General features: G+C 40.4%; 7 protein-coding genes and 1 pseudogene across 11 annotated transcripts in view; all 8 read left to right on the forward strand.

Annotated features, from left to right (window-relative positions):
- LOC309517022 (vomeronasal type-2 receptor 26-like) overlaps positions 1-18,533 on the forward strand; it is a 26,109-nt gene extending 7,576 nt beyond the window's left edge. For all 4 annotated transcript variants that reach the window (XM_082196019.1, XM_082196021.1, XM_082196020.1 and 1 more), the window contains exons 4-7: positions 10,762-11,622; positions 11,974-12,201; positions 12,812-12,938; positions 16,620-18,533. In XM_082196019.1, coding sequence (XP_082052145.1) covers positions 10,762-11,622; positions 11,974-12,201; positions 12,812-12,938; positions 16,620-17,539 — 2,136 coding nt within the window. In that variant the 3' untranslated portion in view covers positions 17,540-18,533. The remainder of the gene's footprint in view (positions 1-10,761; positions 11,623-11,973; positions 12,202-12,811; positions 12,939-16,619) is intronic.
- A 4,185-nt stretch (positions 18,534-22,718) lies between these two features.
- LOC309517454 (vomeronasal type-2 receptor 26-like) lies at positions 22,719-150,082 on the forward strand (the record flags this gene model as incomplete). Its single annotated transcript, XM_082196687.1, has 7 exons — positions 22,719-23,516; positions 23,876-24,054; positions 24,542-24,668; positions 145,904-146,758; positions 147,015-147,242; positions 148,182-148,308; positions 149,172-150,082. 7 exons carry the CDS (start codon positions 22,719-22,721, stop codon positions 150,080-150,082), a joined length of 3,225 nt encoding a protein of 1,074 aa, XP_082052813.1.
- A 5,580-nt stretch (positions 150,083-155,662) lies between these two features.
- On the forward strand, positions 155,663-160,553 carry LOC309517455 (vomeronasal type-2 receptor 26-like; the record flags this gene model as incomplete). Its single annotated transcript, XM_082196688.1, has 5 exons — positions 155,663-155,824; positions 156,591-157,451; positions 158,133-158,360; positions 158,804-158,930; positions 159,652-160,553. The coding sequence occupies 5 exons, from the start codon at positions 155,663-155,665 to the stop codon at positions 160,551-160,553; spliced, it is 2,280 nt and encodes a 759-aa protein (XP_082052814.1).
- A 2,278-nt stretch (positions 160,554-162,831) lies between these two features.
- LOC309517456 (vomeronasal type-2 receptor 26-like) lies at positions 162,832-181,299 on the forward strand (the record flags this gene model as incomplete). The annotated part of the gene is made up of 9 exons (XM_082196689.1): positions 162,832-162,977; positions 163,956-164,247; positions 166,178-166,957; positions 169,219-169,446; positions 176,277-176,396; positions 177,295-178,137; positions 178,452-178,679; positions 179,068-179,194; positions 180,398-181,299. The coding sequence occupies 9 exons, from the start codon at positions 162,832-162,834 to the stop codon at positions 181,297-181,299; spliced, it is 3,666 nt and encodes a 1,221-aa protein (XP_082052815.1).
- A 3,712-nt stretch (positions 181,300-185,011) lies between these two features.
- On the forward strand, positions 185,012-193,224 carry LOC309517457 (vomeronasal type-2 receptor 26-like; the record flags this gene model as incomplete). Its single annotated transcript, XM_082196690.1, has 6 exons — positions 185,012-185,232; positions 187,132-187,423; positions 188,563-189,417; positions 189,751-189,975; positions 191,411-191,537; positions 192,323-193,224. The coding sequence occupies 6 exons, from the start codon at positions 185,012-185,014 to the stop codon at positions 193,222-193,224; spliced, it is 2,622 nt and encodes an 873-aa protein (XP_082052816.1).
- A 64,610-nt stretch (positions 193,225-257,834) lies between these two features.
- On the forward strand, positions 257,835-263,956 carry LOC309516532 (vomeronasal type-2 receptor 26-like; the record flags this gene model as incomplete). Its single annotated transcript, XM_082195294.1, has 6 exons — positions 257,835-257,908; positions 259,546-259,723; positions 260,235-261,086; positions 261,471-261,698; positions 262,024-262,150; positions 263,055-263,956. 6 exons carry the CDS (start codon positions 257,835-257,837, stop codon positions 263,954-263,956), a joined length of 2,361 nt encoding a protein of 786 aa, XP_082051420.1.
- A 5,115-nt stretch (positions 263,957-269,071) lies between these two features.
- On the forward strand, positions 269,072-274,430 carry LOC309516533 (vomeronasal type-2 receptor 26-like; annotated as a pseudogene). Its single transcript has 5 exons — positions 269,072-269,233; positions 269,696-270,547; positions 271,253-271,480; positions 272,243-272,369; positions 273,533-274,430. The product of its transcript is annotated as a vomeronasal type-2 receptor 26-like (transcript).
- A 7,507-nt stretch (positions 274,431-281,937) lies between these two features.
- Positions 281,938-287,313, forward strand: LOC309516534 (vomeronasal type-2 receptor 26-like; the record flags this gene model as incomplete). Its single annotated transcript, XM_082195295.1, has 5 exons — positions 281,938-282,099; positions 282,562-283,413; positions 284,127-284,354; positions 285,117-285,243; positions 286,412-287,313. The coding sequence occupies 5 exons, from the start codon at positions 281,938-281,940 to the stop codon at positions 287,311-287,313; spliced, it is 2,271 nt and encodes a 756-aa protein (XP_082051421.1).
- Positions 287,314-288,358: the final 1,045 nt, after the last annotated feature.

Consider the following 288,358-nt stretch of genomic DNA (forward strand, 5'->3'; position numbering starts at 1 on the left):
GGGGAAAGTGCCATTGCCTGAAGGGACTTCATTCACCATGTGCTTGGTCCACAGAGTGCTACATTGAAACCCACCATACGGCTTTAAAGGGGGGAAATAATCATGCTTAACATGTGAATCATCTTGTTTGAATGATGAAAATATTCCATATGCAGTACACTTTCCACCAACAATGTAAACAATTCCTTTTCAGAAGTAGCCCAGTCCAAATTTAAGACATGTAGTAAAACAAGCTACTATTTAGACTTTCATGTTCTGATATCAGCAATTCTGGCAAGGGCCTTAGAAGGACACCAAATGGGTTTTCTTATGTACCGTTTGCTAACTATTGGTATTGGAAGTAACACCTTTTATTCTATATTTCACTACAGAACTTTATTGTGAGACACATCACATCAAGGGGAAGCTGAATTTTCAAAAATTCATCTTCATTATAATTTTCCAATGATACATATAACAAAAAAATTCAATACGCATTACTTATTCCATTTTTATTAACCCCACCATAGAAAAATAGATATGAAGCAAAACAAAAACAAATAAGATATGTATATTGAGAAACTGAAATTACATGATCTGAGAATCTATTAATCTCAATTTATTTCTTCAAATAAGTAAAACATGTGAATCAATAGAATGATTTATTTTATTTTTTTATTTTATTTTTTTATTACTTATACCCCGTCCATCTGACTGGTTTGCCCCAACCACTCTGGGCGGCTTCCAACAGATGTCTTTGAAAAGTTGCATAGTTGTTTAACTGTTTGACATCTGATGAGATGACATTGCACAGGGCAGGTGCCACCACCAAGAAAACCCTCTGCCTGGTTCCCTATAACTTCATTTGTAGCAGTGAGGGAACCACCACAAGCACTGGCAGAGGAAGAGGAGTGCGGGTGGAACACATAGCCCCCGGCAGTGCGATCCCAGTAAGTGCCATCGCAGCTGCTCCCCACCCGTGCTGGGTACCACACCCTTTCAGGCAGCAAACCCCGCCCCAGGATGTGCACGAGCCCCGCCCCCACCTGCTCTCCGCCCCCTGGTGCTGGAGCATGAAGCTGGACACTATTGTCTGGGATGAAGAGGGCCTGAATATATACATACAGGGCCTGAATTGTGATCAGAAATGTGCTGGGAGCCAACGTAGATCTTAAGACCAGTGTTATAACAGCATGCTTATTAGGGTGAAAGGTGGCTGTGACTTTTTAAATTAGTTTTATGCTTTCTGCTAGTTCTTCCAGGGCTGGCATAGCTTCCCCCCAGTTCTGGCCTAGGAATAATGTGCCATATACCTCAAAACACCTTGTTTGCTGATATCTCACATCTGATGGAACTGTTCTTTGCTTAAAAGCAAGGATGGATAGTCTTCGCATGTGAGGAGGTTGCAGATGAATGACAACCCTTGGCTAATGAACTTGGAAATGAGGAGAGATTTAAGTCAGCTCCAACAATGACTATAAAAGTATCCAATTTTTTTAAATTTTATTCTAGATATGGATGCCTGCACCGAATGTCCAGAAGATCAATACTCAAACTTCCACCAGAACCAATGCATTCCCAAAGTCATAACCTACCTTTCATACGAGGAACCTTTAGGGATGACTTTAGCTTTGTCTGCTCTTGCTCTTGCTCTGATCACAGCTTTGGTGATAATAATATTTGTGAAGCACCAGAACACACCCATCGTCAAAGCCAACAACCGAAGTGTCACCTACATTCTTCTCGTATCCCTCCTACTGTGTTTCCTCTGCTGCTTGCTTTTTATTGGAAAACCTGGACAGCTAATTTGCTTACTCCGACAAACAACTTTTGGCATCATATTTTCTCTTGCTCTTTCCAGCTTGTTAGCTAAAACCATCACTGTGGTCCTGGCATTTATGGCTACTAGACCAGGATCTAGAATGAGAAAATGGATGGGGAAAAAGCTGACAAACTCTATCATGTTTTCAGGCTCCTTTATTCAAGCAGGAATTTGTAGCCTTTGGTTGAGTATTTCTCCCCCATACGCAGATACAGACATGTACTCCGTCAATGGGGAAATTATAGCAGAGTGTAACGAAGGATCAACTGTCATGTTTTATAGTGTCTTGGGATATATGTGCTTCCTGGCCCTTGTCAGCTTCACGGTGGCATACCTTGCTAGGAGGTTGCCAGACACTTTCAATGAAGCCAAATTTATCACTTTCAGCATGATGGTGTTCTGCAGTGTTTGGCTGTCCTTTGTTCCTGCCTACCTGAGCACCAAAGGAAAATACATGGTGGCTGTGGAGATCTTCTCTATCTTATCCTCCAGTGCTGGGTTACTGCTTTGCATATTTTCCCCAAAATGCTACGTTCTTTTGTTCAGGGCTGACTTGAATAACAGGGAGCAACTAAAATCAGGAAAAGACTAAGTTATATGAGAATTAAAAACATATAGCACTTCCCTCCCCCCCCTTCAAGTATGCTATCTGAATGGTAGAATGAATAGTATAATGACCGACACATACAGTACTTCACAGAGGTTAAATATACCGAGAAACATCCTTTCTAAAGCTTTCTTGACCTGAAAATTAATCTCAACGATCTTAATGGACCTTTTCTTTGACATTTTAGTGAAATTATTTGCAAGTCAAGATCCACAAGGTGAAGTTGCATATTTATTCTCTTCATACTCATCAGCCAAACAGAATTATTGACTGAAATAAATATTCCATGAATAAATATAAAATAGAGACTGAAGGTAATAATTACAGATAGGTAGCCGTGTTGGTCTGCCATAGTCAAAATAAAAAAAAAATCTTCCAGTAGCACCTTAAAGACCAACTAAGTTAGTTCTTGGTATGAGCTTTCGTGTGCATGCACACGAAAGCTCATACCAATAACTAACTTAGTTGGTCTTTAAGGTGCTACTGGAAGATTTTTTTTATATTTTGAAGGTAATAATATTATTGTTATTTTCTCTCTGTTGGGAAAACGCTACTGAAAATTGTGGTTCATGGACCAGTGCCTGTATGTAAGCAATTTGCTGCTGGTCTGTGGTGATTTCCCAGGAATTCCAGCAGTAGGAAGGGAAGGGAAAGGGCAGCCTGGACAAGGAGGAGGAGGAAGAGAAGAGGAGGAGGAAGGAAACTACCTGCCTATCTGCAGGGCTGTAGCTAGGGTGTGGCAAGGTGGGCCCCCAAGATGGGGCACAGGCGATGGGGGGCCGCAAAATTTGCTTAAAAATATGTCCTTAAATATAAATATTGGTTATTGCCTCATAAGAAATGGTTTTAAATAGCGGGTGAATTGAATGGGTGGAGCAGTTGGGATTGGAGGAGAGGTGGAAAGAAGAGCTAATTTGTCCATGGCTAGGGGGCGCAATGTGGACAGTTCTGCCAGGGGCGCAAGATCACCTAGTTATGGCTCTGCCTATCTGCCTATGTCAAGGGGGAGGGGGCTGGAGTTGCTGCTGCTGTTAAACCTGAATTGGGAGTAGGAAGACAGGGTCCTTGGAAAGACTGAGCCAGGGTCCCTTGTTTCTTTCCATCTATCTTCCCCTGCCCAAACATGCTGACCCACGTGGAATTCAATTCAGATTAATCAACCTTCTTAAGAGTCAACAGCCACCAACTGTTACTGATGTTGTTGGCTTTTCAATCTATGCATATTTTTATGGTTGACATGTAAAGGTGAAGGACCCCTGGAAGGTTAGGTCCAGTCAAAGGCAACTGTGGGTTTGCAACCCTCATCTTGCTTCAGATCGAGGGAGCCAGCATTTGTCCACAGACACCTTTCCGGGTCATGTGGCCAGCATGACTAAACCGCTTCTGGGCAATGGAATCTCTGTTATCTTCCCATTGCAGTGGTACCTATTTATCTACTTGCACTGGTATGCTTTTGAACTGCTAGGTTGGCAGGAGCTGGGACAAAGCAACTGGAGATCACCCCGTCACGGAGCCTCAAACTGCCGACCTTCTGATCAGCAAGCCCAAGACGCTCAGTGGTTTAGACCACAGTGATTGTACTAAGAGTTATTATGCAGCTCCAAGACAGCACCATTACTCTTTTTCATAGACCCAAGAGAAGACAGACAAAGAATGTCCTTTCAATGTTTTATTCACTCTCACATTTGTTAATACACTTATATGTACTAAATCACTTCAATATATGCATCCTAGTTTCATAATCTAGCACTAGTTGATACAATATTCTTATGCAGCACAAGCTTAAGACTTTGTTTCCTCTGCCCCTTTCTCTTCATTGGACAGCCTGGAAAGCTGACCTGTCTTTTCCAACAAATAACTTTCAGCATCATCTTCTCTGTGGCTGTTTCCAGTGTTTTGGCAAAAACCATTACTGTAGTTTTGGCATTCATGGCAACCAAGCCAGGATTCCTCCAGGATGAGGAAATGGATAGGGAAAAGGCTAGCAAATTACATTGTCCTTTTCTGCTCCTTTATTCAGGCTTGCCTTGGTACTCTTTGGATGTAACATGAGGTACCACTGTTCACTCACTGAATGGGGAAATCATACTTGAATGTAATGAGGGTTCAGTTGCCATGTTTTATGGTGACTTAGTCTATATGTGTTTGCTGGCCATTATCAGCTTCACCTTGGCTTTCCTTGCCAGGAAGTTACCTGACAGTTTCAATGAGGCCAAATTTATCACATGCTGGTGTTTGCATGTTTGGTTGTCCTTTGTTCCCACCTATCGGAGCTCCAAATGAAAATACATGGTAGCTGTGGAGATATTTTCCATGTTGTCCTCTGGTGCTGGGTTACTGGCTTGCATCTTTTCCTCTAAATGCTACATTATTATATTCAGACCTGAGCTGAATACCAGGGAATAACTTATCAGCAAAAAAAGTATAAGAACATGAGTGCATATTATTATTCTGCTTGCATATGTAGTTCGTTGGAAATGCTGGTTGTAGTGATGTCGTAATAATTCAGTCATAGGTACTTGCTTAAGCAAACAACTCTTCTCATAGTACTGTTTGCAGAGTTTAGCCAGAAACATTCCATTTCTTTCTCACTTTGGTTTGCTAACATTCCTTACATTTGAATAAAACAATTCTTGATTAACTGTGCAGAAGCATCTTGGTGGATTCCTAACTTAGGTCGTAACTCCAGCAAAAGATCCTAAACCTCTCAGCAGTGTCAATATGAAGATACACGAGTGCTGGCTACATACATGTGAGTCCAGGGACACACTTGTAACACCCTCTGAAAGGCTTGAATAATTCTCTCCAATATTATCAGTAATCTAGTCATTCTAATAAGCAATTGTTGTATATTTGAAAGTACTGTATTGGCCTGAATACGAGCCTCATGTTTTTCCCTAATTCCTACCATGAAAAGTGTAAGTGTGGCTTACATTCGCAACCTTATGGTATGCAGCCAGGAGCGTGGGGGAGACAGTACCAGGAGCGTGGCAAAGCGGTGGCCGACCCAAGCATAGTTCCCTGTTGTCTCCCCCAGGGCCAGGAAGGGAGAGAGCAAGGAAAGGGGAAAGGCCGCTGGCAACGCAGTTCAGCTCCCCACCCCCACTATGCAGCCAGGAGCACCGAGAAATGGAGAGGCTTATATTCGGGTATTTTAAATTTTCTCTCTCCCCCCCCCACTTCCAATTTTAAAGGAGTGGCTTATATTTGGACCAATACGGTATCGTTGTTATTTATGTATTTTCATATTATACACACACACACACATATATATATATGTGATTTGTCCAAGACTTATAGTGTCTGGGGGGATTTCTGGCAATCATGAAATTGTCCAGGAAAACCCACACATATGGCCATTCTAGAAGTGCTGGTTTTTCATTGCACTTCTTTAAAAAAACCTCAAAAACATTAAATTTCTTGGCGCTCAAGAATTATTTAAAGAAGTCCCCAAATTATTGCAGATTTGAAATCAGTGGTTAAAACAAGTGCATTTTTAAAGGATTTAGAATGGCACCAACTCTATACAAACATAGGTGAAAACCTGCTTCTTGATCTTAGGAACCATTATGCAAAAATTGATTAGCATATCTCGTCCAAATGTACAGCGAACAAACAACTTTCCAAAATGTATAGCAGATACATGGAAAAACTTATATCTAGATCTGGAGACAGGCAGCTTGGACCTGCTGGGAAAGTGCCACATACTACTAATTACACCTAAAATGAGAAAATAATAGTTGTATCACTCTAATAAGGAAAATTCCTAGTAGTTTTCTCATGCATGATACTGCTTCATCAACACACTGGGGATGTGATAATCATCCTTAACTTTATCAAAATTATGGGTTTTTGCAACCTCTAGCACAATTGACATTCAGAGCCTATTAGCAAGATCAACTATCCCCATCTGAAAAATAGTATAAAACCCTTATGTTCAGAATGAGATGTAGGTAAGAACTGTTACTCTCTTCTAAGATATCTATCTATCTATCTATCTATCTATCTATCTATCTATCTATCGAGGTATCCAGTACCAAAACTTCATTCTGCTGTGATACTTAAAACAAATAAATCTCTGCTTCTCAACCTTTCTCCTTCTCCCAGATTCTGACTAGGTATTCGTTGATGCGCAACCTGCTTCTCCACTATTCATCTTACATTCTTTTGCAACAATTGATTTAGATGGCTATACCATTCTACCCCACTTTTGCACACTAAAGCATTGCTACATTTTCATTTTTCACCATTAGATGAAAAGTGAAGAAATAAATGATTTGATCCTGAATTTTGCTGACCTTAGATCCTATTTAAATCAATCAGACAACTCTGAAACAATTTAAGTCCGATTAATATAAGTGAGAGCTTAGTTACATCATTTAGTTGGCAACCAAAGGAAATACATAGTTCAATGACACTGGTGGAAAAGAGCCATTATTAACTACCTGCAGTGGTTCTCAAATTCCCTAAGATCAGTGAAGTAACAGAATCATCCACCATTCAAGTCAGTTTGTAGCAATCCTGATAAAAACTGTGTCAAATTCTGTAGAGGAAAACTTTGGAGCCCGGATTTGGCAGAGGTATTCTATCAACAGGATCATGTTGGTCATTGTGTTGCTACTAGCACTACTATGTCATGCCGTATGCAAGAAACATTCCATTAATTGCAGCATATATAATGATCCCCTTCCCATTACTCATAAATTTTATCAGTCAGGAGACCTTCTCATTGGTGAAATTGTTTCTCAAGTATTCTACCTCTATGATCTCCTCTCTTTTATGAAACAGCCTACACAGATTGTGATTTATGAACCGATGTAAGAATTCAGTTTTTTATCCTCTTTCTCTTTTCTTCATTCTTTTATATGTTTGGACCGTATCAGTTGCTTGACCCATATTCATCTTGGTACAGTGATTCTCAGCTTCTTGCATGTACAGTGGTACCTCGGGTTACATACGCTTCAGGTTACATACGCTTCAGGTTACAGACTCCGCTAACCCAGAAATATTACCTTGGGTTAAGAACTTTGCTTCAGGATGAGAACAGAAATCGCATGGTGGCGGTGCAGTGGCAGCGGGAGGCCCCATTAGCTAAAGTGGTGCTTCAGGTTAAAAACAATTTCAGGTTAAGAACAGACCTCCAGAACGAATTAAGTACTTAACCTGAGGTACCACTGTATTGAGTGATATAATATTAATAATAATAATAATAGGTTGTTGGAGAGATGGCCAAAAAAAATTCACTCTACATCTCCCTTCTTCTCAGCATTTCCTTTAAAAAGTTAGGAGGCATGTCATAGTTTATATATGGACTATCTACCTTGGGCTTATTGTTTGTTGTTTTTAGGCAAAGGGAGTAAATCCAATAAGTGCACATAGAAGCTCATTAAGTAGAATGAGCCATCAACATTTCAAGACTTCAGCATTTCAATTCAAATATGTTATTTATCATGTCTATTATCTTCTAAGGTTTTAAAGTTATACCACATTCTTGACTATATAGTTGTTTTTATTTAAGTATTTTCATAGTTAACAAGGGTACATACAACGACTCTGATTTCAATTCACAGAGACCTTTCTACAAGTCATTTATTCTTGAAGATCAGTTCTGAAGAATAGGAACACCTTTTTATAGAAATGCCTTTTTATTGCTTCCAACACAATTGTTTTATTTATCAGCTGTAACAACTCTAAATTTCATTACAGTTCAGTGCCAAAGAACTACCAGCACATCCTGGCCTTGGCATTTGCTGTAAAAGAGATCAACGAGAGTCCCAATATTTTATCAAATCTCTCCCTGGGATTCAGCATTCTTAATAGCTACTACACTGCAAGGATGACCTACAAGGCCACCCTCAGTCTGCTTTCTGCACAACATAGGTTTGTCCCCAACTTCAAGTGTCACAACCAGAACAATCTGATAGCTGTCATTGGAGGGTGTCTTTCTGAGATCTCTGTCAATGTGGCCATCATTTCAGCAATCCACAAAACTCCACAGGTAAGCTGTGATTTTACAACTGTGGCACACCATCATGATTTCAGCAGTTACCTGTGATATTTTGGTTAGAAACTACTTTGGGCCAAGTTATTTGATATTCTTGGTCTATCACTAGTAGGATAAGATGTTAGATACACCTTGTAAATGCAAGTAATGGTACTGGTAAAAAGCTTTAATGTGACTGCAACAGGAGTGTAACAGACTCATTTGTACTGTTGAACCCCGAGAGTGGATCCAATACTTCCAATCATTGTTTTATAATAAGGAAGCTCAGTTTAACAAGCCGAGCGTTCAATTAGAGGTTTCACCTCACTGGCCACCTGTAACCACAGAGGAAGTAGAGAATTTGATGGCACAGCTAAAGAACAAAAAGGCCCCTGGCATAAAATTATATGCAAAACACCTCTATATCAAATTAACTAGTTGGATGGACGCTGAGACTATCTTGGCAGAGGAGCAAGCTGGATTTAGGCAAGGCAGATCTACCAGTGATCACTGTTTTGTCCTAGCACATCTCATCAATAAATGCGCCAAGAAAACCTGTGGGATCTTATATGCAGCCTTCATTGACTTGAAGGCTGCCTTTGATTCAATTTCACGAGTAAGACTCTGGGCCAAATTGAATACATCCAGTATAGATAAAAGATTACTAATTTTGATTAATGGCCTATATAAAGATACTGTGCTGTACGTAAGATCTTCCACAAATGGCCAACTCATAGGCCCTGTACCAGCCACCAAGGGGGTTAAGCAAGGCTGCATTCTAGCCCCAGCTTTATTTAACCTATATATCAATGACATGGTTAAAAGCTTAACATCTCCAGAGTTTCATGCTCCCAAATTAGCCACAAAACCAATCTCAGTGCTCTTATTTGCTGCTGATGCGGTTCTCCTATCCTGAACAAAAATAGGCCTAAAAAGGTTGATAGGAGAATTCTTAGCATACTGCAGGAGAGAACAGCTGGTGGTAAACTATCAGAAAACCAAAGTCATGGTTTTCACAAGGAAACATAGATCACATAGCTGGAGCATGGACAATTATTCAATTGAGCAGGTTAAAGCCTTTAAATACCTGGGCATAGTCTTCCAGTCATCGGGGTCATGGGATGTACACCAAAAATGTGTTAAAGAAAAAGCAGCCCAAAGTGCTAAGATGTTGTCCTGTTCTTTCCATATGAAGGGCGGCAAATACATCCCAGCAGCCCTAGAAGTTTTTCAAGCCAAATCTTTGGTGCAGATACTTTACGGGGCCCAAATTTGGACGGGTAATCATTGTAGCATTCTTGAAACTGTCCAATCCAAATTTTCAAGGCAGATTTTTTCTGTACCACCCTGTTTCCCGAATGCAGCATTATGACTGGAGGCAAGTCTTCCCTCTGTAGAAACTCAGTCCTGGCAAAGAACTCTTAATTATTGGCTCCGTCTAAATTTAAATCCACCTGGTCCACTAGCCTTAGTGACACAAGACCCCCACAAAAGTGGGTTGTTTTAAAAATGTGCGCCAAAAACACCTCTCCTGTGGACTACACCCACATCAGCTTCTCATGGCTGGCTTTATTAAAGCAAAAAGGCTAATTGGACAGTGTCTGAAGGACTTAGAGCAACAGAACAATCCGGCCATTATAAAGAAATTCTGTCCTTGGTATGCCTTTTTTCCCCTTCTCAGTTTGATTCCCTGGCACCATATTTGTATAAATTAACTATCCCAAAATACAGATGTGCCTTCACATTGGCCAGATTGGATGTGATGCCCTCTGCCGTACTTGAGGCAGATACCAAAAGATTCCAACTGAGAAACGATTCTGCCCCTGTGGAGATGGTAATCTGGAAACAGTGGCTCATGTTCTCCTGTCCTGTCCCCTTTATTTTTCTATACACTATAAATTGGAAAATGACAAATAAATTGTTTGTTTTTACTGCATAATGATTTATTGTTCCTTAGGTCATTGTATTCCTCTCACGTGTCATCATGTTTTTGACACTATGATGAAGAGAACATGTTCCTATATCAATCAATCATATATAAACCATATAAATTACAGAACAGAAATACATGTACTATAGATCCTACCTCCTGATTATCAAAGGTACATGCCCTTAAATAAAGAGGGAGCCAGCATACCTGCCTCAAAGCACTTGGGATGGAATGACATCTAGCCAGAAGAAAGGTTCTGCAATATTAAATAACATTGGAAATAAGAGCAGTTCAACAATTGAACAGCCAACTGTTGCAGCTCCTCTTGTTCTCAATATCCACAAGTTGTTTGACCCAATTGCCTACAGGACTCACTGAAATACGTTGATAGAATATGTTTTTGGGATCCATTAGAATAATGCTTATAAATTTCCTTCCAGCTCACTTATGGATCATTTCTGCCAGGACAGCATGCTAAAATGCAATACCCTTTTTTGTATCAGATGGTCCCAAATGAAGCCCACCAGCACATAGGAGTAGTGCGCTTACTTCAGCATTTTGGATGGACATGGGTTGGACTCATTGCTGTGGATGATGACAAAGGGGACAGGTTTTTACAAACAATTGTACCAATGCTTTCACAAAATGGCATCTGCTATTCTTTCATATTAAGACTACCAAAATGGAATTATCTGGATGAAATTATAGACTTGGCAGTACAGCATTTTGACAGCTATACAATTGCATTTGAGGCAACAGCTAAAGTATTTTTTGTATATGGAGAACCTCCATCTTTTCAAGGTTTGAGATTTTTGCTGTTTGCAGCACCCTTCTTCTCTTTGCCACCTCTGGGTAGAGTGTGGATTGTTACATCTCACTGGGATTTTGCATCACTTTCTGTTCAAAAAGATTGGGATTTACAAAGCTTTCATGGTACCATATCCTTCACAGCTCACTCAAATCAGCCATCAGGATTCCCAAAGTTCCTTCAGATGCTAAAACCCTCCTGGGAAAAAGGAGATGGCTTTATCCAAGACTTCTGGGAGCAGGCATTCAGCTGTTCACTAGAAATATCTATGGGCCAAGAGAAAAACCAGAAGAAAACCTGCACAGGGGAAGAGAACCTGGAGAGTCTTCCTGGAAGTGTATTTGAAATGAGCATGACTGGACACAGCTACAATGTCTACAATGCAGTACATGCAGTGGCACTTTCCTTGCATGCCATATACAAATCCAGCCCCAATGAGAGAAGGTTGATAGAAGGAGAGAAACTGTTTTTTCAAAATGTTCAACCATGGCAGGTAACTGTAACTCATGTAAATGAGAAAGATGAGCTAGCTTTCGATAAAAAAATAAAAGGGATTATATATTTGCATAATATAGTCCCACTATTTTTGTGCTTTTCATTTCATTTCAATCTTTGTTTTGTTTCTTTCAAATTCATTTTGGTAAGAAATACCAACCATGTGATAAAATAAGGTAGGGTTGCTGTGTGTGTGTGTGTGTGTGTTGTAAATAAACATAACCAGTTTCCTATTTGGAGCCAACAGAGGGAAGTGGCGTCGAGTACTATAAAGTTTTCACACGTGCTGTCCAAATAAAATGAAAGACAGACCTAATAGTCCCTTTCTCTATATTCTCTTTCAATCTAGATCCATAACTTTCTCAGAGGCTTCACGTTCAACAACAGTGCTGGAGATACTGTGTGCTTTGATGAAAATGGGGAATTAGTTGTAGGTTTTGACATTACAAACTGGTTGATTTCCCCTAATGGGTCGGTAATTAGATTCAAAGTTGGAAGACTGGAACCTCAGGCTCCAACAGGCAAAGAGTTAATCATTCATGATGATCAAATTGTGTGGCATCAAAGTTTTAATCAGGTGAAATATAGCTGCCTGTTTATTTTGTGTCTGTGACCAATTTTTGTCCGGTAAGCCATTTTATGTAAGCCATTGAAAACAACTTTGTACATTCCAGTTTTAATTTTGGTAAAAGCCAACAGAAAGGGTTGTACATGCCCATAAACACATCTTTACATCTCCCACAGTGGCAAGTGGGAGGCATCACCACTCTGGTTGGCTTCCAAAATAATGAAAACACAGCAAAACATCAAATATTAAAAACTTCCCTGATATAGGGCTGCCTTCAGATGTATTCAAAAGGTTGTGTAATTGTTTTCATGTTTGACATCTGATGGGAGGGTGTTCCAAAGGGTGGGTGTCTGGTTCCCTGTAATTTCCCTTGTCACAGTGAGGGGAATGCCATAAGGCACTCAGAACTAGACTTCAGTGTCCATACTAAATGATGTGTATGCAGATGCTCCTTCAGGTTTACAGGGCCGAGGCTGTTTAGGGCTTGGGCAAATGCCACAAGGCATTTGTACAGGGCTCATCCACGTTCTACCCCTCATATATGCTAGCTGTTGGAGAGGTGGATGACTGAGGAGCATTAATCTGTAATTGCAAATCCCACTTTGATGTTTCTCTATAGGTGTATCCACTTTCTATGTGCAATGGCAACTGCTATCCTGGCTACAGCAGGAAAAAGAAGGAAGGGGAGAAATTTTGCTGCTACGATTGTGCTCCATGTCCAGAAGGAATGGTCTCTAAGTGGAAAGGTAGGAGGCATAATGTACAGAAATATCAATACAGTTCCATAACACAGGATGTTTCTTTGGAGAATCTGTAGCCCATTGAATGTATATGAAGGTAGTGTGCAACACAGGTTTAAAACAAGTAACAATGCCCCCCCCCAAAAAAAAAACAACAACAAAATTATCACTTTTAGAGACATTATGGTTTGGATGCAGTGTAGCATTAAAGTCCCATAGTGTTGCCCTTGTTCCACCAGATGGTGTTTTTGTGCCAGTAGAACATTGCTGCACAAGAGAATGCATGACTACTTTGCTGGGCAATAGATTACACAAGGTTGTGCAGTGAAGTTGCCCTAATGCAACTGTTGCATTGGCTTCCTCTGCTGACCAACGATAAAATTCACTGATCTGCTAGAACAAGAGCCCTTTGGCTAGCAGACAGAGAAACTCAAGACAATGTACATGGGCCTTCCAGGAGGCCTTGGGACTAAAATTCACAAATTAAATGAACATACCAACATTTGGATTTGAAGGGCACTTTGTGAATACTTCACATCCCAAATCCCAGGAAATCCAAAAAAAAACCTGTAAAAATGTTTATTCCTGTTAAATGAAGAACTGTAGAAATGAAAACTATATTTCTCACTGTGGGTATTTCCCCCCCCCTTTTCTTTTTTCTTTTGCCAAGGTCTTCATACTATTGTTATACTGAAAGCAATCCTCTAATGCGTGAAAAGTTTTCTTCCAATGCTTGCAGACTGCTTTACAAAAATAATAATTGTCTTCATATTTTTTTGATGTGGGATTGAAATTGCCTTAAAATTATGAGGTGGCCAAGGGTGGTGTGTCCATTAAACATTTGTCCTCTGCTTATTACATCATCTTCCTGTCACTCATTGAAACACATGAAGCCATGGAGAATGGTTCCCAAGTACATGAGAATATTGTGAACACTGGTTTGGTATTTACATGAAGTTGTTACATTTACCTTAAAAAAAACCCTCTGCTCCCATTTCTTTAAAAGTGCATTAGGAGATACCATTGGGTTTTCAGGAAGCCTGGGTATCCAAGAACATTGCCAAAAGCTGACCACTTTGTTTAAAGACAGGATTCTCACAAAACTCCTCAGTCCCCAAGAAAGTCAAATCAGCACTGTTGTTTAGTCAATTTGCCGTGTCTGACTCTTCGTGACTCCATGGACCAGAGCATGCCAGTCACTCCTGTCTTCCACTGCCTCCCGCAGTTTGGTCAAATTCATGTTGGTAGCTTCAAGAACACTGTCCAACCATCTCATCCATTGTAGTCCCCTTCTTCTTGTGCCCTCAATCTTTCCCAACATCAGGGTTTTTTTCAGGGAGACTTCTCTTCTCATGAGGTGGCCAAAGTATTGGAGCCTCAGCTTCAGGATCTGTCCTTCCAGTGAGCACTGAGGGCTGATTTCCTTCAGAATGGATAGGTTTGATCTTCTTGCAATCCATGTGACTCTCAAGAGTCTCCTCCAGCACCATAATTCAAAAGCATCAATTCTTCAGCGATTAACCTTCTTTTTGGTTCAGCTCTCACTTCTGGGAAACCATAGCTTTAACTATATGGACCTTTGTCGGCAAGGTGATGTCTCTGCTTTTTAAGCTGCTGTCTAGGTTTGTCATTGCTTTTTCCCCCAAGAAGCAGGTGTCTTTTAATTTCGTGACTGCTCTCACCATCTGCAGTAATCATGGAGCCCAAGAAAGTAAAATCTCTCACTGCCTCCATTTCTTCCCCTTCTATTTGCCAGGAGGTGATGGGACCAGTAGCCATGATCTTTGTTTTTTTGATGTTAAGCTTCAGACCATATTTTGCGCTCTCCTCTTTCACCCTCATTAAAAGGTTCTTTAATTCATCCTCACTTTCTGCCGTCAAAGTTGTGTCATCTGCATATCTGAGGTTGTTGATATTTCTTCCGCCAATCTTAATTCCTGCTGGGGATTCATCCAGTCCAGCCTTTTGCATGATGAATTCTGCATATAAGTTAAATAAGCAGGGAGACAATATACAGCCTTGTCGTACTCCTTTCCCAATTTTGAACCAATCAGTTGTTCCATATCCAGTTCTAACTGTAGCTTCTTGTCCCACATAGAGATTTCTTAGGTGACAGATGAGGTGATCAGGCACTCCCATTTCTTTAAGAACTTGCCATAGTTTGCTGTGGTCAACACAGTCAAAGGCTTTTGCATAGTCAATGAAACAGAAGTAGATGTATTTCTGGAACTCTCTAGCTTTCTCCATAATACAGCGCATGTTTGCAATTTGGTCTCTGGTCCTCTGCCCCTCTGAAATCCATCTTGCACTTCCCGGAGTTCTCGGTCCACATACTGCTTAAGCCTGCTTTGTAGAATTTTAAGCATAACTTTGCTAGCATGTGAAATGAGTGCAATTGTCCGGTAGTTGGAGCATCTGCCCTTCTTTGGGATTGCGATGTACACTGATCTTCTCCAATCTTCTTGTCCCTGCTGAGTTTTCCAAACTTACTAGCATAAGTGCGTGTTCCTCGCTTCCACTGTGTATTCATAACGAATTGAATTAGATTGTATCTTACTGCCCAGTTGTTTTCCCTACTTTCTTCAGTTTAAGCTTGAATTTTGCTCTAAGAAGCTGATGATCTGACCCACAGTCAGCTCCAGGTCTTGTTTTTGCTGACTGTATAGAACTTCTCCATCTTTGGCTGCAAAGAATATAATCAATCTGATTTCAATGCTGCCCATCAGGTGATGTCCATGTGTAGAGTCGTCTCTTGTGTTGTTGGAAAAGAGTGTTTTTGATGACCAACTTGTTCTCTTGACAGAACTCTAGTAGGCTTTGCCCTGCTTTGTTTTGAACTCCGAGGCCGAACTTGCCAGTTGTTCCTATCCTCTTTTCTAATTTTCGGACATGATTTCTTTTTAATAAGTTAGTGGAGATTTGTTTTTTTTTTAAAATGAGATGAGTTTTGGCATACCTCAGCAACCTACTACAGTGGTCCCTCGAGTTACAAACACCTTGGGCTACAAAAAATGTGGGTTACAGACTCCGCTAACACAGAAATAGTACCTCGGGTTAAGAAATTTGCTTCAGGATGAGAACAGAAATCGTTCTCCAGCAGTGTGGCGGCAGCGGGAGGCCCCATTAGCTGAAGTCGTACCTCAGGTTAAGAACAGTTTCAGGTTAAGAACAGACCTCCGGAAAGAATTAAGTTCATAACCAGAGGTACCACTGTAAAATAATGGAATTTATTAAATTAGGGAGTTACTAATGTCCAAAAAACATTTAGAGGAGGTTGATGATTTACATTTATATCCCACCTTTAATCCAAGGAGCTCAAGATTGTCTTCACTGTTCTCACCCATCTCTGTTGTATCCTCACAAAAATCGACGATAAGCTGAGAGACAGTGACTGGCTCAGGAAGCTTTGTAGCTGAATGCAGATTTAAACCCTGGTCTCCTAGGTCCTAGTCCAACACTAACCATTGTGTGACACTGGATGTACAGTATACCATTTCAACATCATCCACAGATTTATTTGGAACTTCAACAACAATGCTCTCACTCCCTTTTAGAAATGTGGTGCTGACCAAAGGACTAAAAGAAGACAAAATGAGACACTTCAGTTGTCTAGATAAATGTTGGTCAGCACCTTTAAATAATTATTTAAAATACAGTAATTTAAATAATTCTTCTTCTTTTTTCCAGACATGGATGCCTGTGCCAATTGTCCAGAAGATCAGTATTCCAATAAGGAAAAAACTCAATGTATTCCCAAAGTTCCAAGCTACCTCTCTTACAAAGAGAATTTAGGGGTCAGTTTAGTTACCTTAGCTATTACTTTCTCCTTCCTCACAACCTTAGTACTCTTAACTTTTGTGAAGCACAGCGATACCCCCATAGTCAAAGCCAACAACCACACCTTGACCTACATCCTTCTCATCTCCCTCCTCCTTTGCTTCCTCTGCTCCTTCCTCTTCATTGGAAAGCCTGGAAAGGCAATTTGCCTTCTCCGGCAAACAGCATTTGGCATTGTCTTCTCTGTGGCCCTTTCCAGCATTTTGGCAAAAACCATCACTGTGGTTCTGGCATTCATGGCAACCAAGCCAGGATCTAGGATGAGGAAGTGGGTGGGGAAAGGACTTTCAAATTCTATTGTCCTTTCTTGCTCATTTGTTCAAACTGGCATCTGTACTCTTTGGTTGAGAACTTTCCCTCCATTCCCAGATACAGATATGCACTCAGTCATGGGGGAAATAGTACTGGAATGTAATGAGGGTTCAGCTGTCATGTTTTACTGTGTCTTGGGCTATATGGGTTTTTTGGCCATTGTCAGTTTCTTTGTAGCTTTCCTAGCCAGGAAACTACCTGACAGTTTCAATGAGGCCAAATTTATCACTTTCAGCATGTTGGTTTTTTGCAGTGTTTGGTTAACCTTCATTCCAACCTACCAAAGCACCAAAGGGAAATACATAGTAGCTGTGGAGAGTTTCTCCATATTATCCTCCAGTGCTGGATTACTGGGTTGCATATTTTTCCCTAAATGTTACATTATTGTGCTTAGGCCAGAGTTGAACAGCAAGGCACAACTGATAAACAGAAAAAAAAAACTGAGGGAAAAGCAATAAATCCATTCAGCTCTTATATAGAAATTATTGGAAATGCTGGTGAAGGGGACGTCATGACAATTCAAGCATAGGTGCTGTCTTAAATAAACATTCCACACTCAATTTATGGGGAATGGAGTTGAAATGGAAATATCCTGTTTCAATTTGCCCTACCTTAGATTTGCTTCTACGGACCTACTCCTGGAGTAACAGTTACCTATTTCACAAAAAAGAGCTGTTCTCACTCCTCAATTATCATTTATTTATTTTACAAATATATAAACCATTTATAGCCAGAAGCTATTGAAGATGTGTTCAATTAGGCAGCATTCTGTTCTCACAGTAGATAACCAGATGCCTTTCAGAAATCCACAAGCAGGACCTGAATACAAGAGCATTTTCTCTTTCTCCAGTTTCCAGCAACTAGTATTCAGAAGCCTACTGTCTACAGCTGTGGAGGCAGCACATAGCCTCCATCATGGCTAGTGGCCTTGCGAGCCTTCCCCTCCATGGAAAATTGTACATGAAAATTGACTTCTTTTTAATGAATGTAGTCATACTACATATAACATAGTTTGAGGGTTATTAGATATATTGGTTTAATATGCTTAAAATGCTATGTTTGAATGTAATGTATGTGAAATGCTGTGCAGAGATACCAACATTAGGTTGTCTCTAGCTAAATGTGGGGAAGAAAAGGGTAGACGTTTCCATTCAATTAATTGATGACTCATCCCAGATACTCTTCCAGCTACAATCTCTTTGACAGCAGGAAGATGAAACCTGAGGACTCAGTGTCCCAGTCAGTTGTTGAAGCTCAGGAATGATGAACACATGAGATGGTTACATAGGCTCTCTCTGTGGGACCAGAGAAAGAAAATTTATTGAACTGTATTAAGGACTAAAAAGAAGATGGGACCACATTGCTTGCTGTTTAAAAACAATGTGCTACTTTGTATTTTGCAATTTTTGGTAAGTAGCTTGAGACTGTTCTGCAATAAAGCTTTGAAACTTATTTTTATGATGGAGAGCAAATTCATTTCTACTCTGCACAATGTCCAGATAAGGGATTCTGTTTGCAACAGCTATTAACAGAGGCTGCTTTCATTCTTTCTTAATAGTTTCAAGATGCCTTGGAGCAGGGTCAAACTGTGTTGTTGCTGTTCCGGGTAAATAAACAAGGAGATGCTGCAAATCACTTCCCATGTAATTTTGTGTAGAATGGTTGAGTACAAAGGAATACTAAATGAAAAAGCTATGGGTGCCCTCAGAAATTGTTACGTATGGCTGTATCCTAATTTAGATCAATATATCTGTGTCATTCTTGGCAGCCATACAAGGTGCACAAACCAAGTAATTAGTTCCATATTATTTAGAAAATGAAAGTTCCACCCCCACCCCTGAAATCACTAGAATGATTTGTAAGTGAATATAATTCTAGCTCTGTGCAGATGCAACAAGACTCATTTTTTAAACCCCTTCATCTTTTGTACATAATGCAACTTCAAAAGCAAACAGCACATTCAAAATTGATAATAATAGCTATTATAGTAAAAAAAAATTGCTGGTTTCCCCATAGCAAACTCGGCAATCAGTGTTTGAAAAAAGCTACAAAACATACACTGTTCAGAAATGAAGCCAGGGATAGGCAGGGCCCTGCCAAGCTTTCTTCTTGCCCAGTGAATTTTACACTTTCCAGATTCTTATTGTGAAAAACTGTGCTTTGACTGGGTATTAATTACATCCCTGAACATTGCCTCACCACTGTCACATATGGACTTTGTGACAAATGACTCAACATTCAAATAGCTGTAAAGCACATTTTAGAAAATTATAAAGCACACCAAAGCAAAGCATTAATATTTATAGCTGAATAGCTGTATATTATATCTATCGTTCTATCACACATTCTTATAAAATAAAGTGAGGAGATAAAGCATTAGATCCAAACTAACTCACCTGTTACGCATGACTTCCACTGAAATCAACAGTCATACCCTAACTTAAATTCCATTGATTTCAACTAACTTAATTTGTGGGAATCCAACCCAATAAGAACATGTGGTTCAGAGAAACTTAGGAATAGGGAACATAAATTGATTATAAACCTACAGCATGGATGCCCAGATGCTGTAAGAGGATAAGCTACAGATCAGTAAGAATATCATCCGCCATTCAAAAGAGGCCATAGTAACATTGCTATCATCTACATTTAATGCTATAGTTGGAAAAATGGAAATCTGTGTTGGGAGGGGGTATTTTGTCAACAAAATCATGCTGGTGGTGATGCTGTTGCTTGTACTGCTCTGTCACACAGTGTGCAGGACATATTCTATAAATTGCAGCATATATGATGATCTCTTCCCTATTTCTCATGAATTTTACCAGCCAGGAGACCTTCTCATTGGTGGGATTGTTTCTCAAGTCTTCTTTCTGTATAACAATCCCTCTTTCGTGGAACAGCCTACCAAAATCACGATTGGTGAACCTATGTAAGGCACTGTTTCCTTGTTCTCTCTCATTCTGTAATATGTCCAGGCCAAAATAAATATCTAGAGATGCAACATTATGGCGAAATATGCTTAAATAACAGTTTGTTTGTTTTCTTTCTGTCGTGAGAATGGTGACATTCCTGCAACTTTTCTACTTGTTAATTTGCATTTCCTACCACCTTCTATGTGACTTTGCTTGACATAAACGCTAGTATGTTTTCTTCCAGGATACCTTTGCAATGAATGGATTCTTTGTATTTTTATAGGATTCCTAAAGAACAACCAAATGACGAATTATGCCTTTCTATAATTTTGTCACACCTGTTCTTCCCACACTTTCTTCCCTCTCATCCTTGGCCTCCATCACTGCCTCCTCCACTCCACTACCAATCCTCAGTTCTTTTTAATATTTAATATTATTATTTTTTCAATGTTTGTTTCTTTTAGAAATAATATAATAATCTTTATTGTGGTTCAACAACCCATAACATATATTCAGAATAAAATACAGATATATACAGACAACCTCCCAGGGAAGGGAGACCGAAGTGTTATTTGTTTAGTCATGGGTATGTTGATCTTTGATTCGTCTGACTACTGAAAGAAACTTTGCCACGTTTCTTTCTTCATATTTTTCACAGCTCTGCAGTTTGCATGGTCTGTTCCCGCCTTTCTAGTTCCTTCAGCTGACTTAATATAAATTGTACATATTTTTGCCTATTTCTTGTTTCATTGAAAGAGTTGGCACAAAGTTTCTCAGTTTATTGGGTAAGTGATAAAAAAATGAATGAAGAGTTTCACAGTATAAGTTTCATCGTTTAGACTTTGCTTTTAAATAACTAAGAGAAAATTATAATTGCCACATCTATCTGTTTACTTTATCTTGAGGTAGGTTTCGTTGTTGGCACTGAAAGGGATTCACTCCAGTAAATTTAGGAACAGCACAAGATTTATCCTACAATATTTTGATGATTTAGTTTTTCATGGGGTGAATAATTTATTTAAACGTCTTACTTTATTTTAACTTGATCCATTATCGTCTATGGTTTTCCGATACAACTCAAATTGGGAAGCATACAGCTGAGTGATGATAAAGATTACACCTGCATTTTTTCATTGCTGTTGCTGCTGTTTTATTAAAATGCTGTTGTCTCTTATTACAGTTCAACTCCTAAGAACTATCAGCACATCCTGGCCTTAGCATTTGCTGTCAAAGAGATAAATGAGAATCCCCACATCTTACCAAACATGTCTCTGGGGTTCCAAATTCTCAATAGCTACTACACTGGAAGGATGACCTATAAGGCCACCCTGAGCTTGCTTTGCACAAGGCATAGGTTTGTCCCGAATTTCAAGTGCCACCACCAGAACAATCTGATAGCTGTCATTGGAGGAAGCATCTCAGAGATCTCTGCCAATGCTGCAATCATTTTAGCAACTCACAAGACTCCACAGGTTAGCTCCATGAATGGGGGTATGGGAATTTAACAAATGTGGAACATCATCTTGATATTGAATGAGCATTTAATATCCATCACAGTTATATCTTGGGTAGCAAATTGGTTAAATATGGGCTTGAGGACAATGGGTGTGTTTGCAAGGCATCCTAAGCAAAGCTGGCATAGCTGGCATGGCTGGCATAGCTGTTGTTCCACCCTGCGGTTAAAATTCAGGAGAGGAGGAAGGCAGAACTGAGTTCCTCTCCAGGAGCCCACATATTCACACACATAAATAAGCCATATGTTGGCTTTCTGAGATACACAAACCAGACCAACATATTAATTTTATTTATTTATTTATTTGTGCCGATTCACAGATCATTGGAAAATAGTATTCAAAAGTGCTCATCAAAAGAATTGAATAAGCTTGTCAACATTTTTATCAATGACTTAGATGAAGAGTGGCACATGCTGCAAGACTGGGATAATTGTTAACATCAATGAAGGCAGAAATAACATTATTATTTTGTTGTTGATGTAATGGATAATACATAGGAGATTAAATTCAAGCAACACAAAGCAATGTATTTAAGCAAAACAATCAGATGCACAGCTACAGGATGTAGGATGTCTGATGGCAGTAGTAGTATGTATGAAAATTGTATCATAATTACATTTGCTGAGAAAAAGTCAAAACCTAAGTCAGCAATAGGAAAAGAGTCAATAAAATTTTAGTTTGCTTTAATGGAACCATGGTTTCTATGTTAAAATGCTCAGTTATTTAACATCAAGTCACAGTACCTCCTAGGGGGTATTAGATGCAGTTTTCCATGTTCACTTTAGGATAAAATACACCAAGAAAATCATTAAAATACAACAATAAATTACTGGATCACATTACAAAAAGACATAGGCTGAAATAGGCTGAAACCAACATTGGACACATGACTGAAGTTCATTGGGCACCAGAGAAGTTCAACAATGGAACTGATTAGCAGGATTTATGAGTGGAAATGAACATCCGGCAATGGAGCAATGGGGGTATTCTCCCTTTACAGAGTTCTTCGAAGTGGGTCTAGGAAGTCATCCGTTTAAGATCTTCTGGCTCTGTATTGGAGAATGTGCTCCACCTCACCCCTACAATGATTCAATGATTTAACACTCACTATTTTTCCATCAGAAAAATATGTATATATTTTATTTTAGCTAACTTATGGAACATTTTTGCCAGTACAAGGTGTCAAAAGGCTATACCCATTTTTGTACCAGATGGTCCCAAATGAAACCTACCAGCATATGGGAATTGTGCAGTTACTTCAGCATTTTGGATGGACGTGGATTGGGCTCTTGGCTGTGGATGATGACAGAGGGGACAGGTTTTTACAGACAATTGTGCCAATGCTTTCCCAGAATGGTATCTGTTCGGACTTCATAGTAAGATTGCCAAAATGGAATTACCTAGATGAAATTCTAAACAGGATTTTGCAGCAATGGGAATATTATGAAGTGATCTTCGATAGAAAAACCAATGTGTACTTTGTATATGGAGAACCTCCATCCTTTCAAGGCTTGAGACTGTTGCTGTTTCTAGCACCGTTCTTCAAACTGCCACCTCTGGGCAAAGTGTGGATTGTAACTTCCCACTGGGATTTTGAATCACTTTCTATTCAAAAGATATGGGATATACAAGCCTTCCATGGTTCTATATCCTTCACTGTGCACTCAAATCAGCCAGTAGGATTCCAAAGGTTCATTCAGATGGTAAAACCTTCCTGGTCAAAATATGATGGTTTTATCCAGGACTTCTGGGAACAGACATTCAACTGCTCATTAAAAATGCCTAAGGAAAATAAAGTGGAAGAAAAGAAAACCTGCACAGGGGAGGAGAAACTGGAGAGCCTTCCTGGAATTTTGTTTGAAATGAACATGGTTGGCCACAGCTACAATGTCTACAATGCTGTCTATGCTGTGGCACATGCTTTGTATGCCGTATACAAATCCTATTTCAGACACAGAAGAATGGTAGATGGAAGAAAATATGCATTTCCACAGGTGCAACCATGGCAGGTAATTCAATACTGTTTACAACATTCATTTATCCATTCTTTCTGAGTGAATTTTGAGACAGAGCAAAAAAGCAGGTGCTGATCTGCATAAAACAATTCTAACAAATTTGATTTTTTGTTTTCCTTATATTTTACCAGCTTTTCACATTTTTAAAAGTACTGACAATAACATGGAATAGTGTTATATTATCATGGAGCAAATAGAGAACAAGGATCATATAAAGCTTTAAGTCCACAAATATATTTTCCATAAGAGCAGGAGAGCAAAAAAGAGGGAAAAACTTAAACAGGTTGCTGTGAATCTCACACAATTAATTTCAAGACCTAATTGTCCCTTTGTTAATATTTCTTTCAATCTAGGTCCATCACTTTCTAAAGCACATTATATTCAACAACAGTGCTGGAGACAGTGTGTACTTCAATGAAAATAGAGAATTAGTTACTGGTTTTGATGTTACAAACTGGATGCTCTTCCCTAATGGCTCAGTGGTTAGAGTGAAAGTTGGAAGTCTGAAACCTCAGGTTCCTCCAGCCAAACAGTTAACCACTAAAGATGACCAAATTACATGGCACCCATGCTTTAATCAGGTTTGTTGTAACTGCTATGCTGGGTAGCATTCACCAACCCTATTCAACTGCCCACACCACACAAAATTAAAATCACATGATGAGTGGGCAGGAGCTAATTTGCTGCACCCACTCTTTGTTGACCATCCCAATTACTTCCACATACTAATGACTGACTGTCAATTCTACCCACATAGGCTGCTAATGCAAGTTAGAACTTTTACTATGAAGAGTTCAAAATACTTGCGGGGGGACTGCACAAGTAAAAAAAAAAAAAAAAAGGCCTTCTGTTGATATTGAGCTACAGAAATTAGTGACATGTGTGGCAACTGGGGCCTTGGATTCATGGACACACACACACACACACACACACACACACACACACACAGTATATTGGAGGAGAATGATTTAAGGGAGCTAATCACTTATTACTGATATCTTTTATAAAATTCTGTACAGGTGCTTCCTATTTCGGTATGCAATGACTACTGCTATCCTGGCTACAGCAGGAAAAAGAAGGAGGGGGAGAAATTTTGCTGCTATGATTGTTCTCAATGTCCAGAAGGGAAGATTTCTTACCAGAAGGGTAAAAGTCATAATATAAAGAGATAAGCAAATCTCATTAACAAGACCTACTAGTTTATTCATGTATTTATTTGGGGAGAGAGTGATTCATAAAATATACAAGAATTTAATCCCCATACAGATTTTTCTAATCAACCACATAAAATGGTGAAGATGAATTAGGACCAACTATATATGTTGCCTTAAGGGACGGGGGTGGTGCTGTGGGTTAAACCACCAACCTAGCAGTTCGAAAGCATGTCAAAGTGCAAGTAGATAAATAGGTATCGCTCCTGCAGGAAGGTAAACGGCATTTCCGTGTGCTGCTCTGGTTCGCCAGAAGTGGCTTAGTCATGCTGGCCATATGACCCGGAAGCTGTACGCTGGCTCCGTCGGCCAATAAAGCGAGATGAGCGCCGCAACCCCAGAGTTGGTCACTACTGGACCTAATGATCAGGGGTCCCTTTACCATTACCTTACATCCTAATTTATAGCTGTAGTAATTCTTGGCATGTGAAAAGTACTTTGTGAGTGCTTGAAGTACTGCCACAGAAAACACCACAGAACTCTTATAACCACCCTACAAGAGAAATTAATATTATTATTCCCACATTGTAGATTAGTGCAAAACTGAGAAAGAAAGGCTTGTAAAAAGGTTACCTAATGATATAATGTCTTGTGATGAGGTCAGAATCAGGATTTTATTGTTTCCTTAAAAATACTAAGTACATCAGCTCAGTTTAAGTCACTATGTAGAACTGCAAAAAAGCATCAAGATGCATTCTGGCTACATCCAAAACTACTTAACATCTTCCTTTTTTCAGACATGGATAACTGTGTCAGTTGTCAAGCAGACCAGCATCCCAACAACGACCAAACTCGATGCATTCCCAGGGTTATAAGCTACCTCTCTTACAAAGAAGACTTAGGGATCCTCCTAGTTATCCTTGCCATTTCTTTCTCTCTGATCACAACATTAGTACTTGGGACTTTTGTGAAGTACAAGGACACTCCCATCGTCAAAGCCAACAACCGGACTCTCACCTACATCCTCCTTGTAGCCCTACTCCTTTGCTTCCTTTGCTCCTTTCTCTTCATTGGACAGCCTGGAAAGGTGACCTGTCTTCTCCGACAAACAGCTTTTGGCATCATCTTTTCTTTGGCCCTTTCCTCTGTACTGGCAAAGACCATCACTGTGGTAGTGGCATTCATAGCAACCAAACCTGGAGGCAAGATGAGGAAATGGGTGGGTAAAGGATTGTCTAATTTTATTGTCCTTGCCTGCTCCTTTATTCAAGCTGGTATTTGTACTTTATGGTTAAGTACCTCACCTCCATTCCCAGATATAGATACACACTCATTGAGTGGGGAAATGATATTGGAATGTAATGAGGGCTCAGCTACCATGTTTTACTGTGCCTTCGGGTATATGGGCATCCTATCCATTGTGAGCTTCATTGTGGCATTCTTTGCCAGAAAGTTACCTGACACTTTCAATGAAGCCAAATTTATCACTTTCAGCATGTTGGTGTTTTGCAGTGTTTGGTTGTCTTTTGTTCCAACCTACCTGAGCACTAAAGGAAAATACATGGTAGCTGTGGAGATCTTCTCCATCTTGTCCTCTAGCGCTGGCTTACTGGGTTGCATCTTTTCCCCTAAATGCTACATAATTGTGTTGAGGCCTGAGATGAACACCAGGGAGCAACTAACCAGGAGGGGGGGAAATGAAAGAATATAAGTTCATCTCTTTTTTCTCCAACTCTTAGACATATTTCACTGGAAATGCTATTGAGAAGAATAGATAGGAATTCATGGATGGGTGTTTTCACCCTTTTTTTCCCTTCTGAGTAGACTTACACCAGGTACAGCTCCCTCACTTGACCCACTATAAGATTTTTCCTCTGTAGCAGACTATAGTGCTGCTACTTGAACAGTAGCAGGGGGGTGGGGTCATGGGAGCAGGATGGATTAGCATGCAGCAAAAGCACAAATCCTTGTGAGACATCTGGGATCTATCATAAGTTCTCCTTAATTTGTATAATAATGTTTTCACAAAACTTCTCATGTTCCATGCTTTCCTGTATATGTAACTGGAAATAAATTCATGTGTTTCATTCAAATTGTGTTGCTCCACAGGGTCGCCAAAACATTTTGGAGAATAATCTGGAGCAACACCTGGGGTTTCAGACATACATATTAATATAACTTTTGGGTGGCTAACTGCTTAAGCTTGGTGTGGGCTCTTTGTTCCAGATGAATGGATATGTGAAAGAACATCCTGTAACATTTTAAAAGGGATAGGTGCAATCAAAGGCAATTTGTTCTGCCTCAGCACAATATTTGACAGGGCTCCAGTTTAAAAAAAGGCTTCCTCACAGGGATGATAGTCTTTGTGGGGCTAAATCTCAGTTGAATCAAAAGCATTTCTTGTTCAGATTCCATAACCTGGTTATACAAACTCCAGTATGGTAGTCTGCATTAGCAGTAACATTAATCCAATAAGCAGGCCATAGTTAAAATCTTCCAACACCAGGTTGGTCTTCAACAGACAGGTTTTTTCATTTCCTAATCTATATTACATGGGCTAAGAGTTCTAGGGCTAATGCTATACTGGAGCTCAAATTCTTCATAGGTCAACCAAAGACACTATTTCATTGAATTAGGACTGAATGAAGGTATAACAAAATTCAGAAATGGGGAAATGGGTGGTTAAAAGAGTTTTGTGTCCACTTTCCCCCAGAGCTGGATTATTGCATCTGTTCCCCTAAATGCTGCATCATTTTGTTGATGGCTGAGCTGAACAACTGGAAGCAAAGCGGAAAGAGACAAAAAATGAAAGAATATAATTTCATTTTTTCCCCTGTTCTTAGATGTATTTAACTGAAAACATTGATGGGAAGAATGTTGCAAGAGTTTATATATCGCAACAGCGCTTCTCTTTCTGTTGTGTTAAGAAAGGAAAGACACTTCCAGTATAGTGAAAGTTCTGCCTCTTCCCACCAGCCAGCATGGGATTAGTAGTTAAGATCCAATGATTCCTGATGGAGCTTCTTCTGCACTTTATATACAGGTCCAAATTAAAAACAAAGGAAGGATAGAAGCCCAGCAGGCCTGTTCCACTTTTAACAAAGCCATTATTGTCAGATACTGCCCTTTCTTTGCTTCCTAGGGTGATGTGGACTGATGCTATAATGGAGCTTGGATTCACACCACGTGAACCCCAAAAGTCTTTTCAGTGCTCAGGGGTAAACTAGACTGGGTGAAGATATAACAAAAAAATCAAGAAGCAGGAAATAGGTGAAAAAAATATTGGACATGCACTTACTAAATGGGAGTTTGGTACATTTGGGCAAACAAAGGCTTATTCTTCATTATCATCTTCAGTGTGGCTTTCCTAGCCAGAAGGTTATCCTGCAATTTCATTGAAGCCAAATTTATCAAACTGACAACATGGGATTTTGCTTTTGTTTTGTTTTTGGAAACAGTTATTCATTGCACCAATCTACTTGAGCATCATTGGATAAAGTTGCTCATGATAAATGTAGAGGATAAATCTATACTCCACTTTCTCTACAATTCCCAGAGTTACCCCTGAAGAGGGATTGATTGTTAAACCACCCTGGGAATTGTAGCTCTGGCAGAGGAATAGGGATCTCCTAAGAATTGTGTAATGATTTGTGAGTGAACATAATTTTAATTCTTGGCAGAGGTATTTTGGACATTTGGATATGTGCCTCTAGCTATCTATTATCCCTCAGAATTGTAGGAATTGTGTGTGTGTGTGTGTGTGTGTGTGTGTGTGTGTGTGTGTTGACTCTTAACAGTTTTTTCATGTGTGATGCAACTCCAATAGCCAAAAGCACACTAGAACATTTTTTAATACCTATCATTATGAAAATTACTGATTTTCATTCTTTTACACAATGGACACCTGGTGCCTGTTAGGGCCATGAATGATCAGCATATGATAAAAGATATAAATCTTAATGATGTTGAGAACACTATTTAGGCACAGACACCACTGACATTTCTGTGTGTGATTTCCCCTCCTCATTTATTCAGTTAGTTCTGCCACAGTTTTTATCGAAATAATGACTATCCCTCATTCTCAACCTTTCTACTTGCCCAGTTAATCTTCTGCATCCAAGATTCTCATTGCAAAAACTTGGAGCTTGTTGATTAGTGATTATTAACACACACACACACACACATGGACCCTGCTTTGTCCTTATATGTCTTATGAGCATTTGGATGAATTAGTAGATATTGTCCCAAGGTTATATTATTTTTTTTACCTTTGCAAACAAAGGCAAAGTTAATACAGATAACATATAAAACAGTAAAATCAGTGTAGTACCGTAACTCCAATCAACAGAGGCAGTAGAAAAACTGATAGCCAGAAATAATGCTGGAGTTATGGAAATATACATGGAAATATTTCCCCATGGAAATATACATGGGGAAGAGAAGTTTTGTCAATAGGATCATACTTCTTCTGATGTTGCTTCTCATACTGCTTTGCCATACTGTATACAATAAACATTCCATTAATTGCAGTATATATTATGATCCCCTCCCTATTCCTCATGAATTTTACCAGCCAGGAGATCTTATCATCGGCGAGATTGTTTCTCAAGTTGTCATCCTGTATGATAGCCTCAATTTCATCAAACCACCTACACAGATCTTGATTAATGAACCCGTGTAAGCCATTATTCTCTCTTCCTTTCTCATTCTAAAATATACAGTGACCATAATTACTGAGGACATATCACTAAGAAATACTGTTCTTTATGTACTTTTACAATTAATGCACCCTATGTATTTTTAGCACAACTGCAGAATAACTGCAGAAAAATACGTAAATGATTTATTACAATCATTTGTCTGCCTTCCCCCTCCCCCAATATATCCTGTTTTCTTGTCTTTAAAATTTTTCATTTCATATTATCATGTATATAGGATACCATCATGTTTCATTCATAGGAACAATGATTTGTTTTGCTATTCATGTTGTTTTAATAAACCAGGCTGTACTTTTTTTTTCAAGTTCAGTACCAAAGAACTACCAGCATGTTCTGGCCTTAGCATTTGCTGTCAAAGAGATCAATGAAAATCCCAACATCTTATCAAATATATCTCTGGGATTCCACATCCTCAATAGCTACTACACTGCAAGGATGACCTATAAGGCCACACTCAGCCTGCTTTCTGCACAACAGAGGTTTGTCCCTAACTTTAAGTGTCACATTCAGAACAATCTGATAGCTCTCATTGGAGGGTGCATCTCTGAAATCTCTGCTAATATGGCCATCATTTCAGCAATTCACAAGATCCCACAGGTAAGCTGTGTGCATGAGTGTGTGGAGATTTCACAATTGTGACACACAATCTAGATTTCAACAAAGTTTTGAAAATGTGTCCGGCTATATTTTGGTTAACAAATAGATTAAATGATGGCTAAGTGATAGTATCATCTAGTGTGGTGATCTTCAACCAGTGTGCCATGGCACACTGGAGTGCCTTGAACGATAGTCAGCAGTGCTGTGGGCAAAACTCACCTCTGTACCTCCCCCCTATGATACCCTCTGGCATCTCTGCCTCCCAAAGGCTTGTATGGCTGTTTGCCTCATGTTCAGCTTGGTCCAGTCTCCACCTGGCAACTAAGGTGGGGTGGCATCTTCTTCCCAAGGCTCCCCATAAGTCAGTGTGAGGAGGCACTTTGGTTAGGGAGCGACTCAGAGACCAGGAGCAGTGGCAGCAGCTGCCCAGAGGGATCCAAAGGAGAGGGGGGCGGAAAAGAGGCTGAGGGAACACTCCACAAAGGAGAGTGTTCAAAAAGGGGTAGTGGGCTGCTGGCTCTGCAGGCAAGGGGTGGCATAAGTGGAATCTGAAGCTTAGAGAATGTAGCTGGCCAAGGGAGCCATGGACTCAAAAAGGTTGAAAACCTCTGATCTAGTGGATAGACAGCTTATTAGAAGACAGTATTCATTTACTGCTCATCAAAGACTAAACATCAAAGTGGAAGGAGGTCAAACCGGACCCCCCCCCCAAAAAAAAGCTCTATTATGAGCCTGAACTGAAATTTTGAATAATGTTATCACTGACTCAGGTATAAGGTTGGAAGTAATCCATATCAATCTGTATGTGATAAAAAGTGGAAAGGTTATTAACATTTCTAAGGATAGGTATAAAGCTCAAAATGCAAAGTATTAATTTCTATAGGATGTAGTATACATGACAGTTGTCGTACGTGTGAAAGAGGTCTAAGAATGATTGATCTAGCTATTTATCTCTTTATATCACTTTCTATACACTGTTAATCCTCCGCTGGGAGCCTAGGGCAGCTAACAGTATGAAAGTCTAATAAGAATCATGAAGCAATAATATCACAAAAGTTAAAAACATCAGCAAAAGACAATGAGTAATCATTTAAATAGGCCTGGACAAATAAAAACAAAGTTTTAAAGTTACTTATAAGATTTGCTAGCAGGAGCAAGGGACAGCAAGCAAATCTTACTCAGGAAAGAGTACCATAAACTGGACACCATAACAAAACGTTCCCTGCTTATGGCTCTGGTTTCATTTGAACAAAATCTAAATATTAGGCTGAATTAATGAAACCATAGTTTCCAAGGTACTAAAACTAATAGGTGAATTTTATTTGTGCTACTCAGACCTCATGTGACATGTTGTGTCCTTTTCAAGGCTGCTGACATACAGTGTATATGTTATATACGCACAGGTCTAAGGGAGGACTGGGAATGCTAAATCTCAAACTACTGCACAGCATTTCAAATCAAATCATTAATCCTACTGGTTAGGGACGAAACAGAAGATGCCTGGGTCCATATTGAACTTGTTTCTTTCATGTCAACATTTTCCTTCTTAAAATTATCAGATTCAGTGATAAAGGGAAATGACAGAGCCCTTTTAAAAACGATGTTGACATGGAAAAATTAAGGGAAAATCTTGCCCCTTGAAACATCCCCATTAACTCCCTGCTTTTAGACAATAATATAAATATTGGCAATATAAAGAATGGTAAAACAGAGGTTTATATGGAATTTGAGATTTACCATGTGAACGCAGAGCAATAACCAAAGAAAGGTTAGAGGAAAATCTAAAAGATCTGCACCCTAATTGGCTCCAGCTTCTCCAATATTGTTAATACATTGCTAAACATGTTGAAGAAAGAGGGGAAGAATCTCATTCTTTTAAGGTATTTGAATCAAGGTGTATTGAATCCCATTGTGATATGAAAGGTATGGTTTCATTGATTTGTGGAATATTACATGGGAAATGCAAAGCGTTTACACATAGTATGGGAGACTGAATTAGACTGAATTAGGCAAAGAAATCAATGGCAATGAGTGGGATGGAATATGGAGGATCCCATCTTCAAGAACCATTTCATCTTACCTTCAAGAAGCTACTTTGTTCTCTCTTTTTTGTAAATATTTTTTATTAATTTTCAATTAATAACATTCCAATTGGTAATGAATCAAATCAAATCTTGCCACATCATAATACAAACAATAAGGCCAATTATACATTCCAAATTAAATAAATTTCAGGAGGACTTCCCATGTTCTGGATGTTGAGAGAAAGTCTCTTTCATTTGTTCCTGCATTCTTCTCTCTTGTTTCCCCCCAGTTTCATAAGTCTGATCTTAACCCATTGTTTTATCTTCACAGTCCCCGCTGTATGACCCTCTGTCATGTCCAACAAATCTGTATTTCTATTAACATGCAGGAGGCAGTTTATTCTGTGTTGTTGTCCTTTGATTAATTTTCAGTACAGTCCCCTCAGTGGCCTCAGTCTTTCATTTCAGCATTTTATCTTCCAGGCTCTGGGCTCTCTTCCAACTCTCCTTCATTTAATAAGATTTATGGCACAGCTATCTTTCAAGTCTTTTAATGATTAGTATTCCAAATGTGAGTCTTCCATAGGAAAGCAGTGCTGTGGGGTATATTTCAATAATTGTTTGGTGGTTGTTTAGTTTCGTTCCTCTAAGATCTGAACCTGCTCCCCTGGGCCCTAGGGAAGCACGCCAAAATAAAAGATTCACCCTCACTTTCACATCACACCATATATTTAAAATAAAAATCCAGAAAGGTCACATTGGATATCTGCTCACCTGGGACTCCGGGTGTGCAGCCATTGCTGCATAGCACAGCTGTGGTGGTTCAGGGAAGCTGCACTCTTCCAGGTGTAGCCAGAGGAGGGGATGCTGGTGCTGCCCACCCCTAGCTGCATCAGACCCTCAGGTAAGGGTGGGCAGTGCCAACTCAGCCAATTAGAGGCTGGGGCTTGGGGCTGAAATCAGCCCACCCCTAGCCTATTTAAGGGGGTGGTCAGGTGTTGGCCACTGAACAAATTTGTGTTCTCCTCCCAGACCATAGGACCCAAACTCTGCAATTCTAAGATTGTAAGCAGGATGTTGAACATGTCAGCCTAGTGGATTATCTGCAATTATAATGAATTATCTTGTAATGTTTTTGATGGCCCACAGCTTCCCTGCAACTTTGTGATTCAGGGGCATAACATTATCTTTTCCATCTGAACAGCTCACTTATGGATCATTTCTGCCAGTACAAGGTGCCAAAAGGCTCTTTCCATTTTTGTACCAGATGGTCCCAAATGAAATGTACCAGCACAAGGGAGTTGTGCAGTTACTTCAGCATTTCAGGTGGACATGGATTGGGCTTTGGGCTGTGGATGATGACAGAGGAGACAGGTTTTTACAGACAATTCTGCCAATCTTTTCCCAGAATGGTGTATGCTATGATTTCATAGTAAAAATGCCAAAGTGGAATTATGTGGATGAGATGATAAAACTGGGCTTTGAACGTCTGGAAAGCTATAAAATTGTCTTTGAGAGAAAAGCCAATGTAATGTTTGTTTATGGAGAACCTCCTTCCTTTATGGTTTTGAGAATTTTGCTATTGGCAGCACCATTCTTTTCACTGCCACCTTTGTGTAAAGTCTGGATTGTTACATCCCACTGGGATTTTGCATCACATTCTCTTCAGAAACTCTGGGATATACAAACATTTCATGGCTCTATGACCTTCACTGTTCACTCAAACCAGCTGATAGGATTTAATGAGTTTATTCAGATTATAAGGCCTTCCTGGACTGAAAGAGATGGTTTTATTTAGGACTTCTGGGAACAGTCATTCAGCTGTTCATTAAAAATATCTAAGGGGCAGGAGGAAGAGGAGAAGAAAGGCTGTACTGGGATGGAGAAATTGGAAGACATTCCTGGAATTTTATTTGAAATGGAGGCAACAGGCCACAGCTACAATGTCTACAATGCTGTATATGCTGTGACACATGCTTTGCATGCAATATATAAATCCAACTTGAAACACAGAAGATTGAGAAGAGACAGACTGGCATTTCAGAATGTACAGTCATGGCAGGTAATTACAACTCAAAACTTTTTTTAACAAAACCAGGGTAGATTTTGTTCCCAAGGCACTCCAATTTTGAGGAATACAATTCCATTAAAAATATATAAACATGTCTGGCTTTCTTTTTGCTCTGTTTTGGGTCAAAGGGACCCAAATGACGCCAAAGGCATATTGAGTCACTATGTTTGCTTGTTTTTAGGTGACTAAGAGAGATGCTTGTGATCCTCACTTAAATACTTACAATACCTAGTTTTCCCTTTGTTCATGTTTTCTTTCAATCTAGGTGCATCAGTTTCTAAAGAGTATCGTAATCAATAACAGTGCTGGAGACACTGTGCGCTTTGATGAAAATGCTGAACAAGTTACTGGCTTTGATGTTACAAACTGGCTGATGTTTCACAATGGATCAGTGGTTCGAATCAAGGTTGGAAGACTGGAACCACAGGCTCCTCTGGGCAAAGAATTAACCATTTATGATGATCAAATTGTTTGGCATCCAAGCTTTAATCAGGTGTGACAAAGCTACAAATACTTGAGTATATAAAAGGGAAAGTTTATTGTTTGACATACTCATTAATGTTCCCTCTGGTCGTATAGGTTGCTGGGGGCTTGCATTTGAATGAACCATTCATGAGCAAGCGGTGATTGATTCTATTTTTTTTTCTCCCTTTCACGTGATACTGAAGAAGACTTATCTCCTATTCCTAAGCTTTCTTTTTTGTTTCTGTGCAGGTGCTGCCTATTTCTCTGTGTAATGACTATTGCTATCCTGGCTACAGCAGGAAAAAGAAGGAAATAGATAAATTTTGCTGCTATGATTGTGTTTTGTGTCCAGAAGGCACAGTCTCTCTTCATAAAGGTTGGAGGCATAATGTTCAGAGATATTAAGAAATTGTGATACCATAGCATATTAATTCTTTATTAATAATTTTATGGCTATAGTTCACAATACAAAGGGGGCATTCTTTAACCTTTTCTTTATAGTGACAGTTAAGACCACCTGTGCTTCAAGTGGTAAAGATGGATTTAATAAGAATTTAAGTTAATGAATTACTAACTGACCACATTCCTTTTTTTAAGGAGCAACTTATTAATTACCCATCAAAACCTGTCTCTCTTCTATAACTTAGCTTGTCATTAAGCATGCAAACCTTCCAAGGATCAACCAGACCCAGTCCTCTTTATCTTAAACTAAATTGCTGTACAATGTCTCTTTCTATCACACAGTGGGGGTGGGACATTTAAGTATTACAACCCATGTAATACCATCATACTGGAATATGTGAACACAGAAAGGTTTACTCTCACTAACGGGAGAGATTTCCCTTGAGTGGTTAGAAGAAATTCAGGAAGACAAAAAAGGGACTCTTGTAATTGACTGTTCAGATAAACATTGGTCAATTTCTAGAAATAACCAGCTTTTCGTTTTCTCATCAGATATGGATGCTTGTATGAAATGTCCAGAAGACCAGTATCCCAGCAAGGATCAAAGTCAATGTATTCCCAAAGTTTTAAGCTACCTTTCTTACAAAGAAAATTTAGGGATTATCTTGACTATCTTGGCAATTTCTTTTTCTTTTACCACAATTCTAGTGCTTGGAAGTTTCATGAAGCACAGGGATACGCCCATAGTCAAGGCCAACAACCAGATCCTCACTTATATCCTCCTTATCTCCCTTCTTCTTTGCTTCCTCTGTGCTTTGCTCTACATTGGACAGCCAAGAAAAGAGATGTGCCTTCTACGCCAAATGGTCTTTGGCATGGTCTTCTCTTTGGCTCTTTCCTGTGTATTGGCAAAAACAATCACTGTAGTTGTGGCATTCATGGCAACTAAACCAGGATCTGGGATGAGAAAATGGGTGGGAAAAAGACTGGCAAATTCAATTGTCCTCTTCTGCTCCTTCATTCAAGCTAGCATTTGTACTCTGTGGTTATGTACTTCCCCTCCCTTCCCAGATTCAGACATGCACTCATCGAATGGGAAAATCATACTAGAATGTAATAAGGGTTCAGAGACCATGTTTTACTGTGTCTTGGGCTATATGGGTTCCCTGGCCATAATCAGCTTCATTGTGGCTTTTCTTGCCAGGAAGTTACCTGACAGCTTCAATGAGGCCAAGTTCATCACTTTCAGCATGTTGGTGTTTTGCAGTGTGTGGTTATCCTTTATTCCAACCTACCTGAGCACCAAAGGAAAATACACGGTGGCTGTGGAGATCTTCTCCATCTTATGCTCCAGTGCTGGATTACTGGGTTGCATCTTTTCCCCTAAATGCTACATAATTTTGTGCAGGCCTGAGCTGAACAACAGAGAGCAAATAATGGCCAGAAAAAAGTGAGAGAATATAAATTCATTTCTTTATAATTCTCACTTTAAAATTCACTGGAAGTCCATACCACAAGATTATTAGTCAAAATAAATTAAAACAATTCATTAAAAAGAAAGTTAAAAAGACTCTTCTTAAAAACCTAAAAACTCCTTTAAAAGAATCAAGTATTATTAGAGATACAGACTCTGAAGAAGTGTGCATGCACATGAAAGCTTATACTTAAAAAAACTCAGTTGCTCTCTAAGGTGCTACTTTATAATTTAAAAAATCTTTTAGAAGGATTCTTTTAAAGACTTTCTTAGACCATATGCCTTTTTTTGAAGACTTGATTCTTTTAAAGGAGTTTTTATGTTTTTAAGAAGAGTCTTTTAAACTATTTTTTTAAAGAATTGTTTTAATTTATTTTGACTAGGGCAGACCAACATGACTGCCTACTTGAAACTGAGATTATTAGTGTTAGTGCTATAAAAGATAGAAGTCATTGCTCAAATGCACCTTTCTTGTAAATACAGTTGTACTGGACACACATTAACTCAGGTCAAACCCCTATTTTGATCTGATTTACATACTGTATATCAATGGTAAAGGTAAAGGTACCCCTGACCGTTAGGTCCAGTTGCGGATGACTCTGGGGTTGTGTGCTCCTCTAACTCTATAGACTGTGGGAGCCGGCATTTGTCTACAGACAGCTTCTGGGTCATGTGACCAGCATGACTGAGCCGCTTCTGGCAAACCAGAGCAGCACACGTCAAACATTGTTTACCTTCCTGCCGGAGCGGTACCTATTTATCAACTTGCACTTAGACGTGCTTTTGAACTCATAGGTGGGCATGAGCTGGGACCAAACAACAGAAGCTCACCCCGTCGTGGAGATTCGAACCACCGACCTTCCGATTGGCAAGCGCTAGGCTCTGTGGTTTAGACCACAGCGCCACCCGTGTCCTCATATCACAACATGTAATATCAACATTACATGTTTTCAACTGGGAAAACAAAACCTAACTTTGGCTATTGATAGTATTGCTGGAATCTGTTTTGACAAGTGAAATTGGGATTTGCAGTTAATATTCTCTGATGGAAGAAACTCATGCACCATCAGAAGCGGGATAGCACTTTATTTTAAGAATTGTTGTATGTATTCTGATCTCCACATTCAGCAGTTCTCCTCTACATGGGATGAGCATGGGATGAGTTCTCCTCTACATGGGATGAGCATGGGATGAGTTTGTAGGGCAGCAGTTGAAGAAGGAGCAAAAAGGGTTTTCTTGTGTGTGTGTGTTTCTTGGTGGCTGATTAGCTGTTTTCCCTGTGTAAAGGTCAGAGGGGGCAGGGTTTCTGTTGAGGCAGGGGATTAGCTGTGGGAGGAGCTTATCAGAGTTTGTAGGGCAGCAGTTGAAGAAGGAGCAAAAAGGGTTTTCTTGTGTGTGTGTGTTTCCTTGTGGCTGATTAGCTGTTTTCCCTGTGTAAAGGTCAGAGGGGGCAGGGTTTCTGTTGAGGCAGGGGATTAGCTGTGGGAGGAGCTTATCAGAGTTTGTAGGGCAGCAGTTGAAGAAGGAGCAAAAAGGGTTTTCTTGTGTGTGTGTGTTTCCTTGTGGCTGATTAGCTGTTTTCCCTGTGTAAAGGTCAGAGGGGGCAGGGTTTCTGTTGAGGCAGGGGATTAGCTGTGGGAGGAGCTTATCAGAGTTTGTAGGGCAGCAGTTGAAGAAGGAGCAAAAAGGGTTTTCTTGTGTGTGTGTGTTTCCTTGTGGCTGATTAGCTGTTTTCCCTGTGTAAAGGTCAGAGGGGGCAGGGTTTCTGTTGAGGCAGGGGATTAGCTGTGGGAGGAGCTTATCAGAGTTTGTAGGGCAGCGGCGCGCGCCTAGCGGCGCGCGCAGTTGTACCCATCTTTTAGATTTAGGGGAGCTAGTCTCAAACGTTTGTTGGGGGAGACCTAGGTTTTTTTTGTGGGGGAAGTTATTTGTCCTGTCTTCAAGCTTTTTATGATGGAGGACCTCTGTAGCCACCCCCAACGACACAATCTCAAGATGGAAGGGGAGGGAACAGCTGCAGTCGCCTGCGATTCCTGCGCAATGTTTGCCATCTTGCCAAAGGTTGCAGGCAGCTTTACCTGCAGCAATTGCATGTTGATTGCCCTTTTAAAAGACAAAGTCCAGCAACTGGAGGAACGTGTAGCTACGCTCCAAAGAATTAGAGAGCTGGAGCTCTTCTTGGAAGCAACAGAGCACACCGTCCCCACCAAGGAGGAGACAGGGGACTCCCCTGAGAAGGAGGCTAATTCACCAACTCAGGAGCCAGATATATGGAGAAACGTGACTCAAAGAAGTAGGAGGCCCAGGGTTCACTCTGATTGTTTAGAAATACACAATCGCTTTGAGGTCCTTTCCCCTAGCATGGAAGACGAAGAGCAGACTCCATTTGAGGATCTCTCCCTCATTACAGTCGATCAGGTATATGAAGACGAGCAGCAAAGTCAGTCCTCAGGGAATGTGCAGGCGACCTTGGAACGGACAGCTCACGGAAGAACCCCGACCAAACCCAAGAGGAGGCGTGTAGTGGTGATAGGGGATTCCCTACTGAGGGGAACAGAAGCAGTGATCTGTGGGCCTGACAAGATGTCTCGGGAAGTGTGCTGTCTCCCTGGGGCTAAGATCCAAGATGTAACTGAACGACTGCAAGGAATCATAAAACCCACTGACGAATACCCCTTCCTCTTGGTTCATGTGGGAACCAATGACACTGCAAGCAATAGCCTCCAGAAGATCAAAAGAGACTACGAGGCTCTCGGCAGGAAATTGAAGCAACTAAATGCACAAATTGTCATCTCGTCTGTCCTCCCAGTTGAACGACGTGGCCCAGGGAGAGAGGGGAAAATAGTGGAAGTGAACAGCTGGCTTCGCAAATGGTGTAAACAGGAACGGTTTGGATTCTTAGATCACGGACTGCAGTTTCTTGAAGATGGACTTCTGGCAAGTGATGGGCTGCACCTCACAACGGTTGGGAGAAATGTTTTTGCCAAAAATCTCAGAAACCTCATCAGGAGGGCTTTAAACTGACTAATGTGGGGGAGGGAGACAGTGCTCCTGAAGGTAGGAGTCTATCAATTAATGAAGATGATCATCCAAATGTCATAGACCAAATGGAGCAAACAGCACGCGGACCTAGTGGTGGGAGGAAAAAATCCTTAAATAAGAGACACGGGGGAATGATTAATGGACTTCAATGTCTGTACACTAATGCGCAAAGCATGGGAAATAAACAAGATGAGCTTGAGCTCTTGGTACAGCAAACTAAATATGACATAATAGGCATCACTGAAACCTGGTGGGATAAGTCCCACGATTGGAATGTAATAATGGGGGGATACAATCTATTTCAGAGAAACAGACCAGACAAAAAAGGAGGAGGAGTGGCGTTATATGTCAGGGATGTGTATACCTGTGAAGAGATCCAAGATTTAGAACCTCGAAGCCAAAGTGAGAGCATTTGGGTCAAAATTAAGGGAGAGAAGAATAACAGAGACCTCATTGTGGGAGTTTACTATAGATCCCCAAGCCAAACGGAGGACATAGATGATGCCTTCCTGGAACAGATGGCCAAGCATGCAAAAGGAAGGGAGATAGTAGTAATGGGGGACTTCAATTACCCGGATATTTGTTGGACGTCAAACTCAGCCAAGAGCATAAGGTCAAACAGATTCCTCACTGGCCTTGCAGACAACTTCATTGTCCAGAAAGTGGGAGAAGCAACAAGAGGAACAGCCATTTTAGATCTGGTCCTAACCAATGTTGATGACCTGGTTAGTGGGGTAGATGTGGAAGGATCATTAGGCGCGAGTGATCATGCTCTTCTGAAGTTTACTATACAGCGGAAAGAAGCAGCCAAGCATACTAGGGCTCAATTTCTTGACTTTAAGAAAGCCGACTTCATAAAACTTAGGGAACTGCTGGGTGAGATCCCATGGACAGCAATACTAAAAGGAAAGGGAGTTCATGATGGCTGGGAGTTTGTTAAGAGGGAGATAGTAAAAGCACAACGTCAGGCAATACCAATGAGACGGAAACATGGAAGGTGCCTAAAGAAGCCAGGGTGGCTATCTAAAGAACTTTTAACTGAATTAAGATTAAAAAAGGATGTGTACAAAAAATGGAAAAGGGGGGAAACCACCAAAGAGGAATTCAAACAAATAGCCAGCACGTGTAGACACATAGTCAGAAAAGCTAAAGCACAGAATGAACTCAGGCTTGCTAGAGAGGTTAAAAGCAACAAAAAAGGCTTTTATGGGTATGTTCGTAGCAAAAGGAAGAACAAAGAAACAGTGGGGTCACTCAGAGGAGAAGATGGTGAAATGCAAACAGGGGACACAGAAAGGGCTGAACTCCTCAATGCCTTCTTTGCCTCAGTCTTCTCCAATAAAGAAAACAATGCCCGACCTGAAGAATTTGGAGCAAATGTTTCAGCAAAGGAAACACAGCCCAGAATAACTAAGGAGATAGTACAAGAATATTTGGCTAGTTTAGATGTATTCAAGTCTCCAGGGCCAGATGAACTGCATCCAAGAGTATTAAAAGAACTGGCAGATGTGATCTCAGAACCACTGGCAGTCATCTTTGAGAATTCCTGGAGAACAGGCGAAGTCCCGGCAGACTGGAGGAGGGCAAATGTTGTCCCTATTTTCAAAAAGGGGGAAAGAGAGGACCCAAATAATTACCGCCCAGTCAGTCTGACATCAATAGCAGGGAAGATTCTGGAGCAGATCATTAAGCAAACAGTCTGTGAGCACCTAGAAAGGAATGCTGTGATCACCAATAGTCAGCATGGATTTCTGAAAAATAAGTCATGTCAGACTAACCTGATCTCGTTTTTTGACAGAATTACAAGCCTGGTAGATGAAGGGAACGCAGTGGATGTAGCCTACCTTGATTTCAGCAAGGCATTTGACAAGGTGCCTCATGATATTCTTGTAAAGAAGCTGGTAAAATGTGGTCTTGACTATGCTACCACTCAGTGGATTTGTAACTGGCTGACTGACCGAACCCAAAGGGTGCTCATCAATGGTTCCTCTTCATCCTGGAGAAGAGTGACTAGTGGGGTGCCACAGGGTTCTGTCTTGGGCCCGGTCTTATTCAACATCTTTATCAACGACTTGGATGATGGACTCAAGGGCATCCTGATCAAATTTGCAGATGACACCAAACTGGGAGGGGTGGCTAACACCCCAGAGGACAGGATCACACTTCAAAACGACCTTGACAGATTAGAGAACTGGGCAAAAAGAAACAAGATGAATTTTAACAGGGAGAAATGTAAAGTATTGCACTTGGGCAAAAAAAATGAGAGGCACAAATACAAGATGGGTGACACCTGGCTTGAGAGCAGTACATGTGAAAAGGATCTAGGAGTCTTGGTTGACCACAAACTTGACATGAGCCAACAGTGTGACGCGGCAGCTAAAAAAGCCAATGCAATTCTGGGCTGCATCAATAGGAGTATAGCATCTAGATCAAGGGAGGTAATAGTGCCACTGTATTCTGCTCTGGTCAGACCACACCTGGAGTACTGTGTCCAGTTCTGGGCACCACAATTCAAGAAGGACACTGACAAACTGGAACGTGTCCAGAGGAGGGCAACCAAAATGGTCAAAGGCCTGGAAACAATGCCTTATGAGGAACGGCTAAGGGAGCTGGGCATGTTTAGCCTGGAGAAGAGGAGGTTAAGGGGTGATATGATAGCCATGTTCAAATATATAAAAGGATGTCACATAGAGGAGGGAGAAAGGTTGTTTTCTGCTGCTCCAGAGAAGCGGACACGGAGCAATGGATCCAAACTACAAGAAAGAAGATTCCACCTAAACATTAGGAAGAACTTCCTGACAGTAAGAGCTGTTCGACAGTGGAATTTGCTGCCAAGGAGTGTGGTGGAGTCTCCTACTTTGGAGGTCTTTAAGCAGAGGCTTGACAACCATATGTCAGGAGTGCTCTGATGGTGTTTCCTGCTTGGCAGGGGGTTGGACTCGATGGCCCTTGTGGTCTCTTCCAACTCTATGATTCTATGATTCTATGATTCTATAACAGGGAGCACAAAATAAGAAGAAAGGAAAGAGCAATAATTCCATTATAATCACTCAACACATGTTTTGAAACTTCTTTTTGGGCTCTGTCACAATAAAAGGTTTACAGTATACTATGTATATTTCTTGGAAATATGTCCCCTAACAGGTTTAATCTGTAAATCTCCAACCTTGTCAAATCATCTCTCCAAATCCAGCATGGAAGGCTCTGTTGAAAATTTCTTCTATCATGTGTTATGCATTCTAATTATAGTCCATAGAAGGCAATTATTTCATATTCTCCTCCAAAATCATATCAGGATATTATGTTCCTTCATTAAATATTAATTGATTAAATATATGTTTCTGTTTACCAGTCTGTGTATTAGTGTGGGTGGATTCAATTTTAAACATTAAAGGTTTGTGCAAGATCCATAATCCTGTACCTCAGTCCTATATATCTCCAATATATCCCTTATTCACATTGTGCTCTCAATGTCACCTCGGTCTTTGATCATTCCATGTGGATAATACGGGTTGCAAGTTGGCTACTTGTTGAATTGTAGTTTCAATTGCATGATCACTTCAATTACACAGAATCCACGTGTCTATTGCAGTTAATAAACAAATCTGGGACTTCAGTCCACTCCTTTACCGATGACAACAATCCAATTCCAAGGTAGTGGCGAAGCTTGAATTAACCACAATACCATACAGTACCCATATTGCCTAAATAGTACTTCTGTTGCCCTTAATACCTGCAGTTGCCCAGTAATAACATGAAGGATGAATGGTATAATTCAGGAATTACAATACTTTCTCGGGGTGGAGAGATTTGTAGTACTTTTGTCATGCTTGATGTAATGACAAAGTCTACCTCACTGGGGAAATTTTTGCCATCCCTGTCATTGTCAAAATTACTGGTTTCCATCCTCTGACTTAATTGATGTCTGGAGCCCAGAAACAGGAATAACAACGAATATCCAAAAAAAGCTATAAAGTCTTCATGCTGCAAACTGGATCTAGGAAGAGGCATTGCTCTTTCATGCATTTATTGGGTCAGAAGAGCTCCATGAGCTTGTTCTGCCACCATTTTATTGCAAAAATTGTACTAGGAGTAACCCTAAACTCTTTGGTTCCTCCGACTCATCTTCCAATTCTTAGTGTGAAGAAATTGGGTGTTAGCTTTGTATCGATTAACAGTTCCACTGACCTACACACCCTTGACCTAATTTACCTTTTTGTGGGGTAGGGGACAGACTAAGAATTCTCAACACAACACCCCCCTTTGCAATCCAAGTTAAAGTAATTGATGCCTAGAGGTGAAGATCTGTAGTATTGTATAAAAGGGAAGGAATTTATATTTCTCACTCAGCTTTAGGGAATAAATTGATGAGAAAGCACAGGATATGGATATGGATACTAATGGGAAATGATACGGCAAAATTGCACGGCAAAATTGTTACCTAACAGGTCAACCAGTAAATCATTATAGGAAGAGTATAATCTGAGCTTCCTGGTGCTGACAATTCCAAGCTTGCAGATTTGATCTTTGTATGGGATCCCAGCTGCATATTTCTGCATTGCCTTATATAATGTTGCAGATGGTAAACATATAATTCTGCACATTGAAAAATGGGTATCTCAATTTGGGGGGAAGGTTTTGGCAACAGGACCGTACTGATAGTGGCATTGCTTGTCATACTGCTGTGTCATACTGTTTGTGTGGGGGGAATTATGAATTGCAGCATATTTCATGACCCTCTCCCTATTCCCCATGAATTTTACCAGCCAGGGGACCTTGTCATCGGTGGGATTGTTTCTCAAATATTCTTTATTTACGATAGCCTCTCTTTCCTGGAACAGCCTGCAGAGACCATGACTGATGAACCTATGTAAGACCTTACTTCTTCCCTCTCTCACTTTGCAATATGTTCAGTTCATAGTTACTGAGAATGCATTATCAAGAAATACTGTGATTTATTTACTTTTGATGTGAGATATGTCGTTTCCCAGTAACAGTTGAAAATCGTTGATAGATCTATTACATTGTACATTATATTGTTGTTCACAGACCATTAATAAGCTTTCCTCAATGACCCCAGTGATGTGATAAAAATAAAAAACCAAGCACATTGTACTGAATCCCCATTGCTGTCTTATTGTAGCTGCAGCACATATTTTATTAAACAGACTGTAACTCTGATTACAGTTCAGTGCCTAAGAACTACCAGCACATCCTGGCCTTTGCATTTGCTGTTAAAGAGATCAATGAGAATCCCAACATCTTACCAAATATCACTCTGGGACTCCATATACTCAATAGCTACTACACTGCAAGGATGACCTATAAAGCTACCTTAAGCCTTCTGTCAACACAAGATAGGTTTGTCCCCAACTTCAAGTGTGACAACAAGAACAATCTGATAGGTCTCATTGGAGGGTGTATGTCTGAAATTTCTGCCAACATGGCCATCATTTCAGCAATCCTCAAGACACCACAGGTAAGTTTTCTTCATGGGTGTATGGAGCTCTCACAACTCTTGTACACTAATTTGATTCCACAACCCTTTCAATAAATTTCCTGTGAGAATTTTTCTGTAGACTTCTCATAATACACATGCTTGGTTGCAATGTTCCCTGATGTAAACTCTTTTGCAAAACGTATTCTCTTCTATTCTCTTCTATAATTCATTTTATATGTTATTTTCACTATTCTTGGCATTTTAATGCACACTATACCTTTGCATATGCATTTTAGCACATATCACTCAGCTGAAGATTTTCATTGCTAAAATAAAAGAATGGAAAATTTCAAAGGAGCCGTATCTTTTTGTTCTCAGGTTGTTTTGAATATGAGTATTATGTAGGTCCCTGCTTAAACGCGAATGGAATATAATTTCTGTTCCATCCCTACTTCTTCCCAATGCTACAGAGAAACTGCTCTAAATCTCATAGAAGGCAGACATGCATGCAGCAGTAAATGAAATATTCCATACATCATAACTGAGAAAACTATAGCTTTAACTATACGGACCCATCTGGGTCACTGTTGTGCTTGGTCTGCTATTTCAACTTAAGCAAGCAGGAGTGATAATTGATGTGATAACTCTAGCAGCATGGAAGCAGTGTTCCATGGCCTCTCAGAGCACCATCCTAACCAAAGAGTGCTCTGCCAAGTTCAGGCGAGGTTCATTTGGCATGGTAGAAGGCAGAGATGAAAGCAGCAGTAAATGAAATATTTAGAAGAATAGACATGTTGCCTGAGACAAGTGATTCAGGTTAGGTCATGGTGAAACCAATTACTGGGGAGATCCTCACAGTGGGTCTTCAAGGAGACATACAGGACCACCTACAAGTGTATGGTTTAAAATTCTATTCTATTCTATTCTATTCCTGTACTTTTCATTTCAGCTCACGTATGGATCATTTTTGCCACTACAAGGTGTCCAAAGTTTATTCCCATTTCTATACCAGATGGTCCCCAATGAAGCCTACCAGCACATGGGTGTTGTGCGGTTACTTCAGCATTTCAGATGGACATGGATTGGACTTTGGGCTGTAGATGATGATCGAGGAGACAGATTTTTACAGACAATGATGCCATTGCTTTCCATTCATGGTCTCTGTTATGCCTCTGTCATAAGAATACCCAAATCAAATTATGTGGATGAGATGGTAGACTTTGCTCTGAAGCATTTTGAAAGCTATACAAAAATCTTTGAGGGAAACTCCAGTACGGGAAATCCCAGTGTATTCTTTATTTATGGGGAGCCTCCATCTTTTCAGGTTTTGAGAATGCTGCTGTTTTCTGCACCATTATTCTCCCTGCCACCTCTGAATAAAGTATGGATTGTTACATCCCATTGGGATTTTGAATCACACTCTGTACAGAAAGATTGGGATATGCAAGCCTTTCATGGTTCTTTATCCTTCACAGTTCACTCAAGTCGGTTATTAGGTTTCCACAATTTCATTCACAAGTTAAGGCCGTTGTGGGCAAAAGGTGATGGTTTTATCCAGTGCTTCTGGGAGCAGGCCTTCAACTGCTCATTCAAAATCTCTAAAGGACAGCAAGAGGAGGAAAACATCAAAGCTTGCACTGGGGACGAGAAGCTGGAGGGCCTTCCTGGAATTCTGTTTGAAATGGACATGACTGGCCACAGCTACAATGTCTACAATGCTGTCTACATTGTGGCACATGCTTTGCATGCCATAATGAAAAGGAGCTCCAAGAGTAGAAGGATTATAGAAGGAGGGAACCTGGCATTTCCAAATGTACAATCTTGGCAGGTAACTACAATTCACCTTTTGGTACAGAGTAAAAGGAGTTGTCAATTTGCATAATTCATTTCTAGCAGCATTTTGTTTGGCTGCCTTTTTATTTTGTTTTGAATAAGCACTGCCAGATGTATTATATAATGGTCCTAATGTAGCATTATTTAACGAGAACGGCATACTGTTGAAAAAATTGTAAGTCCATTGAATAAATTTCAGGACCTAGTGACATCTCTGCTCATATTTTCTTTAAAAGGTGCATTCCTTTCTAAGGCACATCGCGTTCAATAACAGTGTGGGAGATTTTGTGCACTTTGATGACAACGGAGAATTAGTTGCTTCTTTTGATGTAACGAACTGGTTGATTTTTCCCAATGGCTCACTGGTTAGAGCTAAAGTTGGAAGACTGGATTCTAAGGCTCCTTTAGGAGAAGAGTTAATAATTAATGATGATCAAATTCTATGGCATCCAAGTTTTAACCAGGTAAGATAGGTTAGCTAACTTTAAAAAATTATAGAGCAGTGAACACAAGTATGTAAATGGGGAAAATATCAATCCAGAACTGTATATAATGTACATATATGTGAAATAAATGTTGAATACTGAATTAGGATAATTTTTTGGAAAAAGAAGGGCAAGAAGAAGAAGAAGAATGCTAAGGATGTGTCAGCCAAGGAATCCAGCAATCCTCTACTTCCCAATTTCATTTCAAGATGGAAGAGGATCCTATTGTTCATAAAGCTTGACTCCTATTTGTTGCAGGCACTTACAAAGATCTCAGGTTGCCTTACAAACAGCTCAGCTTCATTGTGATTACAAATGGCATTAATAATGTCAAGGTCAACCACCCGCAATATGGAGAGCAGCAATTCTCTACTCGTTCTTAGGTTTTTAATCCCCTAATGCATTTATGATTCCGTGATGAAAAATGTGGGAATGAGCCTGTTAGCTCTGCTTATGTTCTCGGTGCTCATTGCTAGCAGTAAGGAGCCTTCTCTACCCATACAGCATTCTTAATCATGTGCAGTTGATGCAACACTGCTGACATGATGAGAAATTCAACAGAGAAGTGTCTCTACTGCAGACCTCTGATTCGCAACAGATAGAAGCTGGTGAAAAAGCATCAGAAGAAAGTTTTCCTCACTCTAACCCTCTCATGATTCAAATCAGATGGGAAGTGAACGACAGAAGAGTAAAAATATCTTATTTCTAATCATGTTATTATTATGTACAGATGTTGCCTATTTCTGTGTGCAATGACAACTGCCAACCTGGCTACAGCAGGAAAAAGAAAGAGGGAGAAAAATTTTGCTGCTATGATTGTGCTCCATGTGCAGAAGGGATGATCTCTAAGCAGAAAGGTAGGAGATATAATATAAAAAACATCATATGGAAGGATGCATTGACCCTTAAGGCACATATAGCCATTACTTTGATGAAGCTAAGCAGTTCTAGGTCTGATCAGTATCTGAATGGGAGACAGACCAGGGACCCAATATATACAACCTTGCATTCCACAGTGGAATAAAAATGGGATATAAATGTAAGAAAATATTTTAAAATTCATTTTAAATTTGTTGCAGTGGGACGGGGGGACATCCCCTCACAGTTTATTGTTGGTTTTACAGCTCCTTGGGTGAAAGGGTGCATATAAATGTAAAAATAAAATAAATAAATAAATAAATAAATAAATAAATACAAGTCTAAGGTACCAGAGAAATGTGGTAATACAAATGCCCATCAATATTATAGGAGGCAAAATGGACCCCATTTGCCAGGGAGTTCCATAACTGCTGAGACCATCTCCTGGGTCCCAGCTAATCATATGACTGAAAAGTCCAGCAAATCTTAACATATGGATAGATCAGGAGAACTCCATCAGTGGCCAAACTGTGAAAAGTAGAGAGCCTTATGATGTAGCAATTAGCACACAGCTGTCCAGAAGCTCTTAGTGTTTTCATATTAACTTTCACAGTACACAGTACACAGTGCCTGCAGAAGTGCCTCCCATGCTATGTTTTCCCCCGAATCAAATGGTTAGACTATCCCAGTCCAGATAAAGGTGCAGCTGCGTCACCAGCCAAAGCCTATGGAAGGCACTCTGAACCACTGAACCCATCTGAGCCTCAAGCAACAGTAAAGGATCCATAAGTACCTTCAAACTATGAACCATTCCATCAAAGGAGTGCAGCCCCACCCAGAGCAGGCAGCATGCCACCCATCCTATCCCCCACCCCCGAAGGTGGCAAAATGCCATTGGCCACCCTGGACTGTTTTGTAATCTGAGTTTGGCACATTCCTGTTCCAATCCTATTTCTTTCTCATTGTATCCTGACTCTCTTCTGTAATCAGCAGAGAACTCAAGGCAATGTACAAAGAAATTCCAAGCAGTCTACTATCCAGTGAGAAAGTTGAATCATTCACCAGTCACTTTAACAGGATGGTTATGAAATGTACCTTCATACCATACCCTCTCAGAATAGCACTTCCCAAACCAGCAAAAAATTATTAATACAAAGAAAAACAACAACGATAATGATAATTTTCCTATGAAAATCACTTCTTTAGCCTTTAAAGTGATTTACATAAATTATCCCTGTAAGTTTTTAACACTGTCAGATTAGTGGGTATTAGCATTATTCTCTCAGCAAAGCATAGGTGGTTGAGAAGTTTCATATGGTATTATTTGCTTGAGATGAAATTAACATCAAGGATGGTGATATTAAGGGACCCCTTTCTCCTAGAGTTCATCAAAGAACTGCAAAAGAGGCAATGGAATTTATTCACACTGATGGCCCTTTTAAATAGGTGTTGATCAACTTCTAGAAGTATTTAAAGTAGCTCTTTACTATTTCCAGATATGGATGCCTGTGTCAAATGTCCAGAAGACCAGTATCCCAATATGGACCAAACTCAATGCATCCCCAAAGCTGTAAGCTACCTCTCTTACAAAGAAACATTAGGGATTACTTTAGCTATCTTAGCCATTTCCTTCTCCTTTATCACAACTTTCATACTTGGAATTTTCGTGAAGCACAAGGACACTCCCATAGTCAAAGCTAACAACAGGACCCTCACCTACATCCTTCTCATCTCTCTCCTTCTTTGCTTCCTCTGCTCCTTACTCTTCATTGGACAGCCTGGAAAGGTCATCTGCCTTCTCCGACAAACAGCCTTTGGCATCATATTCTCTGTGGCCCTTTCCAGCACTTTGGCAAAAACCATCACCGTGGTTCTGGCATTCATGGCAACCCAGCCAGGATCCAGAATCAGAAAATGGGTGGGGAAGAGAATGGCAAATTCTATTGTCCTCTCCGGCTCCTTTCTTCAAGCTGGCATTTGTTCTCTTTGGTTATGTACTTTCCCTCCATTCCCAGATATGGACATGCACTCAGTGACAGGAGAAATGCTACTGGAATGTAATGAGGGTTCAGCTATCATGTTCTACTGTGTCATAGGCTACATGGGTTCCTTGGCCATTGTCAGCTTCATTTTGGCTTTCCTAGCCAGGAAGCTGCCAGACAGTTTCAATGAGGCCAAATTTATCACTTTCAGCATGTTGGTGTTTTGCAGTGTCTGGCTGACTTTTGTTCCAACCTACTTGAGCACCAAAGGAAAATACATGGTGGCTGTGGAGATCTTCTCCATCTTAGCATCCAATACTGGCTTACTGGGTTGCATCTTTTTCCCTAAATGCTACATCATTATAATGAGGCCTGAACTGAATAAGAGGGAGCAACTAATAAGGAAAACCAAATGAAACATATATGATAAAATTGTAGCTTAGACTATTAAGGCACTTGGACTTGATTAAGGAAATATTAAGGAAATCCTTGCAACTTCAGTGAAGATGTATGCATCACACTTCAAGTTGGCTTCATACTTATATTCTGCAGTCATAAGCCACACCCTCATGTTTCCATAACTTTCACAGTTCTCTCACATAAACTGTTAGGTTTCCAGAAATTCATATAGGTGAGGAACCCTTCCCATGCAGAAGAATGTGGTTTTATTCTGGATTTCTGGAAACAAGCAGCCAACTGTTTCCTAAACCTCTTTAAGGAGGTAGATAAAACCTGTACTAGAGAGGAGAAGCTGGAAAGCCTTCCTGAAATTTTGTTTGAAATGAACATGCCTAGCCATAGCTACAATGTCTGCAATACTGTATATGCAGTTGCACATGTAATTCAATTTGTTGTATATAGCCCAATGCCTTCACAATGAGTAACAGAGGGAAAATGCAAGGCATTACACTGAAGCCATGCAATATGAATACATCAAGTCTAAGGAAGTCTACAGAATAAAAGTTTAAAATTATCATCCTGGGAGGATCAATGTGAGAACCAATAAACAATGGGAGATTAAAAATCTTATCAGGGCAAGTCTTATCTGGACAAACCAACAAGTACAGTGGTACCTTGGGTTACAGACAGTTCAGGTTACAAACGCTTCAGGTTACAGACTCCGGTAACCCAGAAATAGTACCTTCGGCTAAAAACTTTGCTTCAGGATGAAAACAGAAATCGCACAGCGACGCGGTGGCAGTGGGAAGCCTCATTAGCTAAAGTGGTGCTTCAGGTTAAGAACAGTTTCAGGTTAAGAACGGACATCCAGAACGAATTAAGTTCTTAACCCGAAGTACCACTGTAATTCATTTTATCCACAACCTGATTACATTCATAAATACATTCCCATGCCATATAAACTATTCCAAAGTATTTCCCTTCTAAGTATGTTGAGGGCATCTGTTGAAACCCAAGTTCAACAAATGTCCTACATAATTGTGGAAAAGTAAGCATATGAGAGCAGCCACGATGAACCAAAATGATGACACTACACTATATTCACGCACCATCAGAAGAGGGATAGGATCTTCTTTATTTTAAAAATATTTATAAACTTCTTTTTTGGCTCTGTCACAATAAAATGTTTACAATATACTATGTATATTTCTTGGAAATATGTCCCCTTACAGGTTTAATCTGTAAATCTCCAACCTTTTCAAATCATTTATCAAAATGCAGCTTGGAAGGCTCTGTTGATAATTTCTACTATCATGTGTTATACATTCTAATTATAGTCTATAGAAGGCAATTACTTCATATTTTCCTCCAAGATCATGTCAGGATATTATGTTGCTTCATTAAATATTAATTGATTAAATATATGTTTCTGTTTACCAGTCTGTTTATTAGTGTGGGTGGATTCAGGTTTAAATATTAAAGGCTAGTGCAAGCTCCATAATCCTGTACCTCAGTCCTATATATCTCCAATATATCCCTAAATCGCATTGTGCTCTCAAGGTCACCTCAGTCTCTCATCATTCCATGTGGACAATATTGGTTGCAAGTTGGCTACTTGTTGAATTGTAGTTTCCATTGCACGATCACTTCACTTACACAGAATCCACGTGTCTAATCTAGTGAATAAACAAATCTGGGACTTCAGTCCACTCCTTTGCCACTGACAACAATCCAGTTCCAAGGAAGTGGTGAAGCTTGAACTAACCACAATACCATACACTATCTGTATTGCCTAAATAATACTTCTGTTGCCCTTAACACCTGCAGCTGCCCAGTAAGAACATGAAGGGTGAATGGTATAATTCAGGAATTACAATACTTTTTCAGGGTGTGGGAGTGTCGGGAAATTTCTAATACTTTTGTCATGCTTGATGAAACTTCAAAGTCTGTCTACTCACTGGGGAAGTTTTTGCCATCCCTGTCATTGTCGTAATTACTGGTTCCCATCCTCTGACTTAATTGATGTCTAGAGTCCATAAGTAGGAATAACAATGAGTATCCAAAAAAAAAAAAAAAGTATAAAGTCTTCGTGTTGCAAACTGGATCTAGGAAGAGGCACTGCTCTTTCATGCATTTCTTGGGTCAGGAGGGCTTTAATGAGCTGATTCTGCTGCCATTCTGTTACAAGAATTGTACTAGGAATATCCCTCATCATTTTATTCCCCCCAGTTTATCTTCCAATTCTTACTGTGAAAAAATTGGGCATTAGCTATTTATTGATTAACGGTTCCACTGACCTACACACCCTTGACCTAATTTCCCTTTTTGTGAGGTATGGGGTCAGACTAAGAACTCTGAACACAACACCCCCCTCTGCAATCCAAGTTAAAGTAATTGATGTCCAGAGATGAAGATGTATAGCTAAGGATTGCAAAAGGAGAAGGAGCTTATATTTATCAGTCAGCACAGGATATGGATACTGATGGGAAATGATATATATTTAAATGCACAGCAAAATTGTTACCTAACAGATCAACCAGTAAATCAGTGTAGGAAGAGTATAATCTGAGCTGCCTGGTGTTGCTAATACCAAGGTTGCAGGTTTGATTTCTGTATGGGACAGCTACATATTCTTGTTGTTGTTGTTTAGTCGTTTAGTCGTGTCCGACTCTTCGTGACCCCATGGACCAGAGCACGCCAGGCACTTCTGTCCTCCACTGCCTCCCGCAGTTTGATCAAACTCATGCTAGTGGCTTCAAGAACACCATCCAACCATCTCATTCTCTGTCGTCCCCTTCTCCTTGTGCCCTCCATCTTTCCCAACATCAGGGTCTTTTCCAGGGAGTCCTCTCTTCTCATGAGGTGGCCAAAGTATTGGAGCCTCAGCTTCACGATCTGTCCTTCCAGTGAGCACTCAGGGCTGATTTCCTTCAGAATGGAGAGGTTTGATCTTCTTGCAGTCCATGGGACTCTCAAGAGTCTCCTCCAGCACCATAATTCAAAAGCATCAATTCTTCGGCGATCAGCCTTCTTTATGGTCCAGCTCTCACTTCCATACATCACTACTGGGAAAACCATGGCTTTTACTATACGGACCTTTGTTGGCAAGGTGATGTCTCTGCTTTTTAAGATGTTGTCTAGGCTTGCCATCGCCTTTCTCCCAAGGAGCAGGCGTCTTTTAATTTCGTGACTGCTGTCACCATCTGCAGTGATCATGGAGCCCAAGAAAGTAAAATCTCTCACTGCCTCCATTTCTTCCCCATCTATTTGCCAGGAGGTGATGGGCCCAGTGGCCATGATCTTCGTTTTTTTGATGTTGAGCTTCAGACCATATTTTGCGCTCTCCTCTTTCACCCTCATTAAAAGGTTCTTTAATTCCTCTTCACTTTCTGCCATCAAGGTTGTGTCATCTGCATATCTGAGGTTGTTGATATTTCTTCCGGCAATCTTAATTCCGGCTTGGGATTCATCCAGCCCAGCCTTTCGCATGATGAATTCTGCATATAAGTTAAATAAGCAGGGAGACAATATACAGCCTTGCCGTACTCCTTTCCCAATTTGGAACCAATCAGTTGTTCCATATCCAGTTCTAACTGTAGCTTCTTGTCCCACATAGAGATTTCGCAGGAGACAGATGAGGTGATCAGGCACTCCCATTTCTTTAAGAACTTGCCATAGTTTGCTGTGGTCAACACAGTCAAAGGCTTTTGCATAGTCAATGAAGCAGAAGTAGATGTCTTTCTGGAACTCTCTGGCTTTCTCCATAATCCAGCGCATGTTTGCAATTTGGTCTCTGGTTCCTCTGCCTCTTCTAAATCCAGCTTGCACTTCTGGGAGTTCTCGGTCCACATACTGCTTGAGCCTTCCTTGTAGAATTTTAAGCATAACCTTGCTAGCATGTGAAATGAGTGAAATTGTGCGGTAGTTGGAGCATTCTTTGGCACTGCCTTTCTTTGGGATTGGAATGTAGACTGATCTTCTCCAATCCTCTGGCCACTGCTGAGTTTTCCAAACTTGCTGGCATATTGAGTGTAGCACCTTAACAGCATCATTTTTTAAAATTTTAAACAGTTCAGCTGGAATACCATCACTTCCACTGGCCTTGTTATTTGCAGTGCTTTCTAAGGCCCTTTTGACTTCACTCTCCAGGATGTCTGGCTCAAGGTCAGCAACCACACTACCTGGGGTGTACGAGACATCCATATCTTTCTGGTATAATTCCTCTGTGTATTCTTGCCACCTCTTCTTGATGTCTTCTGCTTCAGTTAGATCTTTACCACTTTTGTCCTTTATTATGGTAATCTTTGTACGAAATGTTCCTTTCATATTTCCGATTTTCTTGAACAGATCTCTGGTTCTTCCCATTCTGTTGCTTTCCTCTATTTCTTTGCATTGCTCGTTTAAGAAGGCCTTCTTGTCTCTCCTTGCTGTTCTTTGGAAATCTGCATTCAATTTCCTGTATCTTTCACTATCTCCCTCGCATTTTGCTTGCCTTCTCTCCCCCGCTATTTGTAAGGCCTCGTTGGACAGCCACTTTGCTTTCTTGCATTTCTTTTTCATTGGGATGGTTTTAGTTGCTGCCTCCTGTATAATGTTGCGAGCCTCCATCCATAGTTCTTCAGGCACTCTGTCCAGCAAATCTAAATCCTTAAACCTGTTCCTCACTTCCACTGTGTATTCATAAGGGATTTGGTTTAGATTGTATCTTACCTGTCCAGTGGTTTTTCCTACTTTCTTCAGTTTAAGCTTGAATTTTGCTATAAGGAGCTGATGATCTGAGCCACAGTCAGCTCCAGGTCTTGTTTTTGCTGACTGTATAGAGCTTCTCCATCTTTGGCTGCAGAGAATATAATCAATCTGATTTCGATGTTGCCCATCTGGGGATGTCCATGTGTAGAGTCGTCTCTTGTGTTGTTGGAAAAGCGTGTTTGTGATGACCAGCTTGTTCTCTTGACAGAACTCTATTAGCCTTTGCCCTGCTTCGTTTTGATCTCCAAGGCCAAACTTGCCAGTTGTTCCTTTTATCTCTTGATTCCCTACTTTAGCATTCCAATCCCCTATAATGAGCAGAACATCCTTCTTTGGTGTCACTTCGATAAGGTTTTGTAAGTCTTCATAGAACTGGTCAATTTCAGTTTCTTCAGCACCAGTAGTTGGTGCATAAACTTGGATTACTGTGATGTTAAAAGGTCTGCCTTGGATTCGTATCGAGATCATTCTATCATTTTTGAGACTGCATCCCAGTACAGCTTTCGCCACTCTTTTGTTGACTATGAGGGCCACTCCATTTCTCTTACGGGTTTCTTGCCCACAGTAGTAGATATGGTAGTCATCCGAACTGAATTCGCCCATTCCCGTCCATTTTAGCTCACTGATGCCCAGGATGTCAATATTTATTCTTGCCATCTCATTTTTGACCACATCCAACTTACCCAGGTTCATGGTTCTTACATTCCAGGTTCCTATGCAATATTTTTCTTTACAGCATTGGACTTTCCTTTCGCTTCCATGCATATCCACAACTGAGCGTCCTTTCGGCTTTGGCCCAGCCGCTTCATCAGCTCTGGATCTACTTGTACTTGTCCTCCGCTCTTAATGCTGTAGATGGTAAATATATAATTTTGCACATTGAAAAATGTCTATCTCAATTTGGAGAGAACGTTTGGGCAACAGGATCATGCTGGTATTCGCATTGCTTCTCATACTGTTGTGTCATACTGTTTGTGGGAAACATGTTGTGAATTGCAGCATATTTGATGATCCCCTCCCTATTCCTCATGAATTTTACCAGCCAGGGGACCTCGTCATCGGTGGGATTGTTTCTCAAATATTCTTTCTTTATGATAGCCTCTCTTTCCTGGAACAGCGTACACAGACCATCACTGATGAACCAATGTAAGACCTTACTTCTTCCCTTTCTCACTTTATAATATGTTCAGTTCATAATTACTGAGAATGCATTATCAAGAAATACTGTGATCTATTTACTTTTGGTGTGAGTTATAGGAGTGAGTGCAATATGTTCAGAGAGGAATTTGTTCAGATTGAACATTTACATATACTCTTTGTGATAGCACATATCATGCTTATTGTTGTGAATTTGAATATTATATTGTATAATTCTAACCTATGCTACATCTCAGTCTTACAAGCTTTCTGTAAACTGATGATGATGTGTTAAAATGCCATTTTACTTTAGCTGCAGCACTTATTTTATTTAACAGACTGCAACTCTGATTACAGTTCAGTGCCTAAGAACTACCAGCACATCCTGGCCTTTGCATTTGCTGTCAAAGAGATTAACGAGAATCCCAACATCTTACCAAATATATCCCTGGGACTCCACATCCTCAATAGCTACTACACTGCAAGGATGACCTATAAAGCTACCTTAAGTCTTCTGTCAACCCGACATAGGTTTGTCCCTAACTTCATGTGTGACAACCAGAACAATCTGATAGCTCTCATTGGAGGGTGCATCTCTGAAATCTCTGCCAATATGGCCATTGTTTCAGCAATCCTCAAGACTCCACAGGTAAGCTTTGTATATGAGTGTATGGAGCTCTCACAACTATTGTACACTATCTTGATTTCAGCAACCCTTTCAATAAATTTGCCATGAGCATTTTCCTGTGGACTTCTCCTAATACACACCCTTGTATGCAATGTTCCTTAATGTAAACTATCTTGCAAAATATATTCTCTTCTATTATGCATTTTATATGTTATTTTCACTATTCTTGGCATTTTACTGCACATATTTCTCAGCTGCATAGTTTCATTGTTAAAATAAAAGAATGGCAAATTTCAAAGGATCAGTATCTTTTTGTTCTCAAGTTGTTTCGAACATAAGAATTATGTGGGTCTCTGCTTAAATGAGAACTGAATTTTATTTCCCTTCCATCCCAACCTATTCCCAGTGCTACAAAGAAGCTACTCTAAATCTCATTAGACTTTGTCAATCCCAAGTCAGGTTTTGTGACATTTTGTTATGTAACATGAGAATTGGCCTCCTGGAGACCACAGACTTGATGGAAGTCTAATGTCTCTCCCAATGTTGTTGCTGTTGTTGTTTAGTCGTTTAGTCGTGTCTGACTCTTCTTGACTCCATGGACCAGAACACACCAGGCACTCCTGTCTTCCACTGCCTTCCGCAGTTTGGTCAAACTCATGCTGGTAGCTTCAAGAACACTGTCCAACCATCTCGTCCTCTGTTGTCCCCTTCTCCTTGTGCCCGTAATCTTTCCCAACATCAGGGTCTTTTCCAGGGAGTCTTCTCTTCTCATGAGGTGGCCAAAGTATTGGAGCCTCAGCTTCAGGATCTGTCCTTCCAGTGAACACTCAGGGCTGATTTCCTTAGGGATGGATAAGTTTGATCTTCTTGCTGTCCATGGGACTCTCAAGAGTCTCCTCCAGCACCCTAATTCAAAAGCATCAATTCTTCAGCGATCAGCCTTCTTTATGGTCCAGCTCTCACTTCCATACATCATAACTGAGAAAACTATAGCTTTAACTATACGGACCCATCTGGGTCACTGTTGTGCTTGGTCTGCTATTTCAACTTAAGCAAGCAGGAGTGATAATTGATGTGATAACTCTAGCAGCATGGAAGCAGTGTTCCATGGCCTCTCAGAGCACCATCCTAACCAAAGAGTGCTCTGCCAAGTTCAGGCGAGGTTCATTTGGCATGGTAGAAGGCAGAGATGAAAGCAGCAGTAAATGAAATATTTAGAAGAAGAGACATGTTGCCTGAGACAAGTGATTCAGGGTAGGTCATGATGAAATCAATTACTATGGAGCTCCTCACAGGGGGTATTCAAGGAGACAAACAGGACCTCCTACAAGTGTATGGTTTAAAATTCTCTTCTATTCTTGAACTTTCCATTTCAGCTCACATATGGATCATTTTTGCCACTACAAGGTGTCAAAAATTTATTCCCATTTCTATACCAGATGGTCCCCAATGAAGCCTACCAGCACATGGATGTTGTGCGGTTACTTCAGCATTTCAGATGGACTTGGATTGGGCTTGGGGCTGTAGATGATGACCGAGGAGACAGATTTTTACACACAATGATGCCATTGCTTTCCATTCATGGTATCTGTTATGCCTTCATCATAAGAATACCCAAATGGAATTATGTGGATGAGATGATAGAATTTGCTTTGCAGCATTTTGAAACCTATGCAAAAATCTTTGAGGGAAACTCCAATAATGGAAATCCCAGTGTATTCTTTATTTATGGAGAGCCTCCATCTTTTCAGGTTTTGAGAATGCTGCTGTTTTCTGCACCTCTATTCTCACTGCCACCTCTGAATAAAGTTTGGATTGTTACATCCCATTGGGATTTTGCATCACACTCTGTTCAGAAGAATTGGGATATGCAAGCCTTTCATGGTTCTTTATCCTTCACAGTTCACTCAAATCAGTTATTAGATTTCCATAAGTTCATTCACAATTTAAGGCCGTTGTGGGCAAAAGGTGATGGGTTTATCCAATTCTTCTGGGAGCAGGCCTTCAGCTGCTCATTCAAACTCTCTAAAGGACAGCAAGAGGAGGAAAACAAGAAAGCTTGCACTGGGGATGAGAAGCTGGAGGGCCTTCCTGGAATTCTGTTTGAAATGGGCATGACTGGCCACAGCTACAATATCTACAATGCTGTCTACATTGTGGCACACGCTTTGCATTCCATAAAGAAAAGGATCTCCAAGAGTAGAAAGATTATAGAAGGGGGAAAACTGACATTTCCAAACGTGCAATCATGGCAGGTAATAACTATTCAGCTTTTAGTCCGGACATAAAAGGAGCTGTAAATTTGCATAATTCATTTCTAGCAACATTTTTTTTGGTGGCCTTCTTGTTTTGTTTTGAATAAGCACTGCCTGATATGTTATATAATTGTGCTAATATACAGTTATTTAATAAGAATGGCATACTGTTGAAAAATTAGTAATGCACACTGAATGAATTTCAAGACCTAGTGACATCTCTGCTCATATTCTCTTTAAATGGTGCATTCCTTTCTAAGGCACATTGCGTTCAATAACAGTGTTGGAGATTCTGTGCACTTTGATGACAATGGAGAATTAGTTGCATGTTTTGATGTAACAAACTGGTTGATTTTTCCCAATGGCTCACTGGTTAGAGCAAAAGTTGGAAGACTGGATTCTCATGCTCCTTTAGGAAAAGAGTTAAGAATAAATGATGACCAAATTCTATGGCATCCAAGTTTTAACCAGGTAAGATAGGTTATCTAATTTTTATGTCTATAAAGCAGTGAACACTTGAGTCTCTAAATGAGAAGAATATCAATCCAAAACTGTATATAATGTACATATTTGTGAAATAAATGTAGAATAGGAGAATTATTTGGAAGGAGAAGTAGGAGAAGAAAAAGAATACAAAGAATCTGTCATCCAAAGGATCCAGCAATCCTTTCATTCCCTATTTCATTTCAAGCTGGAAGAGGATTCTGGTGTTTTTTAAATCTTGACTCATATTTGATGCAGGCCCTTACAAAGATCTCAAACAGCTCAGCTTCATTTTTATTCCAACTGGCACACTTATTCATAGGTTATTCATGCCCTGGTGAATTTATGATTGTGTGATGAAGAATGTGGAAATGAGCCTGTTGGCTCTTACACTGCAACACTGCTGACATGAGCAGAAATTCAATGGAGAAGGGTCTGTACTTCAGACTATAGATTTGCAACATATAGAAGCTGATGACAAAGATTAAGAAGTAAGTGGCAGAGGCAACTGAGCCTAATGGGTTTTCCTCACTCTCTGTCACAGGACAGAGAGGGAACACCCTTGCGTCAAGTGAAGGGGGAATATCCAAGGAGGGACAGTCAGTCGGGGAAAGCAGGGGAATGGCGGATGTAATGGGGAGGAGAAGGCGGAGAGCAGTCAAGGGGTGTCAGGGCTCTGCAATGCTGGAGAGCCCTACCACCAACCAGGGAGTCAGGAACAGAAAAGGAAGTGGTGTCTTTGGCACAGGTGAGGAGAGTGTTAAAATGCAGAGATCAAAGACGTCTCAAGAGATTCCCACATGTGCTGTGCTGGAGAAGGAGCCGAAGGAAGCCACTCCCCGAATCTGACTCCTTGGATGCAGAAGCATGCTTCGGAACTGTTGCTGTTTGTACATATGTAAATAAAGAACTGTAAATATCTCTCTAAGTGAGCAGAGGGTGTTTATTGCGAAGAGCAGACACCACCATGACACTCTCCCCCACACTTGATTCAAATCAGATGGGAAGTGAATGACAGAAGAGTAAAAATATCTTATTGCTAATCTCTGTGTTATTATTATGTATAGGTGTTGCCTATTTCTGTGTGCAATGACAACTGCCAACCTGGCTACAGCAGGAAAAAGAAGGAGGGAGAAAAATTTTGCTGCTGTGATTGTGCTCCATGTGCAGAAGGGATGATCTCTAAGCAGAAAGTTAGGAGATATAATATAAAAAACATCATATGGAAGGATGCCTTGACACTTAAGGCACATATAGCTACTACTGTGATGAAGCTAAGCAGTTCTAGTTCTGATCAGTATCTGAATGGGAGACAGACCAGGGACCCAATATATACAACCTTGCATTCCACAGTGGAATAAAAATGGGATATAAATGTAAGAAAATATTTAAAAATTCATAATAAATTTGTTGCAGTGGGACGGGGGGACATCCCCTCACAGTTTACTGTTGCTTTTACAGCTCCTTGGGTGAGGGGGAGCATATAAATGTAAAAATAAAATTAATAAATAATTAATAAATAAATACAAGTCTAAGGTACCATAAAATAACCAGAGAAATGTGATAATACAAATGCCCATCAATATTATAGGAGGCAAAATGGACCCTATTTGCCAGGGAGTTCCATAACTGCTGAGACCATCTCCTGGGTCCGAGCTAATCATATCACTGAAAAGTCCAGCAAATCTTAATGTATGGATAGATTAGGAGAACTTCATCAGTAGTCAAACTGTGAAAAGTAGAGATCCTTATGATGAAGCAATTAGCATGCAGCTGCCAAGAAACTCTTCGTGTTTTCATATTTCATATTAACTTCCAAAATGAAATACACAGTGCCTGTAGAAGTGCCTCCCATGCTATTTGTTTCCTGACTCAAATAGTTAGGCTATCCCAGCCCAGGTAAGGGTGCTCATCTTCCCTACCCTGATGGTAAGTAGATGAGCAGTAATTCCTTGTAGAATGCCCTGGCTCATGCCACATTCCATGAGAGGGGACATTCCACCAGTGGTGTGGAATGATGGTGTGGTCGGGGGCGACTCTCTCCCATTTTGCCTAAGGTGGCAAAAGGCCATGGGACAACCCTGGGCTGTTTTGTAATCTGAGTTTGGCACATTCCTGTTCCAATCCTATTTCTTTCTCATTGTATACCGACTGTCTTCTGTAATCAGAAGAGAACTCAAGGAAATGTACATAGAGATTCCAAGCTGTCTACTATCCAGTGAGAAAGTTGAATCAGTCATCAGTCACTTCAACAGGATGATTATGCATTGTACCTTCAGACCATACCCTATAAGAATAATACTACCCATAAAAGCAACAAATTATTAATAGAATGAAAAGAAAAACAACAATAATGATACTTTTCATATGAAAATTGCTTCTTTGGTCTTTAAAGTGAATTCATTGTAAGTTTCTAACGCTGTCAGATAAGTGAGTATCTTCATTATTCTCAAAGGAGCTCTTTACTATTTTCAGATATGGATGCCTGTGTCAAATGTGCAGAAGACCAGTATCCCAATATGGACCAAACTCAATGCATCCCCAAAGCTTTAAGCTACCTCTCTTACAAAGAAACATTAGGGATTACTTTAGCGATCTTAGCCATTTCCTTCTCCTTTATCACAACTTTCATACTTGGAATTTTTGTGAAGCACAAGGACACTCCCATAGTCAAAGCTAACAACAGAACCCTCACCTACATCCTTCTCATTTCTCTCCTTCTTTGCTTCCTCTGCTCCTTACTCTTCATTGGACAGCCTGGAAAGGTCATCTGCCTTCTCCGACAAACAGCCTTTGGCATCATATTCTCGGTGGCCCTTTCCAGCACTTTGGCAAAAACCATCACTGTGGTTCTGGCATTCATGGCAACTCAGCCAGGATCCAGAATCAGAAAATGGGTGGGGAAGAGAATGGCAAATTCCATTGTCGTCTCCGGCTCTTTTCTTCAAGCTGGCATTTGTTCTCTTTGGTTATGTACTTTCCCTCCATTCCCAGATATGGACATGCACTCAGTGACAGGAGAAATACTACTGGAATGTAATGAGGGTTCAGCTATCATGTTCTACTGTGTCATAGGCTACATGGGTTCCTTGGCCATTGTCAGCTTCATTTTGGCTTTCCTAGCCAGGAAGTTGCCAGACAGTTTCAATGAGGCCAAATTTATCACTTTCAGCATGTTGGTGTTTTGCAGTGTCTGGCTGACGTTTGTTCCAACCTACTTGAGCACCAAAGGAAAATACATGGTGGCTGTGGAGATCTTCTCCATCTTAGCATCCAATACTGGCTTACTGGGTTGCATCTTTTTCCCTAAATGCTACATCATTGTACTGAGGCCTGAACTCAATAAGAGGGAGCAACTAATAAGGAAAACCAAATGAAATATATATGTGAGAAAATTGTAGCTTAGAGAATTAAGGCTTGATTAAGGAAACATTGTGGGACGCGGGTGGCGCTGTGGGTAAAACCTCAGTGCCTAGGACTTGCTGATCGTATGGTCGGCGGTTCGAATCCCCGCGGCGGGGTGAGCTCCCGTCGTTCGGTCCCAGTTCCTGCCCACCTAGCAGTTCGAAAGCACCCCTAAGTGCAAGTAGATAAATAGGTACCGCTTTATAGCAGGAAGTTAAACGGCGTTTTCGTGTGCTGCGCTGGTGCTGGCTCACCACGCAGGTTCATCACGCAGGCCACGTGACCCGGAAGTGTCTGCGGACAGCGCTGGCTCCCGGCCTCTTAAGTGAGATGAGCGCACAACCCTAGAGTCGGACACGACTGGCCTATACAGGCATGGGTACCTTTACCTTTACCTAAGGAAACATTAAGGAAATTCTTGCAACTTCAGTGAAGATGGATGCATCACACTTCAGGTTCGCTTCTTACCTATATTCTGCAGTCATAAGCCACACCCTCATGTTTCCATAACTTTCACAGTTCACTCAAATAAACTGTTAGGCTTCCAGAAATTCATATAGCGGAGGAACCCACCCCATGCAGAAGAATGTTCTGGAAGCAAGCAGCCAGCTCTTGCCTAAACCTGTTTAGGGAGGTAGAGAAAACGTGTACTCGATAGGAGAAGCTGGAGAGCCTTCTTGGAATTTTGTTTCAAATGAACATGCCTAGCCATAGCTACAATGTCTGCAATGCTGTATATGCAGTTGCACATGTAATTCAATTTATCGTATATAGCCCAATGCCTTCACAATGAGTAACAGTGGGAAAATGCAAGGTCTTACACTGAACCCATGCAATATGGATATATCAAATCTAAGGAAGTCTACAAAATAAAAGTTTAAAATTACCGTCCTGGGAGAAACGATGTGAGAACCAATAAACAATGGGAGATTAAAAATCTTATTGGGGTAATCTTATCTGGACAAATCAACAAGTACAGTGGTACCTCGGGTTACAGACGCTTCAGGTTACAAACGCTTCAGGTTACAGACTCCGGTATCCTTGAAATAGTACCTCGGGTTAAGAACTTTGCTTCAGGATGAGAACAGAAATTGTGAGGTGACAGCTGTAGGCCCATTAACTAAAGTGGTACCTCAGGTTAAGAACAGTTTCAAGTTAGGAACAGACCTCCAGAACGCATTAAGTTCTTAAGTCGAGGCACTACTGTACTTAATTTTATCCTCAACCTGATTGCATTCATAAATGCATTTCCATACCATATGAACTATTTCAAGGTATTTCCCTTCTAAGTATGTTTTGGGCATCTGTTGAAACACAAGTTCAACAAAGGTCCTACATAATTGTGGAAAAATAAGCATATGAGAACAGCCACGATGACCCAAAATGATGACACTATACTCATGCACCATCAGAAGAGAGATAGGATCTTCCTTATTTTAAAAATTATTGTAGGGATCCTTGTCTCCACATTGAGTTGTTCTCCTCTACATGGGATGAGACTGTATAGCAGGGAGACCAAATAAGAACAAAGGAAAGAGCGGACTTCCGGGTTAGCGCCTCCGGCAATGGCGGATTTCCTCTGATCGGGAGGAATCCGCTTCGTGGAAACAAGGGTCTGGACCGCCACGGCGAGGCGGAGACCCATCAAAAACCACAAGCGGGAGAAGCCTGTCGACGTGGGATTCGGCAGGCACCTTTTGCGCCTCCCCTACTCACGGGGAAACCCGGTTTCGGGGATCCGGAGCGACGTGGGGTGAGCGGCGCAATGCTTCGAATCAACTGCTCTTTTCACGGAGTGAAGCCGCATTGCTGTTGCCGGAGAGCGCTGACTTTTTCCTGTGGACAATTGGACTTTTAACAACTACCCGTGAGTAGAACGGAAAATTGGACTATGAAAAATTTTAATTTGGCACCGAAGCGGGAAGGCTCTAAACAGGAAGTCTGCCTTCCGCTTTTGTAAATAGATTGAAGCAAAGGCATTGCAAGCTAAAGTCTGGAAAGACTTTTGTAAAGAACTAAATTTCCATTGGCTGAAACTACTAAACCCCCCTTGGAAGCAGGAGAAGAGGGGGGAAATCTTAGATCGTTCAAGCCTGCAGGAGAGAGAGTAAAGAAAGATAAATTTCCACCGCCTTGAACCTGGGAATGGGTTGCTAGGAAGACAGACGTTTTGGAAAAGTCCATTGACTGTGAATAAAACGTTTGCTGATAGATAGTTAAAAAAGAGAAACATATTGAAAGGTAGTGATAAAGAGATATTGGATGTGTTTTTTTTTAAAATGTTTTTGCTTTTCTTGTTGTTTTGTTGTGTTGTCGTTTTTGTTTTTTCCTCTCTTTATTTTTGATGTATTGTGAACTTTTTATTGTTTATTTCTTCTTTTTTCTGTAACCATTAAACTTTTAATAAATATATTTTTAAAAAAAAATAAGAAGAAAGGAAAGAGCAATTATTCAATTTTTCCCACTATTCCATTATAATTTCTCAACAAAATTTATAAACTTCTTTTTTGGCTCTGTCACAATAAAAAGTTTACAATATACTATGTATATTTCTTGGAAGTATGTCCCCTAACAGGTTTAATCCATATCCAACTTTGTCAACTCATTTATACCAATTGAGCATGGAAGGCACTGTTGATAATTTCTACTATGATGTGTTATGCATTCTAATTATAATCTATGGAAGGCAATTACTTCATATTCTCCACCAAGTTTGTGTCAGGATATTATGTTCCTTCATTAAATATTAAATAAATAAATAAATAAATAAATAAATAAATAAATAAATAAATAAATAAATAAATGTTCCTCTTTACCAGTCTGTGTTTTATTATGGATGGATTCAAATTTAAACATTAAATTTAATCCACTCCTTGCCACTGACAACAATCCAGTTCCAAGGAAGTGGTGAAGCTTGAACTAACCACAATACCATACACTATCTGTAGTGGCTAAATAATACTTCTGTTGCCCTTAACACCTGCAGTTGCTGAGTAAGAACATGAAAGGTGAATGGTATAATTCAGGTATTACAATACTTTTTTGGGGTGTGGGAGTGTGGAGAAATTTCTAATACTTTTTTCATACTTGATGAAACTTCAAAGTCTGTCTACTCACTGGGGAAGTTTTTTCCATCCCTGTCATTGTCAAAATTACTGGTTTCCATCCTCTGACTTAATTGATCTCTGGTGCCCATAATTAGGAATAACAATGAGTATCCAAAAAAAGCTATAAAGTCTTCATGCTGCAAACTGGATCTAGGAAGAGGCACTGCTCTATCATGCATTTGTTGGGTCAGGAGGGCTTTAATGAGCTGATTCTGCCACCATTCTGTTGCAAGAATTGTACTAGGAATATCCCTCAACATTTGTTTCCCCCAGCTCATCTTCCAATTCTTAGTGTGAAAAAATTGGGCATTAGCTATCTATTGATTAACGATTCCACTGACTTACACATCCTTGACTTAATTCCCCTTTTTGTGAGGTATGGGGTCAGAATAAGAACTCTGAAGACAACCCTTTGGAATCCAAGTTAAAGTAATTGATGCCTAGAGATGACGATCTATAACTAAGGATTGCAAAAGGAGAAGGAGCTTATATTTATCAGCCAGCTATAGAGTATAAATTGAGGAGAAAGCACAGGATATGGACATGGATACTGATGGGAAATGATATATATTTAAATACACAGCAAAATTGTTACTTAACAGATCAACCAGTAAATCAGTACAGGAAGAGTATAATCCGAGCTGCCTGGTGTTGCTAATACCAAGGTTGCAGGTTTGATCCCTGTATGGGACAGCTGCATATTCTTATATTGCCTTATATAATGCTGTAGATGGTAAATATATAATTTTACATATTGAAAAATGTCTATCTCAATTTGGAGAGAACGTTTGGGCAACAGGATCATGCTGGTATTCGCATTGCTTCTCATACTGTTGTGTCATACTGTTTGTGGGAAACATGTTGTGAATTGCAGCATATTTGATGACCCCCTCCCTATTCCTCATGAATTTTACCAGCCAGGGGACCTCGTCATTGGTGGGATTGTTTCTCAAATATTCTTTCTTTATGATAGCCTCTCTTTCCTGGAACAGCGTACACAGACCATCACTGATGAACCAATGTAAGACCTTACTTCTTCCCTCTCTCACTTTGTAATATGTTCAGTCCATAATTACTGAGAATGCGTTATCAAGAAATACTGTGATTTATTTACTTTTGGTGTGAGTAATAGGAGTAAGTGAAATATGTTCAGAGAGGAATTTGTTCATATTGAACATTTAGATATACAGTTTGTGATAGCACATATCATGCTTATTGTTGTGCCTTTGAATATTATATTGTATAATTCTAACCTATGCTACACCTCAGTCTTACAAGCTTACAGTAAACTGATGATGATGTGCTAAAATGCCATTTTACTTTAGCTGCAGCACTTATTTTATTTAACAGACTGCAACTCTGATTACAGTTCAGTGCCTAAAAACTACCAGCACATCCTGGCCTTTGCATTTGCTGTCAAAGAGATCAATGAGAATCCCAACATCTTACCAAATATATCCCTGGGACTCCACATCCTCAATAGCTACTACACTGCAAGGATGACCTATAAAGCTACCTTAAGCCTTCTGTCAACACGTCATACGTTTGTCCCTAACTTCAAGTGTGACAACCAGAACAATCTGATAGCTCTCATTGGAGGGTGCATCTCTGAAATCTCTGCCAATATGGCCATTGTTTCAGCAATCCACAAGACTCCACAGGTTAGCTTTGTATATGAGTGTATGGAGCTCTCACAACTGTTGTACACTATCTTGATTTCAGCAACCCTTTCAATAAATTTGCCTGTGGACTTCTCCTAATACACACCCTTGTATGCAATGTTCCTTAATGTAAACTATCTTGCAAAATATATTCTCTTCTATTATGCATTTTAAAAATTATTTCCACTATTCTTGGCATTTTACTGCACATATTACTCAGCTGGATAGTTTCATTGTTAAAATAAAAGAATTGCAAATTTCAAAGGATCACTATCTTTTTGTTCTCAGGTTGTTTTGAACATAAGAATTAGGTGGGTCCCTGCTTAAAAGAGAACTGAATTTTATTTCCCTTCCATCCCAACCTATTCCCAGTGCTACAAAGAAGCTACTCTAAATCTCATTAGACTTTGTCAATACTATGGCCAGGTTTTGTGGCATTTTGTTATGTAACATGAGAATTGACCTCCTGGAGACCACAGACTTGGTGGAAGTCTAATGTGTCCCCCAATGTTGTTGCTGTTGTTGTTTAGTCGTTTAGTCGTGTCTGACTCTTCGTGACTCCATGGACCAGAGCAAGCCAGGCACTCCTGTCTTCCACTGCCTCCCACAGTCTGGTCAAACTCATGCTGGTAGCTTCAAGAACTCTGTCCAACCATCTCATCCTCTGTTGTCCCCTTCTCCTTGTGCCCTCAATCTTTCCCACAATCAGGGTCTTTTCCGGGGAGTCTTCTCTTCTCATGAGGTGGCCAAAGTACTGGAGCCTCAGCTTCAGGATCTGTCCTTCCAGTGAGCACTCTGGGCTGATTTCCTTAGGGATGGATAAGTTTGATCTTCTTGCAGTCCATGGGACTCTCAAGAGTCTCCTCCAGCACCCTAATTCAAAAGCATCAATTATTTGGCGACCAGTCTCCTTTATGGTCCAGCTCTCACTTCCATACATCACAACTGAGAAAACTATAGCTTTAACTATACGGACCCATCTGGGTCACTGTTGTGCTTGGTCTGCTATTACAACTTAAGCAAGAAGGAGTGTTGATGTGATAACTCTAGCAGCATGGAAGCAGTGTTCCATGGCCTCTCAGAGCACCATACTAACCAAAGAGTGCTCTGCCAAGTTCAGGTGAGGTTCAGGTGAGCCTAATGTCTCTCCAATGTAGCCAACTTCAGTCTGGATAACTGTTGTGTGGTTTGCTATTACAACTTAAGCAAGAAGGAGTGAAAATTGATGTGAGAGCTCTAGCAGCATGGCAGCAGTGTTCCATGCTAACCAAAGAGTGCTCTGCCAAGTTCATTTGGCATGGTAGAAGGCAGACATGCATGCAGCAGTAAATTAAATATTTAGAAGAAGAGACATGTTGCCTGAGACAAGAGATTCAGGTTAGATCATGGTGAAACCAATTACTGGGGAGATCCTCACAGTGGGTCTTCAAGGAGACATACAGGACCACCTACAAGTGTATGGTTTAAAATTCTATTCTATTCTATTCTTGTACTTTTCATTTCAGCTCACATATGGATCATTTTTGCCACTACAAGGTGTCCAAAGTTTATTCCCATTTCTATACCAGATGGTCCCCAATGAAGCCTACCAGCACATGGGTGTTGTGCGGTTACTTCAGCATTTCAGATGGACATGGATTGGACTTTGGGCTGTAGATGATGATCGAGGAGACAGATTTTTACAGACAATGATGCCATTGCTTTCCATTCATGGCATCTGTTATGCCTTTGCCACAAGAATACCCAAATGGAATTATGTGGAAGAGATGATAGAATTTGCTTTGCAGCATTTTGAAACCTATGCAAAAATCTTTGAGAGAAAGTCCAATAACGGAAATCCCAGTGTATTCTTTATTTATGGGGAGCCTCCATCTTTTCAGGTTTTGAGAATGCTGCTGTTTTCTGCACCTTTCTTCTCACTGCCACCTCTGAATAAAGTTTGGATTGTTACATCCCATTGGGATTTTGCATCACACTCTGTTCAGAAGAATTGGGATATGCAAGCATTTCATGGTTCTTTATCCTTCACAGTTCACTCAAATCAGTTATTAGATTTCCATAAGTTCATTCACAATTTAAGGCCATCATGGGCAAAAGGTGATGGTTTTATCCAGTTCTTCTGGGAGCAGGCCTTCAGCTGCTCATTCAAACTTTCTAAAGGACAGCAAGACGAGGAAAACAAGAAAGCTTGCACTGGGGATGAGAAGCTGGAGGGCCTTCCTGGACTTCTGTTTGAAATGGACATGACTGGCCACAGCTACAATATCTACAATGCTGTCTACATTGTGGCACATGCTTTGCATGCCATAAAGAAAGGGATCTCCAAGAGTAGAAGGATTATAGAAGGGGGAAAACTGGAATTTCCAAACGTGCAATCATGGCAGGTAATAGCTATTCAGCTTTTAGTCCAGATGTAAAAGGAGCTGTAAATTTGCATAATTCATTTCTAGCAACATTTTTTTTGGTGGCCTTCTTGTTTTGTTTTGAATAAGCACTGCCAGATATGTTATAAAGGTAAAGGTAAAGGTACCCCTGCCCGAACGGGCCAGTCTTGACAGACTCTGGGGTTTGTGCGCCCATCTCACATCTATTGGCCAGGGGCCAGCGCTGTCCGCAGACACTTCCGGGTCACGTGGCCAGCGTGACAACGCTGCTCTGGCGAGCCAGAGCCGCACACGGAACGCCGTTTACCTTCCCGCTGGTAAGCGGTACCTATTTATCTACTTGCCCCGGGGGTGCTTTCGAACTGCTAGGTGGGCAGGCGCTGGGACCGAGCAGCGGGAGCGCACCCCGCCGCGGGGATTCGAACCGCCGACCTTTCGATCGGCAAGCCCTAGGCGCTGAGGCTTTAGCCCACAGCGCCACCCGCGTCCCTGTGCCAGATATATTATATAATTGTGCTAATATAGAGTTATTTAATGAGAATGACTTACTGTTGAAAAATTAGTAAGGTCTACAAGAAGCCCATTGAATAAATTTCGAAACCTACTAACATATCTGCACATATTCTCTTTAAAAGGTGCATTCCTTTCTAAGGCACATCACGTTCAATAACAGTGTGGGAGATTCTGTGCACTTTGATGACAATGGAGAATTAGTTGCATGTTTTGATGTAACAAACTGGTTGATTTTTCCCAATGGCTCACTGGTTAGAGCAAAAGTTGGAAGCCTGGATTCTCAGGCTCCTTTAGGAGAAGAGTTAAGAATAAATGATGACCAAATTCTATGGCATCCAAGTTTTAACCAGGTAAGATAGGTTATCTAACTTTTATGTATATAAACTGTGAACATTTGAGTCTCTAAATGAGAACAATATCAATCCAAAACTGTATATAATGTACATATTTGTGAAATAAATGTAGAATAGGAGAATTATTTGGAAGGAGAAGTAGGAGAAGTCGGCTCTGGATCCATTCCAGTCCGGCTTCCGCGCTGGTCATGGGACCGAGACGGCTCTGGTCGCCCTAACAGATGATCTTCGTAGACAGCTGGATCGAGGCGGGTCGGGGCTGCTGATTCTTCTAGATCTGTCAGCAGCTTTCGACATGGTCAATCACGAACTTCTGGACCACTGCCTTGCCGACGTGGGGATCCAGGGCACAGTCCTTCAATGGCTGCGCTCGTTTCTCTCTAGTCGGGGACAGAGGGTGGCGCTTGGGGGGGAATTGTCATCGCGCCACTCCTTGGTGTGTGGAGTACCTCAGGGTGCGATACTCTCCCTGATGCTTTTCAACATCTTTATGCGCCCCTCGCCCAGCTTGTTCGGAGTTTTGGGCTGGGTTGCCATCAGTATGCCGATGACACCCAACTCTATCTGTTGATGGATGGCCATCCTGACTCGGCCCCAGACACACTGACCAGATGTTTGGAAGCTGTGGCTGGATGGTTACGTGGGAGCCGGTTGAAGTTAAATCCTTCGAAGACAGAGGTCCTCTGGCTGGGGCGGGACAATATGGGATCGAGGGGGCAACTCCCATCTCTTGCGGGGGTGCAATTAGTGCCAGCACCGTCCGTTAAGAGTTTGGGTGTAATCTTCGATACCTCCCTCTCTATGGAGGCACAGATTACAGCTATAACAAAGGCGGCATTTTCCCATCTCCGCCAAGCTAAGCAGTTGGCTCCTTACTTCTCTCGCCCGGACCTAGCCACTGTGATCCACGCGGCGGTCACCTCCAGACTGGATTATTGTAACTCGCTCTACGTGGGGCTGCCCTTGAGACTGACCCAGAAACTCCAGCGGGTGCAGAATGCTGCAGCGAGACTCCTTACGAGGTCTTCGCTGTGAGATCACATTCATAGAATCATAGAGTTGAATCATAGAGTTGGAAGAGACCACAAGGGCCATCGAGTCCAACCCCCTGCCAAGCAGGAAACACCCGGTGCTACACCAGCTGCACTGGCTCCCGGTGGAGTACAGGATCAGGTTTAAGGTGCTGGTTTTAACCTTTAAAGCCCTATACGGCCTAGGACCCTCGTACCTACGGGACCGCCTCTCCTGGTATGCCCCACAGAGAAACTTACGGTCTTCAAATAAAAACATCTTGAAGGTCCCAGGCCACAGAGAAGTTAGGCTGGCCTCAACTAGAGGCAGGGCTTTTTCGGCTGTGGCTCTGATCTGGTGGAACACTCTGTCACAAGAGACCAGGGCCCTGCGGGACTTGACATCTTTCCGCAGGGCCTGCAAGACAGAGCTGTTCCACCAGGCCTTTGGCCAGGGCACAGCCTGACTCCCTCCCTCGGCAATCTTCGTGGAGCTCTGGCCCAATGGTTGCCAGTGGCCTGAATTAATTAATTTTATAATGAATGATTTTAGAATGTTGTTTATGCTATACTTTTATACTGCTTTATTGTTGTTAGCCGCCCTGAGCCCGGCTTCGGCTGGGGAGGGCGGGATATAAATAAAATTTATTATTATTATTATTATTATTATTAGGAGAAGAAAAAGAATACAAAGAATCTGTCATCCGAAGGATCCAGAAATCCTTTCATTCCCTATTTCATTTCAAGCTGGAAGAGGATTCTGGTGTTTTTTAAATCTTGACTCATATTTGATGCAGGCCCTTACAAAGATCTCAAACAGCTCAGCTTCATTTTTATTACAACTGGCACTTGTAATTTCAGGGTCAACAGCCCACAATATGGGGATCAGCAGTTCTCCACTTATTCATAGGTTATTCATCCCCTGATGAATTTATGATTGTGTGATGAAGAATGTGGAAATGAGCCTGTTGGCTCTTACACTGCAACACTGCTGACATGAGCAGAAATTCAATGGAGAAGGGTCTGTACTTCAGACTATAGATTTGCAACATATAGAAGCTGATGACAAAGATTAAGAAGTAAGTGACAGAGGCAACTGAGCCTAATGGGTTTTCCTCACTCTCTGTCACGGGACAGAGAGGGAACACCCTTGCGTCAAGTGAAGGGGGAATATCCGAGGCAGTACAATCAGTCGGGGAAAACGGGAATGGTGGATGAAATAGGGGAGGAGAAGGCGGAGAGCAGTCAAGGGGTGTCAGGGCTCTGCAATGCTGGAGAGCCCTACCACCAACCAGGGAGTCAGGAACAGAAGGGGAAGCGGTGTCTTTGGCACACACGAGGAGAGAGTTAAAACACAGAGATCAAAGACGTCTTGCGAGAGTCCCATATATGCTGTGTTGGAGAAGGAGCCGAAGGAAGCCACTCCCCGAATCTGACTCGTCGGATGCAGAAGCATGATTCGGAACTGTTGCTGTTTGTACATATGTAAATAAAGAACTGTAAATATCTCTCTAAGTGAGCAGAGGGTGTTTATTGTGAAGAGCTGACACCACCATGACACTTTCCCCCTCACTTGATTCAAATCAGATGGGAAGTGAACGACGGAAGAGTAAAAATATCTTATTACTAATCTCCATGTTATTATTATGTATAGGTGTTGCCTATTTCTGTGTGCAATGACAACTGCCAACCTGGCTACAGCAGGAAAAAGAAGGAGGGAGAAAAATTTTGCTGCTATGATTGTGCTCCATGTGCAAAAGGGATGATCTCTAAGCAGAAAGGTAGGGGATATAATGTAAAATACATCACATGGAAGGATGCTTTGACACTTAAGGCACATATAGCTACTACTTTGATGAAGCTAAGCAGTTCTAGGTCTAATCAGTATCTGAATGGGAGACAGACCAGGGACCCAATATATACAACCTTGCATTCCACAGTGGAATAAAAATGGGATATAAATGTAAGAAAATATTTTAAAATTCATTTTAAATTTGCTGCAGTGGGATGGGGGGGACATCCCCTCACAGTTTATTGTTGGTTTTACAGCTCCTTGGGTGAAAGGGAGCATATAAATGAAAAAATAAAATTAACAAAAAAATACCAGTCTAAGGTACCATAAAATAACCAGAGAAATGTGATAATACAAATGCCCATCAATATTATAGGAGGCAAAATGTACCCTATTTGCCAGGGAGTTCCATAACTGCTGAGACCAACTCCTGGGTCCCAGCTAATCATATCACTGAAAAGTCCAGCAAATCTTAATGTATGGATAGATTAGGAGAACTTCATCAGTAGTCAAACTGTGAAAAGTAGAGAGCCTTATGATGAAACGATTAGCACGCAGCTTACAAGAAACTCTTCGTGTTTTCATATTTCATATTAACTTCCAAAATGAAATACACAGTGCCTGTAGAAGTGCCTCCCATGCTATTTGTTTCCCGACTCAAATAGTTAGGCTATCCAAGCCTGGGTAAGGGTGCAGCTGGGTCACCAGCCAAAGCTTATGGAATGCACTCCAAGCCACTGAACCCATCTGAGCCTAGAGAAATAGCAAAGGAACCAGAAGTACCCCCAAGCTGTGAACCATTCCTTCAAAGAGAGTGCAAACAGTGTGACTGCTCATCTTCCCTACCCTGATGGTAAGAAGATGAGCAGTAATTCCTTGTAGGATGCCCTGGCTCATGCCACGTTCCATGAGAGGGGACATTCCACCAGTGGTGTGGAATGATGGTGTGGTCGGGGCGACTCTCTCCCATTTTGCCTAAGGTGGCAAAAGGCCATGGGACAACCCTGGGCTGTTTTGTAATCTGAGTTTGGCACATTCCTGTTCCAATCCTATTTCTTTCTCATTGTATACCGACTGTCTTCTGTAATCAGAAGAGAACTCAAGGAAATGTACATAGAGATTCCAACTGTCTACTATCCAGTGAGAAAGTTGAATCAGTCATCAGTCACTTCAACAGGATGATTATGCATTGTACCTTCAGAACATACCCTATAAGAATAATACTACCCATAATAGCAACAAATTATTAATAGAATGAAAAGAAAAACAACAATAATGATACTTTTCATATGAAAATTGCTTCTTTGGTCTTTAAAGTGAATTCATTGTAAGTTTCTAATGCTGTCAGATAAGTGAGTATCTTCATTATTCTCAAAGCACAGCATAGATGGTTGAGAACTCCATATGACATTCTTTGCTTGAGATGAAGTTAAAATAAAGAATTTTGATATTAAGGGACCCCTTTTACCTAGAAATTCATTCTCACTGATCACCCCTTTAAATAGGTGGTCAACTTCTGGAAGTATTTAAAGGAGCTCTTTACTATTTTCAGATATGGATGCCTGTGTCAAATGTCCAGAAGACCAGTATCCCAATATGGACCAAACTCAATGCATCCCCAAAGCTTTAAGCTACCTCTCTTACAAAGAAACATTAGGGATTACTTTAGCGATCTTAGCCATTTCCAAGAGCAGCTCCAAGAGTAGAAGGATTATGGAAGGCAAGAAATTGGCATTTCCAACTGTGCAGTCGTGGCAGGTAATTGCTATTCAACTTTTGGTCCACAGGTAAAAGGATTTGTAAATTTGCATAATTCATTTCTAGCAGCATTATATAATGGTTCTAATATAGCATTATTTAACGAGAACGGCATACTGTTGAAAAATTTGTAAGGCCTCCGTGAAGTCCATTGAATACATTTTGTTTGGCTGCCTGCTTGTTTTGTTTTGAATAAGCACTGCCACATATAATTGTCCTAATATAGAGTTACTTAATGAGAATGACTTACTGTTGAAAAATCAGTAATGCACACTGAATGAATTTCAAGTCCTGGTGACATCTCTGCACAAATTCTCTTAAAAAGGTGCATTCCTTTCTAAAGCACATCACGTTCAATAACAGTGTGGGAGATTCTGTGCACTTTGATGACAATGGAGAATTAGTTGCTTCTTTTGATGTAACAAACTGGTTGATTTTTCCCAATGGCTCACTGGTTAGAGCAAAAGTTGGAAGACTGGATTCTCAGGCTCCTTTAGGAGAAGAATTAATAATTAATGATGATCAAATTCTATGGCATCCAAGTTTTAACCAGGTAAGATAGGTTAGCTAATTTTTAACTATATAAGCACTGAACTGAAGTATGTAAATGGGGGAAATATCAATCCAGAACTGTATATATTGTACATATATGTGAAATAAATGTTGAATACTGTATTAGGAGATGCTAAGGATGTGTTGGCCAAGGAATCCAGCAATCCTCTACTTCCCAATTTCATTTCAAGATGGAAGAGGTTTCTGTTGTTCATAAAGCTTGACTCCTATTTGTTGCAGGCACTTACAAAGATCCCAGGTTGACTTCCAAACAGCTCAGCTTCATTGTGATTACAAATGGCATTAATAATGTCAAGGTCAATCGCCCGCAATATGGAGATCAATTCTCTACTCGTAGTTAGGATTTCATCCCTGATGCATTTATGATTCTGTGATGAAGGGTGTGGCAATGAGCCTGTTGGCTCTGCTTACGTTCTCAGTGCTCATTGCTAGCAGTAAGGCGGCTTTTTTACCCATACAGCATTCTTTTAAATATATTTTTATTAAACAATTTTAACAAAACAAGTTACCAATGCAAATAATCAATTGCATTATTTCCCCCCTTCCATCCCCTCTTGCCATCGCTCCCTCTCCCTCTCTCCCGAGACTTCCCTCAGCTCCCTTCTCTGATTTGTTTGCACTTGTTACTCTGCATGCTAAAAATTGTACATATCATTACCTTATCTGTCATATATTCTATTAATAAATTTGTGTATGTTTATTCAAAACATGCCAAGGAGTCCAAATCATTTTATTTTTTTTTTAAGTAATTTGTAAAAGGTTCCCAATCTTCTTTGAAGTCACAATTGTCCTTCTCACGTAATTTGTATGTCAGATCGGCCAGTTCCGCACAACACATCAGTTTTTCTTGCCACTGTTCTTTCTTTGGGATTTCCTCATTCTTCCATCCTTGTGCTAACAAGACTTTTGCCGCTGTTGTAGCATACATAAATAAATTCTTTGTTTTTCTTGGCAGGTCTTGTCCCACAATCCCTAACAAAAATGCTTCTGGGTTTTTTTACAAATGTCATTTTAAACTTTTTTCAATTCATTTTAGATGATTTCCATTTTATTTTATTTTTTACTTCTCTACATTCCCACCACATATGATAAAAAGTACCTTCTTTTTCTTTACATTTCCAGCATATGTTTGATCCGGTTTTGTACATTTTTACTATTTGTACAGGTGTAGTATACCATCTATACATCATAGGTTTCTTTAAAAAGAGAACAATCTGTAAATTTCAAATCTACTTTCCACAATTTTTCCCAATCTTCAAATTGTATATTATGCCCTATGTCCTGTGCCCATTTAATCATGACTCATTTGACCTCACCTTTTGTTTCCCATTCTAGCAGAATACTATATGCTTTCTTCAACAGCTTCACTTCTTCTACAACTTCCATTTGGAATCTGGAAATTGTATAACTGAACCCTTTCTTATTATCTTCCTTGTACATCTCATGTAGTTGTCTATAGTGTAGCCAACTATGAAAATGGTCTTTAACTTCCTCATAGGTAAAGGTAAAGGTAAAGGTACCCCTGCCCGAATGGGCCAGTCTTGCCAGACTCTGGGGTTTGTGCGCCCATCTCACATCTATAGGCCGGGGGCCAGCGCTGTCCGCAGACACTTCCGGGTCACGTGGCCAGCGTGACAAGCTGCATCTGGCAAGCCAGCGCAGCACACGGAACGCCGTTTACCTTCCCGCTGGTAAGCGGTACCTATTTATCTACTTGCACCCGGAGGTGCTTTCGAACTGCTAGGTTGGCAGGCGCTGGGACCGAGCGATGGGAGCGCACCCCGCCGCGGGGATTCGAACCGCCGACCTTTCGATCGGCAAACCCTAGGCGCTGAGGCTTTAACCCACAGCGCCACCCGCGTCCCTTAACTTCCTCATAGTCTTTTAATTTCTATTTCTCTTCTAGTAATTTTCTATATGTAGGCCACTTCCCCTTTTTGCCAAGCGGTTTGAGTTAGGAAGCTTCAATTGGTGATAACCACCAGGGTGTTTTTTGTTCTATTAAATCTTTGTACCTCTCCCACAAACCCCATACAGCATTCTTAATCCTATGCAGTTGATGCAACACTGCTGACATGAGCAGAAAATCAACAGAGAAGGGTCTCTACTGCAGACTTCAGATTTGCAACGGATAGAAGCTGGTGGAAAAGGGTCAGAAGAAAGTGACAGAAGCATCTGGGCCTACCGGGTTTTGTTCATGTTCCCCTTACATGATTCAAATCAGATGGGAAGTGAACGACGGAAGAGTAGAAATATCTTGTTGCTAATCTCCATGTTATTACTATGTATAGGTGTTGCCTATTTCTGTGTGCAATGACAACTGCCAACCTGGCTACAGCAGGAAAAAGAAGGAGGGAGAAAAATTTTGCTGCTATGATTGTGCTCCATGTGCAGAAGGGATGATCTCTAAGCAGATAGGTAGGAGATAGAATATATAATGCATCATATGTAAGTATGTCTTGACCCTTAAGGCACATATAGCCACTACTTTGATGAAGCTAAGCAGTTCTAGTTCTGATCAGTATCTGGATGGGAGACAGATTGGGGACCCAGTATATACAACCTTACATTCCACAGTGGAAGAAAAATGGGATATAAATGTAAGAATATATTTTAAAATTCATATTAAATATGTTTGAGGGGGTGGGGGGATATCCCCTTATAGTTTTTTTTGTTGGTTTTAAAACTCCTTGGGGGAAAAGGGAGCATATAAATGTAAAAATAAAATAAAGAAAGAAATACAAACAAGTCAAAGGTACCAAAAATAACCAGAGAAATGTGATAGTACAAATGCATATCAAAATTAAATGAGGCAAAACCCCCTTTTCCAGGGATTTCCATAACTACTGAGACCATCTCCTGGGTCCCAGCTAATCATATCACAGAAAATGGAAATCAAACAAATCTTAATGCATGGATAGATTAGGAGAACTCCATCAGTGACTAAACTGTAAGAAGTAGAGAGCATTGTGGTGTAGCAGGTAGCACATAACCACCCAGAAGCACTTAGCATTTTTATATTAACTTTCACCATGTAATACACAGTGCCTGCAGAAGTGTCTCCCATGCGATGTGTTTCATGAGTCAAATTGTTAGGCTTTCCCAGCCCACGTAAGGGTGGAGCTGGGTCACAAGCCAAAGCTGATGGAAAGCACTCTGAGCCACTGAACCCATCTGAGCCTCAAGCAACAGTAAAGGATCCAGAAGTACCCCCAAGCTGTGAACCATTCCTTCGAAGAGAGTGCAAACAGTGTGACTGCTCATATTCATACCCTGATGGTAAGAAGATGAGCAGTAATTCCTTGTAGGATGCCCTGGCTCATGCCACGTTCCATGAGAGGGGACATTCTACCAGTGGTGTGGAATGATGGTGTGGTCGGGGCGACTCTCTCCCATTTTGCCTCAGGTGGCAAAAGGCCATGGGCCAAGCCTGGGCTCTTTTGTAATCTGAGTTTGGCACATTCCTGTTCCAATACTATTTCTTTCTTGTTGTATCCTCACTATCTTCTCTAATCAGAAGAGAACTCAAGACAATGTACATAGAGATTCCAAGCAGTCTACTATCCAGTGAGAAAGTTGAATCAATCATCAATCACTTTAAGAGGATAGTTATGCACTGTACCTTCAGACCATACCGTATAGGAATAGTACTACCCAAAATATCAAACAATTATTGAAAGAATAAAAAGAAAAACAACAATAATCAAAATTTTCATTAAAGTAAATTACATAAATTCCTTGTAAGTTTTTAACACTGTCAAATTAGTGGGTATTAGTGTTGTTCTCTCAGCACAGCATGGATGGTTGAGAAGTTTCATATGGTATTATTTGCTTGAGATGAAATTAATATCAAGGATGTTGATATTAAGGAAGCTCTTTCTCCTAGAAATTCATTATCACTTATGACCCCTTTAAATAGGTAGTGATCAACGTCTGGAAGTATTTAAAGTAGCTCTTTACTATTTTCAGATATGGATGCCTGTGTCAAATGTCCAGAAGACCAGTATCCCAATATGGACCAAACTCAATGCATCCCCAAAGCTGTAAGCTACCTCTCTTACAAAGAAACATTAGGGATTACTTTAGCTATCTTAGCCATTTCCTTCTCCTTTATCACAACTTTCATACTTGGAATTTTCGTGAAGCACAAGGACACTCCCATAGTCAAAGCTAACAACAGGACCCTCACCTACATCCTTCTCATCTCTCTCCTTCTTTGCTTCCTCTGCTCCTTACTCTTCATTGGACAGCCTGGAAAGGTCATCTGCCTTCTCCGACAAACAGCCTTTGGCATCATATTCTCTGTGGCCCTTTCCAGCACTTTGGCAAAAACCACCACCGTGGTTCTGGCATTTATGGCAACCCAGCCAGGATCCAAAATCAGAAAATGGGTGGGGAAGAGAATGGCAAATTCTATTGTCCTCTCCGGCTCCTTTCTTCAAGCTGGCATTTGTTCTCTTTGGTTATGTACTTTCCCTCCATTCCCAGATATGGACATGCACTCAATGACAGGAGAAATGCTACTGGAATGTAATGAGGGTTCAGCTATCATGTTCTACTGTGTCATAGGCTACATGGGTTCCTTGGCCATTGTCAGCTTCATTTTGGCTTTCCTAGCCAGGAAGTTGCCAGACAGTTTCAATGAGGCCAAATTTATCACTTTCAGCATGTTGGTGTTTTGCAGTGTTTGGCTGACTTTTGTTCCAACCTACTTGAGCACCAAAGGAAAATACATGGTGGCTGTGGAGATCTTCTCCATCTTAGCATCCAATACTGGCTTACTGGGTTGCATCTTTTCCCCTAAATGCTACATCATTGTACTGAGGCCTGAACTCAATAAGAGGGAGCAACTAATAAGGAAAACCAAATGAAACATATATGATAAAATTGTAGCTTAGAGTGTTAAGGTACTTGGACTTGATTAAGGAAACTTTAAGGAAATCCTTGCAACATCAGTGGAGATGGATGCATGACACTTCAAGTTGGCTTCATACCTGGCCGAGATGACTGCCAGGATCCGAGATTTGGGAGAAGAAGCAATGGAGGAGGACTGGAAAAAATTTAAGGACTATTTGCAAAAGTTTTACAAATTATATGAATTATAAGAACTCGCATGATTTGGAAAGATTAGCTCCAGCAATGAGAGTGGATGACATATGAAATTAAATAATAATTAATGAAAGGATTAATGTTTAAATGTTTAAAATGATACCATATTTGCTTCTTTAGAATAAATTGATAATAAGTAATTTAAACTAAAACGCAAGTTTTTGAAAGTATAAAAGAAACGCATGAAACAAGGTTATAATTTGCTGATATTTTTATTGCCAAGAATGCATTGTGGGGGAGATGTGGAGAAGTCCGATAGAAGACTGAAATAAGCTTTGAAATGTTCTAATCTTTTTCTTTTTCTTTCTTCGTTGTTGATGTTTCTTTGTATAATTGACTGTATATCTTTATCTGGAAAAAATGTAATAATTTTTTTTTTAAAAAAAACAACAAGTTGGCTTCATACCTATATTCTGTAGTCATAAGCCACACCCTCACGTTTCCATAACTTTCACAGCTCACTCAAATAAACTGTTAGGCTTCCAGAAATTCATAAAATGGAGGAACCCACCCCATGCAGAAGAATGTGTTTCTATTTAGCACTTCTAGAAGCAAGCAGCCAGCTGTTTCCTAAACCTGTTTAAGGAGGTAGAAAAGACCTGTTCTAGAGAGGAGAAGCTGGAAAGCCTTCCTGGACTTTTTTTTTTTTGAAATGAACATGCCTAGCCATAGCTACAATGTCTGCAATGCTGTCTATGCAGTTGCACATGTAATTCAATTTATTTTATATAGCCCAATGCCTTCACAATGAGTAACAGTGGGCAAAGGCCAAGGCTATAGAAGGCAATTACTTCATGTTGTCCTCCAAAATCATGTCTGGATATTATATTCCTTAATTAAATAGTAATTACTTCCTTAATTAAATATATGTTTCTGTTTAACAGTCTGTATATTAGTGCGGGTGGATTCAAGTTTAAACATTAAAGGTTTGTGCAAGCTCCATAATCCTGTACCTCAGTCCTATATATCTCCAATATATCCCTAAATCGCATGGTGCTCTCAAGGTCACCTCAGTCTTTCATCATTCCATGTGGACAATATTGGTTGCAAGTTGGCTACTTGTTGAATTGTAGTTTCCATTGCACTTCACTTACACAGAATCCACGTGTCTAATCTAGTGAATAAACAAATCTGGGACTTTAATCCACTCCTTGCCACTGACAACAATCCAGTTCCAAGGCAGTGGTGAAGCTTGAACTAACCACAATACCATACACTATCCGTATTGCCTAAATAATACTTCTGTTGCCCTTAACACCTGCAGTTGCCAAGTAAGAACATGAAAGGTGAATGGTAAAATTCAGGAATTAGAATACTTTTTCGGGGTGTGGGAGTGTGGAGAAATTTCTAAAACTTTTGTCATGCTTGACTACTCACTGGGGAGGTTAGAGCCATCCCTGTCATTGGCAAAATTACTGGTTTCCATCCTCTGACTTAATTGATGTCTGGAGCCCAGAAACAGGAATAACAATGAATATCCCAAAAAAGCTATAAAGTCTTCATGCTGCAAACTGGATCTAGGAAGAGGCATTGCTCTTTCATGGATTTGTTGGGTCAGAAGGGCTTCCATGAGCTTGTTCTGCCACTATTTTATTGCAAAATTTTTACTAGGAGTAACCCTCAACACTTTCTTTCTCCAGGTTCATCTTCTAATTCTTAGTGTGAAGAAATTGGGCAGTAGCTATGTATCGATTAACGGTTCCACTGACCTACACACCCTTGACCTAATTTACCATTTTGTGGGGTAGGGGCAGATTAAGATCTCTCAACACAACACCCCCCCTTTGCAATCCAAGTTAAAGTAATTGCTGCCTAGAGGTGAAGATCTATAGCTAAGTATTGCAAAAGGGGAAGGAGCTAATATTCCTCACTCACCTTGAGAGAATATATGGAGATGGATACTGATGGGAAATGATATATATTTAAATGCACAGCAAAATTGTTACCTAACAGATCAATCAGTAAATCAGTGTAGGAAGAGTATAATCCGAGCTGCCTGCTTCTGACAATTCCAAGTTTCCAGATTTGATCCCTGTATGGGACAGCTGCATACTCCTGCATTGTCTCATATAATGCTGTGGATGGTAAACATATAATTTTGCACATTGAAAAATGGGTATCTCAATTAGGGGGGAAAGTTTTGGCAACAGGATCATGCTGGTAGTGGCATTGCTTCTCATACTGTTGTGTCATTCTGTTTGTGGGAAACATGTTGTGAATTGCAGCATATTTGATGATCCCCTCCCTATTCCTCATGAATTTTACCAGCCAGGGGACCTTGTCATCGGTGGGATTGTTTCTCAAATATTCTTTCTTTATGATAGCCTCTCTTTCCTGGAACAGCCTACACAGACCATTAATGATGAACCTATGTAAGGCATTACTTCTTCCCTCTCTCACTTTGTATTATGCTCAGTTCATAATTACTGAGAATGCGTTATCAAGAAATACTTTGATTTATTTACTTTTGGTGTGAGAAATAGGAGTGAGTGAAATATGTTCAGAGAGGAATTTGTTCATATTGAACATTTAGATATACAGTTTGTGATAACACATATGACACTTATTGTTGTGCATTTCAATATTATATTGCATAATTGTAAGCTACGCTACACCTCAGTCTTACAAAGTTACAGTTAATTCATGATGATGTGTTAAAATGCTGTTTTATTGTAGCACTTACTTAAAAAAAAAAAAACCAGTCTGTAATTCTGATTACAGTTCAGTGCCTAAGAACTACCAGCACATCCTGGCCTTTGCATTTGCTGTCAAAGAGATTAACGAGAATCCCAACATCTTACCAAATATATCCCTGGGACTCCACATCCTCAATAGCTACTACACTGCAAGGATGACCTATAAAGCTACCTTAAGCCTTCTGTCAACACGACATAGGTTTGTCCCCAACTTCAAGTGTGACAGCCAGAACAATCTGATAGCTCTCATTGGAGGGTGCATCTCTGAAATCTCTGCCAATATGGCCATCGTTTCAGCAACCCACAAGACTCCACAGGTAACCTTTGTTCATGAGTGTATGGATCTCTCAAAACTATTGTACGCTATCTTGATTTCAGCAACCCTTTCGATATATTTCCTGTGAGCATTATTCTGTGGACGTCTTCTAATACACATGCTTAGTTACAATGTTCCCTAATGTAATCTATTTTGCAAAATATATTCTCTTCTACAATGCAGTTACATGCTATTTTCACTGTTGTTTTAATGTTAATGCACAGTATACCTTTTCACATGCATTTTAGCACATATCACTCAGCTGGAGATTTTCGTTGCTAAAAGAAAAGAATGGCAAATTTCTTTTTTTTTTTTAATGATATTTATTAAAAGCTTAACACTTACAGAAAAAAGAAAAAAGGAAAACAACACAAAATTTAACAAGGCATACATTACAATACATAAAAAGGAAACCATAAAAAACAACACAACAATATAACAAAAAAGAACAAAAATCCAATATTCCATATCTTTATCTTTCATTTACTTGTTTCATCAACCTCCTCACACCTCCCTTTTTGTATTCTAGTTCAATTAATTATTTCAGCAAATTCTTTCCATCTTTCTCAATTTTTGTTCTATAATTTATCTTAACAGTCTAACCTATTTATTAACTCAGCAAATCCTTTCCATCTTTAACTGTATTCTATCATTAAATTACCTTAATTTATTTTAACCTTATCTTACCATAAAAAGCCTTAGAACTTAAAACTTATTTATACATAACTCCTTATATCATTTCTACTAAAGCCAAGTAGTTTCATTCCAACATTTTTCCTAACACTCATAAATTTTACACTAATTCTCAAAGTGAATTTTAAAAAACTTTCTTCCAATCTTCATCCAACGTCTCTTCTTCCTGGTCTTGGGTTATGTCAGTCCTTTCTATCCGTTCCCTCTAGTCTATCAACCTGGTGATCTTCTGTCCGAGGCTCTTAAGTCTTTTCCATGTCCCTTCTGCAGATCTTCTTCTTGTTTATACCTGCACTTTACTTTGTCTTTTGCTGATCTTATTCTTAATTTCCTTCCTTTCTCATTGAGGAGTAGGTCTCGGGGAGACTCCAACCTAACCATGTCTCCATCCCCCCTCGGCAGGTCAGCCCATTCTCCGCAGTCAGCACTGTAATCCAAAAAATATTATAGGCATGTTTCAAAGTCCCTCCAAAGTTAAGAACCCCCACAACTCCAGACTCCCCCTGGCCCAAAACCATATCCCAAAAGCCAAGACATCCCTGCATAGGGGGGTCCATCCAACTTCCCATCTCCAAACCAAACAGTACTCCATCTCTCCAAATCTGACTTTCTCCAGATTCAGTCATCAAAGACAGCAACTTATGTTCCGACAAGGCCTCGGGTCTCTCCATTTGTGTTACTTGAGGTTCAACAACAACCTCCTCCATTATCTTCTGCACTTGCCCTGTCAAAGCAGATTCCTGGGTTGGTTCCTGAGTGGTTTCTATATGAGTATTCACTGTTTGTCCAAAATTACTGACTGCAACAGTCATCAAATCCATCTTCTCATGCAGCTGCTCCAACAAAGCACTTGTCTTGCAAAAAGCAAGCACCAAAACTTCTTCTAAGCACATTCTTATCCAAGGTCAAAGTCTAGTCTCACGATCCTTAATCTCCACAGCTGTGGAATTCCCCAGATAGACTCCAGCAACAGTTTAACAAGCTCCCTCTAGAGGAGACAATTTCTATTTGTATCCATCTTTTGAAAGCAGGTCCAGCAAGAAAAAAAAATACTTTCGTTTTTCAAATATTTTGTTTCTTTTAAATGCAAAAGGCAACATTGGAATCAATATGTTTCTCTTTTTTAACTATCTGTCAAAAGACGTTCCATTCACAATCAATGAACTTCCCCAAAACGTCTGTCTCTGACACCCCGTTCCCAGGTTCGAGACGGTGGAAATTTATCTTTCTCCACTCTCTCTCATGCAGGTTTAAACAATCTAAGATCCCCCCCCTCTCCTGCTTCCAAGAGGGGTTTTGGTAATTTTAACTGAAGGAAATTTAGTCCTTTATATACGACTCTCCAGACTTTAGCTTGCAAAATTTTTGCTTCAGTCTATTTACAAAAGCGGGAGGCGGACTTCCTGTTTAGAACCTTCCCGCTTTGGCGCCAAATTAGAATGTTTCGTAGTTCAATTTTCCGTTCTACTCATGGGTAGTTGTTTAGAGTCCAATTGTCCACAGGGAAAAGTCAGCGCTCTCTGGCAACAGCTGTGCAGCTTCACTCCGTAAAAGTAGCAGTCAATTCAAAACACCGCGCCACTCACCCCACTTCGCTTTGGATCCCCTAAAAAGGGTTTCCCCGTGAGTAGAGGAGGCGCTCTTGGTGTCAGCCGAATCCCACGTTCCCAGGCTTCCTCCGCCTGGGATTTTTGAAGGGTCTCCACCTTCCCCGCGGCGGCAAGACCCGATTTTCGCGGAGCGGGTTCCTCTCGGTCAGAGAAACTCCGCCATTGCCGATGGCGCTAACCCGGAAGTCCAAGAATGGCAAATTTCAAAGGATCACTATCTTTTTGTTCTCAGGTTGTTTTCAACATGAGCTTTATGTAGGTCCCTGGTTAAATGAGAACTGAATTAGATTTCTCTTGTGTCCCTAATTATTCCCAGTACTACAGAGAAGCTACTCTAAATCTCATTAGACTTCATCAATCCCATGTCCACGTTTGGTGCATTTTGCTATGTAACATGAGAATGAGCCTCCAGAAAACCACAGACTTTGTGGAAGCCGAATATCTCTCCCAGTGTTGCCAGCTTCAGTCTGGTGGTTTGCTATAACAACTTAAGCAAGAAGGAGTGATAATTGATGTGAGAGCTCTAGCAGCATGGAGGCAGTGTTCCATTGACTTTCAGGGCACCATCCTAACCAAACAGTTCACATGAGGTTCATTTGGCATGGTAGAAGGCAGACATGCATGCAGCAGTAAATTAAATATTTAGAAGAAATGTTGCCTGAGACAAGTGATTCAGGGTAGACCATGATGAAACCAATTACTGTGGACATCCTCACAGTGGGCCTTCAAGGAGACATACAGGACCTCCTACAAGTGTATGGTTTAAAATTCTATTCTATTCAGCTCTTGTGCTTTCCATTTCAGATCACCTATGGATCATTTTTGCCACTACAAGGTGCCCAAAGTTTATTCCCATTTCTATACCAGATGGTCCCCAATGAAGCCTACCAGCACATGGGTGTTGTGCGGTTACTTCAGCATTTCGGTTGGACTTGGATTGGGCTTTGGGCTGTAGATGATGATCGAGGAGACAGATTTTTGCAGACAATGATGCCATTGCTTTCCATTCATGGTATCTGCTATGCCTTCATCATAAGAATACCCAAATGGAATTATGTGGATGAGATGATAAAGTTTGCTTTGCAGCGTTTTGAAATCTATGCAAATATCTTTGATGGAAACTCCAATAAGGGAAATCCCAGTGTATTCTTTATTTATGGAGAGCCTCCATCATTTCAGAGTTTGAGAATACTGCTGTTTTATGCACCTTTCTTCTCACTTCCACCTCTGAGTAAAGTGTGGATTGTTACGTCCCACTGGGATTTTGCATCATACTCTATTCAGAAAAATTGGGATATGCAAGCCTTTCATGGTTCTTTATCCTTCACAGTTCCCTCAAATTGGTTATTAGATTTCCATAAGTTCGTTCACAAGTTAAGGCCGTTGTGGGCAAAAGGTGATGGCTTTATCCAGTCCTTCTGGGAGCAGGCCTTCAGCTGCTCATTCAAAATCTCTAAAGGACAGCAAGACGAGGAAAACAACAAAGCTTGCACTGGGGACGAGAAGCTGGAGGGCCTTCCTGGAATTCTGTTTGAAATGGATATGACTGGCCACAGCTACAATGTCTACAACGCTGTCTACATTGTGGCACATGCTTTGCATGCCATAAAGAAAAGCAGCTCCAAGAGTAGAAGGATTATGGAAGGCGAGAAATTGGCATTTCCAAATGTGCAGTCGTGGCAGGTAATTGCTATTCAACTTTTGGTCCACAGGTAAAAGGATTTGTAAATTTGCATAATTCATTTCTAGCAACATTTTGTTTGGCTGCCTTCTTGTTTTGTTTTGAATAAGCACTGCCGCATATTATTGCCCTAATATAGACTTATTTAATGAGAACGACTTACTGTTGAAAAATTAGTAATGCACACTGAATGAATTTCAAGACCTAGTGACATCTCTGCACATATTCTCTTTAAAAGGTGCATTCCATTCTAAGGCGCATCACATTCAATAACAGTGTTGGAGATTCTGTGCACTTTGATGACAATGGAGAATTAGTTGCATGTTTTGATGTAACGAACTGGTTGATTTTTCCCAATGGCTCACTGGTTAGAGCAAGAGTTGGAAGACTGGAATCTCAGGCTCCTTTGGGAGAAGAGTTAATAATTAATGATGACCAAATTTTATGGCATCCAAGTTTTAACCAGGTAAAATAGATTAGCTAACTGTAAGTATTTGTTGTTGTTTAGTCGTTTAGTCATGTCCGACTCTTCGTGACCCCATGGACCAGAGTGTGCCGGGCACTCCTGTCTCTCAAGAGTCTTCTCCAGCACCACAGTTCAAAAGTATGTAAATGAGAATATCTATCCAAAACTGTAAACGGCGTTCCGTGTGCGGCTCTGGCTCGCCAGAGCAGCGTTGTCACGCTGGCCACGTGACCCGGAAGTGTCTTCGGACAGCGCTGGCCCCCGGCCAATAGATGTGAGATGGGCGCACAAACCCCAGAGTCTGTCAAGACTGGCCCGTTCGGGCAGGGGTACCTTTACCTTTACCTTTATCCAAAACTGTATATAATCCACATATTTGTGAAATAAATGTAGAATACCATATTAGGACAATTTTTTGGAAGAAGGAGGAGAAGAAGATTAGAAGAATGTAAAGAATCTGTCAGCCAAGGAATCCAGCAATCCTCTCCTTTCCCTATTTCATTTCAAGCTGGAAGAGGATTCTGGTGTTCATAAACCTTGACTCATATTTGATACAGGCACTTAGATAGATCTCAAGGTTGCCTTCCAAACAGCTTGCCTACATTTTGATTACAGTTGGCATTAGTAATGTCAAATTCAACCACCCACAATATGGACATCAGCAATTCTCTACTTATTCTTAGGTTTTTAATCCCCTGATGCATTTATAATTCCGTGATGAAGAATGTGGGAATGAGCCTGCTGGCTCTGCTTACGTTCTGGGTGCTCATTGTGAGCAGTAAGGAGCCTTCTCTTCCCATACAACATTATTATTCATGTTCAGTTGATGCAACACTACTGACTTCAGCAGGAATTCAATAGAGAAGGGTCTCTACTTCAGACTTTATATTCACAACAGATAGAAACTGGTGAAAATAGGTAAGAAGAAAGTGACAGAGGCATCTGGGCCTTCTGGGTTTTTCTCCCTCTTTCCCTCACATGAATCAAATCAGATGGAAGTGAACGACGGAAGAGTAATAATATCTTATTGCTAATCTCTATGTTATTATTATGTATAGGTGTTGCCTATTTCTGTGTGCAATGACAACTGCCAACCTGGCTACAGCAGGAAAAAGAAGGAGGGAGAAAAATTTTGCTGCTATGATTGTGCTCCATGTGCAGAAGGGATGGTCTCTAAACAGAAAGGTAGGAGATATAATATATAATGCATCATATGGAAGTATGTCTTGACCCTTAAGGCACATATAGCCATTACTTTGATGAAGCTAAGCAGCTTTAGGTCTGATCGGTATCTGGATGGGAGACAGACTGGGGAGCCAATATATACAAACTTGCATTCCACAGTGGAATAAAAATGGGATATAAATGAAGGAAAATATTTAAAAATTCATATTAAATCTGTTTGAGGGGTTGGGGGGAATATCCCCTTATAGTTTTTTTGTTGGTTTTACAACTCTTTGGGCGAAAGGGAGCATATAAATATAAATATAAAATAAATAAATAAATAAATACAAGTCCAAGGTACCATAAAATAACCAGAGAAGTGTGATAATACAAATGCCCATCAATATTATAAGAGACAAAATGGACCCCATTTGCCAGGGAGTTCCATAACTGCTGAGACCAACTCCTGGGTCCCAGCTAATCATATCACTGAAAATGGAAATCAAACAAATCTTAATGCATGGATAGATTAGGAGAACTCCATCAGTGGCCAAACTGTAAGACGTAGACAGGATTATGATGTAGCAATTAGCACACAGCTGCCAAGAAACTCTTAGTGTTTTCATATTAAGTTCAACCATGAAATACACAGTGCCTGTAGAAGTGCCTCCCATGCTTTTTGTTTCCCGACTCAAATGGTTAGGCTGTCCAGCCCAGGTAAGGTCACAGCTGGGTCACCAGCCAAAGCTTATGGAATGCACTCCAAGCCACTGACCCATCTGAGCCTAAAGGAAAGGAACCAGAAGTACCCCCAAGCTGTGAAACATTCCTTCAAAGGGAGTGCATACAGTGTGACTGCTCATCTTCCCTACCCTGATGTGAAGAAGATGAGCAGCAATTCCTTGCAGAATGCCCTGGCTCATGCCAAGTTCCATGAGAGGGGACATTCCAGCAGTAGTGCAGAATGATGGTGTGGTTGGGGTGTTTTGCCTCTCTTTTTGCCTCAGGTGGCAAAAGGCCATGGGCCACCCGTGGGCTGTTTTGTAATCTGAGTTTGGCACCTTCCTGTTCCAATCCTATTTCTTTCTCATTGTATACTGACTGTCTCTGTAATCAGAAGAGAACTCAAGGAAATGTACATAGAGATTCCAAGCTGTCTACTATCCAGTGAGGAAGTTGAATCATTCATCAATCACTTTAACAGGATGGTTATGCATTGTACCTTCAGACCATACCTTATAAGAATAGTACTACCCATAATAGCAAACAATTATTAATAGAATAAAAAGAAAAACAACAATAATGATATTTTTCATATGAAAATTGCTTCTTTGGCCTTTAAAGTGATCCACTTAAATTATCCCTATAAATCAGATAAGTGAGTATTATTATAATTCTCACAGCACAGCATAGATGGTTGAGAAGTTTCATATGACATTCTTTGCTTGAGATGAAATTATAATCAAGAATTTTGAAATTAAGGGACCCCTTTTCCCGAGAAATTCATTTTCACTTATGACCCCTTTAAACCCCTGGAAGCATTTAAAGCAGCTCTTTACTATTTTCAGATATGGATGCCTGTGTCAAATGTCCAGAAGATCAGTATCCCAATATGGACCAAACTCAATGCATCCCCAAAGCTGTAAGCTACCTCTCCTACAAAGAAACATTAGGGATTACTTTAGCTATCTTAGCCATTTCCTTCTCCTTTATCACAACTTTCATACTTGGAATTTTCGTGAAGCACAGAGACACCCCCATAGTCAAAGCTAACAACAGGACCCTCACCTACATTCTTCTCATCTCTCTCCTCCTTTGCTTCCTCTGCTCCTTACTCTTCATTGGACAGCCTGGAAAGGTCATCTGCCTTCTCCGACAAACAGCCTTTGGCATCATATTCTCTGTGGCCCTTTCCAGCACTTTGGCAAAAACCACCACCGTGGTTCTGGCATTTATGGCAACCCAGCCAGGATCCAAAATCAGAAAATGGGTGGGGAAGCGAATGGCAAATTCTATTGTCCTCTCCGGCTCCTTTCTTCAAGCTGGCATTTGTTCTCTTTGGTTATGTACTTCCCCTCCATTCCCAGATATGGACATGCACTCAGTGACAGGAGAAATGCTACTGGAATGTAATGAGGGTTCAGCTATCATGTTCTACTGTGTTTTAGGCTACATGGGTTCCTTGGCCATTGTCAGCTTCATTTTGGCTTTCCTAGCCAGGAAGTTGCCAGACAGTTTCAATGAGGCCAAATTTATCACTTTCAGCATGTTGGTGTTTTGCAGTGTTTGGCTGACTTTTGTTCCAACCTACTTGAGCACCAAAGGAAAATACATGGTGGCTGTGGAGATCTTCTCCATCTTAGCATCCAATACTGGCTTACTGGGTTGCATCTTTTCCCCTAAATGCTATATCATTGTACTGAGGCCTGAACTCAATAAGAGGGAGCAACTAATAAGGAAAACCAAATGAAACATATATGATAAAATTGTAGCTTAGAGTGTTAAGGTACTTGGACTTGATTAAGGAAATATTAAGGAAATCCTTGCAACTTCAGTGAAGATGGATGCATCACACTTCAAGTTGGCTTCATACCTATATTCTGCAATCATAAGCCACACCCTCATGTTTCCATAAATTTTACAGTTTACTCAAATAAACTGTTAGGCTTCCAGAAATTCATAAAATGGAGGAACCCACCCCATGCAGAAGAATGTGTTTCTATTCAGGACTTCTGGAAGCAAGCAGCCAGCTGTTTCCTAAACCTGTTTCGTTACAAATATTAGACAAAGTGGACTGTTTCAAGAAGTGGCAGAGAGACATCTCTAAATTTGTCTGGCAGGGCAAGAAACCCAGAATAAAATTTAAAATATTAACTGATGCTAAAGAAAGAGGGGGATTTGCCCTGCCAGACCTTAAACTTTATTATGAATCAGCAGCTTTCTGCTGGTTGAAGGACTGGGTGCTTCTTGAGAACACAGACATTTTGGACTTAGAAGGTTTCAATAATGTTTTTGGATGGCATACATACTTGTGGTACGACAAGGTTAAAGCTCATAAGGCATTTAAAAATCATATTGTCAGGAAAGCACTGTTTAATGTCTGGATACGATATAAAGACTTACTTGAAAATAAAACCCCAAGGTGGTTGTCACCAATGGAGGCAAAAGCTCAAAAAAGGCTCAATATGGAGGCCAAGTGGCCAAAATATTGGGAGATTTTGTAGCAAGAAGGAGATAAATTGAAATTGCAGAGTTTCGAGAAACTAAAAGACAGAGTGTGAGATTGGCTTCACTATTATCAAATAAGAGAGGCATATAATTTGGACAAAAAAATTGGCTTCCAGGTGGAAAAATCAAAGTTGGAAACAGAACTGTTAGATCCCAAAACTAAGATACTTTCAAGAATGTATAACTTGCTGTTAAAATGGAATACTCAAGATGAAACGGTGAAATCTGCTATGATTAAATGGGCACAGGATGTTGGACATAATATTATGTTTGCTGACTTGGAACAGTTATGGAACACAGGTATGAAATTTACGGCATGTAATGTCTTAAGAGAGAATATTATGAAAATGGTATACAGGTGGTACATGACAACCAGTCAAGCTTGCAAAAATCTATCACTTGCCCGATAATAAATGTTGGAAATGTAAAGAAACTGAAGGTACATTCTTTCACCTTTGGTGGACATGCCCAAAGATTAAGGCCTTCTGGGAAATGCTATATAATGAATTGAAAAAGGTATTTAAATATACCTTTCTGAAGAAACCAGAGGCCTTCCTCCTGGGCATTGTCGGCCAATTGGTGCCAAAGAAGGACAGAACTTTTTTTTATGTATGCAACAACAGCAGCAAGAATACTCATTGCAAAGTATTGGAAGAGACAAGATTTACCCACCCTGGAAGAATGGCAGGTGAAGGTGATGGACTATATGGAATTGCCAGAAATGACTGGCAAAATCCGTGACCAGGGAGAAGAGTCGGTGGAAGAAGACTGGAAGAAATTTAAAGACTATTTGCAAAAATACTGTAAAATTAAGGAATGTTAAAATGATGTTGGATGGAAAATAAGTGGTATTGGTAAAAAGTTTTATAAGAACATGCAAGTATGGATTGATAATGGTCAAAAATACATAGTTATAATAGGTGATGATATTGAGCTATGAAAAATGACAGAGGGTAAGGATTTGCTGAAAAGATTTTTTAAATGGGAATACAAAAGGGGAGGTGTGAGGAGGTCAAAGAATCAAGGAAATGAGACTAAGGATTATTGAAAGATGGAGTTAATTTTAAATTTTTCCTATTCTCTTTTTTATATTTAGTTATTATGATTTTTTCTTTTTATATATATACTTTTTATATGTGTGTTTTTTTCTTTTTTTCTCCCTAGTTTGTTAATCTCTCTATTTTGTAAACTTATGACTTCTGTAAACTTTAACGTGTGATTCTATGTTTGTGTTTAAAACTTTAATAAATATTTTATAAAAAAAATAAAAAATCTTATCAGGGCAAGTCTTATCTGGACAAATCAACAAGTACAGTGGTACCTCAGGTTACAGACGCTTCAGGTTACAAACACTTCAGGTTACGGATTCCGCTAACCCAGAAATAGTACCTCGGGTTAAGAACTTTGCATCAGGATGAGAACAGAAATCCTGTGGTGACAGCAGGAGGCCCATTAGCTAAAGTGGTACCTCAGGTTAAGAACAGTTTCAGGTTAAGAACAGACCTCCAGAACGAATTAAGTTTTTAACCCGAGTTACCACTATAGTTCATTTTATCTTCAACCTGATTGCATTCATAAATGCATTTTCATACCATATAAACTATTCCAAGGTATTTCCCTTCTAAGTATGTTGAGGGCCTCTGTTGAAACCCAAGTTCAACAAAGGTCCTACATAATTGTGGAAATATAAGCATATGAGGGACGCGGGTGGCGCTGTGGGTTAAACCACAGAGCCTAGGACTTGCCGATCAGAAGGTTGGCGGTTCAAATCCCCGCGACGGGTTGAGCTCCCATTGCTCGGTCCCTGCTCCTGCCAACCTAGCAGTTCGAAAGCACATCAAAGTGCAAGTAGATAAATAGGTACCGCTCCAGCGGGAAGGTAAACGGCATTTCCGTGCACTGCTCTGGTTCCCCAGAAGCGGCTTAGACATGCTGGCCACATGACCCGGAAGCTGTACACTGGCTCCCTCGGCCAATAAAGTGAGATGAGCACGGCAACCCCAGAGTCAGCCACGACTGGACCTAATGGTCAGGGGTCCCTTTACCTTTACCTTAAGCATATGAGAGCAGCCACGTTGTACCAAAATGATGACACTACAGTATACCTATGCACCATCTGAAGAGGGATAGGATCTTCATTTTTAAAAAAATTGTTGAAGGGCTCCTAGTCTTCACATTGATCTCTTCTCCTCTACATGGGATGCGACTGTATAACAGGGAGCACCAAATAAGAAGAAAGGAAAGAGCAATAATTCAATATTTCCCACTATTCCATTATAATCTCTCAACCAATATTTATAAACTTCTTTTTTGGCCCTGTTACAATAAAAAGTTTGCAATATACTATGTATATTTCTTGGAAATATGTCCCCTAACAGGTTTGATCTGTAAATCTCCAACCTTGTAAAATCATTTATACCAATCCAGCATGGAAGGCACTGTTGATGATTTTACTATGATGTGTTATGCATTCTAATTATAGTCTACAGAAGGCAATTACTTCATATTCTCCACCAAGATCATATCAGGATATTATGTTCCTTCATTAAATATGTGTTTCTGTTTAACAGTCTGTGTATTAGTGTGGGTGGATTCAAGTTTAAATATTAAAGGTTTGTGCAAGCTCCATAATCCTGTACCTCAGTCCTATATATCTCCAATATATCCCTAAATTGCATTGTGCTCTCAAGGTCACCTCAGTCTCTGATCATTCCATGTGGACAATATTGGTTGCAAGTTGGCTACTTGTTGAATTGTAGTTTCAATTGCATGATCACTTCACTTACACAGAATCCACGTGTCTATTCTAGTGAATAAACAAATCTGGGACTTCAGTCCACTCCTTTGCCACCGACAACAATCCAGTTCCAAGGAAGTGGTGAAGCTAGAACTAACCACAATACCATACACTATCCGTATTGCCTAAATAATACTTCTGTTGCCCTTAACACCTGCAGTTGCCGAGTAAGAGCATGAAAGGTGAATGGTATAATTCAGGAAATAGAATACTTTTTTTGGGGGGGGGGGGGTTAGAAAGAGAGACTTGTATTACTTTTGTCATGCTTGATGAAATGTCAAAGGCTACCTACTCACTGGGGAAGTTTTTGCCATTCCTATCATTGTCAAAATTACTGGTTTCCATCCTCTGACTTAATTGATGTCTGGGGCCCATAAGTCGGAATAACAATGAATATACGAAAAAAGCTATAACGTGTTCATACTGGAAACTGGATCTAGGAAGAGGCATTGCTCTATCATGCATTTGTTGGGTCAGAAGGGCTTCCAGGAGCTTGTTCTGCCACTATTTTATTGCAAAAATTTTACTAGGAGTAACCCTCAACACTTTTGTTTCCCGCAGTTCATCTTCCATATCTTAGTGTGAAGAAACTGGGCATTAGCTATATACTGATTCACAGTCACACTGACCTACACACCCTTGACCTAATTTACCATTTTGTGGGGTAGGGGGCATACTAAGAACTCTCAACACAACACCCCCCTTTGCAATCCAAGTTAAAGTAATTGATGCCTAGAGGTGAAGATCTGTAGCTATATATTACAAAAGGGGAAGGAGCTAATATTTCTGACTCAGCTTTAGAGAATAAATTAGGAGGAAGCAAAGGATATGGAGATGGATACTGATGGGAAATGATATATATTTAAATGCACAGCAAAATTGTTACCTAACAGATCAACCAGTAAATCAGTGTAGGAAGAGTATAATCTGAGCTGCCTGGTGTTGCTAATACCAAGGTTGCAGGTTTATCCCTGAATGGGACAGCTGTATATTCTTATATTGCCGTATATAGTTCTGTAGATGGTAAATGTATAATGCTGCACATTGAAAAATGTCTATCTCAATTTGGAGACAACATTTGGGCAACAGGATCATGCTGGTAGTGGCATTGCTTCTCATACTGTTGTTTCATTCTGTTTGTGGGAAACATGTTGTGAATTGCAGCATATTTGATGATCCCCTCCCTATTCCTCATGAATTTTACCAGCCAGGGGACCTTGTCATCGGTGGGATTGTTTCTCAAATATTCTTTCTTTATGATAGCCTCTCTTTCCTGGAACAGCGTACACAAACCATCACTGATGAACCAATGTAAGGCCTTACTTCTTCCCTCCCTCACTTTGTAATATGTTCAGTTCTTAATTACTGAGATTGCGTTATCAAGCAATACTGTGATTTATTTACTTTTGGTGTGATAAATGTGGTTTTCCAGTAACAGTTAAAAATTGTTGATAGATATGTTACATTCTACATTACCGGTATATTGTTCTTCACAGACCATTGATAAGCTTTCCTCCATGACCCTATTGATGTGACAAAAACAAAAAACCAAGCACATCATGCTGAAGCCCCATTGCTTGGGGTGGTGGTTGCTGCTGCTGCTGTGGCAAACATGAGGGAGTACAATATGTGCAGAGAGTAATTTATTCATATTGAACATTTGATATACCATTTGTGATAGAACATATGATGCTTATAGTTGTGCATTTCAATATTATATTGTATAATTTTAAGCTAAACTACCCCTCAGTCTTACACACTTAGTTAACTGATGGTGATATGTTGAAATGCTGTCTTATTGTCACTACAGTACTTATTTTATTAAACAGACTTCAACTCTGATTACAGTTCAGTGCCTAAGAACTACCAGCACATCCTGGCCTTTGCATTTGCTGTCAAAGAGATCAATGAGAATCCCAACATCTTACCAAATATATCTCTGGGACTCCACATCCTCAATAGCTACTACACTGCAAGGATGACCTTTAAAGCTATCTTAAGCCTTCTGTCAACACGACATAGGTTTGTCCCTAACTTCAAGTGTGACAACCAGAACAATCTGATAGCTCTCATTGGAGGGTGCATCTCTGAAATCTCTGCAAATATGGCCATTGTTTCAGCAACCCACAAGACTCCACAGGTAAGCTTTGTATATGAGTGTATGGAGCTCTCACAACTGCTGTACACTATCATGATTTCAGCAACCCTTTCAATAAATTTCCCGTGAGCATTTTCCTGTGGACTTCTCCTAATACACATGCTTGGTTGCAATGTTCCTAATGTAAACTTTTTTTGCAAAACATTCTCTTCTATAATGCATTTTATGTTATTTTCTCTAGTGTATGCATTTTAGTGCATACTGTACTTTTGCATATACATTTTAGCACATATCACTCACCTGAAAATTTTCATTGCTAAAATAAAAGAATGGCAAATTTCAAAAACTTTGTTTTTTGTTCTCAGGTTCTTTGGAAAATAAGTATTATGTGGGTCCTTGCTTAAATGCGAACTGAATTTTATTTCTCTTCTTTCCCTACTTATTCCCAGTACTACAGAGAAGGTACTCTAAATCTCATTAGAGTTCGTCAATCCCATGTTCATATTTGGTGACATTTTGCTATGTAATGTGAAAATTGGCCTCCTGAACACCACAGACTTTGTGGAAGCCTAATGTCTCTCCCAATGTTGCCAGCTTCATTCTGGGTCACTGTTGTTTAGTCTGCTATTACAACTTAAGCTAGCAGGAGTGATAATTGATGTGAGAGCTCTAGGAGCATGGCAGCAGTGTTCCATGGCCTTTCAGGGCACCATCCTAAACAAAGAGTGCTCTGCGATGTACAGGTGAAGTTCATTTGGCATGGTAGAAGTTGGACAGGCATGCAGCAGTAAATGAAATATTTAGAAGAAGAGACATGTTGCCTGAGACAAGTGATTCAGGTTAGGTCATGTTGAAACCAATTACTGGGGAGATCCTCACAGTGGGCCTTCAAGGAGACATACAGGACCTCCTACAAGTGTATGGTTTAAAATTCTCTTCTCTTCTTGTAATTTTCATTTCAGCTGACATATGGATCATTTTTGCCACTACAAGGTGCCCAAAGTTTATTCCCATTTCTATACCAGATGGTCCCCAATGAAGCCTACCAGCACTTGGGTGTTGTGCGGTTACTTCAGCATTTCAGATGGACCTGGATTGGGCTTTGGGCTGTAGATGATGATCGAGGAGACAGATTTTTACAGACAATGATGCCATTGCTTTCCATTCATGGTATCTGTTATGCCTTCGTCATAAGAATACCCAAATGGAATTATGTAGATGAGATGATAGAATTTGCTTTGCAGCGTTTTGAAAGCTATGCACATATCTTTCAGGGAAACTCCAATATGGGAAATCCCAGTGTATTCTTTATTTATGGGGAGCCTCCATCCTTTCAGGTTTTGAGAATGGTGCTGTTTTATGCACCTTTCTTCTCACTGCCACCTCTGAGTAAAGTGTGGGTTGTTACATCCCACTGGGATTTTGCATCACACTCTGTACAGAAAGATTGGGATATGCAAGCCTTTCATGGTTCTTTATCCTTCACAGTTCACTCAAGTCGGTTATTAGGTTTCCACAATTTCATTCACAAGTTAAGGCCATTGTGGGCAAAAGGTGATGGTTTTATCCAGTTCTTCTGGGAGCAGGCCTTCAGCTGCTCATTCAAAATCTCTAAAGGACAGCAAGAGGAGGAAAACAACAAAGCTTGCACTGGGGACGAGAAGCTGGAGGGCCTTCCTGGAATTTTGTTTGAAATGGACATGACTGGCCACAGCTACAATGTTTACAATGCCGTCTACATTGTGGCACATGCTTTGCATGCGATAAAGAAAAGCAGCTCCAAGAGTAGAAGGATTATAGAAGGGGCGAAATCATGGAAGGTAATTACTATTCACCTTGTGGTCCAGAGTAAAAGGAGCTGTAAATTTGCATAATTCATTTCTAGCAACATTTTGATTGGCTCACGTCTTGTTTTGTTTTGAATAAGCACTGCCACATATAATTGCCCTAATATAGAGTTATTTAATGAGAACGACTTACTGTTGAAAAATTAGTAATGCACACAGGATGAATTTCAAGACCTAGTGACATCTCTGCATATATTCTCTTTGAAAGGTACATTCCTTTCTAAGGCACATCGCGTTCAATAACAGTGTGGGAGATTCTGTGCACTTTGATGACAATGGAGAATTAGTTGCATGTTTTGATGTAACAAACTGGTTGATTTTTCCCAATGGCTCACTGGTTAGAGCAAAAGTTGGAAGACTGGATTCTCAGGCTCCTTTAGGAAAAGAGTTAAGAATAAATGATGACCAAATTCTATGGCATCCAAGTTTTAACCAGGTAAGACAGGTTAGCAAACTTTTAAGTATATAAAGCAGTGAACACTTGAGGATGTAAATGGGAAAATATCAATCCAAAACTGTATATAATGTACATATTTGTGAAATAAATGTAGAATACCATATTAAGAGAATTCTTTGGAAGCTGGAGAGGGAGAAGGAGAATGCAAAGGATCTGTCAGACAAGGAATTCAATAATCTTCTCCTCTCGCATGTCATTTCAAGCTGGAAGAGGATTCTGGTATTCATAATTCCTCACTCTGCCCCTCACATGATTCAAATCAGATGGGAAGCAAACGATGGATGAGTAAAAAATATTGCTAATCTCCATGTTATTTGTATGTGTAGGTGTTGCCTATTTCTGTGTGCAATGACAACTGCTACCCTGGCTACAGCAGGAAAAAGAAGGAGGGAGAAAAATTTTGCTGCTATGATTGTGCTCCATGTGCAGAAGGGATGATCTCTAACCAGAAAGGTAGGAGATATAATATAAAATACATCATATGGAAGGATATCTTGCCTCTTAAGGCACATATAGCCACTACTTTGATGAAGCTAAGCAGTTCTAGGTCTGATCAGTATCTAAATGGGAGACAGGCTGGGGACCCTACATATACAACCTTGTATTCCACAGTGGAAGAAAAATGGGATATGAATGTAAGAATATATAACAAAATTCATATTATATTTGTTGGGGGGCGGGGGGGGGGGGTATCTCCTCACAGTTTATTGTTGGTTTTACAGCTCCTTGGGTGAAAGGGAGCATATAAATGTAAAAATAAAATAAATGAATGAATACAAATGTAAGGTACCATAAAAGAACAAGAGAAATGTGATAGTACAAATGCCTATCAAAATTAAAGGAGGCAAGATGGCCCCCGTTTGCCAGGGAGTTCCATAACTGCTGAGACCATCTCCTGGGTCCCAGCTAATCATATCACTGAAAATGGAATTCCAACAAATCTTAATGTATGGATAGATTAGGAGAACTCCATCAGTGGCCAAACTGTGAAAAGTAGAGAGCATTATGATGTAGGAGTTAGCGCATAGCTGCCCAGAAGCTCTTCGTGTTTTCATATTAACTTACACCATGAAAGACACAGTGCTTACAGAAGTGCTTCCCATGATAAGTTTTTCATGAGTCAAATTGTTGCGTTATCCCAGTCCAGATAAGGGTGCAGCTGGGTCACCAGCCAAAGCTGATGGAAGGCACTCCAAGCCACTGAACCCCTCTGGGCCTCAAGCAACAACAAAGGAACCTGAAGTTCCCCCAAGATGTGAACCATTCCTTCAAAGGGAGTGCAGCCCCACCCAGAGCAGGAACCATCTCATGCATCCCATCCCCACTCCTCCTCCTCCTGGCCCAGCCATGGAAACCATTTAGTTTTGCTCTCTGATATTTTCTCAGCAAATGTGAACATGCGGCCCTAAAAGTTGACTTTTGCAAATTTTACAGTTAGGAGATAGAACTGTTTTTGAATAGCCAGAAAATAGCCTACATGTTTTGATTGACATCATGATCCATCCAGATCAAATTAGCTTGCCACACTGCTTCTGCTGCTGGTGGAATTCCCCCCTTATGCTGGTGAGAGTGGGGTATTCCTACATACAGTGTTTGTGCTCATCTTCCCTACCCTGGTGTGAAGAAGATGAGCAGTATTCCTTGTAGAATGCCCTGGCTCATGCCAAGTTCCATGAGAGGGGACATTGCAGCAGTGGTGTGGAATGGTGGTGTGGTTGGGGTGACTCTGTCCCATTTTGCTTCAGGTGGCAAAAAGCCATGACACACCCTGGGCTCTTTTTGTAATCCTGACTGTCTTCAGAAGAGAACTCAAGACAATGTACCTAGAGATTCCAAACAGTGAGAAAGTTGAATCAGTCATCAGTCACTTTAACAGGATGGCTATGAATTGCACCTTCAAACCATACCCTATAAGAATAGTATTGCCCAAAATAGCAACAGATTATTAGTAGAAAAAAAGAAAAACAACAATAAATGCAAAATTCCATATGAAAATTACTTCTTTGGTCTTTAAAGTGATCCACTTAAATTATCCCTATAAATCAGATAAGTGAGTATTATTATAATTCTCACAGCACAGCATAGATGGTTGAGAAGTTTCATATGACATTCTTTGCTTGAGATGAAATTATAATCAAGAATTTTGAAATTAAGGGACCCCTTTTTCCGAGAAATTCATTTTCACTTATGACCCCTTTAAACCCCTGGAAGCATTTAAAGCAGCTCTTTACTATTTTCAGATATGGATGCCTGTGTCAAATGTCCAGAAGACCAGTATCCCAATATGGACCAAACTCAATGCATCCCCAAAGCTGTAAGCTACCTCTCCTACAAAGAAACATTAGGGATTACTTTAGCTATCTTAGCCATTTCCTTCTCCTTTATCACAACTTTCATACTTGGAATTTTCGTGAAGCACAGAGACACCCCCATAGTCAAAGCTAACAACAGGACCCTCACCTACATTCTTCTCATCTCTCTCCTTCTTTGCTTCCTCTGCTCCTTACTCTTCATTGGACAGCCTGGAAAGGTCATCTGCCTTCTCCGACAAACAGCCTTTGGCATCATATTCTCTGTGGCCCTTTCCAGCACTTTGGCAAAAACCACCACCGTGGTTCTGGCATTTATGGCAACCCAGCCAGGATCCAAAATCAGAAAATGGGTGGGGAAGAGAATGGCAAATTCCATTGTCCTCTCCGGCTCCTTTCTTCAAGCTGGCATTTGTTCTCTTTGGCTATGTACTTTCCCTCCATTCCCAGATATGGACATGCACTCAGTGACAGGAGAAATGCTACTGGAATGTAATGAGGGTTCAGCTATCATGTTCTACTGTGTCATAGGCTACATGGGTTCCTTGGCCATTGTCAGCTTCATTTTGGCTTTCCTAGCCAGGAAGTTGCCAGACAGTTTCAATGAGGCCAAATTTATCACTTTCAGCATGTTGGTGTTTTGCAGTGTTTGGCTGACTTTTGTTCCAACCTACTTGAGCACCAAAGGAAAATACATGGTGGCTGTGGAGATCTTCTCCATCTTAGCATCCAATACTGGCTTACTGGGTTGCATCTTTTCCCCTAAATGCTACATCATTGTACTGAGGCCTGAACTCAATAAGAGGGAGCAACTAATAAGGAAAACCAAATGAAACATATATGATAAAATTGTAGCTTAGAGTGTTAAGGTACTTGGACTTGATTAAGAAAACATTAAGGAAATCCTTGCAACTTCAGTCAAGATGGATGCATCACACTTCAAGTTGGCTTCATACCTATATTCTGCAATCATAAGCCACACCCTCATGTTTCCATAAATTTTACAGTTTACTCAAATAAACTGTTAGGCTTCCAGAAATTCATAAAATGGAGGAACCCACCCCATGCAGAAGAATGTGTTTCTATTCAGGACTTCTGGAAGCAAGCAGCCAGCTGTTTCCTAAACCTGTTTAAGGAGGTAGATAAAACCTGTGCTAGAGAGGAGAAGCTGGAGAGCCTGGAATTTTTGTTTGAAATGAACTTCCCTAGCTACAATGTCTGCAGTGCTGTATAGAAAAGGATATATCAAGAACTCTGGCCAAAAGTTTCAATATAAGGAATAATTCCTACTCAAGAGTTGAAAAGAAAAACGTGTATATTCTGCTAAGAATAACAGTTTGATGTTAGTAGTAAATTAAACACACCGTGTAAGTACGATAGTTTTAAAGTAATGGTAAGTTTGGATACAACGTTTAAGTACAGAAATAATGAGTTTCAAATACACAGTGATATAGTACAAAGGTACATGAAATACCAGTGCACAACAATTGTTTTATACAAGTCTCAATAGCAGTCAAAAAGAGTCCATATTATATAAAATTAGAATAAAGAATAAAGGATCAAATGGGGCCAAAAAGGAGTATCCGGAGTGTGAATCAGATGTACGACTCAGTAGTGGTGACCAGGACAGGGCCCTGTTTCGGAGTACATGCCTTCTTCAGCTGGTAATATCAAAAAATATGTCAAGATAGATCAAGGTGCTTCACTCCATAGATCATAAATATAATAAATTATATACATTCTAAAGTATGTTAACACATATCATGATATTTGGTTCCATACCTCGGTTTTTTTACGACTATAAATCTGTTGGAAGTCTGTATCATTTAATTCTTTTATGTTTCTTTTTCGACATGCGTCTAGAAATAAGGATTTCCAAGAGTTATTATTTCCAGTCAAATTATTTATGAAAAACGAACATCAGTTCAGTGTTTTCTCACCTTAGATAATTGCATCCAAGTTTTCTTGCGTTTCTCTGTGCGTTTTCTATTAGGGAGTGAAATCATTGTCTTATATGTGTGTCTGTGGGGGAGGAGGATAGGCTCTCCCTTCTTAAAGGTGTAAGCAGAGAAGGGATTTAAAGTCCAAGGTCATCTATGGTGGTTTATTAGAGAAAAGAACTGTAGTCTTGATGTTCATTTAAGCCCTTGGGGGACATCGTTTCAAACAAATGAATATATCGTGCTTCCTGTTGTAACAATAGTCTATCAATATTTCTCCTGGTATATAAATCTACTTTTGGTTTCCAAATAATAAAGAAGACAAAATCCTCTTCCGTGTGTTTTTGTTGTATATAATGTTCCACCATTGGGGCTTCTCGTATTCTGTTACGGATCCGTGATCGATGTTCATTTATGCGTAATTTAATTGGTCTGGTGCTTTTGCCTATATATATCTTTTGGCATGGGCACATCCATGCATACACGCTATTCTTCGTGTTACAGTTACTAAAATGTTCAATCTGAAACTTGAAGCCAGTCCGTATGTTGGTGAACTCCTTTACTTGTAGTGCGTATTTGCATACATTGCAGCTACCACATTTGTAATGGCCTTTAGTTGATACTTCCGGGTATGTAAGTTGGTCCAATTTCACCAAATAATTCCTGTGATTTGGTTTTCTTTAGGGCAATTATAGGTGGTTTTTGACATCCTGGAATGTTGGATAACAAATGCCAATGTTTATATATGAGTTTCTTAATGCTAGAAGTATGTGGTGTAAATTGCAGTGATGTGCAAATACGATCTTCTCTGGGTTTATCCGAGGTTTTTATAGCAAAAAGATCTTTCCTGTTTTTCATTTCCACTCTATCTTGAGCCGCAGCAAGAGTCCGTGATGTGTATCCTCGTTGTAATAAGGACTGTGTGAGTTGGTAGGCCGCTATTTTGTAGTCATGTTGGGACGATGCATTTCTTTTTAGTCTTAAGTACTGTCCATACGGTAGATTATTCAATAAATGTGGAGCGTGAAAGGATGAAGCGTGTAATAATGAATTTCGATTGGTTGGTTTATGGTATGGGCGGATTTTAAGTTGTTGGGAATGATCCTTAAAGACTGTAACATCCAGAAAATTAACTGATGTATCATGAATGGTACCAGACAATCGTATATTTGGATCTTGGTCGTTGATCCATTGGAGGAATTGTGTTGCTGTGTCTTGATCCTGTATAACGAAGAACAAATCATCTATAAACCGATAATATTTGATTATTTTAGATCTAAAAGGATTGTTGTCATGAAGGATGAAAGTTTTTTCAAAGTGTATCATGTAAATATTCGCAATAGAAGGGGCACAGGAAGAGCCCATCGCTACGCCTTTGATTTGTAGATAGAACTGTTTTAAATAACGAAAAAAGTTATAATCCAAAATGATGTCCAGAATATCAAGCAAAAAATGTGTTGGAGGTTCTCTGGTGAGTCTGGAATCCAAAAGAGTTTCTATAATCAACCTGACTTCAGGTAACGGGACATTTGTATACAGCGACTCGACATCCAGGGTGACAAGGGAGGCCTCCTTTGGTATGGTAGTGTTCTCAATGTGTCCAATAAATGTTTTCGTATCGAGAATATAAGACGGAGTGTCGATGGCGAATGGATGCAAATAATATTCCATATACTGACAAAGGGGTTCCAAAAGAGAGTCATTACCTGAGACAATTGGTCTGCCTGGTGGAGCATTAAGTGATTTGTGAATTTTTGGAAGTATATAAAATACTGGGGTACATGGATATTTATTGACTAAAAATTCAGTTGTTTTTTTATCGAGGTATCCAAACGATATGCCTTCCGATAAGGTGGTCTGATTATTCTGGATACATCGTCGGTATATGCAGTTGCACATGCAATTCAATTTATTGTATATAGGCCAATGCCTTCACAATGAGTAACAGAGGGAAAATGCAAGGTATTACGCTGAACCCATGCAATATTAATATATCAAGTCTAAGGAAGTCTACAGTATAAAAGTTTAAGATTACCATCCTGGGAGGATCGATGTGAGAACCAATAAACAATGGGAGATTAAAAATCTTATCAGGGCAAGTCTTATCTGGACAAATCAACAAGTACAGTGGTACCTCAGGTTACAGACGCTTCAGGTTACAAACACTTCAGGTTACAGATTCCGCTAACCCAGAAATAGTACCTCGGGTTAAGAACTTTGCATCAGGATGAGAACAGAAATCCTGTGGTGACAGCAGGAGGCCCATTAGCTAAAGTGGTACCTCAGGTTAAGAACAGTTTCAGGATAAGAACAGACCTCCAGAAGAAATTAAGTTTTTAACCCGAGTTACCACTATAGTTCATTTTATCTTCAACCTGATTGCATTCATAAATGCATTTTCATACCATATGAACTATTCCAAGGTATTTCCCTTCTAAATATGTTGAGGGCATCTGTTGAAACTCAAGTTCAACAAAGGTCCTACATAACTGTGGAAATATAAGCATATGAGGGACGCGGGTGGCGCTGTGGGTTAAACCACAGAGCCTAGGACTTGCCGATCAGAAGGTTGGCGGTTCAAATCCCGGTGACGGGCTGAGCTCCCGTTGCTTGGTCGCTGCTCCTGCCAAACTAGCAGTTCGAAAGCACATCAAAGTGCAAGCAGATAAATAGGTACTGCTCCAGCAGGAAGGTAAACGGCATTTCCGTGCACTGCTCTGGTGCCCCAGAAGCGGCTTAGACATGCTGGCCACATGACCCGGAAGCTATACACTGGCTCCCTCGGCCAATAAAGTGAGATGAGCACCGCAACCCCAGAGTCGGCCATGACTGGACCTAATGGAGGGAGCAACTAATAAGGAAAACCAAATGAAACATATTTGATAAAATTGTAGCTTAGAGAATTAAGGCATTTATGCCAAAGAAAAATCAGATATTATTCATGTACGCCACTACAGCAGGAAGAATCCTAATACCACAAAATTGGAAGACTAGAGAAATACCATTTAAAGAACAATGGCAAGAAAAATTGATGAACGATGCAGAACTGGCAATATTAATGGACGAACTGCTTGAAAAGTACAATAGTGACTTTGGAAAAGAATGAGAACCCTTTACAACATACTTGCAGAAAAAAGACAAAAAAAAACATGGACTTGTTGACAGGATTTAAATAAACATTTACAACTTTATTTACAGAACATAAATATAATTAGTGATAACAGAACATTATGTATAAACAGCAGAATGTAACATTTGGTGTAACAAACCAGAAATGGAAGTTGGGGAAAGTCAACAGGGAGGGGAAAAACTAGAAAATGGATGTTAAATGATGATATTGAATAATTGTTATGAGAAAAGAAAATCAATAAAAATTATTTGAAAAGAGAGAGAGAGAATTAAGACAGAAGAACATGGTTTTATTCAGGCCTTCTGGGAACAAGCAGCCAGCTGTTTCCCAAACCTATTTAAGGAAATAGAGAAAACCTATAATAGGGAGGAGAAGCTGGAGAGCCTTCCTGGAATTCTGCTTGAAATGAACATGCTTAGCCATAGCTACAATGTCTGAAATGCTGTATATGCAGTTCCATATGAAATTCAATTTATTGTATATAGCCCAATGCCTTCACAATGAATAACAGAGTGCAAAGGCAAGGCATTACACTAAACCCATGCAATATGAATCTACAGTGGTACCTCAGGTTACATATGCTTCAGTTTACATATGCTTCAGGTTACAGGCTCCTCTAACCCAGAAATATTACTTCGGGTTAAGAACTTTGCTTCAGGATGAAAGCAGAAATCGTGCAGGAGCAGGAGGCCCCATTAGCTAAAGTGGTGCTTCAGGTTAAGAACAGTTTCAGGTTAAGAACAGACCTCCAGAACGAGTTAAATTCTTATCCTGAGGTACCACTGTATAAAGTTTAAAGACGTCTACAACATAAAAGTTTATAGCATAAAAGTTTTAAATTACAATCTTTGGGGAATCAATGTGAGGAACAATAAAGAATAGGGGATTAAAAATCTTATCTGGACAAATCAGCAAATAGTTTATTTTATCCATCTGTTGAAACCCAAGTTCAACAAAGACCCTACATAATTGTGGAAAGGAGAACAGCCATGATCTATCAGAATGATGACACTATACTGTGTCTCTTCTGTAGATTTTTTTTTTTGGGGGGTGCTTTTCATGCTTAGACTAGCAGGAAAACAACCATGAAGCAAACACAAAGCTATAGCCTAACAGATATGTAACAGCCAGCTCCCAAGAGATTCAACCCCCTCCCTCCTTGTACCAGCATGCAATAGATTCCAAACCATCCCCAAAAAAATCCATTGGATAGTATACGTACAATGAAGTAGAGGCAGAGAAAACAAAATTATTCACTTTTATCACTGAGTCAAAAATCACATTGAATTCTGATGAATTCTTTGGGATTCTTACTCCACATATGCTCAAAATGTCTCCCAGCTTGTTTCATTGCTCTCTTCTCCAGGATATAGCATAGAACTTTATTAGCTCCAGGAGAGGGTGTCAGAAGCAACTGTGTCAACTGCCCAGGTCATCATTTCATTCCATACATTGTTTAGCATTTTGACAGAAAAGTTGGTTGTATCAGCTGGAAGGGGGGAAATCAAGCTCTCTACAAATTATTCAGATATAATAGCCTCTGAAAGTGAACCATCTTAACAAGACCACAACATGCTGAGTGGGAAGTCTTCTATTTGCCTAAAATTTAGGGGAAGGTGATCTTAACAGGAGATGGGTATTGATACAATGTTCAGTTCAAACACTCCCTTCCCAGATAGAAAACCACATTGATAATATTGCATCATTCAATTTTATTATAAATCATTAATAAAAAATAATAGAGAAAAATAATTCTGGAAAGTGATTTGTTGAACAAGATGTAACTTCCATTTTGATGAAATTAAATCTCAAATGCCCCAGGGTGAGACTCTGAACCAGCGCATTCACATTATACTGAATATTAATTATATGTGGGTGAACATAACTCAGAGGCATCCTGGAACCATCAGGCTAAGTGCCACTTACTAATTGATATTTCTCAGAGGAGAAAAAATAGTTGCAAGATTTGGGGGGGGGATGACATCCTTAGAGCTTTGTATTAAATGATGCCACTTCAAAGGCCAAAAATACACTTAAGAAATTATGATCATTCCTATTATTGTAATAATTACTGTTCTCTGTCTTCTGTCACCATGGACGCCCAGAGCTTATACGAAAATCAACAATAAGCCTATTTTCTTAAGAAACAAACCTATAAAACTCTTGTGTCATTCAGAAGTTGATCTTGGGATATGTATGGTATATTCCTTCTTTTGCATAACCACTTTCTCTTTAAATGTTGGGGTGTGTGTCCACCAGATGATTCCACCATGATGTTTAACAAAAAGAAGTATACCGTGAGTATCCCTGTTCCTCATACATTCTCCTGCTGGCCCAGTTTATTTTCTACTTCCAAGATTCTTACTGTGGAAAACTGAAGCTCATTGACCAATATAAAATAACACGCATGCCCTGTAATTTGCATAACATTATCAGCGGGAAACAGGCTAAGAATTCACAAGTTTACATTTTGGTGCCTTTGCTCACCAGAACAATATTACTAACACCTGACCTGCAGAAACAGATAGGAAGTTGTTTATAGATAAAAAACAAAAAATCTTCACTCATCCTTAGAGGATAAATGGAAGAGATAAAGAAGGCATAATGTTAAAGGGAAATGAATGGCTGGAGACAAAATGAAATAAAGTAGCATGATATTAGCACACAGATTCCATAAATTGCCATGATGTAAATCTGTGTAGCAACAATATCATCCACCATTCACTGAAGGCTCTAGGAAAGCTGAAAACAGCCAGACTGAATACTGCAATTGGAATCATGAGAACACAGCTTTTGAAGGGACGTGTTACCAACAGGATCTTGCTGGTGGTGTTGTTGCTGCTTATAATACTGTGTCATACAGTATGCAAGATACATTCTATTAATTGCAGTATACATGATGATCCCCTCCCGATTCCTCATGAATTTTACCAACCAGGAGACCTTGTCATCAGTGGGATTGTTTCTCAAATATTCTTTCTTTATGATAGCCTCTCTTTCCTGGAACAGCGCACACAGACCATCACTGATGAACCAATGTAAGACCTTACTTCTTCCCTCTCTCACGCTGTAATATTTTCAGTTCATAATTACTGAGAATGTGTTAGTGTGATAAATGTGGTTTTCCAGTAACAGTTGGAAATTGTTGGTAGATATGTTACATTGTACATTATATTGTTGTTCACAGACCATTGATAAGCTTTCCTCCATGACCCTATTAATGTGACAAAAACAAACAACCAAGCACATCATGCTGAAGCCCCATTGCTTGGGCTGGTGGTTGGTGCTGCTTCTGTGGGAAACAGGAGGGAGTACAATATGTGCAGAGCTTAATTTATTCATATACTGAACATTTGCATATACCGTTTGTGATAGAACATATGATGCTTATAGTTGTGCATTTCAATATTATATTGTATAATTTTAAGCTACACTGCCCCTCAGTCTTACACACTTAGTTAACTGAAGATGATGTGTTGAAATGCTCTCTTATTGTCACTGCAGCACTTATTTTATTAAACAGACTTCAACTCTGATTACAGTTCAGTGCCTAAGAACTACCAGCACATCCTGGCCTTTGCATTTGCTGTCAAAGAGATCAATGAGAATCCCAACATCTTACCAAATATCTCTCTGGGACTCCACATCCTCAATAGCTACTACACTGCAAGAATGACCTTTAAAGCTACCTTAAGCCTTCTGTCAACACGACATAGGTTTGTCCCCAACTTCAAGTGTGACAACCAGAACAATCTGATAGCTCTCATTGGAGGGTGCATCTCTGAAATCTCTGCCAATATGGCCATCATTTCAGCAACCCACAAGACTCCACAGGTAAGCTTTGTTCATGAGTGTATGGAGCTCTCACAACTGTTGTACACTATCTTGATCTCAGCAACCCTTTCTATATATTTCCCATGAGCATTTTCCTGTGGACTTCTCTTAATACACATGCTTGGTTGCAATGTTCCCTAATGTAAACTATTTTGCAAAACATATTCTCTTCTGTAATGCATTTTTATATATTATTTTCACTATTGTATGCATTTTAGTGCATACAATACCTTTGCATATGCATTTTATCCCATATCACTCAGCTGGACATTTTCATTGCTAAAATAAATGAATGGCAAATTTCAAAGGATCGCTTTGTTTTTTTCTTCTCAGGTTGTTTTGAACATGAGCATTATGTAGGTCCTTGCTTAAATGCGAACTGAATTTTATTTCTCCTCTTTCCCTACTTACCGTATTTTTCGCCCTATAGGACGCACTTTTCCCCCTCCAAAAATGAAGGGGAAATCTGGGTGCGTCCTATGGGGCAAATGCAGGCTTTTACTGAAGCTTGGAGAGCTAGAGGGGTCTGTGCGCACCGACCCCTCTTGCTCTCCAGGCTTCAGGAACACATCCGCAGCCTAGGCAGCCCTACGGAAGGTCCGGCAGGGATGTCTAGGCTGCGGATAGCAGCCTGCTGCCCAGCACGAGGGGCGCCCTGAAGCAAAGTGCCCCCCACGCCCGGCAGATATCCGCAGCGTGGGGAGCCTTGCAGGAGTTCCACACAAGGCTCCCCACGCTGTGGATAGCAGCCTGCCACCCGGCGGGTGGGGCGCCCTGAAGCAGAGCACCCCCCGCACCAGGCAGACATCCGCAGCATGGGGAGCCTTGCAGGAGTTCCCCACAAGGCTCCCCATGCTGCGGATAGCAGCCTGCCGCCCGGTGGTCAGGGCGCCCTGAAACAGAGCGCCCCCCGCGCCAGGCAGACATCCACGGTGTGGGGAGCCTTGCAGGAGTTCCCCGCAAGGCTCCCCATGCTGCGGATAGCAGCCTGCTGCCCAGCGTGAGGGGCGCCCTGAAGCAGAGCGCCCCCCACGCCAGGCAGACATCCGCAGCATGGGAAGCCTTGCAGGAGTTCCCTGCAGGGTTCCCCACGCTGCGGATAGCAGCCTGCCGCCCTGCGGGGGGGGGGGTCCTGATGCAGAGCACCCCTGGCGTGGGGCAGACATCGGCCAGCCCCAAAAGCTTGGGGGACAGCAGGGAGGCGCAGCACCGCCATCCCGCTGTTCCTCGACCTGGTTCTGTTTCCCCATCCGCAGCATGGCGGAAGTGTTCCATGGCCTTTCAGGGCACCATCCTAAACAAAGAGTGCTCTGCCAAGTTCAGGTGAGGTTCATTTAGCATGGTAGAAGGCAGACATGAATGCAGCAGTAAATGGAATATTTAGAAGAAGAGACATGTTGCCTGAGACAAGTGATTCATGATGAAACCAATCACTGGGATATCCTGATAGTCTTCAAGAAGACATACAGGACCTCCTACAAGTGTATGTTTTAAATTTCTCTTCTCTTCTTATACTTTTCATTTCAGCTCACATATGGATCATTTTTGCCACTACAAGGTGCCCAAAGTTTATTCCCATTTCTATACCAGATGGTTCCCAATGAAGCCTACCAGCACATGGGTGTTGTGCGGTTACTTCAGCATTTCAGATGGACCTGGATTGGGCTTTGGGCTGTAGATGATGATCGAGGAGACAGATTTTTACAGACAATGATGCCATTGCTTTCCATTCATGGTATCTGTTATGCCTTTGTAAAAAGAATACCCAAATGGAATTACATGGATGAGATGATACAATTTGCTCTGCAGCATTTTGAAAGCTATGCAAAAATCTTTGAGGGAAACTCCAATACGGGAAATCCCAGTGTATTCTTTATTTATGGGGAGCCTCCATCTTTTCAGGTTTTGAGAATGCTGCTATTTTTTGCACCTTTATTCTCGCTGCCACCTCTGAATAAAGTTTGGATTGTTACATCCCATTGGGATTTTGCATCACACTCTCTTCAGAAAAATTGGGATATGCAAGCCTTTCATGGTTCTTTATCCTTCACAGTTCACTCAAATCAGTTATTAGATTTCAATAAGTTCATTCACAAATTAAGACCATCAAGGGCTAAAGGTGATGGCTTTATCCAGTCCTTCTGGGAACAGGCCTTCAGCTGCTCATTCAAACTCTCTAAAGGACAGCAAAAGGAGGAAAACAAGAAAGTTTGCACTGGGGACGAGAAGCTGGAGGGCCTTCCTGGAATTCTTTTTGAAATGGATATGACTGGCCACAGCTACAATATCTACAATGCTGCCTACATTGTGGCACATGCTTTGCATGCCATAAAGAAAAGCAGCTCCAAAAGTAGAAGGATTATGCAAGGGGGGAAACTGGCATTTCTAAACGTACAATCGTGGCAGGTAATTACTATTCAGCTTTTGGACCAGAGGTAAAGGGATCTGTAAATTTTGCATAATTTATTTCTAACTAAATTTTGTATGCCTGCCTTCTTGTTTTATTTTGAATAATCACTGCCGGATATATTACATAATTTTCTTATTATAGAGTTATTTAATGAGTATGACTTACTGTTGAAAAATTAGTAAGGTATCTGTGAAGCCCATTGAATAAATTTCAAGACCTAGTGACATCTCTGCACATATTCTCTTTAAAAGGTGCATTCCTTTCTAAGGCACATCGCGTTCAATAACAGTGTGGGAGATTCTGTGCACTTTGATGACAATGGAGAATTAGTTGCTTCTTTTGATGTAACGAACTGGTTGATTTTTCCCAATGGCTCACTGGTTAGAGCAAAAGTTGGAAGACTGGATTCTCAGGCTCCTTTAGGAAAAGAGTTAAGAATAAATGATGACCAAATTCTATGGCATCCAAGTTTTAACCAGGTAAGACAGGTTAGCTAACTTTTAAATATATAAAGCAGTGATCACTTGAGGATGTAAATGGGAAAATATCAATCCAAAACTGTATATAATGTACATATTTGTGAAATAAATGTAGAATACCATATTAAGAGAATTCTTTGGAAGCTGGAGAAGGAGAATGCAAAGGATCTGTCAGCAAAGGAATTCAGTAATCCTCTCCTCCCCCATTTCATTTCAAGCTGGAAGAGGATTCTGGTGTTCATAATTCCTCACTCTGCCCCTCACATGATTCAAATCAGATGGGAAGTGAACAATGGATGAGTAAAAAATATTGCTAATCTCCATGTTATTTGTATGTGTAGGTGTTGCCTATTTCTGTGTGCAATGACAACTGCTACCCTGGCTACAGCAGGAAAAAGAAGGAGGGAGAAAAATTTTGCTGCTATGATTGTGCTCCATGTGCAGAAGGGATGATCTCTAACCAGAAAGGTAGGAGATATAATATAAAATACATCATATGGAAGGATATCTTGCCTCTTAAGGCACATATAGCCACTACTTTGATGAAGCTAAGCAGTTCTAGGTCTGATCAGTATCTAAATGGGAGACAGGCTGGGAACCCTACATATACAACCTTGTATTCCACAGTGGAAGAAAAATGGGATATGAATGTAAGAATATATAACAAAATTCATATTATATTTGTTGGGGGGCGGGGGGGTATCTCCTCACAGTTTATTGTTGGTTTTACAGCTCCTTGGGTGAAAGGGAGCATATAAATGTAAAAATAAAATAAATGAATGAATACAAATGTAAGGTACCATAAAAGAACAAGAGAAATGTGATAGTACAAATGCCTATCAAAATTAAAGGAGGCAAGATGGCCCCCGTTTGCCAGGGAGTTCCATAACTGCTGAGACCATCTCCTGGGTCCCAGCTAATCATATCACTGAAAATGGAATTCCAACAAATCTTAATGTATGGATAGATTAGGAGAACTCCATCAGTGGCCAAACTGTGAAAAGTAGAGAGCATTATGATGTAGGAGTTAGCGCACAGCTGCCCAGAAGCTCTTTGTGTTTTCATATTAACTTACACCATGAAAGACACAGTGCTTACAGAAGTGCTTCCCATGATAAGTTTTTCATGAGTCAAATTGTTGCGTTATCCCAGTCCAGATAAGGGTGCAGCTGGGTCACCAGCCAAAGCTGATGGAAGGCACTCCAAGCCACTGAACCCCTCTGGGCCTCAAGCAACAACAAAGGAACCTGAAGTTCCCCCAAGATGTGAACCATTCCTTCAAAGGGAGTGCAGCCCCACCCAGAGCAGGAACCATCTCATGCATCCCATCCCCACTCCTCCTCCTCCTGGCCCAGCCATGGAAACCATTTAGTTTTGCTCTCTGATATTTTCTCAGCAAATGTGAACATGCGGCCCTAAAAGTTGACTTTTGCAAATTTTACAGTTAGGAGATAGAACTGTTTTTGAATAGCCAGAAAATAGCCTACATGTTTTGATTGACATCATGATCCATCCAGATCAAATTAGCTTGCCACACTGCTTCTGCTGCTGGTGGAATTCCCCCCTTATGCTGGCGAGAGTGGGGTATTCCTACATACAGTGTTTCTGCTCATCTTCCCTACCCTGGTGTGAAGAAGATGAGCAGTATTCCTTGTAGAATGCCCTGGCTCATGCCAAGTTCCATGAGAGGGGACATTGCAGCAGAGGTGTAGAATGATGGTGTGGTCGGGGAGACTCTCTCCCATTTTGCCTTAGGTGGCAAAAGGCCATGGCCCACCACTGGGATTTCTTTTAATCTGAGTTTGGCACATTCCTGTTCCAGTCCTATTTCTTTCTCATTTTATTCTGACTGTCTTCTGTAATTAGAAGAGAACTCAAGGCGATGTACAGAGATTCCAAACAGTCTACTTATTCAGTGAGAAAGTTGAATCAGTCATCAGTCACTTTAACAGGATGGCTGTGAATTGTACCTTCAGACCATACCCTATTAGAATAACACTACCCAAAATAGCAACAGATTATTAATAGAATAAAAAGAAAAACAACAATAATGAAAAATGTCATATGAAAATTGCTTCTTGGGTCTTTAAAGTGATTCACGTAAATTATCCCTATGAATCAGATAAGTGAGTATCATTATTATTCTCACAGCATAGCATAGATGGTTGAGAAGTTTCATAGAGTATTCTTTGCTTGAGATGAAATTATAATCAAGGATTTTGAAATTAAGGGATACCTTTCTCCAAAGTTCATAAAAAAACTAGAAACGAGGCAACAAAATTCATTCTCACTGATTGCCCCTTCAGATAGGGGATGAACAATTTCTGGAAGTATTTAAAGGAGCTCTTTACTATTTCCAGATATGGATGCCTGTGTCAAATGTCCAGAAGACCAGTATCCCAATATGGACCAAACTCAATGCATCCCCAAAGCTGTAAGCTACCTCTCTTACAAAGAAACATTAGGGATTACTTTAGCTATCTTAGCCATTTCCTTCTCCTTTATCACAACTTTCATACTTGGAATTTTCGTGAAGCACAGAGACACCCCCATAGTCAAAGCTAACAACAGGACCCTCACCTACATCCTTCTCATCTCTCTCCTTCTTTGCTTCTTCTGCTCCTTACTCTTCATTGGACAGCCTGGAAAGGTCATCTGCCTTCTCCGACAAACAGCCTTTGGCATCATGTTCTCTGTTGCCCTTTCCAGCACTTTGGCAAAAACCATCACCGTGGTTCTGGCATTCATGGCAACCCAGCCAGGATCCAAAATCAGAAAATGGGTGGGGAAGAGAATGGCAAATTCTATTGTCCTCTCCGGCTCCTTTCTTCAAGCTGGCATTTGTTCTCTTTGGTTATGTACTTCCCCTCCATTCCCAGATATGGACATGCACTCAGTGACAGGAGAAATGCTACTGGAATGTAATGAGGGTTCAGCTATCATGTTCTACTGTGTTTTAGGCTACATGGGTTCCTTGGCCATTGTCAGCTTCATTTTGGCTTTCCTAGCCAGGAAGTTGCCAGACAGTTTCAATGAGGCCAAATTTATCACTTTCAGCATGTTGGTGTTTTGCAGTGTTTGGCTGACTTTTGTTCCAACCTACTTGAGCACCAAAGGAAAATACATGGTGGCTGTGGAGATTTTCTCCATCTTAGCATCCAATACTGGCTTACTGGGTTGCATCTTTTTCCCTAAATGCTACATCATTGTACTGAGGCCTGAACTGAATAAGAGGGAGCAACTAATAAGGAAAACCAAATGAAACATATATGATAAAATTGTAGCTAAGAGAATTAAGGCATTTATGCCAAAGAAAAATCAGACATTATTCATGTACGCCATTACAGCAGCAAGAATCCTAATACCACAAAATTGGAAGACTGGAGAATTACCATCTGGCAAGAAAAATGGCAAGAAAAATTGATGAACTATGCAGAATTGGCAAAATTAATGGACTAACTGCGTGAAAACTACAATAGTGACTTTGGGAAAAAATGAGAACCCTTTACAACATACTTGCAGAAAAAAGACAAAAAAATGGACTTGTTGACAGGATTAAAATAAACATTTACAACTTTATTTACAGAGAACATAAATATAATTAGTGATAACAAACATTATGTATAAACAGCAGAATGTAACATTTGGTGTAACAAACCAGAAATGGAAGTTGGGGGAAGTCAACAGGGAGGGGGGAAACTAGAAAACGGATGTTAAATGATGATATTGAATAATCGTTATGAGAAAAGAAAATCAATAAAAATTATTTGAAGAGAGAGAGAATTAAGGCATTTGGGCTTGATTAAGGAAATATAAAGGAAATCCTTGCGACTTCAACTAAGATGGATGAATCACACTTCAAGTTGGCTTCTGTCAGGGAACTGCCATCAGTGCCGGAGGGAGAGAGCAAAATCCAGAGGAATTCCAGAGAGCGTCCCGGGATTGGGAGAGGCAGCCCATCTTCTGGGGAAGAGAATCAGCGTAGCACCAGTGGAGAAGGGGGGCAGATGGGGGAAGCAGCGAGGCGGTCCCATGACTCCTTGCCAGGGACCAGTGGGGAGAGTAGGGGTCCTCCGCTGCCTACTCCCTCCTTGCGCAGAAGGCTTTCGTGCAGAGAGAGTAGGAGGAGACTGTGAGACATTGTCGCCGGGTGTTTGAAGCTGAATTTACGATGTTGCTCTACATGATTAAAGGCTGTTGGAGATAAGAAAGAACGCCTGCGTGCAGTCTGATTTATTACCCACACAGTGCAGCAGCTTCTACAGCTGTGTACACTCTGCTAAAGGGCCAAAGAGGCTTGAGGACGATTCGACCGGCACGGACAGCACAGTAGTGCAGCTCAGAAGAGTGCCGGACGCCATTTTGGCCCCATAGAGACTAGGTGTCAAAGAGCTTCTTTGCTGGAAGAAGTTTAAGAAACGCCCACTGACGGATTCTGCCAGCGATTGAGACAGCCACAGGTGAGTGGCTATCCGGACAGAAAATGTTCACTCAGGCAACCCAGCCAGATGTTGGCACAGGCTTACGCATGAGCAACCCCTAGAACCATTACAGCTTCCAAAAATTCATTTAGATGAGGAACCCTTCCCATGCAGAAGAACGTGGTTTTATTCAGGACCTCTGATAACAAGCAGCCAGCTGTTTCCTAAACCTATTTAAGGAAGTAGAGAAAACCTGTACTAGGGAGGAGAAGCTGGAGAGCCTTCCTGGAATTCTGCTTGAAATGAACATGCATAGGCATAGCTACAATACATGCAATGTTGTATATGCAGTTGCATATGAAATTCAATTTATTGTATATAGCCCAATGCCTTCACAATGAGTAACAGATGGCAAAGGCAAGGCATTACACTAAACCCATGCAAAATGAATCTATAAATTCTAAAGAAATCTACAACATAAAAGTTTACAGCATAAACGTTTTAAATTACAATCACTGGAGGTTCAATGTGAGGAACAGTAAAGAATAGCGGATTAAAAATCTGGACAAATCAGCAAATAGTTTATTTTATCCTCAACCTGATTACATCCATAAATGCATTTCCATACCCTATGAACTATTCCAAGGTATTTCCCTTCTAAGTACATTGAGGGCATCGGTTGAAACCCAAGTTCAACAAAGACCCTACATAATTGTGGAAAAGGAAGCATAGGAGAGTAGGCATGATATATCAGAATCATGACACTATACTGTGTCTCTTCTGTAGAAGCTGCTTGAAACTTTGTGTAGATTTTTTTTTTTGTGGGGGGGGGGTGCTTTTCATGATTAGAGTAGCAGAAAAACAACCATGAAGCAAACACAAAGCTATAGCCTAACAGATATGTAACAGCCAGCTCCCAAGAGGTTCAACCCCTCCCTCCTTGCACCAGCATGTAATAGATTCCAAACCATCCCAAAAAAATCCATTGGATAGTATACGTACGATGCAATAGAGGCAGAGAAAACAAAATTATTCATTTTTACCACTGAGTCAGAAATCACATTGAATTCTGATGAATTCTTTGGGATTCTTACTCCACATATGCTCCAAATGTCTCCCAGCTTGTTTCATTGCTCTCTTCTCCAGGACATAGCATAGACCTTTATTAGCTCCAGGAGAGGGTGCTCAGAAGCAACTGTGTCAACTGCCCAGGTCATCATTCCATTCCATACATTGTTCAGTATTTTGACAAAAAAGTTGGTTGTATCAGATGAAAGGGGGGAAACTAAAGCTCTCTGGAAAGTGAACCATCTTAACAGGACCAAAACATGCTGAGTGGGAAGTCCTCTATTTGCCTAAAATTTAGGAGAAGGTGATCTTAACAAGACATAGGGACTGATGCAAAGTTCATTTCAACCACTCCCTCCCCACACAGAAAACCACATTGATAATATTGCATCATTCAGTTTTAGTATACTTATTATTAATAAAAAATAATACTGGAAAGTGATGTAACTTCCATTTTGATGAAATTAATTCTCAAATGCCCCAGGGTGAGACTCTGAACCAGGGCATTCACATTATACTGAATATTAATTATATGTGGGTGAACATAACTCTAATTCTGGGCAGAGGCATCCTGGAACCATCAGGCTAAGTGCCACTGACTAACTGATATTTCTCACATGAGAAAAAATAGTTGCAAAATTCGGGGGGGGGGAATGACATCCTTGGAGCTTTGTATTAAATGATGCCACTTCAAAGGCCAAAAATACACTTAAGAAATTATAATCATTCCTATTATTGTAATAATTACTGTTCTCTGTCTTCTGTCACCATGGACACCCAGAGCCTATATGAAAAATCAACAATAAGCCTATTTTCTTAAAAAACAAACCTATAAAACTCTTGTGTCATTCAGAAGTTGATCTAGGGATATGTATGGTATATTCCTTCTTTTGCATAACCACTTTCTCTTTAAATGTTGGGGCGGGGTGTCCACCAGATGATTCCACCACGATCTTTAACAAAAAGAAGTATACCGTGAGTATCCCTGTTCCTCAAACATTCTCCCGCTGGCCCATTTTATTTTCTACTTCCTAGATTCTTACTGTGGAAAACTGAAGCTCATTGACCAATATAAAATAACACGCATGCCCTGTAATTTGCATAACATTATCTGCGGGAAACAGGCTAAGAACTCACAAGTTTGCATTTTGGTTCCTTTGCTCACCAGAACAAAATTACTAACACCTGACCTGCAGAGAAAAGTAGGAAGTTGTTTATAGATAAAAAACAAAAAATCTTCACTCATCCTTAGAGGATAAATGGAAGAGATAAAGAAGGCATAATGTTAAAGGGAAATGAATGGCTGGAGACAAAATGAAATAAAGTAGCATGATATTAGCACACAGATTCCATAAATTGCCATGATGTAAATCTGTGTAGCAGCAATATCATCCACCACTCACTGAAGGCTCTAGGAAAGCTGAAAACAGCCAGACTGAATACTGCAATTGGAATCATGGGGACACAGCTTTTGAAGGGACGTGTTACCAACAGGATCTTGCTGGTGGTGTTGTTGCTGCTTATATTACTGTGTCATACAGTATGCAAGATGCATTCTATTAACTGCAGTATACATGATGATCCCCTACCTATTCCCCATGAATTTTACCAGCCAGGAGACATTGTCATTGGTGAGATTGTTTCTCAGGTCTTCTTTCTCTATAACATCCTCTCTTTCATGGAGCAGCCTACCCAGATAATTATTGACGAACCTATGTAAGGAATCAATATTTATCACACAATTTGAATTATTGTATATATGAATTATAATTATTCAGAACATATCTTTAATGAATGCTGTGCTTCATTGAGCTTTTGAGATAAGAAAAGTGGCACTTGGCTTTTTAATATGTGTGGACATTGCCTTCTACGTTATCTTGTTGGGCATAATAAACTACTAGCGTGTTTCCTCCAGATAACTTATAGAAATGAATGGATCACATGCATTTTTGTTTTGCTACTGGTGCAATCTATTTATTGAGCATTTTTTTTCTGATTTGCTTGATGAGTGGTTATCTGACAATGAGCATTTATCTCCTTTTTAGCCATTTGTTCATCCCATATTTTAAAGTTATTTCCAAACTGCTAAAAGTCCTATTCTTTTTAAGAATAGTTTTGTTGCACTCCTTGCAAGAGTTCAAGATTGCACTTCCTTCCCACAAAGAGTGACAACACACGTTGTTGTTCTTTCCACATTTTGTTGTCTCTCATCCTTGGCCTCGATCTCTGCCCCTCGCTTGCCCTTTCAGACGACAGGAATTTTCAACGTTGTGTTTCATATTATTATATTTTAGAGAAATAAACATCTTTTGTTATTCCTATTGTTTTAACACATATAATTTGGAGAGCTGACTCCCTCACATTATACAGGGGACTCAGCTAGACTGGTAATGAAAAAGCGATTTATATGCATTGTATGTACAATATAACATTGTGCCACGAGATGGTGACATGGAGTCCCATTTTTCTCCACCTGTTTTCCATGTTTTACTTTCCAATGCTTTAAACTGAAATGCTTCTTTGCTGTGTCTAGATCCGGCCAGGGACAAACATAGGCTTATTGATTCGATATACAGGAGACAATAGAGCCAGAAACCAAATCTGACCCTCTCACAGGACTATGTGTAGATGGGTATATATTTACAAACAAAAACTTGTCCCTATTTGTTGTTCATACTTTTTAATTTAGAATAATAGAACTGTAGAGTTGGAAGATACCATGAGGGCCATCTAGTCCAACCCCCTGCAATGCAGGCATCTTCTGCCCAATGTGAGCTTGAACCCATGGCCCTGGGATTAAGAGTCTCGTGTTCTACCTGACTGAACTATACAGCAGATATTAAAAATTAAACATGCAGAATAAATACGATCGTTGCCTTTTTCTTTTTTCCTTAAAGAAAGGTAGTTAGTGATTCTCAGGTACAATGAAACAGCCTAACGGTTCGGGGGGGGGGGCTTTCATTGTATTTCCCACCTGCAATATTTTATCTTGTATAACTTATGGCAGATGCTCTTCATTTGCATTAATGTGTTTCAAACTTCAGAGAATATCCATGGTCCATTATAAGTTACTTGAGCTACTCCATCTATTTGTTTACTTTGTATTTCATAGAACCTGTTGAAACCAAGATTCTCAATGATAAAAATGAGTTAGTAAAATAAAAATGTGTGTCCTTGTGCTTGCTTAGTTAAACTGCTAATGGAAAACTATCACAGTACCTATATCTATATCATCTGTATCCATATCTATATTCTTTTGGTTGGTTCTTAAACAATAGGAAGCACACCATAGCTTGCATAGGACACACTTCTGATTGGGTCTTGCTGTTTCTGTTATTGTTTTCATATCCAAAGGGGGTAACTCCAATAAAATGATCTCAGAACATTTGAAACATTTAGTTTTTCAACTCATGGTGGGTATATCTGAATCTAATGTTGTTTTCTTTTTATTTCCATGTATGGTTGTAAACTACACCTAAAACTTGAAAATGTGCAGATGAGTAACAAGGAAGATTACTTACGTCCGTGTTCATTTTGCATGGTTAAGCAACTGACCAAAGATGATCATACTACATTTTGTTGTTGTTTTTATTTTCCTCTAGAAAGATGGGAAGCACATCATAGTTTACATATTGGCTGCCTAGATTCGGTTTTTTACAATGTTCTTCTTGGAAAAGAGTGGATTCCAAAACTGAAGGACAAACTTTATTAAGCATTTAAAAAGTCATAGAACTGTAGGCACATTTATCTCGTTAGCACATTGGAGGGTGTCTTATTTTTGTACTTCAGTATATAATATTGGGCAGTTATAAACTGCAGTTCAATCTTGGAAACCTGTATATATATTTTATCCTGGCAGTTGTTTTATTAAACAGTTGCTACTGTTCTTACAGTTCAGTGCCAAAGAACTACCAGCACATCCTGGCCTTAGCATTTGCTGTAAAAGAGATCAATGAGAATTCCAACATCTTATCAAATATCTCTCTGGGGTTTCATATCCTCAATAGCTACTACACTGCAAGGATGACCTATAAGGCCACCCTGAGCCTGCTCTCCACAGAACATAGGTTTGTCCCGAACTTCAAATGTGACAAGCAAAACAATCTGATAGCTCTCATTGGGGGATGCATCTCTGAAATCTCTGCCAATATGGCCATTGTTTCAGCAACCCACAAGACTCCACAGGTAATAATAATAATAATAATAATAATAATAATAATAATAATAATAATATTTTATTTATTTATACCCCGCCCTCCCCAGCCAAGGCCGGGCTCAGAGCGGCTTACAAGCAATAATAAAAACAAGATGAATGATTACAACTTAAAAACGAAAATAAAATACAACATTAAAATAATGGAACATTAAAATATTAAAATGTAGCCTCATCGCAGGAGGAGAAGGAAAAGAAAAAAGAAAGAGAGGGAGGGAGGGAATCAAATTGGCTCCAATCCAAAGGCCAGGCGGAACAACTCTGTCTTACAGGCCCTGCGGAAAGAAATCAGATCCTGCAGGGCTCTGGTCTCATGAGGCAGAGCGTTCCACCAGGCCGGAGCCAGAGTTGAAAAGGCCCTGGCTCTGGTTGAAGCCAATCTAACTTCCTTAGGGCCTGGGACCACTAGGGTGTTGTTATTTATGGACCTTGAGGCTCTCCGTGGGGCATACCAGGAGCGGCGGTCCCGTAGGTATGAGGGTCCTAGGCCGTGAAGGCTTTAAAGGTCAAAAGCAGCACCTTAAATCTGATCCTGTACTCCACCGGGAGCCAGTGCAGCTTGAAAAGCACTGGGTGAATATGCTCCCATGGCAGAGACCCCATGAGGAGCCTCGCTGCAGCATTCTGTACCCGCTGGAGTTTCTGGGACAGCTTCAAGGGCAGCCCCGCGTAGAGCAAATTACAGTAGTTAAGCCTGGAGATGACCGTCGCATGGATCACTGTGGCCAGGTCGGGGCAGGAAAGATAAGGGACCAACTGCTTGATGCGGCGAAGGTGGAAAAATGTCGCCTTGGCTGTTGCTGTAACTTGCGCCTCCATGGGAAGGGAGGCATCAAGGATTACACCCAAACTCTTAACGGAAGGCAATGGCACTAATTGGGCCCCCGCAAGAGAAGGGAGTTGGTCCCTTATCCCCATGCCATCCTGACCTAGCCATAGGACCTCTGTCTTCGAAGGATTTAGTTTCAATCGGCTCCCACGAAACCATCCAGCCACAGCTTCCAAGCATCTGGTCAGTGTGTTCGGGGCCGAGTCGGTGTGGCCATCCATCAGCAGATAGAGCTGAGTGTCATCAGCATATTGGTGACAGCCCAGCCCAAAGCTCCGGATAATCTGGGCAAGGGGGCGCGTAAAGATGCTAAAAAGCATCGGGGAGAGAATTGCACCCTGCGGCACTCCACACATCAAGGAGTGGTGTGGCGACATTTCCCTCCCTAGTGCCACCCTCTGTCCCCGACCAGAGATAAAAGAGCACAACCAGTTACGGGCTATGCCCTGTATCCCCACGTCTGCGAGGCAGTGGTCAAGAAGAACATGATCGACCATGTCAAAGGCTGCTGACAAATCTAAAAGGATCAGCAGTCCTGACCCGCCTCAATCCAGTTGTCATACAGGTAAGCTGTATGCATGAGAGTATGGAGGTTTCACAACTGTGGTACGCCATCTTGGTTTCAGCAAGCTCTCTGACAGTGTTCACCATGATAGTTTAATTACTGAATGAGAGAAATGTGGGCTAGACGATTATATAATCAGGTGGATGTGGAGCTTGTAGGAAAACTGAACTCAACAGCTTCTCATCAAAGTTTGGGGGTATTTTAAGTGGGATGCTTCAGGGCTTTGTTTTGAAGCTATTGCTCCTCAAAATGTTTATCAATGGCTGAAACAAAGAGGTGGAGAAAATCCACCTTCATTGAGTCTCAAAGCCTTAAAGATGGTCAAGAACCATACAGGAGCCTCCTAGTTGCATTTGTTTGCAAGGTCCCCAAACACACAACTCAGACATTTCTTGTATGGGTTCTGAAACAGGGAGTGGAAGTGGAATTATGTTCCAACTGGAACTATGAAGCAATTTGGAAGGCCTTTCTCCAACAGAGTGGAGCGTGTTTATGGCAGCACCCTTCCTAATCTGCTACCATGAGACAAGTGGCTCAGTTTGGCTCATGATCCAAGCTTCTCAAGTCCTTATGCATTTGCTTTTGTTGTTTTCTTTTTTTTCCTTTTTGGGTTTTATAAACAAGAATAATGTTATACAAATAAGTATACCAAGTTTTATCATGTCATTTGTATATCACAAAAATAGCATAATAAATGTGGAAAGGTATCTACAACATATGGTTCATTATTAGCGGTCAATGTATAAGTTCTTGGTTCATGAATTGATTTAAACAATTAGGAAGAAAAAGGGGAAAGAGTGGGGTGGGGTCGGGTGGTTATGCTTCTATTCTTCTACTTAGTAGTGGGAGGAGGGTGTCAGCTTTACTTGTCTGGGTTCTCTTACTATTCACTTGTTGTATTTCCTTGGTGGTGAGAGAGGTTGGGGGTAGCTTAGGGTGTAATTGGTTGTCTTTTATTTGTCCTTATGCATTATCTGAATTTTCACAGGATGTTGAATGTGATGGACTACAGGACCGCTTTCTATTATGTAACTATGATGTCTAACTCTTATAATCCATCTGAACAATACTCATGCATTTTATTTCAGCTGACCTATGGGTCATTTCTACCACTAAAAGGTGTCAAAAAGCTATTCCCATTTTTGTATCAGATGGTCCCAAATGAAGCCCACCAGCACACAGGGATTGTGCGATTACTTCAGCATTTTGGATGGACATGGGTTGGGCTTTGGGCTGTGGATGATGACAAAGGGGACAGGTTTTTACAGACAATGGTGCCAATGCTTTCTCAGAACGGCATCTGTTATGCCTACATAGTAAGAATACCAAAATGGAATTATGTGGATGAGATGATAGACTTTGCTTTACAGCATTTAGGAACCTATGCAATGGTCTTTGAAGAAAACCCAACTGTGTTCTTTATTTATGGAGAACCTCCATGCTTTCAGGTTTTGAGAATGTTGCTATTAGTAGCACCCATACTAGGATTTCCACCTCTGGGGAAAGTATGGATTATTACATCCCACTGGGACTTTGCATCACTGTCTATACAGAAGAATTGGGAGATACAAACATTTCATGGTTCCATATCCCTCACAGTTCACTCAAATCAGCCATTAGGATTCCAAAGGTTCATTCAGATGCTGAGCCCTTTTTGGGCCAAAGGAGATGGTTTTATCCAGGAGTTCTGGAAACAGGTATTCAACTGTTTATTTAAAATGTTGGATGAATCAGAGGAGGGAAATGAAAATGAAACCTGCACTGGCAAAGAGAAGCTGGAGAGCCTTCCTGGAGTTCTGTTTGAAATGGACATGATTGGCCACAGCTACAATGTCTACAATGCTGTCTATGCTGTGGCACATGCTTTGCAGGCCATATACAAATCCAACTCCAAATACAGAGGATTGGAAGAAAGGGGCAAACTGACATTTCCAAACGTGCAATCATGGCAGGTAATAACAAATCAATACTTTTAAAGTATATGAAAAACCATAAAGCAGACTTGTGTTTGAGACAGAGACTTAAAAATAACTATAAATGCACAATTCAACTTCATTAAAATGGAGTTTGTGGAATTCTTTTTCTTTGGAAAAACACTGTCAGTCACATCATAAAATACAGACTAGGTGGGCAATCTCCACTAGGATAAGCAGCTTAGCATGTGGCATATTGCCAGCAAGGTCAACTGATTTCAATCAGGCTAAGCCAGTGTTAAGTCCTCAGCTGCAGCTCAGCTAAAGATACACCATCACAACTTGTTCATGGGGGCTCAGCTGACTTAGAAGCCTATTTAAGTCCAAAGGTGGGGCATGCTGAGGACAGGACCGGGGTAGAAGGAGAAAGTGGGGACATAGGCAGGATCCTAAGATGACTCAGCTCTGTCACATGACTTGGGAATTCAGCATAAAACGCAGTTTGAAAGGCTTGCTTTCCCTCTACCATGCTTAGGTAGCAGCAGCAGTGCTACTACTAGTGTAAATTAAGCTGGTATAACTTTACACCAGCTTAATTTACACTAGCTTGCTTTGTGTCCATTTCTTGTTGATATAATTGCTCTCGGATTGGGCGCCTACATAGATCAGCTTGCAGTGATGACAACTATAAGGTTTTTGGGAAGCTCGCTGAAATAATTTTAGGACTATGTTGTCTCTATTCATTTCCTCTTTCAATCTAGGTCCATCATTTTCTAAGGCGCATCATATTCAATAATAGTGCTGGAGACAATGTGTGCTTTGATGAAAATGGAGAATTGGTTACAGGTTTTGATGTCACAAACTGGGTGATGTTTCCCAATGGTTCTGTGGTAAGAGTAAAAATGGGAAAATTGGACCCTCAGGCTCCTCCAGGCAAAGAGTTAACCATTAATGATGACCAGATTGTGTGGCATCCAAGCTTTAATCAGGTGAGACATACCAGAAAGTGAAGTTTGGGTCACTTTGTCATTGTTCTTTGCTTTTTAGCTGCTAGATTATGCAGGCTAACAATATTTCATATATACATTTTACTATATATTTCTTGTAGTATAAACATTTTGTATGCATATTTGTATGCTATTTCCACTAATATACACATTTATGTACATTTTCTGTACTCTATATTACTTTAACAGTTATGCATTTTGGTGCACATTATTTGGTTGGAGAACTTCACAAAATGTGGAGAAGGGCAAGTTTTGGCTGTGTTTCAGTTTACACATTGTAGGGTTCTAAACCACACACTGAGCCAACAGGGTGGACATGAGTAAATATTCAGAAAGGAAGGCTTCTCATGAGACATTGAGCCTGATGTGGAGAGTAATTAATGGCAAAAGCATGGAAGGGGAAGTTGGGCCAACTGGTTCTACCAACGTAAGTCTCATCAAAGAGCTGAATGAATGAAGAGCACTAATCCCAGTTTTATGCTATTATGTTCAGGTGCTGCCCCTTTCCATGTGCAATGACAACTGCTATCCTGGCTATAGCAGGAAAAAGAAGGAGGGAGAGAAATTTTGCTGTTATGACTGTGCTCCATGCCCAGAAGGAATGATATCTGGCCAGAAGGGTAAGAGACAATTATGTAATGTGATATCATTCATCTTTTGTAAATTTACCGTATTTGATTTGAGACGTACGGCCCTAGCACAAGAGCACTCCTCATTCCAGTCATTTCCAGCAGCTGGTATTCAGAAGCACACTGTCTCCAACTGTAGTAATCACTGATACTCCTAATCTTCATCAATTTCTCCAATTCACTTTTAAAGCCATCCAAGTTGGGATTGGAAAGATCGTCTAGAAAAAGACTCCCAAACCAGTTAAGAGGGGGTGTGGTGATCCCCTGGATCTGTGATACTATTTGGAGTAACTGAGGAGTGTGATTGTTAAAAGGTTGGGTAACTGACAGAAAATACCACTTTGTTTAAGAACCAAAGTATTTAGCTGTGAAGGAAGTTGTGTATGGAGCTTGTTTAAGAACCAAATTATTAAGCTGTAACATGCAACTACTTTAACTTAAGGAACTGGAGTAAAATAATTCCAAATAAGCTGAGCATTTTCCATCTAGTCTAGAAACCTGTAACATATACCTGAATCATAACAAATGAAGCGTAATCTCACCACTTCCACCGATTGTGGCAAACCCTGACTCCATATGACTCTTATATTTTTAACCACCACAGGTTATCGTTTGGATTTTGTATGAGGAAAATCTTAGATTCTTGGAGTTGAACAAATAAGAAAGATTTATTTAACATAACAAAGCTGATAAAACAAAAGATTTATCAGGAGGCAATGTTCTATTAGGAAAAAGTTACCCTAGGAATAATTATACTAATTCTAATGGATGTTACAGGCTTCTAAACAAGCAGAGCTACTTTTAAACTTCAGTTGCTTTTGTTCAGCTATTATGCTTCAGATAGATGTTACACTTTTCCAGAATATACAGGGAAAGGGTTTCATAATAAACTGCAGATACCAAAGTGTTATCATACAAATATTTGGTGTGACTGTATTTGAAATACTGTGTAGAGTTCTGGCTGCTTCACCTCAAAAAACCACTACTGTGGTTTACTCTATTGATTGTACTTTACTAGTTGATCTCTTGATTATTTGGAGTACATCAACAAGAATTTCTGACTCACTTTTTAAAAAGAGGAAGAAAAAGCCATCAACAGCAAGCTTTACACTAAATGGATTATTGGAATTTGTAATTTCTATAATTATGTATGTCAACCTATAGAAATATTTGAACCATTCTTTTTCATTTTTCAGATATGGATGCCTGTGTGAAATGCCCAGAAGACCAATACCCAAACAAGGACAAAACTCGATGCATTCACAAGGTTCTAACCTATCTGTCATACAAATTAGATTTAGGGATCATCTTAGCCATCTTGACTATTGCTTTTTCCTTGATCACCGTTTTAGTTCTTGGAATTTTTATGAAGCACAAAGAGACCCCAATAGTTAAAGCCAACAACCGGACCCTCACCTACATCCTGCTCATCTCCCTCCTCCTTTGCTTCCTCAGCTCCTTACTCTTTATTGGGAAGCCTGGAAATGTGATCTGCCTTCTCAGACAAACAGTGTTTGCTTTCGTATTTTCTGTGGCTCTTTCCAGCATTTTGGCAAAAACCATCACCGTGGTTATGGCATTTATGGCAACCAAGCCAGGTTCAAAAATGAGAAAATGGATAGGGAAAAGATTGACAAATTCTATCATCCTTTCCTGCTCCTTTCTTCAAGTTGCCATATGTACTCTTTGGTTAAGTACTTCCCCTCCTTTCCCAGACAAAGACATGCACTCAGCAAAGGCAGAAATCATACTAGAATGTAATGAAGGTTCAGCTACCATGTTTTATTGTGTCTTGGGCTATATGGGTTTCCTGGCCATCGTCAGCCTCATTGTGGCTTTCCTGGCTAGGAAATTACCTGACAGTTTCAATGAAACCAAATTTATCACTTTCAGCATGTTGGTGTTTTGCAGTGTATGGTTATCCTTTGTTCCAACGTACTTGAGCACCACAGGAAAATACATGGTGGCTGTGGAAATCTTCTCCATCTTATCATCCAGTGCTGGGTTACTGGGCTGCATCTTTTTCCCTAAATGCTACATCATTGCACTGAGGCCTGAACTGAATAACAGGGAGCAATTAATAAGGAAAATAAAATGAAAACTTATGTCCACAACTACATTTTGCTCCTGAATATACATATATTTACTTTGCTGTATAAGTCATTTGCATTATATCATCACATTCTGGCCATTTGGGTTGCATCCTTTCCTCTAAATGCTACATCGTTGTGTAGCTGAATAACTGAGAGAATGAATAGCATAATAGATCTAGAGAAAACAAGTTATATGGATAACATTGTCATGAATGTTATTATGTCCACTTCTTCTTTCTACTCCTGTATATATTTTCATTGGAGTTGGCAAGTACTGCATAGGCGCTTGTTTAAGCAAGCATCCCTCAGAGAATTCTTGCAAGTAGAGCTGAGACAGACCCATGTCACCCAAAGTGCCTGTCCATCTTTATTCTACTAGTCCAGTCCGCCGCCCCCCTCCAGGTGACTGCTACTGATTTCTGAGGAGAAATATCTAGCTTTGGTGCCTAGTGTGCAGTTATTTAGCATCATGGGTGGTGCATTCCGTTTCACTACTTGAGGTAAAATGGGAAGTGCTGCTGGTTCTGCCATTCGACCTGCTCTGTCACCTTCTTGGCCAGCAATGGCCCCTATTTCCTAGAATCATAGAATCATAGAATCATAGAGACCAACCTGTAAGATCTCATAAGATCTCACCAACATGTCATGAGATATCTCACTCCCCGTGTGATCTTGCAAGATTTTGGTAAAATCTCATGAGATCTCATCGGAAATTGGTGCCAATACTGGCTCTGCTTCTCTGCCAGTGGTGGCGACAATGATGGAGTTTGGGCATCCACAGGGGCACTGCCTCATGGGCTTCTGCTACCTGAGATGGCTGTTTCACCCCACTTCATAGGTGGGCTGCCCCTGGGTAGCAGTTGAGAGATCTTTCCCAAATGAGAGAGGAACACTACCTGTGTTCCGTCCCCCATAATTGTTCATAGAGACATTGCTATCATAGTGAACAAGTTTCTTTTTCCTACAAAGGTTGTAGAACTTGTGTTTTAGCCCCTTGATCCCTCACAGAAAAGATACTACTAGGTTAACTCTACTTGGAGGTGAGAGTGGGGAGAATCAGTCACAGGAATTTGACCTTTGTACACAAAGAAGCACAGAGAGCAGAAATGCAGCTACAAAGCTCAGATAGTGATACTGACAGAAATAGTGGGAGTGCAATCTCCCCAGTCTCGTAGACTCACGAGATTAAATGAGAAGCACGAAACTAACAGGAAGAGATGGTGGCGTTTTTCCTGTTGGGGGAAAAGGGGGCAAACCTCAATTCCAGCAACTGTTTCATCAGAGGAGGACTGAAATTAACTGAGCTCCAACTGAGGCTTCTTAATTGACAAATAAATCTGAAATAATTAACTGCCGGAGTCATTTTGTGTGTGTGGGAGAGACCCAAGCCTGACATCCAAATTACTAGAAAGGATAAATACAGCCAAGTTTGGCAGATGATACTCAATGACATTCAGTGCCAGAAAAAAAGAGAGTTTTTCTATCATAGATAGATTAACGTCACCAAAATGATTAAGCTATCTATTTCAAACAATTCCACTTTGGATGTCAGAAAATCTATTGCAAAATCTATTGCTGTACAAAACTTTTAGATTTGCTCAGAAAAAGAAACCCCGTAAAACAAGCCAAATTTGTATTTTCCTGAAGAAGATGACTGGGGCCTATCCAATTTAGTAACATATTATCTGTCAAATCACTTCCATCATACTATTCCTAATTTTCCAGATGGATGGGAATAATAATAATAATAATAATAATAATAATAATAATAATAATAATAATAATAATAATAATAATTTATTATTTATACCCCGCCCATCTGGCTGGGCCTCCCCAGCCACTCTGGGCGGCTTCCATAAAAACCAAAAATACAGTAAAATATCACACGTTAAAAACTTCCCTGAACAGGGCTGCCTTAAGATGTCTTCTGAATGTCAGGTAGTGGTTTATCGCTTTTACATCTGCTGGAAGGGCATTCCACAGGGCGGGCGCCACTACCGAGAAGGCCCTCTGCCTGGTTCCCTGTAGCTTTGCTTCTCGCAATGAGGGAACCGCCAGAAGGCCCTCGGCGCTGGACCTCAGCGTCCGGGCAGAATGATGGGGGTGGAGACGCTCCTTCAGGTATACTGGACCGAGGCCGTTTAGGGCTTTAAAGGTCAGCATCTAAAAGAAATGAGGGTGTTCCATTTTCTGCTTTTCCATTATTGAAGCATAAATTTAGATTGAAGTTAAAACTCCTCAATAAATTCACGCAGACCATTTATAACAATTGGAAACAAAGAGTGGCTAGCTTATCTCCTGCCCTATCACCATAAACCCCCTAGCATACCACCTTACTTTTCATAACTTTTGACACAGGTCCCACCCCAACTTCCCTGGGACTGCTAAAGAACTGTGTGCCATGAGGCAAGGCAGAAGCAAGAAGCACCTATATCATCAGCTCCCAGTTGGCATGCAAGGACTCTGTCAATCTTCAGCTTATATAATGTGCCTGTTTTAATGTTGAAATTGCACACCACTTTGGGTACCTCTCCACCAAACTTGCAAAGAGGGAAGGTTGCTGTTACCCCTAAGATCACGAAAAGGAGATCAATTTAACAATCCACACCTTCAGGTCACCCTGCCCAGTCAAGAAAATCAAATTGTGATAGTTCTGTATAGCCAAATATATTTTACTTCAGGAAATTAATAATTGTCATAATATTAACAATAAGTAGGACAAACAAAATTGGAAAGGGATCTGTTAAAGAACATGGAGCCATAAACATGATAAAATTCCTCAGGCTGTGATTTTAAACTGGAGCATTCATACAATCATAGAATCATAGTGTTGGAAGGGACCCAAGGGTCATCCAGTCCAACCCCCTGCAATGCAGGAATCTCAGCTAAAGCATCCATGGCAGATGGCCATCCAACCTCTGCATAAAAACCTCCAAGAAAGGAGAGTCCATTCACATTATGTGAAATAGGAATCACGAGGGAACTGAATTGTAGTCCTGCGCTTACTCAGCTATGTGCTACGTATAATCTCTCAAAGAAGTATAGCTGCAAAATTTAGGGGAAAAAAATAACTTCCTATTCAAGAATGATGCAACCTCAAAGACCAACAGCACATTGGTGAAATAATAATCATTCCTATCACTCAGAAAATTACTGCTTTCTATCCTCTGGCCCACTGGAGATTCCAGAGCCTGTAAGCAAGATCAATAGTCAGCATTTGAAGAGAACTATAAAACCCTTGTGTTACTCTAAATTTGATCTAGGCATAGGCTGTGCTTTGGAAATAATAACATGTACATTCCATTCCTTTGAAATACAGATTGAGGGTTAAAGTTACAGTTTTGGTTTCTTTACTCATGATACATAAAGATATCTGTATGTTGATTTTAAACACTCCTCTTTACACAATGAAATGAGGATATACAAGAAATGCAGTGTTTGGAAACACAGACAGATAAGATGATATTTCTAAACATACAACCAGGATCTCGGAGCACTGATTCCCTAATTAGACATGTGGTAAACCTGTTTAGCAACAATATCATTCAGCATTCAAGGATGTAGCAAAACTACTAACAGTCACATCCAATGCTGCATTTGGAAGCATGGGAATCTATGTTTGGAGGCAAAATTTTCTCACCAGGATCATGGTAGTGATCGTGTTGCTGCTTGCACTGCTGTGTCATTCTGTATGTAAGACACATTCTATTAATTGCAGCATATTGGATGATCCTGTCCCTATTCCTCATGAATTTTACCAGCCAGGAAACCTTATCATTGGTGTCATTGTTTCTCAAGTTGTCTTCCTCTATAACCATCTCAGTTTCAGGGAACAGCCCACACATATCTTGATTAACGAACCCATGTAAGGCAATATTATTTATCTCTCACCCAATTTTTAATATGTGCAGACCATTATTATTAATGAATGCTGTTCTTTATTTACTTTCTAGTGTCACAAAAGTGGCTTGGCTGCCTGCAGATGAGCAAGGACGAAGAATACAAAAAAAAGCTGTAATTTTATTAAACAGCTGTTACTCTTATTGCAGATCTGTGCCAAAGAACTACCAGCATATACTGGCCTTAGCATTTGCTGTCAAAGAGATCAATGAGAATCCCAACATCTTATCAAATATATCTCTAGGATTCCACATCCTCAATAGTTACTACACTGCAAGAATGACTTATAAAGCTACCCTGAACCTTCACTCCACACAGCATAGGTTTGTCCCCAACTTCATTTGTGACAATCAGAACAATCTGATAGCTCTCATTGGAGGATGCATCTCTGAAATCTCTGCCAATATTGCCATCATTTCAGCAACCCGAAAGACTCCACAAGTAAGCTGTGTGCATGGGGATATGGAGATTTCACCTCTCTGGTACAGAATCTTTATTTCAGGAAATGGGTTCAGAGAAGGGTAATGAATCTAAAATGGATAATAACCCATTTAAGGGAAATTTGAAAGAACTTTGTAGATTTAGTGTGCACCAGAATAGGCTAAGTGGAGAGAGTGTGGTCCTTCTCACATGACCCAAATAACTCCTGCACCTCTGTGATTCAATAATTAAGAATGATCTTGTCATCCTTTAAAAAAATGCTTATGCATTTGATTTCAGCTCACCTATGGATCATTTTTGCCACAACATGGTACAAAACCTCTATTTCCATTTTTGTACCAGATGGTCCCAGACGAAACCTACCAGCATATAGGAGTTGCACGGTTACTTCAGCATTTTGGATGGACATGGATTGGGCTCGTGGCTGTGGATGATGACAAAGGAGACAGATTTTTACAGGCAATTGTGCCAATGCTTTCCCAGAATGGCATCTGTTATGCATTCATAGTAAGAATACCAAAATGGAATTATGTGGATGAGATGGTGGACTATGGTTTACAGCATTCAGTAAATTATGCAATTGTCTTTGAGCAAAACCCCAGAGTATTTTTTATTTATGGAGAGCCTCCATCCTTTCAGGTTTTGAGATTAATGCTACTTGTAGCACCCTTAATGGAATATCCACCTCTGGGTAAAGTATGGATTATTACATCCCACTGGGATTTTGCATCACTGTCTGTTCAGAAGAATTGGGAAATACAGACTTTCCATGGTTCCATATCCTTTACAGTTCATGCAAATAAGCTATTAGGATTCCAAAAGTTCATTCAGATGTTAAAACCTTTCTGGGCCAAAAAAGATGGTTTTATAAAGGACTTCTGGGAACAGGCATTTACTTGTTCATTCAAAGCCTCTAAGGAGCAGGAGGAAGAGGAGAAGAAAACCTGTACTGGAGAGGAGACACTGGAGAGCCTTCCTGGCATTCTGTTTGAAATGCACATGACTGGCCACAGCTACAGTGTCTACAATGCTGTCTATGCTGTGGCACATGCTTTGCAGGCCATATACAAATTGAACTCCAAAAACAGAAGATTGGGAGAGAGATGGACACTTCGGAACATGCAACTGTGGCAGGTAATTACACATCAATACTTTTGTTTAAAAAGTAGCCTAGCTTTGGAACCAGAGGGAGAAGGAAGTGTAAGTTTGCATAAATCAGTTACATTAAAATGCATGCAGATTTCTTTTTGGTTAGAGGTAAGACTCTAGTGTTTTAAAACCAATGGCCATCCCTGGAATCAAATAGATGGACATGGCAGACAGAGGGAGCAAATCATTACATCTACTGTTCAAATATGACATACCTTTGTGAAGCTCACTGAAATAATTTCAAAATTAACTCCATCTTTTGTTCTTCTTTTAACATAGATCCATCATTTTCTTAAGAGCATCTTATTTAATAACAGTGCTGGAGACATTGTGCGCTTTGACAGTAATCGAGAAATAGTTGCAGGTTTTGATGTTACAAACTGGTTGATGTTCTCCAATGGATCTGTTGTTAGAGTAAAAGTTGGAAGACTGGAACCTCAGGCTCCTTCTGGCAAGGAATTAACCATTCATGATGATCAAATTGAATGGCATCCAAGTTTTAATCAGGTGAAATTTACCAGCAAATACTTGAGTTTATACTGTAGTTCCTAGAAAACACCAGGAGATTAATTTGCTGTAGTGGACAGCCTTCTCCATTCATGTTGAATTCTGGAACATGCACAGAGCAGTCATGGCTGATGCAGGTAGACATTCATACAGATGGCTCCTCACTGCACACATTTATCTCCCAAGCAATGGGAAGAGTGATACAAAGCTGTGCCAAATGCTTTGTCCTCATTCCCCTGTCACATGATTCAGATCAGATGGTAGTTGACTGATGAATGAGGAAAGCTAATCTCTTATTGCTCATCTTCCATCTATGATTCCCCTTAGGTGCTGCCTGTTTCTGTGTGCAATGACAACTGTTGCCCTGGCTATAGCAGGAAAAAGAAAGAGGGAGAGAAATTTTGTTGCTATGATTGTGTTCAGTGTCCAGAAGGGATGATCTCTGTCAAGAAGGGTAAGAAGCACAATGTATAGTGATACCAAAACATTTTCATAACACAACATAATGGTTATATTTGGAGAATGCATATGCCCTGAATACTTTTAAAATTTGCAATACAAATTTTATAGCTTGAAAGGGAGTATATAAATGTAATAATACATTAAAAAATACATTGTTGTCGCAACCCATAGGATCATATATTGGATGAGTATTTCAGTGTATGTGGCCTGATGATGTGAACCCTTGCAGTGATGTGATGAGCAGCTTGCTCACTTGGTATGTGTCTTTCCTAGCTAATGAAGGACAATTATACAGAGGGCTGACTAGATGGATCTCAGGTGGGGTGAACATGTCTCTGTGTGATGGAATTGTTCCAATTGACCTTAACCTTATGGTGGTGCATCCATTTCTGTCGAAGCCCACCTTAGACCCTATAATGACTACTTTCTGGACATGAATATTATCATCTTGGGAATATGGTGAAGAAGGTGTGGTGGGGCAATTGGAGGAGTATCTCTAAGCTACCTAAAGATTTATGTCCCGATAACAGCATGGTCCTTGTTCTATGGTGTCCTTGTCCCCAGTGTTGAGGCCCATGAAGCTGCTAGGACTGGTTATTAGGAGTTTGGGCAAAGTGTCATCAATATGCTAATGACACACAGCTGTATTTCTCCATAAAGTCTAATTCAGGATAAGCTGTATATGATCTGAACTATTTCCTTGGCAAAGTGATGACAGTCCATAAAGTGAGATTGAAGCCTGGGAAGAACAAAGCACTGTATGTAGGTGATTCCCATATATGGGAGATTGGTCTATTCTGTATTCTGGATGGCTTACTCTGAAATAATAGGTTTGTCATTTAGGGGTGCTCCTGGGTCCAATTCTGGTAGCTTGAAAATTTGCAGCTGATATTTTAATTATCATTTTTCTTGGATAGGAATAATATGACCAGAATTATTTATGCACTAGCAACCTCAATAGCTATTCCAATGTGCTCTATGTGGGGCTAACAGAAGTTCATTAGATGCTACAGGTGTTGTAAAATGTTGAGGCTAGACTGTTTATGGGGGCAGAATACCACCAACAAAAATATGCTTGTTAAAACTACAGATAGGAGTTTTAGCAAGCATATTGTTAAAACTACAAAGTACTGCAAGAGTGTTTAAAATGATGATTTATCCCACTATCTCCTATGACAACCTTGCCATCCTGTGGAAATATGGAAGTCCCTTCTCCTAGAGTGATTCAAATGACTATAATAACACAAATGGAGAACTGTCTCTTGCTCTCAGAACTGACTGCTTCAGAAAGAATTTGGTCAACTTCTTCAACACTCTTCACTTTTTTCAGATATGGATGCCTGTATCAAATGTCCAGAAGACCAACATCCAAACAAGAGCCAAACTAAATGCATTGTTAAAGTTCCAAGTTTCCTCTCTTACCAAGAAGATTTAGGGATCATCTTAGCAATCTTGACTATTGCTTTTTCCTTGATCACCGTTTTAGTTCTTGGAATTTTTATGAAGCACAAAGAGACCCCAATAGTTAAAGCCAACAACCGGACCCTCACCTACATCCTGCTCATCTCCCTCCTCCTTTGCTTCCTCAGCTCCTTACTCTTTATTGGGAAGCCTGGAAATGTGATCTGCCTTCTCAGACAAACAGTGTTTGCTTTCGTATTTTCTGTGGCTCTTTCCAGCATTTTGGCAAAAACCATCACCGTGGTTATGGCATTTATGGCAACCAAGCCAGGTTCAAAAATGAGAAAATGGATAGGGAAAAGATTGACAAATTCTATCATCCTTTCCTGCTCCTTTCTTCAAGTTGCCATATGTACTCTTTGGTTAAGTACTTCCCCTCCTTTCCCAGACAAAGACATGCACTCAGCAAAGGCAGAAATCATACTAGAATGTAATGAAGGTTCAGCTACCATGTTTTATTGTGTCTTGGGCTATATGGGTTTCCTGGCCATCGTCAGCCTCATTGTGGCTTTCCTGGCTAGGAAATTACCTGACAGTTTCAATGAAACCAAATTTATCACTTTCAGCATGTTGGTGTTTTGCAGTGTATGGTTATCCTTTGTTCCAACGTACTTGAGCACCAAAGGAAAATACATGGTAGCTGTGGAAATCTTCTCCATCTTGTCTTCCAGTTCTGGGTTACTGTGTTGCATTTTTTCTCCTAAATGTTATGTCATTATTTTGAGACCTGAGCTAAACAACAAGGAGCAATTAATAAGGAAAATAAAATGAAAGCATATATCTATGACTTCATTCTGCTCCAAATCTATCTATCATCTATATCTATCTATAGCTCTATCTATCTATCTATCTATCTATCTATCTATCTATCATCTATCTATCTATGTATCTACCATCTATCTGTCAGGAGAACCTGAGCTTACAGGGTTAAACAGCTCAGAGTGTACGTCCTGCCTACTGTGGTGTGGGGGGAGATTCTGCGTCATTTCCGAGAGTCTCAACCCTTTGTTCTCTCTACTTTCGTTTTGAAGAGAGCGGACGCGTTTTTCATGATGTCGTGCGCTGTATTAGACAATGAATAGTTTCTGTTGTAATAAAGCTGCTTTTAGTTATTAGTAAGCTCTGTGTGAGACTCTGTTTAACCACAGAAGGCAGCAGCTTTCTCTGACCGCTGCTGGACTCTGCTTTTGCTCAGAGCATTGGAATGTGGACTTTGGAATGCTGCGCAGCGAGAGCGGGCTGGACGCCAGGCTTATCTGAGCAATAAATCACCTCTATGTGCCTGTCTGTCTATCAGCTATCTATCTCTATCACCTATATTTTTTGGTAAAGGTTATCTTTATTATATCCTCATATTCTGTTTTTCCAGGTTGCACCATTCCCTCTTTATGCTACATCATTGTGTTGGGCCTAGTTGAAGAACTGTGAGACTGAATTTATTATGCCCACTTCATTCTGCTCCTATGTTGATATGGCAGAGATATATTGAGAAATTTTGCATAGGTGTATGTTCAAGTAAACATGTCTCAGAGAATTCTTGCAAGTAGAGCTGAGACACACACATTTCACCCAGTGTGTCTGCCCACCTACATTCTGCTAGACAAGCCCCCTTCTCCCAAGCTGATTGCTACTTGATTTTTTAGCTATATGTGCAGATACTCAGCTCAAGGGCTGACAGGACTTAGTATTGCCTCATGGTGATCTTGGTAGGTCACCCAGATGCAGTGCAATTCAAAGGGCAACAATTAATCTTGCTGAACCCCATCATCTAACCAACAACCAGCAATTTGGCTCACTGATTTCAGGATATACCTCCAATGCCTACATCAAACCTTCTGACATCTGTAATCAATAAAGTTGTGGCCATATTTCATCTTGTGTTGTATGTGCACCCCCTCTGCCACTGGCTTCATTGTGCCTGGGCCCACAACAGCATGGGGTAGCATGGAGGAGATCTTTCCCAAATGGGAGAGGAATATTGTACCTCTTCTCCTTCCCCTACAACTGTTAATGAAGTGAAGATGAAGAAGAAGAAGAAGAAGAAGAAGAAGAAGAAGAAGAAGAAGAAGAAGAAGAAGAATAGTAGTAGTAGTAGTAGTAGTAGTTTGGATTTGATATCCCGCCTTTCACTCCCTTTAAGGAGTCTCAAAGCGGCTAACATTCTCCTTTCCCTTCCTCCCCCACAACAAACACTCTATGAGGTGAGTGGGGCTAAGAGACTTCAGAGAAGTGTGAGTGACCCAAGATCACCCAGCAGCTGCATGTGGAGGAGCGGAGACGCGAACCCGGTTCCCCAGATAACGAGACTACCGCTCTTAACCACTACACCATACTGGCTCTCGATGTTACTAAGATGTTACTATCATAGTGAAACAAGTCTCTCTGGGCAGCCTATCACTCTCAGAAGAAACCGGCACATGTATTCTATCTTAATATCAGCCATTACTTTTATCTAATTCCCCATGCTGTGTCATTGGAGCTGTAAAATCAATTCCATGCCCTCACCCTGTCCCCAGTTCTAGGTCAGAGGATCTAGGACAGCAATTGCCAACCTCAGGATATGCCGAGGTGACTGTAAAAAGTCTTGCTTCTAAGGCCACACTCCTCACACGTCCTTCTTTTTTGTTTTTGCCTGGCTTGAATGTGTCTCTGAAGCCTGATAATGCCTGTTGTTTACCTTCATGGAGGGTCAAGAGGGGTGTGTGAATGTATATAAAAAGCAGCCTGTTGTACAAAAATAATATTTACATTAATTGCTGTGCTCTCTTTTGCCTCTGGCTCCCAAAATATTGCCCAGATGGGAGTGTGGCCATCTGGCTGAAGAAGGCCCCACACCCCTGCAATAAATGCAGACATGTCTAAAATAGAACAGAGAAGGTCCAAACAATTTCAAAAGTGCAATTGTAACAGAAGGACAAATAAAGAACAAGTACATAGGGTTGGATAAATTCATTAAAGTGTGAGGAGAGCATCTGGAACTGAAAGCTACATTTGACCTGAGACTTAAGTTTCCCATACTAATATTTTGTAATGCATATAAATAATACTGCACAAATATTTTAATAATAACAAAAAATTATAGCAATAACAATAAAAGGGACATTCAGTAATTAGGCGCAGTCTCTTAAAAGAGATGTAACCATCCTTCAAGTTATGTGAAATGTGAATGAACTGTGAGTGAACTAAATTCAAGTTCTGGACACAAGGGAGCCTGGTCCTGTCAACTGAGTCCCACCAACTATTGACCATCATGCAAACAGGGCGGAGGGGGGATGTAGACTATTGAGGGAGGGAGTTGTAGCATTTTGTTCATGCATGATGTAACTTCAGAAGCCAGCAGGACACTGGGAAAACAATCTTCTTCCCTATCATTATCAAAATTATTGGTTTGCATTGTCTTATGCAAAAGATATCCAGAGATCAACAATGAACATCTGAAAAGAGATATTAGAGACTTGTGTTGTTCAGAACTGGATCTAGGCATTGACAGAGCTCTATCGTATTGTTGTTTCAGCGTGTTTCCACCAGCTGACTCCACCATTATTTTTTAAACAAAAATATCTATACTGTGGGTATCTCTGTTCTTCATTCCTTCTCCTGATGCTCTTATTAGACAAATGTTTTGTTCACTCTTCATCAGGTATCTCCATCATCAATTATTTTTTATAACAGTTTTGATTTACAGAATTTGAGAATTCTGAAGGTAACTCTTGCATAGTACCACAAAGCTATTGATGCCTGCGGCTGAATGGATAAAAACAAAGATTTTGAAAAGAGAAAAAGAGTAGTAAAAGCTCATACTTCTCATTCGTGCTTAGAGTATAAATCAGTGAATGTTCTGATCAGGGAAACTGACAAAAAAAGGAGCCATTATGTCAATGACCAAGATACTAATGCAGAGATTCCCTAACAACAACAAAATCATCCACCATTCAAGTGACTATGTAGCAAAACAGATAAAAGCCATATATAACGCTGTAAGTGGAAGCATGAAAATCTATATTTGGAGGGCATCCTTTGTCAATGGGATTATACAGGTGGTGGTGTTGCTGCTCATACTGGTGTGTCATACTGTAGGCAATATACATTCTATTAACTGCAGTACACTTGATGATCCCCTCCCTATACCTCATAAATTTCACCAGCCAGGAGACCTTGTCATCGGTGAGATTGTTTCTCAAGTCTACTTTCACTATAATAGCCTGTCTTTCGAGGAACAGCCTATACATGTATTGATTGATGAACCTATGTAAGGAAACATTTCTTTCTTCTTCTGTAATAAGTTCATGTGACATTCACCATTATGCAGCTTTGTGATTAAGTAACTATTTTTACTTTGTGGGAAAAAGTGGTATCCCCACAGCATTTGGACTACTGTTTACTTTTGCTTTCTGCATTATGTCCCTGTGTTATGTTCCTGTTAATTAATCACTAAAAGCCTTTCCACCAGCCACTTCACAGAAATAAATAGATCGTGTACATTTCTGTAGGATTTCTGCAGAATAACAACATAGTAGAGTGTGCTCTTGTTATATTATGTTACTCCTGCTCTTTCCACATTTTGTTTCCTCTCATCCTTTGCCACTATATATACCCTCTTCCCTGCACTTCCAATCTTCTGACTCTTTCAATATTGGATTTCATATTATATTTTAGAAATGCCGCCATGTTTCATTCCTCCAATTGTTTCCAGCCTATTCCCATTTTACAAAAAGACTTTGTTTCTACAACTTAAAACGCTCTGGAGGGGAAACATGCAATCAAAAGCGACTTCCTAATGGATTTGCAAACATGACCCCATTTGTTATTCATAGTTTTAAATATTAAAGTGCATTATTAAAGTGCTACTTTTTAGTTTATCTTGATGATATTGTTTCTGTGCCAAGGAAATTACTCCAATAGCCGCAGGGAGCAGTTTCCAAAGCACTTTTACTCTTCCAAAATATTGCAAAAATTTAGTTCTTGCTATTTCAGATACAGTGTCTTACTTTCTTAATTTCACCAAGTTACATTTCTTCAAACTATAATACCTTATGGTTTTAAGCTGATACTTGAAAGCATGTAGATGAGTACAATACATTAGTTATTGTCATAGTTGTTTCATGGTTGTTTTTCTTTTTACTCTAACTCTTATTTTATATTTGGTGTTAGCCGCCCTGAGCACAGCCCGGGGAGGGCAGGGTATAAATAAATAAATTTATTATTATTATTATTATTATTATTATTATTATTATTATTACTATTATTACAGATCCGTGCCTAAGAACTTTCAGCACATCCTGGCCTTAGCATTTGCTGTCAAAGAGATCAATGAGAATCCCAACATTTTATCAAACATTTCCCTGGGATTTCACATCCTCAATAGTTACTACTCTACAAAGATGACCTACAAGGCCACTCTGAGCCTGCTTTCGTCACAACATAGGTTTGCCCCCAACTTCAATTGTCACAAGAAGAGCAATCTGATAGCTCTTATTGGAGGATGCATCTCTGAAATTTCTACCAATGTGGCCATAATTTCAGCCATTCACAAGACTCCACAGGTCAGCTGTGTGCATGGGGCATAAAGCTTTCATATTTGTTACACATCATCTTGATTTCAGCCAAACATTCCCTGTGATATTTTGCTTAGCAAGTTAATTGAATGCATACTAGAAGGTAGTACAATCAGGTGAATTCAATGCTTTTTGGATAACAGTTAACTGAATAACTTCATAAGAGTCCTCCTATATCAGACCAAAAATTAATATTGTCCCCCATTGTCTGTCCCAGCTCCTGCCAACCTAGCAGTTTGAAAGCGCGCCAGTGCAAGTAGATAAATAGGTACTGCTGCAGCGAGAAGGTAAATGGTGTTTCCATGCACTCTGGCACTCATCATAGTCCTCCGTGCACCAGTAGCAGTTTAGTCATGCTGGCCACATGACCCGGAAAACTGTTTGTGGACAAATGGCAGCTCCCTCAGCCTGAAAGCGAGATGAGCACTGCACCCCATAGTCGCCTTTGACTTGACTTAAATGTTCAGGGGTCCTTTACCTTTACCTTTTATTGTACCTGCTTTGGCAGCAGTAAATGTGAAAGGGATCTCCAGGTTAAAATTTATTTCAAGCTAAATTTGAGTCGGCAGTGTCAATATAGCTGCAGAAAGTCTCCAGCAGCACTAAAGTACAGTAAACAGAAACATAGTTTCTAATTCATAGAAAGTACCTTGAATTTGTGCCTGTCTCAAGGGGTCTCTGTGGGATTTCAAGGATCTGCCCTGACAAATGCAGGGTGGAGAAAACAGGTGCTGTTTCAGCTGTGATTTTACCCCACTACACACAGTATCTCACAAGTCTTTTCTCTAGGGGTGTGTGGCTTACTGTTTCCGGGTCTTGGTTCTGAACTATAAAATGTAAACAAACTGGAAGCTGTGCAGGAAAGGTTGGCATTGCTCTCAGAAATAAGTACTTCAAAAAAAAAATTCTATATGAAGTCTGCAGAAAATTAGACTAATGGAGAACATTATAGCATTCTTCAAATATTCATAGTACCACAAAGGACTGAAATAGAATACTGGGATAAATTTATTAATAGTAAAATTAGCTAATTGATGGAATCAATTAGCAGAGGGAGGCCTTCAGACAGTGGCTATAGTTCTTGCATCACACAGGGTGGCATTAAAGAACCCCACACATTATGACTGTATGATTTGAAACAAAAATTTATTTCAGCTCACTTATGGATCATTTTTAACAACACAGGATGACAAAAGACTATTCCCTTTTCTGTACCAGATGGTACCAAATGAAGCTCACCAGCACAAAGGAGTTGTGAAGTTACTTCAGCATTTCAGATGGACATGGATTGGGCTCGTGGCTGTGGATGATGACAAAGGGGACAAGTTTTTACAGAACATAGTGCCAATGCTTTCTCAGAATGGTATCTGTTATGCCTTCATTGTAAGACTACCAAAATACTCTTATGTAGATGAGTATATTGCTATGCTTATAAAGCAATGGGAAAGCTATGTAACTGTCATCAAAAGAAATGTCAATATATTGCTCATATATGGAGAATATCCATCCTTTCGAGTTTTGAGAATATTGCTGTTTCTAGCACCCTTCTTGCCAATGCCTCCTATTAATAAAGTGTGGATTATTACATCCCAGTGGGATTTTGCATCACTATCTATTCAAAAGATATGGGATATACAAACTTTTCATGGTTCCATTTCCTTCACAATTCACTCAAATCAGCCCAAAGGATTCCAAAAGTTCATTCAGATGGTTAGACCTTCCTGGTTTAAAGGAGATGGTTTTATTCAGGACTTTTGGGAACAGGCATTCAGCTGTTCATTAAACGTGTCTAAATGGGAAGAGAAGGAGAAAATCTGCACTGGAGAGGAGAATCTACAGAACCTTTCTGGAATTCTGTTTGAAATGAAGATGACTGGCCACAGCTACAATGTCTACAATGCTGTCTATGCTGTGGCACATACTTTTCATGCTATATATAAATCCCATTCCAAACACAGAAGATTGGAAGAAAGAGACAGGCTTTTTTTCCAGAATGTGCAACCATGGCAGGTAATTGCAAATAAACACTTATAAAAAGAAGTCCAGCTTTTCCTGCAAAATGAAAGAGGATTTTACGGTAAATCTACATAAAACAACTCCACCCAAACTGTTCAACATTATCTTTTCTTTTTTGTAAATTCAAATAGAAACATTAAGTTGCCAAATGTATTAACCCCAAAATGAATAGGGCTTCCTTTGTGAAGCTCCTTGAAATGATTTCAATGGTGTGTGTTTTTGTAGCTTTGTTTATAATCCCTTTATCTAGGTCCATCAACTTCTAAAGAGGGTTTCCTTTAACAACAGTGCTGGAGACATTGTGCACTTTGATGACAATGGAGAACTAGTTTCAGGTTTTGATATTACAAACTGGCTAATGTTCCCTAATGGCTCAGTGGTTAGAGTAAAAATTGGAAGACTGGAACCTCAGGCTCCCCAGTGCACAAAGTTATCTATTCATGATGAACAAATTGTGTGGCATCATAGCTTTAATCAGGTGAGACTGCATATGCAGATGTAGTTCCTTCCCTTCTTTCTAAAAATCCATATTATTATATTATATTATTGTTATAATATAATATAATATAATATAATATAATATAATATAATATAATATAATATAATATAATATAATATAATATAATATAATATAATATAATATAATATAAAATATAATATCATAATATCATAATAAATTTGCCTAAAAGGGGGGGAATATATGGAAATCATTCTTTTTTTGAAAGAGTGAGGTCAGTTTCTGTCAAACAAATATGCTAAAACAACAGTGTGTTAGTACAAACTGTGACTATACATCTAACTCATTTTACCTTGAGCCTGATGGTTAGGGCTCAGGCAGGATAAGAAAGGATTTTTAAAAAATGTACTGAACTGGTGAGGGAAATGTTGAGGGACTGCAACTGAGCAGAGAAAGGGATTAGAGGACAACATTAAAGACACATCATAGGCTGGCATATGGGACAAAAGATCTATGAGATCAACCTAAGGGTGCTGAGAATTGTAAATCTGTGAGGGTCAAATCAAACTCCCCAGGATTCTTTAGGAAAAATTGTGTGATTAAATGTATTTTAAATGTATGTTAAATGATGACTACATGCAGCGGTAGAATCTCAGGTCTGAGATAAGCCCTTTCATCCCAACCCATTAATCATGGCCACATTGATCCTCCATCACCCTCTACATCTACATCCTGGGAGCTGACTACAGGTATACATCAGGATTCTGAATCATGTGGGGATCCAATACAGGTAGAGAAGGCTCCCCAATGCAGACATTCAGCCCTCAGCATGTGGAGAGTAGTAAGAAGTGAACGCTACAGAATGATTGAGTAGGAGTCTCCTGCCAAGCTATTCTAATCACATGGAGGTGAATTACTGAAGAGGCTAACGTTTTATTGCCAATTTATTATTCTTTGCAGGTGCTGCCCTTGTCTGTGTGCAATGAAAATTGCAATCCTGGCTACAGCAGGAAAAAGAAAGAAGGAGAAAAATTTTGCTGCTATGATTGTGCTCTGTGTCCAGAAGGGATGATCTCTCATGAGCAGGGTAGGAGACATAATGTAAAGATATGAAGAAATGTTCATAATTCTTTGAGAATGATTATTCCTTGAGTATATATGAAGTGGTTTCACAGTGGCATTTCAAAACAGAATCCACCTAAAAAAATTAAAGTGTGCATAACAGCATCAGATAGTCAATAGGACAAATCTGCTCCAAATCATAATGATGATGAGGATGCTGGTAAATGTGAATAGTATTCCTATATCAGTGTAATATAGGTTATTATAATAACCACATTACAAATGAAGACTAAGACAGAATATATGCTCACCTGGGGCCCTGGGTGGGCAGCCTTTGCTGCATTACACGGCCATAGTGGGTCCAGGGGCCCCGCCATCTTTGGCACAGCCTTAGCCAAACCTACTCTTTCCTGTCATCAATAAAAGTTGTGGGCTAATTCAACCCAATACCAGCCTCAGTGTCCATTCTTGGGGCCCTTCCTGCACCTGCCGTGGCTAGCATTCACCTGTGACAGTAAAGACAAGAGCACAGCACAAACCACAAAAACTTTTAGAAGCACAAAAGCTAATAATAATGAATTATTGCTTGTTCTATGTGATTATGCCAGTCGTCTCTCTTAGAGTTGGTCAAATAACTGCAAATAAAAGGAAAGGAAACAAAAGGAACGACTTTCACGTTATAGGATGACATTACTTCAGATTGGAGCCTATGAAACCAGGAAGCTCACTGGCAGTGGTTCTCCAGGATGTCAAGCAGGAGTCTTTTCCAGGGTCCCTTTGCATACAAAGTAGATACTCTACCATTGAGTTACAGCTCTCTCTCCCCACCCCCCATTTTACAAGTTTGAACAAACAAAATCTAAGCAGCTTTTCCCTTTCCCCCCTCAGACATGGATGCCTGTGTCAAATGTCCAAAAGAACAGTATCCCAACAAGGACCAAAGTCAATGCATTCCAAAGGATGTGAACTACCTCTCTTACAAAGAAGATTTAGGGATCATCTTAACTATATTGGTGATTTCTTTCTGTTTGATCACAAGCTTAGTACTTGGAATTTTTATGAAGTACAAGGACACTCCCATAGTCAAAGCCAACAACCGAATGCTCACCTACATCCTCCTCATCTCCCTTCTCCTTTGCTTCCTCTGTGCTTTGCTCTTCATTGGACAGCCTGGAAAGGTGACTTGTCTTCTCCGACAAACAGCTTTTGGCATTGTCTTCTCTGTGGCCCTTTCCTCTGTGTTGGCAAAGACTATCACTGTGGTTCTGGCATTCATGGCAACCAAACCAGGATCTAGAATGAGGAAATGGGTGGGGAAAGGACTATCAAATTCTATTGTCCTTACCTGCTCCCTCACTCAATCAGGAATTTGTACTCTTTGGTTAAGTACATCTCCCCCATTTCCTGATAAAGACATGCATTCAATGAAGGGTGAAATCTTACTAGAATGTAATGAGGGTTCTGTTTCCATGCTTTACTGTGTTCTGGGCTATATGGGTTTCCTAGCCACTGTCAGCTTCATTGTAGCTTTTCTTGCCAGGAAGTTGCCAGACAGTTTCAATGAAGCCAAATTTATCACTTTTAGCATGCTGGTGTTTTGCAGTGTGTGGTTATCCTTTATTCCAACCTACCTGAGCACCAAAGGAAAATACATGGTGGCCGTGGAGATCTTCTCCATCTTGTCTTCCGGTGCTGGATTACTGGGTTGCATCTTTTCCCCAAAATGCTACATTATTCTGCTGAGGCCTCAGCTGAACAACAAGGAGCAACTAATAATAAGAAAAGGTGATAGAATATAAGTCTGTGTCTTTATTCTTCATATATATATATATATATATATATATACACACACACACACACACACACACACACACACAGGAATGCCGATGCTAGGGATCTCAGGGATCTTAACTAAGCATCCCTTCTCAAATTCGTATGAATAGAGTTGTGCTGACATTTGGTTCCTCTATTGTACCTCCTACTATGGTTTTGCTCTAACACAGTATACAGTGCTCCACTGAATCCTTCCTACCCCCATACCTAAGGAGAAATTGAGTCACAATGTGTGGCATTTACCAACTATGGATGAAAAAAATGCTTTGCCTGTTCTCATTTTCCTGTGGCTATTTGTAAAGTGATGCTTATGTAAGCATTCTGGCAGTGGTTTATATTTTTACCAGATATCATGTTCTTAAGAAGCTTCTGTCCATTTCCACATGCATACAGTGAATTGGAAAAGTACTGCAATATAATTTAAGGTAATGAGGATTCCAGTGCTACATCTTTTCTTTTGTTGTCTTTTGTCTTGTCTTGGGCTATATGAATTCCCTGGCTTCATCACAGTTTCCCTTCCTAGGAAATTCAATGCAATCAGATTGATCATTTTTCAGCTTATTGATCTTTTGTTGTGCTTGAATTTATATTCTTCCAATACTAGGTACACTCATTCTGTTTTGCATATTACACAAATTCTAATAACAATGAATAGGCATGTCATTAATTGCAAATCTAGCTCCTTGGTCACTTATTGAAAAAAATAGAAAACAAAGAGTATTATATTGATTTGAGTTCTTTGGAAGCTGGAAGTTGTATATAAATATAAAGTAATTACGATTATAAATTAATTCTTATTAGTGAGGGAAGTTTCCCATTATTAAATATTGATGATGAATCTGGAAACAACTTGCCTTCTACTCTGGGTCAAACTGCTAAAATATTAATTAATTGTGCTGTGTTTCAACTTTCCGCCTTCTCTCTTGAAATTAACATAAATGAATCTGTTGCTTTATGAGAATCTAGCAGCCTTACTAGACCATAAGCTTAACATGAGTCAACATTATAAAATTCAAAAGCAGAAATATAGTGTCCAGTGTAATAACATCACTCTATCACTTGGTCAGGCCCCATCTGCAGTAATGAGTGCAGTACCAGAGAGCCAATGTGGTGTAGTGGTTAAGAGCGGTAGTCTCGTAATTTGGGGAACCGGGTTCGCGTCTCTGCTCCTCCACATGCAGCTGCTGGGTGACCTTGGGCTAGTCACACTTCTTTGAAGTCTCTCAGCCCCACTCACCTCACAGAGTGTTTGTTGTGGGGGAGGAAGGGAAAGGAGAATGTTAGCCACTTTGAGACTCCTGAAGGGGAGTGAAAGGCGGGGTATCAAATCCAAACTCCTCCTCCTCCTCCTCCTCCTCTTCTTCTTCTTCTTCTTCTTCTTCTTCTTCTTGGCACCACATTTTAAGAAGGATATTGTCAAGTTGAAAGGTGTGGAGAGGACAGGAACCAAGATGATAAAGTGTCGACCTCATGAATAGAAAGGGAAAGGAATATTGACATATATATACATAAATAAATTAGGATTGAGATAATAAGGAAATACAGAAAGATATAATGAGAATGAAATGAAGTGTTGTGAGGTCGGTGGAAGTCTTTGTTTTATCAACTTTGGTTATGTAACGATGACTACGGTGTTGGGAATATGTCTGTCTTTCTTCTTTTTTCTTTTCTTTCATTCTTTGTTTCGTGTTTTAATCTGTAAGATTTGGAATTGTTTCTCTTTTGTTTTGGCGTATTGTTATATTTTGTTGTTAATATTAATAAATATTACTTTTATTTTTTTTAAAAAAAAAAGATGATAAAGTGTCTGAAAACCAAACCTTATGAGGAACAATGGGAGTTTGGTATGCTTAGCCTAGAGAACAGAAGACTGAGAGGGGGGTATGATAGCCACCTTTAAATATCTGAAAGGCTGTCTCGTGGACAATGGAGCAAACTTGTTTCCTGCTGCTCCGGAGGGCAGGACCTGAACCATTGGGTTCGAATTACAAGAAAGAAGAATTCAACCCAACATTAGAAAGAACCTTCTGACAGTAAGAGCTGTCTGATACTTTGTTCCACTATTGTGGAAAATGGTGGTCCTTCCTTCATTGGAGCTTCTTAAACAGAAATTGGATAGCCATCTGTGAGGGTTAATTTAACTGTGATTCCTGCCTTGAAGGGGCTTGGACCCTTGGAGTCTCTTCTACAATTCTATGATTCAACAATAATTTGGTTCTACCTGACTTTCCTCATTCAGAGAAACCCAATTACCCATGACTGCAAGCTTTTAATCATACCAATATAATTTTATATTAGTCCCACTTCCTTCATCCAGGAAACATAACGATTGGTGCTAAAATTCACCAAGAGATTCCTGCATTACAGGCGGTTGGACTAGATGACCCTTGTGACCCCTTCCAACTCTACAGTTCTACAATTTCATTATTTTGTGCACCACTAACTGTTTCTCATATGTCAAAGGAGAAAATAATAGTTGTAATATTCAGGGAAGTGGGACTCCTAGCAGTTTCAGAATGCACAAGGCAACTTGAAATGACAGCAGCACACAAGGGAAATGATAATAATCCCTATCATTGTCAGAATTACTGGTATCTATCCTCTGACACAGCAGACATCCAGAGCCCAACCTGCATATGAAGAGAGGCATAATAAACCATCAACAAAGTTGGATATTAGACATAGGCAGGGCTCTGTCATTCTTTTGGGTGTTCATTTCCTCTTTACATGCTAGGATATTTTTTCAGCAGCTGATTAAGCCCTAGTTTTTTTAAAAAAAATAACAATAATAATAATAAATAAATTCCATGTGTATCCTTGTCCAATTAACTTTCCACTTCAAAGTTTCTTACTGTGAAAAATCAAACCTCTTTGGCTAGATACAAAAACATATACATATGTAGGCATCCACACAGATGTTGTTGGATCATAATATAGGTTATTTATTTAATATCTTATGCTGCTTTGGATAAGTGGATTGGAAAACCTTAAGAGTATGCTTCCCCCCCCCTTTGCAGACCAAAGCAAACTTATTGGTATACGTACCTGAACAGATGAGGGTGTAGAAATAAACATACTTCTCAGTGAGTCTTGGAGGATAAACTGAGCAGATAAAGAGAATACCTTGATCAGGGACACTGATGGACAAGGCACCGTTATTAGTTCTGAGTACAGGGTGCTGCTTCACAGATTCTCAAAGAAGTCCTTCTGCTTAATCAGCATAGAGACAGAATCATCCATCATTCAAGGGAAGCTGTAGCAAAACAGATAACAGCTACATATAATGTTGTAAATGGAAACATGAGAACCTATGTTTGGAAGGAATGTTATGCTCACAAGCTCATGATGGTGATGCTTTTGCTACTTGTACTGCTGTGCCCTACTGTATGCCAGGCACATTCTATTAATTGCAGCATCTATGATGATCCCTTACCTATACCTCATGCATTTTACCAGCCAGGTGAACTTGTTATCGGTGAAATTGTTTCCCAGGTCTTCTTCCTCTACAATAACCTCTCTTTCACAGAACCGCCAACACAGATCTTGATTGATGAACCAGTGTAAGGCAGCATTTATTTTCTCTTGCTTCTGTAATATATTAAGAGAATAATAGTAGAGAACACGTAATTGTGCAATCCTGCATTTTTGTCATGCTTTCTATATTAAATTGTTGGGCAGAAACCACTAGTATGTTTTTCTCCACCATCACCATTGAAATGAAGGACTACTGTGTATTTTTTTCTTTTTTTAATATATCTTTATTGATTTTGAGAATATAGCTATAAAAAGTCAATAAGATGTACAAATCAATCAAAAGACTATTAAAAACCCCATAACCGTAACTGTGACTGTGTGAAGTACAGTTGCTTACATCATATTCATCGTCAATATTAAGGGATTGATGAGTAAGAGCTTCCATCAAAGTGAAATCAGATCAGAAGCCAGCAACAGTGACAGCAAAATCAGTTGAATGCCTACAATCCATTTAGATAGTGTTTGTGCAGGATAACAACACTGTATATTATATTTATTATTTAGTTACTGCCCCATTTCTCTTCTTTCCATATATTGTTCTCTCTTGTCCTTAATCTCAAATGATGCACTCTCTTATGCCCTTCCAATCATCTGTTTTTAAAATCAATTATTTCAGATTATTATATTTTAGAAATAACAGCATGTTTCACTCTTCCTGTTGTTTTAACACTCATTTGAAAAGTAAAGCAGGCTGGACAGGGAACCACAACCTGACTCTAAAAAGGTATGCATGTAATACCTGCATTTGTAAACATAGTTAATATTTATCATACTTTTCAATTCAAAAACACACAGGCACAACATTATAGGGGTCTACATTTTTTAAAAAAGTTATTTGTGAATTGGCTGTCAAGTACTGTACACTAGTTAGTCTGAGATATATAGTGAATTGCTTTCGAATATACATTAGTTTTTTGAAGCCTGTAAAGCTCCCTTTTGTACTTTTCACTTGTAATATCTTCTCTGTTTTCATCTGTTTATGACAGATGCTCTTCTATTGTATTTATGCATCACAGATAGTAAAAATGCACTGTTGTCAGTTGCTTCAACAAGGTCCATATTATTGTATATTTCTTGCTTCGCTGTATTGCATAAGATAACAAGAATATCACTGGAAATAAGAGTTTCACTCTCCTCTAGGTCCTGTCCTCTAAACTAGAACTAAAATCAGCTCTAAAACATTCTTTAAAGAAACTGTTAAAAACATTCTAAAAACAATTAAAATCATTCTCAGCCAGTGACCTCAGTATCTCCAGGATCAGTTTTTGTAAAATCATGAAATGCTTGGGTAAACAGGAATGTTTTTCAATTGTTGATGGAAGTCAGTGATGGGGGAGAGAGAGATAGACCTCACTAGGAAGGCATTCCACAGATGGGCAACTGCCATGGAAAACAGTTGGTCAGGATCACTTCCAAATGTGTTGCACTCAGTTTCATCACCACCAAAGCCACCATAGGCTCTGAGATGGTTTAAGGAACTCTTTTTAGGTATTTGGGTTTCAAGCTATTTAGGGTTTCATATGATAATATGAACACATTGAATTTGGTCTAGTAGCTCACTGACAACCCATCTCCATTGGAAGGCTAGCAGTCACAAGTTGTTTGCAGGCTTTTTCAATGGTGTTTCAAATATACACAATCTCACTTTAATACACAGGGCCTTTGAATGTAACCCCCATGTAAATTGGGAACTGCCTGTACTGTTTGCTGGCAGTCACCTTGCAGGAAGGAACAGAACCAATCAGGTATCTTAATTTCTACTTCAATATTTCACCTTCTTGAGTATTAAGTTACAGCTCATTCTTGAAAGTGTGTTGATGAAGACTATAAATCTGGTTTCATTATTGATGTTTTGTTAAATAGCTGCAACTCTTTTTTACAGTTCAGTGCCCAAGAACTACCAGCACATCCTGGCCTTAGCATTTGCTGTCAAAGAGATCAATGAGAATCCCAACATCTTGTCAAATGCCTCGCTGGGGTTTCACATCCTCAATAGTTACTATACTGCAAAGATGACCTATAAGGCTGCCCTCAGCCTGCATTCCACACAACAGAGGTTTGTCCCCAACTTCAAATGTCACAATCAGAACAAGCTGATCACCATCATTGGTGGATGCTTCTCTGAAATCTCTGCCAATGTGGCCATCATCTCAGCAATTCACAAGACTCCACAGGTAAATAAGGGGGTACAGAAAATTCACAACTCTGGCACACCATCATGATTTCAGCAAATCCTTTGATAAATGATATTAAGGTGTTATAACAGTTAAATGACAAAACAATCCAGAGTCACAGCACACTGAAAGACAAGAATAAAAGCCCCCCCCCCCACTTTTAAAGACACATAGTACAAATTATCATTACAGAGGCAAATGTGGAAGAATAAAATCTGAACACTAACTATTGTAGCACAACTGTGTTATACAAAGTTAATTCCTGTATCATTTAAACTGTAGAATTGTCAGCAGCAAAGGGGGGGGGGAGAGAAAAAGAAGGGGAAACTATATTTCCATTTAATTAGGACAATCATCTTAACTGGTACTATTACCGATACTTCCCATGATCTGGACACTATTCTTCTGTTGATGCAGCCTAGAATTGCATTAGCTTTATTTGCTGCTGCAGCACACTGTTGACTCATTTTAAGTTGTGATCCACCAAGACCCCTAGATTCTTTTCACATCTACTGCTAATAAGCTAGGTGTCCCCCATCTGGTTCTTCCTGCCTAAGTGCAGAACCTTACATTTGTCCCTATTGAAATTCATTTTGTTAGCTTGCATCCTGTTTTCCAATCTGTTAAGGTCATTTTGAATTCTGATTCTGTCCTCTGTGGCATTAGCTACCCCCCCCCGTTTGATTCAATGATTCAATGGCTCATAATTCTAAGATACAATATTTTCTTTTATTTAAAATGAGAAATGATTACTTTTTTATTTCAGCTCACTTATGGATCATTTTCAGCATTGCAGAATGACAAAGTGCTATTCCCATTTTTGTACCAGATGGTCCCAAATGAGGTTCATCAGCACATAGGAGTTATCCGGCTATTTCAGCATTTCAAATGGACTTGGGTTGGACTGTTAGCTGTAGATGATGACAAAGGGGACAGGTTTTTACAAACAATGGTCCCAATTCTTTCCCAAAATGGCAACTGTTATGCCTTCATAATAAGAGTACCAAAATGGAATTATGTGGATGAGATGATAGACTTGCTTATACAGCAGCAGAAAAACTATGAAGTTCTCATGGAGAGAAAATGCAATGTAATGTATGTCTATGGAGAACCTCCATCCTTTCAGATTTTGAGAATGTTGTTGTTTCTAGCACCCTTCTTGGCATTGCCACCTCTAGGAAAAGTTTGGGTTGTAACTTCCCACTGGGATTTTGCATCACACTCTGTACAAAAGGTATGGGATATACAGGCATTCCATGGCACCATATCTTTCACAGTTCACTCAAATCAGCCATTAGGATTCCAAACGTTCACAGACATGATACAACCTTCCTGGGCCAAAGGAGATGGTTTCATCCAGGACTTCTGGGAACAAGCATTCAGCTGTTCACTAATGATGTCTAAGCAGCAAGAGAAGGACGGGAAGAAAACCTGCACTGGGGAAGAGAATCTGGAAAGCCTTTCTGGAGTTCTGTTTGAAATGAATATGACTGGACACAGCTACAATGTCTACAATGCTGTCTATGCAATGGCACATGCTTTGAATGCTATATACAAATCCCATGTCAAACGTAAAAGATTGGAGGAAAGAGACAGACTGGCATTTCAGAGTGTACAGCCATGGCAGGTAATTTCAAGTCAACACTTAAAATAGAAAAGAAGTAAAGTTTATGATTCAGAGGTAAAGGGATCTCTACATTAAAAAAATTCACCAAATTTCCACACTGATTTACATAAGAAATAGCTCCCTGATTATGAAATAGTGATTTATTATTTATAATGGGCCATGCACATGAAGCTAAATGGACAGGAGAGATAGGTAAAAGTATAAAGTCCCAAAAGTGGAGGTGAATGAATTCTTTGTTAGATAATTCTTTGTTAGAAATAGAACTTTGTTAGAACAGACTTTTCTGAAGCTCATGGAATAAATGTTGCATGCGGTCAGAAGTAAGATATTTCAGGAGTCACAGGGCATGTTTGTACCTTGGGTTTTTACCTTTCTTACAGATACCAAGTCAGGTCCAATTTCAAGACTGCAACACATTGATGACATCAACTCCAACTATTTATTTTTGTGGCAACATAACACCTATATTTGACCACCTCTTTGATTATGCAAAGATTCATTTTTCCAACAAATAGGAATCTGCAGGGTTAACTTCGCCCAAACAGTTGGACCAATTTAGCAGTCCCTTTCTTACATCCAAAGTAACATGGTTGGGCAGAATCTCAAAAAGTTTTTTAATCTAACCTTGGTCTCAGTCTAATAATCTCAATACCTAGTCGTTCATATTCTCTTTCAATCTAGGTGCATCACTTTCTAAGGTGGATCACATTCAATAACAGTGCTGGAGACACTGTGCGCTTTGATGACAATGGTGAATTAGTTACAGGTTTTGATGTTACAAACTGGGTGACATTCCCCAATGGCTCACTGGTTAGAGTGAAAGTTGGAAGACTCCAACCTCAGGCTCCTTCAGGCAAAGAATTAACCCTTAATGATGAGCAAATTGTCTGGCATGAAAGTTTTAATCAGGTGAGACATAGCAAAAAATATTTAAATAATCAAATGAGAAATTTTTTATTTTTGGCCAGTTCATATTTCTATCTGGTTTTCAGGCTCTGAACAATGCTGATTAAAATTATTATAAAATAAATCACATATCCCTTAAATGTCACATCACTCCAAGTGAGCTCCCAGTAGATTTTTTTTATATAGTAAAGACCCCTGCCCCCTCAACAACATCACTTTCTGTTTTGTGAATAAATGCTTTCACGTAAGCCATGTTCAATAATTTTGAAAACGATTATGGAGGTGATAAACTTTGCCTGATCTTTATGACAAGGTTTCATGTTCCAATCTGAGCTTGGTGAAGGCAAAATTCACTGTCTTCTCTCAGTCATACTTTCATGTCAAGAGATGAGCTATTTTCAAGACCCACTCTCTTAGTGCAAATCATCCTTCATGCTTCTTTAAAGGTGCTGCCTGTTTCTGTGTGCAATGACAACTGCTACCCAGGCTACAGCAAAAAAAAGAAGGAGGGAGAGAAATTTTGCTGCTATGATTGTGCTCCATGTCCAGAAGGGATGATCTCTCACCAGAAAGGTAGGAGAAATAATGAACAGAAATATCAAGGTGATGTGATGCATCATCTTTTTATTTACTTGTTTAGATTATATGTTCCTTGAAATTATAAAAAAGATTTTAGCTGGTTTGCCAGCCATCCCATCATCGAAAGCAGAAGGAAATGTGCCCATCTTGAACATGCCCAGTTAACAACTTCCAACCTATATTACCCCTGCCCCAAAATGCAATGACAGCTACTCTTACTTGAAATTAACAAAGCTATATTTATTCAACCAAATAGGTTCAGCACCCTGCAAAGGGTAAATAGGTCAAGTTTTTAAGATGCATGAGCAAGGAAAGTTGTTCATAACCAAACAGAAGCTATGGAGATCCTCCAAGAGTTGAAATGCCCCTTGTACAGAGCTTTTAAAGATGAGACAGAGCAAGCTCACTCATGGAAATCCCTTGTCGTCAGTTCTGCTGAATGTGTGCTCCATTAGGTGTGTGTCAAGGGGTGGATTCCCTCTGATTCCACCTATAAAGCTGGTGTCTGGCTCCTGGCAGCAAGATTGTTTCCTACCCTCTGTCTCCAGCTATGCTACCACCTCATCCTGTTGGCTAGTTGGCTAGCTGAAGTAGCTAGAGCTATTGTGGAAATATGTATTTTTATTTGCCTGCATAAGTCAAGTTTTCAGCAGCCATATAAATGTAGAAATAGAAAGTGCCTCACAGCTGTTAACTATATCTTCCTTTTTTAAAGATGCCGATGCCTGTGTCAATTGTCCAGAAGAACAGTGTCCTAACAAGGAACAAACTAAATGCATTCCAAAGGATGTGAACTACCTCTCTTACAAAGAAGATTTAGGGATCATCTTAACTATATTGGCAATTTCTTTCTGCTTGATCGCAAGTTTAGTACTTGGAATTTTTATGAAGTACAAGGACACTCCCATAGTCAAAGCCAACAACCGAACCCTCACCTATATCCTTCTCATCTCCCTCCTCCTTTGCTTCCTCTGCTCCTTGCTCTTCATTGGACATCCTGGAAAGCTCATCTGCCTTCTCCAACAAACAGCCTTTGGTATCATATTCTCTGTGGCGCTTTCTTCTGTGTTGGCAAAGACCATCACTGTGGTTCTGGCTTTCATGGCAACCAAACCAGGATCTGGAATGAGGAGATGGGTGGGGAAAAGAATGGCAGATTCTATTGTCCTTTCCTCTTCCTTGATTCAAGTTGGCATTTGTACTCTTTGGTTAAGTACCTCTCCTCCTTTCCCAGATTTGGACATGAACTCATTGGATAGGGAAATCATAGTGGAATGTAATGATGGTTCTGCTTTCATGTTTTACTGTGTCTTGGGCTACATGGGCTCACTGGCCATTGTCAGCTTTGTTGTGGCTTTCCTGGCTAGGAAGTTGCCCGACAGTTTCAATGAAGCCAAGTTCATCACTTTCAGCATGTTGGTGTTTTGCACTGTTTGGTTATCCTTTGTTCCAACCTATCTAAGCACCAAAGGGAAATATATGGTGGCTGTAGAGGTCTTTTCCATCTTGTCCTCGAGTGCTGGGTTATTGGGCTGCATCTTCTTCCCTAAATGCTACATCATTCTGCTCAGGCCTGAGCTGAACAACCGGGATCAATTAATAAGAAGAAGAAAATAAAAAGAAGAAGAAATACATATCTTTTTGTTCATATAAGTATTCCCTTGGAAATGCTTATGCTAGGTGTATTTGTAATTCCTCTAATAACTAGCAAGGTTGGTGGGTCTCCCACATCAGCTACCATTGTAGCTGGAAATGAACCTTCCAAAAAACCTTAGTAGGACCACTGTCATTCACACCATGGAGTTACACAGATCTCCTGGGCCCAGAACTCCTGTTCCCTATTCTGTTCCTTGCTCCTAGATACATATACTCAGTCAATTTATATGCTGTAAGCTCCATGGGGCTGCAATTTTGTCTGCTGTATCTTGCACAATTTTATTACTGCATTAATAAATTCTTTTTAACAATGACAAAATAATATTAATATCAATAACTGTGGCAGACAATAATTGCATTTGTTCTGCTAAAGGAACTGGAGGAAGTTATTGATTTGTTTTGTTCTTTTACTTGTTTTTATTATGTATTTCGTGTTTTTGATCTTAAATTTTATGTTGCGAACCATCTTTAGATCTACATATGAAGGGTGATATACACATTTAATAAACAAAACAAAACAATATATAATATACTTTTTTACATGAAAACACTCACTCTCAGATTTGCCAGGCTATAACTCACTATTGAAACACACTTATACCAAATCTGAATGGCTGTTGTGTGAACTCAATTCTAAGCAGAAGCATCCTACTCCAATAAGGCCATGTGCCATGTATTTCTAAATCTCCCTAAAAGATAAAGAAAAATAGTTGTAGAATTGGGAGGAGGCACTTCCTTGCAGTTTTGTGGTATATGATGTAAAGCCTCTCCTCCTTACAGAGGGGAGGAGTTATGAGCAGGAGCCATTTCCCACGTTGGCAGGGGGCGTTCCAGCCCCTCCCCAGCTGGCCTGTCTCCTGCACCACGCCCCCAGGTAGCCAAGCAATCAGGTGGAGGCTTGGGGTGGGGTTTAGCTGCTCAAATGCGGCCGCAGCAGCACTTCCTTTTCATTCTGCTGCTGGTTTTTGTCAGATCACCCACCCACCCTCCCTTTAGTTCATTGCTTGGTTCTTGACATTGCTACGGACTTGTGGTTGGTCACCTTGGTTGCCCAAGGGGCCTGGTAGGAATTTTTATCCGACTGGCAAATTGGCACCGGCCACTTAGTTTTTTGCCTACCTCGTAGCAAATTGTCACAACTTTTAGGTATTGGCGGTTAGGCATTGGAATATGTTTGTGTATTGGAGGGCTGGGTGTGGTCATTGCCTCCCCCTCCACTTTATGGTTATTCCGGTAAAGGAATCCAGTGGTCGTGGATCCTGTCTGATGCCCTTGCTGGTGGCTAGGGCCATGGCACAACCCCAGGTGACATCAGGAGGAGCTTTCAGTTATATTTGCATCAACAGGTTGCTCCCACTGGTGATTAACCCTTGTTAGACTCACCCCCCCCCCCCGAGAGGGTGGAGTCACACTCTGTTGTTTTATCCAGTGCCTAAGCCAATACCTCTCACATGCTGTAATCAATAAAGGTGTGGCCTTTTTTAGCCCATTAACCTAATATACTGTGTCCATGTGTCTTTCTTATCCCCAAGCAGGTGGCAGGTCTTTGAATCACAACTTCAAATGCCAGTAGCACTCTGGGGAAGTGATCATCATCCCATCATTGTTCAAATTACTGTTTTGCATCCTCTGACAGAATAGATTTTCAGAGGCCAATAACAAGATCAACAATCAGCATCTTAAAAGGCTATATAATCTTCATATGGTTCACAACTGAATCCTAGCACAGGAAGAGCTTTGCTAATCTTTTGTGTGACTGTTTCCACTTCATATGTCAACCTATAACCCCAGCAGCTGATTCAACTATACTTTTTTAGAATAAAATTCAAGAAATGTATTCTAGAGTATCTCTGCTTCTCATCCCTTTTTTGTCGGCTGATGATTTTCCACTTGTCCATTTCTTCCTGTGAAAAACTGGACCTCTTTAATTAGGCATGTGAAAAGGGAGCAATTATTAACTTTGCTACCAGGTTACTCGTGCAGAGCTAATCTAAGAATTTCAGCTATAAAACTGTGTGTACCAACAGAATCATTACCATTCAAGGGAGGCTGTAACAAAATTTACAATACTAACACATTGTGCTGCACAATAAATAGTATTGATAGAAATCCAATAGTTGGAAACACAGAGATCTATGCTGGGATGGAAAACATTTTCAACAGGATCTGGGTGATGGTGATGTTGCTACTTGTACTCCTGTGCCAAAGTGTATGCATGACAAACCTGATTAATTGCACCATGTTTGATGATCGTCTCCTGATTCCTCATGGATTTTATCAACCAGGAGACCTCCTCATTGGAGGGATTGTTTCTCAGGTCTTATTCCTCTATAATAACCTTTCTTTCATGGAACAGCCTGCAAAGATCTTGATTAATGAACCCATGTAAAGCATCATCTTTTCTCTCTCTCTCTCTCTTTCTCTCCTCTGCCCCTTTATTTATCTCTCTGCCTGTAATATAGGCTCTTCCTGAGCCCATAGTGACTCAGAATGCAACATTAAGAAAAATTGTGCTAAAGTAAAATCATTTAGCTTTTAGTGTGAGTGTATCTTGCCAAGGCTATTCCCATTTTATACAAGGATAAGCTCAGAATGATCTATATCTCTGTTGAGAATATGTTTGTGTTATTTGTGTTTGGAAATACAATCTGGTCTTGCACATACTATTTGAATTTGAAAGTGTGCACACACATTATTGTACAGGGACATGCTTTTAAAAATATTATTTTGGAGTTGGCCCTATGCTGGGTCTGTATAGATTATATTTAAAATATAGATGAATTCATGGAAGCTTGTAGGCTCTCCTTTGTACTTTCCACATGCAATATCTTTTCTCATTTCACTTCTTTTGAGTATATACACTGCAACTGAATTAAAATATATCTGACCCCTGATATCATAAATGATCCAGATCAGTTGCCTGACTTACTTGTTATTATGTAGATTTAATGTTTGATTTAATCTGCTGCTAAATAGATTTTCAATAATAAATGTACTAAATGAAATAAATGTGTATGGAGAAGGCAAAAGATACTCCTATTCTGCTTCTAAGAAGAAGTGGAGAGAGCAATTTGATCAACAATTAGATTGTCTCCAAACTTTTGCTCCCTTTAGACTACCACTTCTCCTGAGTAGTTAGTACTTACTGAGTTCTACTCAAAGTAGACTCATTAAAATGAAAAAAGTCCTATCTGAGTTGTGCCCATTAATTCAGTGGGTCTATTCTGACTAATTTTGGTTCCTCCTCGGCAGTTTTATACTACATTTAACTTTTGAAATGATGTCAATAAATGAATATTATAAATTCAACAAATTGTTATTGTTGTTGTTATTTGATTAAAGAGCCTGTAACTCTAATTGCAGTTCAGTGCCTAAGAACTACCAGCATATCATGGCTTTCGCATTTGCTGTAAAAGAGATAAATGAGAATCTCAACATTTTATCAAATGTTTCCCTGGGGTTCCACATCCTCAATAGCTACTACACTGCAGGAATGACTTATAAGGCCACACTGAACCTGCTTTCCACACAACAGAGGTTTGTCACCAACTTCAAGTGTCACCACCTGAGCAAGCTGATAGCTCTCATTGGAGGATGTATCTCTGAGATCTCTGCCAACGTAGCCATTATTTCTGCAATCCACAAAATTCCACAGGTAAGTTGTATGCATGAGAGTATAGGGATTCAACAACTTTGCGCATTGCCTTGATTTCTGTAAAACAGATGACTTCTTGTGATATTTTATTTAGCAATTCTTTAGCACATTCTCTTGAATAGCTTAGATGAAACTGGGAAGCACTAATAGGCAGATGACAGAAAACAGGGAGTGATAGTAGCCAGAGCAACTTAAACCCCCAATTTGTCATGCTTGGAGAGGGGTGTTGGATGGAACAGAGGTTTCCTTCCAGCTAGTGTTGGTTAGACAAAAAATATGGTGTTTTTTGCATATGGACAAATTCCTCAATGCAACAAACTGAGGAGGGGGCTATAAAACAATGTGTCTGTTATTTGACATCATATGAACTCAAATTTATCTACAGTTTATTTCAATATAACTGTTACATGAAAATCTCATACCAACTAGGTTCTACATTTTGGAGGTGTGATTGATAAAACTAAATAAAAATAAAAAAATTCCTTCCAGTAGCACCTTAAAGACCAACTAAGTTAGTTCTTGGTATGAGCTTTCATGTGCATGCACACTTCTTCAGATACACTGAAACAGAAGTTGCCAGATCCTTCTATATACTGAGAAGGTGGGGAGGGGTATTACTCAGAAGGGTGGTGGGAATGGGAGATTGGCAGGTAGCTGAGATGAGCCTGTTGACGACTCTTAACGGCTGTAATAGGTCTTACAGGAAAGGGCAAGGGGTGAGAAGGTGAGAAATGGCTTAATCATGTATAATGAGATAAGAATCCAATGTCTTTGTTCAGACCAGGTCTCTCCATGGTTTTAAGTTTGGTAACTGTGTCTAAAACTCCATACTTCTGTTAGAAGCTAGTGAATGCCCAATTTCAACTAAAGCATGGTGGGCTGCCCTAAAACATTGGCTCAGGATTGTAGTGTTTGATCTAGGGAAGGGTCTGTATCAACACCTGACCAGTGAGGAGTTTGTCAGCAATTGGCAGAAAACCATGGCAAAAAAGCCACCTCTATTGGTCTTTCACACACACACCCCAAACTCTATTACCTGGGTTGTGAAGGTGCCCTAAAGACATTAAAGCAAAGATTATGGGATAGAGGATTCCTAGGTAAGATCCTCCCTCTATTGTGTGGGCAGGTAATCCCTCCCCTACCTGGCCTGGTCTCCTTGGCAACGCTTCCCCCAGGTGGGATTGGACAACTCACTGAGGTAGGTGGAGACCTCCAGGTATCACACCTGAGGGAAGGCAAAGCCAAGCCTATGCTGTTGGAGCCGCTCCAGATCTAGGGGCTGCACGCGTCCACGCAAAGGGTGCCCCCCATTTTAAGTGGGGAGCGGTCATTATGGGATAATACACACAGTGACTTGAAATCCTGATCACACAGAGTCTGTAGTCCGTTGGCAGTAGGAATACAATATGGGCATGTCTTAAAGTTAACACCTTACATTAAAAACCTGGCAGTACCAAATTAGCGAAGGTTATTCACCAAAGCCATACTAAACATCTTTCCTTCTGCAGTGTTGGATGGCAGGTTGAGAGCAGTTCACTACCAGGACAGACTTTGCTCGTGTGCTCAAGACATCAATTCTATAAAACATATTTTGCTGCACTGTGCGAAATACAAGCAAGCCAGGGCTGAACAGATATTACCCTTGCTGGTACCTTTCCTGGGAAAACCAGAGGTTCACTATGTCAAGTTACTATTGGAAGACCCGACAAACACTAGAACATTAGCAGTGGTGAAGTTTTTATCGGTAGTTGCAAGAACCAATCATCCCTATCTTTGAGTCTGAACAAAATGCTTGTTTAACCTGGTGGTAGGCTGTCTGAATTATGTATTGCTTTGTAATAAAGATGGATGATATATTTTATTTCAGCTTACTTATGGATCATTTTTGCCTGTAAAAAATATCAGAATGCAATTCCCATTTTTATACCAGATGGTTCCAAATGAAGCTCATCAGCACATGGGAGTTGTTCTGTTACTTCAGCATTTCAGATGGACATGGGTTGGGCTCTTGGCTGTGGCTGATGACAAAGGGGACCAGTTTCTACAGACCATGGTACCAATGCTTTCTCAGAATGGCATCTGTTCTGCCTTCATAGATAGAATACCAAAACGGGCATATTTTGATGAGTTGATTGACTTGATGATAAAGCACTGGGTAAGTTATGTAATCGTCAGTGACAAAAAAGCAAATGCATTATTTGTATATGGAGAACCACCGTCTTTTCAGATTTTGAGAGTATTACTGTTTCTAGCACCTTTCTTGTCACTTCCACCTCTGTGTAAAGTATGGATTATTACATCCCACTGGGATTTTGCATCACTGTCTGTTCAGAAGATATGGGATATACAAACCTTCCATGGTGCCATATCATTCACAGTTCACTCAAAACAGCCCCAAGGATTCCAAAAGTTTATTCAGATGATTAAACCTTCCTGGGTTAAAGGAGATGGTTTTGTCCAGGACTTCTGGGAACAGGCATTCAGCTGTTCATTAAAAGTGTACAACGCACTAGAAGAGAGAAAGAAAGTGTGCACTGGAGAAGAGAAACTGGAGAGCCTTTCTGGAATTTTGTTTGAAGGGAAGATGACTGGTCACAGCTACAATGTCTACAATGCTGTCTATGCTGTGGCACATGCTTTAAATAAAATCAGTTCCCAACATCGGAGCGTCAGAGGGAGTCTGAAACTTCAGGATGTGCAACCATGGCAGGTAATTGCAGCTTAAAGAACAATAGTTAAGATTATGATGCAGAAGTAAAGGTAAGTTCTCCTCATTTTTCTTTTTGTCAATCTATTTGGATAATTCCTTCTAACCCCAATGTGAAGTAGTGATCTATTCATTATTTTAATTCATCGCTACTCATGTTTATAGAGCCCTGTCAGGGGAAAAGGTGAAAGATTATGATAATAATCTTCCGGGTTGGTGCCTTCGGCAATGGCGGAGTTCCTCTGATTGGGAGGAATTTGCCCCGTGGGAATTTGGGTCTGTACTGCCACGGCGAAGGCGGAGACCAGTAAAAATCACAGGCGTGAGAAGCCTGTGAACGTAGGATTCAGCAGGCACCTTTTGCGCCTCCCCTACTCACGGGGAAACCCGGTTTCAGGGATCCAGAGCGATGTGGGGTGAGTGGCGCGGTGCTTCGAATCGTCTGCTTCTTCCACGGAGCGAAGCTGCATAGCTGTTGTCAGAGAGCACTGACTTTTTCCTGTGGACAATTTGACTCTAAAGTAATTACCCTTGAGTAGAGCTGAATTGGGAAGAATTGGATTTTTAAATGTTTAATCTGGCATCGAAACGGGGAGGTTCAATACAGGAAGTCCGCCTCCCCCTTTTGTAGATAAACTGAAGCAAGGAGGCTGCAAGCTAAAGTCTTGGAAAGCCTTTTGTAAAGGTGGATTTGGAAATATGGACAAATCAGAAATTGTTACTGTTGGGCCGAGTTACTGTGGTGGGGATGAGGGCTGCTGTGTTGCTGGGGATGTTGCTTTTGTTTCAAACATTGCAAGCTTTGGATGGGATGGGATGGATTGTTTCAGGGGGTGGCAGAGGGATGTTTTTGGAGTTGTTTGGCAGGGCAGGAAGCCTCGAGTAAAACTTAAGATATTGATGGATGCTAAAGAAGGAGGTGGACCTGCCCTGTCAGACCTTTAAATTTCGTTGTGAACCATCTGCTTTTTGCTGGTTGAGAGAATGGTTGCTTCTTGAAAGCACTGAAGTGTTGGACAATGGCATACAAAGTTGATGGACTATATGGAATTGGCGGAAATGACTGGCAAGATCCGAGACCAGGGAGAAGAGTCGGTGGAAGAAGATTGGAAAAAGTTTAAAGACTATCTATAGAAATATTGTAAAATTAAGGAATGTTAGAAAAATGATGGAATGAAGTTATATGGCTTTAGTAGAAATGTCATAAGGAATTAAGTATAAATAGATTAATAGAAAATTAAAGGAAAAATAAGGCAAGAATGTGTTAAGATAATTATAGGATAGAAAACAGAGCAAGATGGAAAGGAATTGCTGAAACAATTAATAGAAGTGGAATACAAAAAGTGAGGTGTGAGGAGGTCGTTGGAAATAAGTGAATGAAATATAAGATATTGAAAATGTTTGAGGTGTTTTTAAATTGTGTTGGGTTTTTTTGCTTTGTTTTGTTAGTCCATGTAGCGTTTTTGTATTGTATTTGTACTGTTTTTTCTCTTTTCTTTTTTGTTTGTAGTGTTGTGTTGGAAATGTTGAAAAAGTAATAAATATCATTTTTTTAAAAAAAAAAAGATTATGATAATGATGGTAGATAGAAATATGCCATCAAATACATTATCCCAAAAAGAGTTTGACAACTCTTTGTGTAGTTCTTGGAAATGTTTTTTTTTAATTATTTTTATTTATGATTTTCAGGTTTAAACATTTCAATAATTTTGCAGTCATTTTAACATTTCAGACTTGACTTCCTTCCCCCACTTTCTGTGGTTCCTTAAATTTATTTTTATTAACTTCTACATATCCAAATTAACTTAATTTGTTCATTTATTCTTCTACTTTAAATATATATTCTTATGAAACAGCAGGTTATTACGATAATCCTGCCAATGTTCTTTTCTGCTTACAATTTGTCTGTAAATATTCAATAAACCATTTCCATCCTTTTATAAAAAGTTTGTTATCTTGATTTCCTATTTTTCCAGTAAATTTTGCCATTTCTGCATATTGCATAAGTTTTTGTTCATTCTTCCTTTGCTGGGACTTCTACTTCTTTCTGTTTTGGAGCAAGTAACATTCTTGCCACTGTAGTAGCATACATGAATACATTTCTGTACAGTTTGGGTAGTTCTGTCCCTTTAATTCCCAAAAGGAAAGCTTCTAGGTTTTTTACAAATGTTAATTTAAACATCCTTTTCAATTCATTATATATTATTTCTTGGAAATGGTTTCAAGACTTTGCTGTCTCTTTGTTCACATTCTTTTCATTTTAGGTTCATCACATTCTAAGGAGGATTGCATTCAACAACAGTGAAGGAGATACTGTGTCTTTTGATGAAAATGGTGAATTAGTTACAAGTTTTGATATTACAAACTGGCTGATGTTCCCCAATGGCTCTGTGGTTCGAGTGAAAGTTGGCAGGCTGGAACCTCAGGCACCTCAAGGCAAACAGTTAGCTATCAATGATGATCAAATTGTGTGGCATCAAAGTTTTAACCAGGTGAGAAACATCTATAAGTGCTTGGTTACAAGTAAGAGCCAACTGACTCACGTCACAGTGCAGAACCAAAAGAGTACTCGCCTTTTTGGTCCCTTGCTCTGGTGCGGCCAGTGCAGGGAGCAAAATTGGGGCATTCAGGATTGGAATCAGAAGCAATGGCTGTCCCAGTTAGCTTGGAACATTGAGGGATCTGGGGAACTACAGCAAAAGAGGCCCATTCTTGTGTTGCTGCCCTCTGGACCTCTTGTGGAGGGAGCAAATGAAGTGCATCAGATGATGATTGCAGGGTCTGGGTCAGTTCATATAGGAAGATATTGTCCTTGAGGTCTTGAGTCATTTAAGGTCAAAACTAGCACTTTGAATTGGCCCTGGAAACAAATTGGCAGGCAGTGCAGGCAGACCAGGATCAATGTAATATGCCCAAACCATGTTGCCCCAGTGAGCAGTTTTTGTGCCAAAACTGGGCCTAAACCCCAAATGAAATGGATCTAGAAAATCAGTTTCCTCCCAGATTGCCTGGATCTGGTCCACAACTACCCACTCAAGAACCTTGCCCAAGAAGGGGAGATTGGCCACTGGCTGGTAACTACTTAGATTTTCCTAATTCATGGAGGGCTTCATAAGGTGGAACCTTTGCCTCTCAAAAGGAGGCATTAATTACTTCCCTAGCCCACCCAGCTGTCCCTTCTCTGCAAGTATTTATAAGCCACGAGGAGCAACGGGTCACAGTGCAAGTGGTTATCCTGACTGATACAAACATGTTGTCCAAATCCTCAGATATTTTGCAGACCTGCTGTTCTCAAAACACATCACTAATAGTATTTAATGCATATGAACAGGTGCTGCCACTTTCCATTTGCAATGAGAACTGCTACCCAGGTTATAGCAGAAAAAAGAAAGAGGGGGAGAAATTTTGCTGCTATGATTGTGCTCCATGTCCAGAAGGGATGATCTCTCACCAGAAGGGTAGGAGAAATAATGAACAGAAATATCAAGGAAGTTCTGTAATGCATCATCTTTTTATTTACTTGTTTAGATTATATGTTCCTTGAAATTATAGAAAGGTTTTGGCTGGTTTGCCAGCCATCCCATCATCAAAAGCAGAAGGAAATGTGCCCCTCTTGAACATGCCCAGTTAACAACTTCCAACCTATATTACCCCTGCCCCAAAATGCAATGACAGCTACTCTTACTTGAAATTAACAAAGCTATATTTATTCAACCAAATAGGTTTAGCAGCCTGCAAAGGGTAAATAGGTCAAGTTTTTAAGATGCATGAGCAAGGAAAGTTGTTCATAACCAAACAGAAGCTATGAAGATCCTCCAAGAGTTGAAATGCCCCTTGTACAGAGCTTTTAAAGATGAGACAGAGCAAGCTCACTCATGGAAATCCCTTGTCGTCAGTTCTGCTGAATGTGTGCTCCATTAGGTGTGTGTCAAGGGGTGGATTCCCTCTGATCCCACCTATAAAGCTGGTGTCTGGCTCCTGGCAGCAAGATTGTTTCCTACCCTCTGTCTCCAGCTATGCTACCACCTCATCCTGTTGGCTAGTTGGCTAGCTGAAGTAGCTAGAGCTATTGTGGAAATATGTATTTTTATTTGCCTGCATAAGTCAAGTTTTCAGCAGCCATATAAATGTAGAAATAGAAAGTACCTCACAGCTGTTAACTATATCTTCCTTTTTTAAAGATGCCGATGCCTGTGTCAATTGTCCAGAAGAACAGTGTCCTAACAAGGAACAAACTAAATGCATTCCAAAGGATGTGAACTACCTCTCTTACAAAGAAGATTTAGGGATCATCTTAACTATATTGGCAATTTCTTTCTGCTTGATCACAAGTTTAGTACTTGGAATTTTTATGAAGTACAAGGATACTCCCATAGTCAAAGCCAACAACCGAACCCTCACCTATATCCTCCTCATCTCCCTCCTCCTTTGCTTCCTCTGCTCCTTGCTCTTCATTGGACATCCTGGAAAGCTCATCTGCCTTCTCCGACAAACAGCCTTTGGTATCATATTCTCTGTGGCCCTTTCTTCTGTGTTGGCAAAGACCATCACTGTGGTTCTGGCTTTCATGGCAACCAAACCAGGATCTGGAATGAGGAGATGGGTGGGGAAAAGAATGGCAGATTCTATTGTCCTTTCCTCTTCCTTGATTCAATTTGGCATTTGTACTCTTTGGTTAAGTACCTCTCCTCCTTTCCCAGATTTGGACATGTACTCATTGGCTAGGGAAATCATAGTGGAATGTAATGATGGTTCTGCTTTCATGTTTTACTGTGTCTTGGGCTACATGGGCTCACTTGCCATTGTCAGCTTTGTTGTGGCTTTCCTGGCTAGGAAGTTGCCTGACAGTTTCAATGAAGCCAAGTTCATCACTTTCAGCATGTTGGTGTTTTGCACTGTTTGGTTATCCTTTGTTCCAACCTATCTAAGCACCAAAGGGAAATATATGGTGGCTGTAGAGGTCTTTTCCATCTTGTCCTCAAGTGCTGGGTTACTGGGCTGCATCTTCTTCCCTAAATGCTACATCATTCTGCTCAGGCCTGAGCTGAACAACCGGGATCAATTAATAATAAGAAGAAAATAAAAAGAAGAAGAAATACATTTCTTTCTGCTGATATATGTAGTCCTTTGGAAATGCTTATGTTAGGGATATCTGTAATTCCAGTACAAGTGCTTCCTTAGTCAAAAATGTCTGAAGAAATTCTTGGCCACAGCCCACCTCAAAGTACTCCCTATATTGATTCAGGCAGAGAATAAGAGATACCCGATTATGATAAAGGGTTGGTGGTCTACTCCTTCTGTCTGCCTTCTTCTATTCTTAGTAATGTGAAGACATTACCAGCACACCGGCACTAGGGGGTGGGCACAGTTCCCACTAGTGTTGATAAGCTGTGAAATTCTGCACCATAAACTCTGATGGGAAACATGGGCCTTACAGACTGTTGCAGGGGAAGGAGACGAGAGCCAGTTCAACCACCACAGCTTTTTTATTTTAAAAGTAATGGCTTGTAGGCACTATATGATTTTCTACATTATTTTTAGGTTCTGTCCCTGTGAAGTATCCCACTGTGGTGCTAAATCAGAGCCAAGAGGCATTGCATACCCTCCAAGTGTCCAGATTTTCCAGGCATAGTCCTGGAATTAAGAAAGCCACCCCGGCTTCTGATTTGAACCTGGAATGTCCCAATTTCCTCCACCAGTGCTGCCACTGCTGAGCTCAGGAAGGAGGATGAGGCAGTGCTTGTCTCAAGTGGCAGCGGAGGTGAGGGAGCATCCTGTAGCCTTTCCATGGCCTCTCCATGGCCGCAGCTGCTGGCTTCCTCCCTTGGGCAGTTTGTAGTGGCTGCTGGAGAGTGGGTGAGGAGGAGGAGAGGCTGCCACCATCAAGGCCCAAACCCATATGATGCACTGGCTCTGAAGGGCAGGCAGAGGAAAGGGCCACCCTGGGCAGGAAGAAAGAGGGAGCAGAGTGGGCCACAAGGAATCTTGCTTTTAAAAAATGCTTTGTGTGTCTGCGTCTAATCTTGCCCCATTTTAAAAAGTATTTATTGATATGGTTGAGGGCATGTGTGCTGTGTCCTGTTGATGCAGTGGTGGCGGCCCTCACCCTTCTTCTGATAGGAACTGCTCTGTGGCGGGAAAACAAAAATGGAGCTCGGAGAATATCAGTTGGTGGGAGTGAGAAATGTCCCTATTTTCATCTGAGGTATCTTGAAAGGTATGGCATCGTGGAGAATGAAAATGGTGCTGATGTGGTTGATCCCAGCACTTCTCCTCTCAGTGCTCCTTAAAAGGAATTACGGGGTGCATCTAATAACTAGCAAGGTGGGTAGGTGTTCCACATTAGCTACCGTTGTAGCTGGAAATGAACTTTGCCCGAAAACGTAGTAGGGCCACTGTCATTCCCACCATGGAGTTACACAGACCATGAAAACAAGTTTGCAATGGGCCCAGAACTCCAGTTGCTTACTCTGTTCCTTGCTCCTAGATACATATACTCAGTCAATTTATATGCTGTAAGCTCCATGGGGCTGAGATTTTGTCTGCTGTATCTTGCACACTGTTATTACTGCATGAATGAATTCTTTTTTTCAATGACAAAATAATATTAATATCAATAACTTTGACAGACAATAATTGCAATTGTTCTGCTAAAGGAACTGGAGGAGGTTATTGATTTTTTTTTAGTTCTTTTTCTTGTTTTTATTATTTATTTTGTGTTTTTGATCTTAAATTTTATGTTGTGAACCACCTTGAGATCTATGTATGAAGGGTGATATACACATTTAATAAACAAAACAAAACAATATATAATATACTGTTTTACATGAAAACACTCACCCTCAGATTTGCCAGGCAATAACTCTGCATTAAACACACTTATACCAAATCTGAGTGGCTAGTGTGTGAACTTAGTTCTGGGCAGAAGCAACCTGCACCAATAAAGCCATGTGCCATGTATTTCTAAATCTCCCTAAAATATAAGGAAAAATAGTTGTAGGATTAGGAGGAGGCTATTCCTTGCAGTTTTGTGGTATATTGTGTAACTTCAAATGCCAATAGCACTCTGGGGAAGTGATCATCATCCCATCATTGTGCAAATTACTGTTTTGCATCCTCTGACCGAATAGACTTTCAGAGGCCAATAACAAGATCAACAATCAGCATCTTAAAAGGCTATATAATCTTCATATGGTTCACAACTGAATCCTAGCAAAGGAAGAGCTTTGCTAATCTTTTATGTGACTGTTTCCACTTCATATGTCAACCTATAATCCCAGCAGCTGATTCAACTATACTTTTTTAGAATAAAATTCAAGAAATGTATTCTAGAGTATCTCTGCTTCTCATCCCTTTTTTATCGGCTGATGATTTTCCACTTGTCCATTTCTTCCTGTGAAAAACTGGACCTCTTCAATTAGGCATGTGAAAAGGGAGCAATTATTAACTTTGCTACCAGGTTACTCGTGCAGAGCTAATCTAAGAATTTCAGCTATAAAACTGTGTGTACCAACAGAATCATTACCATTCAAGGGAGGCTGTAACAAAATTTACAATACTAACACATTGTGCTGCACAATAAATAGTATTGATAGAAATCCAATAGTTGGAAACACAGAGATCTATGCTGGGATGGAAAACATTTTCAACAGGATCTGGGTGATGGTGATGTTGCTACTTGTACTCCTGTGCCAAAGTGTATGCATGACAAACCTGATTAATTGCACCATGTTTGATGATCGTCTCCTGATTCCTCATGGATTTTATCAACCAGGAGACCTCCTCATTGGAGGGATTGTTTCTCAGGTCTTATTCCTCTATAATAACCTTTCTTTCATGGAACAGCCTGCAAAGATCTTGATTAATGAACCCATGTAAAGCATCATCTTCTCTCTCTCTTTCCCTTTCTCTCTCTCTCTCTTCCTGTAATATGTTTAGTCCATAGTGACTCAGAATGCATCATTAAGTAAAACTGTGCTTAAGTAAAATTATTGAGTTTTTGGTATGAGCGTAGCTTGCCCAGTCTATTCCCGTCTTGTACAATGATAAACTCAGAATTAGTGAAGGATCTGAATCTCTATTGAGAGTATGTTTTTGATATTTGTGGTTGGAAATACAATATGGTCTTGCACATACTTTTTGAATTTAAAAGTGTGCACACAAATTATTGTACAGGTACATGGTTTGTAAAATATTATTTTGGAATTGGCCCTCAGTCATAAGAAACTGGGTCAGTATAGGTGATATTTTAAATATAGGTGAGTTCATTCTTGTAGGCTCTCCTTTGTACTTTTCACCTGCAGGATCGTTTCTCATTTCACTTTCTCATTTCACTTGAGAGCCAGTGTGGTGTAGTGGTTAAGAGCAGTAGTCTCGTAATCTGGGGAACCGGGTTCATGTCTCCACTCCTCCACATGCAGCTGCTGGGTGACCTTGGGCTAGTCACACTTCTTTGATGTCTCTCAGCCCCACTCACCTCACAGAGTGTTTGTTGTGGGGGAGGAAGGGAAAGGAGAATGTTAGCTGCTTTGAGACTCCTTAAAGGGAGTGAAAGGTGGGATATCAAATCCAAACTCCTCCTCTTCTTCTCTTCTTTCTTTGGGTATACGCACTGCAACTGAATTAAAATATATTTGGCCCCTGATATCATAAATTATCCAGATCAGTTGCTTGATCTGTTGCTTACTTATTATTATGTATATTTAATGTTTGATTTAACCTGCTGCTAAACAGATTTTCAATAATAAATGCAGGAAATGAAATAAATGTGTATGGAGAAGGCAAAAATACTCCTATTCTGCTCCTAAAAATAAGTGGAGGGGGCAGTTTGATCAACAATGAGATTGTCCCCAAATTTTTGCCCCCCTTCATTTCATTATACTGTAGACTTCCACTTCTCCTGAGTAGTTAGTATTTACTGAGTTCTACTCAAAGCAGACTCATTAAAATGAAAAAGTCCTATATTAGTTTTGCTCATTAAGTCAATGGTCTATTCTGACTAATTCTGGTTCCTACCAGAATTAGCATTTTTTTTTTGCTACATTTAACTTTTGAAATGATGCCAATAAATGATTATTATAAATTCAACAAATTATTATTATTGTTGTTGTTGTTGTTATTTGATTAAAGAGCCTGTAACTCTAATTGCAGTTCAGTGCCTAAGAACTACCAGCATATCATGGCTTTCACATTTGCTGTAAAAGAGATAAATGAGAATCTCAACATTTTATCAAATGTTTCCCTGGGGTTCCACATCCTCAATAGCTACTACACTGCAGGAATGACTTATAAGGCCACACTGAACCTGCTTTCCACACAACAGAGGTTTGTCCCCAACTTCAAGTGCCACCACCAGAGCCAGCTGATAGCTCTCATTGGAGGATGTATCTCTGAGATCTCTGCCAACGTAGCCATTATTTCTGCAATCCACAAAATTCCACAGGTAAGTTGTATGTATGAGAGTATGGAGATTCCACAACTGTGCGCATTGTCTTGATTTCTGTAAAACAGATGAGAAAACTTCTTGCGATATTTTATTTAGCAATTATTTAGCACATTCTCACCAATAACATAGATGAAACAGGGAAGTACTAATAGGCAGATGACAGAAAACAGGGAGTGATAGTGGCCAGAGCAATTTAAACCCCCAATTTCCCATGCTTGGAGAGGGGTGTTGGATGGAACAGAGGTTTCTTCCAGCTAGGTGTTGGTTAGACAAGAAAATATGGTGTTTGTTGCATGTGGACAAAGTATTATTATAGGAGGGGGCTATAAAACAATGTGTCTGTTATCTGATCCCATATGAACTCAAATTTATCTATAGTTTATTTCAAAACAACTATTACATGCAGGCATGTCCAAAGTCCATCCTGGGGGCCTAATCCGACCCACCGCTTGGTTTAATCCGGCCTTTGTGACAGTTTATTTGCCGTGGTAAAATCCTATAAAATGCTCTACAACTTTGGTTGGCCCTCTCACAAGTATACGTCATCAAATCTGGCCCTCTTTGAAAAAAAATTGGAGATCCCTAGTTACATGGAAAATCTCATGCCACCTAGGTTCCACATTTTGGAGGTGTGACAAAACTAAAGCATTCTAAAGTCAGTATTGTTATCATATTGCAAAACTCACAGAATATAGTCCCCAAAATGAGACAATTATTAAAGTTCTTGTCTTCAGGTAAAGGTAGGACAGCCACGTGCCGTGGATGCTTTAATTCTAAATTTCCTTCATCACACAGGATATTAGACTATAAGCAGAGCAACATGAAACACTTTGATTCAATTATTTACCATTCTTTTGAAATCTATCCTGAAAAGGTATTATATATTTTATTTCAGCTCACTTATGGATCATTTTTGCCTGTAAAAAGTATCAGAATGCATTTCCCATTTTTATACCAGATGGTTCCAAATGAAGCTCATCAGCACATGGGAGTTGTTCTGTTACTTCAGCATTTCAGATGGACATGGGTTGGGCTCTTGGCTGTGGCTGATGACAAAGGGGACCAGTTTTTACAGACCATGGTACCAATGCTTTCTCAGAATGGCATCTGTTCTGCCTTCATAGATAGAATACCAAAACGGGCATATTTTGATGAGTTGATTGACTTGATGTTAAAGCGCTGGGAAAATTATGTAATCATCAGTGACAAAAAAGTGAATGCATTATTTGTATATGGAGAACCACCATCTTTTCAGATTTTGAGAGTATTACTGTTTCTAGCACCTTTCTTGTCACTTCCACCTCTGTGTAAAGTATGGATTATTACATCCCACTGGGATTTTGCATCACTGTCTGTTCAGAAGATATGGGATATACAAACCTTCCATGGTGCCATATCATTCACAGCTCACTCAAAACAGCCCCAAGGATTCCAAAAGTTTATTCAGACTATTAGACCTTCCTGGGTTAATGGAGATGGTTTTGTCCAGGACTTCTGGGAACAGGCATTCAGCTGTTCATTAAAAGTGTACAATGGACTAGGAGAGAGAAAGAAAGTGTGCACTGGAGAAGAGAAACTGGAGAGCCTTTCTGGAATTTTGTTTGAAGGGAAGATGACTGGTCACAGCTACAATGTCTACAATGCTGTCTATGCTGTGGCACATGCTTTAAATAAAATCAGTTCCCAACATCGAAGCTTCAGAGGGTGTCTGAAACTTCAGAATGTGCAACCATGGCAGGTAATGGCCTCTTAAAGAACAATACAGTTAAGATTATGATGCAGAAGTAAAGGTAAGTTCTTTTCATTTTTCTTTTTGTCAATCTATTTTGATAATTCTTTCCAACCCCATTTGAAACAGTGATTTATTCATTGTTTTAATTCATTGCTACTCATGTTTATGGAGCTCTGTCAGGGAAAAAGGAGAAAGGTGGTGGTTGTGATAGACAGATAGAAATATGTCATCAAATAAACTATTCAAAAATGTGTTTGACAAGTCTTTGGAAATGATTTCAAGACTTTGCTGTCTCTTTGTCCACATTCTTTTCATTTTAGGTCCATCACATTCTAAGGAGGATTGCATTCAACAACAGTGAAGGAGATACTGTGTCTTTTGATGAAAATGGCGAATTAGTTACAAGTTTTGATATTACAAACTGGCTGATGTTCCCCAATGGCTCTGTGGTTCGAGTGAAAGTTGGCAGGCTGGAACCTCAGGCACCTCAAGGCAAACAGTTAGCTATTAATGATGATCAAATTGTGTGGAATCAAGGCTTTAACCAGGTAAGAAACATCTATAAGTGCTTAGTTACAAGAGCCAACTGACTCACGCCACAGTGCAAAACTAAAAAACAACAACAAACCTAATTCAGGGAGGGCTTCTTAACACGGAACAATCGCCTCTCAGAAGGAGGCTTTAATTACCTCCCTAGCCCAGCCGGCTGTCCCTTCTCTGATAGTATTTATAAGCCATGAGGAACAATGGGTTACATTGTAAGTGGTTTCCTGGCTGATCCAAACATGTTGTCCACATCCTCAGGATGTTCTCAAAACACATCACCACTAATAGTATTTCATGCATATAATAATAATAATAATAATAATAATAATAATAATAATAATTTATAATAATTTATTATTTATACCCCGCCCATCTGGCTGGGGTGAACAGGTGCTGCCGCTTTCTGTTTGCAATGAGAACTGTTACCCAGGCTATAGCAGAAAAAAGAAAGAGGGGAAGAAATTTTGCTGCTATGATTGTGCTCCATGCCCAGAAGGGATGATCTCTCACCAGAAGGGTAGGAGAAATAATGATATCAAGGAATTTCCATAAAGGTGGTAATGGTGCTGGTGATGATTACTATTATTATTGAATGTGCATCCATTGAATATCTATGACTTTGGTTCACATTAAGAACTTCAAAAATCATTTTAACGTGTGTGTGTAACAGATTGATAGTGAAATTGATCGGATAATATATGAAACAAGTTCAAGGAAACAAAAGGGTCCATTCTTACTATTTTTTTATAAATAAATCCTTTAAACAGAAGTTAGTGTGAGGTCATGTCTATGACAGATTAGCACCTGGTTCATTTGTGGTAGAAGTCTTGGCAAACTGTGAAGGAGTATTCCCTCTTCCCCTTTCTAACCTGTTCTGCACACCCTTCTCTTAATGCAACATAGACTCAGCAATAGGAGAAGAGCAGCAATTAGTCAACATGATTTTATGTATCCAAGATGCAGCACGGAACAAATCAACTTAGTAGAAGAGCTTCAGAATTGTTTAAACACATTTCAGGGACAAGGTTGTGGGTCAATATTACCCCTTTTTTCTCATATGTCCATTTTCTGTGGAGGTAATGCATGTTTTAAGATAAAAAATGGTGGTATCAGCTCCAATGTATATCTAGGTTCCAAAGGATTTAGGGCTGGATTTCAGACCACTAGCCTGGAAGGTAGATCGGTTTTCTTTGTGCATCCCTGTTTTAGTCAGAGCTTTCCCATAATATTCAAACCACTGCATGCCCAATCCTGAGCCCAGGATAAGGATTTACTTTGGAGAAAAGAGTTATTTCACTCCTTTTCATTCTCCCCTTGTTAATGGGGATTGTATCGCCTTAGTTCAGAAGTAAGAATATGCTAAGGTATAATGCTACCACATACCCAATAACTGTGTTGTGATTTATGTCTGTAATTTCTCTGTTTTCTTACAACAAATGAATGTTTTAATTTAGCCTAGTTGGGAGCTACGTTCTCGAGTTATACAACCATTTATCAGACACTGTTCCATGACATCTCTCACAAAAGATCCCCCTCCTGTCTAGGAGGCCGGTAAATGGGAATGATGGTGCCAGGTGCACACATGAAGTTTCCCAACACACATGTGTACAACAATTGTCAACGTATGCAAACATTTAATGTGTGTGTGTATGTGTGTGTGTAAAGGTATAGATGTTGGACTAACCTTAGAAATACTTAAACTGTTCTTCCTTTTTTTCAGACATGGATGCTTGTGTGAATTGTCCTGAAGATCAGTATCCCAACAAAGACCAAACTCAGTGCATTCCCAAAATTATAAGCTACCTCTCTTACAGAGAAGATTTAGCAATCGCCTTAACTAGCTTGGCTATTATTTTCTCTTTTGTCACAATTGTAGTACTTGGAATTTTTATGAAGTACAAGGACACTCCCATAGTGAAAGCCAACAACCGGACCCTCACCTACATCCTCCTCATCTCCCTCCTCCTTTGCTTCCTCTGTTCTTTGCTCTTCATTGGACAACCTGGAAAGGCAACCTGCCTTCTACGTCAAACCACTTTTGGCATTGTCTTCTCTGTGGCCCTTTCTTCTGTGTTGGCAAAGACCATCACTGTGGTTGTGGCATTTATGGGAACAAAACCAGGATCCAGGATGAGGAAATGGGTGGGGAGAAGACTGACTAATTCTATTTTTCTCTCCTGCTCTTTTATTCAGGCTGCCATTTGTACTCTTTGGTTAAGTTCTGCTCCTCCATTCCCAGGCAGAGATATGCATTCAGTGAAGGGTGAAATCATACTAGAATGTAATGAGGGTTCTGTTTCCATGTTTTACTGTGTCCTGGGCTATATGGGTTTCTTAGCCATTGTCAGTTTCATTGTGGCTTTTCTTGCCAGGAAGTTGCCAGACAGTTTCAATGAAACCAAATTTATCACTTTCAGCATGTTGGTGTTTTGCAGTGTATGGTTATCCTTTATTCCAACCTACCTGAGCAGCAAAGGAAAGTACATGGTGGCTGTGGAGATCTTCTCCATCTTGTCATCCAGTGCTGGATTATTGGGTTGTATCTTTTCCCCTAAATGTTATGTTATTGTACTCAGGCCCGAGCTTAACAGCAGAGAGCAACTCGTCAGAAAAAAGAAATGAAATAATATATCCATCTCATTAATCTGTTGCTTTGTTAATAGAAATTATGGTGTTGAAGGGATTTCAGGAGAATTTGAGCATAATTTCTTAGGAAAATATCTCTCTTCACATTCCCATGAGTGGACTTGAACCAGGAATATACTATCTCAAGAGGGTTGTCTATCTTGTTTCTATCTTCTTAAACACCCACATATTGTCTGCTTCTCCAAATGCCCTTCTGGGTCCAGAATGAGGTTCCATCTATTAGTACATTCCTAATGAGAGAATTTCACTTCACCTGACTTCCTTCCTATGTGTTTACTCATAAAAATGTAGACACTACTAACATGGTCGGGTTTGCGTTTTTTACCACCAGGAATCTTTAGAAAAAAGAAAAGGAGTAAATTTTATTAGTATTTTCCACACAACAACAAGCAAAAAAACCAAAAAAATACAAAACACAAAAAACATATGAAAAACAAATCCAAATCTTACAAATTAATAGTATAAACACTAAAAAGGAAAACAAACGTTGACTTCCACCAATCCCGCAGCACCTCCTTTACCTCTCATTGTATATTCCTGTTTTCCTTATCATCTCGATCCTAGCATCTAAATATATATCCCTCTTTCTTATCCTTTCACTTCAGAAGGTTATTCCAGACTCAGCCAGATTTCTGTCCTCAAACCTTGTCTTTTAAGGCATTCGTTTAGGCACTCCTATTCCTTTTTCACTACACTTTTTGGTTTTTGTCTTATTATATCTGTCAGTTTGGCTAACTCTAAGTATTCTGAAAGCTTACATAACCATTCTCCCCTAGTGGATAACTGATTCCCTTTCCAATACTTAGCCACCAGAATTCTTGCTGCAAACATCGCATATAAGAAAAAAATAATCTTTTGGGATATTGTCGAGAGCCAGTGTGGTGTAGTGGTTAAGAGTGGTAGTCTCGTAATCTGGGGAACCGGGTTCGCGTATCCGCTCCTCCACATGCAGCTGCTGGGTGACCTTAGGCTAGTCACATTTCTTTGAAGTCTCTCAGCCCCACTCATCTCACAGAGTGTTTGTTGTGGGGGAGGAAGGGAAAGGAGAATGTTAGCCGCTTTGAGACTCCTTAAAGGCGGGATATCAAATCCAAACTCTTCTAATATTCCTAAAATGATTGCCTCTGGCCTTTACTATATGATAGTCTTAATATTTTCTTTATTTCTTCATGGATCCGTGATCCGTACCACCAGCAATCTTAAGAGTCCCTGCCAGCTTCATTAAACATTATATTTCCTTCAATTTTACAAAATGTTTGGAGAGAAATACTGTAGAAGAATCAATGTAAGCCTATTCTACCTTTGAAGGATATGTTGCTGCCACTTGCTACCATATCCAATGTAAGAGTTTTCCTTTGGCGATACAGACTGCATCATGATTTGGGCCTCTTTCATTTGCAAATGGAGCACTCAATGAGCCCAGCTCCTCCTCGGAGCTAGCAGTGTGAGGTTTGTGGAACAATGTATAAGTAGTGGGATGATACAAAGAATTAGAACTTTAAATAGCCTATAATTCCTAAGACAGATGTGGGCACAGAAAAGAATTACTTTTCCTTGACATTAGTTTAAACTGTTTTACAGCTGTTTCCTTTTTGTAGGAACTGTATAATTTAACACAGACAATTGAAACATGGTGGTTATACCCAGGCCTGTACAGAGCTTCTTTGAAGCCCAATGTAGGAATCTTGTTCTTGGCATGATAGCGTAAGTCCGGCAGGCCCCCAAAGGGACTCACCTGCTGGATTAGCCCTCAAGGCCCGGGGCAAGTGTACCTAGCTGCACACCACATCCTGCATGGACCCGCCTATACCTGAGCTCAGCTTCACAAATGGTCAAGCTCAGAAACAGCTTTCAGTGCTTTTTGAAAATATTGAAGGAAGCCATGGTTTGTTGCCATACAGTTCTCACAGAGAGCAACACTGCTGAACAGAGTACTCCCTGCAAGACTAGCTCTATTACAATTCAAACTCTGCAGAGGCAAGAACTCCTAAGCGATAGCCACTCCAACCTGTGGGCAGCTAGATAACCTTCCTGGGCTTTTTGTTCGTTTGTTATGAAAAGGGGGGGAGGCATGGGGCACTGCTGCATGCTTTGACTGCCTGCTAGTTGCTTTTAAAAAATGAAGTTTTAAAAATTGTACTTCTGCATTGAATTTTAAGGATTCCCCCTTTTAAATACACACAGAAACAGGTGAGTTGGACTTAGTCCATTCCCACTGTAATACAGGAGTGGACCAGACTTCAATGAGTCTGTCCATCCCCACTCATAGGTGAGTCATAGCATTTTTGTCAGTTTTTGTCATGCTTTCCTTAATGTAGATGTGGCTGAGGTGTGCTTGTTAGCCTCCTTCCTCTCATTGTACACAGTTAGCAATGTGAGGTTTGTGGGGAAATGAACAATTATGGGGGTGACCAGCAAAAATTATAATTCCTAATATACATTGTGAGCATAAAACAATTATCTTTTTAAAAATAAAGATAAAAATGTTAAACTGCCATATAGCATATGTTTGTTAGGGTGTGGTGCTGATAACACCAAGGTCGCAGATTCAATCCTCATACAGGACAGCTGCATATTTAGACTATATTGCATGAATGCATACTTTTAATTACAAATAATAATGACAATAATAAATGGGACAAGTAGCAGTTAGACGTTAGCTGTTAAAGGATATATACCCATCATCATTATAAAACTGAGTCTCAAATTTCCCAGCTTTTAAGGTCAGGCCTTCCAATCACTTAAATCTGATCAATGACAAAAACAGCCTACAACTCTCTGTCTAAGCATCACTTATTACCCCTTAAAGAAAATATTGTCACTCCTAGTTGATTTGCCATTCATGATGCAACTCCAAAGGACATCAACACACTTGGGAAATCATAATTGCACACTTAATTGTCAAAACTGCTGGCTTCTATCCCCTTACACAATGGATATGCAGATGGCAGCAAAATTTGCATTTGAAAAAGGACATAAAACCCTGGTGTTTTTCAGAATTGAATCTAGGCGTAGGCAGAGGTCTGCCATTTTTCTTGTATGATCATTTCTCCTTTCCATCTTAGAATATGTCGTCCACCAGTTGATTTTGCAATTATTTTACCACAAAAATTATAATGTGACTATCCTTTTTCTTTATCCTATGTGCATACCCATTTAATTTGCTCTTCCCAGATAGTTACTGGGCAGACCTCTTTGTCTAGATATGAATTAGCACACACACACACACACACACATAGCTATCCACACTTCTGCACCATAACTCTGCCTCACTGTAACAAACCACACATTCTTTTTTAAAATAAATAAATAATAGTTTTACATGTTTCTTGTCAACTTAGAGGCTTTCATATAATCAAGGGGTATGTAAATTTTGTTAAATGAATAAATAAATTCATTTGCACAAAATCATAGATAATTTTCAGAGTTATATTTTTGCTTTCTTTGCACTCCAAGGAAGTATTACTGATACTTGTAGATGAACAAATTTTAATTGTCTCATCCTTAGGGGGAAAATAAGTAAATAAATAGACTACACTGTTCAGAAATATGGGACACATATTCCCTAAGATGTGTAACATCACATTCTGTCGCCAGACGCTGTACCGAAACAGATAATAGCCACACAGAATGTTGTGGTTCAAACATGGGAATCTATCCTGGATGGCTGATATTTTTCAATAAGATCATGTTGGTGGTGCTGCTGCTGCAGCTGGTGCTGCTGTCTCATATTGTATGCAAAACACATTCTGTTAACTGCAGCATTTTTGATGATCCTCTCCCCATTCCTCATAACTTTTACCAACCGGGTGACCTCATCATTGGGGGCATTGTTTCCCAGGTCTTCTTCAACTACAATAATCTCTCTTTTAAGGAAGAGCCAAAACAGATCTTGATTGATGAAGCAATGTAAGCCATTATTTCTTCCTCTCCTTGTGTAATACATTCAGCTCATAATAACAGAATATGCCGTAATGCTACACTGTGTTCCGTTAATCTCTAGTGTGATAAAAGTGGCAGTTGAGCCACTTTCCTGTTCCTTCCTTAATCATTTTTTGCCTTACCTTTAGTCAGGAGGTTGTGGACTCTCCTTCCTTGGGGGTTTCTAAGCAGAGGTTGGGTGGTCATCTGTCATTGATGCTTTAGCTGGGATTCCTTCATTGCAGGGAGTTGGACTAGATGACCCCTGGGGTCCCTTCCACTTCTACAGTTCTATGATTCTATGAAACCACTAGAAGGGTTTCTCCACAAGCTCCACAAAATGAATAGATTTCCATTGTGTGTCTGCTAATTAACCACATAGTGGATTGTGTGTGTGTGTGTGTGTGTTAGTTTTTGCCACTTCTGTTCTTCCCTCACTTTGCTCTCATCTTTTGACTCCATGTCTGTCCCTTCTCATGCACTTTCAGAATTTTGGCATTTTAAATCAAGCTTTCAGTATGCTTTAGAAACTCCACTGTTTTTCCTTCTTCCCACTCACCCCTATGCCTGCAGTTTGTATAGTCAAGTTCTGATTTATTGTTGAAACTTAAAGCTCACTGAAGGGGGATCCTCAATCAAATCTAGCTTTCACATATTGTGAAAGTTAGAGGATGTGTATGCTGTGGGCATTTGCAAACACTATTGTTCTCAACTGGTTTTCACCAGGGCTCTTTTTCAGCCAGAGCTCACTGGAACTCAGTTCCAGCATCTCTCTGGTGGGTGCCATTGCCATTATAAGAGGAGTTCTGGCACCTCTTTTTCTAGAAAAAATAGCACTGGTTTTCATGCTTTTAAACTCAAAGGTGCAGAAGTTAAATATCATGTGGTTTTAAAAAGAATTTTAGGAATTGGCCTTCAGGCACCATGCATTGTGCTACATTTGTGGGAGAATCCTTAGTCTCTACTTTGCACTTCCCACGTGTATCATATCTCATTTCATATCCTTATGGCTGTCATTGAAGGACAAGAATGGGAGAGAAATTTAATTCAGTTCACATTTAAAGAGGAACCTAACTAGTTTGCACTTTCCAAATTAAAAACAATATGTGAACTGAAACATAGATAGTCCTCAAAATTCCTATTTACCTGAATTTTGCAGTGCGGTTCTCCAGTGAAATAATATGTACAAAAGTTCATATAAAGGGGTATGAGTGCATAAAAATGCATATATTAGAGAAAATAACATAAAAAATGTATTATATTAGGGAACATTGATTTGCAAACATGTAGCAAAATTGCATACTTATCATATGATAAATTTGCACTAAAATGAGGATCAATTTTCATGAGACGCTTTGTAGATTAAAATTGCAAACTATGGAAAAGTAGAGAATGGAATTTAAGACTGGAAAAATAAGAAGCTTATTCAACCATCCCTACTGAAAAGATTAGGAAAAGGTCCCACATATATCATTCAGAGACTGATAAAATACAAAATGTTTTATAGCACTCATGATTTATATTTAGTCATGCTATTTAATTTCAGTCTGCACTGAGCATGACTAATGTTGACTGCAAGCCAACAAATATTTGCAGTTTGGGCTGACTGTTGTTGCTCTTCATTGGTATATAGGGAAATTTACAAAATTAAGTCCAGAAAACAGTTTTTTAAGCTCCAGAATTAATCTGAAAACTCCCCCACCCCATTTTTCATGAAAGGGCTATCTATTCAGGTGCTAATTTTTCTTCAGCCTATTATCTTCTAGGGTTTTAAAGCTACACCTTGCTTTTGAAAGTATTCCAATGAATGTCAATGAAGTGCACTAAAACATTTTTGTTATTGCTACTGTGTTTGTTTTATTAAACAGACTGTAACTCTGCTTACAGTTCAGTGCCTAAGAACTACCAGCACATTCTGGCCTTAGCATTTGCTGTCAAAGAGATAAATGAGAATCCCAACATCTTATCAAATATATCTCTGGGGTTCCACATCCTCAATAGCTACTTCACTGCAAGGATGACCTACAAAGCCACTCTTAGCCTCTTTTCTACACAACGGAAGTTTGTCCCCAACTTCAGGTGTCACAACCAGAACAATCTGATAGCTGTCATTGGAGCATGTTTCTCTGAAATCTCTACAAATATAGCTGTCATTTCAGCAAGCAAAAAGACTCCACAGGTAAGCTGTATTTCTGGGGGTACAGGGATTTCACAATTGTGACAAACCATGTGGAATGCAGGAAAGCACTTTGCAAAGTTGCTCCTGATTTTGGTAACCAGTTGGTTAGATGCAAACTTGATAATGATACCATTGATGGATTTACAGTTCATTACAAAACAGTACTCAAGGAGTGCTCATCAATTATTTCCCTTCAAATGGAAGGTGGTGTTGAATAGTATATAGCAGGGCTTGGTGCTTGGTCCAGTACACTTGAAGATTCAGATTTCAGATGTTATAAAACAGAGAGATTAATAACATATCAGAAGACAGAAATAAAGTTGAAATCTATATGTAAAGGTGGTATATGTACTGGGTTGTTGCAGTAATGGACTAGATGAGGGCCAGTAAACTGAAGCTTAATTCAGACAAGACTGAGATGATGCTACTTGGTGGTTATTCTGTCTGGCTGTGTGGTGTACTGCCTGGTCTAGATGAGATCATACCCATTCTGAAAAAGTGGATCTAAATAAAGGTTGGTTTATGGAAAGTTGAGGTGTTGGATGTTAATAAGGAGTAAAGGTTTTGCATTAGTTTTTAAATCTGGCAGACAGAGAATTGGAAGTCTTTTTTCTTCTTTCTTTCAGTTTTTATGTTTAAAAAATGATTGACGTTGATTTCTATATATTGTTTTTTCTCCAAGCTTTAATAAAAATAGCTTTTTTGTTTACAAAGGTAAAACATTATCTTTAGTAGGAAAATCATTTTAATTTTTATTTCAGCTTACAATAAAGTGTTTCTGCTCCTGGGTAGTTATGATGTATGGCTGATTGATATGCCGCCCATTCTAGGGGGAGACCACACTCCCTCTGAAAGAATGGGTCCATAGTTTGGTGGTTGTCCTTGATCCATTGTTGTTACTAAAGGCTCAGTGGCCAAGGTACTGACGGGTGCCTTTGAACAGCTTTGGTTGGTGGTCCAGCTATAAAAAAAAAAACTCCATATGGCTATGGGGAAGCTGGCTGCTGTTGTAGGCCAGGCACACTAATATGCCTAAGGAAGGAGTGTTGCATTACAATAAGCCCAGGTGACCAGTGTTATGATTCGACAATATAGCTATTTTCCTCATCTGAAAACAATCCCTTTAATTTTTATTTCAGCTCACTTATGGAACACTTTTGCCATCATGGGATGAGAGAATAATTTCTCCTTTTTTGTCCCATATGGTCCCAAATGAAGCCCACCAGTACATGGGAGCTGTCCGGTTATTTCAGCATTTTGGATGGACATGGGTTGGGCTCTTGGCTGTGGACAATGACAAAGGGGAACGATTCTTACAGACAATAGTGCCCATGCTTTCTCAGAATGGCATCTGCTATGCCTTCATCATAAGATTGCCTAAATGGAATTATGTAGATGAGTTGATGCAGTTGCTTGTACAGCGCTGGGAAACTTATGGAATTATTACTGAGGAAAACACCAATGTATTATTTGTATATGGAGAAAATCCATCCTTTCAAGTTTTGAGAATATTGCTGTTTCTACGACCAGTTATGGAATCGCCTCCTCTGGGGAAAGTATGGATTATTACATCACACTGGGATTTCACATCACTGTCAGTTCAAAAGACATGGGACATGCAAACTTTCCATGGTTCCATATCCTTCACTGCTCACTCCAATCAGCCACCAGGTTTCCAAAATTTCATTCAGAAGATAGGACCTTCCTGGGCAAAAGGAGATGGTTTTATCCAGGACTTCTGGGAGCAGGCATTCAGCTGTACATTAAGAATGTATAAGGGGCCAGAAGAGGAGGAAATCTGTACTGGAGAAGAAAAACTGGACAACATTACTGGAATTTTGTTTGAAATGAACATGACAGGCCACAGCTATAGCGTCTACAATGCTGTCTATGTTGTGGCACATGCTTTGAATGCCATGTTTGAATCTATCTCCAAACACAGAAGAAAAGTAGACACTAGGAGAATGGTATTTCGGGATGTGCAACTATGGCAGGTAATCCCCACTAGCACCACCCACATGAGGCTAGGTTTTCATTCATAGATAAAATGAATGCTGATGAAATAAGACTACTACACCAAAATTGCTTTGTTTTGCTTTTTGTTGTTGTTATTGGCGTTTATACATACATTGTGGATAAGCAGTATGAAACTCATTACAAAACAGTAAAACCCACATATACAATAATGGAAAGAAATGACATCTAGATTGATGATGCCTCCACCTATACTTTCAAAGGAAAAAATGTGTATGGGCATCATTTGTGAAGCTCATTGAAATAAATTTAAGACCTAGTTGGCCTTTTCTTCAAATTCTCTTTGTTTCTAGATCCATCAATTTTTAAGGCACACCATATTCAATAACAGTGTTGGAGAAACTGTGTGCTTTGATGAAAATGGGGAACTAGATACTGTTTTAGATGTTACAAATTGGATAATGTTCCACAATGGCTCAGTGGTTAGAGCAAAAGTTGGAAGACTGCAACCTCATGCTCCGGGCAAAGAGTTAACCATTGATGATGACCAAGTTGTATGGCATCAACACTTTAATCAGGTGAGACATAGTGGCAATTATTTGAATATATCAGAGGGGAAATGCTGTACACCTGTGGTGCCAGCCACGGCAGAACTCAGTGGAGGGAGAAGCCAGCCAACCAGCCAAGTCGTGGGGGGTACTTGCCTGGAGGCAGAGTCCATATACAGTGGTACCTCTGGTTACATACGCTTCAGGTTACAGACTCCGCTAACCCAGAAATATTACCTCGGGTTAAGAACTTTGCTTCAGGATGAGAACAGAAATTGTGATCCAATGGTGCGGCGGCAGCAGGAGGCCCCATTAGCTAAAGTGGTGCTTCAGGTTAAGAACAGTTTCAGGTTAAGAACGGACCTCCGGAACGAATTAAGTACTTAACCCGAGGTACCACTGTACAAGGTGCAGTCCAGTCCTAAGGACATGAATATCCCAGTTCATGTAGTCAGACGATTTGGGGGGTCAAGAAAGCTGAGGGTTCAAAGTCACGATAAGCAAGAAGCAGCAAGATCTGGTCAAGAACAATGAATGTTGTTTCCAGCAACTGACTGAGGCTGGAAACCCTGCTTAAGAAAGCTGGAGCCATCTGGTTCTCATCAGGAGCAAGAAGGCTGATCAGCAGCAGGTGGAGTCACTTTGCTGTCTGCTCCTTCAGGTTGCTGCTCAGCAGGTAAAGCCGACTCCTGGCCCATGACAGAAAATGTCTATTAACTCTGCTTATCATTCCACCTGATCATCGCATTCTGAATTATGCTTGGTAGTATCCTTGCCAACCTTTTTTTAAAAAGCAAGCAGGCAAACCATCAAACAAACACCCTATAGTTCTTTCCCATCTTTCTAAAGAAGCAATAGTGATACTGCATTTGTCTAATTCATATGCATTAGTCTGTGGTTCTGAGGGACCTCACAGTTTATTTCTGATTTCATTTTTTTTTCTCTTTTAATAAAGGGATAATTAACGAAATGGCACAAAGTCATGACACTTAATTACTGCTTCAAAACCTGCTGCAAGTTAATTGCTATACTTTTTAAAATATTGCATTGCAACCCATCTTTATTCCTTTAAATTATACATTTAAAACATTGCATTGCAATCCATCTTTATTCCTGTATGAGGGCAGCAATTCTTTTTCAGTGGATCACTTCTCTTCATAACCAATGTGTTTAATGAAATTTAATTATTGTTCTCTAGGGAGAGAACAGCTTTGTGTAGGTTTAGACTAGATGAATTTACTTTATTTTGTATCAAATCATTTATGTAGAAAAGAAACTATATCAGTTTCTGCAATTTAAAGCTTGCCTCATCTTTCAGATGAAATTTCCTTCCAAACTGAAGTTGGGAGAAATTTGCTATCATCTCTAATGTCATAATTTAATGTCAATACCCACTATTTGAAGTTCTACCATTCCATTAAAAAAAAATTCTTTTTTTGCTAACATCTGTTATGTTTCTATGTAGGTGCTACCCCTTTCTATTTGTAATAAGAACTGCTATCCTGGCTTCAATAGGAGAAAGAAGGAGGGAGCGAAATTTTGCTGTTATGATTGTGTTCCGTGTCCAGAAGGGATGTTCTCTAACCAAAAGGGTAAGAGACATAATTTCCATAAGATAATATTATTAATTTCTAGAAGCCTCATACCTGATTTTGCTCAGGAATTCCAAGTAACAAAAAATCAATGCAGTTTTGATAGTTTCAGTCCAATGTCTTACTTCAAAATGGCATCCAACCAGAGACAAAACCCATTTTCTTGATCTCAGGAACCATTATGTTAAATGTGGTTATGATATCTTAAAATACACAGCAAAAAACCCAAAAAAACATCCTGCTGAAAATGTAGATTTATTTATTTGGAGAATATGTTTCCAGTTAATGTATATGAAAGTAGTTTTTAAAAATAATTTTAAAAAATGAATTAGACATTCTGTAAACATTATTTAAAAGGCCACTTGGCAAAAAAAAAAGCAAAAAAACAAAAAACAAAAAAACAACCTGTAACAGCACAAAAGGGTGTATTCTCACTAGATTATAGAAGTGAATTCTTAAATACAGTGGTACATTGGTTCTTGAACTTAATCCATTCCGGAATTCCGTTCAAGTCCCGAAACTGTTCAAAAATGAAGGAGTGGCTCGGAGTTTCCTGCACTCAAGCGGAAGCCATGTCGGATGCTCAGCTTCCTAAAAACATTCGCAAACCAGAACACTTACTTCTGGGGTTGCAGCGTTTGGGAGCCTATTTGTTCGGCAACTAAGCCGTTCAGGAACCAAGGTTCCAATGTATATGTTGGTAAATAAATGGAAATACTTACAACTACTCTAGCTTTTTGTTTCTTTTCTCAGCCATAGTGTATTGAAATATTCTCTTCTTTCAGACATGGATAGCTGTGTCAAATGTCCAGAAGACCAGTATCCCAACAAGGACCAAACTGAGTGTATTCCCAAGTTTCTAAGCTACCTCTCTTACAAAGAAGATTTAGGGATTGCCTTAACTAGCTTGGCTATTTCTCTCTCTTTCATCACAATTTCAGTGCTCTTAATTTTTATTAAGCACAGGGAAACCCCCATAGTCAAGGCCAACAACCGGACCCTCACCTACATCCTCCTCATCTCTCTCCTCCTTTGCTTCCTCTGCTCTTTTCTGTTCATTGGGAATCCTGGAAGAGTGACCTGCCTTCTACAACAAACTGCTTTTGGCATTGTTTTCTCCGTGGCTCTTTCCTCTGTGTTGGCAAAGACAATCACTGTAGTTCTGGCATTCATGGCAACCAAACCAGGGGCCAATATGAGGAAATGGGTGGGGAAAGGTGTAGCAAATTCTATTGTTCTTTGTTGTTCCTTCGCTCAGGCTGGTATTTGCACTCTTTGGTTAAGTACTTTCCCTCCATTCCCTGATACAGACATGCACTCATTGCATGGAAAAATCATACTGCAGTGTAATGAGAATTCAGCTACCATGTTTTACTGTGTCTTGGGCTATATGGGTTCCCTGGCCATAATCAGTTTCATTGTAGCTTTTCTTGCCAGGAAGTTACCTGACAGCTTCAATGAGGCCAAGTTCATCACTTTCAGCATGTTGGTGTTTTGCAGTGTGTGGTTATCTTTTGTCCCAACCTACCTGAGCACCAAAGGAAAATACATGGTAGCTGTGGAGATTTTCTCCATCTTATCATCCAGTGCAGGATTACTGGTTGGTATCTTTTTTCCTAAATGTTACATCATTGTGCTGAGGCCAGAGTTGAACAGCAGACAACACATTATAAGGAAAACCAAGTGAAAGTCATGTCTTTATTTTATATTTATATTTAGAGAGAGCGTGCAAGAGCAAAGGAAAATATTTTTGTGAGGGGAACCTAGCACAGTCTTATGTGGTTTTACTATTTGATTCACCTTGCATCTGCCTGCATTGTATGCTATCATGAAGGTAAGCTCAGGATATGGTTGAATCTAACAGCTCCTTCCAAGATAAGAGAGGTCCAATAAACCTCCCTACCTTCCTCTGTGGCTGTTAGGAAACATGGAGGCAATACTAGAAGAGTAGAGTCTTTCCTCACCATGTATCATTGACTTCTTGTCATCCCTGACAGAAGAGGTTGGCAAGCTTTATTATACTTTGTATCTCCTTTATTTTAGAAACATAGGGAAATGAAGTGTTAAGGAATACAGTTAATGAGTTAATTATCCATGAATCAGCAGAGATTACTCTTTCCCCACAATGCACATGCAGAAAAATTGTGACTCTCTTACCTATGTTTCTATGAGGATTTGGAAAGCAATTTTGTGTATAAAATGACTTAGTTAAAGAATGCTGTGTGTGTCGTGGTAGGTGGTCGCATGAATTGTTGATGGCTATCTGTGGAAACTGTGGATTCAAATGAGGAAAAAGTTTGGAAATAATAATATAATAATAATTTATTATTTATACTCGGCCCATCTGGCTCGGTTTCCCCAGCCACTCTGGGCAAATCCCAGCAGAATATTAAAAACACGATAAAACATCAAACCTTAAAAAGTTCCCTAAACAGGGTTGCCTTCAGCAAGCTCTATCAATTGCAGGACTTTGAACTTCGGACTTGGGTGTGGACTTTAACACAGCAAAGACTTTGAAGCATAGAATCATCTATGGCCTCAGTGAGAGCAAATTATTTGGACAATCTGTAAATAGTGTGTGTATGCATAGTGGTGTATGTTGGTCTTGTAAAGACAACTCTGCTAAATAGTTGTTTTCTGTGGTGAATTTAACCTCTTGCCTGAGTTTCCCTGCTGTATAGACCCAACAGAAAGAGAGCCCAAGCAAGCATATTTTATCTTTAAAATAATAATAATAATTTATTATTTGTACCCCACCCATCTGGCTGGGTTTCCCCAGCCACTCTGGGCGGCTTCCATAGAAACCCAAAAACACTAAAATATCATACATTAAAAACTTCCCTGAACAGGGCTGCCTGTGCTACTACAGGCTACTCCCTCTTGGCCAACAACGTGAGTTTTTACCATCATGGTTGACAACTGCAAAGAAGTTTGGACCACATTGGAATTCAAATCCCTTTGGATTGCAAAAGATATCAGCCAGTTGCCAATAACCCCCTTGAGAGAGGGGAGTAGTGGTGAGAACCGTGTGGGCAGCTACAAGCATTTTTGGAGGATGCAGATTATTTAAATCCATTCCAATCTGGGTTGAGGCCTGGCCATGGTTGCCTTGGTCACTCTGATGGATAGCCTTTGCAGAGAGCAGGACAGGGGAAGTGCAAACTTAGTACTGCTTTTTGGTGTCTCATTAGCATTTGTTACCATTGACCATGGGTCCTGGGGTATACAAGCTTGGGTAGTGGAGCTATACACAATACTTACAAAACTCCTTTTTTTGTCAAGCATGATTCAACTTCAAATGACATCATCCCTCTGGAGAAAGTCTAATCGCAGCTATCTTTCTCAAAATCACTGGTCTCAATTCTCTAAACACAATAGACTTAGAGACCTAATTAGCAAGCTCCACAACCAACATCTGAAAAACAGATATAAAACCTTGTGTTTTTGAGAACTGGATCTTAGCATAGGCAGGGCTGTGTCATGTTCTTTATGATGTGTTCACCTTTTTATGTTCAGGTATGTTTTCCACCAGCTGATTCTGAAACATGGTTGCCTATGTTGGGAGACAAAGTTTTATCAACAGGATCATGCTAGCGGTCATGTTGCTGCTTGCACTGTTGTGTCAAACTGCATCCAAGACACATTCCATTAACTGCAGCATATATGATGATCCTCTCCCTATTCCTCATAACTTTTTTAAACCAGGTGATATAATCATTGGGGAGATTGTCTCCCAGGTGTTCTTAAACTACAATAACCTCTCTTTCATGGAACAGCCCATGCAGACATTGATTGATGAACCTATGTAAGTCATAATTGCTTTACTCTCTCTCATTCTATGTCCAGGCCACACTAACTGAGAAGATATCATAATGCAACGCTGTGCTGTAAGAATTTGTTAACTTTATACCATGAGAAAAGGGGAACCTTCAAACTTCCAACTGTAAATCATGGGTGAGGTGGGGGGTAGAAAGTAATTTGAGAATGTGGCCTACGGCCACCATACAAATAGTCAGTTATCAGCACATGGGAAGAAATGTTGCAAATTAATCAGAGGCAGTGGCAATCACCCTCTTTGTCCCCAAATTTAGCAGGATTCTTTGCAGGACCTAGATTTGGTTTGGAACAATGTGGAGGGAGCCTGATTTCTCTCGGATAGCTCTTGAAATCTCTAGTAATGATCTGGCCTCATATGCAGGCTTCATTCAAATGCAACACATACCTCTAATACACATACACCAAGTTAAATTTCCTGAACTCATTAAGTCCCAGTTAGTCTGGTCCATTAATTTCAAATGGCCTACTATGATTAATCTTGTATAAAATCAGCATGAATATAAGCACACACAGAGAGACACTTTGGATTGTTGTGGTTGCCAGTGAGGGCATGTAATGGAAAGTGGAGAATAGGTGGAGCAATTTGTCAACATCCAGAATGATCCCTGCATTTTTTCAGAATGTGGCTTTTCATGGGAGAAATATCTACTTCAGATGTCTTTTTTAATTAAAAAAAAATCTATTATCTTCTATGGCCCCTTGTTTTCCCTAACCTTGTAAGGATTAAGATGATGAAGAAGATAGCAGATCCTTGTTATCATTGCTGCGGTCATTTTGTTGAACAGCTGCAATCCTTATTACAGTTCAGTGCCTAAGAACTACCAGCATATTCTGGCTTTAGCATTTGCTGCCAAAGAGATCAATGAGAACCCCACAATCTTGGCAAACATCTCTCTTGGCTTCCACATCCTCAATAGCTACTTCAATGCAAGGATGACCTACAAGGCCACTCTGAGCCTCCTTTCCATACAACAAAGGTTTGTCCCCAACTTCAGCTGTCACAACCAGAACAATATGATATCAGTCATTGGAGAATGTTTCTCTGAGATCTCTGCTAACATTGCAGTGATTTTGGCAAGCAAAAAGATTCCTCAGGTATGTTTAGTGCATGAAAGTATGGAGATTACACAATTGTGATATACCACACTGATTTCAGGAACACATTACATAAAGTTCTTTTTGATGATTTAGCGAGAAAACTGGTTAAATACTTGATGGTGATACCAGCAAGTGGATTAACACTTTATTATAACAGGATACTAAAGGAGTAATTATCAAGTTCTCCTCTTAAATGAAATGAAGTATTGAGTCGTGTGGTGCAGGGTTCTGTCTTTCACCAAAACGACTTCAATATTTTCTTCAATTACTTACATAATGAGCTGGAAGGAATCCCAATGTCATCCACTTGGTTAGAATTGTGAATACTTCAGATGGCAAGAAAACAATTGACATTTTGCTGGTGAAGTGTGCTGAATTGTGATCTGGTTGCAATAATAGACTTGATAAGGGCAAAAAAAGAAAAGATTAATTCAGACAAGAATGTGTTTCTGCTACTAGGTGGCATGTGGTATGACTAATTGATATGCAGGCCACTCTTAAAGAGACACCACTCTCCCTCTGAAAGAGTGGGCCCATAGTTTGGTGCTCATCCTTGATCAGGATTCAGGCCTCGCCATGGGACTGAAACTGCCTTGGTTGCACTGGTCGATGATCTCCTGCAGCTAGGGACAAAGATGGAAGCTGTTTCCTAGTTCTGCTGGATCTCTCAGCGGCCTTTGACACCATCAACAATAACATCCTTCTGGAGGGGCTGGGAACTGGGGGCACTGTTATACAGTGGTTCCGCTCCTTTCTCCTGGGCTGTGTCCAGACAGTGGTGTTGGGGGATGAGTGTTCAGACCCCTGGGCTCTCACTTGTGGGGTGCCTCAGGGTTCCATCCTCTCCCCCATGCTTCTTAATATCTATATGAAGCCACTGGGAGAGATCATCAGGGGGTTTGGGCTGAGTGTTCATCAGTATGCAGATGATACCAAGCTCTACCTCTCTTTTAAATCAGAACCAGTAAAGGTGGAGAAGGTCCTGTGTGGTGGTTGGCGGATGGATGGCAGCTAACAGATTGAGGTTCAATCCTGACAAGACAGAAGTAATGTTTTGGGGGGACAGGAGGAGGGCAGGTGGGGGGACTCCCTAGTCCTGAATGGGGTAACTGTGCCCCTGAAGGATCATGTGTGAAGCCTGGGAGTCATTTTGGACTCACAGCTGTCCATGGAGGCACAAGTCAATTCTCTGTAACTAATCCAGAATGTGGCAGGTAGACTGGTGACTGGCAGTGGCCAACGAGACCGTCTAACACCGGTCCTGAAAGACCTACATTTGCTCCCCGTACGTTTCCAAGCACAATTAAAAGTATTGTTGCTGACCTTTGAAGGGAGGCTACAGGGAACCAGGCAAAGGGGGTTCTCAGTAGTGGTGCCCACCCTGTGGAATGCCCTCCCATCAAGGAAATAACTATCAGGCTTTTGGTAGACATCTGAAGGCAGCCCTGTTAGGAAGTTTTTAATGTTTGAAGTTTTATTCTATTTTTTGAAGTTTTTATTCTGTTTTTAATGTTCTATTGAAAGACACCCAAAGAAGCTGGGGAAACTCAGCCAGATGGGTAGGGTAGAAGTAAATTATTATTATTATTATTATTATTATTATTATTATTATTATTATTATTCCATTGTTGTTACTAAAGGCTCAGTGGCATAGGTACTGAAGGTGCCATTCAACAGCTTTGGTTAGTGGTCCAGCTATAAAATCCCATATGGCTATGGAGAACCTGGCTGCAGTTGTAGGCCAAGCACACTAATATGCCTAAGGAAGGAGTGTTTCATTACAATAAGACCAGGTGACCAGTGCCACTGCTATGATTCTACAATGCAGCTGTTTTACTCTTCTGAAAATAATCTTTTATTATTATTATTTCAGCTCACTTATGGAACATTTTTGCCATCATGGGATGAGAGAATAATTTTCCCCTTTTTGTACCATATGGTCCCAAATGAAGCCCACCAGTACATAGGAGCTGTTCGGTTATTTCAGCATTTTGGATGGACATGGGTTGGGCTCTTGTCTGTGGACAATGACAAAGGGGACAGATTCCTACAGACAATGCTGCCCCTGCTTTCTGAGAATGGAATCTGTTCTGCATTCGTAATTAGACTACCACAATGGAGTTTTGTGGACCAACTGATAGAGTTGTTTCTGCAGCATGCGCAAAGCTATGTAACCATCATTCAAGGAAGAGCCAATGCATTATTTGTTTATGGAGAAAACCCATCTTTTCGGGTTTTGAGAATATTGCTATTTCTAGCACGCTTCACTCAGTTGCCTCCCCTTGAGAAAGTATGGATTATTACATCTCACTGGGATTTCACATCAATGTCTTTTCAAAAGAATTGGGAAATGCAAACTTTCCATGGCTCCTTATCCTTCACTGTTCACTCAGATCAGCCATTAGGATTCCAAAAATTCATTCAAACATTAAATCCTTCCTGGTCGAAAGGAGATGGTTTTATCCAGGACTTCTGGGAACAGGCCTTCAGCTGTTCATTAAAAATGCTCATGGAGGATGAGGAGAGTGCCTGTACTGGAGAGGAAAAGCTGGAGAGCATTCCTGGAATATTATTTGAAATGAAAATGACAGGTCACAGCTACAGTATCTACAATGCTGTCTATGCTGTTGCATATGCTTTGCAAGCCATGTACAAATCCACCTCAAAGCATAGAAGTTTGGATAAAAGGAACAGATTGTTATTACAGAATGTGCAACCATGGCAGGTAATGATAATTCAGTGTTTGATTGTTTTTTAAAAGGTAAGCTAGCTTTTAATACAGAGGTAAAAGGAACTGACAGGAAGCAGTGTACTAAAGTTGTTTTCATGTTATTGTTCTTGTATATGTTAATCCAGCTCCAATTATAGAATGTTATGCGGAAGTGGGTATTTCTAGATTTGCAACTGTCCTTAAGTAGGAATGAAAATCCAATATTTACCTATTTATTTATTTATTTATTAGAAATCAGGCAAACAAGCAGAGATTAAAGGCTCTATATGCCTCCATTAAATAAAAATTCACCCAGATTCAGTTGTTGCAGTTGATGAATCCATATTGATCAATAGTATTGGTCTCATTATGTTGCGTGTTGAGTCACAGTAGCCCCCCAATAATTCACACTTCACACATCAATTTTTTGTTTAAGGTTTTTGGCATAATTTTGGCCACAACTTTATTCAAATACAAAAATGTGAGTGGTTGCTTAGGCACTGGTTCCGACTATCTGTCCTTGCCCTCAGGGACAGTGCTGGCCTTCCGGATACCAGCGGAAGCCAGCGTGGGAAACAAGTATTGGGTGAGAAATAAAGCTGGGCACCAGACCATTACTTCTCACCCTCATGTTCCTGTGGGGCTTGCACGGCCCAAGTCCGACTCCGGGGACAAGGACGAAAGAATGGCAAGCCCCTGGATTTCCTTTAACGGAATTCCCATTCGCATCATTTGGAGGGGTAGGCACTTACCCCTCCAAGCACCAATTTAACCAGTGCCTAACCGCCATGGAGCCCTCAGCTCACCGCCAAACCACTCACAGCCCCAACCAAGACCTCAGCTTGGTCACCACCGCACCTATCCAATCCTCATTCCCTGAAGCGGAAAGGTGCATGCCATCAGCTTGGAAAAAGGATGGCCTCTCAAAAAGAATCTCGGGGTGGGAAATTGCATCGCCACCAGCTCCAAAACTTTTTTGACCACAGCAGAATTGATGCGTTTTCGGGCCTTCAGTGGCAGCCGGGCAACGACTGCCCTTCCAAACGCAGCGTTGCAAAAGCTTTGACCAAAAAAAAATTTCGCTGTCGGCACCATTGCACGCAGCGTCTCCAGGTCACCCAAAATTGCAGCACGTAGTGACAAACAGTCCATGGGCACCAGGTCGTTCTCACCAATCTGCACCACAATAGCAGCTGGCGGCCCCTCCAGGGGCAACTGCCTCCGGATACTTGGCAGGAACTCCGACCAGCGCATCCCACGTCTGGACAGCCAAGACAAGCGAATATGTGGAGGAAAGCCGAAATCTGGACCCAATCCAGATTGCCGTGCTGCGATGCCAGCCCAATGGACGATACTGTGCCCCACAATCCAAACACGGGTCACCGCTAAACCTGATAAATAAGATGAAACAAACAAAAATTGTAAGACACCAATAATGTTAACGAACATAATCTTTGAATGCATTCGATTTCCAACGACCTGTATTTTATTTCCACTGCCTTATTAACATGCTTTCCGGCCTTCTTGGTGGTACGTTTGTCTAGGCATTGGTTCCCGACTAGCTGCACCTGACCTCAGCAGGGCAGCACTGACGACTCGGCCCCACCATATCGTCAGTACCAGCAAACATTGTGGGGGAGCATAGAATCCCAAGGCAATCGCATCCCGCCAGGTGTCGTTCCCCATAGGGGAAAGATGCACCCCATCTGCCCTAAAGAGGGCAATAGCCTTGAAGAAAATTAGGAGGGTGCAATATTACAGAACCACCTAAAGCAAGGACCTATTTTATTTTATTTGTTATTTTATTTACTTTATTTATTTTATTCTATTATCCACCGCCTTATTAACATGCTTTCTGGCCTGCTCGGTGGTAGTTTGTCTAGGCATTGGCTCCCGACTAGCTGCACCTGACCTCAGCAGGGCAGCACTGACGACTGGGCCCCACCATATCGTCAGTTCCAGTAAACAGCATGGGGGAGGAATGAACCAGGATCAGACTCAAGCTCACCCCAAATGCTCCCAGGGATTCTTGCATGGCCCTACCCCTCAAAAGGGGTCGACAAAAGCATGGCAAATCCTTGGATTCCCTTAATGGAACATCTTTGCGCATTGGAGGGGACAGGTGCTCCAACCCCCCCTCCAGACCACCTTGAACCAATGCCTTAAATTATTTTGAGTCCAGGGAGAGCTGCCATCAACTCAATCCAAGCCCTCTTGCATGCAGGAATGCAAACTTATGCTGGAGGAAGACAGCAAACATTCTCGCCCAGCTGTACCACCAGCACTGCGGGAGGACCTGCACAGGTCACACTTGACCGCACCAAAGGAAGGACGTCCTCCCATCTGGACATCCTCCCATCTGGACATCCAGCCTATGTTCACATGGGCAGGAAGACTGAGATGACGCCCCAGTCCAAACCCGTCAACATGCTTGCCAGCCTAGTGTACAATGCTGTGGCCCAAATGTGCACAGCTGCTCCTATGAAAAAAGGAAACAACAGACAAGCATCAGCACAGACATCATTGTGACACTTCCTGATATAACCCTTGTCAGTGTCAGACTTCCAATGACCCGTATTCACAATCCTGTCTACAGACAGGCCCCCAGTGTGCAGCCGTTGCAGCAGCACCTAATCGTAAGGAATGAGGAGTGTTCAGCGGTAAGCAAGCCGCAGGCTGTAATAACTGGTGCACGACGTAAGCACATTGATGCCAGGCTAACGGGAACCCATTTTCATGCACTAGGAGCGGGCCAGCCCCCAGGGAATAAAAAGCCAAATATTCTGTTATCCATAACCGGGCAAGGGCCCTCCTCACCTGTGGCGGGAAGCCTGATTGTGGCACTCCTGCCCACTAAGTCTGTTTTAGAGTTACCAGCTCTAATGACAAGCTCCAAAGGATAAGGAAAAGTCCTGAAGCAATAAGCCTCCAGACTCTCAGCCCCGTGCTGGCTCCAACAACCATTACCCCAACCCTCAGTGCGAAAATGCAATGGACTACTGAAAGGAGTCTCACCTTGATCTTTAACCCGCAGACAAGTTTTAACTTGTTGCAGATACTGCATAGGTAAAATTGACCGACTCCCTGCCCACTGTCCTATGAGGTTGGAGCCTATTCCAACCTTCCAAGGCCCTGCGCGCTGCAAACTTTATACAAGGGTCTCTGAAAAAATAAAGCTTCAATGTAACAGACATTGCAGCGGACTGAATTCGGATAGTTATAACCGCATGCCCAATCTGCAGCAGGTGGACCAAATACTGCAGGATCTGCTCAGAGGATGGGGGCAAATTCTTCCGAATGGCCAAGAACTGCCAGCTTAAGGCTAAGAAAACCATCCAGGCCTTCCCATAAGAGGTAAAAGCAGAAGGGGAAATGGAAGCTGCCGCTCTCTGAAATTACTAATTGTTGTCAAAATGCCACAAGACTGGAAAAGTCTGGCAATAGCTGAGTCTGGAGCCCAGGATCTGAAGCGCTTCATCTGAAAATCGGATAGTGTCAGCGTAATTTGGAGAGTAGAAAGCACAATATTAAACCTTAAGTGGCGCAGCTCGAAAGCATGAGCGGAGGGGCAGAGACTGTGTTACAGCATGAGGACTGTTTTGCCAAGACGCTCACCACCACCTGGTTATCAGACCAAAAGCAGATCCGATGGTCACTGAACTCCTCGGGCCACATGAACTGCTACTACAATGGGGAAAACTCAAGAAAAGTTATGTCACATGATTGCCTCACCACACCAGGCTTGAGGCCATAGCTTTGCACACCAGCAGCCCTTGAAATAAAACCAAAGGGCAAAGATCCAGCAGCACCAGCATGAACCTGAAAATCCCTGAGCGGGTTCAAGGTATCCTGCCATGGCGAACTACTATTGCATACATTCAGGAATTGCTACCATCGCCTGATATCTGCCTTCACCACACTTGGTAGGCATACACAAAGGTAAGGGGACCTCTGTCAGCATCGCCCTTGAGCCAGTGCCACCAACTGGACTCATCCACTTCAGCCCCAACTGGGCTAGGCGAGCTGGGTAGCACTTCCAGAGACCACCTTCTGCACAGGGACAGGTCAAAGTGCTGTGGACTCACAGCTTAAGAGTTGTGAGCACCGGATTCACTCCCACAAGAAGACAGTCGTCGCACAGCAGAGTACAGCAGAGTATATAAACAACTCGGAGAGCAGCTCTGTAGAATATCTTCTTTATTCTATCTACAACTATACAAACTATATACAGAGCTTAATAGGTCTAAGTATAAATAAATGCTGCACTGCACTGAGTGTCTGCAGCTGCCCTTAGCAGCAACCTTATCTCTACACATGATCTCTAACACTCAGTCTGTCTCCCTCTCCGACACTGACTGACTGACTGACTTGGTGCTGGAGCAGAATAAGTAGAGACCAGAACACGCCTCCTCCTTTCTGGAGAATCAGCAGACTCCTCAGGAGATTCTTGGATATGGGAGGGGTGAAATCTAGGCAGCCTGGCCTAGTGGGAAGATTAGTTAAGTGACCCAGCAAGATCGGATCTGGTGAAGCATCACTTGCTACAGAGGAAGTATTACAAATTAACTTCCTTCAAGGCAGACAGCTTCTCCATAGCCAAGTGGTATGTTTTAGCAACGATATCCAACTGGATCCCTAAATAAAATGGGAATATGGGCAAATGGTATTGAGCTATTGCTTGCCAGCTTCCAGCCCCCGCTTGGGCAGGGGGCATCTTGTGCTGCCATCATGATATGTAAATTTACAGGGCCGATGCTGGCCTGAACCCCTAAAGAAGTCCCAACCAAGCTGCCGCCAAGCCAGCTTCCTTTTCAGACACACACTCTGTGCAATGCAAAAACACACTCCGTGCAGTGCACACACTCTCCATGCAATGCAACTACACACTCCGTGCAATGCAAAAAAAAAAGCACACTCTGTGCAATGCAACTACACACTACATGCAATGCACACACAAACCCTCCGTGCAATGCAACTACACACCCCGTGCAATGCAAAACACACTCCCTGCAATGCACACACCCTTCATGCAATGCAACTACACTCCATGCAATGCAACTACACACTCTGTGCACTGCACACCCTCTGTTCAATGCAACTACATATTCCGTGCCATGCACACACACTCCGTGCAATGCAAAAACAAAACAAAACAACACACTCTGTGCAATACAACTACACCCTCCATGCAATGCAGCTACACACTCCCTGCAATGCACACACCCTCCATGCAATGCAACTACACTCCATGCAATGCAACTACACACTCCGTGCACTGCACACCCTCTGTTCAATGCAACTACATATTCCGTGCCATGCACACACACTCCGTGCAATGCAAAAACAAAACAAAACAACACACTCTGTGCAATACAACTACACCCTCCATGCAATGCAGCTACACACTCCCTGCAATGCAACTACACTCCATGCAATGCAACTACACACTCCGTGCACTGCACACCCTCTGTTCAATGCGACAACAAACTCCGTGCAATGCAACTACACACTCCGTGCAATGCGCACACCCTCCGTGCAATGCAACTGCAAATCTCCTAGCAATGCAATGCAATTGCAGCCCGTGCAGCGCCGTGCTCTGCAACGCACGCAAAGGTGCTTTCTCCCAGTTGCATATTGCAAACATGGCACCCGTTACATCCCTCGCAGTGAGGTAACCACCAAAAGGACTTAAGTGTCCAGGTAGAGCAATAGGGGAGCATGCAGCTGTCCCATACAGGGACCAATCCTGCAACCTAGGCATTACCGGCACTATCCGCTGACCCAGTGAAACCAATTCTTCATGGACCACATGGGGACACTATTGAGGCCGGAAACACTTACAGGCCATCGAATTCTAGGGCAAAGCCCTAGGGTCACCTGCTAGGCCAGGCATAAATGTTTCCAGTGAAATAGCAGAGTTGAGGTAGCCCACAGCTTGTCCAGGTACCCCTGCTTGCCCTTTTAGAGGGAAGCACCCCTTCAAGAAACCCAAAGTTCTTTTATCACAAATGGGCCGAACTACCCAGCAACAGAATAGCCCATAAGGAGCAGTTTGTTTTGTTTTGTTATAACAATGGCTAAGAGGGGTATATGAACCCTGTCTCCCAGGTCCTAGTCCTACACTTTAGCCACTAATCCACAATGGCGCATCTCTAAAATGGCAGTCGCCACTATCAGGGCAAAACAAACTTAAAGAAAATAAACTTGTTCAGAAACAGCATAGTTCAAGAGCATATACAGAGTGCTCATAGTCCTTGGAGGCACAGGGAGCCATAAAGCCAACCTTTGGGGATACTATAAACGAAAGTGATACCAGCTAAGCTGGGAACAGCCCTGACTAGCCCCACAATTTCAACAAGAGAAATGGGGGAAACCTTTTTGCGAAAGAAAGCCCCTAACGGGGGCTCTCTCACTATTGGGAAAGGCAAGCCACAGATACAGGGAGAATCTTCCTACGGGGCAGGGTAAGGGGTGGGGTGGGAAATTGAACAGGAAAGGGGGGTAATTAAATTATTTAAGGGACTAGAGAGGATTAAAAAGAAGGGGAAAATAAAGAAATAAAGAAATGTAACCAGACAATGAGAAGATTGTCCAAGTGCTCCATGTGATCCGATGCAAAACGGCCAAGAGGCCGTGCCAACGTCTGGCCCCTGTATATATAGACTCTGACCCCTCCTCTGAATTGGCAACAATCAAAACACCCCAGCAACCCAGTTTAACCATTTAAATGGTCGGGATTCAACTAAATTTGCCTAGTCACTGGAGGGTGGCCTGTTCCCAACCGCAACACGTGCTCTCTGCTAGGGAGAACACGCTATGTAGTCCATTTCAAAATTATTCACAATAAGAAACTCACATCACAACAAATGAAAGGAAATAACAGCTTGGTGGATAAGTCCCCACAGGTAGAGAGGAATACAACCTAGTGCTAAATTGGAGTTTGCACAAGGTCATCTCCCCCCTTCCCCCTCTTCTCCCTCTGTGTTTTCAGCAAACCTATTAGACGGACTCCTCCAACCCTCCAGAGAAGATTTAGGAGGTGCAGCTGAGAGTAGAGGGGGGAGAGTCCCATTGAAAAAGCAGATCTCTATCTCAATTGCCTTCCTCTGGTAAAAAAATAGTAGTTGTAAGATAGTTCTTTGTGAATCTCATTGAAATCATTTAAAACATAGTTACCCCTGTCTTCATATTCATTTTGAATCTAGGTTCATCATTTACTAAGAAGCATCATCTTCAATAACAGTGTTGGAGACACTATCCACTTTAATGAAAATAGAGAATTAGTTGCATTCTTTGATATTACAAACTGGATGGTGTTCCCCAATGGCTCAGTAATGAGAGTAAAAGTTGGAAGGCTAGAACCTCAGGCTCCTTCAGGTGATGAATTGACCATGAATTATGACCAGATTGTGTGGCATCAAAGCTTTAATCAGGTAAGACATAATATTATTAACATTTATCTTTTGTTAAATTTGTAAACCTCCCCTCATTAATAGAAATCAGGACAGTTTGCAGAATAAAAATACAAGATAAATACTCAAAATGGATAATAAAACCAAAATCTAAACAAAACAATAACAACCCTCTCCATTATTATATAATATATAATTATGATGTTAATTTGAAACTTTGCAAAAGTAGTCTGTACCTATGTCCAGTTGCTGGTGAGACACAATCTACATACAGGTGAAACTCAGAAAATTAGAATATAGTGGAAAAGTTCATTAAAAGATGAAACTAATATATGAGACAGACTCATGATATGCAAAGTGAGATATGGCAAGCCTTTATTTGTTATAATTGTGATGATCATGGCATATAGCTGATGAAAACTGCAAATTGAGAATCTCAGAAAATTAGAATATTAAATGAAATCAGCAAAACAAGGATTGCAAATAGGCCCAGCAGGTGATCCGACCAGGTATGGAGACTTGCACCCTCCTCACCGCCTCCTCACTTTGCCCGACCAGTGGAGCTGGGTGAGGCCCCACTCAGAGGCCGGGCCCCGCTAACCAATCAGAGCGTACAGAGGGCATGACTGTGGGGAATTTAAACAACGGCGCCATGGGGAGACAGTCCTCTCATGCCCTTCGCCGGATTGGGTCAGATCAACAGACTCTTTGCAAATCTACCACTGTAAAGAAAAGAACACTCTTACTGCTGATCATTCTTCATGTTTCTATATAGGTTCTGCCTCGTTCTGTGTGCTCTGACAGCTGCTATCCTGGCTCCAGCAGGAAAAAGAAGGAAGGAGAGAAATTTTGCTGCTATGACTGTGCTCTGTGTCCAGATGGGATGATCTCCAAAAAGAAGGGTATTGAGAGACCAATTGATATTAATAAGCTTAGATATTTATTATTGATAGATTCACAGTGAAAATGAGATTCTTCACTTGCTCCAGTGGGTGAGAGGGTAGTGCCCAAAGAGAGAGACTAAAATTCTTTTTAAAATACTTCCTTTAAATAAACCATCAGAAGACCAGCAAATGCTCAAGAAATATATCAGCATAATAATAACAAAGAACAATCAATAATATATTAAACATGGATTAATATAGTGGAAGGCAGAAATAATAAGCCATCTAGGCAAAGGGAATCTCCCCCAAAACAGACATTCAGGCCTACTTCAATCATGTAAAAGAATATACTGATCAAAGTTCTCTTCCATTCTATACTGCCTGGTGTGATTAACTTTTTCATCCTTTATCATTCACCACCCAGGTTGACCTTATTAATACAGAGAACGTACATTCATTGAACATCTATGAAGACTATGAAGATAGTGTGTATTAAAGATTCTTTTAAAAAAAATTAAAAAGAAAACAGAGGCATTTAGACAGTGAATGGGAAAGTGAGATCGAGAGAAAGAGATGATACTATTTTGTTGTCAGGTAAAAAGTGCAAGAAGATGAAAGGCTGAATTGCTACTAACTTCTATAGTTAACTAGACATCTGGAAATATAACTATTGTTGCATTTTTGTGTGTTAAATGCTTAAAATATTGAAACACCTCTTCCATTTCTCAGATATGGATGCCTGTGTCAAATGTCCAGAAGACCAGTATCCCAACAAGGACCAAACTAAATGCATTCCAAAATTGGTAACATATCTCTCTTATAAAGAAGATTTGGGGATCATCTTAGCTACCTTGGCTATTTCTTTCTCTTTGACCACATGTTCAGTACTTGGAATTTTTATGAAGCACAAGGACACTCCCATAGTGAAAGCCAACAACCGGACCCTCACCTACATCCTCCTCATCTCCCTCCTCCTTTGCTTCCTCTGCTCTTTGCTCTTCATCGGACAACCTGGAAAGGCAACCTGCCTTCTACGTCAAACCACTTTTGGCATTGTCTTCTCTGTGGCCCTTTCTTCTGTGTTGGCAAAGACCATCACTGTGGTTGTGGCATTTATGGGAACAAAACCAGGATCCAGGATGAGGAAATGGGTGGGGAGAAGACTGGCTAATTCTATTGTTCTCTCCTGCTCTTTTATTCAGGCTGCCATTTGTACTCTTTGGTTAAGTTCTGCTCCTCCATTCCCAAGTAGAGACGTACATTCAGTGAAAGGTGAAATCATACTGGTATGTAAGGAGGGTTCTGTTTCCATGCTTTATTGTGTCTTGGGCTACATGGGTTCCCTGGCCATAATCAGCTTCATGGTGGCTTTTCTTGCCAGGAAATTACCTGACAGCTTCAATGAGGCCAAGTTCATCACATTCAGCATGTTGGTGTTTTGCAGTGTGTGGTTATCCTTTATTCCCACCTACCTGAGCACCAAAGGAAAATATATGGTGGCTGTGGAGATCTTCTCCATCTTATCATCCAGTGCAGGATTACTGGGTTGCATCTTTTCCCCAAAATGTTACATCATTGTGCTGAGGCCTGAGCTGAACAACAGGGAACAACTCACAAGGAAAATAAAGTGAAATTAAAATGTGCATCTCTCTTTTTTATATATTTATATTGAAGGGGCGGGGAGAGAGAAGATCTTTTCATGGTTCCTATGAGATTACAAGCAAGGGTGCAAACATCTCTGCAAAACTCATTGAGGTTTCCAGTGCGGTGCCTGGCCTAGAGTAAAGGAATCCTTTCCAGATGATGCCGCCTAATGTGGAAAGGATACGTGCAGTCATGCAACTGAACACATGCCTTCTGGACCTTCGGCCTTCCTTGACTAAACAAGCTGAAGTGGGGTTGCTGGGTATATCCAGGGTGTTGGGAACACATCACTGAATGACAGGGTGGTGCAACCTGCAACTGAAGAAGTGGTGATGCAACCCATCCTTAAAAAACTCACTCTGGACCAAATGGTGTTTAACATCTGCTTGCCACTTCCCATTATTCCTTTTGGGGGGGGCAGTGATTGAGAGGGTGCTGGGAGAATAACTTAATGTGTTTCTGAATTACATTGATTATTTGAATACACTTAAATCTGGACTTTAAAATGGCTTGTTGAGTAGGTACCTGCATTGCCAAATAAGTGGCTGTTTTCCTGTGTGGCTGACTTCATTGAGTAATACTGGGAAAGTGTTATCCAACCCCCCTGGTATGTGATGGGGTTCTGTGGGGAACCCTTTTGCCCCCAGTGTCATTTGACATTTATCTGGAGCCATTGGGAGCAATCTTTAAAATTTTTGGAGTATTGTGCTTTCTATTTTTGGAAGATATGTTTTTTTCCCCTTTCAGACCACTTAAACACTCCCTCTGAAGTAGTAAGTAGGTAACTCTTTGATACATTTTTTGGTCATTAGTTTTCTTTGGCTTTTTTGGTCATTAGTTTTCTTTGGCTTTCCCTAAGAAGCTAGAAGTTACAAAATGGTTGGTGTGTGTGGCATTAAAGAAATGGCTGCCATAGTGTGATGCTTTTTTAAAAAAATGGCTGCAGTGAGGGTATAACATAACTTCAAAAATCAAAAATGGAGAGAGATGGCAACAAAACAGTGCACATATACCCCTCCTCTCAATCAATGTGCTTAGGAACCATTTCAATACCTACGTAGAATAGCTCTCTGCGTCTATCCTCTGTTCAGAACAGATGGGATGGTGGGTGTCCAGCTCTGTCATCCTTTGAAATGTGGACATTAAAAGTGGCATTATCAGTGAAGTAGACGTTGTACCTGTTTAAACAGGGACTGAGCAGCAGATTTCTTTTTAGAGAATATTTGAATTCTGGATTATTTTAGGAGCTATTACAACTTTTCATGAACTCACAGGTACCACTTTGGCAACCCCTGATTTAAGGTCAGACCTTAAATTTATGCAAAATGTGAGTGAGGTGGGGAGAATAGAGGAAGCTGCCCAGACCCCAGAACAATTGACTTTGCTGCTCACCAGCTGGTGGAAAAAAAGAGTCGATACTGTGAGCTGCTGGGTCTTCCTTTGCAAATGACATCCGCTCAGATAGTATGCTTACAGATAGCACAGAACCCTTCTATTTTCAGTATGGTCGGATCTGGGAGGAGGAAATGTCATGTTGCCTTTCCCCCTGCTACTCCTCTGTGGCTTTATGTAGGCTTTAAAATTCAAATTTACTAGTAAATATGATTCAGGGTTGTATTTGGGTTGTTTGTTCCCCAGGTTGTTCCAGGTCATGTCAGTACTGATCCACAGCCTCAGATTGGGTAGTGGGGCTATATACAATGCTTACCAATCTCCTAGTAGTTTTTGTCAAGCATGATTCAACTTCAAACGACACTATCCCTTTGGGGAAAGTCTAATCACAGCTATCTCTCTCAAAATCACTGGTCTCAATTCTCTTAACAAAATAGACAAGAGATATGTCATTAGCAAGCACCACAACCAAAATCTAAAAAAGGATATAAAACCTTGTGTTTTTGAGAATTGGATCCAGGCATAGGCAGAACTGTGTCAGTTTCTGATTAGTCTATTCCCCTTTTTATGTTCAGGTATGTTTTCCACCAGCTGATCCTGAAACATGGTAACCTATTGTGGGAGGCAAAATTTTCTCACCAGGATCATGCTGGCGGTCGTGTTGCTGCTTGCACTGTTGTGTCAAACTGCATCCAAAACACATTCCATTAACTGCAGCATATATGATGATCCCCTCCCTATTCCTCATAACTTTTATAAACCAGGTGATATAATCATTGGGCAGATTGTTTCCCAGGTATTCTTAAATTACGATAACCTCTCTTTCACGGAACAGCCTATGCAGACATTGATTGATGAACCTATGTAAGTCATAATTTCTTTACTCTCTCTCATTCTATGTTCAGGTCACACTAACTGAGAAGATATCTATAATGCAATGCTGTGCTGTAAGAAATTGTTAACTTTATTCCATGAGAAAAGGGGAACCTGCAAACTTCCAACTGTAAATCATGGGATGAGGTGGGGGATAGAAAGTAATTTGAGAATTTGGCCTATAGCCACCATACAAATAATCAATTATAAACACTTGGGAAGAAATGTTGCAAATATTTCAGAGGCAGTGGCAATCACCCTCTTTGTCCCCAAATTTAGCAGGATGTTTTACACAAACTAGGTTTGGTTTGGAACAATGTGGATGGAGCCTGATTTATCTTGGATATCTCTTGAATCTATATTAATGATCTGGCCTCATATCCAGGCTTCATTCAAATGCAATACATACCTCAAATATACATACATTAAGTTAGATTCCCTGAACCCATTAAGCCCCAGTTAGTCATGTCCATTAATTTCAAATGACCTACTATGGCTGATTTTGTATGGAATCAGCATGAAGATAAGCACACATAGAGAGACACTTTGGATTGTTGTGGTTGCCAATGAGGGCATGTGATTGAATATGGAGAATAGGTTTGTGGAACAATATATTAACATTCAGAATGATCCCAGTGCATTTAAAGAGCATGGCTATTCAGGGGGAATATGTCTACTTCAGATGTCATTTTTTTTAAAAAAATATCTATTGTCTTCTATGATCCCATGTTTTGCCTCAGCCTTGCAAGGATTAAGATGATGAAGAAGATAGCAGATCCTTGTTGTCATTGCTGCGGTCATTTTGTTAAACAGCTGCAATCCTTATTACAGTTCAGTGCCTAAGAACTACCAGCATATTCTGGCTCTAGCATTTGCTGTCAAAGAGATCAATGAGAACCCCACAATCTTGGCAAACATCTCTCTTGGCTTCCACATCCTCAATAGCTACTTCAATGCAAAGATGACCTACAAGGCCACTCTGAGCCTCCTTTCCACACAACAAAGATTTGTCCCCAACTTCAGCTGTCACAACCAAAACAATATGATAGCACTCATTGGAGAATGTTTCTCTGAGATCTCTGCTAACATTGAAGTGATTTTGGCAAGCAAGAAGACTCCTCAGGTATGTTTAGTGCATGAAGGCATGGAGATTTTGCAATTGTGATATGCCCTCCTGATTTCAAGAACACATTACGTAAAGTTTCTTTTGATGATTTGGTGACAAAATTGGTTAAATACTTGATGGTGATACCAATAGGTGGACTTATAGTACAATACAACAGGATTCTAAAGGAGTGATTATCAATTTCTGCTCTTTAAATGAAGTGAGGTTTTGAGGTGTGTGGTGCAGGGTTCTGTCTTGCACCAAGAAGACTTCAGCATTTTCTTCAAATACTTACATGAAGAAATGGAAGGAATCCCAATGTCATCCACTAGGGAAGAATGGTTAAGACCTCAGTAGGCAAGAATAAAATTGAAATTCTGCTGGTGAAGTATTGGATTTGCTGAATTGTTATCTGGTTGCAATAATAGACTGGATGAGGGCCAAAAAAGAAAATATTAATTCAGACAAGAATGTGTTTCTGCTACTAGGTGGGCATGTTGTATGGCTGATTGATATGCAGCCCACTCTTAAAGAGACACAACTCTGCCTCTGAAAGAGTGGGCCCATAGTTTGGTGCTCATCCTTGATCATGATTCAGGCCTCATCATGGGACTGAAATTGCCTCGGTTGCGCTGGTTGATGATCTCTTGCAGGCTAGGGACAAATGTTGAAGCTGTTTCCTATTTCTGCTGTATATCTCAACGGCTTTTGAGACCATCGATCATGACATCCTTCTGGACCGTCTTGAGGAGCTGGGAGCCGGGGGCACTGTTTATACAGTGGTTCCGCTCCTTTCTCCTGAACTTCATATAGATATTAAAAAGCATGGGGGAAAGGATGGAACCCTGAGGCACCCCACAAGTGAGAGCCCTAGGGTCTGAACACTCATCCCCCAACACCACTTTCTGGACAAGGCCCAGGAGAAAGGAACAGAACCACTGTATGTGCCCAGAGCTCCCAGCCCCTCTAGACGGTCCAAAGGATGTCATGATCAATGGTCTCAAAAGCCGTTGAGATATACAGCAGAAATAGGAAACAGCTTCAACCTTTGTCCCTGAATCCTGATTGGAAGGGATCCAAATGGTCCGCATCCTCCAGGCATGCTTGGAGTTGTTCAGCAACCACCCGCTCAATCACCTTGCCCAAGAATGGAAGATTTGAGACTGGGCAATAGTTGGCCATATTGGCCGGGTCTAAAGATTTTTTTTAAGAAGCAGTTTAATGACTGCCTCTTTCAGCGGGTCTGGGAAGGCTCCCTCGCAGAGGGAAGCATTCACCACCCCACAGAGCCCATCACCCAGCCCTTCCTGGCTTGCTTTTATCAACCAGGATGGACAAGGATCAAGGAGACAGGTGGCTGCTTTCACTCGTCGAAGCAGCCTGTCCACATCCTCGGAGGTAACAGATTGAAATTGATCCCATATAACATGACCACATAACCAGACAGAGGGACTTCTCAGTAGTGGCGCCTTCCCTGTGGAACACCCTTCCATCAGATGTCAAGGAAATAAACAACTATCAGGTTTTTAGAAGACATCTGAAGGCAACCCTGTTTGAAGTTTTATTCTGTTTTTAATGTTCAGTTGAAAGCCGCCCAAAGTAGCTGGGGAAACCCAGACAGATGGGCGGGGCAGAAATTTATTATTATTATTATTATTATTATTATTATTATTATTATTATTATTAACAACAACAACAACAACAATAATAATAATAATAATAATAATAATAATAATAATAATAATAATTTATTAATCCATTGTTGTTACAAAAGGCTCAGTGGCATAGGTACTGAAGAGTGCCATTCAACAGTTTTGGTTAGTGGTCCAGCTATAAAAACCCATATGGCTATGGAGAACCTGGCTGCAGTTGTAGGCCAAGCACACTTATATGCCTAAGGAACGGGTATTTCATTACAATAAGACCAGGTGACCGGTGCCAGTGCTATGATTCTACAATGTAGCTGTTTTCCTCACCTGAAAATAACCCCTTTAATTTTTATTTCAGCTCACTTATGGAACATTTTTGCCATCACAGGATGAGAGAATAATTTCCCCTTTTTTGTACCATATGGTCCCAAACGAAGCCCACCAGTACATGGGAGCTGTTCAGTTATTTCAGCATTTTGGATGGACATGGGTTGGGCTCTCGTCTGTGGACAATGACAAAGGGGACAGATTCCTACAGACAATGCTGCCTTTGCTTTCTGAGAATGACATCTGCTATGCTTTTATTATAAGATTACCACGATGGAGTTACGTAGAAGAGCTCATACAGTTGCTTCTACAACACTGGAACAGTTATGCAATTATCATTCAAAAAAAAGCCAACACATTTTTTGTACATGGAGAAAACCCATCCTTTCGAGTTTTGAGAATATTGCTATTTCTAGCACATTTCACTGAGTTGCCTCCTCTTGAGAAAGTATGGATTATTACATCTCACTGGGATTTCACATCAATGTCTCTTCAAAAGAATTGGGAAATGCAAACTTTCCATGGCTCCTTATCCTTCAGTGTTCACTCAGATCAGCCATTAGGATTCCAAGAATTCATTCAAACATTAAATCCTTCCTGGTCGAAGGGAGATGGTTTTATCCAGGACTTCTGGGAACAGGCCTTCAGCTGTTCATTAAAAATGCTCATGGAGAATGAGGAGAGTGCCTGTACTGGAGAGGAACAGCTGGAGAGCATTCCTGGAATATTATTTGAAATGAAAATGACAGGTCACAGCTACAGTATCTACAATGCTGTCTATGCTGTTGCACATGCTTTGCAAGCCATGTACAAATCCACCTCAAGGCGTAGAAGTTTGGATAAAAGGAACAGATTGTTATTACAGAATGTGCAACCATGGCAGGTAATGATAATTCAGTGTTTGATTGTTTTTTAAAAGGTAAGCTAGCTTTTAATACAGAGGTAAAAGGAACTGTTTCAGAAAACAGTTTACTAAAGTTGTTTTCATGTTATTGTTCTTGTATATGTTAATCCAGCTCCAATTACAGAACGTTACTTGGAAGTGGGTATTTCTGGATTTGCAACTGCCTTTAGGTAGGAATGAAAATCCAATATTTACTTATTTATTTATTAGAAAGCAGGCAAACAAGCAGAGATTAACAGCTCCATATGTCTCCATTAAACAAAAATTCACTCAGATTCTTATGTTGTATTTTATGAACCCGTATTGATCAATAGTGTTGCTCTCATAATGATGTAATCCATTTCAAAATTATTTGCAATAAGAAACTCACATTAAAGCAAATGAAAGGAAATGACAGCTTGGTGGATAGGCCTCCACGTGTAGAGAGGAATTTAACCTAGTGCTAAATTGGAGTGTGCACAAGGTCATCTCCCTCCTACCCCCTCTTCTCTCTCTGCATTTTATGTAAACCTGTTTGACAGACTCCTCCAACCTGTGATGGCTTGTGAGCGCCTTCCGCAAGAAATGCCTCTGCTCACTCAGAGATACATATATACATCCTTTATTTTACATATGTACAAGCAGCACACATAATCATGCATCTGAATCCTCCGGCTCAGATTCTTGGAGTGCCTTATGGCCACCCCTTCTCCAGTAGAAAAGGCGTGAAATTCTCATGTGATGTCTCTGTCCCCTCCTCTTTAACACTTTCCTTTCCTGGGCAGATGGAACAGGCATTGCTTCACTGTCCGTGCCAGAGCTTCCTGTGCGGTGTTGAGGCTCTGTTCCAACATCTGTGAGTCGTTCCTCCTCACTTTCCCTTCTTTCCTCCACCGTCACTTTCTGCCCCCCTTCCTCTGCCTGTCTCTCCTCTTCCCCTTCATTCTCCATCAATACCATGACACAACCCTCCAGAGAAAATTTAGGAGGTGCAGCTGAGTGAAGATGGTCCCATTGCAAAAGCAGATCTCTCTCTCAATTACTTTCCTACGGTAAAAAATAGTAGCTGTAAGATAGCTCTTTGTGAATGTCATTAAAATAATTTAAAACATAGTTATCCTATTTTTCATATTCATTTTGAATCTAGGTTCATCATTTACTAAGGAACATCATATTCAATAACAGTGTTGGAGACACGATCCACTTTAATGAAAATAGAGAATTAGTTGCAGGCTTTGATATTACAAACTGGATGATGTTCCCCAATGGCTCAGTGGTCAGAGTAAAAGTTGGAAGGCTAGAATCTCAGGCTCCTTCAGGTGATGAATTAACCATGAATTATGACCAGATTGTGTGGCATCAAAGCTTTAATCAGGTAAGACATAATATTATTATCATTAACCTGTTATTAAATTTGTATAGCTCCCCTCATCCATAGAACTCAAGACAGTTTGCAGAATAAAAATACAAGATAAATACACAAAATTGATAATAAAACAAAAAACTAACAATAACACCCCTTTCTATTATTATATAATAATTATGTAATTATTTTGAACTGTGTAAAAGTAATCTGTAGCTATGTCCAGTTGCTGGTGAAACAAAATCTACCTATAGTGAACTTGTAAATTACCATATGTACCTCTTCCCTTAAGAAAGGGGTATTCTGCTTACACCTTGATATGTCCTTGCATTCTCTCAAGATAATCTGCAAGTTTCTCTTGTGGGGAATGTTTGGATATTTAAGAAAGAAAATGTCAATTAAGCCAATTCAGCATTCTGTCATCTCATAAGGTACTGAATTGTGTTTGACAGCATTCTTTTTTTCTTCTTTTTCTTTTTTGCTGCTGCTGCTATTTTAAATTCCTTCTTTATGAGGATTAATCTATATTTTCAAAGTAGTTCATGTGGGGTTTTTTGAGTTCATGCTTGCATATCTTTAAATAAATGAATAAACCAGGAAACTGTTCAAAAATTATCATGACTTCAAAAAAAGCACAGAATCACTTGTTACATCATTAACCAGGTCTTATCTTCAAAGGGACTTAAAACCCTTCCTGGTTATTTTTACATCCTGGGAATGAGGGCAGATATAACTTAAATGGTCACTTCCAGAGTCGTACCATTACTGTCAGTCATAAAACTCTAATGTATACTCAAATGTAATTACCGGTATGTTTAGTTGTGAATATAGCAGCTGTGAACAGATTCATTCATATGCTCTTGATTTTGTTTTAAAATTATATATTTAGAGAAGAAAACAAGCTCAAATGGAGAAACACACATCTTCCCATCTTCTAATCCCCCCTTGAATATAAAGCCTACCCTCACTATTCAGCAAAGCGGTGTGATGTGATAAGACAGATAAGGCACCTCCATCAGATTCTGTGATTTGACATTCCCTCACTGTTGAGGCAGGCCTTCAAAAGTCTCTGAAATTTCATTCCAAACTGAAATTGAGAAAATTTATGGCATGTCAAATGACTTTGTTCAGTGCCAGCAAGTCTGCTCACCTTATTTGGTGTGTGGAGTTGCAGCCAGGCCCCAGGCCCAGCAAGTGATCCGACCAGGTACGGAGACTTACACCCTCCTCACTGCCGCATCGCCCCATCAGTGGAGCTGAGTGGGACCCCTCTCAGACGCTGGGCCCCACTAACTAATCAGTGCCAAAGAAAGGCAAGACTGTAGGAAATTTAAACCATGGCACCATGGAGAGACAGTCCTCTCATGCCCTTCGCCAGATTGGGTCAGATCAACAGACTCTTTGCAAATCTGCCACTCTAAAGAAAAGAACACTCATATTGCTGATCATCTTTCATGTTTCTATATAGGTTCTGCCTCGTTCTGTGTGCACTGACAGCTGCTATCCGGGCTCTAGCAGGAAAAAGAAGGAAGGAGAGAAATTTTGCTGCTATGACTGTGCTCTGTGTCCAGATGGGATGATCTCCGACAGGAAGGGTATTGAGAGACCAATTGATATTAATAAGCTTAGGTATTTATTATTGATATATTCACAGTGAAAAGGAGATTCCTCACTTGCTCCAGTGGGTGAGAGGGTAGTGCCCAAAGAGAGAGATTAAAATCATCAGGAGACCAGCAAATGCATTTCGGCTCAAGAAATATATCAGCATAATAATAAAAAAGAACAATCAACAATATATTAAACATGGATTAATACAGTGGAAGGCAGAAATAATAAGCCATCTAGGCAAAGGGAATCTCCCCCCAAAACAGACATTCAGGCCTACTTCAATCATGAAAAAGAATATACTGATCAAAGTTCTCTTCCATTCTACACTGCCTGGTGTGATTAACTTTTTCATCCTTTATCATTCACCACCCAAGTTGACCTCATTAATACAGAGAACATAGATTCATTGAATATCTATGAAGATAGTATGTATTAAAGATTCTTAAAAATATTTTTAAAAAGAAAACACAGAGAGGCATTTAGACAGTGAATGGGAAAGTGTGATTGAGGGAAAGAGATGTTACTATTGTGTTGTCAGGTAAAAAGTGCAAGAAGATGAAAGGCTGAATGGCTACTAACTTCTATAGTTAACTAGACATCTGGAAATATAACTATTGTTGCATTTTTGTGTGTTAAATGCTTAAAATATTGAAGCACCTCTTCCATTTCTCAGATATGGATGCATGTGTCAAATGTCCAGAAGACCAGTATCCCAACAAGGACCAAACTAAATGCATTCCAAAATTGGTAACATATCTCTCTTATAAGGAAGAATTGGGGATCATGTTAGCTACCTTGGCTATTTCTTTCTCTTTGACCACATGTTCAGTATTTGGAATTTTTATGAAGCACAAGGACACTCCCATAGTGAAAGCCAACAACCGGACCCTCACCTACATCCTCCTCATCTCCCTCCTCCTTTGCTTCCTCTGCTCTTTGCTCTTCATCGGACAACCTGGAAGGGCAACCTGCCTTCTCCGTCAAACCACTTTTGGCATTGTCTTCTCTGTGGCCCTTTCTTCTGTGTTGGCAAAGACCATCACTGTGGTTGTGGCATTTATGGGAACAAAACCAGGTTCCAGGATGAGGAAATGGGTGGGGAAAAGACTCACTAATTCTATTGTTCTCTCCTGCTCTTTTATTCAGGCTGCCATTTGTACTCTTTGGTTAAGTTCTGCTCCTCCATTCCCAGGTAGAGACATGCATTCAGTGAAGGGTGAAATCATACTGCAATGTAAGGAGGGTTCTGTTTCCATGCTTTATTGTGTCTTGAGCTATATGGGTTCCCTGGCCATAATCAGCTTCATGGTGGCTTTTCTTGCCAGGAAGTTACCTGACAGCTTCAATGAGGCCAAGTTCATCACTTTCAGCATGTTGGTGTTTTGCAGTGTGTGGTTATCCTTTATTCCAACCTACCTGAGTACCAAAGGAAAATACATGGTAGCTGTGGAGATCTTCTCCATCTTATCATCCAGTGCAGGATTACTGGGTTGCATCTTTTTCCCAAAATGTTACATCATTGTGCTGAGGCCTGAGCTGAACAACAGGGAACAACTCACAAGGAAAATAAAATGAAATTTAAATGTGCATCTCTCTTTTTTATATATTTATATTCAATTGGGGAGGGGAGTCTTTTCATGGTTCCTGTGAGTTTCCAAGCAAGGGTGGAAACATCTCTGCAAAACTCATTGAGGTTTCCAGTGCTGTGCCTGGCCTACAGTAAAGGAATCTTTTCCAGATGATGCAGCCTAATGTGGAAAGGATACGTGCAGTGATACATCTGAACACATGCCTTCTGGACCTTTGACCATCCTTGACTAATTAAACAAGCTGAAGTTGGGTGGCTGGATGTAACCAGGGTGTTGGGAACACATCACTGAATGACAGGGTCATGCAACCTGCAATTGAAGAAGTGGTGATTCAACTTGTCCTTAAAAAGCTGACTCTGGACCAAATGGTGTTTACATCTGCTTGCCACTTACCATTATTCCTTTTGGGGGACAGTGATTGTGAGGGTGCTGAGAGAAGAACTTAATGTGTTTCTGAATTACATTGATTATCTGAATACACTTAAATCTGGAATTAAAAATAGCTTGTTGAGTAGGTACCTGCATTGCCAAATAAGTGGCTGTTTTCTTGTGTGGCGGACTTCATTGAGTAATACTGGGAAAGTGTTATACAACCCCCTGGTATTTATGTGATAGGGTTCTGTGGGAAACCATTTTGCCCCCTGTGTCATTTGACATTTTTCTGGAGAAATTGGGAGTAATCTTTAAAAATTTTGGAGTATTGTGCTTTCTATTTTTGAAAGATATGTTGTTTTCCCATTCAGACCACTTAAACAATCCCTCTGAAGTTGTAAGTAGGTAAGTTCTATTGTCTCCTCTGAAAGAGCAACAAAAATGGAGAGATGAGAACAAAATAGAGTATATATACCCCTCCTCTCAATCAATGTGTGTGGGAACCATTTCAATACCTACAGAGAATAGCACCCTGCATCTCTCCTCTGTTCAGAACAGATGGGGTGGTGGGTATCCAGTTCTGTCATCCTATGAAATCTGAATATTTGAATTCTGGATAATTTTAGGAACTATTTATTACAGCTTCTCATGAGCTCACAGGTACCACTTTGTCAAACCCTGATTTAAGGTCAGACTTTAAATTATGCAAAATGTGAGTCAGGCAGGAAGAATAGAGTAAGCTGCTCAGACTCTGTAACAATTGACTTCTCTGCTCACCAGCTGATGAAAATAAGAGTTGATCCTAAGAGCTTCTGGATGTTCTTTGCTAATGACATCCGTTCAGATAGTATGCTTACAGATAGCTCAGAACCCTCCTGTCCTCAGTGTGGTTTGATCTGGGAGGAGAAAATGTCACTTTGCCTTGCCACACCTCTGTGTGTTTATGTGGGCTTTAAAAATTCTAATTAAATATTAGCTCCACTCCCAAAATTGATTCAGGGTTGTATTTGAGTTGTGTGTTCCTCAGGTTGTTCCAGGTCATGTCAGTACTGATCCACAGCCCCAGATTGGGTAGAGGGACTATACACAATACTTACAATATTCCTAATAGTTTTTGTCAAGCATGATTCAACTTCAAACGACATCATCCCTTTTGGGAAAGTCTAATTACAGCTATCTTTCTCAAAATCACTGGTCTCAATCCTTTAAACACAATAGACATACAGACCTAATTAGCAAGCTCCACAACCAAAATCTTTTTTAAAAAAGATATAAAACCTTGTGTTTTTGAGAACTGGATCCAGGCATAGGCAGGAGTGTGTCATTTTCTGTATGGTCTGTTACCCTTTATATGTTCAGGTATGTTTTCCACCAGCTGATTCTGAAGCATGGTAACTTATGTTTGGAAGCAATATTTTCTCAACAGGACCATGCTAGTGGTTATGTTGCTGCTTGCACTGTTGTGTCAAACTGCATCCAAGACACATTCCATTAACTGTAGCATATATGATGATCCCCTCCCTATTCCTCATAACTTTTTTAAGCCAGGTGATATAATCATTGGGGAGATTGTTTCCCAGGTGTTCTTACACTACAATAACCTCTCTTTCACGGAACAGCCTATGCAGACATTGATTGATGAACCTATGTAAGTCATAATTTCTTTACTCTCTGTAATTCTATGCTCAGGCCACATTAACTGAAAACATATCAATAATGCAACGCTGTGCTGCCATAATTTGTTAACTTTATTCCATGAGAAAAGTGGAACCTGCAAACTTCCAACTGTAAATCGTGGGGTGAGGTGGGGGGTAGAAAGTAATTTGAGAATTTGACCTATAGCCACCATATAAATAATCAATTATAAACACTTGGGAAGAAATTTTGCAAATTATTCAGGGGCAGGGGCAATCACCCCCTTTGTCTACAAATTTAGCAGGATGTTTTGCAGGACCTAGATTTGGTTTGAAACAATGTGGAGGGAGCCTGATTGATCTTGAATATCTCTTCAATCTCTATTAATGATCTGTCCTCATATGCAGGTTTCATTCAAAGTCAGCAAGTACCCCTAATACACATTCATTAAATTAGATTCCCTGAACTCATTAAGCCCCAGTTAGTCTGGTCCATTAAATTCAAATGAACCACTATGATTGATTTTGTATGTAATTAGCATAAAGATAAGCACACACACACAGAGAGACACACTTTGGATTGTTGCTGTTGCCAGTGAGGGCATGTAATGGAATGTGGAGAATAGGTCTGTGGAACAATTTGTCAACCTCCAGAATGATCCCAACACATTTAAATAACATGACTATTGAGGCGGAAAATGTCTACTTCAGATGTCATATTTTTAAAAAATCTATTGTCTTCTATGGTCCCTTACAAGATTTCAGATTATGATGAAGAGTACAGATTTTTGTTGTCATAGCTGTAGTCATTTTAATAAGCAGCTATAATCCTTATTACAGTTCAGTGCCTAAGAACTACCAGCATATTCTGGCTTTAGCATTTGCGGTCAAAGAGATCAATGAGAATCCCACAATCTCGTCAAATATCTCTCTTGGCTTCCATATCCTGAATAGTTACTTCAATGCAAGGATGACCTATAAGGCCACTCTGAGCCTCATTTCCACAGAACAAAGATTTGTCCCCAATTTCAGCTGTCACAACCAGAACAATATGATAGCACTCATTGGAGAATGTTTCTCTGAGATCTCTGCTAACATTGCAGTGATTTTGGCAAGCAAGAAGATCCCACAGGTATGTTTGGTGCATAAAGGTATGTAGACTTCACAGTGGATGGTTGGATGGTGGCTAACAGATTGAGGTTGAATCCTGACAAGACAGAAGTACTGTTTTTGGGGGACAGGAGGTGGGCAGGTGTGGAGGATTCCCTGGTCCTGAATGGGATAACTGTGCCCCTGAAGGACCAGGTGCACAGCCTGGGAGTCATTTTGGACTCACAGCTGTCCATGGAGGCACAGGTCAAATCTGTATCCAGGGCAGCTGTTTACCAGCTCCATCTGGTACGCAGGCTGAGACCCTATCTGCCTGCGGACTGCCTCGCCAGAGTTGTGCATGCTCTGGTTATCTCCCGCTTGGATTACTGCAATGCGCTCTACGTGGGGCTACCTTTGAAGGTGACCCAGAAACTACAACTAATCCAGAACACAGCAGCTAGACTGGTGACTGGGAGCGGCTGCAGAGACCACATAACACCGGTCTTGAAAGACCTACATTGGCTCCCAGTATGTTTCCGAGCGCAATTCAAAGTGTTGGTGCTGACCTTTAAAGCCCTAAACGGCCTTGGTCCAGTATATCTGAAGGAGCGTCTCCACCCCCATCGTTCAGCCCAGACACTGAGGTCCAGCACCGAGGGCCTTCTGGCAGTTCCCTCACTGCGAGAAGCCAAGTTACAGGGAACCAGGCAGAGGGCCTTTTCGGTACTGGCGCCCGCCCTGTGGAACACCCTCCCACCAGATTTCAAAGAGAACAACAACTACCAGGCTTTTAGAAGACATCTGAAGGCAGCCCTGTTTCAGGAAGCTTTTAATGTTTGATGTATTATAGTATTTTAATATTCTTTTGTAAGCCGCCCAGAGTGGCTGGGGAAGCCCAGCCAGATGGGCGGGGTATAAATAATAAATTGTTGTTGTTGTTGTTGTTGTTGTTATGGTGGTGATATACCCTCCTGATTTCAGGAACACATTACATAAAGTTCCTTTTTATTATTTGGTGAGAATATTGGTTAAGTGCTTGATGGTGATAGAAGGTGATACAGGATACTAAAGGAGTGATTATCAGTTTGTCCTCTTTAAATGAAGTGAGGTTTTGAGTTGTGTGGTACAGGGTTCTGTCTTTCACCAAGAAGATTTCAGCATTTTTTTTCAAATACTTACATGAAGAGCTGGAAGGAATCCAGTGTCATCCACTTGGAAAGAATGGCTAATACGTTCATAGGCAAGAATAAAATGATTTTTTTCCTGTGGGGTCCTGGGTGTGCTGAATTGTTGTCTGGTTGCAATAATAGACTGGACGAGGGCCAAAAAAGAAAAGATTAATTCAGACAATAATGTGTTTCTGCTACTAGGTCGTTATGCTATATAGCTGATTGATATGCAGACTGCATTAGAGAGAGACCACTCTCTCTCTGAAAGGGTGGGTCCATAGTTTGGTAGTCATCCTTGTTTTATAGTTGTTACTAAAGGCTCAATGGCATAGGGTGCCATTCAACATCTTTGGTTGGTGGTCCAGCTATAAAACACCCATATGGCTATGAAGTACCATATAATATGCTATAAACCGCTTTGAGATTTTTTTAAAAATACAAAGCTGTATAGAAATGAAATTTATAAAAACAACAACAATAATTTATTGGCTGCAGATGTATGCCAGGCACTTGAATATGCCTAAGGAAGGAGTGTTGCATTGCAATAAGACCAGGTGACCAGTGCCAGTGCTATGATTCTACAATATAGCTCTTCTCGTCTGAAAAGAATACCTTTAATTTTTACTTCAGGTGACTTATGGAACATTTTTGCCAACATGGGATGAAAGAATCACTTTCCCTTTTTTGTACCATATGGTCCCAAATGAAGCCCACCAGTACATTGGAGCTGTCCGGTTATTTCAGCATTTTGGATGGACATGGGTTGGGCTCTTGGCTGTGGACAATGACAAAGGGGACAGATTTCTACAGACAATGCTGCCTTTGCTTTCTGAGAATGGCATCTGTTCTGCATTCGTAATTAGACTACCACAATGGAGTTATGTGGATGAAATGATACAGTTGCTTCTGAAGCATGTGAAAAACTCTGTAACCACTATATTGCAGGGGAAAGCCAATGCAATATTTGTATATGGAGAAAACCCATCTTTTCAAGTTTTGAGAATGTTGCTATTTCTAGCACACTTCACTGAGTTGCCTCCTCTGGAGAAAGTATGGATTATTACATCTCACTGGGATTTCACATCAATGTCCCTTCAAAAGAATTGGGAAATGCAAACTTTCCATGGCTCCTTATCCTTCACTGTTCACTCAGATCAGCCATTAGGATTCCAAGAATTCATTCAAACATTAAATCCTTCCTGGTCGAAGGGAGATGGTTTTATCCAGGACTTCTGGGAACAGGCCTTCAGCTGTTCATTAAAAATGCTCATGGAGGATGAGGAGAGTGTCTGTACTGGAGAGGAAAAGCTGGAGAGCATTCCCGGAATATTATTTGAAATGAAAATGACAGGTCACAGCTACAGTATCTACAATGCTGTCTATGCTGTTGCACATGGTTTTCAAGCCATGTACAAATCCACCTCAAGGCGTAGAAGTTTGGATAAAAGGAACAGATTGCTCTTACAGAACATGCAACCATGGCAGGTAATGATAATTCTATTTTAGATAAAGTAGGCTAGCTTTTAATACAGAGGTAAAAGGAACTGTTTCATGCAAGAGTCTACTAAAGTTTTTTTTCAGGTGATTATTTTTGTTCTGTGTGTCCAGCTCCAAATACAGAACAATATTAGAAATGGGGTATTTCTCATATCAACTGTCTTCTTCCCGCCTGACTCACATTTTGCAACTGTCCTTAGGTAGGAATGAAAATCCAATATTTATTTATTTATTAAAAAGCAGGCAAACAAGCAGAGATTAAAGGCTCTATATGCCTCCATTAAACAAAAATTCACTCAGATTCTTTTGTTGTATTTTATGAACCCATATTGATCAATAGTGCTGGTCTCATTATGATGTAGTCCATTTCAAAATTATTCACAATCAAAAACTCACATTAAAGCAAATGAAAGGAAATGACAGCTTGGTGGATAGGTCCCCACATGTAGAGAGGACCTAGTGCTAAATTGGAGTGTGCACAATGTCATCTCCCTCCTTCCCCTGCTTCTCTCTCTGCTTTTTCTTAAATCTGTTCTGAGGACTCCTCCAGATTTAGGAGGTGCAGCTTAGAGTAGAGGGAGGAGAGTCCCATTGAAAAAGCAGATCTCTCTCTCAATTGCTTTCCTATGGTAAAAAATTATAGTAGTAAGATAGTCCTTTGTGAATCTCATTGAAATCATTTAAAACACAGTTACCCCTGTCTTCATATTCATTTTGAATCTAGGTTCATCATTTACTAAGAAACATCATATTCAATAACAGTGTTGGAGACACTATCCACTTTAATGAAAATAGAGAATTGGTTGCAGGCTTTGATATTACAAACTGGATGATGTTCCCCAATGGCTCAGTGGTCAGAGTAAAAGTTGGAAGGCTAGAACCTCAGGCTCCTTCAGGTGATGAATTAACCATGAACTATGACCAGATTGTGTGGCACCAAAGCTTTAATCAGGTAAGACATAATATTATTATCATTTATCTTTTATTAAATTTGTATAGCTCCCCTCATCCATAGAACTCAGGACAGTTTGCAGAATAAAAATACAAAAACACAAAATACATTTTAAAAAACCAAAAATGAAACTAAACAATAACATCCCTCTATTATTTAATAATAATAATAATAATAATAATAATAATAATAATAATAATAATAATTCTAGAGTTATCTAGACCTAGGAACAAGTAATCTGTACCTCTGTCCAGTTGCTGGTGAGAAACAATCTACATATAGTGAACTTATAAATTACCATATGTATCTCTTCCCTGAAGAAAGTGGTATTCTGTTTACACCTTGATATTTCCTCTCATTCTCTCCAAGATCATCTGCAAGTTTCTCTTGTGGGGAATGTTTGGATATATAACAAAGAAAATGTCATTTAAGCCAATTCAGCATTCTGTCATCTCTTAAGGTACTGAATTGTATTTGGAAACATTCTTTCTTGTTGCTGCTGCTGTTTTAAATTCCTATACTTCCTCCATTTCCTTCTTTGATTTAATCAAAGAGTGAAGATTTCAAAGTTTTCTATTTCATGAGGGTTAACTCATATTTTCGAAGTAATTCATGATTCCCCCCCCTTTTTTTCACTATTATATATCTTTCAATAAATAAATGAACCAGGAAAGTGTTCAAAGATTATCCTGCATTCTGTTAATAATAAAACTCTAATGTATACTCTAATGTAATTATGTTTAGTTGTGGATATGGCAGCTGTGCACGTATCCACTCATCTGTTTTTTATTTTGGTTGAGAAAACCAGCACAAACAAAGAAGCACACATCTTCCCAACTTCTTATCCCCCCCTCCCATTATAAAGCCAACCCTCACTATTCAGCAGAGTGGTGCGATGTGATAAGACAGATAAGGCACCTCCATCAGATTCTGTGATCTAACATTCCCTCACTGTTGAGGCAGGCCTTCAAAAGTCTCTGAAATTTCCTTCCGAACTGAAATTCAGAAAATTTGCTGGCATGTCTAATGACTTTCTTCGGTACCAGGAAGTCTGCCTACTTTATTTGGTGGGCAGTGGTGCAGCCGGGCCCAAGGCCCAGCAGATGATCCTGTCGGGGATGGAGACTGACGCCCTCCTCACTGCTTCTTGCACACACCAGTGGAGCTGGGTGAGGCCCCACACAGAGGCCGGGCCACGCTAACCATTCAGAGCCTACAGAGGGCATGACTGTGGGGAATTTAAACAACGGCGCCATGGGGAGACAGTCCTCTCATGCCCTTCGCCGGATTGGGTCAGATCAACAGACTCTTTGCAAATCTACCACACCAAGGAAAAGAACACTCTTATTGCTGATCATGTTTCTATACAGGTTCTGCCTCGTTCTGTGTGCTCTGACAGCTGCTATCCTGGCTCCAGCAGGAAAAAGAAGGAAGGAGAGAAATTTTGCTGCTATGACTGTGCTCTGTGTCCAGATGGGATGATCTCCAACAAGAAGGGTATTGAGAGAACAATAAATATTAATAAGCTTAGATATTTATTATTGATATATTCACAGTGAAAATGAGATTCTTCACTTGCTCCAGTGGGTGAGAGGGTAGTGCCAAAAGAGAGAGACTAACATCCTTTTAAATATACTTCTTTTAAATAAACAGTCAGGAGACCAGAGAATGCATTTCGGCTCAATAAATATATCAGCATAATAATAACAAAGAACAATCAACACTATATTAAACATGGATCAATATAGTGGAAGGCAGAAATAATAAGCCATCTAGGCAAAGGGAATCACCCCCCAAAACAGACATTCAGATCTACTTCAATCATGAAAAAGAATATACTGATCAAAGTTCTCTTCCATTCTACATTGCCTGATGAGGTTAACTTTTTCAACCTTTATCATTCACCACCCAGGTTGACCTCAGTAAAACAGAGAACATAGATTCACTGAATATCTATGAAGATAGTTTGTATTAAAGATTCCTAAAAATATTTTTAAAAAGAAAACACAGAGAGGCATTTAGACAGAGAATGGGAAAGCATGATCGAGAAAAAGAGATTATACTATTTTGTTGTCAGGTAAAAAGTGCAAGAAGATGAAATGACGAATTGCTAATAACTTCTATAGTTAATTACACATCTGGAAATATAACTTTTGTTGCATTTTTGTTTGTTATATGCTTAAAATATTAAAACACCTCTTCCATTTCTCAGATATGGATGCCTGTGTCAAATGTCCAGAAGACCAGTATCCCAACAAGGACCAAACTAAATGCATTCCAAAATTGGTAACATATCTCTCTTATAAAGAAGATTTGGGGATCATCTTAGCTACCTTGGCTATTTCTTTCTCTTTGACCACATGTTCAGTACTTGGAATTTTTATGAAGCACAAGGACACTCCCATAGTGAAAGCCAACAACCGGACCCTCACCTACATCCTCCTCATCTCCCTTCTCCTTTGCTTCCTTTGTTCTTTGCTCTTCATCGGACAACCTGGAAAGGCAACCTGCCTTCTACGTCAAACCACTTTTGGCATTGTCTTCTCTGTGGCCCTTTCTTCTGTGTTGGCAAAGACCATCACTGTGGTTGTGGCATTTCTGGCAACAAAACCAGGATCCAGGATGAAGAAATGGGTGGGGAAAAGACTCACTAATTCTATTGTTCTCTTCTGTTCTTTTATTCAGGCTGCCATTTGTACTCTTTGGTTAAGTTCTGCTCCTCCATTCCCAGGTAGAGATATACATTCAGTGAAAGGTGAAATCATACTGGAATGTAAGGAGGGTTCTGTTTCCATGCTTTATTGTGTCTTGGGCTACATGGGTTCCCTGGCCATAATCAGCTTCATGGTGGCTTTTCTTGCCAGGAAATTACCTGACAGCTTCAATGAGGCCAAGTTCATCACTTTCAGCATGTTGGTGTTTTGCAGTGTGTGGTTATCCTTTATTCCAACCTACCTAAGCACCAAAGGAAAATATATGGTGGCTGTGGAGATCTTCTCCATCTTATCATCAAGTGCTGGGTTACTGGGTTGCATCTTTTCCCCAAAATGTTACATCATTGTGCTGAGGCCTGAGCTGAACAACAGGGAACAACTCACAAGGAAAATGAAATGAAATATATATGTGCATCTCCTTTTATATTTATATATATTGAAGGAGGGGGGTAGGAGAAAGTTTTCTGATATTTCCCATGAGATTACTAGCAATGGTGCAAACATATCTGCAAATCTCATTGAGGTTTCCAGTGCTGTACCTGGTCTAGAGTTAAGGGATCATTTCCAGATGGTGCAGCCTAATGTGGAAATGATACATGTAGTGATGCATCTGAACACATTCCTTCTGGACATTTTACCTTCCTGACTAGCTAAACCAATTGGAATGGGGTAGTTAGGTGTAACCCATTCCTAAAAAGATCATCCTTGACCAAATGGTGTTTAACATCTACTGGCCAGTTTCCGAAATACCTTTTTTGCGCTGGGGGGGGGTGAGGTGATTGAGAGGGAGAGAAACTTCACTTGTTCCTGAATTACATTGATTATTTGAATCCACTTCCATCTGGATTTAGGCTTTGTTTGGGGACCGAATCAGAATTTATTGACCAGGTGGGTCACTTTTATCAATAGAAGGATGCTAGGAGTGTCAACATGTTACTCTTCCTTAATCTCTCAGCAGCTTTTCACCTATTGGTATCCTCCTAGATCAGGCTTCCTCAACCTCGGCCCTTCAGATGTTTTTGGCCTACAACATCCCTAGCTAGCAGGACCAGTGGATGCTGGTAATTGTAGTCTCAAAAAATCTGGAGGTCCGAGGAAGCCTGTCCTAGATTTAACTCGATGTGGTGCCTACCAGAGATGCTAGACTACAGTAGCTGTGCTCCTTTATGGCTGACTTCACAGAATAATACTAGGAAAGTCCCTGGTACTTATTTGATGGGGTTCTTTGGGGACCCCCCCTCCAGTGTTATTTATCATTTGCCTGGAGCCATTGGGAGGAATCTTTAAAATTTTTAGAGCATGGTGCTTTCTATTTTTGAAAGATATGCTCGTTGCCCATTCAGGACAGGTTGCACTCCCTCTAAATGTGTAAGTCGGTACCTCTTTGATACATTTTTTGTCATTAGAGTCTTCTTTGGCTAGGAGTACCTGCATTGCCGTTGCTCAGTCCCTGCTCCTGCCAACCTAGCAGTTCGAAAGCACATCAAAGTGCAAGTAGATAAATAGGTACTGCTTCAGCCGGAAGGTAAACAGTTTTTCCATGCACCACTCTGGTTCGCCAGAAGCGGCTTAGTCATTCTGGCCACATGACCCAGAAGCTGTACGCCAGCTCCCTCTGCCAATAAAGCGAAATGAGCGCCGCAACCCCAGAGTCGGCCACGACTGGACCTAATGGTCAGGGGTCCCTTTACCTTTACCTGCATTGCCTAATAACCTACAAGTTACAAAATAGCTGATGTGTGTGAAATTAAAAAGAAATGGCTGCCATAGTGTAAGATTTTTTTCTTTAATGGTTAATGTAATCGTATAACATAATAATAATAACCAACATCATCATCATCAATTGCCTCCTCTGAAAGAACAAGAAAGAAGGAGAAAGAAGACCGCAAAATAGTGCACATATACCCCTCCTCTCAATCAATGTGGGTGGGAACCATTTCAATACCTACAGAGAATAGCACCCTGCGTCTCTCCTCTGCTCAGAACAGATAGGATGGTGGGTGTCCAGCCCTGGCATCCAATGGACTGTGAATATATTGTAAGGTGCCTTATGAGAGCCAGTGTGGTGTAGTGGTTAAGAGCGGTAGTCACGTAATCTGGGGAACCGGGTTCGCGTCTCCGCTCCTCCACATGCAGCTGCTGGGTGACCTTGGGCCAGTCACACTTCTCTGAAGTCTCTCAGCCCCACTCACCTCACAGAGTGTTTGTTGTGGGGGAGGAAGGGAAAGGAGATTGTTAGCCGCTTTGAGACTCCTGAAGGGGAGTGAAAGGCGGGATATCAAATCCAAACTCTTCTTCTTCTTATCAGTGAAAAAGAGGTCGTACCTGTGTAACTAGGGACTGAGCAGTAGATTTCTTTTAAGATAATATTTGCATTGTGGATTATTTTAGGAGATATTTATTAGAACTTTTCATGAGCTCACAGGTACCACTTTGGCAACCCCTGATTTAAGGACAGACCTTCAAGTTACGCCAAATACCGGTATGTGTGAGCTGTATATGTGAACTTAACTCTGGTCCAAGAGAAATGTTATTGCCACCTTCCTGGCTTTGCACGAGGTTCTCCATCCAAGTTGGTTAAAGACCCCCCCTGATCAGATCAAGCCACCTGGAATTATCCAAGGCTGTCTGCAGATGAAACAACAGGTTGGAAGAATAGAGCAGGCAGCCCAGACCCCAGAAGGATTTAATCCTCCACTCACCAGCTGGTGGAAAGAAGAATCAATCCTGTGAGCTGCCGTGTGCTCCTTTGCAAATGACTTCTGCTCAGGGAGGATGCTTACAGAATCCCCCTGTCCTCAGTGTGGTAAGATATGAAAGGACAAAATGCAATGTTGCCTTCCCCCCTGCCCCACCAGCTTTGTTTTTATGTGGTCTTTAAAAAAATCGATTTAACTATTAGTCCCACCCCCAGACTAAGTCAGGCTTGGATTTGGGTTGTGTCCCCACCAGGTAGAACCAGGTTATGTCTGGACTGATCCACAGTCCTAGATCGGGTAGTGGAGCTGTACACAGTGCTGGAGGGGAAATCCTAATAATTTTTTGTCAAGCATGATTCAACTTTGAAGGAAATCACTCCTCTGGGGAAATTCTAATCACAGCTATCTTCCTCAGACTCACTAGTCTCAATCCTCTAACACAACAGACAGAGAGAAGTAATTAGCAATCTGAACATCCGGCATCTGAAAAAAGAGGATATAAAAACTTATGTTTTTGAGAAGTGGATGCAGACATAGGCAGGACTGTGTCATTCTCTGTATGATCCGTTCCCCTTTTTAGGTTCAGTTATGTTTTCCATCAGCTGATTCTGCCATGATTTTTAACCCCAAATAATTCCCAGGGAGTTTCCCTAGTCACTATCCTTCCTCCTTGCTCACTTAATATTCCACTTTACAGTGGAAAATTGGACCTTTTGCATCATAAAGCTGTCTCATAATAATGAATCTTAATTTTATATATATATACAGACATTATGATTTTCCAGGGATACTCTTTTATTTTTGCTTGCACAACAATTTCTCTATCTGAAACAGGCATTTATGAAGGTTTTAATTCAATCAGCCTTATAGCGAAAAGTGAGAAGAATATACTGCTCAGAGATACTAATGAATAAAGAGCGTTAATTAAATATAAGACCAAGATACAGTGCACAGACTTCCTAAGATGCTAAGCTGTAAATCAGTGCAGTATGACTACCTACCACCATTCGAGGGAAGCTGTTAACAAAACTGAAAATAGTCACATATGAAACATGGTAACCTATGTTGGTTGGCAAAGTTTTCTCAACAGCATCATGCTAGTGGTCATGTTGCTGCTTGCACTGTTGTGTCAAACTGCATCCAAGACACATTCTATTAACTGCAGCATATATGATGATCCTCTCCCTATTCCTCATAACTTTTATAAGACAGGTGAAATAATCATTGGGGAGATTGTTTCTCAGGTGTTCCTAAACTACGATAACCTCTCTTTCACAGAACAGCCTATGCAGACATTGATTGACGAACCTATGTAAGTCATAATTTATTTACTCTCTCTCAATCTATGTTCAGGCCACATTAACTGAGAACATATGAATAATGCAACGCTGTGCTGTAAGAATTTGTTTGCTATATACCATGAGAAAAGTGGAACCTGCAAACTTCCAACTGGTAATCATTGGGGTGGGGTGCCATACCTTTCCCCCCAGTTTATTTCTATTTGTCTACTTATGAATAACTACATTTATATGCATCTTAATAACAGAAAGATCTCTAGGATTTACTTGTTTGTTGTTTGTTGGTGCCCTTGACAAATATGAAAGCCCACAAAACTATGAGAAATGCAATATACAAAAGCAGAGGATTTAGCTACTTTTGTTTTCCTCTCAGTTTGTTCCTATCCTTTGCTTGAATCTCTTTCTTCTCACATACAGTTCTGGACTTCTGGTCTTTTTGTTCTCTATTATGAGAAATGCAATATACAAAAGCAGAGGGTTTTGCTACTTTTGTTTTCCTCTCAATTTGTTCTCATCCTTTGCCTCAATCTCTTCCCGCTCTCATGCAGTTCTAGACCTCTGGTCTTTTTGTTCCCTCTTATTAAATTTGAGAAACACCACTATGTTTTATCCTTCCTCTTATTTTCAGCCTTGTCGTTTGCCCAGTCAGACTCCAGTTTATTGCAAACTAGAAAAAGGGGTCCACAATCATATTTGATTATTCAATGACAGGAAGTGTATGCCACATGTATTGGCAAAGTCTTGCCCCAATTGTTGTTCATACTTCTACAATGAAAACTGCACAAGTAATTTGCCCAGGCAGGCACATTATGTGACCCATAAGAGCAGCAAAATAACAAGACTGTACAATGGTGATGGGATAAAATCAGGCCAAATCTTTATTGACAGCAGCAGGCAGGGCAAGGGTTGGCATGGCATTGGGTCCCAGGATCAGTTCACTATTCCACAAGCCCCATGTTGATGGAATGGATGTGCTGGGTTTGGATTGTTCCAAACCTGTACAATGGGAGTTGGGCAGTGTTGAATCTTGCCGTGGTACAAGCCAAGCAAGCAAGGTCTCACTGGGGGACCAGGGTGCAGATTCCAACCAGGCAGATACTGAACCCACGCTTGAGTTTGCCATGGTCAATCCTCTCCTCAGGGACGCACTGTACTATGCTGATCCTGCCCAATGCCATTTCTGTCCTCATACAAACATTTTCTTCCACCTAACAAAGAAAAGCCATAATTTAACTGAGGGAAAGGTGGAGGGGGGGGGAACCAACCAAGTGCCCCAAAAGAAAAAAATGCTTTCCAGCCCTGTCAACCAACGACCCAAAATTGCTCAGTGAAGACTCTATGCAGAGGGAGAATGGACACAAAGCTCTTAAAGCAAAATAGCTTTGAGCTCCATGGGAGGCAGCCTTACATAGGTTTCCTCCTACATTCTTCAGCAAGGGTTCATTGGGCAGCTTTTCCCCATGAGTCCATCACACAGAGAAGATACTGGGCAAAACCTTGCCCAGTATTTTGCTGCTATCTATGGGCCATAGCAGGGGACGCGGGTGGCGCTGTGGGCTAAAGCCTCAGCGCCTAGGGCTTGCCGATCGAAAGGTCGGCGGTTCGAATCCCCGCGGCGGGGTGCGCTCCCGCTGCTCGGTCCCAGCGCCTGCCCACCCAGCAGTTCGAAAGCACCCCCGGGGGCAAGTAGATAAATAGGTACCGCTTACCAGCGGGAAGGTAAACGGCATTCCGTGTGCGGCTCTGGCTCGCCAGAGCAGCGTTGTCACGCTGGCCACGTGACCCAGAAGTGTCTTCGGACAGCGCTGGCCCCCGGCCAATAGATGTGAGATGGGCGCACAAACCCCAGAGTCTGTCAAGACTGGCCCGTTCGGGCAGGGGTACCTTTACTATGGGCCATAGCACCACCGGGCAAAGATGCCCCTTGCTTATTGGGCACAGAACGGGGCATATCAAAGAGATATGTGGTTTTAGAAAGTAATTTGTGAGGTGGCCTGCAGGCACCATACAAATAATTCATTGTCAGTTGATTGAACTAACTTCATGGTGTTTTACATTTCTTTTTTTATCCTTCATCTGTTCTTCTCCCCTGTCCTGACCCCCATGTTCTCAATATGTGTGGAAATTCAGGGAAAAAATGTTGTAATTCATTCAGAGGCAATGGCAATCACCCTCTGTCTCCAAATTTATCAGGATACTTTGCAGGACCTAGATTTGGTTTGGAACAATGTGGAGGGAGCCTGATTTATCTTAGATATCTCTTGAATCTCTATTAATGATTTGGAATCATATGCAGGTTTCATTCAAATGCAACACATATCCCCTAATACACATACACTAAGTTAGATTCACTGACCTCATTAAGCCCCAGTTAGTCATGTCCATTAATTTCAAATGGCCTACTATGATTAATCTTGTATAAAATCAGCATGAATATAAGCACACACAGAGAGACACTTTGGATTGTTGTGGTTGCCAGTGAGGGCATGTGATTGAATGTGGAGAATAGGTTTGTGGAACAATTTATTAATGATCCCAACAGATTTAAAGAATGTGGCTTTTCATGGGAGAAATATCTACTTCAGATGTAATTTTTTTTAAAAAAAAATTATTGTCTTCTATGGTTCTATTATTTGCCTCAACCTTGCAAGAATTCAGATGATGATGAAAATTGCAGATCCTTGTTGTCATTGCTTATTACAGATCAGTGCCTAAGAACTACCAACATATTCTGGCTTTAGCATTTGCGGTCAAAGAGATCAATGAGAATCCCACAATCTTGTCAAATATCTCTCTTGGCTTCCGCATCCTCAATAGTTACTTCAATGCAAGGATGACCTACAAGGCCACTCTGAGCCTCCTTTCCACACAACAAAGGTTTGTTCCCAACTTCAGCTGTCACAACCAGAACAATATGATATCACTCATTGGAGGATGTTTCTCTGAGATCTCTGCTAACATTGCAGTGATTTTAGCAAGCAAGAAGACTCCTCAGGTATGTTTAGTGCATGAGGGTGGAACAGGATACTCTGTTAGTCCTCTTCAAATGATTTATCAATTAGTCCTCTTCAAATGAAGGGAGTGGTACAGGGTTCTGTACTGAACTCAAAACATCTCTCCCCCCCAAAAAAAACCCCCACACAGAACAAGAATTCTAAGTGACTTAGATGAAGAGGTGGAAGTGATTCCCATGTCATAAAACTGGGAAGAAAAATAAACACCTCAGAATGCAGGGGTAAAACTGAAATTTGCTGGCCAGGTGGTGGATATGCCAAATTGCTGACTGGTTGCAATAAGAAACTGGAAGAGGACCAAGAAGTTGTAGGTTAATCCAAACATGAAGTGGGTTCTGCCTGTGGGTGGTTCTGCTGTCTACCTGAATGGTATGTAGCTTGCTCTAGAGATTGATTATTCTCCCTATGAAACACTGGGAAGAGTTAGGTGGTCATCCTGGATCGAGTGTTGTTAATTATGGCTCAGATGGTCTAAGTAGTAATGAGTGCCTTGCAACAGCTTTGCCTCATGGTCAAACATAATAATAATAATAATAATAATAATAATAATAATAATAATAATAATAAAAACAACCTTTATTGTCACTACACCACCTGTGTGTAGTGAAATTAAATGGGGACCTATCCCCCACACACATACACTCAGTCTTGTTTGTGTTCTGTGTGCTTGCTGGAAGTCAATTACACCACTATTTTTTTTTCCATTTAGCAACCCAACAGCCCACAGATAAAAACTGTTCTTTAACCTGTTGGTGCGGCTGACTATACTTCTGTATCTCCTGCCCGTAGTTAGGAGATTAAAGAGGTGCTGGCCAGGGTGTGAGATGTCCCTAAGAATTTTCCTCGCTCTCCTGAGGCAGTGGTCTCCCACGATGTCATCTAGCGAACTCCGGGGACAGCCCATGATATCATGTGCTGTATTCACCACCCTCTGTAGGGACTTCCTATCCATGGCTGAAGAACCTGGCTGTAGTTGTGGGTCAGGCCCATTATGTTAGGACAGGAATGACCAAAAGGTCAATGTGGGTCAAATCTTTATTGATTACAACCTGTAAGCTGGATTGGTGTGGCATTGTGGCTTTCCCTTTTTTGAATATCGGTGTTATTTTTGATACAACTCATCCCAGCTCACGAGCTGAGGAATGCCCACAGAAATTTAGCACTTGAGAAGACCCAATGTGATGTTGATCCATGTGACTGGGATGAGCGATATCTGGCCTGTCTCTATCCAAGCCACTGGCAGGAGCTGATTTTTAAACACCAGATCCCATCTTACATTTGAAATTCTGTGCATGAAAAATAGAAATTGAGGAGGGGGTGTTATAGTACATGTGAAAACCAGAATACCTGTCATATATCAGGCTAAAGGTAATTCTAGACTATCTCTGTGACATTTCTAGATTTTGTTTCATCATTTGTAGAACCATATTAATATTAAATGAAGTTCAAAAGTGGAACCAATGTAGTACTTAAGCTCTCCTACATTAGAAGTTTTCAAGTGGAAGCTAGGTCGACATCTGCTAGGGATGCTCTATTATTCTAAGATATAACATTGTCTGAAAAATTGTGTTAATTTTTCTTTCAGCTCACTTATGGAACATTTTTACCATCAGGGGATGAGAAAATGTATTTCCCTTTATTGTACCGCATGGTCCCAAATGAAGCCCACCAGTACATGGGAGCTGTCCGGTTATTTCAGCATTTTGGATGGACATGGGTTGGGCTCTTGGCTGTGGACAATGACAAAGGGGACCGATTTTTGCAGACAATGCTGCCTTTGCTTTCTGAGAATGGCATCTGTTCTGCATTCGTAATTAGACTACCACAATGGAGTTTTGTGGACCAACTGATAGAGTTGTTTCTGGACCATGTGCAAAGCTATGCAACCATTTTTCAGGGTAAAGCAAATGTATTATTTATATATGGAGAAAACCCATCTTTTCAAGTTTTGAGAATATTGCTATTTCTAATGCCCTTCACTAGCTGGCCTCCTCTGGAGAAAGTATGGATTATTACATCTCACTGGGATTTCATATCGATGTCCCTTCAAAAGAATTGGGAAATGCAAACATTCCATGGCTCCTTATCCTTCACTGTTCACTCAGATCAGCCATTAGGATTCCAAAAATTCATTCAAACATTAAATCCTTCCTGGTCGAAAGAAGATGGCTTTATCCAGGACTTCTGGGAACAGGCCTTCAACTGTTCATTAAAAATGCTCATGGAGGATGAGGAGAGTGCCTGTACTGGAGAGGAAAAGCTGGAGAGCATTCCTGGAATATTATTTGAAGTGAAAATGACAGGTCACAGCTACAGTATCTACAATGCTGTCTATGCTGTTGCAAATGCTTTGCAAGCCATTTACAAATCCACCTCAAAGCGTAGAAGTTTGGATAAAAGGAACAGATTGCTATTACAGAACGTGAAACCGTGGCAGGTAATTATAGTTCTCTTCTTTAAAAGAGTGGTAGGAAGGTAAGCTACCTTTTAATGCAGAGGTAAAAGGAACAGTTACACAAAAGAGTCTACTAAAGTTGTTTCATGGATGTTTTTGTTGTGTATTAACGCAGCTTTAAATGTGGGAGGTGGGTATTCCAGGATTTGCAACTATTCTTAGGTAAGAATGAAAACTCAATATTTGTTTGTTTAAAAGCACTTTGTGAATCTCATTGAAATCATTTAAAACACAGTTACCCCATTCTTCATATTCATTTTGAGGTTCATCATTTTCTTAGAAGCATCTTATTCAATAACAGTGTTGGAGACACTATCCACTTTAATGAAGATAGAGAATTAGTTGCAGGCTATGATATTACAAACTGGATGATGTTCCCCAATGGCTCAGTGGTCAGAGTAAAAGTTGGAAAGCTAGAACCTCAGGCTCCTCCAGGCAGTGAACTGACCATTAATTATGACCAAATTATGTGGCATCATGGCTTTAATCAGGTAAGACATAAGGTGCATTCACATATTATGTTGTACCTTAGTACAAGTAACCCACACCTGACTACACTTAAGGAAGATTCCACACACACTGATTTTAAAAATCACAATGTTCCTTGCTTCTGTCTTGATCTTTCCCTGCATTCTCTCTATGTGACTTTGTTCAGCTGCAAACTTCTCCCATGGCAGATGCTTGGATATATGATAATGATAATTTATTTACTTATACATATCCTGCCCATCTGGCTGGGTTTCCCTAGCCACTCTAGGTGGCCTCCAACAAAATATTAAAAATACAATACAACATCAGACATTAAAAACTTCCCTAAACAGGGCTGCCTTCAGATGTCTTCTAAAAGTCAGATAGTTGTTTATTTCCTTGACATCTGATTGATGCTGGACCTCAATGTCTGGAGCTGAACGATGAGGGTGGGGACGCTCCTTCAAGTATAAGAGGGAAAATGCCAATTCATCATTTTACCATCTCTTCAGGTACAGAATTATTCTTAGGGCCCCCCCCTTATTCCTCTTCTTTCTGAATGTATAATCATAATCCTCTTCTTTCTCAATGTATAATCAAAGTGTTATGATATCAAACTTTTCTACTTCCAAATTAACTGGTAGGTCCTTTATTTATTTTTCTAAGCTCATGATTGCATTTCCTTTAATATACAAGTAACCCAGCAAATGCCTCCCCAACAGTCATCTTTAAAATTGCTGCTATGTTACATCAAGGAATTTGAAAAATCATACTCCAAACCATCAATAATCCTTCAAAAAGTCATAGGATCTATCCTTACATAATTAATTAAGTCTCATCTGCAAAGTGCCTTTATCACCTCCCAACTTATTTCTATATCCTGGGCATCAGAGCAGCAGTTACTTTAAATGGTCATCTTCAGAGTTGGAGCTTTACTCTTAGTAATAAAACTTGTTACTCAGATGTAATTCTGGTTAGGTGTGGAGAAAGCAGCTCTGCACAGGTTTGAGTTTTGTCTACTCTCTTTTTTCTACTTTGAAAAACAGCTCTATCAGACTATGTGATCTGAAGCTCCCCCATTAACGAGTTTTTCAAAAGTCTCTGGCATTTCCTTCCAAACTGTTTTTTTTCTATTGTTAGCTACTCTGTGATCTTTGGAGGAAGGGCAGTATAAACATATAATAAATAAAAGATGAAATATAAATAAATTATCTAAAGCTCGCCTCACTATTTGGAGGCCCATCATTCTATAGCCCAAACCCCATTTTTTACTGCTGATCATCCTTCATGGTTCTGTGCAGGTGCTCCCAGTTTCTGTGTGCAATGACAATTGTTATCCTGGCTACAGCAGAAAGAAGAAGGAAGGAGAGAAATTTTGCTGCTACGATTGTGCTGCATGTCCAGAAGGAATGATCTCCAGCAAAATAGGTAGGAGACATGTGGACTCAGCAGCATTAGTCAAAATACAGCATTATAAATGTGTTATAACACTGTGACAGCAGTGCAGCTGAAATCACAACTCAATGATATTTTCAATATCAACCACTTTTTACAGAGCATTTTCAGAGTGTTTTTATAGCTAAGTAGATCTAACCATAATGTACAGATGTACCAAACGATTTCCATAAAGTAATATATTTATTTATTCATTGCAGTGAAAATAGGGAAAAGGGTGGTGATGACACAGAAATCAAAAGGCTAAGATCCATTTTGAAATGTATATTTTGAATACAGTGGAAGATCAATGAATAATAATAGCATAATAATAACAAAGAGTAATAAACATGGATTAAAACTAAGGAAGGCAGAAATATTGAGCCATATATGCAAATAATGATTACATGGAAGAACACAATAATTCTGGCATGCAAAAATAATATTTTTAAACTGTTATACAGCTTCACTTCTATTTATCACCTAAAATTTCCACCTGCGCAAACTGCTTAAAAGCTTTGCATGTTCCATCTATATAGTAATGTATGCAAAATATTAAGGAAAATGGAAAGAATATGATACCTACCTGTCAAAGGACAGACTCAATTACTCACCTGAAAACAAGACAAAATCAAAAAGAAAATACATCCAAAATTGTTTATAGGCCCAAGTGCCAACCCCAAAGAACTTGCGTAGAAAAAGTATAAGTCCAAACAATTTCCAAATGGACAAGTTCAAAGTATTAAACCCCAAAAAGGCAAATGGGTCCCCAAAGGCTTTGAAACAAGTGTGCATGTGCACTCATGCCCACATGTGTGAGAGAAACTTCAAGCTAAGCCAAAATTAAGCAAAGTGAAAGAAGTGAGCTTTACCACAGAGTAGATGCTCTTTTGGATCTCCAATGACAGCCTAAATATTCTGAACTCACAAAGCTCAACCAGCACTGCTAGCCATATGGAGTAACAAATCCTATCCCTTCTTCACATAGGTGCATTGTTTAAGCTTGATTTAGGCATCATCAGCATTTTGACACCTGGAAATATAACCACTGCTGCTTTTTAATATAAATAAATGTCTCTTTCATTTTTCAGATATAGATGCCTGTGTTGAATGTCCAGAAGATCAGTATCCCAACAAGGACCAAACTAAATGCATTCCAAGAGTTGTAAGCTACCTCTCTTACAAAGAAAATTTAGGGATCATTTTAGCTACCTTGACTATTGCTTTCTCTTTGATCACAGCTTTTGTATTTATAACTTTTATTAAACACAAGGACACCCCAATAGTGAAAGCCAACAACCGAACCCTCACCTACATGCTCCTCATCTCTCTTCTTCTTTGCTTCCTTTGTTCCTTGCTCTTCATTGGACAGCCTGGAAAGGTGACATGCATTCTCCGACAAACAGCTTTTGGCATCATCTTCTCTTTAGCCCTTTCTTCAGTGCTGGCAAAGACCATCACTGTGGTTCTGGCATTCATGGCAACCAAACCAGGAGCCAAGATGAGGAAATGGGTGGGGAAAGGAGTAGCAAATTCTATTGTTATTTTTTGTTCCTTTGCTCAGGCTGGCATTTGTACTGTTTGGTTATGTACTTACCCTCCGTTCCCAGATACAGACATGCACTCATCATATGGAAATATGATATTGCAATGTAATGAAGGTTCAGCTACCATGTTTTACTGTGTTTTAGGCTATATGGGTTCCCTGGCCATAGTCAGCTTCGTTGTGGCTTTTCTTGCCAGGAAGTTACCTGACAGCTTCAATGAGGCCAAGTTTATCACTTTCAGCATGTTGGTGTTTTGTAGTGTGTGGCTTTCCTTTGTTCCAACCTATCTGAGCACCAAAGGAAAATACATGGTGGCTGTGGAGATCTTCTCCATCTTATGTTCCAGTGCCGGATTACTGGGTTGCATCTTTTCCCCAAAATGCTACATTATTCTGCTGAGGCCTGAGCTGAACAGCAGGGAACACCTCATGAGGAAAATAAAATAAAATATATAAGTGCATCTCTTTGGTTTTTTATTTATTTATATTAAGACTGGGGGCGGGAATAATGTGTTGGTAGATATCCCAACAGAATTCAAGCAAGGGTGCAGGAATCTCTCCTTAAATTCCTGTGAATAGACTTGAACCCACCTCTGACATGAAATGCAGTTATGTGGTTGATAAGGGGGGGGCATATTCATTTAAAATTGTGCCAGGTATTTGCTCCAAGTTATGCCTACAAAGTTGGAACAATTAAATATATATATATAAACGGTATTTAATTGCTCACTTTTGCAGCTCGACCTTCTAAAACTAAATGTGTTATATTGGCTCATAAAAAGTTTATATCTTCTCATAAACACGTCACGGCTTAAAATTAGCCGCTGCTTGTTTAATACAAACGGAACTGAATCAGCATGAGTCAGCGGCCTACAATGAATCGGCAAAGCCTGCATGACTCATGTAACCTTTCACCTGCATATGCCTGTATTTATAGAGTGGTCATTGATTGTGTGTGTGGTAGGTTGGTTGGATGGTAGAAAGCTGGTTGCGTTTGATATGTATAAAGCTGTCGGTCGTAGTTGGAGAAGACTTTTTTTTTAAGAATAAAAGCAGCATTCTGCAAAGTCCTCTTTCTCAAGGACTCTTTGTGCCAACTAGGGTCTGAGGACCAGGCAAAGGAGGCAAAGGAAGTCAAAACATTTTTCCTTTTTTTGAAACACTAACAAAACATGTAGGACAATTCAGAATATGCAAAGGCAGTTTGAAGGAAAGAGAATACTGCTGTGAAGTATAAGGACACTTTGACCAAGTCATGCACATCTGCCCTACAGGTAGAGATGTGCTGGTTTGCAGTCACTGCCTATCTGTTGAATAGCAGCATATTAAGCACTGCATATCAAGTAGTGTAGATCTTTAAAAAATCAAAACGATTTTTTTCATGTTAGCCCCTTGTTACAATGTTCAGTTCCATCACCCTCTTCTCTGGTGCTTTGCACACGCCTCTGGCACACAATTTCCATTCACATCCTGGGACAAAGTTCGCAACAACAAGGAGCAGCTACTTCCAGGTTAGCGGAGTTCGTAACCAGAAGTGTTCGTAAGCAGAGGTACCACGGTATTTCATCTTTTGATGACAGATTTAAAAACCCACAATGCTTTGTTTGAAATGCTTTGTTTGAAAGCTTGAGACTGTGGTAACGAAGACCCCAATATACATAAGTTCAGATATGGGTTCATTGATGTGTAGGCCTGGCACTTTGCCAAAATTATTCAATTATTTCAGAACTTCAGGTATTGCCCATTCCAACTTTGATAACATGACCCACCTTATTCTGGCATTATTTTAACCACAAAAAAGTATACTGTGAGTACTTTGTTTGCCCATTAAGTCATTCACTTCTGAGATATTTACTGGTCACAACTAATGAATTTGATGTGGATTACATACGTTCCTATGAAAAGCACTGTCTGGCTGTAATAAAACTCACATTCATGTGGACAAATGCACTGTGAATTTTCAGGTTTCCACCTTTTCCTTTGCACATTAAAAAAATAGCATTGATATGTTTAGTTGAACAAGTATATATGGAGATTTGAAATTACTCACCCACAGAGGCAAGTGTGAGGCAGTAAATAAAATACACTCTTCAGGAACACTGATGAACACAGAGGAATATAAGTTAAGCAAATAGTGGTGTTTGCATCTTAGGAAATATCTGCCATAATTCAAGGAAACCAATAATAGTGCTATAGATGTAAACATGGGAATCGACAGGATACAATGTTTCTTCTGGCCAAGATCTGGCCATGTGGTGGGCCATGTGGTGGGTATATTTTTTTGGGGGGGGATGAACGAATTCCTATGCCCCACAAATAACCCAGAGATGCATTTTAAATAAAACCACACATGCTACTCATGTAAAAACATGCTGATTCCCGGACCGTCCACAGCTGGATTGAGAAGGCGATCCAGCCCCCGGGCCTTAGGTTGCCTACACCTGGTCAAGGTGGTAGTTATAGAACACTGTGGAGGGAATACAGCTCTAAAAACACATATACACCCACTTCGGCTAATTCTTGTTCTTAATATGTTAGGGAATTGAGGGAAAATGTTAAGAGAACAGTTTATTAAGCTCTAGAGTGATTTCAAAACAGTTAGACTTCTTAGCTTTCCATGCAAGAATTATCTCTTTCAGATGTCAGTTCTTCTTCAGTCTATTGTAATTTATGGTCCTAAGGTTTGCCCCAATCTTGGAAGCACATGAATGAATGAAGAGTACAAATGCCTTTTTTATTGTCATGTTCATTTTATTAAACAGCTGTCACTCTGATTACAGTTCAGTGCCTAAGAACTACCAGCACATCTTGGCCTTGGTATTTTCTGTCAAAGAAATAAATGAGAACCCCACAATCTTGCCAAATATCTCTCTGGGCTTCCACATCCTCAATAGCTACATGACAGCAAGAATGACTTATAAGGCCACTCTGAGCCTCCTTTCAACACAACAGAAACGTATCCCCAACTTCAGGTGTCACAACCAGAACAATCTGATTGCTATCATTGGAGGATGTTTCTCTGAGACCTCTGTCAATATGGCTGCCATTTCAACAATCCAGAAGACTCCACAGGTAAGCTGGGTGCATGAGGGAATGGAGATTTCAGAACTATAGCATAAGATCTTGAAATTTAGAAAGCATTTGACCAAAATCTTCATACTGTTTTGCTAGGCAAAGTGGTTAAATGCATGCTTAATAATACTAGAAGATGAAATCATTGCTAATCATTCCTAACTGGAAACTTTACTGAAGTATTGCTCTTTCACTAGGGCTGTGAATGCCCCCAACAACAACAACAAAATCTGATTCTGGGCAAAGACAGGTATCTCAAGGGGTGGTTTTGTTTTGTTTATTCTAACTGTCTTTAAATTTAGCTTTTTCATTTTCTTTTTTTTTTACAGTTAATATCTTCCTGTTTCATGAAGATTACACCCATTACAAGTTATAACTTACAGCATAGTGAAAAATATGACATGAGAACAAACAGCTCTATGTAGAAAGGTGGTACCCCAAATTGTGTGTGTCAAGCAACTAAGAAAAGAAGACAGCCCGCAACACACACACAAATTATTATCATTATCATTATTAAATAAAGTCGGGATGGGAATGATTGACTGTTAACCAAACGAAAGGTCAGCTCCTCTCCTACAATACATCACGCTGTCAACAGCCTGGCATTTTTCTTGTAGGATGTCTGCTGTCTGTTCTTGTTTGTTTCAATATCAATTTGAGAGACAGTCTGGCTTTTCTTATTTATTTGTTTATTTTTAAATCCATATTGCCATGTAACTTCAGGGTAACTCTGGAAGCACCACTCCATTCATAGAAATCTATAGGCACCCAGACCTACCCCATGTGCAGTGTGAATCAGCTTAAGGTATCCTGATGTGGTTCATACCTCAGGGTTCAGCTGAGTGATTTGCACAACCCTGACAATTTCTCCTTATCAAACTGAGAGAGGTTTTGCACTTGGTTTTCGCCTACCTCATTGCAATCATCATAACTTTATAAGGTTTGGCGGTTAAGCATTGGAATAGCAATGTGTGGGGGAGAGGAGGAGCGGCCATCACCTGCCCCTCCATGCTTAAGGGTATTCCGTTAAATGCATCGGGGGGGGGTGGATCTCGTCCGAAGCCCAGGGATAATAACAATATCACCTGGAGAGATTTTAAAGACTGACTTAATAGAGTTACTTTAAAAAAAAATACAGATATGAATGTTTCGTAGCAAAACATTTCAGCTTCTGCCATCTTCAGCAGCTTTGATGTGGATAAAGTATGCTGCAGTTCTAGTACTGAAAGATGGAATGCTCACAGATTGCTTGGCCTGAATGATGCAAAATTTAGACAATGCTTTATTAAGGTGCCTTGTTCAAATGTTTTCTCTTGTTTCCACTATTCCTGGATGAGATAGCATTTCTGTTGCCATGACTGAAAAGTCCTGGCGACTATGACACTCTGTCATTCTCATCAAAGCAGCAGAAGTCAGAAGCCAACTAATTTGCTTCTTTGGGGAGTATAAAACAACCAGAAAAATAGGTGTCAGAATTGTTGTGCTGGTAACCTTTAACATTTCCTCCCTTTAAAAAACCAACCAACCAACCAACCAACCATCTATTATTGTTTAAGATGAGCAGAATCAACACAGACTGAAGACATGTTAGCTCTTCAAAGGACATTGATTTAAGAAGGATAGCTGCAAGGCCAGCCTTTGCTCTTTTGGTTATTTATTTATTACAGATCTTCCCTATTGCTTTAATGTCAGTTTATATGAAATAGCAAATATCATAGAAATGCCTCTATGTAAGAACACTGCTAAATTTCAGAGAATATGTGCAGGGAGGATGTTTTTTGTGCTAGATGTTCTTATATTTGATGCTGGAGTTGTTCAAAAGTGAGTTTGCTTCCTCCCCTATGGGTTTGTGAAGAACATATATCAACTGTGATTGCCCCTTACCAGAGTTACCTCTTGGATGGGTTCTATGCCCATTGGCTCCCATGTGGGCTTATGGACAGACCCCTTTAGCAGGATACTCAGATATTAAAGATAAAGGCCCCATGCCTTAACCACCAGAGTTGTGACAATTGCTATGAGGCAGGCAAAAACTTTGAGAAAGGCCAATTAGTCTGCAGGGGAAATTCCTCCCTGGCCCAGAATACTGCAACCGGCTTGTCCATAGCAAGGTTCTAGCATGTTCCAGCCCACCCACCTTTGGGCAGAACTAAAAAGCAATAGGATGGGAGGGTGACCTCTCTGCCCCTAAAGCAATCATCCCATATCATGGGCCTCAACACATCAAAATTGTGCCACAGGAAGAAAAGCTCCAACATTCCCCCTCTGGCTGCGTGAATGATGAAAACCCCACCTCCAGCACCCATGGTCCACAGCACAACTGTACTGGGGCAACAAGGCACCCCCAATCCTCCTAGGGAAGTGACTATTACTACTTCACAGCAGGAATGTACTTATTTCAGATTTTTCTCAATGTATTGTCTTCTATGGTCCGAAGGTTTACCTCAGTTTTGCAAGCATTTGAATGTATGATGATAACGAGCATTTTTGTTGTGGTGATTTGTTAAGCTCTAGCGTGATCTCAAAACAGTTAGACTACTTGGTTTTCCATGCAAGAAATATAATCATCATCACCATCATCATCTGCCTCTTTCATTTGACAAACGTTTTGTGTCACGGGGAAGGTGGTAATTCTGTATTGATTTGCTATGGATGTTTGTATGTGATGCCAATAAAAGTTTTGATGATGATGATGATGAAATATCTCTTTCAGGTGTCAGTTCCTCTTCAGTCTATTGTAATCTATGGTCCTAAGGTTTGCCTATATTTTGGAAGCACATGAATGAAAAGTACAAATGCTTTTTTGTTATTGTGGTTGCTTTATTAAACAGTTGTCATCCTTATTACAGTTCAGTGCCTAAGAACTACCAGCACATCCTGGCTTTAGCATTTGCTGTCAAAGAGATCAACGAAAATCCCACAATCTTGCCAAATATCTCTCTAGGTTTCCACATCCTCAACAGCTACTTGAGTGCAAGAATGACCTATAAGGCCACTCTGAGCCTGCTTTCCACACAACAGAGGTTTGCCCCCAACTACAGGTGTAACGACCAGAACAATATGATTGCAATCATTGGAGGATGCTTCTCTGAGATCTCTGTCAATATGGCTGCCATTTCAGCAATCCAAAAGACTCCACAGGTAAGCTTAAAGTGCTGGGAAGTTAATGATGTCCAGCAGTGGGTTGGACTTTCTTCCTTTCTCCCAACAAAGGGCTTGCTCTTTACTGGCTCCTGCTTGTGGCTGTGCCTACTGAATCCTTTGAAAAGGGCTTCCTGGTAGTTGGAGCAGGAAAAGCTAGCCTATGAGCACACCAGTTTGGCCACTGGTACTTCTGCTGCCACCTGTCACCTTGGCTCTTGGCCACTTCTATGCAAATTCCTTATTTTATTTTCTGTTCCCATCTTTCTGTGCTGCTGCCCTGACTGTGTACAGTTGTACCTTGGTTGCCGAATGCCACAGAACGCCTCGTACATTTCTGCTCCTGAATGATTGAAAACCAGAAGTGAGTGTTCCAGTTTTCGAATGATTTTCGGAAGTCGGATGTCTGGCGTGGCTTCCATGGCTTCCAGTTGAGTGCAGGAAACTCCTGCAGCAAATCGGAAGTCACACTTGGTTTTTGAACATTTCTGGGAGTCAAACGGACTCCCGGAATTCATTATCTTCGAGAACCAAGGTACGACTGTACAGTGCTGGATCTACATTCACACAACACTTCACACAAATAATAATGGATTCAGGAAGGACTGGAAAACTAATAAGAACAATAGGACAAAACACTGCTTAAAACACAAAAACAGATATTTATTTATTTTACTATAAGCACTTTGACTGGAAGGGAGGAAAGAATCGGAAAATATACAATGCTGGTTAGGTTGGGTAGGTTACTGGTAGGGTAAGGATTGGCAGACTTTATATAGATATAGATTAGATGATATAGATATAGATATAGATATAGATATAGATATAGATATAGATATAGATATAGATATAGATATAGATATAGATATATGCCTAAGCATTTGCAGTAGAAAGAAACGTTTTGGAAAGACTCTCTCTCTCTCTCTCTCTCTTGCACACACACACACACACACACACACACACACACACACACAACATGACAGTTATGGCTATGAAAATAGGCCTGTGTGTGTGTGTGAGAGAGAGAGAGAGAGAGAGATAGAGAGAGAGAGAGAGAGAGAGAGAGAGAGCACCTGCCTCATAACTAAGAAGACGCAGAGACAAAAATTGTTGGTGCTGATGTTGTGAAAAATATGTTGGATTACACTGAAAGAAAGGGATGGAATGAAATAAACAGAGGTATAAGTTGGGACTAGTGGCAAACAAGATAACCTGAGAAGAAAAATATCTAACCAGCAAGCAACCATGCATTGTTCTTTCAAGCAAACGACTATGAAGAGTCATGTTTGTACAAAACAGCTCCAAAATTCATTGTTTTACAATCTGTTGAGTTTTAGGCTTTAAGACCTGAGTTTAAAAATAACTGCTGTAGGTTTTAGAAGCCATCTGCACAAGAGGAGCAAGCATTCAAATGTTAAAACTACACAGGGGAAATTCTGTATTAAAGAGTGCTTGGTGATAATGATGAAGTTAACAAGAAACAGGGTTTGCTTATCACCCTTTCCTCTAATGGTACAGGTTATAGACCCTGCCATCACAGAACTACAGTATAATTTAAGGCAGAGAGGAATTCACCCATATGGGAAATTCATAAGAATGAATTAATAGCTGAGCAGAATGTCCGGGTTATAGACTCTATGTAGAAAGTTTGAAGGAATATTTTCATTCTGAAAAGAATGGAAAGTAAAGAGCGCACATAATAGCATTGTAAAAATACTAGAACGGCTGCCACACAGAAGATCACAAAAACTTGTTCTAACCCTCAGGATAGCACTTGAAGTTGGTTTATTTTTAGGCGACCTATTCAGTACAGTTCAGCAGTAGATATGTGCACTCTCTGTCACTCAAGGTCTTACATAAATAGAAGCTAGGTAGCCATCTGTTGGGATCACTCAAATTCTGGATTTGCGGCATCACACAGGGATCTCGACTAGATGAACTACCTAACCCAGTGCAATGCTATGATTTCAAGAGATAGCATTTATTCATCATTTCTGGTTTTGTTTTCAGGCAACTTATGGATCATTCTTGCCACTGCATGGTTCCAAAATGCTATACCCATTCCTGTATCAAATGGTTCCAACTGAATCCCACCAGCAAATGGGAGTTGTGCGGTTATTTCACCATTTTGGGTGGAAATGGGTTGGAGTTGCTGCTGTGAATGATGACAAAGGGGACAGGTTTTTGCAGACAATGGTGCCTATGCTTTCCCAAAATGGCATCTGTTATGCCTTCATTATAAGGCTACCAAAATGGAACTATGTGGATGAGATGACAGATTTGTTTTTTGAGCACTTGAATACATATGAAATTGCAACCGAGACAAAATCCAATGTATTCTTTATATATGGTGAACCTCCATCTTTTCAGGTTGTGAGGATATTTCTTTTTGTAGCATTCAGTATGGAATGGCCTCCTCTTGGTAAAGTGTGGATTGTTACATCCCACTGGGATTTCACCTCGGTGTCCTTTCAAAAGACATGGGATATGCAAACCTTCCATGGTTCCATATCTTTCACCGCTCACTCAAATCAGCCACCAGGCTTTCAAAAGTTTATTGAGGGGTTAACACCTTTTGGAGTGAAAGGAGATGGATTTATCCAGGACTTCTGGGAACAGGCATTCAGCTGTTCATTAAAGAAGCAGGAGGAAGATGAAAAGGAAACATGTAATGGGGAGGAGAAGCTGGAGAGCATTCCTGGTATTTTGTTTGAAATGAAGATGACTGGCCATAGTTACAGTGTCTACAATGCTCTCTATGCCAGTGTTTCCCAACCTTTTTTGGGCAAAGGCACACTTGTTTCATGAAAAAAATCTCGAGGCACACCACCATTACAGCCCCGTGACGTCAGCGCGCAGCGTCACGCCGGGAGGGACATGAATTGCTAGCAAATTACATAATCACCTCCTTGAGGGCTGGCTCATCTTCTCCGAAGGCAGAACCCCATTAATTAACAGCACAGACTCACACCATAGCCAAGACGAGGGGGGAAAACCTCAGTCATGCACATGTGGGGGCTAAATGAGGACGAAGACCGGGCAGAGAGCAGGGTTCAAATCACCCCACCTGGCCAGGACAATCCCTGGGTGCTCCCTTGGGCCACTCGCCTGACCCACCTCGCAGGGCTGTTGTTGCGAGGATAACACGGGGAGAACCACGCGCCCCCCCGGGAGCTCCTTGGAGGAGAAAGCGGGCGATGAATGCAATGCACGAAATATATGAGAGGCGACCAGGTTTTGCTGGTGAGGGGCCCCTGCCAGCCTCTGCTTCCAACACCCGGCGCAACGACGCCGAAGTTTCCCCCCGGGCTCGGCTCGGGGAGCAGCGCTGCTCCCCCCCCGGCTCCCCTTCGCCCTCCCGGCTCTCTCTGCCGCCCACTGGGGACCCCCCTCACCTGCCAAGTCCAGAGCGCCGGTGGAAGTTGCATGCATGCATGCAGGGTGCTGCGTTGCCATTGCATTGCACTGCACTCCATGCAACGCCTGCACGCATGCATTGCCTTGCACGCCCGCCAAGGGGTCTCCCCGCGGTCTGATGCGTCCCCTCCGGCGCGGATGCAGCATTGCAAAAATACCCCCCCCCGACGCAGCCCTACCTGGGGGGCAGCCTCTGCCTCCGCCGCTCCGCCTCCGCGGGGATCCCCGGGCTCCATCCTGCCACCCGATCTCCGCGGGGGCGCAGGCAGGCTGCGCAGGGTCTGCGCGGAAGAGCCCCTGCCTGCCCGGCCGCCGCCGCTGCGCTCATTCCATGGCCGGGAGAAGAGCACTTCAAACAAAACGCCCGGCCCACCAGGCCACGCTGGGAAACGTAGCTTGCGCACCCCGCGCGGGCGCGGAGCCCAAGGGCGAGGGGACTACGGATCCCGGCAGCCCCCGCGCCGGGGACGGAGGGGAAGAGGCCGGGTGCAGGGATGGAGGGACGGGTGGGCGAACGAGCGAGTGAGTGAGTGGCAGCCGCCAAGCCTTGGCCGAGAGCCAGGAAGGGCCTCCCCGGAGGAGGAGGAGGAGGAGGGAGGCGCAGAGAGGGAGGGAGGGAATCCCAGGGGTCATCTAGTGACGGCGCCCCAATCGAAAAGTTGACTTTTTTAAAAAAAAAAATCTTTCGAATTTTTTAATTTTTCCCGCGGCACACCAGGCAACATCTCGCGGCACACTAGTGTGCCACGGAACAGTGGTTGGGAAACACTGCTCTATGCCATGGCACATGCTTTGCATGGCATATATAGGTTGAGATTGAAGCAAAGAAGGTTGTCAGGAAATCAGAGACTGGTATTTCAAAATGTGCAACCATGGCAGGTAACTACAATTTAATGTATGACCCAGAAGTAAATAAACTTTAGGTGCTATTAATCTGTTTGGATAATAAACGACAGCTTCAGTGTAAAATCCTGATTTTTGATATTGTGACAAGTTAAGAATATTACCAGCGAGAAATAAAGAGTAATCACATATATTGTCCAGAAATAAAACAAAACATACATAGGGCTTTGTGAAACTCATTGGAGTCGCTCCAAGACCTAATTATCTCTTTCTTTATATTGTCTTTCAATGTAGGTTCATGACTTTCTAAGGCATATCATATTCAATAATAGTGTTGGAGAAACAATACTCTTTGATGACGATGGAGAATTAGTTTCAAGTTTTGATATTACAAACTGGATGATGTTCCCCAATGGCTCAGTCGTCAGAGTCAGCGTTGGAAGATTGGATCCTCAGGCTCTTCCAGGCAAAGAGTTATTGATTCATGAAGACCAAATTGTCTGGCACCAATGTTTTAATCAGGTGAGAGAAAGTGGGAAATAATTAAGATTATATGCCAAAAAAATGTTCATTAGGCCAGTTTATCACTCCACCTTCTGTGCAGGTACTGATTTATGCTGGAGAACATTATTTTTCAACAACAACAACAGCAACAACAACAACAACAACTATATAGATCATTCCTTTCTTTCCATAGTTCTGGAAATCTCAGTTTACTCTGACCTCATGATCCATCTCTAAATGTCTTATGGGGGAAAGAAAACCAGGATCTCTGCTGGGTCCTCTTCAAAGAAATATTGAGGGGGATGAAGATCCCTCGGCCCCCTAGAGTTGGCACACTATTTACAGGCCTGCCATTCTTTAAAAAAAAAAACTAGTTCTTACTGCAAGCAACTTTTATCATCTTGCTGATTTTTCCTAAGATCTGGGCACAAGAACAGCTATCTTCATGGTTGAAGCATTAATCTTTGTAATCAAGCCTTTAAACTGGTTAATCAAGTTTAATTCTAACAGTTAATTATAACTGGTTAATCAAGTTTAATTCTAACTCAGTGTGGAGAGAACAGGTCTGCAAAGATTTAGACTTTAAATTTATTATTATTTGGGGCAGGGAGATTCATCTTAGTCAAGAAGAAAAATGATTCAAATATGAGAGCACACCCAACACCACTTATGTACGTTTTTTCCCCTTTGAAGCTGAAGCCTATAACAGCAGTACTATCAGACTATGTAATCTATTACACAGAAGTGACACGCTATTTGCAGAACTGCCACTCTTTTTAAAAAAGAAACAAAACCTCTCTCATTTATAATCATCCATAATATTTCTGCACAGATATTGCCAGTTTCTGTATGCAATGACAACTGCAATCCTGGCTACAGAAGGAAAAAGAAGGAGGGGGAGAAATTTTGCTGCTGTGATTGTGCCCCATGTCCAGAAGGGATGATCTCTCACCAAAAGGGTAAGAGACATAATTTCCTGGTATATCAATAAATTTCCATAAAGTAAAATATTATCTATTATGTTTTGGTCAGAAGGTGTGCACCCACTGAATGGATGTAGTGTTAATTCACATAACAAATACCTTTCAATACCTTGGCTGCCTGATAAAAGAATTGCATGAATGCAAGATCACAAAAGGATGTATTCTCACTAATGTTTAGAATTGATTTTCTTATACATTTTGAAATAATACTCTTACTTTTCCTTTTTTCCTTTTTTAAAGACATGGATTCCTGTGTCAATTGTCCAGAAGACCAGTATCCTAACAAGGACCAAACGCAATGCATTCCCAGAGTTCTAAGCTACCTCTCTTTCAAAGAAGATTTAGGGATCATCTTAACTATTTTGGCTATTTCTTTCTCTTTCATCACAACTTCAGTACTTGGAATTTTTATGAAGCACAGGGACACTCCCATAGTCAAAGCCAACAACCAAACCATCACCTACATCCTCCTGGCCTCCCTCCTTCTTTGCTTCCTCTGTTCTTTGCTCTTCATTGGACAACCTGGAACAGTAACCTGCCTTCTTCGACAAACTACATTTGGTGTCATCTTCTCTTTGGCCCTTTCCTCAGTGTTGGCAAAGACTGTTACTGTAATTCTAGCATTTATGGCAACTAAACCAGGTGCCAGAGTTAGGAAATGGGTAGGGAAAGGTTTGGCAAATTCCATTGTCCTTTCCTGCACCTTTTTTCAAGCTGGGGTTTGTACTCTTTGGTTAAGTACTTCCCCTCCATTCCCAAATACAGATATGCACTCATTGCATGGAAAAATCATATTGGAATGTAATGAAAGTTCAGTTACCATGTTTTATTGTGTCTTGGGTTACATGGGTTTTCTAGCCATAACCAGCTTCATTGTGGCTTTTCTAGCCAGGAGGTTGCCTGACAGTTTCAATGAAGCCAAGTTCATCACTTTCAGCATGTTGGTGTTTTGCAGTGTTTGGCTGTCCTTTGTTCCAACCTATCTAAGCACCAAAGGAAAATACATGGTGGCTGTGGAGATCTTCTCCATTTTATGTTCCAGTGCCGAATTACTGGGTTGCATATTTTCCCCCAAATGCTACATTATTCTGCTGAGGCCTGAGCTGAACAGCAGGGAACACCTCATGATGAAAATAAAATGAAATATATGTGTGCATCTCTTTGTTTTTAATTTATATTGAGGCTGGGAGGCAGAGGGATAATGTGTTGGTAGAGATCCCAACAAAATTCAAGCAAGGGTGCAGACGTCTCTATTTAATTCCTGTGAATAGACTTGAACCCACCTCAGACATGCTGGATTACTGGATTGCATCTTTACCCTAAATGCTACATCTTTGTGCTGAGGCCTCAGTTGAACAGTAGGGAGGAACAGATATGGAAAAGAAAATGAAATAATATATTTCCATCTCTCCATTGTGTGTGTGTTGCTATGGCAGAAAACTTTAGATTTCTTATTTTTTTATTTATTTGTATACCACCCTGTGCCCACATACTAATGGCATAGAATTCCCCCCCCCCTACACACACACAAGTGTTGCATGGAATGCTTATGACCAGAGTACCTTTTGGTTATTGGGCACCGCTGTGAGGGACATAAGGGACATTTGATGAGCTTTTGATTTGATGAGAGGACCGAGACTGAGGTGGCAACAAAAAGTGGGTGGGGACAACCAACCAGAAAGGAAAGGAACACTAACTGCCTTTTGCTATGAAGTTCACTGTGTGCTCCAAAAGTGTCCTGTCAGCTGTTTAAGGCACTAAGACCACCTAAGACTCTGATATGGTAGCTTTGTGAGCCATTAACTCTGATGGCCTATCACCAAGTGAAGCCTTACAGATGTTGGCTTAATTGCAGTGCAGTAAGTCCCACTTCCTCAGGGGATCTGGATGATTTTTGAAGGGCCCTCACTGTAGTCAGCCACCAGTTGTTTCAGCTGGCTGGAAAGAAAATGGCTCCATAGGAGACTTCTCCTCTCAGTCGCAGAAGAGCAGCAAGATTGTGTCCTCTGTTAGGTTTGCCATATTTCAAACAGGATGGAGCCAAAAGCTTATCCTCTGAGTTGATGTTATAGTTCTTGGTCCATTACTCATGGTTCAGATAATATTCTTCTAATCCCACACAGTGATCATTAAGCAGAAGCTCCGTAATCAAAGGAATTATGAAGTTCATATGAACTACTGCACACATTGAAGGAACACAGGGATTTTGATTGAAAAACCTACTTATGTATGCCCAGTTAACATTTCACATAATCATGCTCTGTTTAATTCCATTTAGGCATGTGCTTGTTTGTTTTTAATAAGAAAATCAGTTTTAAAATACCATACATTTATCAAAGTAATAATACTGTGCTTACAAGGTGGCAAGTACGTAAGGGAAACCATTTTTTGGGGGGGTAGAATTTCTCAAGATGGGACAGTTTTGTCAGAGCTGTGTGCAGATTGGTTCATACATTCTGCATATCTACATTCTGGTGCACTCAGAGGGCCCAGATATTTAAATCCAGCTTGTTTGCTCTACAATAAAGGTAAAGGGTAAAGGTACCCCTGACTGTTAGGTCCAGTCGTGGACAACTCTGGGGTTGCAGCGCTCATCTTGTTCTATAGCCCGAGGGAGCCGGCGTTTGTCTGTAGACAGCTTCCGGGTCATGTGGCCGTCATGACTAAGCTGCTTCTGGCGAAACAGACAGCATACGGAAATGCCGTTTACCTTCCTGCCAGAGCAGTACCTATTTATCTACTTGCACTTTGGCATGCTTTCAAACTGCTAGGTTGGCAGGAGCAGGGATTGAGCAACCGGAGCTCACCCCGTTACGGGGATTCGAACCACGGACCTTCTGATCGGCCAACCCTAGGCTCTGTGGTTTAGACCACAGCACCATCCACGTTCCTGCTCTACAGTAAAGAGCAACCTAAATCCTTCCCCATCCATTTGTACATGTGGGATCATGGGGACAAGCAACCTGTCACTACCAATCACTGATGCCATGCAATGTACTCCACTGCCTTTGCAATATTCCCCCATGGTCTGCGCAGTCAATGGACCTGTTTTGCAGGAGGTTGGACCAGATGACACCCAAGATTCCTTCCAACTCTACAATTCCACGATTTTATGACCGTGGAAGAAGCATATAAAGTTTTAGACAGCTAGAGGTTCTCCCTACAGGAATCCTTCTTTCATGAGGAATCTCTACACACAAACAGTTGTAGATGTATAGAACTCATCCCAATGCTTGCTGTGCTAGAGCAAAAGATGTGGGTGAGTGTGGCACTGGTAGTGGGTGGGCTAGCTTGATTGATGGTGCTTATTATTCATTTATTAAATTTATATACCACCCTTCATCCGTAGATCTCAGGGCAGTTGACGACATGAAATTGCAAGATAAAAACGCAATACATATAATAAAAACAATAATGAATAGCACAACCTCCCTTCCCCCCCACCCGCACCCCCTCCAACAAACACATTTAAAAGGCTATAGGATGGTAATCAGTCCAAGTCTTGGCTGAAAAGAATGTTTTCATCACACACTAAAGGTGTATAATGAAGGCATCAGTCAAACCATCCTAGGAAGAGCATTCCACAAATGAGGAACTACTGCAGAAAAGGCTCGTTCGCATGTTGCCACCCTCTGGAGCTTTTGTGGAGGTGGCACAAGAAGAAGGGCCTCATATGATTATCACGGAATCCAGGTAGGTTCATATAGGGAGAGGTGGTCCTTGAGGTATTGTGGTCCTGAGCCATTTAAGGCTTTATAGGACAAAACTAGAACTTTGAATTGGGTCCATGCAACCATACAGTATGTGTGCATTTGTCAATGCATAGAATAGTTTATGTGAAACCCCTAGGAATTGTTGAAACATGCACACAGTCAAAATTTAGAATATATAAACTCGTTGGGCTGAAGATTTTTCTTCATTTCTTCCTGAAGTTTTTCAATGTGCACACAGTGTGGTGTAATGGTTAGAGTGTTGGACTAGTAACTGTGAGAGCAGGGTTCGAATCCCTACTCAGCCATAAAACTCACTGGGGGACCTTAGAGCAGTTACCATCCCTTAGCCTAACCTACCTCACAGGGTAGGATGAAATGGGGGGAGAAAAAATATGTGCACCACGTTGAGATCCTTGGAAGATAAAGGTGGTATATAAAATGTGATGAAGAAATGAACGGACATATATGGTATTGCATAAATAAATACTGTTAATAATTTAAAAATTATAGGAACGAAAACAATAAATAAGGAAAAAAATTGATGAGTTCTGATAAAAAAAAATATTTCCATCATATTAACAATGAACCTTAGATTTGCTGGCCTTTAAGTGAGTGGTCTGTTATGTGAATTTAACTCAATTCCAGGACAAAAGGAGTGTACAGCTTTCTGGCTAAGTGCCACTGGCCATTTGTTACCCCTCAGAAAAGAAAATATAGCAGTAGAGTTTAGGTAGAAAAATACACATAGTACTTTTGTTATTCAGGGCAAAACTTCAAGGAACATCAGTACACAAGGGAGATTTTAATCACACCAATCATTGTCAAAATTACTGGTATCCATCCTCCTACACAGTGGAGTGACAGATATTTTCAGCAAGATCAACAATCACAATATGAAAAAAAAACATATAAATACTTTGTACTCTTGATCACTGAATATAGGCATAGGCAGGGCTCTGTCATTTTCTTTTATGATTATTTTCCATATACATGTTGGACCATGTTTCCCATCAACTGATTTTGTCACTTTAGATGTAAACATGAGAATGTACATTTGGAGGTGAAACTTTTTCGACAGGATCATGCTTCTGGTGGTGTTGCTGCTTGTACTTCTGTCTCATGCTGTATGCAAGACGTATTCCATTAACTGCAGCATATATGATGATCCTCTCCCTATTCCTCATGAATTCTACCAACCAGGGGACCTCATCATTGGGGAGATGGTTTCCCAAGTCTTCTTAAACTATGAGACCCTCAGTTTCAAGGCACAACCTACACAGATCTGGGTTGATGAGCCTGTGTAAGACAATTTCTGTTTTCTCTCCCTTTCAGTATACAAAACGTATTTTAAATCTCAATTCTTTTTAAGTCTATTATTTTCTAAAGTGGTTCTAAAGTTTCCCACCATCTTGGAAACATTTGGATAAAAAATGCTAAAGAGTACAAATGCATTTTTGTTATAGTGGTGGTGATTTTATTAAACTGTTGTCACCTTTATTACAGTTCAGTGCCTAAGAACTACCAGCACATCCTGGCCTTAGCATTTGCTGTCAAAGAGATCAATGAGAATCCCAACATCTTGCCAAACGTCTCTCTGGGTATCCGCATCCTCAATAGTTACTTGACTGCAAGAATGACTTATAAGGCCACACTGAGCCTGCTTTCCACACAAAAGAAGTTTGTTCCCAACTTCAGTTGTGACAGGCAGAACCAATTGATAGCTATCATTGGCGGATGTTTCTCTGAGATCTCTGTCAATATGGCTTTCATTTCAGCCACCCACAAAACTCCACAGGTAAGCTGTGTGTATGACGGTATGTAGCGTTCACATATGGCATAGTATCTTGCTCTTATGAAAGCAGTTTTGACCATACTCCTAGTGATATTTTGGTAAGCAGATTGTTTAAATTGAGTCTTGATTATGGAAACTGCAGGTGGACTCACAGTTACTTTGAAAGCTTTACTCAATTACTGTTTGTCAGCTGCTAGGTCTGGGCATGCCCCTCGAGTCCTATTCTGGACAGTAATAGTTCAGTTATCTGAATCAGGCTGAACGCTCCCTGATTTTATTCCACTCCAGCCCAATGCCTGGTTTGTGATCTAGAAGTACAAAACTCCATAAATTCCTTTTGCTTGCATTTGTAAACCCAAATGTTGACATACATGTTTGTTTGTTTGTTTGTTTGTTTGTTTGTTTGTTTGTTTGTTTGCATACATGTATGGAACTTGGATAAATGCTACCCAGTAAAACTCTATAATTTTACGGGACAAGATTAATTCCAATATTCTTATATATTTTATTTCAGCTCCTTTACGGATCATTCTTGCCATTAAAAGGATCCAAAATGCTATTCCCTTTTCTGTACCAAATGGTCCCAACTGAATCCTACCAGCAAATGGGAGTTGTGAGATTACTTCAGCATTTTGGATGGAAATGGGTTGGGGTTGGTGCTGTGAATGATGACAAAGGGGACAAGTTTTTACAAACAATGGTGCCAATGCTTTCCCAGAATGGCATATGTTATGCTTTCATAATAAGACTGCCAACATGGAGCTATGTGCAGAATATGATTGACATACTTTTAGAAAACTTGAAACTCTATGAAGCTCTCACTGACACAAATGTCAATGTATTCTTTGTATATGGAGAACCTCCATCTTTTCAGAGTATAAGGATATTTCTATTTGCAACATCCTATGTGTCATGGCCTCCTCTGGGTAAAGTGTGGATTGTTACATCCCACTGGGATTTCACATCAGTGTCCATTCAGAAGACGTGGGATATGCAAACCTTCCATGGTTCCATATCTTTCACTGCTCACTCAAATCAGCCACCAGGCTTTCAAAAGTTTATTGAGGAGATAACGCCTTTTGGGGTGAATGGAGATGGATTTATCCAGGACTTCTGGGAACAGGCATTCAGCTGTTCATTAAAGAAGCAGGAGGAAGATGAAAAGGAAACATGCACTGGGGAGGAGAAGCTGGAGAGCATTCCTGGTATTTTGTTTGAAATGAAGATGACTGGCCATAGTTACAGTGTCTACAATGCTGTCTATGCCGTGGCACTTGCTTTGCATGACATATACAGATTGAGATTGAAGCATAGAAGGTTGTTAGAAGATTGGAGATTGGTGTTGCAGAAGCTGCAACCATGGCAGGTTATTACAACTTTCTTTCTTTCTTTCTTTCTTTCTTTCTTTCTTTCTTTCTTTCTTTCTTTCTTTCTCTCTCTCTCTCTCTTTCTTTCTTTCTCTCTCTCTCTTTTATGCAAGCTCATAAATGAACCAAAATTTCAAAAACCATTCAAGTAAAATATTTTGGTGTTATTTCTGTTTTATGCTGCTCTTATTTATGAATCCATTTGGATAGTTAATGCTAGTTTCATTATGATAACAGTGAAAGTAAAAATTGGGACAAATGAAGGCTACTAGAAATATAGAGTCACAACAAATATAAATGTAGTATGATAGGCCTTTGTAAAGCTCAGTGAAATCATTTCAAAGACCTAGTCCTCCCTGTCTTTGGATTCTCTTTGAATACAGATCCATCACTTTCTAAAGCTCATCATGTTCAATAACAGTGTTGGAGAAACAATACATTTTGATGACAGTGGAGAATTAGTAACAGGCTTTGATGTTACAAATTGGATGATGTTTCTGAATGCGTCAGTGGTTAGAGTAAAAGTTGGAACACTAGATCCTCAGGCTCCTCAAGGCAAAGAGTTAACCATTCATGATGACCAAATTGTCTGGCACCAAAGCTTTAATCAGGTGAGTATATAAGAGACAAAATGTTCATCAGTCCAGTTCTTTAGATACTAAAGATCCTCCCTTTCTTTTTAAAGACATATTAACAGAGTAGTGATATCTCTTTGAAATTTACATGGATTTTTCAGAGAATCTTCCAGTTTATTGCATTATTTCAGTTTTTAAAGAAAACAAGAATCCCTGACCCCCCCCAAAAAAATTGCTGTCAAAATGGCTGCTCTATAACCATGTTATGTCATATGAAGCAGATTCAATTGTTTTTATTACATCTTATTGAACTCCCCACCACCACCCATTTTTTCTCATCATCCATCATGTTTCTGTGCAGGTACTACCAGTTTCTGTGTGTAATGACAACTGCTATCCTGGCTACAACAGGAAAAAGAAGGAGGGAGCAAAAATTTGTTGTTATGATTGTGTGCCGTGTCCAGAAGGAATGATCTCTGATAAGAAAGGTGGGAGACAGAATAATAGCAATAACAATAACAATAAGGTTATTATTTATATGCCACCCATCCAACTGGGTTGCCCCAACCACTCTAGTTAACTCCCTTTAAAATATTAAAAATACAATAAAATATCAAATATGACAAACCTCACTATGCAGGGCTGCAGTTGTCTTAATTTATTATTTTCACCGCGCCCATCTGGATAGGTTTCCCCAGCCACTCTGGGCGGCTCCCAATAACATATTAAAAACAAGATAAATACATCAAACATTAAAAACTTCCAGAATAGGGCTTGACAGAATGGCAGTGGCCTTGTGAATCATCGACCTGGCATTGCACAGTGCCACTTTAGGTTTCATATGGGACACCCTTGTTTATACATGTATCCTTCTGGTCAGGATCAGACCCAGAGGCAAGAATATTCTTCAGATAATGACTAAACCTGCCTCCTTGGTAATGCCATGATCTGCCCCCAGACAACTCCTCCTGCCTGTGATCACTGTGATCAGATGTCCCAATAAAACTCCCCTACTGAAACCTGCCCCAGCCATTCTGTTCACCATGGCTTACTCCCGTAGCAGCCTTCCCATCCTCCCCTTAAAAACAAATTATAAAATTAACTAATTTAGAAAATACTAGTCAAAAAAATAAATAAACATATATAGAAATATCCAGCCATTTTCATAACAAAAGGTATCTAGTATTTATTTCTTAGGAGAATGTAAACTGCATGAATATAATGGTGGTTTAAATTTTAAATAAATATTTTTCAAACAATACAGTACAACTGTTTATTATTGTAAAAGAACAAAACCTCTCATCAGGTTTTAAGGCTTCTTAGATAGATGTTGTTCTGCATTTGAGAATATTAAAATCCCTCTTCCTGTTCTTTAATTTTTTATTTTTGAAGATATGGATGCCTGCATAAATTGTCCAGAAGAACAGTATGCCAATGAAAACCAAACTCAGTGCATTCCAAGGATTATAAGCTACCTTACTTACAACGAAGATTTGGGGATCATCTTATTTATTATGGCTATTTCTCTCTCTGTTGTCGCAGCTTTAGTTCTTGGAATTTTTATGAAGCACAAGGAGAGTCCAATAGTAAAAGCTAACAACCGGAACCTCACCTACATCCTTCTTGTTTCCCTCCTCCTTTGTTTCCTCTGTTCCCTGCTCTTCATCGGACAGCCTGGAAAGGCAACCTGCCCTCTCCGACAAACAGCTTTTGGCATCATCTTCTCTTTGGCCCTCTCTTCTGTATTGGCAAAGACCATCACTGTGATTCTGGCCTTCATGGCAACCAAACCAGGTGCCAAAATGAGGAAATGGGTTGGCAAAAGAACAGCAAATTCTATTATCCTTCTCTCCACTTTTATTCAAGTTGGTGTTTGTACTCTTTGGTTAAGTACCGCTCCTCCATTCCCAGATACAGACCCACACTCATTCTATGGGGAAATCATACTAGTTTGTAATGAGAATTCAGCTACCATGTTTTACTGTGTTTTGGGCTACATGGGCTTTCTAGCCATTATCAGTTTCATTGTGGCTTTTCTAGCCAGGAAGTTACCTGACAGTTTCAATGAAGCCAAATTCATCACTTTCAGCATGTTGCTGTTTTGTAGTGTGTGGTTATCTTTTGTTCCCACCTATCTGAGCACCAAAGGAAAATACATGGTGGCTGTGGAGATCTTCTCCATCTTATGCTCCACTGCTGGCTTACTGGGTTGCATCTTTTTCCCTAAATGCTACATCATTGTGCTGAGGCCTGACCTAAATAGTAGAGAGCATATAATGCAAAGGAAAATATGAAAGAGTTCTGTCTTCATTTTTTCATCTTCTCTTAGATGCATTTTATTGGAAGTTCACCATTATTAGTTTCTCTGAGTTCTGCTCCTGATCTGAACAGTAGGGAGCGAGTTATAAGAAAAGGTGACAAATTATAAAGGAACAATTACTGCCCTACTAGGGCAGTTCATAATTTATTTATTTATTTTTTTAAAAAATGCCTACTCCAAAGGTCTTATCTTATTACACTAAGGATTATATAGCTATATATGAAATTGCATGTATATCAGTTAATATCTTGAGCCACCTCCATGAAAATAGCTGTTTACCTGGCTGTTTTCCTATGTCATGAAGGCTGAAATTTCAATTCAGGCCGACTTTCTGGGCTGCTGGGAAGCCTGCCAAGGCCGCTGCCTGTCCTGCGCACCTCCTTTGGCCTCCAATCCCCGTCCAAAAAGCCTCTGCTGCACCCGAAAGTGGCTAATTGACCAATTCTTTTAAATAGGATCTATTAATGAAGTTCACACTTTTGACAACCAGTCTGATGCTTTTGCAGAAAAATATTCCTAGACCCAAGACTTTTATTTTTTATTTTTTTAAGTGGACTTTGGTACTCTTTTGTCCTTCCCCATGTCTTTCTCTCTGTCTGAGCTGGCTCCCTGCCTGTAATGTAACATGCGAGGAAACCAGTGTGGGGTTCCTCTTTGTGTAAAATCTTCAAGATGTTCCTGCAGGCGCCTGAAAAATCTGACCCATTGTCAAAATTTATCTTTTCCCCCCACCTCCAGTCTCCGTTGTTGTGTGTCCTGGTTGAGGGGAAAAACAGAAGACAGATAGCCATCGGTCAGGGGTGGTCTAATTGAGATTCCTGCATTGCCCCAGGGGTTTGGCTAGATGACCCTCAGAGGTCCCTTCCAAATATATAATTCTCTGGTGCAGGCTTCTGCGGAGTTTTAGGTAAAATCATTTTTTTCAGCCAAAAAAAATGCCACAAACAAACAATGTTGTGGGCAGGGTGACAAGAAATTATCTGCACCAGGTACCACCTGACCTTCCTATGCCACTGCCTAGTATCTAAAGATATATATTGATGGTGCCAGGAGAGACTCCCTAAGGAGAGCAATCCACAAATGGGGAGCCACCACAGAAAAGGCCCATACTTGTGTTGCCACCCTCCAGAGGAGGGCCACGTTAAAAAGAACCTTATGTCTGGGTCGCTTCATATTGGAAGAGGTGATGCTTGGAGAGTTAGCAGTTTCAGAATGAACGTAATATATGCTGCTTTCCAAGATTCTGGCAATTTTCCAGTACTCAAAGAGCAAACTAAATCCTTCCCCATCCCTTTGTACATGTGGACAAACAATCTGTCACAGACAAATAATTGATGTCATGCAATGTACTCACCTGCCTTTGCAATACTCTCCCATGGTCTGCACAGTCAATGGACCTGCTTTGCAGGAGGTTGGACCAGATGACACCTAAGATTCCTTCCAGCTCTACAATTTCATAATCCCGTGACCTTGGAATTATTAAATTTATATACCACCCTTCATTCGTAGATCTCAGGGCAGTTGACAACATAAAATTGCAAGATAAAAACACAATACATATAATAAAAACAATAATGGATACACAACCTCCTCTCTCACCACCCTCACCCCCTCCAACAAACACATTTAAAAGGCTATAGGATGGTAATCAGTCCAAGACCTGCTTGATAAATAATGTTTTCATTGAACACTAAAGGTGTATAATGAAAGCATCAGTCAAACCACCCTGGGAAGAGCATTCCACAAATGAGGAACCACTGCAGAGCTTTTGTGGAGGTGGCACAAGAAGGGCCTCAGATGATAATCACAGGATCCAGGTAGGTTCAGAAAGAGATAGGTGGTCCTTGAGGTATTGTGGTCCTAAGGCTATATAGGTCAGAATTAGCACTTTGAATTGGGCCCATGCAGCCATGTGTGTTCATTTTTTATCAATGCATAGAATGATTTATGTGAAACCCCAAGGAATTGAAACTTTGTTGAAACATACACACAGTCAAAATTTAGGACTGAAAATCTTTCTTCCTGACATTATGCAATTGGCACACAGTGTGGTGTAAAGGTTAGAGTGTTGGACTAGGAACTAGCAGGGTTTGAATCCCTACTCAGCCATGAAGCTCACTGGGGGACCTTGGAGAAGTCACCATCTTATAGCCTAACCTAACTCACAGGATTGTTGTGAGGATGAAATGGGGGGGAGGAAAACTATGTACACCGCGTTAAGGTCCTTGGAAGATAAAGGTGGTATATAAAATGTGATGAAGAAATGAACAAACATACATAAATAAATACTGTTAATAATTGTAGAAATTGTAGTATGACAATAAATGGGACAAGCAAGAATTTGAAGTGATCTAACAGAAAAAGATATTCCCATCATGATAACATTGAACCTTAGATTTCATAACAAAATAAAAAAATTCCTTCCAGTAGCACCTTAGAGACATTAGAGACCAACTAAGTTTGTTATTGGTATGAGCTTTCGTGTGCACGCACACTTCTTCAGATACCAGGTTGATGGACTTCTATTTCATGCAGCTCAATGTGGTGCCTTCCATAGTTCTAGTTACACATAGGTAGCCATGTTGGTCTGCCATAGTCGAAACAAGATAAAAAAAAATCCTTCCTGTAGCACTTTAGAGACCAACTAATTTTGTTATTGGTAATAATAATAAATAATAATAATTTATTTATTTTATGTATACCCCGCCCTCCCAGGCCAGAAATGGGCTCAGGGAGGCTAACACCAATAAAATTACAATAAAACGTAATAGAAAAAAAGTTAATTAAAATATGCGTTAAAATACAGATTAAAATATAATTTAAAATGCAGCCTCATTTTAGCAGTAGCCCATAAATCAAAAGCATAAGGGGAGGGAAACATTTGGACTGATTCCAAATCAAAGGCCAGCTTTGTCTTGCAGGCCCTGCGGAAAGATGTCAAATCCTGCAGGCCCCTGGTCTCTTGTGACAGAGCATTCCACCAAGTCGGGGCAAGTACTGAAAAGACCCTGGCCCTAGTGGAAACCAGCCTAACCACCTTGCGGCTCAGGACCTCCAAAGTGTTGTTATTTTGTGGAGCTTAAGGTCCTCCGCAGGGCATACCAGGAGAGGCGGTCCCATAGTACGAAGGTCCTAGGCCACATAGGGCTTTAAAGGTCAAAACCAGCACCTAAAACCTGACCCTGTACTCCACCAGGAACCAGTACGGCTGATAAAGCACTGAATGAATGTGATCCCATGGCAAGGTCCCCGTAAGGAGCCTCGACACGGCATTCTGCACCTGCTGGAGTTTCTGGGTCACCTTCAAGGGCACCCTGCGTAGAGCAAGTTACAATAATCAAGACTGGAGGTGACCATCGCATGGATCACTGTGGCCAGATCAGGGCGAGAAAGGTAAGGGACCAGCTGCTTGATATGGTGGAGATGGAATGAGCTTTCGTGTGCATGCACACTTCTTTAGATACATATCTGAAGAAGTGTGCATGCACATGAAAGTTCATACCAATAACAAACTTAGTTGGTCTCTAAGGTCCTACTGGAAGGATTTATTTTTTTTAATTTTGTTTCGACTACAGCAGACTAACACGGCTACCTACCTGTAACTTAGATTTCCTGGCCTTTAAGTGAATGGTCTGTTTGTGGGAAGTTAACTCTAGTCCTGGACAAAAGGAGTGTACAACTTTCTGGCTAAGTGCCACTGGCCATTTGTTACCCCTCAGAAAAGAAAATATAGCTGTAGAGTTCAGGTAGAAAAATACACGTAGTACTTTTGTTATTCATGGCACAACTTCAAGGAACACCAATACACAGGGGAGATTTTAATCACACCAATCATTGTCAAAATTACTGGCAACCATCCTCTTAAACAATGGAGGGACAGATGTCTTCAGCAAGATCAACAATCAGAATCTGGAAAAGAACATATAAATACCTTGTATTCTTGAGCACTGAATATAGGCATAGGCAGGGCTCTGTCATTTTCTTTTATGATTATTTCCCCTACACATGTTAGAGTAAGTTTCTCGTCAACTGATTCTGTCACAATTTTAAGCGCCAAAAAGTATAGTGTGAATATTCCTGTCCTCATCCTTTCTTCTTGCCAACTGAATAATCACGTTCCCAAATATTTTCTGGGCAAATCTTGACCTCTTTGGTTAGGTATGAATAAAAGCACATGAACACATTATGAACCATAACATTACCTAACAATAATGCATTTCACATTCTTTTGGACAAACCCATGGAGAATCATCAGTGTTACACTTACTTTATTTGTACACCAATGAAAACCTTTGATATTTCTACTTGAACAGGAACATATGAAGGTTTTAATTCACACAGGGGAAAAGTGAGGAGATGAACAGAGTTGCTGTTCGGAAACACTGATTAAAGAGAACCATTATAGAATATAAAACCGGGAGATGGTTTACAGATACCATCAGATACATTCTGTAGGTAAAAAGAAAATAGCTACATATACTGCTGTAGATGTAAACATGAGAATGTTGATTTGGAGGTGAAACTTTTTCAACAGGAACATGCTTCTGGTGGTGTTGCTGCTTGTACTTCTGTCTCATGCTGTATGCAAGAAATATTCCATTAACTGCAGCATATATGATGATCCCCTCCCTATTCCTCATGAATTTTACCAACCGGGTGACCTCATCATTGGGGAGATGGTTTCCCAAGTCTTCTTAAACTATAATAGCCTCAATTTCAAGGAACAGCCTACACAGATCTTGATTGATGAACCAGTGTAAGACAATTTCTGTTTTCTCTCCCTTTCAGTATACAAAACTTATTTCAGATCTCAATTATTTTTAAGTCTATTATTTTCTAAAGTGGTTCTAAAGTTTGCTACCATCTTGGAAACATTTGGATAAAAAATGCTGAAGAGTACAAATGTTTTTTTGTTATAGTGGTGGTGATTTTATTAAACTGTTGCCACCTTTATTACAGTTCAGTGCCTAAGAACTACCAGCACATCCTGGCCTTAGCATTTGCTGTCAAAGAGATCAATGAGAATCCCAACATCTTGCCAAACGTCTCTCTGGGTATCCGCATCCTCAATAGCTACTTGACTGCAAGAATGACTTATAAGGCCACACTGAGCCTGCTTTCCACACAAAAGATGTTTGTTCCCAACTTCAGTTGTGACAAGCAGAACCAATTGATAGCTATCATTGGAGGATGTTTCTCTGAGATCTCTGTCAATATGGCTTTCATTTCAGCAACCCACAAAACTCCACAGGTAAGCTGTGTGTATGAGGGTATGAAGCATGCACATATGGCATATTATCTTGCTCTTAAGAAAGCAATTTTAACCATGCTCCTGGTGATATTTTGGTAAGCAGATTGTTTAAATTGAGTTGATTATGAAAACTGCAGGTGGACTCACAGTTACTTTGAAAGCTTTACTCAATTACTGTTCGTCAGCTGCTATGGCTGGGCATGCCCCTCTAGTTCTATTCTGGATAGTAATAGTTCAGTTATCTGAATCAGTCAGAACTCTCCTTGAGTTTATTCCACTCCAGCCCAATGCCTGGCTTGTGATCCAGAAATACAAAACTCCAGAAATGTCTTTTGCTTGCATTTGTAAACCCAAATGACCATTTTTGCTGACATACATGAATGACAATTGGATAAATGCAATCCAGTACAACTCCATAAGGGAAAAGATTAATCCCTAAATTTCTTATACATTTTATTTCAGCTCACGTATGGATCATTTTTGCCATTAAAAGGATCCAAAATGCTATTCCCTTTTTTGTACCAAATGGTCCCAACTGAATCCTACCAGCAAATGGGAGTTGTGAGATTACTTCAGCATTTTGGATGGAAATGGGTTGGGGTTGGTGCTGTGAATGATGACAAAGGGGACAGGTTTTTACAGACAATGATGCCAATGCTTGCTCAAAATGGAATCTGTTATGCCTTCATAGTAAGAATGCCAAAATGGGATTATGTGGAGGGGATGGTAGACTTGATGTTAAAGCAGTTTAAAAATTATGAAGTTATGTTTGAGAAAAAAGCTAGTATATTTTTTGTATATGGAGAACCTCCATCCTTTCAGATTGTGAGGATATTTCTTTTCCTAGCAACCTATATGGAATGGCCTCCTCTTGGTAAAGTGTGGATTATTACATCCCACTGGGATTTCACATCAGTGACCATTCAGAAGACATGGGATATGCAAACCTTCCATGGTTCTATATCTTTCACTGCTCACTCAAATCAGCCACCAGGCTTCCAAAAATTTATTAAGGAGATAACGCCTTTTGAGGTGAAAGGAGATGGATTTATCCAGGACTTCTGGGAACAGGCATTCAGCTGTTCATTAAAGAAGCAGGAGGAAGCCTATAAGGAAACATGCACTGGGGAGGAGAAGCTGGAAAGTATTCCCGGTATTTTATTTGAAATGAAGATGACTGGCCATAGTTACAGTGTCTACAATGCTGTCTATGCCATGGCACATGCTTTGCACAACCTATACAGATTGAGACTGAAGCATAGAAGGTTGTTAGAAGATTGGAGATTGGTGTTTCAGAAAGTGCAGCCATGGCAGGTTATTACAACACTCTCTCTCTTTCTCTCTCTCTCTCTCTCTCTCTCTCTTCCTTTTAGGCAAGCTCATTAATGAACCAAGATTTAAGAAACCATTCACTCAAAATATTTCGGTGTTCTCTCTGTTTTATGCTGTTCTTGATTATGAATCCATTTGGGTAATTAATGCTAGCTTCATTATAAAATAGTGAAGGCTGAAATTGGGACAAATGAACACAACTAGGAGACCGCGGCGGTGATACCAGAGTTCCCCGTTAAAGGGGTCTTGAGGGGAGGCATTGGCCATACGCCAAGAGGTTGTCATTGCTCTCTCCTCCAATGGAGGCGAAGCGGGGGGCGGGCTGTCTGCTTGAACATATGTTCTCCAGAGCCAGCCCAATCCTCACACATTCTGGATAACCCTGATGTCTCCCAGATCCCCGGCTGGGGGCTAGGAAGAATAAACGCTCCATGCCTGAGCCCAGGTCCCCCTACATCTGAAATTTAATAAAGTTGTGGCCAATTCTAATCCCACAGCATGTTGTCTTGAGACAGTATTCTGCTCAGGGGTCACCTGGGGTTGGGGGGACTCCGCCTGTCCATGCAAATATAGAATCACAGCATATACTGTCCAGAATTAAAACTTAGTATGATAGCCCTTTGTGAAGCTCACTGAAATCATTCCAAAACCTAGTTCTTACTTTCTTTGGATTCTCTTTGAATATAGATCCATCACTTTCTAAAGCTCATCATGTTCAATAACAGTGTTGGAGAAACAATACGTTTTGATGACAATGGAGAATTAGTAACAGGCTTTGATGTTACAAATTGGATGATGTTTCTGAATGCGTCAGTGGTTAGAATAAAAGTTGGAACACTAGATCCTCAGGCTCCTCAAGGCAAAGAGTTAACCATTCATGATGACCAAATTGTCTGGCACCAAAGCTTTAATCAGGTAAGACATAATGACAATACGCTCATCAGACCAGTTCATTCTTCTGGCTCCTCTTTAGGTACTAAAATATGCCTGGTACTCTAAAGATACCCCCTTTCTTTCTAAAGAAATAATATACTAGTGATATCTCTTTGATCTTTACCTGCATTTTTCAGAGAATCTTCCAGTTTATTGGATTTTTTTCAGTTTTTTAATAAACAGGATATCTTGAGACACACACCCCTGCAAATTGCTGATGGAATTGCTCCTATATAACCGGGTTATGTCATGTGAAGCAGATTCAATTGTTTTTGGTACAACTTACTGAAAAAAAGAGCACTGAAATTTCTTCATGCTTCCTAAACTCATTCTCAATTACAAGGGGCCTTTTTCACCTTGCTAGTTATGTCTATGTTCTGGGCATAAGAGCTGCGATACAGTTTAAAGGGTTGTCCTCAGGAGTATTATTCTAGATAATCATGTTTAACTGGGTGTGGGGAGAGCAGCTCTGAAAAGGTTTAGGCTTTATAAATGTCATTTCATTGGTAAATCATGTCCATATAGAAAAAGAAATAGCTCAGACATGGAATCACATACCACCCTCACTTATGGTTTCCTCCTGAAGCTCAGTCCTATACCGATAGCTTCAGTGGATGGACAGAACTATAACGCTGGTTGAACTAAAGCTCCCTTCTTTCCCTATTTGCAAACCTACCATTCTTAAAAAACAAACAATTCCCCCTCTTCGTATTATTTCTGAACATCCATCATGTTTCTGCGCAGGTACTACCAGTTTCTGTGTGTAATGACAACTGCTATCCTGGCTACAATAGAAAAAAGAAGGAAGGAGCAAAATTTTGCTGCTATGATTGTGTGCCGTGTCCAGAAGGGATGATCTCTAATAAGAAAGGTGAGAGACAGAATAATAGCAAAAACAACAACAATAACAATACGATGATTATTTATATGCCACCCATCCGACTTGGTTGCCCCAGCCACTCTGGGTGGCTCCATTCAAAATATTAAAAATACAAAAAAAATCAAATATGACAAACCTCACTATGCAGGGCTGCAGGTGTCTTCTAAAAGTCAAATATTTCCATAACATCTGATGGGATGGCATTCCACATGGGAGGTGCCTCTACCAGGAAGGCCCCCTGCCTGGTTCCCTGTGAATTCACTTCGTACCAGAAAGCCCGTGAAACTGAACCTCAGTAGCCAGGATGGAGACGGTCCTTTGGGTATATAGCCCCGAGGCCATATAGATGTTGAATTTTGCTTGGAAATGTATTGGGATCCAATGTAGATTCCACTCCCAGTCACCAGTCTAGCTGCTGCATTCTGGATTAGTTGTAGTTTCCGAGTCACCTTCAAAGGTAGACCCACACAGAGCACATTGCAGTAATTCAAGTGGGTGATAACTAGAGTATGTACCACTCTGGTAAGGGACCATTGCCCAGCCCTGGATGGCAGTGGTCTTGTGAATCATTGACCTGGCATTGCACAGTGCCACTTTAAGGTCATATGGGACACCTTTGTTAATACATGCATCCTTCTGGTCAGACCCAGAGGTAAGAATATTCTTCAGATAATGACTAAATCTACCTCCTTGGTAATGCCATGATCTGGCCCTCAGACAACTCCTCCTGCCTGTGATCACTGTGATCAGATGTCCCAATAAAACTCCCCTACTGAAACCTGGCCCAGCCATTCTGCTGACCAGGGCTTACTCCCATAGCAGCCTTCCCATCCTCCCCTTAAAAACAAATTATAAAATTAACTAATTTAGAAAATGCTAGACCCTCCCAAAAATAAAAAATATATATTGAAATATCAAGCCATTTTCATAACAAAAGATATCTAGTATTTATTTCTTAGGAGAATGTAAACTGCACGAATATAATGGTGTTTTAAATTTTAAATAAATATTTTTAAAACAACACAGTACAACTTTTTATCATTGTAAAAGAACAAAACTTCTCATCAGGTTTTAAGACTTTCTGAGACAGATGTTGTTCTGCATTTGAGAATATTAAAATCACTCTTCCTCTTCTTTAATTTTTATTTTTGAAGACATGGATTGCTGCATCAATTGTCCAGAAGACCAATATGCCAATGAAAACCAAACTCAGTGCATTCCAAGGATTATAAGCTACCTTACAACGAAGATTTGGGGATCATCTTATTTATTATGGCTATTTCTCTCTCTTTTGTCGCAGCTTCAGTTCTTGGAATTTTTATGAAGCACAAGGAGAGTCCAATAGTAAAAGCTAACAACCGGAACCTCACCTACATCCTTCTTGTTTCCCTCCTCCTTTGTTTCCTCTGTTCCCTGCTCTTCATCGGACAGCCTGGAAAGGCAACCTGCCCTCTCCGACAAACGGCTTTTGGCATCATCTTCTCTCTGGCCCTCTCTTCTGTATTGGCAAAGACCATCACTGTGGTTCTGGCCTTCATGGCAACCAAACCAGGTGCCAAAATGAGGAAATGGGTTGGCAAAAGAACAGCAAATTCTATTATCCTTCTCTCCACTTTTATTCAAGCTGGTGTTTGTACTCTTTGGTTAAGTACCGCTCCTCCATTTCCAGATACAGACCCACACTCATTCTATGGGGAAATCATACTAGTTTGTAATGAGAATTCAGCTGCCATGTTTTACTGTGTTTTGGGCTATATGGGCTCTCTAGCCATTATCAGTTTCATTGTGGCTTTTCTAGCCAGGAAGTTACCTGACAGTTTCAATGAAGCCAAATTCATCACTTTCAGCATGTTGCTGTTTTGTAGTGTGTGGTTATCCTTTGTTCCCACCTATCTGAGCACCAAAGGAAAATACATGGTGGCTGTGGAGATCTTCTCCATCTTATGCTCCACTGCTGGCTTACTGGGTTGCATCTTTTTCCCTAAATGCTACATCATTGTGCTGAGGCCTGACCTAAATAGTAAAGAACATATAATGCAAAGGAAAATATGAAAGAGTTCTATCTTCATCTTTTTATTTTTCTCTTAGATGCAGTTTATTGGAAATCCACCGTTATTAGTTTCTCTAAATTCTGCTCCTGATCTGAACAGTAGGGTGTGAGTTATAGGAATAACAAAATGAAACCATATATCCATCTCTTTAATACAATACTACTTAAATGTATCATTGGAAATGCTGTTGCTAAGGATCTCATGTGAATTCAAGCATGGGTGCTTGATTATTCCTATTTCTTCTCCTTTTACTATTACTACTACTACTACTAATATTTTGTGATATACCTTACGCATCTGGCTGGGCTTCCCTAGCCACTCTGGGCAGCTTACAGCATATATATAAAAACATAGTAAAACATCAAACATTAAAACCTTCCCAATACAGGGCTGCCTATATTGTATAGTTCTTTGTCTCCTTGACATCTTAACATAGGGCATTCCACAGGTAGGGCACCACTACCGAGAAGTCCCTCTGCCTGCTTCCCTGTAACTTTGCTTCTCACAGTGAGGGAACCAGCAGAAGACCCTTGGAGGAGGACCTCAATGCCCAGGCTGAATGATGGAGGTGGAGATATAATGATAATACTACTACTATTACATAACCCACCCTTTACCCTAAAGTCCCAGGGTTGGTTACAACTATTAAAACACTACAATAGTATTAAAACACAATCATATACAATATGAAAAACCATTTAAAACAGAATTATAAAGATAAGGTGCGTCCTAAAAATAGACATCTGCAGTGTCAAAAGCAGTGTGAACAGGTACAACTCCAGCATTTGCCAAAAGCTGCATAATGCCGGTGCTAGAAACCTCACCAGTTTCAGCTCTTGTTGTATCTGTCTAGCAGGCTTTCTGAAGTAGTGGAGAGGCACCCTAAAAAAAAAGATTTTGAAAAGACAGAATGCCCTTACCCAGGCTGTCAGCTACCAAACTTACAAGGTTGGTGGAATTGACAAGAGGGCATCATATGCCAATTTCAGTACCAGAGATTGTATGTAGGGAATGAGTAATGGGGTCCTGTGTAGTTCAGGATTTTAAACGCTGATGTGAGCATCTTGAATTGGGCAAAGAAACAAAATGGCAACCAGTTCAGCTGTTTTAAAACAGAGGTCGTATCAGGTCTGAAGGAATTCCCAGCCAACAATCTGGCTGCTGCAATTTGGACAATTGAAGCTTCAATAGCATCAAAATGCACTGGGAAATCAATGAGAACAAGCAGGATGGAACTTCCTGCATCTCTTTCCTGATAAATGTTATCAATCAGGGTGACCAAGGCAGTTTTCCTGTCCCATGACCAGGCCTTAAACGATACTGGAATGGTTCCAAGGAATCAAATCTGCTAAAAAGCTTTTCAGTAGCCATCAACCAAGCACATCCCACCTTAGGCAGGTTGCATGCCTTCATTTTCTGTATTGTCTATTCTCCCATACCAAAGATGAATATAATTTTTCATCAGTAATTAACCTCCACTCCAAAACACTGACACCTATCTCCTATATTTAGGTGAAAGTTGACATTTGAAGGTTTAATAAATAGAACTCTAAGAACATGTGGTTGTAATTTTAATTAATAATATTTCAATCCTACTGTACTTAGAAGAAAGTTCTACTTAATGAGGCTGAAATAAGAATGCAGAGGTTTGCAACCTCACTCTGTCAAGTTACTTTCAATATCACACGTTCCAGTCTAACACAATGCATTCAAACCAGAATTAGTTGATAAGTAATCACTCCCATGTTATCATCCAGCAGTGACCCCCCCAAAAAAAAAAAATAGTCCCAGAAAATGTAGTAGGAGATTGATTTGAGACCAGGTATCAACATAAAAAAGTTTAAAGTTCTAGTGTGGAATGTTGTTCATTGTGAGATATAGAAGACAAATCAAGACTCATATAAAGGAATTATCTTTCATGTAACTTTGTAGGTAACAACCAGCACTTTGAATTGTGCCTGAAAACAGACCAGTAGTCAGTGGAGCTGTTCTAACAAGGGAGCCTGCAGATTTTCTCTTCTACCTTCCAACTGATTAAGATCACCTCTGTCTTGTCTCCATTAAGTGATTTACAAGCAAACAAATAGACATACAAAAAAAACCAACCATGGATATAATAAAACCAAGAGAAAAAAAAGAAATACATTAAAAACACCCTGCCCAACTCTAAAAGGCCACAGACAAAGGCCCAAAGCCTGGTTATAAAGCTTTTGTCTAGTACCAGGGGTGGGCGGGGTGGGCAGGTCACCCCGGGTGCCATCATGGAGGAAGGTGACAAATTATCAAAGAACAATTACTGCCCTACTAGGGTGGTTCATAAAAAAACTTTTTTTAAAAAAAATGCCTACTCCAAAGGTCTTCTCTTACTACACTAAGGATTATATAGCTATGTATGAAATTTCATGTATATCAGTTAATATCTTGACCCTCCTCCGCGAAAATAGCTGTTTCCTTGGCCGTTTTCCTATGTCGTGAAGGCTGAAATTTCACTTCAGGCCTACTTTCTGGGCTACTAGGGAAGCCTGCCAAGGCCGCTGCCTGTCCTGCGCACCCCCTTTGGGCTTCAATCCCCCTCCAAAAAGCCTCTGCTGCCCCCGAAAGTGGACTGAACTGGACAATGGCAGCGCTGGCACTCGTTTTGCCCATGCGTGGCACCAGGAGGAGCAACTCAGCGCTTCCCTGGGCACTCGGCATGCCAGCCTCCCTTTGCCCCCAGCCTCCCCTGCATGAAAGTAGGATGTGCCTCCCTCCACTATTCCCCATCAGTCTCCCCTGCATGAAGCTAGGAACCCCCCAAAACAGTTGTGTAATTCAAAGAAGATGAGAAAAATCAGCAAAGCAATTCTGTGGCTAATTGACCAATTTCTTTAAATAGGATCTATTAATGAAGTTCACACTTTTGACAACCAGTCTGATGCTTTTGCAGAAAAATATTCCTAGACACAAGACTTTTATTTTTTATTTTTTTAAGTGGACTTTGGTACTCTTTTGTCCTCCCCCATGTCTTTCTCTCTGTCTGAGCTGGCTCCCTGCCTGTAATGTAACATGCGGGGAAACCAGTGTGGGGTTCCTCTCTGTGTAAAGTCTTCAAGATGTTCCTGCACGCGCCTGACAAATCTGACCCATTGCCAGAAATGATCTTTTCCCCCACCTCCAGTCTCCGTTGTTGTGTGTCCTGGTGGAGGGGAAAAACAGAAGACAGATAGCCATCAGTCAGGGATGGTCTAATTGAGATTCCTGCATTGCCCCAGGGGTTCGGCTAGATGACCCTCAGGGGTCCCTTCCAACTATACAGTTCTCTGGTGCAGGCTTCTGCAGAGTTTTAGGTAAAATCATTTTTTTCAGCCAAAAAAACCTCCCCAAACAAACAATGTTGGGGGCGGGCTGACAAGAAATTATCTGCACCAGGTACCACCTGACCTTCCTATGCCTCTGCCTAGTATCTAAAGATATATATTGATGGTGCCAGGAGAGACTCCCTAAGGAGAGCAATCCACAAATGGGGAGCCACCACAGAAAAGGCCCGTACTTGTGTTGCCACCCTCCAGTGGAGGGGCACATTAAAAAGAACCTTATGTCTGGGTCGCTTCAAATTGGAAGAGGTAATGCTTGGAGAGTTAGCAGTTTCAGAATGAACGTAATATATGCTGCTTTCCAAGATTCTGGCAATTTTCCAGTACTCAAAGAGCAAACTAAATCCTTCCCCATCCCTTTGTACATGTGGACAAACAATCTGTCACAGACAAATAATTGATGTCATGCAATGTACTCACCTGCCTTTGCAATACTCCCCCATGGTCTGCACAGTCAATGGACCTGCTTTGCAGGAGGTTGGACCAGATGACACCCAAGATTCCTTCCAGCTCTACAATTTCATAATCCCGTGACCTTGGAATTATTAAATTTATATACCACCCTTCATTCGTAGATCTCAGGGCAGTTGACAACATAAAATTGCAAGATAAAAACACAATACATATAATAAAAACAATAATGGATACACAACCTCCTCTCTCACCCCCCTCACCCCCTCCAACAAACACATTTAAAAGGCTATAGGATGGTAATCAGTCCAAGACCTGCTTGATAAATAATGTTTTCATTGAACACTAAAGGTGTATAATGAAAGCATCAGTCAAACCACCCTGGGAAGAGCATTCCACAAATGAGGAACCACTGCAGAGCTTTTGTGGAGGTGGCACAAGAAGGGCCTCAGATGATAATCACAGGATCCAGGTAGGTTCAGAAAGAGATAGGTGGTCCTTGAGGTATTGTGGTCCTAAGGCTATATAGGTCAGAATTAGCACTTTGAATTGGGCCCATGCAGCCATGTGTGTTCATTTTTTATCAATGCATAGAATGATTTATGTGAAACCCCAAGGAATTGAAACTTTGTTGAAACATACACAGGGTCAAAATTTAGGACTGAAAATCTTTCTTCCTGACATTATGCAATTGGCACACAGTGTGGTGTAAAGGTTAGAGTGTTGGACTAGGAACTAGCAGGGTTTGAATCCCTACTCAGCCATGAAGCTCACTGGGGGACCTTGGAGAAGTCACCATCTTATAGCCTAACCTAACTCACAGGATTGTTGTGAGGATGAAATGGGGGGGAGGAAAACTATGTACACCGCGTTAAGGTCCTTGGAAGATAAAGGTGGTATATAAAATGTGATGAAGAAATGAACAAACATACATAAATAAATACTGTTAATAATTGTAGAAATTGTAGTATGACAATAAATGGGACAAGCAAGAATTTGAAGTGATCTAACAGAAAAAGATATTCCCATCATGATAACATTGAACCTTAGATTTCATAACAAAATAAAAAAATTCCTTCCAGTAGCACCTTAGAGACATTAGAGACCAACTAAGTTTGTTATTGGTATGAGCTTTCGTGTGCACGCACACTTCTTCAGATACCAGGTTGATGGACTTCTATTTCATGCAGCTCAATGTGGTGCCTTCCATAGTTCTAGTTACACATAGGTAGCCATGTTGGTCTGCCATAGTCGAAACAAGATAAAAAAAAATCCTTCCTGTAGCACTTTAGAGACCAACTAATTTTGTTATTGGTAATAATAATAAATAATAATAATTTATTTATTTTATGTATACCCCGCCCTCCCAGGCCAGAAATGGGCTCAGGGAGGCTAACACCAATAAAATTACAATAAAACGTAATAGAAAAAAAGTTAATTAAAATATGCGTTAAAATACAGATTAAAATATAATTTAAAATGCAGCCTCATTTTAGCAGTAGCCCATAAATCAAAAGCATAAGGGGAGGGAAACATTTGGACTGATTCCAAATCAAAGGCCAGCTTTGTCTTGCAGGCCCTGCGGAAAGATGTCAAATCCTGCAGGCCCCTGGTCTCTTGTGACAGAGCATTCCACCAAGTCGGGGCAAGTACTGAAAAGACCCTGGCCCTAGTGGAAACCAGCCTAACCACCTTGCGGCTCAGGACCTCCAAAGTGTTGTTATTTTGTGGAGCTTAAGGTCCTCCGCAGGGCATACCAGGAGAGGCGGTCCCATAGTACGAAGGTCCTAGGCCACATAGGGCTTTAAAGGTCAAAACCAGCACCTGAAACCTGACCCTGTACTCCACCAGGAACCAGTACGGCTGATAAAGCACTGAATGAATGTGATCCCATGGCAAGTTCCCCGTAAGGAGCCTCGACACGGCATTCTGCACCTGCTGGAGTTTCTGGGTCACCTTCAAGGGCACCCTGCGTAGAGCAAGTTACAATAATCAAGACTGGAGGTGACCATCGCATGGATCACTGTGGCCAGATCAGGGCGAGAAATGTAAGGGACCAGCTGCTTGATATGGTGGAGATGGAATGAGCTTTCGTGTGCATGCACACTTCTTTAGATACATATCTGAAGAAGTGTGCATGCACATGAAAGTTCATACCAATAACAAACTTAGTTGGTCTCTAAGGTCCTACTGGAAGGATTTATTTTTTTTAATTTTGTTTCGACTACAGCAGACTAACACGGCTACCTACCTGTAACTTAGATTTCCTGGCCTTTAAGTGAATGGTCTGTTTGTGTGAAGTTAACTCTAGTCCTGGACAAAAGGAGTGTACAACTTTCTGGCTAAGTGCCACTGGCCATTTGTTACCCCTCAGAAAAGAAAATATAGCTGTAGAGTTCAGGTAGAAAAATACACGTAGTACTTTTGTTATTCATGGCACAACTTCAAGGAACACCAATACACAGGGGAGATTTTAATCACACCAATCATTGTCAAAATTACTGGCAACCATCCTCTTAAACAATGGAGGGACAGATGTCTTCAGCAAGATCAACAATCAGAATCTGGAAAAGAACATATAAATACCTTGTATTCTTGAGCACTGAATATAGGCATAGGCAGGGCTCTGTCATTTTCTTTTATGATTATTTCCCCTACACATGTTAGAGTAAGTTTCTCGTCAACTGATTCTGTCACAATTTTAAGCGCCAAAAAGTATAGTGTGAATATTCCTGTCCTCATCCTTTCTTCTTGCCAACTGAATAATCACGTTCCCAAATATTTTCTGGGCAAATCTTGACCTCTTTGGTTAGGTATGAATAAAAGCACATGAACACATTATGAACCATAACATTACCTAACAATAATGCATTTCACATTCTTTTGGACAAACCCATGGAGAATCATCAGTGTTACACTTACTTTATTTGTACACCAATGAAAACCTTTGATATTTCTACTTGAACAGGAACATATGAAGGTTTTAATTCACACAGGGGAAAAGTGAGGAGATGAACAGAGTTGCTGTTCGGAAACACTGATTAAAGAGAACCATTATAGAATATAAAACCGGGAGATGGTTTACAGATACCATCAGATACATTCTGTAGGTAAAAAGAAAATAGCTACATATACTGCTGTAGATGTAAACATGAGAATGTTGATTTGGAGGTGAAACTTTTTCAACAGGAACATGCTTCTGGTGGTGTTGCTGCTTGTACTTCTGTCTCATGCTGTATGCAAGAAATATTCCATTAACTGCAGCATATATGATGATCCCCTCCCTATTCCTCATGAATTTTACCAACCGGGTGACCTCATCATTGGGGAGATGGTTTCCCAAGTCTTCTTAAACTATAATAGCATCAATTTCAAGGAACAGCCTACACAGATCTTGATTGATGAACCAGTGTAAGACAATTTCTGTTTTCTCTCCCTTTCAGTATACAAAACTTATTTCAGATCTCAATTATTTTTAAGTCTATTATTTTCTAAAGTGGTTCTAAAGTTTGCTACCATCTTGGAAACATTTGGATAAAAAATGCTGAAGAGTACAAATGTTTTTTTGTTATAGTGGTGGTGATTTTATTAAACTGTTGCCACCTTTATTACAGTTCAGTGCCTAAGAACTACCAGCACATCCTGGCCTTAGCATTTGCTGTCAAAGAGATCAATGAGAATCCCAACATCTTGCCAAACGTCTCTCTGGGTATCCGCATCCTCAATAGCTACTTGACTGCAAGAATGACTTATAAGGCCACACTGAGCCTGCTTTCCACACAAAAGATGTTTGTTCCCAACTTCAGTTGTGACAAGCAGAACCAATTGATAGCTATCATTGGAGGATGTTTCTCTGAGATCTCTGTCAATATGGCTTTCATTTCAGCAACCCACAAAACTCCACAGGTAAGCTGTGTGTATGAGGGTATGAAGCATGCACATATGGCATATTATCTTGCTCTTAAGAAAGCAATTTTAACCATGCTCCTGGTGATATTTTGGTAAGCAGATTGTTTAAATTGAGTTGATTATGAAAACTGCAGGTGGACTCACAGTTACTTTGAAAGCTTTACTCAATTACTGTTCGTCAGCTGCTATGGCTGGGCATGCCCCTCTAGTTCTATTCTGGATAGTAATAGTTCAGTTATCTGAATCAGTCAGAACTCTCCTTGAGTTTATTCCACTCCAGCCCAATGCCTGGCTTGTGATCCAGAAATACAAAACTCCAGAAATGTCTTTTGCTTGCATTTGTAAACCCAAATGACCATTTTTGCTGACATACATGAATGACAATTGGATAAATGCAATCCAGTACAACTCCATAAGGGAAAAGATTAATCCCTAAATTTCTTATACATTTTATTTCAGCTCACGTATGGATCATTTTTGCCATTAAAAGGATCCAAAATGCTATTCCCTTTTTTGTACCAAATGGTCCCAACTGAATCCTACCAGCAAATGGGAGTTGTGAGATTACTTCAGCATTTTGGATGGAAATGGGTTGGGGTTGGTGCTGTGAATGATGACAAAGGGGACAGGTTTTTACAGACAATGATGCCAATGCTTGCTCAAAATGGAATCTGTTATGCCTTCATAGTAAGAATGCCAAAATGGGATTATGTGGAGGGGATGGTAGACTTGATGTTAAAGCAGTTTAAAAATTATGAAGTTATGTTTGAGAAAAAAGCTAGTATATTTTTTGTATATGGAGAACCTCCATCCTTTCAGATTGTGAGGATATTTCTTTTCCTAGCAACCTATATGGAATGGCCTCCTCTTGGTAAAGTGTGGATTATTACATCCCACTGGGATTTCACATCAGTGACCATTCAGAAGACATGGGATATGCAAACCTTCCATGGTTCTATATCTTTCACTGCTCACTCAAATCAGCCACCAGGCTTCCAAAAATTTATTAAGGAGATAACGCCTTTTGAGGTGAAAGGAGATGGATTTATCCAGGACTTCTGGGAACAGGCATTCAGCTGTTCATTAAAGAAGCAGGAGGAAGCCTATAAGGAAACATGCACTGGGGAGGAGAAGCTGGAAAGTATTCCCGGTATTTTATTTGAAATGAAGATGACTGGCCATAGTTACAGTGTCTACAATGCTGTCTATGCCATGGCACATGCTTTGCACAACCTATACAGATTGAGACTGAAGCATAGAAGGTTGTTAGAAGATTGGAGATTGGTGTTTCAGAAAGTGCAGCCATGGCAGGTTATTACAACACTCTCTCTTTTTTTCTCTCTCTCTCTCTCTCTCTCTCTCTCTCTCTTCCTTTTAGGCAAGCTCATTAATGAACCAAGATTTAAGAAACCATTCACTCAAAATATTTCGGTGTTCTCTCTGTTTTATGCTGTTCTTGATTATGAATCCATTTGGGTAATTAATGCTAGCTTCATTATAAAATAGTGAAGGCTGAAATTGGGACAAATGAACACAACTAGGAGACCGCGGCGGTGATACCAGAGTTCCCCGTTAAAGGGGTCTTGAGGGGAGGCATTGGCCATACGCCAAGAGGTTGTCATTGCTCTCTCCTCCAATGGAGGCGAAGCGGGGGGCGGGCTGTCTGCTTGAACATATGTTCTCCAGAGCCAGCCCAATCCTCACACATTCTGGATAACCCTGATGTCTCCCAGATCCCCGGCTGGGGGCTAGGAAGAATAAACGCTCCATGCCTGAGCCCAGGTCCCCCTACATCTGAAATTTAATAAAGTTGTGGCCAATTCTAATCCCACAGCATGTTGTCTTGAGACAGTATTCTGCTCAGGGGTCACCTGGGGTTGGGGGGACTCCGCCTGTCCATGCAAATATAGAATCACAGCATATACTGTCCAGAATTAAAACTTAGTATGATAGCCCTTTGTGAAGCTCACTGAAATCATTCCAAAACCTAGTTCTTACTTTCTTTGGATTCTCTTTGAATATAGATCCATCACTTTCTAAAGCTCATCATGTTCAATAACAGTGTTGGAGAAACAATACGTTTTGATGACAATGGAGAATTAGTAACAGGCTTTGATGTTACAAATTGGATGATGTTTCTGAATGCGTCAGTGGTTAGAATAAAAGTTGGAACACTAGATCCTCAGGCTCCTCAAGGCAAAGAGTTAACCATTCATGATGACCAAATTGTCTGGCACCAAAGCTTTAATCAGGTAAGACATAATGACAATACGCTCATCAGACCAGTTCATTCTTCTGGCTCCTCTTTAGGTACTAAAATATGCCTGGTACTCTAAAGATACCCCCTTTCTTTCTAAAGAAATAATATACTAGTGATATCTCTTTGATCTTTACCTGCATTTTTCAGAGAATCTTCCAGTTTATTGGATTTTTTTCAGTTTTTTAATAAACAGGATATCTTGAGACACACACCCCTGCAAATTGCTGATGGAATTGCTCCTATATAACCGGGTTATGTCATGTGAAGCAGATTCAATTGTTTTTGGTACAACTTACTGAAAAAAAGAGCACTGAAATTTCTTCATGCTTCCTAAACTCATTCTCAATTACAAGGGGCCTTTTTCACCTTGCTAGTTATGTCTATGTTCTGGGCATAAGAGCTGCGATACAGTTTAAAGGGTTGTCCTCAGGAGTATTATTCTAGATAATCATGTTTAACTGGGTGTGGGGAGAGCAGCTCTGAAAAGGTTTAGGCTTTATAAATGTCATTTCATTGGTAAATCATGTCCATATAGGAAAAGAAATAGCTCAGACATGGAATCACATACCACCCTCACTTATGGTTTCCTCCTGAAGCTCAGTCCTATACCGATAGCTTCAGTGGATGGACAGAACTATAACGCTGGTTGAACTAAAGCTCCCTTCTTTCCCTATTTGCAAACCTACCATTCTTAAAAAACAAACAATTCCCCCTCTTCGTATTATTTCTGAACATCCATCATGTTTCTGCGCAGGTACTACCAGTTTCTGTGTGTAATGACAACTGCTATCCTGGCTACAATAGAAAAAAGAAGGAAGGAGCAAAATTTTGCTGCTATGATTGTGTGCCGTGTCCAGAAGGGATGATCTCTAATAAGAAAGGTGAGAGACAGAATAATAGCAAAAACAACAACAATAACAATACGATGATTATTTATATGCCACCCATCCGACTTGGTTGCCCCAGCCACTCTGGGTGGCTCCATTCAAAATATTAAAAATACAAAAAAAATCAAATATGACAAACCTCACTATGCAGGGCTGCAGGTGTCTTCTAAAAGTCAAATATTTCCATAACATCTGATGGGATGGCATTCCACATGGGAGGTGCCTCTACCAGGAAGGCCCCCTGCCTGGTTCCCTGTGAATTCACTTCGTACCAGAAAGCCCGTGAAACTGAACCTCAGTAGCCAGGATGGAGACGGTCCTTTGGGTATATAGCCCCGAGGCCATATAGATGTTGAATTTTGCTTGGAAATGTATTGGGATCCAATGTAGATTCCACTCCCAGTCACCAGTCTAGCTGCTGCATTCTGGATTAGTTGTAGTTTCCGAGTCACCTTCAAAGGTAGACCCACACAGAGCACATTGCAGTAATTCAAGTGGATGATAACTAGAGTATGTACCACTCTGGTAAGGGACCATTGCCCAGCCCTGGATGGCAGTGGTCTTGTGAATCATTGACCTGGCATTGCACAGTGCCACTTTAAGGTCATATGGGACACCTTTGTTAATACATGCATCCTTCTGGTCAGACCCAGAGGTAAGAATATTCTTCAGATAATGACTAAACCTACCTCCTTGGTAATACTGTACCATGATCTGGCCCTCAGACAACTCCTCCTGCCTGTGATCACTGTGATCAGATGTCCCAATAAAACTCCCCTACTGAAACCTGCCCCAGCCATTCTGCTGACCAGGGCTTACTCCCATAGCAGCCTTCCCATCGTCCCCTTAAAAACAAATTATAAAATTAACTAATTTAGAAAATGCTAGACCCTCCCAAAAATAAAAAATATATATTGAAATATCAAGCCATTTTCATAACAAAAGATATCTAGTATTTATTTCTTAGGAGAATGTAAACTGCACGAATATAATGGTGTTTTAAATTTTAAATAAATATTTTTAAAACAACACAGTACAACTTTTTATCATTGTAAAAGAACAAAACTTCTCATCAGGTTTTAAGACTTTCTGAGACAGATGTTGTTCTGCATTTGAGAATATTAAAATCACTCTTCCTCTTCTTTAATTTTTATTTTTGAAGACATGGATTGCTGCATCAATTGTCCAGAAGACCAATATGCCAATGAAAACCAAACTCAGTGCATTCCAAGGATTATAAGCTACCTTACTTACAACGAAGATTTGGGGATCATCTTATTTATTATGGCTATTTCTCTCTCTTTTGTCGCAGCTTCAGTTCTTGGAATTTTTATGAAGCACAAGGAGAGTCCAATAGTAAAAGCTAACAACCGGAACCTCACCTACATCCTTCTTGTTTCCCTCCTCCTTTGTTTCCTCTGTTCCCTGCTCTTCATCGGACAGCCTGGAAAGGCAACCTGCCCTCTCCGACAAACGGCTTTTGGCATCATCTTCTCTCTGGCCCTCTCTTCTGTATTGGCAAAGACCATCACTGTGGTTCTGGCCTTCATGGCAACCAAACCAGGTGCCAAAATGAGGAAATGGGTTGGCAAAAGAACAGCAAATTCTATTATCCTTCTCTCCACTTTTATTCAAGCTGGTGTTTGTACTCTTTGGTTAAGTACCGCTCCTCCATTTCCAGATACAGACCCACACTCATTCTATGGGGAAATCATACTAGTTTGTAATGAGAATTCAGCTGCCATGTTTTACTGTGTTTTGGGCTATATGGGCTCTCTAGCCATTATCAGTTTCATTGTGGCTTTTCTAGCCAGGAAGTTACCTGACAGTTTCAATGAAGCCAAATTCATCACTTTCAGCATGTTGCTGTTTTGTAGTGTGTGGTTATCCTTTGTTCCCACCTATCTGAGCACCAAAGGAAAATACATGGTGGCTGTGGAGATCTTCTCCATCTTATGCTCCACTGCTGGCTTACTGGGTTGCATCTTTTTCCCTAAATGCTACATCATTGTGCTGAGGCCTGACCTAAATAGTAAAGAACATATAATGCAAAGGAAAATATGAAAGAGTTCTATCTTCATCTTTTTATTTTTCTCTTAGATGCAGTTTATTGGAAATCCACCGTTATTAGTTTCTCTAAATTCTGCTCCTGATCTGAACAGTAGGGTGTGAGTTATAGGAATAACAAAATGAAACCATATATCCATCTCTTTAATACAATACTACTTAAATGTATCATTGGAAATGCTGTTGCTAAGGATCTCATGTGAATTCAAGCATGGGTGCTTGATTATTCCTATTTCTTCTCCTTTTACTATTACTACTACTACTACTAATATTTTGTGATATACCTTACGCATCTGGCTGGGCTTCCCTAGCCACTCTGGGCAGCTTACAGCATATATATAAAAACATAGTAAAACATCAAACATTAAAACCTTCCCAATACAGGGCTGCCTATATTGTATAGTTCTTTGTCTCCTTGACATCTTAACATAGGGCATTCCACAGGTAGGGCACCACTACCGAGAAGTCCCTCTGCCTGCTTCCCTGTAACTTTGCTTCTCACAGTGAGGGAACCAGCAGAAGACCCTTGGAGGAGGACCTCAATGCCCAGGCTGAATGATGGAGGTGGAGATATAATGATAATACTACTACTATTACATAACCCACCCTTTACCCTAAAGTCCCAGGGTTGGTTACAACTATTAAAACACTACAATAGTATTAAAACACAATCATATACAATATGAAAAACCATTTAAAACAGAATTATAAAGATAAGGTGCGTCCTAAAAATAGACATCTGCAGTGTCAAAAGCAGTGTGAACAGGTACAACTCCAGCATTTGCCAAAAGCTGCATAATGCCGGTGCTAGAAACCTCACCAGTTTCAGCTCTTGTTGTATCTGTCTAGCAGGCTTTCTGAAGTAGTGGAGAGGCACCCTAAAAAAAAAGATTTTGAAAAGACAGAATGCCCTTACCCAGGCTGTCAGCTACCAAACTTACAAGGTTGGTGGAATTGACAAGAGGGCATCATATGCCAATTTCAGTACCAGAGATTGTATGTAGGGAATGAGTAATGGGGTCCTGTGTAGTTCAGGATTTTA

This window comes from Podarcis vaucheri, assembly GCF_965113315.1.
Source record: "Podarcis vaucheri genome assembly, chromosome: 13".
Classification (NCBI taxonomy): domain Eukaryota; kingdom Metazoa; phylum Chordata; class Lepidosauria; order Squamata; family Lacertidae; genus Podarcis; species Podarcis vaucheri.